General features: G+C 43.1%; 3 protein-coding genes and 1 pseudogene across 23 annotated transcripts; 1 reads left to right on the plus strand and 3 right to left on the minus strand.

The window, feature by feature from the left end:
* Nucleotides 1–91,631: 91,631 nt before the first annotated feature.
* On the minus strand, nucleotides 91,632–157,301 carry SH3BGR (SH3 domain binding glutamate rich protein). 5 transcript variants are annotated; one of them, XM_074034005.1, is made up of 9 exons: nucleotides 150,428–150,599; nucleotides 145,813–146,082; nucleotides 139,562–139,747; nucleotides 129,870–129,950; nucleotides 107,609–107,683; nucleotides 106,217–106,309; nucleotides 96,971–97,000; nucleotides 94,670–94,805; nucleotides 91,632–92,045 (listed from the first exon to the last, which is right to left on the minus strand). In XM_074034005.1, the coding sequence occupies exons 2-8, from the start codon at nucleotides 145,861–145,863 to the stop codon at nucleotides 94,704–94,706; spliced, it is 618 nt and encodes a 205-aa protein (XP_073890106.1). In that variant the 5' UTR covers nucleotides 145,864–146,082; nucleotides 150,428–150,599; the 3' UTR covers nucleotides 91,632–92,045; nucleotides 94,670–94,703. The 5 variants fall into 5 exon arrangements, with proteins under 5 accessions (XP_073890106.1, XP_073890107.1, XP_073890105.1 ...); XM_074034006.1 differs by lacking the exon at nucleotides 150,428–150,599 and adding an exon at nucleotides 149,034–149,462; XM_074034004.1 differs by lacking the exons at nucleotides 145,813–146,082; nucleotides 150,428–150,599 and adding an exon at nucleotides 157,254–157,301.
* Nucleotides 117,905–119,153, minus strand: LOC102130969 (myosin light polypeptide 6-like; annotated as a pseudogene).
* A 56-nt stretch (nucleotides 157,302–157,357) lies between the features above and the next one.
* On the plus strand, nucleotides 157,358–201,847 carry LCA5L (lebercilin LCA5 like). Of its 7 annotated transcripts, XM_074033992.1 has the most exons (10): nucleotides 157,358–157,421; nucleotides 159,233–159,298; nucleotides 167,910–168,062; nucleotides 176,226–176,557; nucleotides 182,617–183,131; nucleotides 185,305–185,442; nucleotides 194,650–194,734; nucleotides 196,413–196,516; nucleotides 196,689–196,806; nucleotides 200,438–201,847. In XM_074033992.1, the coding sequence occupies exons 4-10, from the start codon at nucleotides 176,236–176,238 to the stop codon at nucleotides 201,166–201,168; spliced, it is 2,013 nt and encodes a 670-aa protein (XP_073890093.1). In that variant the 5' UTR covers nucleotides 157,358–157,421; nucleotides 159,233–159,298; nucleotides 167,910–168,062; nucleotides 176,226–176,235; the 3' UTR covers nucleotides 201,169–201,847. The 7 variants fall into 7 exon arrangements, with proteins under 7 accessions (XP_073890093.1, XP_073890092.1, XP_073890095.1 ...); XM_074033991.1 differs by lacking the exon at nucleotides 159,233–159,298; XM_074033994.1 differs by lacking the exons at nucleotides 176,226–176,557; nucleotides 182,617–183,131.
* GET1 (guided entry of tail-anchored proteins factor 1) lies at nucleotides 167,276–227,715 on the minus strand. 11 transcript variants are annotated; one of them, XM_074033999.1, is made up of 6 exons: nucleotides 227,549–227,715; nucleotides 217,177–217,342; nucleotides 215,436–215,503; nucleotides 179,009–179,170; nucleotides 177,562–177,615; nucleotides 167,276–167,797 (listed from the first exon to the last, which is right to left on the minus strand). In XM_074033999.1, exons 1-5 carry the CDS (start codon nucleotides 227,648–227,650, stop codon nucleotides 177,610–177,612), a joined length of 504 nt encoding a protein of 167 aa, XP_073890100.1. In that variant the 5' UTR covers nucleotides 227,651–227,715; the 3' UTR covers nucleotides 167,276–167,797; nucleotides 177,562–177,609. The 11 variants fall into 11 exon arrangements, 9 of the variants coding, with proteins under 9 accessions (XP_073890100.1, XP_073890097.1, XP_073890098.1 ...); XM_074033996.1 differs by having other exon boundaries at nucleotides 177,562–177,650; XM_074033997.1 differs by lacking the exon at nucleotides 167,276–167,797 and adding an exon at nucleotides 176,196–176,405 and having other exon boundaries at nucleotides 177,562–177,650.
* Nucleotides 227,716–233,635: the final 5,920 nt, after the last annotated feature.

Consider the following 233,635-nt stretch of genomic DNA (forward strand, 5'->3'; position numbering starts at 1 on the left):
ACAGCAGTTTTCTGAAGCATGAAACAAAGTTTCCTCTTGGAGCAAGGTGAAGCGTGGGAGAACAGAGTGGGCCGGGGAACTGGGAGCTGAACCCTGGAGGTAGCGGCTGCTGCCTGGAGTCTGAGGTGTGTGCCGGCAGTGTGGCTCCTGTCCTGGGGCCCCTGGGAGCCGCATCACTGCCTCACTTGAGGGAGACCCTGCCCACGTGGGCTGATCTTGCTGCAACAAACAGGCTGACTTTTCCTCAACTGGGTGGGAGCCTTCATTGGGACTGCAGAACATGATTATAACCACCACCACTCCCAGGGAGCTGAGGAAACATGGCCCAAGCCAGGGTGGCCCACGGAGTTATTACATGACAATTGTGCGTTACACGGATAGGTAAGGCTGTGGCCAGTTGCACCCTATGGGGTAGGATGAAGGTAGCCCCTCATTCCGTAAGTAGGTGGGACCACGCCTTCCCAGCTAATGAAGGAATTCACTCTCTGAATGGGACCAGAAGAGTCTATGCTGGTTAACAGAAGGTCACATTAATGGAAGGAGGCTGTGTTTGGATGGTCCCTGGTCACCTCTGAAAAAACACAGCCCTCCAGCCCTGAGGCCACAGAGAAAGTACCGTAACCAGTTTATAAGCATGCATCAGTAAGCTTCTCTTTTTATATTTTCATAGAAGTTTTTAATTTGATTGTGGGGATTTTTCCTGAATAATACAATTTTATGACACATGAAAAACCGAGGACACTTGAAAAATGATCACCAGCTTTCACTGTTGAGCTGGCTTCTTATACAAAATTCTCAGCACAATGCACCCCCTTCCCCACGGCTGTCCCTTCCCTGACATTTCTAGTGAGTTCTGGAGCATATAAACCTAAACTCATTCTAAGGTCTCTAAAATTAAGGTCCATCTGGACTCTTCAGCATGGAAGTTCCAAGCCAGGGAGGAGATGGAGTGGTAAGAACATGTAGAGTTTCGTCAACTTGGTTTTGCAAACTCTTGCTCCATAAGTAAGCACCACCCCTCAGTTCCCCATCCGCATAGCGGGCATAACAGCGTTGTTGTAAAGCTTAGGGAAAGATGGGGCAGCCAAACACTGGAGGACTCCTGTGGCACTCTGTGCTTTCTTTTTGGTAACACAACAATTCTCAGGCTTTTTTTTTTTTTTTTTTTTTTTTTTTTTTGAGACTGAGTCTCGCTCTGTCACCCAAGCTGGAGTGCAGCGGCGCGATCTCGGCTCACTGCAACTTCCGCCTCCCAGGTTCAAGCAATTCTCCTGCCTCAGCCTCTGGAGTAGCTGGGATTACAGGCATCTGCCACCACGCTCAGCTAATTTTTGTATTTTTAGTAGAGTTGGGGTTTTATCATGTTGGCCAGGCTGGTCTCAAACTCCTGACCTCAAATGATCCACTCGCCTTGGCCTCCCAAAGTGCTGGGATTACAAGTATGAGCCACCGGGCCTGGCCAATTCTCAGGCATTTTTGTGTTTGTTTGTCTTAATTTCTATCTTTACTACAGGCCTCCTTCATGTGTCTCACTGACTTCTGTTTCCACCAGTGCCTACCACAGTTCGTGAGATCTAGCAGGTATTCAAGACAGGTGCTAAGTGAATAAACGAAGTGATGCATTAATAAATAAATTTTTTAAATGAGTGACTGAGTAAAACTCAACACAGAGCCTAAACATAGTGAGCATTCACATAGTAACAATGGCACCATTCATCCTTAAAACATATGATCTTTTGCTTTTAGACCACAAGGGCCTTTAGATAGTGCAGTAAGCTTGGGAGGAAAGTTCATCGCTTTAAAGTTAGTTTAATTTATAGTAATATTGGGAAAGAGGATCTAAAGGCAATCTCACTTCCCACATGCAAACAAACAAGTGAAAACCACTTTGCTTTGGTCCTTTTCATATTTCTTTCAGGAATACAAATTTCTATTTAAAAATTTGGGATAAACTAGGCTAGGTGGTGTGCGCCTGTAATTCTAGCTACTTGGGAGGCTGAGGCAGGAGAATCGCTTGAGACCAAGAGTTCCAGAGCAGCCTGGGCAACATATTGAGACACAGACCCTTAAAAAAAAAAAAAAAAAAAAAAAACAGGCCAGGTTTGGTGGCTAGCCCCTGTAATCCCAGCACTTTGGGAGGCTGAGACGGGTGGATCACTTGAGGCCAGGAGTTCAAGACCAGCCTGACCAACATGGTGAAACCTCGCCTCTACTAAAAATACAAAAATTAGCCGGGTGTGGTGGTGCATGCCTGTAATCCCAGCTACTTGGGAGGCTGAAGCAGGAGAATCACTTGAATCTGGGAGGCGGAAGTTGCAGTAAGCCAAGATCATGCCACTGCACTCCAGCCTGGGTGACAATGAGACTGTGTCTCAAAAAAAAAAAAGGGGGGGGGGAATCTCTTTTGTAGAAACAGAGTCTCAGTATGTTTCCCAGCGTGGTCTTTTTTAATTTTTTTTTTTTTTTTTTATAGACAGGGGTCTTTCTGTGTTGTCCAAGCTGGTCTTGAACTCTTGGACGCGGGCAATCCCTCCCAAAGTACTGGAATTACAGGCATGAGCCATCACGCCCAGGGTCTCTTTCTATCTGTTGCTGGTGATCCTGACTTCTTCAGAATGCAGCATCTGTGGACATGCCACGTCGCATGCAGCTAACCAGTGCTTGGAGAGACTGGACTTAAGCTCTTGTCTTCAACCCAGACCCAAGGACCGCCTGTCCCTTTGCAGAACTGCCTAGCACACAGAATTCAATGTCATGTAGCTTGTATGATTGGGAAGGAAGCAGAAAGTAGAATTCTGAAATAACAGAACTGATTTTTTTTTTTTCAACCAGCATAGCAGCATTTCATGTTAAGAAGCCTTCAGAATCACTTCCTACCCTCTCAAGGAACCCATTCTTTAGAGGCACACACCGTTCCCATCAGAGAGACGATCTTCCTAGTGCTAAATGATTTTTTGATGCACTGAAAATTAAATTCACACTCAAAGACTTTTCTGCATTTGAGATTTTCCTGTACCTTGAGCTCTGTCAAAAGAGGCATATTTGAGAGAGGGTAGTTCTGGGACCATTGGCAAGACAGCGCATTGATCGGAAGCCTATACGTTCTGGAGTGTCGGCTTAATATGTTGATCATCCTTTGAGGTGGGGCACGAGGAAAAATAAACTATTTCTCCTTCGGGAACATGCAATGGCATAAGAGACACCAACTTGGTGATAACTGACCATGCTAGGATTGGACCAAGGTGCAGAAGCAAACAGAACCTCCACAAAACGTAAAGATGTCTTGTGCCTGCAATCCTAGCGCTTTCAGAGGCCAAGGCGGGAAGATTCCTTGATCTCAGGAGTTCGAGACTAGCCTGAACAACACAAGACCTTATATCTATTAAAAAATAAAAATAGTAAAATTAGCTGCACACCTAATTGGTGGCACACACCTGTGGTCCCAGCTACTCAGGAGGCTGAGATGAGATCACTTGAGCCCAGGAGATCAAGGCTGCAGTCAGCTATGATCATGCCACTGCCCTCCAGCCTGGACAACTAAGCAAGACCCTGTCTCCAAAAAAAAAAAAGTTAAAAAAAATTAAAATGTGATGGAGTGCAGAGGAAAGGTCAGTTGATTCTCACTAAGGGTTGGACTTCATTGGTGATTTTCTATCTTAAGAGTTAGAAACTCCTTTTTCAAATGAAATGTGTGTGGACCTCCAATGTCTTAAACCAGGTCAGAGATGTTTTGTTGGGGACGGGGGCTTCCAACCCACTAAACACCCCTGTCCTGCCGTAGCCCCAGAGGTACCACCCTGGGCTTTGCCCAGTGCTACTTCAACACCTCCAGATGGGAGGAGAGGGACCTTTCCTTCCAGTTCTAACCCCCACATCGGTCAGTGGGAGCCCCGTACAAAATGCTGAGGAAGCTAAAGAAAGTCAGAGTGCAGGCAGTTCTTGTGACTTACTGCGGGGGCTCTTGGTGTCTCCCCTCCTCCTGCCTGGTAGACTTCTCCTTGCTGGCTGGGCCCACGTGTGGATGCACGGGCATGGAGGATGGAAACCCAAGATCGCTCAGCAACATGCTTCTTGTCGGCTTCCTGCAAAGGGGAGAAATCACGCATCAACCAGAAGCTTTTCAGTGAAAACTTGAGGACCTCCTACATTCATCCACCAGAACACTGCAGCTTTCAAAGTACTTTCTAGACACTCAATGTCATTCAAGCTTCTGATAATCCCACCGGGAGGGATGAGTGGGAGGTGTTATTATTTCACAGATGAAATTGAGGTTCGCTGGTGACTGAGCGCCTCTTGTCACCTCACTGTCCCGTGTCCACAATGGAGATGCAGGAAAGATGCTTTGAACTTTGCTCGGCACCTGGTAAGCCCTCAGTGCATGTCAGCACTGGTCATTCGGTAGCGACCCAAGAGCCCATCACTAGGAAGTGGGGGACTGGGAATCAGAACTCAGGCCTCCAAATTCCCCCCAGGACCTCTCGCTCACTCTGCTATTCGAGTGTCCAGACCAGAAGCATTTTTGGATCTCCAGAATAAAGTAAAAAGTGCCAGCAATGCTTGATGAATTAATAACACTGTGATGTTAAGGCTGTGTTTTCCAGGATTTATCATTATTGATTTTATTGAGTAAAGCCTGGGAAAAAGAATTAGATGTAAATTTAGAAAAACTCATTTAAGTATCTCTTTAGAGTAATATTATGTATTATTATTGTTTTGTTTTGGTTTTTTGTTTTTGTTTTTGTTTTTTGTTGTTGTTGTTTTTGAGACAGAGTCTTGCTTTTTCGCCCAGGCTGGAGTGCAGTGGCGCAATCTCGGCTCACTGCCAAGCTCTGCCTCCCGGGTTCACGCCATTATCCTGCCTCAGTCTCCCAAGTAGGCGCCTGCCACCACGCCCGGCTAATTTTTTTTTTTTTTTTTTTTTTTTTTTAAGTAGAGACGGGGTTTCACCGTATTAGCCAGGATAGTCTCGATCTCCTGACCTCGTGATCCACCTGCCTCGGCCTTCCAAAGTGCTGGGATTACAGGCATGAGCCACTGCACCTGGCCTTGTTGTTGTTATTATTATTAAAGCTCTGTGCCAATCATTATTCTAAATGTTTGACATTTCTTTCTGGCTACAATTTTGTGAGTTACATGCTGTTATTCTTCCATTTTACTGATGAGAAAACTGAGCCACAGAGGAACCAAATAATTGACCCAGGTAAAGCAATCTCCTGACAAACAGAAATAGCCTGAAGTTATAACATGTACATATTACTTTGTTAGTCCACCTAATTCCTCTCCTACTTTTTGGACTGACTTAGGACTTTGCTGGTTTTTGTTTTTGTTTTAGTTTTTGTTTTGAGACAGAGTCTCACTCCATCACCCAAGCTGGAGTGCAGTGGCACAATCTCAGCAGACTACAGCCTCCACCTCCTGGGCTCAAGCAATCCTCCCACCTCAGCCTCCAGAGTAGCTGGAATTACTGGTGTGTGCCACCACACCTGGCTAATTTTTGCCTATTTTCTGTAGAAATGGGGTTTTGCCACATTGACCAGGCTGGTCTTGAACTCCTGGCCTCAAGTGATTTGCCCACCTTGGCCTCCCGAAGTGCTGGGATTACAGGCATGAGCCACCACACCCAGCCTCCTCTCCCCCTTTTTATCATTAACAGTATGAATCTAAAGTGAAGGGAGAGATTTAGGCCTACAGAGCTTCCCACTTTAGCTTGAAGTGAATAAGAAGCTGGCAGTATTTAGCATAGATGTATTTCAAAGAAGGAAATCCATAAAGCCATAATTAGCCACTGAGCTGGAAGCCAGATGAAATTCTTTAAAACAGAGATAAGGAACTAATTACCCTACTTTCATCTGAGGCAAAACACCAAGAAATGGGGTGAAGAGCAATAAGAAAATTTAATCAGAGGCAAAGTAAAAATGGAAAAGGGAGATCAATGCAAAAAGGAGTGAGATCCTCTCTTGAGGGCCAGGAAAAGCCTGCTGCCCATTTCCCAAATTTCCTCCTCTTTTACAGACTCAACAACATGACTTAGAAAGGCTTTCATGGTTTGTTTATCCTAGGGTGGTCTTCACGGTAGTCTGTACCCTGGCTGTTCAAAATGCATTTAGAAAAAAAACGAAAACCACTAAGCAGAGTCCAGGATCTCGTGTGTGACAACTTGGGGAGACCCTGTCTGCACAGTTTTACAATGCAGGCCTTCTCAGAGCCTTTACTGTGAGTTGAGAATTGATGTGCAACAGCAGCACAGGGAACGCAATATTTCCCAAGCATCTGAAAATGAAACCCATTCTTCAAAGATGATGTTGTAGGACTAGCATTTCCGGAGTTCTGCTTTGGGTAATGGTGTTCTAAAGTAAAATAAATCCAAGGGAAATAAATCAATAAATGTGTGATACATGCGTTATTTCTGCCACTACCTGACATTCATTCGACAACATGAAATTCAAGTCCATGAACACAGATGAGGGGAGCTTGTGGAGGCCTTTGGAGCCTGAGAAGTGAAAGTCTTTGCATAAACTTGAGTTTTTGACATCTGTGGAACCAGACAACACTGTCACCAAAGCCTGGGGGCAGAAAATAACTGCTATGCTAGGAAAGAATGATGAGTGTTTTCAGAAAAGCCAAGTGTTCTTGTCACGTTTTTCAGGCACTAGATCCCTCTCTCCCTGAACCAGGAGATCTCAACACTTTGTGCTTTGCCACACCCCCCAGAAGCAGCTGGGTAAGGACTGAGTTCACCATATACCTTGTCTAAAGAAAAGCAAGAGGAAAGCGGGAAGCTCCAAATTTCCTTGCTGGGATGAGACCCAGCCGCTGGCCTGTGGACTAGCACAGGCTAATAGAATGCACAAGCGTGGGAGCACCAGCCCAAGCCACCGCTGGCCCCCACAGAAGGAGGCGTGGGCAGGCTTCTCCAGGCCACACTCCTCCTGTGCACCCCCTCCAAGCTGAGCACAGCTTGGGCCATGGCTCTGCCTCTCCCGGTGAAGTTCCCCGACGCTCACCAAGGCTCACAAGACTGACAAGGGCAGGACAAGGGGTGAAAAGCAGAGAAGGCAGGCAGATGCCTCGAGGGCCTTTCCACCAGCTTCCCCACCAACCTGCTGGATCTTCTATGACTGCCTTTCTGGGTGCATGGTGCCACCGTCCACTCGACACTCCCGTCAGAAGCTGCGGGTCTCCCATCTCACTCCCTCACAAATCGCAGTCGCTTCTCCCTAAGCATGTCTTTTGGGTCCAGCTTCTCCATCCTCCCCAGCCCAGGCCTCACCATTTCTGGCAGGCGCTTGGTAGCCACCCTATGCCTGGTCTCCCTCCTGAGCTCCATGTTAGAAGAATCTGATCTATTTAAATCAAGTCCTTGCTTGAAAACCATGACTGTGCCTGGCCAGAGCCATACACACTAGAAAGCTCATTCATAGTCTGGCCCTGAGCTGCCCACCCAGCCCTACTGCTGACTGGGTGCTGCACGGCCCCTCCCACCAGCCGTACTGACAGTCCACCGTTTGTGACACCGAACTCTGGCATTATTTATTTCTGTCCTGTCCACTCTTCCCTTCCCCAGGTCCCTAGGAAACTCCTGTTCAGCCATCAAAACCCACAGCCCATGCCCCCTTCTCTGTCTCCCCCACTCCCAGTTAGTGGCTTCATCCTCAAGCACGTCTGTCCCTCCTTCTGCAGCAGTACACGGCACGCTGCACTGCGGGGACTGCTGTCCTTTGGTCTGCATGCTACTCATCTCATCTGGGGAAGAGGACCCGATGTCATTTGTTTTTATGTTCGCGAACTTCACATGGTGTTACCATGTGAGTGTTAAGTTGCGCACAAGTGGATGCTGAAGCAGGCCTGGCCTGCTTGCTCCTCCTCTAAGAGCTGACCTTCTGCATCGTGCTTGGCTGAGAGGGAGAAAAGAGGAAGCAGCAGCAGCTCTTCTTTTTGTTCTCCAGTTTCTGTCTCCCATCACTGAATACAACCAGCGTCAGCCATTCGGGCTAAAATATGGAAGAGCTATGCTGAGACTAGAGTGATAGTTGCAGAAGGAGTAGCACATTATTAGGCTGTGTGCTGAGACACAAGACAGGTCTGTCCCGTGAGCAGGCAGTGTCTACGGCTGCAGCACTGCCGGGGACAGCAGCCTCCAGCCACAGTGAAGCTCCGAGAGTCAGGGTGGGGAGAGTTTGGCGGGGGAGGGTTGCTCCATATTTGGGGGGTAGCATTTTTGTTTACTTTGCCACTTACTTTAAACCCTGGTCACAATGAAAGGACTCTGGGGAACGATGCTCTGAACTATTATTTCTTGCTTACCCACTGAATTACAATTAAAATTTCAACAATACATCCTCATTGGGAGCCTCATGCAAACAAGTCACGATCCCTCATATTACCCAAGTTCTACCTGCAGAACTATAAACAGGACATGCTCATGTATTCCTATTGATGACTGACAATAATTCCACTGTCAACCATAGAAGAACTCCCTTGTGTAAGAAAGTGCAGTGCCATGCAGTTAGTGAATAAATTTCTGGAATAAATTGAACCACTAGAGTTAAATCAATAAATTTAGAAAACCTGGGAAACCCAATAAATGGGAAGGTAGAACTTTGCAGTGGGCACAGGGGTCTGTCACAGTCAGAGAAGGCAAGGTAATTCACCCAGGCCTCGAAATAGGAACAGCAATGAACATTTTCCACATCAAAGATTTTAATCTTAGAAAAGGGATCATTAAAAAGGATACATCATTAATCTTATTTTATAGCATTAGAAAATGGCTTAAGTGTTTAATGCCTAGATCTTCCAATCTCTAAATGGAGCGCTATAAATTTTATGACATCTATGTTTTTGGTGATAATAATAGATGTTCTGAGATGCTCAGCTTCCCACTGGTTAAAAAAAAAGGAAAGGAAAGAAAAAGTTGCTATTCAATAATTTACTCAGCCCCATTCTTCCTTATAGAGTTCTACAGGACAAGCCATCATTTTCACATTTTCATGCCTGACCTGCCTCCAGAGCTCTTGAAAACTTTGGAACCAAGAATGTTTTTATCGGCCATCCTCCAGAATCCCCCTCAGGTTACCTGACCCCACCAAATCCAAAATGAGGGTAAAAATCTCTGCTGCAAATTCCTCCTGGCTTTGCCATCTTGGCCAGTCATTCCACCAAGCCTATCGTGCCTTGCAGATAAAAAAAGCTGTAAAACTGAAAGGAAAGTGGCAGTTGCAAACTGATTTCCTAATTGATCCTTTTGTTCAACCTGCGTCTACAGGGGAGTTACTGTGTCCGGCACAGTGGTGGACGCTGGGACACAAACAAAGGGTGGATCTTGGAGGTCCTTAAGGAAGAAGCATTCCCCGCCTGTAGAAGGCTCCCAGCAGAAGAAGGGGGAGAAGTGTGTGAATCGTGACTCTGAAGAGCACGAGGAAAGATGTCCCTGAGGCTGGGGGTCGCCTCCCAGCTTTCCCAGCCCAGCTGCCTCCCCTCTGGCCAGCAAGGTCAACTGCACACAGAGATAACCATCGGGACAAGCAGCTGGAAACCTCAGCTTCTTTCCTGCAGGCTCCAGGAGCTTCCAATTCATGTCTGTTGTCCACATGCTAAGGCTTCTATCCATCCCTTGACCCCTGCCGCACAGGAGACCCTTCCTGCCTCTTCTCGGGCACTGAGCCCCTGACTCTCCCATCCAGCTTCCAGCTCAGCCCGACATGTGTCTCTCTTCTCTCTGTGTCTCTGTTTATCACTGGTGAATCTTCAGCCTTGGGGTTACCCCAGGCCAGCTCAAGGCCCTGCTGAGCCAGCCTGGCCCCCAACTTGCATGGTGGAGATGGGGACGTGGTCACAGAGATTAAAGTAGACAGTGCGGGTCAGGGAGGCCAGGGATGGTAGGGAACTTAAATAAGGCCACAGGTAAGTGGATTCATGTGCTTGGGCTGCCATAAGACCCACAGACTGGGCAGCTTAAGTAACAGGCATTTATCCGCCCACAGTTCTGGAGGCTGGAAGTCTGTGATCGAGGGGTCGGCAGAGTGGATTTCTTCTGTGGCCTCTGTTAAATGGTAAACTGAGGCACCATAAAAGTGTAGAGTTTATTTGTGAAAACACCGATCCAAACAGCTCCAAGCCAGAAGCGGTCGGGTACACTACTGAGCTAACACAGACTAAACCAGTTAAGCCTCGTAAGAGATGCAGATCTTGCTTGATTTCCCAACATAAGCAAAACTTAGCTTCAGCTATTTCTTGTAAATGCCTATATGAAAGAAAAAGGCTAAACCATTAGCAGCCCCTGATTAACCTGTAGTTATATAACTGGGACTTTTCAGCAGGAAAGACTAAATAAAACAGCTATACAATTGTAATCAATCAAATGTGTTCTTTGCTTTACTTCTGTGTGTACCCTAGGTTTGTCCTTAGAATTAAATGTCATTGCGAATGTGAAAAAAGCCTTTTGGAAACTATGTGTGTAAATATTATTGCAGTCACCTTATAAAAAGGAAGTTTGAGGAGAAGAAGGAAAGTGGCACTCTATTGTGCCCCAGGCAAATCATGGCTGAAGCGAATACCACCTGTGATGAGCATTCCTGGTGCCCCACACCTTCCTGCAGATGGCAGATGGTCTATGCTGTGGGAGGAAGACTCCTGTGTGCATATACATGAGGCTGCCCTGACAGAGAGACCAGGCCAGTCCTGCTTCCTGGTGATTGTGGCTTGTCTCTAGGAGGCCTTGGTTCAATTAACTTAGCAGATGTTTATGAGGCCCTGAATATGTGTAGCCTAGAAGGTCTATGAGAGAATGAAGGGCTCTGGGTCTGACTTAGGCATCCCTGTATACCTAGTACCTATGACACACCTGTGTGGCACAACATAGAATAAATAAATATTTGATTGACAGGCAGACTATCAGGCACTGGGCTAGGGACAAGGGTCAGACTGCAGCAAAAGGCAACCATCGCGTAGATGCTAACCACTCACCGCACGCACTATGTTGAGATAGAAGCAAAATTCTCCAAGCACAAAGAAGGTGATTCATTCTGCTCTGTCATTAAGGGCAGGGCAGTGCTGCTCAGGGTGGCTGTGGAAGCTGGGCCTTCCAGGACAGGTGAGATTTTAACTTAGTGGCGAGCTGAAGCACAGGTGTTCCCAGCAGCAGCACGCAAGAAAGCATGCAAATGAGGACATGTGCAGGGGCAATGTTTCCTGTGGCTTCTGGAATAAACTGCGACTAACATAGTTTAAAACGATACAAGTGTATTATCTTACACTTCCCAAGGGAGGTCAGAAATCTCACGGGCTCTGCTGGCTTCTGTGCTTCGTCTCTCAAAGCCAAAACCAAGGTATCATCGGGGCTGAGTTCTGGAGGAGGATCCACATCCAGGCTCACTGGGGCTGCTGACAGAATTCAGCTGTGTGAGGTTGTAGGCATGAAGTCTTTGTTTCCTTGCTGGCTGTTGGACAGGGGTTGCCCTCAGCATCTGGAGGCCGCCTGCCCTCCCTGGCTCACGGCTCATCTTATCCTTATCCTCATCTCAGCCAGCACCCGCGGAAAGAGTCCCTCTTGCACTGTGACTCTCTCCCGCCTCTTCCTCTATGGCTTGTCTGCCTCCCTCTTTCATCTTTAAGAGTGCATGTGAGTATATTGGACCCACCTGAATCAGCCAGGATAACCTCCCCATTCTAAGGTCTGTGACCTTAATTCTACCTGCAAAGTCCCTTTTGCCATGTAATGTGCCATATTCACAGGTATTAGGGATCAGAGGGCAGGTATCTTGGGGGATCATTATTCTGCCAGCTACACAGGGCCTTATATGGTCTGGCTCTGTGTCCCCACCCAAATCTCATCTTGAATTGTAATCCGAATCGTTAACTCACACGTGTTGCGGGAGGGACCCTGCATTATTGACTGCAATAATATTTACACACATAGTTTCCAAAAGGCTTTTTTCACATTCGCAATTATGTGAGGTAATTATGGGGAGGTAATTAAATCATGGGGGCGGTTACCCTCATGCTGTTCTTGTGATAAGTGAGTTCTCACCAGATCTCAACGTTTACAAGGAGCTTTTCCAAAACCCTTTTGCTCAGGACTCTCCTTCCTGCAGCCAAGTGAAGAAGGACAAGTTTGCTTCCCCTTCCACAATGATTGTTAGTTTCTTGAGGCCTCCCCAGCCCTGTGGAACTTTGAGTCAATTAAACCTCTTTCCTTTATAAATTACCTAGCCTCGAGTATTTCTTCATAGCAGCATGAAAATGGATTAATACAGGGCCCATGTACTAGAAGACAGAGGACATAGAGTGGAAAGTGATGTGGGAAGAGAAGGAGCTTGGGGCTTTAATGTGAAGGCCTTTTTTTTTTTTTTTAATTGAGACAGAGTCTTACTCTGCCACCCAGGCTGGAGTGCAGTGCTGAGATCTTGGCTCACCACAACCTCCGTGTCCCAGGTTCAAGCAATTCTTATGCCTCAACCTCCCAAATAGCTTGGACTACAGGCGTGCACCACCACACTGGCTAATTTTTGTATTTTTAGTAGAGACAGGGTTTCATCATGTTGGCCAGACTAGTCTTGAACTCCAAGCCTCAAGGGATACTGCCACCTTAGCCTCCCAAAGTGCTGGGATTACAGGTGTGAGCCACCACGCCTGGCCACACAATGTGAAGATTTGTGAATGACTTTCTGAAGAATTAGAATGTGATCATGCAGCCACTGAGAAAACCCCAAAAGACTTAAAGCCAGGGCATGGCAGATTCTACATTTTACAAGAAAACACAAGTAAAGGATGGAGTCAATGTGTCTTTGGCCTGGTGTCACCTTCCACTGAGCAAAACTATTAGATCAGAGAAGGCAAGCTGACTCCCCCCCATCAGTGGTCCAAAGGAGAGACTATCTCAGCATCTTAGTCTGCATGGGCTGCCATAGCAAAATTCCACATGCTGGGTGACTTAAACAACAGGCATTTATTTTCTCACAGTTCTGAAGACTAAAGTCCAAGATCAAAGTGCTGGCAAATTTGGTTCCCAGCAAGGGCTCTCTTCCTGACTTTCAGACGGCCACCTTCTTGCTGAGTCTTCACATGGCCTTTTACACAGCAGAAAGAGATAGAGGTCTCTGATGCCTTTTCCTCTTCTTATAGGGACACCCATCCTATTAGATTAGAGTCTCATCTTTCTGATCTCATTTATCTTTTATTACCCCCCTGATAAGCCCTACCTCCAAATACAGTCACATTGGGGGTTAGGGATTCAACATAAGAATTTGGGACAGAGGGCACAAGTCAGTCCCTAACACTCAGGTTTCTCAATGGAGGATTCAGGAAGTATGAACAAGACTCATATTCTAACCCTTCATGCCTCAACGGTCTCTGGCCATGGTTGACATTAAAATACCTCAGTGCACTGATGGAAAAGAGGGAAAAATCTTATTTCATTTCTTTAATGTTTACTTCTTGCCTTCCTTTTGCTCTAGCCATATTTCCTCGGTGTGGCAATTTATGGCTATTGAATCTTAAAGGAAAAAAGAAAACACAATTTTTATTGAGAACTCATGTATGCTGAGTATACATTAGTCAGAAGAAAATCTTGGTAGGAAATTAGAGGAAAGAAAATCTTCCCACTTACAGCAGCACTTGCCAAGTCATTATCAAAATGAATGCTGTGCTTTATCTCGGCTGGCTCCAACCAGCTGCAGTATGAGCATCTGGGACCTGGGATGTCAGAACACATTGGACTTCACGGAAGACAATTTCCTGATCAATGAGCAGTGGGAATTATTTTGACTGACTGCATATAGACCCATGGAATAATTTCATCCTGTCTAGAAGACAGAAGTCAATGCTTAATTAGCATAATCACTGTGAACTTCCCCATTCTAGCAGTTAAAATCCCCAGAGTTTTCTGTTCAGCACACTAGTTGTATTATCCAAGGTCCTCCAGAGAAACAGAAACAATAGGATATGAAGAGAATGAGAGAGACAGATTTTAAGGACTGAGTCACACTATTTTAGGGGCTGGCAAGTCCAAAATCTGCTGGGCTGGCCATCAAGAGTAGAGACCCAGGGAAGAGTTGCATTGAAAGGCAGTCTGGGCTGGGCATGGTGGCTCATGCCTGTAATTCCAGCACTTTGGAAGGCTAAGTTGGGAAGAACACTTGAGCTCAGGAATTTGACACCAGCCTGGGCAACACAGCAAGACCCCATCTCTACAAAAAAAATTAAAAATTAGCTGGACATGGTGGCACATGCCTGTAGTCCCAGCTGCTCAGGGGGCTGAGGTTGGAGGATCGCTTTAGCCCAGAAGGTTGAGGCTCCAGTGAGCCATGATCACACCACTGCACTCCAGCCTAGGTGACAGAGCAAGACCCTGTCTCAATAAATAAATAAATAAATAAATAAATAAATAAATAAATAAATAAAAGCAAAGCAATCTGGCAGCAGAATTTCTTCTTGCTCAGGGGAGGTCAGTCTTTTTCTCTTAAGGCCTTCAGCTGATTAGAGGAGGCCCACCCACATTATGGATTCTGCTTAACTCAAAATCTGTTGACTTAAATGTTAATGACGTCTAAAAAAAAATCTTTATATTGTTGAAACAAAGAACAGGGCACCGTGGCCTAGGCAAGTAGACACATAAAATTAATCATTACACCACTCAGTAAATTTCTTCACTGGCATATGTTCCTTTCCCTGTCAAAATAATAAAGATGGCTTTGTATTATTTAGCACTGGCGGTCTTTGTTTTATTCTTGGACGGTCTGGTGAGTCCACTGACATTGTCCAGCCGGAACTTATAAAGCAGAAAAGCACAGCTCTGGAGCCCTCAAGTGCTGAGGCTTGGTCTTCCAACTCTCCTGCAGCCTGGGTGCCTTGCAGAGGCAACCGAGCTCAGAGTGCTCCTGGACTTCTCACTGAAACTACAATTTGCTGTGTTGAAGCTAAGCTGTCCAAGTACCATAGCTCAGGCCTTGTGTTGTAACTGATCAGTAGTCTCCTGTGAGACTTTATTTTTTTTCAATTTTGTATTTCCATTGATTATTGGGGAACAGGTGGTGTTCGGTTACATGAGTACATTCTTTAGTAGTGATTTGTGAGATTTTGGTGCACCCATCACCCGAGCAGTATATACTATACCCACTCTAGAGTTTTGTCCTCTGAGGTTCCAGTCTCAGTTTCTTTTTGGTGTGTCTGTAATATGTCAGAAGATGAAAAATTGCCACATTTCCCAGGACTCAGGCTGTAGAGGGAAACGCTTCTATGTCCCTGATGTGCTCAGCCTAGGACAGCTGAGTTTGAAATGGTTAACGCCACCCCCACCACTCCTTAAGAAACTATTTCAATTCTGCAATGGCCATTATCTGCAAACTCTAGAATTATCTAGTTCAGACAGTTAACACTAAATAGAAGAAAATTAACACATCAGATTACAAAGTTTCCTGTAATAAATGCTTAATACAAACTTGTAAGCACTTAAATAAATTTTAAATAGAATAAATCCAAAAGGAAAAAAATTAACTCCTAATGCTTCAAATGTTTTGGTTCTTTTAAGCAAAACATTCTTATTGAGACTGCAGTTCTGAAAGCAAAAAGAAAGGTTTAGCTAGAGTTGATTTAATAGCCTTGGCTAATCATATTTGGCTCATAAGAAGGGACACAGCTGAATCACCACTGTTAACAATTTAAAGAGAGAGATACACTCATATCCATATAGACAGAAATTTCTCAAACAAGTAAACAATGTTTAATCAAAACAAATCATTCAAAATTAGATCATTTTGAGGCCAGATATGGTGGCTTACACCTGTGATCCCAGAACTTTGGGAGGCCAAGAAGGAAGGATCACTTGAGGCCACAAGTTCAAGGCCAGATTGGGCAATATAGTGAGACCTTGTCTCTGCAAAAAGTTAGCCAGGCAAGGTGCATGTGCCTGTAGTCCCAGTTACACGGGATGCTGAGACAGGAGGATCCATAGAGCACAGGAGTGCAAGGCTGCAGTGAGGAATGATCACACCACTGTACTCCAGCCTGGGCAATACAGTAAGACTCTGTCTCAAAAAAAAAAAAATAAACCATTTTGATAATCTGCCTTCTCTTTGGTTTAATAATAGTATAAAAACAATAGTAGTATAATATTCTAATTTATGTACATTTACTTTATTTACTTCCTCATAGAAAGCTTAGTTAATCTGAACTTCTTAAATTTCCTGTATTAATTTCCCCTGGTCTTAAACTAACGTTGCTTTTATACATTTTTAGACTACAAAAATGTGTTCAACTACATTGAATTTGGGCCAGGTATGGCGACTCATGACTGTAATCCTAATACTTCGGGAGGCCAAAGCAGGAGCATCACTTGAGCCCAGGAGTTTGAGACTAGCCTAGGCAATATAGTAAGACCCCATCTCTACAGGCGAAAAAAATTTTTAAAAAGCCTAAGAGTGGAGGATGAATCTCTATATGGTTTCCCCTTTCAATTTTTCTCTGTTGACCATGTCCCAAGGTGTGGCTGTAGTGTGGAACAATCTGGAAACAATATTGACAGCTCTGTCTTTCTGGCAGGGAGGAGAAACTGGAGAAATAGACCTCTGTGTTCCAAAGAGTGATTTTTTCTTTCTCCTTTCTCTTACTGCTTTACCCTAAATAGAGCTCCATTTGCATGGAACTGTATGGCAGCAATGGCAGCAGCTAGAACTCTGATAGAAATTTATTTTTCAGGAGAGAAGAATAGACAAGGGGCCTCTTGGGAGCTGGGAATGTATAGATAATTCTGATGTTGAAAACTGAACTGACCTTGAAACTAGAGCCAGAGAAGGTGAGAAAAAACTTGTGGTCTGAATGTAACCAGGTTGACTGAGTGCTTAAATAACAATGATAAGAATAAAAAAAAAAATCAACATTCTTCAGAAGATTTTAATGTGACCCAGAGTCATATTATAACATAATATTCAAGCTATCCAGGATACCAGAAAAATGTAGCCAATTCTCAAGGGAAAACACAATCAACAGATGCCAACCCTGAGATTACCCAAATGTTGGAATTATCAGACAAATACATTAAAGCAGCTATTATAATTATACTCCATAAAGTAAAGGTAAACACTACTGAAATGAGTAGAAAGTTAGACATTATCAGCAAATAGAAAGTTTAGGACTGAAAAATACCCTCATCTGAAATTGAAAGAGAAATTACTGGATGGGCTCAATAGCAGACAGTGACGAGAAAAATGGGGTTTTTCATCAGATTCTTGTTGTCCACAGCTAAAGCACAGTTCCATGACTAGGACCACCCACAGGTCAAAGATAAAAGGTGAAAGAGGGCAGGCGCGGTGGCTCACGCCTGTAATCCCAGCACTTTGGGAAGCCAAGGCAGGCGGATCACGAGGTCAGGAGTTCAAGACCAGCCTGACCAATATGGTGAAACCCCGTCTCTACTAAAAATACAAAAATTAGCTGGGCATGGTGGCAGGTGCCTGTAATCCCACCTACTCAGTAGGCTGAGGCAGAAGAATCGCTTGAACCAGGGAGGCGGAGGTTGCAGTGAGCCGAGCGTGCCACTGCACTCCAGCCTGGGGGACAGAGTGAGACTCTGTCTCAAAAAAAAAAAAAAAAAAAAAAAAAAAAAAAGGTGAAAAGAAGAAAGACAATAGAGAGCTTACCTCATATGGGTCACTTCTTCGGGCTTTGATTCCTCTCCTGAATTTGCCTTTTATTTTTACTTTTCAGAGTCATCAGGTAATTGCTTTTTTTTTTTCTTTTTCTTTGTAGTTGACATGTAGTAATTGTACATATTTATAGGATATAGAGTGATATTTTGATACATGTATGCAATGTGTAATGATCAAATCAGGATCATTTACATATCAATCACCTCAAACATTTACCATGTATTTGTGTTGTGAACATTCAAAACCCTCGCTTCTAGCTTTTTGGACAAAACTTACTGTTAACCATGTTCATCCTACAGTGCTGCAAAAAACTAGAACTTATTCTTCCCACGTAGCTGTAACTTTATATCATTAGCCAGCCTCTCCCTATCATCCCTTCCCTCCTACCCTTCTTATCCTCTAATAACTAAAATTCTACTCTCTGCTTTTATAAGCTCAATTTTTTCTAGTTCCCACAAATGAGTGAGAACATGCAAAGTTTGTCTTTCTGTGCCTGGCTTATTTCACTTCATATAATGACCTCCAGTTCCATCCATGTTGCCGCAAATGATGTGATTTCATTCTTTTTAATTGATGAATAGTGTGTGTGTGTATATGTATATATATATACTATATATATTTATATATATACCATATACCATATATATATACCAAATTTCCTTTATCCATTCTTCCATTGGTGGAGCCTTAGGTTGATTTCATATCTTTGCTATTGTAAAGAGTATTGCAATAAATGGAAGTGCAGGTATCCCTTTGATATACTGATACCTTTTCCTTTGGGTAAATATCCAGTAGTAGGATTGCTGGATCATACGGCAGTTCTGTTTCTAGTTTTTTGAGATATCTTTATACTGTTTTCCATAGTGACTATACTAATTTGCATCCCACCAGTAGTATATGAGTTCCCTTTTCTCCTAACCCTTACCAACATCTATTATTTTTTGTCTTTTTGATGACAACTATTCTAACTGGGGTGAGATGATAGCTCATTATGATTTTTATTTGCTTTTCCCTAATGATTGCTAATGTTGAGCATGTTTTCATATCTTGTTGGCATTTCTACATCTTCTTTTGAGAAATGCTTATTCAGATCTTTTGCCCATTCTTTAATCAGATTATTTGTTTTTCTGCTGTTGAGTTGTTTGAGTTTCTTGTATATTCTGGAAATTAGTTCCTTGCCAGATGAATAGTTTACAAATATTTTCCCCCATTCAACAGGCCATCTTGTCACTCTGTTGATTGTTTTCTTTGCTGTGCAGAAGCTTTTTGGTTTCATATAGTCCCATTTGTCTATTTTTGGTTTTGTTGCCTGTGCTTTTGAAGTCTTACCCATAAAATCATTACCTATGCTAATGTCCTGAAGTATTTCTGCTGTTTTCTTCTAGTAGTTTTATCATTTCTGGTTTTATGTTTAAATCTTTAATCTATTTTGAGTTGGTTTTTTATATGGTGAGAGATAGGGGTCTAGTTTCATTCTTTTTCATATGGCTATTCAGCTTTCCTAGCACCATTTATTGAAGAATACGTCCTTTCCCCAACGTATGTTCTTGATGTCTTTGTCAAAAATCAGTTGGCTATAGACACATGGATTTATTTCTGGGTCCTCTATTCTGTTCCATTGGTCAATGTGTCTGTTTTTATACCAATACCATGCTGTTTTTATTACTACTGCTTTGTAGTATATTATGAAGTCAGGTAGTGTGATGCCTCCAGCTTTATTCCTTTGGCTCAATGTTACTTTAGCTATTTGGGGTCTTTTGTGGTCCCAGACAAATTTTAGGGTTGTTTTTTCTATTTCTGTGAAGAATGTCATTAGTATATTGACAGTGATTGAATTGAATCTGTAGATTGCTTTGGCTAGCATCAGGTATTTGCTTTCTGTGTCTGACTGGAGTTTTTAGTTGTAACCTGTGGTAAAAAATAAGCTATACTGGGCTTAATTCACATTGGCCAGCACCAGAAGTAGGTGTCTTAGGTTATATTAGATGAGGCAATACAGATTCATCTTTAGAAAGAATTATAATTCTTAATTATTATTATGTTAACTTTCATCATGCTCATTTTTAAATGTGTATTTTCACTCTTGCTAATGTGGATACCAATATAACAACTATTTCTTATTCTGTAATCGATCTATCCTGAATAATCATTTTAATATTGTTTTGCCCAAATTTAGTCTCCAAATTTAGAATCATAAACTAAGATGCCTTTTACACCTAAAATGTCTTTGGGGCTTCCTGAGTAGCTACTAATACACGTGAATATTGGCTACTTCACTGTATAAAAGGGAAAATAACAAAAATAATTGAGTTTGTTCGGCATTCTCCAGATTTTGATTAGGCAAAACTATCTTGAGCGCTCTTCTGCTTATCAAACTCAGGATATAAGAATATCCTGGATGAGCACGGTGGCTCACGCCTGTAATCTCAGCACTTTGGGAGGCCGAGGTGGGTGGATCACAAGGTCAAGAGATCAAGACTATCCTGGCCAACATGGTGAAACCCCATCTCTACTAAAAATACAAAAAATTAGCTGGGAGTGGTGGCACGTGTCTGTAGTCCCAGGTACTTAGGAGGCTGAAGCAGGAGAATGGCTTGAACCTGGGAGGCGGAGGTTGCGGTGAGCCAAGATCTCGCCATTGTACTCCAGCCTGGTGACTGAGCAAGACTCCGTCTCCAAAAAAAAGAAAAAGAAAGAAAATCCTAACTAATTAAAAAGGAAATTTAATCTTCCTAGCTTATTTATTTAGAAGCAATATATTGTTAACATAGCTATGTCTTTGTGAATACACACTTTTCAGGTTAAGAAGAAGGATACGTATGCTCATGCACAAAAACTGGTATGTTAATAGTCTACCAATTCATTTGTTGTAAGAGATATTTTGTTCTACATTTAAGTATCCTTCTTTTTTGAGGATAATTATAATTCACTTTATGTTTTAAAATAGAGCACTGGAGGTCTGTCAATGCTCTTTCTATAATAAGTTCCTACTCCAAAGTGATTATTTATGATATTCCTATACATTTGCATATATTATACCTTAAAGGAGGATATTTCCTTTATTCTGATACTATTATTACAATAACTCTAAATAGTAATATGGTTTACATTTAATTTGCTTACCATTGGTTAGTCATGAGGCTTCTATTTCTTACTGATTATTCTAATTCCATGATAAACTGAAACCAAGATGATAGTGCCAACCTGAAAATGTGATAATTTGCCTTCCCAAAAGGAGGGATTGGAAAAGAGTTGAATTTCCATTTATAGCATCATTTGAATTATCAAAACTGCTTGTCGTTTCCTGACCGCAAACAACTAGTCTTCTTTTGACAGAATGGGTACATTTATGGACTCATCCCATCCTGTCTAGAGGGCAGTTTTTAAGGCTTAACTATCGTAATCACCATGAACTCCTCATTTCTAGCAGTTAAAAAACCCCGACGTTTCCCACTAGCAAATACAGTCATGCGTCGCTTACCAAAGGGGGTACATTCTGAGAAATGCATCCTTAGGCAATTTCATCATTGTGTGAACATCATAAGCGACATAGCCTACTGCACAGGGTACTACACACCTGGAGTAGATGGTACAGCCTATCGCTATTGAGAGGTGAAGCTGGCTGAGCTTCTGGATGGGGTAGGGGACTTGGAGAACTTTTCTGTCTAGCTAAAGGATTGTAAATACACCAATCAGCACTCTGTATCTAGCCAAAGGTTTGTAAACACACCAATCAGCACTCTGTCAAAACAGACCAATCAGCATTCTGTAAAACGGACCAATCAGCACTCTGTAAGATGGACCAATCAGCTCTCTGTAAAATGGACCAATCAACAGGATATGGGTGGGGCCAAATAAGGGAATAAAAGCAGGCCACCCCCTGGTAACCCGCTGGGGTCCCATTTCAGAGTGTGGAGGTTTTGTTCTTTCACTTTTTGCAATAAATCTTGTTGCTGGTCACTCTTTGGGTCTGCACTATCTTTAAGAGCTGTAACTAACGCCGCAAGGTTCACAGCTTCACTCGTGAAGTCAGGGAGACCACCAACCCACTGGGAGGAAGAAACAACTCTGGACACGCCATCTTTAAGAGCTGTAACACTCACTGAGAAGGTCTGTGGCTTCACTCTTGAAGTCAAGTGAGACCACACACCCACCGTAAGGAAGAAACGCCCTACACGTCTGAACATCTGAAGGAACAAATTCTGGACACACCATCTTTAAGAACTGTAACACCGATAGAGTCCACGGCTTCATTCTTGAAGTCAGCAAGACCAAGAACCCACCAGAAGGAGCCAATTGCGGACACAGGACAGGCTACCCGATGACACAACTGACTACACAGCTGGGCCGCAAACATGTGCAGCATGTTACACTACTGAATACTGCAGGCAGTTGTAATGCAATGGTATTTATCTAAACGTGTCATCATTCACAAAAGGCACATACAAATATAATTTGATGGGTCCACTATTGTACGTACATTCTGTCATTGACAGAAATGTTATGTGGCACATGATGGTAACTGTTTCGTAATTATTTGTTCTCTGACATGTACATTTTCCCATTTAACTGTTACAAAAGTAGTAAAATAGAGAAAATACTATATTCATTGGAACTTGAGAGAGGTTCTGTTTTTTTTCACCCAAGAATAAGCAGTGGTTAAGACAAAACCAAGATGTAAACCCAGGCTTGTCTGATTTCTGCGCTCATGCTCTTGTCTACTGTATTAATGTATTAGTGTCCTGTGGCTGTGGTAACAAATGACCACAAACTCAGTGGCTTAAAACAACACAAATTTATTATCTTAATAGTTCTGGAGGGCAGAAGTCTCTCATGATCTCATGGGGCTAAAATCAAGACAGCAGCTGGGCTACCTTCCTTTTTTGGACGCATTAGGGGAGAATTCATTTTCTTGCCATGTCTGACTTCTGGAGACCACCCTCATGCCTTGGTTTTTGACCCTCTCCTCCATCTTCAAAGCCAGCAACAGCCAGTTGAGTCCTCCCTACACTGTCATCCTTCAGGTCCTTCTGCCTCCCTCCTCCACTTTTAAGAACCCTCATGATTCTAATTGGCCTACCTGGGTAATCCAAGGTAACGTCTCTAATTTCACGTTAGTTGACTACCAAACCTAATTTCATCTGCAATTTCAATCTGCCTTTCCATGTGACTGAACATAGTCACAGGTTCCGGGGATGAAGACGTGGATCTCTTTGCAGGGCCATTATTTTGCTAGCACACCTATGTGATAGACCGTCTCATTTCAGAACACCTTTAGCTGCCCTGTGATTAGTTAGAAAGTTACCTACAGATGGAGAATTTGCCATTTCTTTGAAGTTTGGCTTTACTAAGTGACTGTATCAAAGGTTACCACCTGCGTTGCCAATGTCATATAATAAATGACAAAACGAGAGTAGCCAGGGCATCCTAACTGCTCTCTACAAGCCCCTCGGCAGGACGGCCTCATATCTACCCACACACATTTCTCATAGACTTAACTCACAATATCCCCATTTCCAGGGACTCCCACCTGTTAGTGGTGTAGGGATCTGTTCACCGCTCTTGGCCTAGACCTTGCCCCACTGGCCAGGACAGTAAGTGGCCAGCAGGGGCAGTAGCATCAAATACCTCTGCCACCTCCTCCCAAGAGGTAGGTAACTGTCCCTAGCCCACCTACCCACCTTGCATTTATGTTGTCATTTAAAAATCACCAGAAAAAGAAAGGAACAGCTTATTGCTAAGTCGTTTTTCAAAATCAACTCCGTGTTAAAGAAAGCACAGACACTCAGTGAGGCAGGACACAGAGGCAGCAGGCAGCAGCTAGGCCTGGACTGGCAAAACCAGGCCAAGTAGAGCCTATTTCTGCTCAGATTGCCTCGCTCCCTGGACAGTCTTCGAGTCTAAAGATGACATGGCTCTGTTCTGACTCAAATCCATTCATCCAACCTGCTTCCCTAGGACACGGGCCTTCAGGCTGCACTCAGCTGAGCCTGCTGTCCTTCCAGATCCCCCAAGAGCGAGTTCCAGAGTCTGTACCCTCACCAATGTCCCCACAGCTATGGCCCTGACAAGGCAAGAAATCAGCCTGAGCTGTCCTTCCCCTCAGCAATGTCTGAGAATCCTACCTGCTTGGTCCCAGGACTGACTTAATCCATGGCAGTGCTCGGCCAGACACACCGCAGGTCAAACGCCTCAAGGGAAAAAAAAAATAAAGTGTTACAGCAAAGCAAACTGCACCCCTCCCTTGATAAAATGCAGGAAGTATTGTACCATATCAATTTAGAGAACATGTAGATTTGTCAAGGACAGAGAGGCGATAATAAAAGTGAATACTAGTAAAGTGGCAGGAGCTCTACACAATGAATCTAAAGGTAAGGCCCTTCTGTTTACAAGCTCATAACCTTGGGCGAGCCTCTCTGACAGCCTTGGACCAAAGGGTTGTGTGCGGGTTCACTGAGAAACAGGCCTGACACACAGTGGCCCTCAACAAGTGATGGCTGAATGAATGCGTGCAGGGTAGGCTGAAATCCAGAGCGGAAGAAGGGAAGCTGTACGTAGAGATTTATTTGAATCCTACCTAATTGGTAACTAAAATCTTAAGATCAGTCACGGCATATAGGGTTAAACCAAAAAGGGCAGTGTATTAGTCCCTTCTCATGTTGCTATAAAGAAATCCTGAGACTGGGTAATTTATAAAGAAAAGAGGTTTAATTGGCTCACAGCTCCCTGTCCGTACAGGAAGCTTGACAGGCTTCTGGGGAGGCCTCAGGAAACTTTCGGTCATGGCGAAGGAGAGTGAGAAGCAGGCACACGTTTTACATGAGCAGAGCAGGTGGAAGAGAGAGAAGGGAGAGCGACTGCACACTTTTAAATAACCAGACCTTACAATAACTCACTCATTGTCACAACCAAGGGCGATGGCACTAAACCATTCATGAGAAAACTGTTAACCACCCAATAGGTTCACCTTGCCCGCTGCCTAGACAAGAGCCAATTTATCAAGACAGGGGAATTGCAGTGGCAAAGAGTAATTCACTCAGAGCCAGCTGTGTGGGAGACCAGAGTTTTATTATTACTTAAATCTGTCTCCCTGAGCGTTGGGGGTTCAGAGTTTTTAAAGACAATTTGGCAGGTAGGGCCTTGGGAAGTGGGGAGTGCTGATTGGTCAGGCTGGAGATGGAATCATAGGGGGCTGAAGTTAGGTTTTCTGAATGTCTTCTGTTCCTGGGTGTGATGGCAGAACTGGTTGGGCCAGATTACTGGTCTGGGTGGTGTCAGCTGACCCATCAAGTGCAGGGTCTGCAAAATATCCTCAAGCACTGAGCTTAGGTTTCACAATAGTGATGAGATCCCCAGGAGCAATTTGGTGAGGTGCAAACTCTTGGAGCCAGAGGCTGGATAACCCTTAAATTATAATTTCTAATCTTGTAGCTAATTTGTTAGCCCTGCAAAGGCAGACTGGTTCCCAGGCAAAAAGGAAAGGGCTGTTATCAATTTTGTTTTAGAGTCAAATGACGAACTGAATTCCGTCCCAAAGTTAGTTCAGCCTATACCCAGGAATGAACAAGGACAGCTTAAGGGTTAGAAGCAAGGTAGAGTCAGTTAGGTCTGATCCCTTTCACTGTCATGATTTCCTCAGTTATAATTTTGCAAAGGCAGTTTCAAAACGCCCCCATGTTCCAGTCACCTCCCACCAGGACCCATCTCCAACGCTGGGGATTACAACTGAACATGGGATTGGGGTGGGGACACAAATCCAAGCCACATCAGATAGAGGATTTGTCATCTTTTAGGAAGGCAGCGGAAGTGGAGACATGCCCTTCTGACAGTGGAGTCACAGCCATGCAGAAAGCACCTCTTACGGTGCAAATGCACTGGGGTTTTTGTGGGTCTTGGGTGAAAAGCCAAGTTCAGGGATTCCCATGTATTTAGTAAGAAGACTGCTTGCTTTTTTCTTTTTCTTTACCTAAAAAAAGAGGTCCTGGATCCCTTCACATAATAACATCTGCTGCCTGAGAAGATAAACACTGACAAAAGGCCACCTAGATTTTAAATGCATTTGCACCTTCTATTTCACAAGGATCTTTCCACATCTTTGCACAGAGATTCTTTATCCAGGATACTCCCACGGTTGAAGGCACACTGGGATTCCAGAGCCCCTTTTCAGAGCTCTCTGCTCCTCAGGGGTTTGGAAATTCTAGTAAAGTGGAGAACTATCCTGGACTCTGAGTCAGACAGTTGACTTTGAAGTTATGTTCTGGCTCACAAAAGCTCTATGATTGTGAGCAGGTTATGTAAACTCTCTGAGCCTTAGTTTCTTTATCTGTAAACAGGGAATAATACTAATTCCCTTACAGGTTTACTGTGAAGATTGACTCCAGTAACATATGCCAAACACCGGGCACAGAGTAGGTGCTCAATGAAAGTTAGCGTCCTTCCTCTCAACATGAAGGTCACATGTAAATTCACACCCAAAAATAAAAACCCAGGAAAAGAAAATCAATACAACTCTGAAAACTTATATCAAAATAAGTATCAGATAAATCAACTTTCCTCTATTCCTACTTTTCCCTAGATTTGTTTGGAAATTATTTTCCCTTTCTATCTGTTGGGGCAACTAAGTTCCTCTTCAAAGACTCAACTTTCTGGTCGTAAGTTGTAGAAGTTGTAAATCAATCCTAGCCCCCTTCTTCTTCAAATGCAAATCGCGCGTTTCCCCTTTTTGGAAAAAGTTTAAGTCTTAGCCAATCGAGATTAGCTTAGATTGTGCGGTCCAACCCCAGCCAATAGGAGAAGGACACAGAAACAGGAACTGCATTAGGATTAAAAACTCCTTTCCTCCTTTGTTCAGTGTGCTTTTGCAATTGTAACAGGCGCAAGCAGCACCCTTCTGCAGAAGTAAAGTTACCTTGCTGAGAAATGTTCTAAGTGCGGGTTTCTTTTGCCTACACTGAGCACTCGTTTCCTACATATCCCTTTGCTAGTAACCTTTAAAATTAGACTAGGCATATGTGACTTACAAAGTCCAAAGTTAGTCCAATCTCTCTCATCCTCCTGCGCAATGCAAAAACATCACAATGTGGACTCCAGTCACCCTTCCCCAGGTTACATGGCATTGTCCTGCATTGCATCTTACCTCATTTATAGCCCAAAACTAGTCTTCATTATTTTTATTTTATATAATCTGTGCTTTTGTTTTTTAGTAGTCTTTTTCATTGAAAGTTTACTACTTTCCATTTATGTTGCATTCACTCTTCAATGATTGCTACCTGGCTCTAGAATTCTAGATTGATAGTAATTTCTGTCAGATATTTGAAAATGCTCTTGTTTGGCATAATAGTTATTAAACACAGGCTCCATCCTCAGAATCCCTGGGATCCCATCCTGACTTTGCCAGTTAGGAACTATCTGACCTTAGCAAATGACTCAGTCTCTCTGCCTCAGTTTTCTCATTAGAAACATAAGAATAATATCAGCTCACATCTTACAGGGTTACTGCAAAAATTAAACGAGATAATAAATGTAAAACACTTAGAACACAACAATTCCCTAAATAAGGCTGGCTATTATTTTTATTATTATTTTATTGTCTTCTGACTTTTATTGCTTCTGTTGGGAAGTCTGATGGTGTCCAATGTCCTGTGTCTCTTGCATTTAACCTGACTTTGCTCCTGGTTACTTTTAGGTAGGACCTTTGTTTCCAGGGTTTTGTGGTTTCGTTGCTATGTGTCTAGATACTGATTTCTTATTTTTTTTTTTAAATTTATGCTGCTTAGGTCTCATTGTGCTTCCTGAATCTAACGTTTCATTTCCTTCATGGAAATTAGAAAATGCTCAGCCATTATTTCTTTGAATATTGCCTCTATTTCTTCTATTATCTCTCTCTGGAAATTCTATTACACAACTGTTGGGATCTCTCATTCTATCTTCCATTCTACTGACCTTGCCTTTATATTCTCTCCCTCTCTCTCATCTTCTAGATAATTTCTTCATGTCTGATTTTTATTTCATTTATTTGGCTCCTTGCCCCATTTAGGTTTTAATTTCAATAGCTTTCTTCATGTATAGAAGTTCTATTGATTCCTTTGCAATTCTTCTGGTCTTTTTGTGTCTTTTTTCTTTTTTCGTTCTTTCTAATGTCCTTAACTATTTTAAAATAAGTATTTCATAGTGTGTAACAAGTATTCTTTCACCTGAGGATCTTGAAGGTCCTGTCCTGTGCTGACGTGCCTACTGACATTCCTGCATGGCGAGTTGATTTTGTCATTTCTAATTGTGAGCTCATCTCAGTGGAGCTCTCTCTGTAATTATGGATAAAATAACTAGATTATGGTCTAATTTAAGAGTGTGGCCCCACAAGCGGTTTGTTTCTGCTAGACACCCAGGGAAATTATCAGCCTAGACCACCTTGGTTCTTTGCTCAGTTGGATGGGTTGGTGGCTGTCAGACTCTGTAGGTAGAGCAAATGCAAGCCCCACCCCTACCTGAGGGCAGGTGAACAGATTCCTTTGTTTCCACCCAAAGTCTGAGCCACAGCAGACATGCTTCCTTGTCACCTGCCCTGGTGAGGAGATGATTCTTCTAATCTGCCCTTTTATAGAAGATGCAACAGTCTGTAGGTCCTGACCTCATATAAATGTTCTCAGTTCCAGGTTTCTACCATAAGTTGGCCCAACACGATGCTCCTTTCCCAGCATGGGTATTAAAATCTAAACCCCTTGGTTAGGAAGATGAGCCAATCTCCCAAGGCAGTAGCAGCATCATTCCTCTCTGACTGCTCTGCTTCTTAGGTTCTGCTCTGTTGTGGCCTAAATGTGTCCCTCACTTTCTTACAAGTGGAACCTTGAATTTAGAAGAATCTTGGTTGTATTTTATCCATTATTTCTAGTTGTTTTGTTTTGTTTTCTATGACAAAACTATTGTTTTGCTATAAAAAACAACAGTTTTGGGGTATGTGGATTACATCATTGATAAAAATAGAAGTCCTAATCTGTGTATTTTTAAAGTTTTTAAAATGTAACGTTAAATTCAAAAAGAATACCAAAGAACTCTTTAGAACCCTAAGCTACTTTTTTAAACCATAGAGTTTGAATACCTTTAATACAATGACATTATTCTTATTATGACGTCTAAGCTAATCATGGAAGCAAGGGAATGTTCAGATTTAAATTTCCTCTTACTGAAGCTCAAGGAAAGCTCAAAAACCTTCCTGAGTCAGCATCCTTTTCTCAAAAGCTTAACTGCCTGCACCAACACCTTACCAAGGCCAGTGAGTAAGAGAGGAAATACGCCCATGTGTTTCCCTTCTAGGACTGCCAACCTGCCAAACTGTTACTCTCTTCCATTTGTGGGCTAATTAAGCAGCATGATTTCATTCTATTAAATATAACAATGCTAAATTTATAATATATATATGTGTGTGTGTGTATTCAGAATACTTGATAACACTTCATATACTGCCAATTTTCTAATGCCTATATTCACACTTAAAATCGATTTTTCCTATTTCTTTTTTTCCAGTTAACTCTTTGCTAGGAACATAGGAATACATTTATTTCTAAGTCAAATTTTTCCCTAATCAGGCCTTAGGATTCTCCTTCTTCTATTCTGACCCTCTTTAAATCTGGACTTCATTGAAATCATTCTATCAGAATGTGAGCTCCCAGAGGGCAGGGACTTGTCTTCTTCAGCCCTAGAACCTTTGCCACATAGTTTGTGCTCAGCAAATATATGTTGAATAAATGAAAGAACCTTTGAGCTTTTCTAAACTAACTTCCCTCCCAAAGCTGGAATTCTTTTTGATAGAATCCCCACAACCCAAACTTTGCCTAAATATTTCTAATGACACAGAGCTTTCCACAGCAGGAGGAAGCCTGTTCCACTCATGGCTATACCTGGTTATTTGCTTGGTTTGGGTTTTTTCACTTGAATCACTCTACACCTACACCTGTTCTATGTGGGTCCCAGTTTATTCTTCCCTGGTAATGTTCCACTATGGTGTGAATGTTTAGGTCCCTCCCCCAAAGTTCATGTGTTGAAATCCTAACTGCCAGTGTGATGGTATTAGGAGGTGGGACCATTGGGAGGTCATTAGGGTCATGGGGAGGGAGCTCTCATGAATGAGATTAGTGTCCTTATTAAAGAGGTCCCAGAAAGCTGCCTTGCTCCTTCCACAATGTGAGGACACAGGGGAGAAGGTGCCCTTTATGAACAGGAAGCAAGCCTACACCAGACACCAGGGCTGCTGGCGCCTTGATCTTGGATTTCTCAGCCTGTAGAACTGTGAGAAATAAATGTCTGTTGTGTACAAGCCATCCCGGTTATGGTATTCTGTTCTTGTTATAGCAGCCCAAATGGACTACGACATGCTCCCCGGGATTATACCTGATTCTTCATGGTAGCCTGTAAAAACATAACTCCCTTATCTTATAATAGATTCTTAGAGCGGGGCACGATCTTAGGTTTCATCCTAGAAATTGGGATCTTTTAAGAATTTCCTCCACAGATTTGGATACAGTTGGTTCATGGGCCAGCACTAATGCATCACTATATTCTGGCAACAAGTTCACCCCAAATTTCTCTCCTCCTCAGTTAAATGTTTCTCATTCCTGTAACCAGTCCTGGGCTTGGTTTAATCTGGGCATCCCTTCAGAAAATACGTCACCCCCATAAATGGATACACACTCTAAGTGCTGTCAGCCCACCACAGGCAACGAAGGAAATGATGTGACACAGTTTTTCTATGAATGTGGCCTGAGCATTTCCATTGCCTTATGTTTTGTCCCATTTTTAACTTATTGTCAGTTAAGTCTCCAGTTCTTTCTCAAAAGCATGGCACACGCAGTCAGGGAAAGAAAACTCATTGCAGAAATTTGCATTTACTCTTTTTAAATTTTAAAATGATTTTTGGTCAATGTTTCAATATTTAGATCAATTGAAAGTAATACTACATTCCAAGCAATTGACAGAGATGAATGACCCAAAATAAACCTAGACCTTGACTCAATACCAAATATCTTAGCTGCTTGATTCAGGGCCTGGAAAAGAGAATTTGGAAGAAGCAACTGAATGGACATAAGAGAGATCTTCCAATCACATGCCAATGCCCCAGGGAGACAATTCACCATGAAAAGGGCACTAAACAAGCACGTGGGCAGAATGACCTGGCCAGTTACTGTAGCCAGCCTCTGTCACCAGCCACACTAGCAGGCTCCTGAACGAAGAAGCCGTAATGGCAAGGGTGAAGGTTACGCACGAGTCCAAAAGCATGGGCTCCTATTCACCAGCTGATCTCACTACTGCTACGACCCAATGTCCAATTTGCAAGCGACAGAGACTACCTCTGAGCCTCCAAGACACCATCATCCCTGGAGAAGACTAGCAAGACATGTCTTTGCAAGTTAATTACATCAGACCCCTTTCTGATGCAGCAGTGCCTCTCAATGGGAACCAACACATTTTCTGGGTATGGTTTTGCCTTTCTTTCCTAGAAAGCTCAGCCAGCAGCACAATCTGATAAAATTTTTAAAACTATATGTATATATACAAGCACACATACTTTTTTATCCACCAACTAAACAGCCTATATAACATTGCACTGGGTCAAGAGACCCACTTTACAAGAAAAGAAGTGTAGCAGTGTATACCAGAGCATGCAATCCCTTAGTCCTATCATATAATACAACACATGGAAGCTGCTAATTTAGTGAAGGCTTGGAATCACCTTTTGAAGACGCAACTGAGGCAGCAGCTTGGAGGCGATAACCTGCAAAGATGAACCACCATCCTCCAGGAGGCAGCCTAAACCCTTCAAGAAGGACCTCATATGGTGGTTTGTCTCCGATAAATGGTCACAAGAACAAAAGGGGGCGACGGAGTGGCCCTGCTCCCCATTACTCTCAGTGGTGTGCTTGGGAAATTTGTGCTTCTCGTGCCCACACTCCAGGTGCAGTGGATATAAGGTCCTAGTTGACAGAGAGGGAATGCTTCTTCCAGGGCACACAGTAAGAGTCCTATTGTGGTTCTGGCCCACTCTCTTTAAGCTTCTTGTGCCAAGAGACCAACCAGACAGAAAAGTATTTCCCTCCCAGCAGGGGCCATTGACCCTGCTCATTGGGGTGGGTAAGGCTACTGTCATGAGTGGCGGTAGGAAAGATCACACTGGTACCCAGGTGATCCACTGCGTGTCTTTTATTACACCCCTGCCCAATCTTGACAACAAATGTCCAAGTGTAGTTCTATGTCAACATGGTAGCCAGGTGTTCAGACTCCTTAGGATGAGGGTGCAGGTCACCCCCATGAGGTCAGCCACTTAGACCAGAAGTGCTACTCAGCCAAGAGCAGGGGAATACATAATGTGTAAGGGTGGAGGGAGAAGATGAGTAACCGCTGTGGCTTTGAGATGAGCTTGAGCAATAAAGACTACAGGACTACAGGGCTCTCCTGAGTTTCCCCAGGAAAGGAGATCAGCCAGAATGCTGGTGCAGCTGTTTAATGAAGCATGATTATGCGCTGCTACATCATCTGTTAGAAAAAAGGGGAAAAAGACACTAACTTGCAGCATTTGCCAATTACCGTGGTGTAAAAATTTCCTCCAAAACCTATTTCAAGCTACCGAAGGCTTAACAACTGTCCTGCAAAATTCCTGAAAAGTCTAACAATCTGCTGTCACAATCTGTTACAAGCTGGTTTCAGCACACCTTTGAAAGCGCATTGCTCTGTGAAGGGAGTAGATCTGAGTTGATCTGGAGTAGATGCTCCAGGAATGTGAGATAGTAGATGCTGTCGCATACTTCCCAGGTCTGCCACCCTACCCTTTTCAGCACTGAGTCATCTAGGAATTGCCCTTGGCAAAGGAAGCTGCCTTTCCTAAGGTTTTGCTGGGACCACCTGCATCTGATGAGGGGGGCGGCGGGGGCCAAAGGCTCAGCCCTCTTGCCTCAGTGGGACAGCTTTCAAAGGCCATCCTAACTCCAGGGCTCCCAGCAGGATCCACTGATGACCTGCGTTCAACCAAGGGCAACTCAATCACAGTTCACCGTCCCCCTCCACCCAATCATATTCCTCTCACCCCTCAAAAGAAAATATTCTTCAATATGTCCCCAGCATGCAAATCTCAGAGGCTCAGAATCTGGTTCCCAGACCTACAAAAATTCAGAAGACACATTTTTGGCAAGAATCATCAAAATAGTGAAGAAGAGAAAGACCAAGAGAGTGAGAGAGAAAATATATAAATAAATATAAAATAAAAAGGGGACATAACTATAGGCAAAATGAGATTTGAAATAGTGTAAGAACACCCATATCGTAATAAATCTGGGGACCTAGGTTAGAAAGGATCTATTTCTAGGAAAATTGGCTGTTTACTCTGCTGATAGTTTATTTTGCTTTACAGAAGCTCCTTAGTATAATCAAGTCCCACATGTCTATTTTCAATTTGTTGCAATTGCTTTTGAAGACACTTGGGGTACAGTAGGGAGCTGTGCCTGCCCAGGATGGGGAAGGTTCACTTGGGGTGCAGTAGGGGAGAAAGATACTCAAATACCAAAACTGGTACCAGGAGAAAAAGACTAAAATAGAGAGTAAATGTTAAAGAAACTGAAGTAGTGGTCAAAGATCTCTGCTACCAAAAGACCTTCGTTCGCTGATAATTTCCTTTGTTAGATCTCCCAAACATTCAAGAAACCATTAATTCCGAAGTTATCTTAATCTAAAATGTTCACAAAATATTAAAAAGATCAAAATAAATCGGACACACTCACTTTAAGAGACCAATGTAATCTTAATTCTAAAACCAGAAAACGACAATGCAAATTACACACACACACGCGCACGCGCACACACACACACATACACATACACATATCTATATTTGCAAACTCATTTTGTTCTTTATTTTACTAAGTCATTTGTTCAGCAAAAATTCTAAATAAAACATTAGCTAGCTAAATCTAACTGTATGTATTTTTTAAAAAATTCAATGTGACCAAATAGAGTTTATTCTAGGAAAGCAAAGAAAAATCTACAACATTCATAGACAAAAAGTATGTACAATCCCATGACCATTTCGATCAGGAATGAAAAAGTATTTGACAGGTTTCAGTGTATATTTTATGATTAAAAAGGTCTCTGCAATAAAAATCAGTTTCTTAAACTTCATAAAGCTTATATACCAAAATCTTACAGCAAATGTCAAGGGAGAGATGCTAGAAGCACTTTAAACTTAGGATAAGACAAGCATGTCCGTGATACCACTTCTGCTCATTCTAATAAGGAAGGAAACAGCAACCAGAGATGTAAGAATTGGGAAGGAAGCGACAAATCTGTCATTTTCTGTACCTTCTAAGAAATACAAACAGAATCAGGGGACAAAGCTCTTGAACTAGTGAGTGGGTTCAGAAAGAGTGCCAGAAATGAGCTTACCCAGGCTGGACTCAGTGGCTCACATCTGCAATCCAAGCACTTGGGGAGGCCAAGGCAGGAGAATTGCTTATGCCCAGGGGTTTGAGACCAGCCTGGAAAACATGATGAAACCCTGTCTCTACTAAAAATACAAAAAATTGGCCAGGTATGGTGGCGTGCATCTGTGGTCCCAGCTACACAGGAGACTGAAGTAGGAGGGTCACCTAAGCCTGGGAGATCGAGGCTGCAGCGAGCCATGATCACGCCACTGCACTCCAGCCTGGGCAACAAAGCGAGACCGTCTCAACAACAACAACAACAACAACAAAGAAATCAGTTTACCCTGCAAAAATGCGATGACATTGCAACTAGAACACGTTGTCGAAAATAAGATGCCGCTAAAGAAGAACTAAAACTCTAACTATCAAGATATTAATATAGCCAAGAATTTACAGACTCTCTGTGGAAAAAAAAAAAAAAAGTTAAAACTCTGTACAGGACACATTCGCTCACGCAACAAAAATGGTTGCTTGGTGCTATGCGCTGTACTGGAGTCTAAAGGTAGAGCAAAATAACAAACCAATACCTGCTCTCATGAAGTTCAAATGCTAGTGGGAGAGAGAAAATAAAAAGTAAATATAAGAAATAAATTATATAAGGTAGTATAAGAATGTAGTATAAGGTCATAGCTTACTGCAGCCTCGACCTCCCAGGCTCAGGTGATCCTCCTACCTCAGTCTCCTGTATAGCTGGGACCACAGATGCATGCCACCATGCCCAGCTAATTTTTTGTATTTTTAGTAGAGACAGGGTTTCACCATGTTGTCCAGGCTGGTCTTGAACCCCTGGGCATAAGCAATTCTCCTGCCTTGGCCTCCCCAAGTGCTTGGACTACAGACATGAGCCACTGAGTCCGGCCTGGGTAAGCTCGTTTCTGGCACTCTTTCTGAACCCACTCACTAGTTCAAGAGTTTTGTCCCTTGATTCTGTCTGTATTTCTTAAAAGGTACAGAAAATGACAGATTTGTCATTTCCTTCCCAATTCCTACATCTCTGATTGCTTTTTCCTTCCTTATTAGAATAAGCAGAAGTTTAAATGGTAGTGGAAGGGAGAAAATAAAAAGTCAATATAAGAAATACATTCTGTAGGGTAGCATAAGAATGTAAGTTTCCTGGGTGCAATAGAATGGGTTTAGGGATGCTGGAGAGGGGATCTCAGATTGAAGGGGGTTGCCCAAGTAGGCCTTGTAGAGAGGTTGATAATTGAGCAAAGACTTGAATAAGAAACAGAGTGAGGCATGGCGATACATCGGGGAAGAGTGTTCTAGGCAGAGGAAGCAGCCAGTGCAAGAGGTCCGGGGTGCAAATGTGCCTGACATATTCAAGGACCAAAGTGAAGGCCTGTGTGGGTGGAGCAGGGTGAATGAGCAGGAGCTGTAGGAGACGTGTTCCAGGGCCACTGGAAAAAGGAATGACGCATTCTGACTGACATTTAAAAAAATCATTCCGGCCCAGGCACAGTGGCTCACACTTGTAATCCCAGCACTTTGGGAGGCCAAGGTGGGCAGATCACTTGAGGCCAGGAGTTCGAGACCAGTCTGGCCAACATGGTGAACCCCTATCTCTACTAAAAATACAAAAATTAGCTGGGCACAGTGGCACAAGCCTGTAATCCCACCTACTTGGGAGGCTGAGGCACGAGAATCGCTTGAACCAGGGAGGCAGAGGTTGCAGTGAGCCAAAATCACACCATTGCACTCCAGCCTGGGCAAAAGAGGGAGACTCCACCTAAAAAAAAAAAAAAAAAATTTATTCCAGATAGAGTGTAAGGGAAGATGGGAAAGCAATGAGAAGATACTGAAAATATCTAGGAAAAGCAGAGAGGCTTGGACCACAGAAGCAGCAGGGAAGACAGGAAGAGGTAGTCAGATTCGGAAGTATTTTGGAGGGCCACTCAACAGCATTTCCTCATTGATTCGCTATGAGGTGTGAGAAAAAGAGAGGCGTCCGGGGGACTTTCAGTGTTTTTGGCCTGAGCAGTTACAGGAGTAGAGCCGCCACTGAAGTGGAGAGAGCAGGTTGGAGGGAGACCACAGGTTCCGTCCTGGACACGTTCGGTTTGTGTACCAGCCATCCCAGCAGAGAGGTCGGGCCGCAAGCTGGATCAAGGCGTCCAGAGTCCAGGCGGGAAAAGAAGTGGAGATGCAAATGTGTGAGTCATGTGCGTGTAATTTGTATCCACAGCCATGAGCTTGGAAGAGAGGGAGCAGGTGTAGACAGAGAAGAGAAGAGGTCCCAGGACAGGGACCCAGGCAGGAGAGCAAAGGAGAAAAAAAAAAAAAAAAAAAAAAGCAGAAAGCAGCTGGAGAGGCAGGAGGGAAACCTGGAGCGGGAGACCACGGAAGGCCGGGAAGCAGGCGGAGGAAGGAGAGTGAGCCGCGCCAGGCGCTGCTGATGGCTCCGGGAAGCCGAAGGCTGAAGTTCCATGGCTGCCGCTTGGTGAAGGGGAGCTTATCGATGACAGTGACAAGAGCAGTTTGGGGAGAGGGGTGAGAAAACCTGACTACAATAATTTCAAACTAGAATATCACCTTTGCAACATTTCCATAAATCTAAGATTATTCTGAAACAAACATTTTCCTTAATAAAATAGAACAAGAGGAGAGGAACTAGGAACAGGAAGTAGGGACAATTCTCAGAGCTTTTCTGTAAAAGGGAGCAGAGAAATAGGCAATAGCTAAGGAGGAGAGTGGGATCAACAGAAGATTTTTTTTTAAGGTGGAAGAAATAAAAACATGTTTGTGCACTTATGAGCCAGGAAAGAGATAGAAATGATGATGTAGGAAAGGGAGGGGAGGCTTAGACAGCAGCACACCTTTCAACAGGCAATGGGGGACAGGTCCTAGACGCAAGCAGGAGAACTTCCCCACTCTAGGAGCTTGGGCAGTTCATCTCTATGGCAGCAGAGGGAACGTGGAGGATATAAATGCAGACACAGGTGGGTGGATAGGTGCAGTGGGAGTTTGGAAACGTTCTCTTTCACGTCTTTAGTGAAGAAGGAAGCAAGATCACCAGCTGAGAGGGGAAGAAGGAGAGGATGGTGGGAAGCTGAGAAGAAGGGAACCTCTTGGCATCTTCACCTAGGAGAGTGGAAAAAGCCAGTGCGTCGGGAATACACAGCACTGCGGGCTTGCAGGGGAGTGCGGGTGCCCACTTGATGATGTCGGTCATTCGTGTAAGTGGGACCAGTGGGTGCGGTTGTGTTTTTCTCTAGCCCCATTCTGTTAAATCGGCATGAACGAGGAGTGCACATGGCAAATTGCAGTAGGCAAATTGCAGTGCATCAGCACCACGACCTGAGCAAGCAAGAGCAATAAAATAACATGTGCAATGAAGCGAGCAGCAACAGGGAGCTGGAAACGTGGCAGCAAGTGACTATCGTGTGTGACCAGGACATTCAACTAAGTGAGCAGGAATGAGGACAGGCTGCAGGGCCCACAGGGAAAGGACAGGGGAAAGGGGTCCATGAGTTGTGTGCAGGTTGCTGAAGGGTCCGTGGATTGGCAGAGTTCAGGCAGTAGACAGAGCAGAGTGGCAAGGCCAGGAGGTGGTGGACAGGGAGTGGAGATGTCCAGCTAGGATTACAGAGACATTATACTAACCGGTAATGACAAAGCCCAGGGCAATGCTAGAAAGTTCCAATAGAACTATCTGTGATGATGAAAGTGTCCAATATCTGCATTAGCCAACACGGCAGCTGCTAGCCACAGACACCTGAAATGTGGCTAATGCAACTAAGAAATCAAATGTTTACTTATTCTTGATTGTGACTAATTTAAATGTATATAGCCACTAGTGGTTAGCGGCTACCATATTGGACAGCACAGGTCTAAGGTATAATAAACCGTAAGAGTGAGGCACTTGGGTTGCAGGCAGGAGAGGAGTGTGTATAGGACAAAATCACTGGGAGAGAGAGATTCAGGGAACTGGAAAGTTCCTTGTTGGAAGAATCAACCACATGGACTAAAATCATGCAGAACTAAGGCTGGATGGTGATGGAGAGAGTGACAGGGAACCAGGAGCCCCAATCACTGAGAAGTGAGCAGTCAGCAGATGGCTGCAGCCAGGGGGAGAGAGGGATGCGATCTGATGAGATGAGACAAAGCTGAGGCATTTAGAGAGGTCCAGAAGGGATGAGAAGAAGCAGGAGGGACCCCTGCCCCACCTCCAGGTCCAGCAGAGTGTATTCTAGAAGGAACAGTGGAAAGGCCCAAGGGTTTGGGCAGGAATGAGAAATGCAGTGAATATTGCGGATACTCAGACACTGTGGGGATCCGGAAGGAGCCGATGAGGAACCACCTAGAATTCCAGGGCATCCGTGGTGACTGACACGCATGTAAGTGAGAGGCACGCAGAGGCAAGCTGTGGTGGACACAGGGCTAGTGCGTGTGTTAACACTGGTTGCTGGGACCCGGGAGGGGATCTGGATTCCCTCAAACCCCTGCCAAGGGAGGCCTTCCCCACAGCTGGCACACCTCTCTCCAGAGCCTCACTAAAATCCTTCTTGGTGGAGGGTAGGAGACCGGGAGAGGTGCATTCCCTGCTAGGCATAGGAACACTTTACTTCAAGCACACAGGGTACATTCTAGATCCTTGTTAATAGGTGCAAAGATGTCATGAATCCACGAAAGATGCCACTGAGATGGGTGAAAACCAGAATAAAGATGTCATTCTCCCTGCATTAAGATATAAATGCAATCCAGTTGCAATAAAATTACAGGCAAGTGTTTTGAGAAATTCAGTAAACTTATTTTAATTTTACCATGGAAGAAGAAAGGTCTATGAAGAGCTAGGTTAGACCGAGTGTGGTGGCTCATGCCTGTAACCCCAGCACTTTGGGAGGCCGAGGCAGGCAGATCACCTGAGATCAGGAGTTCAAGGCCAACCTGGCCAACATGGTGAAACACCGTCTCGACTAAAAATATAAAAGTCAGCCCGATATGGTGGCGTGTGCCTGTAATCCCAGCTACTCAGGAGGCTGAGCCAGGAGAATCACTTGAACTCAGGAGGTGGAGGCTGCAGTGAGCTGAGATCATACCACTGCACTCCAGCCTGGGCAACAGAGCAAGATCCTGTCTCAAAAAAAAAAAAAAACTAGGTCAACTTTTAAAAAGCCAAGAGCCAAGTGAGACTGGGCACGGGTGGTTCACGTCTATAATCCCAGCACTTCGGGAGGCCCAGCCTGATGGATGACTTGAGCCCAGGAGTTAGAGACCAGCCTGGACAACATGGCGAAACCCTGTCTCAAAAAAATATATATATATATTTATATACACACACACACACACACACACACACACACACGTATACAAAAATCGGCTGGGCGTGGTGGTGCACACCTGTGGTCCCAGCTACTTGGGAGGCTGAGGTGAGAAAGATCCCTTGAGCTCCGGAGATCGAAGCTGCAGTGAGCCGTGAACGCACCACTGTGCTCCAGTCTTGGACACAGAGCAAGGCCCTGTCTCAAAAAGAAAAAGAAAAAAAAAAAAAAAAGCAAAGTAAAGTAAAGCAGGCTTGTTCTGCTAGGCGTTAAAACACATCTCAAAGTGATGCTAATGAAAAGACAGCATGCAAGCTGCACAAAGTAGAAACTATATCCAGGAGACAGAACAGAGAGTACCGAGTGAAACCTGTGTCCGAAAAGGATTTAATGTATAGTAAAGGGAAACAAAACTCAATAAGGAAAAGAGGACAATGGTTAGTAGATAGTGCTGGAGACACCATGACTGTAACAATCAAAACATGACTGAATCTCTACCTAACACAGAAAAATCATCGTGCGCTGCAGATGAATGTAACACCTGCCTGAGGAAGGTAAAAGGGTGAGGATAACAGAAAGACACATAAGAGAATATCTTTATGATTTGCAGATAGAGTAGGACTTCTTAAAACTTCCAATGTACAGAAATATTAATAAATTTGATTGTACGAAAATGAAGGAGTTTTGTTCCAAATGGTCACCCCAGAGACAAAAATAAATACAGGACAGACAGGGAGAAGATTTTGCAACAAATAAAATCTACCAGACAAAAAACAGAAATGTAGAACCAAAAAATGCCACAAACCAACAAGAAAACCCCAGCAGCTCTAATAGTCAAATGAGTACCAGCAGTTTACTGAAATGCAGCCAGATGAAAGGCCGCCTGCACTGCGGGAGATGATGGCCGTCATCAATAGGTAGAGAAATGCAAATTAATACCCTGGAAAATCACTTTCCACTTATTAGCCTGGCACAAACTCAGCAGCTGATGCCAAGCGCTGGCAGAGATGGAAGGACACTGGAACTGTGCCCACTGGTGGGAGGGGAGGCTGGGCACAGTCGGGCCCAGCTCACCAATTAGGCCTCAGCACCCCAGGGCCTGGCATTTCTGATTCCAGGCATAGAAATGTCCACATGGCCCCTTGTGGAGACGTGTTTGAGAATACTTGTCACAGCTTTATTTGGAGGACAGAGAGCTGGAAGCACTCGGCATCCACCACTGGAAGAAACGAGGGCGAAATGATTTCCTCCGGCAGAACCGCCAAGTACCTGGCCGCTAAGAGAAGTGATGGCTTACAGAAAATAAGAGACAGAGAGATTTACAACAATAATTTTGTGAGTGTTTTTTAAATGACTACAAAACAATGATATCTGTTTTGTAGGAACACATAACAAAATGATATCCATTAAACCCAAGGGGAGGGGAAGGGGGACAGTGCAGAGCCCAGGTCAAAGAGACGGACTGCCCGGGCTTGGCCCTGACACCACACGCAGCTCAGCAAGCTCCTCCAGCTGGAGGCCACGGTGGAATCCGTCTCAACACTTGTAAGTGGGGAACAAACAGTGAGTGTGCATAAAGCCCTTAGAACAGCATCTGGTCTGAAAGCGACACTGGAAGGGTTGGGTCATTGTTGTTGCTGTTATAAAAGGAAATTAAAGAACCAAACAAGTGAGAGTCCTTGCATGAAGCCACACTGAAAATGTGCCAAGAAGCGGGCACTGTGAACAGCTCAGCCTTCTGAACCTGATGTCCAAGCAGGAATGAGAGAGAGATGGAGAGGGAGGGAGGAGGGAGAGAGGGAGGAACGGAGGAGGAAGGAGGGAGAGGGGAAAGAGGGAGAAGAGAGGGAGAAGAGAGAGAGAAGAAAGGAGGGAGAGGGAAGGAGAGAGGGAGGCAGAGAAAGAGGGAGAGAGAAGAAGGGAAGAGAAAAAGGAGGGAGGGAAAGGGGAAGGTAAAGAGGGAGAGGGAGGAAGTGGAGAGGGAGGAGGAGGTCTTAAATGGGGGTGGAGAAGAGGATACCACTCTGAGGGTCTCCTGCAGCTTCAGGAACTAATACTTTAGTCTTGATTGCTGCTCTCCAGGAAGCGTCACAATGGGCCACATGCCCTGGCAACAGGCAATTTTGATTATTCACCAGACAGTAGCCCAGCAGTTGTCTCTTATTGGAAGAGCTCAGGGCGATCTGTCTCGGGATGTGGCAGTGTCTGCAGACCTACCTAAAACTGCCACAGAGTATGGTATTTTCCACAACATCCTCTTATCCTTTGCCAAAGTTGGCAAATACCGTAAGTTCCTCAGTGGAAGCTTGGTGGGTATTGCTAGAAGCTGTGCCAATGTGCAGTCATGGCAGGTGGTGCTGAGCCACGGGTTCCTTGTCTTGCAAGAGCAGTGCCACCTACAGAAGAGAATGTTCCACAATCTGACACTCAAATGACAAAGAGCCGGAGGCAGTATCTTTCCAGGTTCCTCCCCAAGATTCCCCCAGCATCTGCACCTTGTTTTCCGCCCTAGGAAGCTTGCTTTCTTGGGGTCTGGGTTGGCCACACTCATATCCCTAGGGATCCAGAGGATCCCTTGCTCTATGATTTCAAAATTAACTCAGCAAAGGGGAGCCCCAGCAGGGGACTGGGAGGCAGAACAGTAAAATCTCTGCCTTATTCCCTTGACCATCTCCTGCAGGGTGGCTATGGTCACTGCCCCACTGAGGCACCTTCTCTAGAGACTCTCTCCTTCCCTGTCCCTTTGCTCACTTCCTCCCTCCCATCCCTTTGGTTTTAGGGATGGTAACAGCTGTTCCACCACCCTCCCTTTCCCTATTACCACACAACCCTGGTGGTTTCCCTACACCTTTGTACCTGGTGCCTTTATTAAGCCTTTCTTGGGTTTCCCTAATTTGAGTGTGCTTTTCCTGCCTGCTGGGACACTGATTCTGGTGCCCTGTCATTATTATAAGATCCAATTACATCTGCTTCTATTCCTGGGCCCTGATACAGGCTTATTTCATGCCATCTTTTTAAAGAGCCACTTATATCCCCAGTCATGTTCATTATATATGCTGTGCTGAAGTCTGTTCTCAGTTCTTAAGATTTTCAAAGTCATCCTTGACTTTCCAAGTACTGCACCAAACACTCCAAAGGCATTTCCTAATTTAATTCACACAACACCAATAATAGATGACGTTGCCACTATCATTTTATAGATGAAGACTTTGAGACTTTTGGCTAAAATCTCACAGCCAATTAAGGATCTGCTTATCTTTGGGAAGTTACCAAGAATCTTTGATCAAGATCTTTATTGATTTTGCATCATCATTTTGGGGGACGTTCTGTTGGTGGTAAGTTTCTTCTCAAAGTGGCTCAAAGAGTTTGTAGCACTATTTCAAATAGCACTAATTCTCAATGATGGGGACTCTGCACTGGCTGCTGGCCGCTCTCAGATTGTCAGAGTATTGAAAATGAGTCAACATCTACTTAAAGGTTTTTTTTTCTTTCTTTCTTTCTTTTTTTTTTTTTGAGACAGAATCTCACTCTGTTACCCAGGCTGGAGTGCAGTGGTGCAATCTCCGCTCACTGCAAGCTCCGCCTCCCAGGTTCATGCCATTCTCCTGCCTCAGCCTCCAGAGTAGCTGAGACTACAGGCACCCACCACCATGCCCAGCTAATTTTTTGTATTTTTAGTAGAGACGGGATTTCACCATGTTACCCAGGATGATCTTGATCTCCTGACCTCGGGATCCGCCAGCCTTGGCCTCCCAAAGTGCTGGGATTGCAGGCATGAGCCATCACGCCCGGCCAACATCTACTTAAAGTTTTAAGATCATTTACCTTAGCCAAGAGGGGCAAGAAAAGAGAGCCGGAGACAGAGTGAACTTTGTAGTGATTGAGTAATGTCTCCCCAAAATTCAAGTCCACCTGGAATCAGAACGTGACCTTACTGGGGAAACAAGGTCGCTGCAGATGTAATTAAGTTAAAGATCTTGAGATGAGATGTCCAAGTTTTAGGGTGGGCTGGTGGACACCAACCCTATGGCTGGTGTCCTTGTAAGAGGAGATGAGGAGACACAAAGACCAGAGGAGAAGGCCGTGTGGGACTGGAGGCACAGGCTAGAGTGAGGCTGCCACAAGCTGAGGAGTAACTGGGGTCACAGAAGCTGGAAGAGGCCAGGGAGGATCCTCCCTAGAACCTTCAGTGAGTTGCAGCTCTGCCAATACCTCAGTGGCAGATTTCTGCCCTCCAGAATTGTGAGAGAACACATTTTCGCTGTTTTAAGTCACCAAGTTTATGGTAGTTTGTTACCTAGGAAACTAATACAGTTGGATTAAACAACCTGGCGACAGGAACCTTATTTGAACCATCATAGAAACACTTTATCACCTAAAGCAAACAATCAATCCATAAGAATAATACAAGATAAAGAAAACATCGGCGATTATCTAGCAAATGCATACGGTGTGTTAAATTATTACTTCTAAAGACTGGGGAAAAAATGAGAGGAGAAAGGGGATTTTTATTGTTTCTGCCATTTAGATTTTTTTTTTTACCATGAACAAATACTACATTTATAACTTTTTAAAAAGATGATGCTGACATTAAAGGGGTTTGGGGTGGGGAGGCCTTATCTGGTAGGTCAGGGGGCATTTGATGCAAACATGCAGGTGTTGTTCCTTAAGTCCCTGTTGATTGATATCCCAATATAGTCCATGCCCCACTTTGGGGTCTTCACCCCTTCAACAAAGCTTTTAACCTTGTTTGGCTTGTTGTCACATGTGTCTCCAGTTAACTGATGTTTTCTGAGTGTGGTGTGACTTGCTTCTGCCCTGTAGCTTTTGTTGCTGCATGACTGAGAGAGTCAGAGACAGAGAGAAGGGCAGGAAAAGAGAGACAGAGCAGAATGAATTGGCAGACGCCATTCTAGCCCCAGCCAGCTTTGTACAGGTACCACGGTCCTATCACTAGGACCTCTGAAGTCATCAGGAACCTAATGACCCTCAGTACAGCTGGTTGCTTTCCCCAAGCATGTTGCCCAGGGCGATTCTTCAATTGATGTGGCCTTTAGGATGGGGGACAGGATGCCTACAGCCTAGAATCTCACAGCTCTACCCATGCCAGCCCATAGGGAACTCATGTAATTCAGAGCTACAGGCAGGAGTGGGCGATGGAGGGGCAGCACTTGCCTTAAGGCAATTAGAGGCTCCCAAATCCCACTAGGAACCACTTATGCTCAGTTTGAACTGAAGACTTTCTAGGCACCATAAGCTGTGCAAGACACTTTGGGTGTCTCTTCGTAGAATCCTCATATCACCCCCTTGGGTTCAGTACCAATATTCTCCACAGCTCTCTTGATGACACCAAATGTATTAGTCCATTTTCACACTGCTATAAAGAAACACCTACGATTAGGGAATTGATAAAGAAAGGAGGTTTTATTGGCTCACTATTCTGCAGCATACAGGAAACACGGCTGCATCTGCTCAGCTTCTTGGGAGGCCTCAGAAAACTTACAATCATGGTGGAAGGCAAGGGGGAAGAAGGCACTTCTTATATGGCCAGAGCAGGAGGAAGAGAGAGCAAGGGGGCAGGTGCCACACACTTTAAAACAACCAGATCTCATAAGAACTGAATCCCGAAAACAGCACTACGGGGACGGTGCTAAACCATTCATGAGTGACTGCCCCTATGATCCAATCACCTCCCACCAGGCCCCACCTTCAACACTGGGGATTACAATTTGACATGAGATTTGGGCAGGGCCACAGACTCAAACCATACCACCAAGTCTTGCTCAAGGTAATGCAGCCATTAAGCAGAAGAGCTGGGAGGTGAACCCTGCCCTTTCTCCTGTGCACTGGAGCCTGAGGCATGAAACCACACAAGGCCCTGGCCAGTCTCACCCTTGTGACTTCAGGTAACAAAAGACAAGCCATCCACTAGAAGATGCAGTGAGACCTTCAACCATTTTCATTCTTAACTTGGGGAACCTCAGGGTGCCCTGCTGGCAAAGAATCCCAGAGGCTTCAGGGCCCAGGTGGGGAAGAAATTCTTTGCCTGTGGCTGATTCACCTTGCCTATCCCTTTTCCCTTCCCAGACCCCCAGCAGGCAGCTGCTAAGGAACACTACTCACCTCCAGCAAGGACTGCCAGAGTACAGCACCTCCACATGCATTTCTAATCCTCAGCTGTAGGAAAAAGCATAAGTGTCCATCCCCAGAGTAGGAGATTCTATACGAAGCCGGATGGCTGGCCAATCCCACCCACAGTGAGTCCTATGGTGACCATTATGATAATAGGAGTTAAGAAGAAATCACTTAGGCAGATAGCAAGGTTATCTGCCTTGGTAAGGTTTTTCTTTTTAATGAAAAGCAGCCCTGAATTACTTTCCTTTCTAACGAAGAGCATCCTGTAAAATCAAGCTGCAGACATAGATACCTGCATTGTGCCAATCATGTTCAAGATGGCGGCTCCATCTTCCCTTCTCTTTGTCAGCCACATGTAATGTAAGGAGCAGACAAGATGGCACCAATCACCTGGAAAGCTCATTTGCATAAGATGAGGGTGGGGCAACCAGCCATCCCCGCATGCTGTGTAAACATCATACGTGATGGAACCAATCTCTGAGCCCTATATTAATCAGACACCGCCTCCTCAAACTGGACTATAAAACCTGGTGCATTCACCAACAGCCAGTCCTTTCTGCTTGGAGACCCCTTTTTCTATGGAGAGAGCTGTTTCTCTTTCTCTTCTCTTCTGTCTGTTAAACCTTGGCTCCTAAACTCCTCGTGTGTGTCTATGTCCTAAATTTTCCTGGCACACGACAACGAACCCCAGGGTATATACCCCAGACAACATAGCCGCTTCAGCTACAGTCCAGAAGTTAAAACTAACATCTTGAGTAACTTCAAACCCAAGTCAAGAGTTAGGCTAACTCTCACTGTACACTTCCATAGACACATTCTATACTGTAGTAATACTTTCCAAAACATAGGCACACGGCCTGATTAGCTTAGCCATAGTTGAGTCATCAAGGATAGACCTAGGAATATAAAACAGGGTTGAACCCTGACTGGTCACAGTGCTAAGTACACTGCATACATTTTCTCATCCAATTCTCACAACATTCTAAGGTACTATTTTTATCCCAATTTTAGAACTGAAGAGTCACCCAAAAAGAGGTTGAATCCTTCAACCAGAATTACTGTATTAGTCCATTTTCACGCTGCTGATTAACACATACCAAGACCGAGCAATTTACTAAAGAAAGAGGTTTAATGGACTCACAGTTCCACGTGGCTGGGGACGCCTCACAAACATGGTGGAAGGCAAAAGGCACATCTTACATGGCAGCAGCAAGAGAAAATGAGAGAGAGGCGAAAGCGGGAACCCCTTATAAAACCATCAGCTCTCATGAGACTTATTCACTACCACGAGAACATTATGGGGCAAACCACCCCCATGATTCAATTATCTCCCACCGGGTCCCTCCCACAACACGTGGAAATTATGGGAGCACAATTTAAAATGAGATTTGGGTGGGGACACACAGCCAAACCATATCAATTACATATCTGGAAAATAAGAAAACCAAGATCTAACTGAAAAGCCTAGAATTCTACCACTGTCACCTCCAATGCAGATGTTGTTGTAAATCAAAATGAACTGGAATTCAGGCACATTTTCACTGTCACTAAAATTTCCAAATCAAACACTCCTCTTTTTCTAGAATTCAAAATTATACCTTTTTTCAGGTTAAATATTTCTAGTCCCATTTTATTAATTTGGAGTATATATTCTCTTGAATTTATAACACACTGATTATTTTTCAGTTGGCAATAAATACCCTTCCTGATATGACCACAGTAGACAACTTTAGAAATCATGCCTTACGAACGACAAGCCAGTTTAAATCCCACTTCATTCCTGAGTGGGAAATCCCACTAAGCCAGCAACTAATGGAAGTATAATATTCTAATAGTTGGGTTATTTTAAAACAAACTCTGTAGAAAGGATGGCTTTCATAATCCCTTTTAGATGCTCGAGACAGCTTTGGTACCGTCACAGAATGAGAAATGTTTAAAGACCATGTTCAAATGATTTACACGACGAGCATTGAATGTGTTTCCGCAGGAGCATGTCAAATGAAGCAACGGTACGGTTTTGGAGAGCAGGCCTGAATTGCATTCATCAGGTTTGCTAGCGCATTGCATTCATCTGTTCATAAAATAATTAACGCGTGAAGGGTAAAACTCACATTTTTCCCTCTCGGGTCTTCGGGCTGAAGGCTTGTCTTAGCCACCATCACAACCAGCAGCTTTCCTGTGCCCAGTTGAACACAGAAAAGGCTTTGTTGTAGGAATTAGCCTCCCAGCCTGAGGGCCTTGGGCTCTCAGAGCCCCTTCATTGATGGCAATGCTGTTGCCATAGTTACCAGGCTCACCCTCCACAGTTTGCCTCTTCACCTCACCACAAAAGCTTTGGAAGAAAATAAAACTTAAAGTTGAGCTGTAGGCTAATACATGAGCCAATACTGTTACTTGTTAATGTTAAATATTTAAAAAATCATTTTGGAGGAGAAAAAAATAGAAAACAGGTCTTTGGAAAGCCATCTGTAATTTCTCAACTATTTGGATTTTTAACAGCTCACCAGAGAAAATAGGTGCTTTCCAAGCTTACAGACATTGCTTTAAAATGGACTTTTTTCTTTGTTTAGAGCCACACTGTTTGTGTTGGTTTTATTCTTGGATTAAAACCATTGTGACAGTCAGACATCAGAGAATAATTCATCTCAGTCCCAGTATTTCAGAGCCTCCCAACCATCACGCATAGAGCATGGCTTCGGGAAATGGAATTTTTGCTTTTCCATAAATGTCTTTACAATGTGTCTATTTCATGTCTTGATGGGACTTCTCACCAGGAAATTTTATGACAAGTTCCTTCAATAAGAAAAATTAAAATCTGGCCAGGTGTAGTGGCTCATGCCTGTAATCCCAACACTTCGGGAGGCTAAGGTGGGAGGATCATTTGAGCTCAGGAGTTTGAGACCAGCCTGGGCAAAAGGATGAAATTCTGTCTCTACAAAAAAAATATATATATATGTGTGTGTGTGTGTGTGTGTGTGTGTGTGTGTGTGTGTGTGTGTATAAAAGTTAGCCAGGCATGCTGACACACACCTGAGGTCTCAGCTACTCAGGAGGCTGGGATGGGAGGATCACTTGAGCCCAGAAGGTTGAGGCTGCAGTGTGCCATGACTGCATCATTGCACCCCAGCCTGGGCAACAGAGTGAGATCCTGCCTCAAAAAGAAAAGAAAAAGAAAGAGGCCAGGCATGGTGGCTCATACCTGTAATCCCAGCACTTTGGGAGGCCGAGGCAGGTGGATCACGAGGTCAGGAGATCGAGACCATCCTGGCTAACATGGTGAAACTCCGTCTCTAATAAAAAATACAAAAAAAAAAAAAAAAATTAGCCAGGCGTGGTGACAGGTGCCAGTAGTCCCAGCTACTCAGTAGGCTGAGGCAGGAGAATGGCGTGAACCCAGGAGGAGGAGCTTGCAGTGAGCCAAGATCTCGCCACTGCACTCCAGCCTAGGTGACAGAGCAAGACTCCGTCTCAAAACAAAAAAAAGAAAAATCCTTTTCAAGCAGGTTTTAGTGATATAATGAAGTAAAAATAATAGTTTCAAATTAAAAGCCTTAATTTGTGTTTTATGGACATAAAACCTCAGGTGTGTGCCAGCATGCCTGGCTAACTTATACACACACACACACACACACACACACACACACACATATATATAATGTGTGTGTGTGTATATATATATAATTTTTTTTTTTTTTTTTGTAGAGACAGAGTTTCACCCTTTTGCCCACGCTGGTCTCAATTCTTTTCCAGCAATCAGAATTACTCTAGATGAAGCACATCTTGGGCCCTCGGGGCAAGCAAAGGTCTTGGGCACTAGTGGCATCACTTAAGCAGCTTCATGAGAAGTGGCTTCCAAGAATCTGCAGAGCCTGGCCGCCTGCACCGGCAGTGCTGAGTACAACGCTGGCAGTAAGAATGACCAGCTCCGTGTGGGAACCAGAACGTTGCCTGCAATTTTAGAAGTAAGGCCGACTCAATCCACATACATATGAAGTGATACCAGAGCACTTATTATTGACCTTGGAATTTTGCAAAACCCACAAGGCCTAAGGACAGCTAACCCACGCCCAGAGAGAAAACCATGTGCTTTCTTCTGCATGATTCACTTACAGATAAGTAGACCTCAAGGAGTTAAGAGCACTGGCTTGAAGTCAGGAAACTCTGGGGTCAATGTCAGCCCTTTGCTAACTGTGAGTACTTAGGTGGGCCACAAGTGTTTCCAGGTGTTCATTTCCTCGTGGTAAAATGGGGATGATATTACTAATACCGATTGTATGACTTAATGAGCTATTGCAGGTCAAGTGCTTGGCACAACAGTGGGACAGAATAGACACGCCCTACATGGTGGTTATAATGATGATGAGAAGAGAGAAGGCGGTGGAGGAGAAGGAAGAAGGGACGGAGGAAGAGGAAGAGGAAGGAGGAAGAGAGGAGGAGGGGGCGAAGAATGACTAGGAGGAAGGAGGAGGAGGAGGAAATGGAGGGAGGAAGGAGGAGGAGGAGGAAATGGAGGGAGGAAGGCAGGAGGAGAAGAATCAGGAGCCCTGAGCAGAAGGAAGAGGAGGAGGGGAAGAGGAAGACCAGCAGCAGAGTATTCACAATATTTATAATTGCCTGCTGTGTACAGTGATAGAGAAAATGACTCCAGGGCTGTGGATATGGAGTGACCTGGGTTCTAATACTGACTCCAACATCCAGACATTCATGACCTCTGAAAGATCTCCATGAGTGCCAGAATTTACCACTTGGCCTTCTCTTCAGACCAAATTTACATTTTCTATTATAATTTCAATAAAGGAAAGAATCCACACCAACCACCTCCCACTTAAACAGGAATATTATGTAGGAGACCAAACTAAACTGTAGTTTGAGGTGGCTTTAGAAACTCTGTCTCACCTTCCCACCTTTTCTTCTTTTCTCTACAGAAAAAGTCATTCAGTCTAGAGTCCATTCTCCAGAGCATAGCTCAGAAGAGGGCCTCTGAGGCTGCATTGAGGTTCAGAATTTCTCAGGGCCACTTAACCATCCTCCTTATAATTGATGGCCCCTCCAAGTGTCACCAAGCAACAGAACGCAATAAAATCAAGCACTGGCTGCACTTCAAGCTGCAGGAAATATTTCAGGTCATCAGCTGCCATTCCCAACATTTGTTGGCTGCAGCACTGGGCCTGGGAGACAGAGAGTAAAGATTACCAAAGAAACAAGGCTTAGGGAAACAATGCTGCCTTGATATTTTTAATCTTTTGCTGAGACTATTCCCCAAAATATTTCCAACTAGGAACCAAGGTTATTTTCCTGACTGCATAAGCAGGGTAGCTGTGCCATTTTAGGAATTTGAAAAGGCAGGTCCAAACGTGTGTGTGTGTGTGTGTGTGTGTCTGTGTGAGTGTGTAAGCTAAGCATTTGAAGTACAATTTACAGATTGCTAGAGACCAACTCTCACTATTCATGCAGATCATATAGTTTATTCAATAGATACCCCTTGACCCGAATAATAAAATATTTCATGCATTCACAGCCTCCAGCATGACAATCTGCAGAGATCTAAAGTTATAGAGGAATAACATCTGGGTGTTGGCCAAAATTGGCATATAGTAGAGATCTATAGTTTTGGAGTAATAACATCTGGGTGTTGGCAAGGCACTTGTAGTGTAGTTTAATCATTTTATAGTATGTTTTAAACAAATAACATTTAATTCCTTGTGACACTATTTTCACCATAGGCACAAGTCATATTAGTATCTTTAAGTTTCTATTCCATATCTTCATGGACCCAAGTTTCTTACAGACTTGGCTTGTCCTTTCTTGCTATATTCACTGCTTTTCAGATCCAACTCCTCAATGCTTAGACATTCCAAGAGTTTGGAACATCTTCATAAATGGTCTCCTGCCCATTCCAGGGTTACCCATTTCCTAGAGATAGTGAAACCATCCCAATAGTCCCATAGACTGTTCTTTTGGATAAACATAGAAATTGACCTTTCTGGATCTTAAAACTTGAAACTTGTATTTGTTTTATCTGAGTTCTTTTCTTATGAAAGGACTTTCAGCCCTCTCAAAAAAAGTATCAAAGAACTAAAACTCACCGGATCACCGCTCCAGATACCGGACCTCTCATTCATCATGATTACTTCCTTGCCCCTCCCTAGTTCACGTTTTCTTACACGTTATTACATTTCTTCCCTGCCACATAAACCCCTGGTTTTAGTCAGTCAGGGAGATGGAATTGAGACTAAGCTCCCATCTCCTGGCTGCAGCACCGTATTAAAGCCTTTTTCCTTGGAAACAATCATCTTCTTGGTCATCGCTTTCCGTGTGATGAGCAGCAGGACCCAGACCAAACCCCTGGTGTTTCGGTAACAGTAGCAAACAGCTTGCCTGAGAGCAAGCTTTTCAAACGTAAACTAACCAATTCATAACCCATTCCCACAACCGCCTCCTTTTCTGGACTCTCAGACTCCCCTCCTGCCCTGTATCATCCATTTATTCCCATAGATACCCCCTCCCTCTGCCAGATGACCAACTCTGGTGCTTCCCCAGGTGGTCCCCATGGTGTGACATGGTCCTTTCTGTTGGGACCTGCAAATAACAAACTATCTTTTCAATGGCAGTCACCATCTGATCTGTTGGCCTTAGTGGACCTCAAATTTTCTGTTAATATACTGCAGGAAAGCAAATTTTTCTTGAGGGAAGCAAAGAGTAAAGGGCCAAACATTTGTTTCTGGGCCTACACAATTGTGAGCAAAGTGATCCCAGAAAAGAGCCTTCAGTTATTCACTGACAGAGTCTTACATCTTACAAAGTCATAATCTGTGCTAAAATTTTCCATCCAAATCTAGTTTCAGTGAGTTGTTTTTCCTATATTAATCTCATATGAAAGTGTCTCTGTTTTTATGTAAAACCCAAAACCATAAAAACCCTAGAAGAAAACTGAGGCAACACCATTCAGGACATAGGCATGGACAGAGACTTCTCAACTAAAACACCAAAAACAATTGCAACGAAAGCCAAAATTGACAAATAGAATCTAATCAAACTAAAGAGCTTCTGCACAGCAAAAGAAACTATCATCAGAGTGAACAGGCAACCTAGAGAATGGGAGAAAAGTTTTGTAAGCTACACATCTGACAAAGGTCTAATATCTAGGATCTATAAGGAACTTAAACAAATTTACAAGAAAAAAAAAAAACCTTATCAAAAAGTGGGCAAAGGATATGAACAGGCACTTCTCAAAAGAAGACATTTATGTGGCCAACAATCGTATGAAAAAAGGTCATCATCACTGGTCATTAGAGAAATGCAAATCAAAACCACAATGAGATACCATATCACACCAGTTAGAATAGCGATTATTAAAAAGTCAGCAAACAACACATGCTGGCAAGGCTGTGGAGAAACAGAAACACTTTTACACTATGGATGGGAGTGTAAATTAGTTCAACCATTGTGGAAGACACTGTGGCAATTCCTCAAGGATCTGGAACCAGAAATACCACTTGACTCAGCAATCTCATTACTGGGTATACACCTAAAGGATTATAAATCATTCTGCTATAAAGACACAGCCACACATATCTTTATTGCAACACTATTTACAAGAGCAAAGACTTGGAACCAACCCAAATGCTCATCAATGATAGACTGGATAAAGAAAATTTGACACATATACACCATGGAATACTATGCAGCCATAAAAAAGAATAAGTTCATGTCCTTTGCAGGGACATGTATGAAGCTGAAAGCCATCATTCTCAGCAAACTAACACAGGCACAGAAATCCAAACATCACATGTTCTCACTTGCAAGTGGGAGCTGAACAATGAAAACACATGGACACAGAGAGGGGAACATCACACACTGGGGCCTGTCAGGTGGTGGGGGACAAGGGGAGGGAGAGCATTAGGACAAATACCTAATGCATGCGGGGCTTAAAACCCAGATGACATGTTGATGGGTGCAGCAAATCACCATGGCACGTGTATACCTAGGTAAAAACCTGCACTTTCTGCACATGTATCCCAGAACTTAAAATAAAATTTTAAAAAAAAGATAGTGTCTCTGCTTTTATTTTCTTTTCCTTACCTGAGCAATTATCTTTTTATCTTTTTCAAATGACATCCTTGCACTAGCTTCAGTGTATATATAGTCATATTTATTTAGTCAGTTATTCAACAGAGATTTATTGATTTACTGTATGCACTGTTCTAGGGCAAAGGAACACAACAGTGAACAACACAGGGAAAAATGTCTGATCACACAGAGTTTGTGAGTACAGTGAGGCGCACAGCAAACTATATAATATTATGTTAGGTAGGAATAACAAGGAAATAAAGCAGGAATGAAGAATAATGAGCTCCAGAAAGACAGGGAGTTCAAATTTTTCCATAATAGCTTTGTTGAGATATATTTCAGATACCGTAAAATTTGTCCTTTTAAACTGTTCAAGCCAGTGTGTATAAATATACATATATATGTGTACATATACATATATACACATAATAATGTATATTATATACATTACACATATATGTAATGGGTGTGTATGGGTGTATATATACGTATATATATACCCATTAGCAGTCACTCCTCATTGCCCCCTCTCCCCAGCCCCTGGCTACTAATAATTTCCTTTATATCTTTATTGATTTGCCTATTCTGGACATTTCATATAAATGGAATTATACAACATGTGGCCTTTTATGTCTGTCCTTTTTCCGTTAGCGTAATGTTTTCACGATCCATCCATGTTGTAGCATGTATTGGTACTTTGGTACTTTATTCTTTTTGTGGCTGAATCATATTCCATTTTATGTACGAACTTTTATTTATCCATTCATCTAATGAGCATTTATGCTGTTTATGCCTTTTGGCTGTTATGAATAAAGCTGCCATGAACATTCAGCATGAGCTTTTGTGAGGACAGGTTTTTATTTTTCTTGGGCATATACGTACAAGGGTATTATTGAGTCACGGGGTAACTCCATGTGTTTTTTGTTTGTTTTCTTGTTTCATGGTTGTTTTTAGAGAAACGGTCTCCCTGTGTCACCTGGACCAGAGAACAGTGATGCAGTCACAGCTCACTGTATCCGTGTTTACCTTTTTGAGGAAGAGTTTCATTTTACATCAAGCAGTCAGGGGAGGCCTTGTTGATCAGATGACATTGAGCAGACCCCTGAAGGAGATGATCTAAATAAAACCTATGTGTGGAGGGAGGGAGAGCATGCCAGGCAGAGAACAGCAAGATCCAGAGGCAAGAGTGTACCCAGGTTGTCTGAGGAACAGCAAAGTGGCTAGAGTAGCAGGAAAAAGGAAGACGCCACATGTCCGCCCACAATGCTAACCTAAATGTGATTTGGAAACACCACATTTAAATGGCAATCTGTTAGCATGTTTTTTGAGCAAATGGAGCTACATATTCCAGCCTCCTGAACTTAACTTTTTAACTCAATTTATTCATAACAATTTTAATAACTGATTGATTCTGATTTCATCCAGGATTTCAGTTGCATCCAGGATTCTGCCCTCTCCAGACATGTTTTATTAAGGAAGAAACATAATAGAAGTGCACAATGATTGTATAACAAAGACTAAATTGTAGAGGTGATTTTTGTGTTCAGGGTAGCACCGTACATTGCTGCCCCTGCCCGATAAAGGAAGGTAAACTGCTGCTGCTATTCTGTGCATGTATACTCAGATTAAGAAATGCCCATCATTAAGTTCTGTTACTGCCCATTTGTCAGCTCTAACAAAGTATTCACAAAAAGCTACACAATCACAGGCACCAACAGGCCAAAACAGTGGTGTTTCCACAGTCTCTGGATCACCTAAAAGGGAGCAAACAGGCTTGGCTATTTGCATCTCCTGGAAGTCTTGATTGCTGTGGCTAACTCCTTCATTTTTCCAGGATGGCCTCAGGTTTACAGTTTAAGAAGGCAATAAGAATTATAAACAAACACAGTGTGTGAACTGCTAAGGGAAGCTAACTGGGTACAGAAGGGAGTTGGAAGAGGTCAGGGAAGGCTTCACCACAGAACTGATATCTCAGCTACAACATGAAGGATGGGGGATTTCTGGTTTTGAAGATGAGTAAGAGTATTCCAGGAGAGTGCACAGCAGGGACAATGGCTCAGAAGCAAGACAGAACATGGGACATTTTGAAACAAAAAAGCCATTACCTATGACAGCAGCATAGAGTATAGTACAGAAATGGAGAGAGATAAGTAGTGGTGGAAAGCAGGGTCTCAGCGGGTAGAGCCTTCTCGGCTGATGTGGTTTGGCTCTGTGTCCCCACCACAATGTCATGTTGAATTGTGATCCTGAGTGTTGGAGTGGGGCATGGAGGGAGGTGATTGGATCATGGGGTGGTTTGCAGTGGTTTAGTACCATCCCCTTAGTAGTGTCTCCTAACAGAATTCTCACGAGATCTGGTTGTTTACAAGTGTGTAGCACCTTCCTCGAACCTTGCTTTCTCCTGCTCCACTATGGGAAGACCGTGCTTGCTTCCCCTTCACCTCCCACCATGATTGTAAATTTCCTGAGGCTTCCCAGCATGCTTCCTGTACAGCCTGCAGAACTGTGAGTCAGTTAAACCTCTTTTCTTTATAAATTACCCAGTCTCGGGTACTTCTTTAGAACAGCGTGAGAATGAACTAATATATTAGCCATATAAAGGACTCTGTGTTTTATGCTGGAAGCCCTAGGCAGGAGACAAAAGTATTTCAAGCAATGGAGTGGCATGATAAGGTTGATGTGTCTGATGGCAGTGGAGTGAACATGGGCAAGACTGGAGAAACAGCACCAGATAAAATTCCCAGTTCTCTCCACAACATGGGATGGAGCATTCAGCCTCACCTAAGTGTGACCATTGAGTGCCATAATATCCATATTGGAGTCCCAGCTCTGCCACCAACTCTATTTAATATGAAAAACACACATTCATTGAGACAACAAATACACCATAGTGAGCCAAACATGACACTCAAAGTCAGACCAGTCCAAATTTAGCCCTGTAATTATTTCAAAATGAATTCATATTTTTAAAATTTCTTAACATTTTCTTGGCCTCATTAAATCATTCCTTTTTTATTTAAAAACTATCTAATGAATACAATTATGCCACTTGCCCCATGAGGAAAGCAACTATAACAAATACATGTATATGCATATGTTCTATGTCACTATCATCTGAATGCTTGTGTCCCCCCAAAATAGGCTGAAACCTATACTCAATGTAGGATATTTGGAGGTGAGGCCTTTGGGAGATAATTAGGTCATGAGGGTGAAGCCCTCATGAATGGGATTAGTGCCCTTATAAAAGACCCCAGAGAGCTCCCTCACCCCTCCCACCCCTAACATGAGGACACAGTTAGAAGACAGCCATCTATGAACTAAGAAAAGGGCCGTGGAACTGTTGCACAGCCTGGTTCAGTGGTGTTTCCTTTTTGCGGGAAGCTGGAATTCAATGTGAAACTAAGATCCTTAATTTTGGGGGATCTAGGTGTTCTGCCTTCCAGCGGCACCTGCTTTTCACATACGTAAGCATTATTCCCTGCAAATTACAAATGTTTTGTTGGCACTATTTGTTAGTGGGCTTCACCCTAAGCTCAGTGGTCTAGTTGGAAAATGGAGATTAAATTAGAAGCTACCTATCCAAGTGAAATTGGTCTCTTTATAAAATCCTAGAGCAAATTCCCATGATTTTGTGTTACATTGGCATCCATTTCTAATCTCCCTCTAAAACACCCAAACTCCTTTTTAAACGTTCAGATTCTTGCTCTGTGCTTTGAGGTGCAAATATGCAACCATTTCATCTAAAACTTGGTAAAGCCTTTGGCCATAACTTGTTCCATTTACAGAGGCACAATTTAATCCAACTGTCCTTCTAAACTAGTGAGTTTTACTAGACAAGTAAAGTTTTACTAAACTAGTAAAACTTTAGTATAAAGGTTTTACTAGTAAAGTTTTACTAGTCTAGTAAAACTCACTAGTTTAGAAGGACAGTTGGATTAAATTGTGTCTCTGTAAATGGCAATAAATGTGCCTCTGTAAACGGCACTTTGTAAATGGACACTAAAATTTCATGGCTAAAATTTTAAAATCTAAGCTATAAAATCTTGATTTATGTTTCTCTGTATTTTTATGCATACATAAGTTCATGTCATATTATCTACATGGTACCAAATGGATTTATAAATAAATGAGTAAAGATAATTTTTACATAAATTAAGTAAAGAAACCCAACTTTGGTATGTTAAAATCACACGAGAAACATTGGCAAATAAGAAATGATTTTCAGTTAACATTCTTTGAGTTGTATTTGTATGGATATGTTATTCAAATGTGTTCCAACATTGTATGAGATTCCTAAACTCTGACAGATCTTAGTGTATGCAGTAAATTGCTTTATTCTGATGCTAAAAGCTTTTTGCAAATCCTAAAGTGTTGTGCCTTCACGGAAATTTATGGAGAGGACCCAGGACGCTGACAAATACTCTTGAATCCAGGTTTCTGATAACTTTGTAGAGCACACCACTGGACTAGGTAAAAACCTTCAGAACTCTAATTTTAAAACTGATGAGTTCATGAAGATTGCTAACCCAACATCAAGCAGAACAAGAATTATTACATGGGACTGAACTGATAGAGGACTGAAATGATTTTTTATGACTTTCTGTTTGAAACTGTATTAGTTTGTTTTCACACTGCTGATAAAGACATACCCGAGACTGGGAAGAAAAAGAGGTTTAATTGGACTTAAATTCCACATGGCTGGGGAGACCTCAGAATCATGGCAGGAGATGAAAGGCACGTCTTACATGGCAGTGCAAGAGAAAATGAGGAAGAAGTAAAAGCGGAAACCCCTGATAAACCCATCAGATCTCATGAGACTTATTCACTATCAGGAGAATAGCACGAGAAAGATCAGCCCCATGATTCAATTACCTCCCCCTGGGTCCCTCCCACAACAGGTGGGAATTCTGGGAGCTACAATTCAAGCTGAGATTTGAATGGGGACATAGCCAAGCCATATCAGAAACATTGTTGATTCTTTTTATATTTTGCTTTCCAGAGTCAAGAAAACTTTTTTGGAGCTATTTGTGGTTTACAGCAATTTGGTAAAGTATACTTTTGTAAGCAAAATTGAAATATTTTCTGTCTACTTGAATTCTCCGAAATTTCAAAACTATTCATTAGTATTCTCATTTTATGGCAATATGCTTTTTTGTATAAGTTTTATAAGAATCTCTTTTCTTTTTGTAACAGGAAACATTGGAAACACTGGTTATTTTATCAAGGCTTTGACAGAATGTCATATTTTCTTTTTTCTTTTTTTTTTTTTGAGATGGAGTCTGGCTCTGTCGCCCAGACTGGAGTGCAGTGGCGCCATCTTGGCTCACTGCAAGCTCCGCCTCCCGAGTTCAGCCATTCTCCTGCCTCAGCCTCCCCAGTAGCTGGGACTACAGGCGCCCGCCACCACGCCTGGATAATTTTTTGTATTTTCAGTAGAGATGGGGTTTCACCGTGTTAGCCAGGATGGTCTCCATCTCCTGACCTCGTGATCCGCCTGCCTCAGCCTCCCAAAGTGCTGGGATTATAGGCGTGAGCCACCGCACCTGGCCAGAATATCATATTTTCAAAGGTGACCAGATTGCTTTGAGGGATTGAGGTCGACTTTATAAGCCAATAACCTTGGAAAAAGACTGGCCTGGTACCTTGTCTACACAGTTCCCTTACAGTGTTTCTGACCTTGTGGTAAGTAAAGAATGTCACTTTCTGACAGGCCTAGGAGCCTCAAGATATTTGGAGGACCTTAAGAAGACAGCAATCACCCAATTCATACAGGTGTTACAGCACAATCAGAGGGTGAATCCTTGGTTTGGCTTCCTACCCTCAAAAGACTTTTGAAAGTCTAATCTGAGATTCCTCATGAAAATGGTCCAGCAAAGCAAATTTCCAAAGAGCTTATACGCCAATCACTCTTCTTACTGCACTTCATGCAAATAATTAGGCCAAGGATAATAAGACTAAAACTTATTTTGCAAATAAATTGGTCCTACTATGATTTATTTTTGGTGGAAATGGGGGATTAGAGAGAGAAAAATTATGCTTCAGAGAAAGCTATAGTATACCTGTTATTAGATTTTAGCCCTGACCATTGGGGTGGTTTTTTGTTTTGTTTTGTTTTTTGAGATGAAGATTCACTCTCTTACCTGGGCTGGAGTGCAGTGGTGCAGTCTCAACCCACTGCAACTTCCACCTCCTGGGTTCAAGCGATTCTCCTGTCTCAACCTCCTGAATAGCTGGGATTACAGGCTTCTGCAACCACGCCCAGCTAATTTTTGTATTTTTTGTAGAGACAGTTTCACCATGTTGCCCAGGCTGGTCTGGAACTCCTGACCTCAGGTGATTCACCCACCTCAGCCTCCAAAGTGCTGGGATTACAGGCATAAGCCACCATGCCTGGCCTATTTTCCTACAATTCGGACTGAATCCTGAATTCTTTCCTTACAACAAGTCTCCAAACTAACATTTCCTTCCAAGTTTTTCTCCCATTTTACTGACTTGGAATCACTAGAAATTAAAACTGCACTTTTTTTAAAGTCCTGCAAGCTGAAACTAGACAATTTGATGTAAATTTTGGGATAAAGCACTACAACAACTTAATAGACAAACAGCCTTCATGCCTGTTGATGGATAGATTACTCAGAAAGTTCACTGGAATGCCTGAAGCAAACTGCAAACCAGGAAAACTGTCAGATTCTCACTGTCTGTTCTTACTTTATCTGCAGGAGCTTTGAGCCCAGCATCTACAATTCTTTTCAACTGGCTGCTCTCTGGACTCGAAAAACTGAGTTTATAGTTTGCTCTAACCATTAATCTTTGTTTTTCTTTTCTTTTATTTCTATAAAAATGCCTCCAATTTTTTTTTTTTTTTGAGATGGAGTCTTGCTCTGTTGCCCAGGCTGGAGTGCAATGGCACTATCTCAGCTCACTGCAACCTCCACCTCCCCGGTTCAAGTGATTCTCCTGCCTCAGCCTCCCCAGTAGCTGGGATTACAGGGACGCACCACCATGCCTGGCTAATTTTGTATTCTTAGCAGAGACGGGGCTTCACCATGTTGGCCAGGCTGGTCTCAAACTCCTGACCTCAGGTGATCTGCCCGCCTCGGCCTCCCAAAGTGCTGGGATTACAGGCGTTAGCCACCGCGCCCAGCCAGAAATGCCTCTTATTAAATATGTGATTGCTCAAATCATATAGAGGCCTGACTTTAGTGGAAGCCTGAAATGAGATCCATTTTTGTGACTGAGATCCTAGCTCAATAACTTATAAGACAATCCACCAATCCAATTTCTGGACTGTGAAGCTCCTTGGGTAAGTTTCAGACCAGGGAATGTTGGGACTCAGAAAATGATACTCAAAACAAAGACTTTGGAAGCAAAAGTTTTCCTCTGACCTTCTCCTGCCCTCGTGTTATCCATCTCATTTTTCCCTGAGGCTAGGCATAAAAACCAGAACCCGTTTTCCACAAAGCCAACAATAAACCAAAAAATATTGCTCTAACTTTTCCTCCACTTTTTTGTGTAAAAACTAGCCATAAAGAAATTATCAAGGCTGGGCATGGTGACTCATGCCTATAATCCCAACACTTTAGGAGGCTGAGGCAGACAGATCACTTGAACTTAGGAGTTTGAAACCAGACTGGGCAATATGGTGAAACCCCATCTCCATTTTTATTTAAAAAAAATTTTTAAAGAAATGACCAGACCTACCTTGTTTGATTGTATGTCATAAGGCTGCTGTTCCAGAGAGGGTCCTTCCCATACTCAGAAGGAAAAGATGTTGCTCAGAGAAGCCAAGAAGAATCTAGACAGACAGGCCTTGCTGGATATCCCCTCTCAGCCTATCAGCATTAGGTCTTACCCCTTTTGTCCAATCATATCTCTACACAGCTGTCCATACTTTGTTGAACCTAAGCACAAAAATGGACAGTTTCCCTCTTGGTTCTTCATTCTGAAGTCTCCTGTGTCACATAAAACTATGATCGAATGTATGTGTGTGCCTTTTCTATCAGTCAGCGTCTTGTCATGATTTTCAGGGAAACTTCAGAGGGTGAAGAGGAAGTTATTTCTCTTGGCCTCGACAATCCACAAAGGAAGTACTTCTATATGAAAATAATCACAATCTTTTAGCAAACTATATCCACCCTCTCTAAACATTTTTCTTTGGATCAATGTGTGATTAAAGGAGGAACCAAGTGGCTCAACGAACTGCCATAGTGAGGAGTGTGCATTTAATCTGGGGATTCCTGAAGCTCCTTTTCCTGCTCAATGTTTCCATCTCCTTTGTATTATTATTTTCCTCACATACACATGCACAAATATCTGTTCACAGCATGTGCATATTTGCACACACTGCAAAGTCTATCTTTTCATCTTTACACCCTGGCAGTTTTAGAGTAAAGGTTGTTACTGCTTTTGTCCTTAAGCCGTGTATGTTCTTTCAATTAAAAAAATACGATCTTGGCCAGGCACAGTGGCTCACACCTGTAATCCCAGCACTTTGGGAGGCCAAGGTGGGCAAATCAGCTGAGGGCAGGTGTGTGAGACAGCCTGGCCAACATGATGAAACCCTGTCTCTACCAAAAAATAAAAATAAAAATTAGCCAGATGTGGTGGCAGGTGCCTGTAGTACCAGCTACTGGGGAGGTTGAGGTGGGAGAATCACTTGAACCCAAGAAGCAGAGGTTGCAGTGGACTGAGATGGCACCACTGCACTATAGCCTGGACAACAGAGCAAGACTCTGTCTCCAAAAAAAAAAAAAAAGATAAGAAAAGAAAAAGAAAAAATACAATCTTATGGAGAAAAAAAAAAGCTGTACAAATAAGAATCACTACACTTGTCATTAAAGATTTTAAATCAAGGGTTTAAGCCCTAATATGGTTTGGCTGTGTCCCCACCCAAATCTCAACTTTAATTGTATCTCCCAGAATTCCCACACATTGTGGGAGGGACCCAGAGGGAGGTAGTTGAATCGTTGGGGCTGGTCTTTCACATGCTATTTTCATGTTCGTGAGTAAGTCTCATGAGATCTGATAAGTTTATCAGGGGTTTCTGCTTTTGCTTCTTCCTCATTTTTCTTTTGCCACCACCATGTAAGAAGTGCCTTTCATCTCCCACCATTATTCTGAGGCCTCCCCAGCCATGTGGAACTTTAAGTCCAATTAAACCTCTTTTTGTTCCCAGTTTCAGGTATGTCGTTATCAGCAGTGTTAAAATGAACTAATGCAGTAAATTGGTACCAGGAGTGGGGTGTTGCTGAACAGATACTTGAAATTGTGGAAGCAACTTTGGAACTGGGTAACAGTCAGAGATTGAAACAGTTTGGAGGGCTCAGAAGAAGACAGGAACATTTGGGAAAGTTTGGAACTTCCTAGAGACTTGTTGAATGGCTTTGCCCCAAATGCTGATAGTGATATGGACAATAAGGTGGTCTCCAGGCTGTGGTGGTCTTAGATGGAGATGAGGAACTTGTTGGGAACTGGAGTAACGGTGACTCTTATGTTTTAGCAAACAGACTGGCATGATTTTGCCCCTGCCCTAGAGATTTGTGGAACTTTAAACTTGAGAAAGATGATTGAGGGTATCTGGTGGAAGAAATTTCTAAGCAGCAAAGCATTCAAGAGGTGATTTGGGTACTGTTAAAGGCATTCAGTTTTATAAGGGAAACAGAGCATAAAAGTTTAGAAAATTTGCAGTCTGATGATGCAATTGAAAAGAAAAATCCATTTTTTGAGGAAAAAGCTGGCTTCGGAAATTTGCATAAACAGCAAGGAGTCTAATATTAATCCCTAAGACCATGGGGAAAATGTCTCCAGGCCATGTCAGAGACCTTCACGACAGTCCCTCCCATCATAGGCCCAGAGGCCCAGGGGGAAAAAGCAGTTTTGTGGGCTGGGGCCAGGGTCCCCGTGCTGTGTGCAGCCTAGGGATTTGGTGCCCTGTGTCCCAGCTGCTCCAGATGTGGCTGAAAGGGGCCAATGTACAGCTCAGGCTGTGGCTTCAGAGGGTGAAAGCCCCAAGCCTTGGTAACTTCCACATGATGTTGAGCCTGCAGGTGCACAGAAGTCAAGAATTGAGGTTTGGGAACCTCCACCTAGATTTCAGAAGATGCATGGAAACACCTGGATGCTCAGGCAAATTTTGCTGTGGGTGCAGGGCCCTCATGGAGAACGTCTGCTAGAGCAGTGCAGAAGAGAAATGTGGGATCAGAGCCTCCAGACAGAGTCCCTACTGGGGCACTGCCCAGTGGAGCTGTAAGAAGAGGGCCACTGTCCTCCAGACCCTAGAATGGTAGATCCACTGGCAGCTTGCAGCATTCACCTGGAAAAGCCACAGATACCCAATGGCAGCCCATGAAAGCAACCAGGAGTGAGGTTATACCCTGCAAAGCCACAGGGGCAGAGCTGCCCAAGACCATAGGAACACACCTTTTGCATCAGTGTGACCTGGATGTGAGACCTGGAGTCAAAGGAGGTCATTTTGGAGCTTTAAAATTTGACTGCCCAGCTGGATTTCAGACTTGCATGGGCCCTGTAACCCTGTTGTTTTGCTCAATTTCTCCCATTTGGAATTGCTGTATTTACCCAACGCCTGTATCCCCATCATATCTAGGAAGTAACTAGCTTGCTTTTGAATTTACAAGCTCATAGGCAGAAGGGACTTGTCTTGCCTCAGATGAAACTTTGGACTACAAACTTTCGGGTTAATGCTGAAATGAGTTAAGACTTTGGGGGACTGTTGGGAAGGCATGATTGGTTTTGAAATGTGAGAACATGAGATTTGGAGGGGCCATGGTCTTCCCGAATGATATGGTTTGGCTGTGTCCCCACCCAAATCTCACCTTCAATTGTATCTCCCAGAATTCCCACGTGTTGTGGGAGTAACCAAGGGGGAGGTAATTGAATCATGGGGGCTGGACTTTCTTGTGCTATTCTTGTGAAAGTGAATAAGTCTCACAAAATCTGATGAGTTTATCAGGGGTTTCCATTTTTGCTTCTTCCTCATTTTTCTCTTGCCACCGCCATGTAAGAAGTGTCTTTCACCTCCCACCATGATTCTGAGGCCTTATGGCCTCTACAGTCATGTGGAACTGTAAGTCCAATTAAACCTCTTGTGGTTCCCAGTTTGGGAACAAAGGTCTTGTCCCCAAGATGCTTGCTGTTTCTTCTGCCCAGAAAAGCTGCATTTCTTTCTGTTCAACTAATTTTATATGCAAGGTACATAGTAGCCATCTCCATCCTTCCTACTGTATAGGCAAAGGAAGTTGAGACCCTAGGTTCAAAACTCAAGCCTCGCCGGGCACAGTGGCTCAAGCCTGTAATCCCAGCACTTTGGGAGGCTAAGACGGGTGAATCACAAAGTCAGGAGATGGAGACCATCCTGGCTAACATGGTGAAACCCCGTCTCTACTAAAAAATACAAAAAACTAGCCGGGCGAGGTGGTGGGCGCCTGTAGTCCCAGCTACTCGAGAGGCTGAGGCAGGAGAATGGCATAAACCTGGGAGGTGGAGCTTGCAGTCAGCTGAGATCTGGCAACTGCACTCTAGCCTGGGCGACAGAGCGAGACTCCGTCTCAAAAAAAAAAACAAAAAAAAACCTCAAGCCTTAAGTTTGTTTCTTCACCTTTACAAGTTGTTTTTTCTGTTATTTAAAATAAACCACTCTTTTGGGAAAGAAGTTCTCATTCAAAAAAAGAAGACAGGCATGGAGCTGAAATCAACTCATGCAAAATAAAGTCACTTTAAAGCAAAAGAAGAAGCTCTTTTGGAATTAACAGCTACAGCTTCCAATATCTGAAGAAAGTAACACTCAGCATTGAATGCATCTATAAAAATCCCCCTGAAATGTGTAACACAGCCTGCATGCAGGGAGCACTTGGAGCAAGGTCTTCACTCCCATCGTCTCTGTGATCTTGTTGCAGTAGGTAGTCGGGCAGACATGAGCAGGGCAGGAGAGGGCCCTGCCACACCAGGAATGCCAGGCAACCATGAGTTTATGGCCAGGCTGTTGTTAAGCACTAAAATAATGATTGGTCACAGCTGGCTCTAGGGAAAGGCAGTCTCCCAATAGAAAGAAAAAACCTGAAACTGGTGATCAGCAGCTTCTGGAGAAGATCTCAGGAGTTGGATGAGTGGGCTCAAGCATGCACACTAGGAGGCAAAATGGCGGAGTTAAGTGGTACATGATCTTCCTCTAGGAACACTTGGCTGGTAAGGGAAGAATGCCTCAAGTGAGCATGCATACAACTCCAGTAAACACTGCACATGCAGCCCCTCCCAAATGCTGGCAGGTCACAGCATAGGCGGATAGCCCACCCCAAGGGAAGAACCAGGAAACAGGAGAAGCAAGACCCCAGAAGCAAGCCAGTGTGTGAAACCCCAAGTCAAAAGTCAAACAGTGCTCTTGTCTCTCCCACTTGGCCCTCTTCCAAGGATACCTCACTTCCTTTCATTCTTCCCCTAAAAATTTTTCATAAACTTTCACTCCTACTCTAAGACTTGCCTTGGTCTCTTCCCTCTGCCTTATGCCCTTCTGTCAAATTCTTTCTTCTAAGGAAGTAAGAATTGAGTTTGCTGCAGACCCGTAGGATTCACTGCTGCTAACAATCTCTAATAATTATGAAGTCGATATTATCATATCCATTTTACAGATGAGAAAACTGAGGCATTACAGAAGTTGTATGATTTGCCATCACTTGTCAAAGATCACCATGCTAGGAAGTAACAGAGCCAGAAATCAAAATTGAAGCTTGTCAGACCCTAAAATCCATGCTCATAATTGCTACACTATAATGTTTGCCAGTGCTTTGGCATGACCAATGTAGGAGACCACAATCTGTCCCCCCAGAATATGCCTTTTGGGCATAAGGATTATTTTGAGAAACTGCTGACACAGAAGAAGCTCTGAGAACACAGAGGCAGTTACCCTTTTGTAAAGGAAATTTATTTCTGTAAAGGAGCCCTGCATTTATGAGGGTTCCTCCCTCTCTGTACCAGAAAGATAAGGATGACTCAAATCTGCATAACAAACCTTACCCTTTTTGACTGCTTTTCCTGGTTACCTCCCCACACCTGCCAGCAACACCCTTCTTTCTTTGTGACAGCTGAAGACGGTATTAAATATTTAAGCCTGAATTCAAAGCCTCCTCTCTGAGACTGACTCATCTCTCTGGGTATCTATCACATACACCTGAAGCATGCATGTTAATAAACTTCTGTTTGTCTTTCTCTTTTTAATCTGTCTTGTTACAGGAGTCCATCCCAACTAATAACTGCGAAGACCAGAGAGAAACTAAAACTTTCCTCCTCTACACCACAGAAACTCGGAAATAGGCTTTAACCAAATTGTTTGTGCTTAAAGTATATGAAGGAATCAGAAAGATCAGAATCAAAACAAAAAAAAATAGTGTTTGTCATACAATGGTCTCCTTATACATGAGGGATATGTTCCAAAATACCCAGTGGATACTTGAAACCTTGGATAGTACTGAATCCTGTATATTCTGTTTTCTCCTATCCATACATACCTATGATAAAGCTTAATTTATAAGTTAGGCACAAGAGATTAGCAACAATTACTCATAATAAAATAAAGCAATTATAACAATATACCGCAATAAAAGTTATGTGAATGCACTCTCTCTCTCTCTCAAAATATCTTTTTTTTTTTTTTTTTTTAAAGAGAGACAGGGTCTTGCTCTGTTGCCCAGGCTGGAGTGCAGTCCTGCAATCATAGTTCACTGAAGCTTTGACTTCCTGAGCTCCAGTGATCATCCCACCTCAGTTTTCCGAGTAGCTGGGAGTACAAGAATGCATCATCACAACCAGCTAATTTTTTTAAATTTCTTTTTTGTAGAGAAGTCTCACTATGTTGCCCTGCTGGTCTCAAACTTCTGTACTCAAGCAATCCTCCCACCTCAGCCTCCCAACGTGCTGGGATTGCAGGCATGAGCCATTGTGCCCGCCCTCAAAATATCTTACTGCGCTACACTCACCCATTTTCAAACCTCCATTTATTGCAGGTAACAGAAACCGTGGAAAGTGAAACCACAAATAAGGGGGAACTACTCTAATGAAGAGTGAGATAAGAATAATGAAAAGTGAGAGTGAAGCTGCCTTTGCAAAATGATGACTGAGACAGTGAACGAGAGCTAACTTAACCGACTCCGTCTTGCTTCTAACCTCCAAGCTGTCCTTGTTCATTCCCGGGCATAGGCTGAACTAACTTTGGGAGAAACTTAGTTTACAGTTTACAGTTTAAACAAAGATGGTAACAGCCCTTTCCCAAAGCGGACCTCCTTCTTGCCTGGGGACTAGATCGCCTTTGTAGGACCAACATTAGCCACAAAATTAGAAATTACGGTTTAGGAGTCATGCAGCTGGAGGCTCCAAGATTCTGACCCTCCCTAAACTGCTCTAAGATCAGCGCTTGAGAGATTTTGCAGACCCTGCACTTGATGGATCAACTGGCTCCACCCAGATCAATAAACTGGCTCACCTCATCCTGTGGCTCCCACTCCGGAACTGACTCAGTGCAAGAAGACAGCTCCGACTCTCTATGACTTCATCCCTTACCAATCAGCATTCCTGGTTCACTGGCTTCCCCCCCACCACCAAGTTATCCTTAAAAATTCTGCTGCCCGAATGCTCGGGGAGACTGATTTGAGTAATAATAAAGCTCTGGTCTCCCGCGCAGCCGGCTCTGTGTGAATTATCCTTTCTCTATTGCAATTCCCCTGTCTTGATGAATCAGCTGTCTAGGCAGCGGGCAAGGTGAACCCCTTGGGTGGTTACAAATTAAGAATGTCATTGGCCTGATGCCTGTACGTTTCTGTTTTGAAAATAACTTTTAGACAAGAGGTCAATAGCCAACTATTTAATAATTTGGTGTCATGGGACCAAGCAGTGAGAATGGACGGTGGCCAGGGCATTGGCACAGGGTCCAGAGGCCCTCTGTAGAGATGGGTGCCAACCCTTTCATTGCTGGAGCATAAGATGTTGGAGAGGACAGAGCTCCAGGGGAGGAAACAGGGCAGCTTGCTGTTTACCTACAGACACAAAAGCATTTCAATATTGTGGGAATCACTGTGGACAAACCACAGCATCCCAGCTGTGCGTCGACCCCATTTCCAGTCCACCCTGCCATATCTATGGTGTTGGGTGCCACACAGCACTCTGTTCGCAACTCTCTTCTACAGGCCTCCCCACCTGGAGGAGATGAATTGATAGGAAATTGTAAAGAATGCTGAACCCCTCAAAAGTTCCTTTTCAACAAGAGTCCCACCGCTCAAGAAAAGGCCTCCAGAAAAGCCCATAGATTTTGTGGAAGTGTTGCTTATTGTGAGTCAACAACACATCAAAAGCTAGATAATTCGTCTCAATTTCCACAGGTGACAATTCATTAGTGGTTTACCAGCAAAAGGTTGATAACATGGAAAATTCAGGTGAATCTTTAAAAATTCAGCTGATAATGCTCTTTTTTTTTCTTTTTTTTTTTTTTGAGATGCAGTCTCGCTCTGTTGCCCAGCCTGAAGTGCAGTGAGGTGATCTTGGCTCACTGCAACCTCTGCCTCTTGGATTCAAGCGATTCTCCCGCCTCAGCCTCCTGAGTAGCTGGGATTACAGGCGTCCACCACCATGCCCAGCTGAACGCTCTTACTTTTAATAGCAAACGATACGACAGAATGGACAGTGTCCCAGAGTTAAAGACTTGACTCCTGAACTTCCTTGTAGCAGGACCTGACCTACCTCCATGGCCAGAAAGGCTCTGCTGAGCCCACAGAGGCTCTCAGGAGAATTTAAGGACTCTCCCACGTGTTAAACCAACTTATCTGCTTGAACAGGCAGCCAAAAATACTACTAAGAAATAAACTTGGCCTTTGGAGTCCAACAGAGGGTTTAAATCCTAGCTCTATAACTTATTAGCTGTGTGCTCCTAGGCAGGCTACTCAACTTTTCCAAGCCTCTAACTCTCCAGTTAGAAATAAAATTCGGGGCTGGGCACGGTGACTCATGCCTGTAATTCCAGCACTTTGAGATGCTAAGGCAGGAAGATTGCTTGACTCCAGGAGTTTGAGAACAGCCTGGTCTCAAACACAGTAAGACCCCCATCTCTGTAAAAAAACATTAGCCAGGCATGGTGGTGCACACCTGTAGTCCCAGTTACTTGGGAGGCTGAGGTGGGAGGATTGCTTGAGCCCAGGAGGCTGACGCTGCTGTGAACCATGATCATGCCATTGCACTTCAGCCTGCCCAACACAGTGAGACGCTATCCCAAAGAAAAAACAGAGAGAAAGAAAGTTCTGTAAAAATAACACGTTGTATGGTTGTTGAAAAAACTAAATATGACAATATATGAAAAATCCTTTAAAAAGTAGCTGGCAATTAGTAAACATTTACTAAATATTCCTTCCCTTTCCTTACCAAGAAATTCATTTAGCACTTGGCTTAATGCAGTGCGCTCTGGATCACAAAAATGAAAGGGACGTGGATTCTATTTTCAGAAACCTATCATCTCAATTTCTACTTGGCATTTACTGAGGAGAAATAAAAACATTCATACTCAGAAAGACTTATCCACAAATGTCTGTGGCAGCTTTATTCAGAATACCCCAAAACTGCCAATGACTCAAATGTCTAGTGTGAGTAAACAAACTGGCAATGCCACACTCAGCAAGAAGGAACAAACTTATGTATATAAAAAATACAAATAAAAAACTAAAATGGCCGGGCACGGTGGCTCAAGCCTGTAATCCCAGCACTTTGGGAGGCCGAGACGGGCGGATCACGAGGTCAGGAGATCGAGACCATCCTGGCTAACACGGTGAAACCCCGTCTCTACTAAAAAGTACAAAAAACTAGCCGGGCGAGGTGGCGGGCGCCTGTAGTCCCAGCTACTCGGGAGGCTGAGGCAGGAGAATGGCGGGAACCCGGGAGGCGGAGCTTGCAGTGAGCTGAGATCTGGCCACTGCACTCCAGCCTGGGCGACAGAGCGAGACTCCGTCTCAAAAAAAAAAAAAAAAAAAAAAAAAAAAAAAAAAAAACTAAAATTTAAATTTAAAAATTAAATAAATTCATTACATTAATTAAAAATAAATAAAATTAAAATAACAAAAAATTTAAAATGTAAAAATTTTTTTTAAAACTTAAAAATAAATAACATAAAAATAAATTTAAAAGAAGGAACAAACTACTGATATTAATGACAATACAGGTGAGTCTCAAACACATGTGGAGGGAGAGAACCCAGGCACAAAAAGAGGAAATAGCTGTTGTACTCATTTCTATGCAGTTCCAGGAAAGGAAAATCTAATCCATAATGTCAGAAAACAGCAGCGGTTGCCTGGGCTCATGTGGAAGGGAGGGATTAGCTGCACAGGAGAAGAGAACTTTACAACGTGAGAGGAATGATCTGTGTCTTGACAGGGGCGTTGGTTATACACACTTCTCAGAACTCATCAAACCGTACACTCAAAAGGGGTACATATCGCTGGATGAATTAAACCTCAATAAAATTTATTTCCTAAAAATCCTACAATCTAGCACAGGGCTTTCAACCTGAGCTCTGAATTTAGTCCCCTTGGGGTTCAAGGTCTCTGTAACTACAGTCAGAGCAGCTCTCTTTCCCTCTGATTTTTTATGCTAGGGACCCATTGGAACAGAATCCTACGGCTTTAAAAAATTAAAAACTAGACCGGGTGCGGTGGTTCATGCCTGTAATCCCAGCACTTTGGAAGGCTGAGGCGGGCAGATCACCTGAGGTCAGGAGTTCGAAACCAGCCTGGCCAACATGGTGAAACGCCATCTCTACTAAAAATAAAAAATTAGCCGGACGTGGTGTCACACGCCTGTAGTCCCAGCTACTTGGGAGACTGAGGCAGGAGAACTGCTTGAACCCGGGAGGTGGAGGTTGCAGTGAGCCGAGATCAGGCCACTGCACTCCAGCCTGGGCGACAGAGTGAGACTGTCTCATTAAAAAAAAAAAAAAAAAAAAAATTAAAAACTACTGGACTGAAGAAGAGGGCTGACTTACATGAAAATGATTTGTATCACGAGAAAGGTTAGTTAAAATGCTCTGAGAGGTCAAGTATGGAGTAGTAAATACTTTCGGATGGAAATAGTGAGTAAAGCTTAATGACAGACATGACCTCAAGCTGGGTCTTAACCTACAGGTAAGATTCAGGCATGTGGACATAGTTGGACGAATAAGCAAAGACTTGGATAGCATGGATAAGAACATGCTACGTGTACATGAAGTTCTGATGATTGTATAGAAAAATAATGGCAAAATACATTACAATGATATTAATGGCTATTTCTGGGCACAGAGATTATAAATGATTTTATGTTTATTTTTTACTTGTCTATATCTTCTTTTTAAAAATGTGAACGTATGTTGCTTTTGTAACAAGAAAAAAGTTTTTAAGACAGTGCCAAGGCACAATGTCTGAAAGGCTGAAAGATTGGATATTGGCATCAAGAGGAAAATCGTTTTGGAATCAAGATGAGTTAAATCTTTGACTTCTTTTTTCTTTTTTTTTTTTTTTTTTTTTTTTGGAGACAGAGTCTTGCTCTGTCACCCAGGCTAGAGTGCAGTGGCGCGATCTCAGCTCACTGCAGCCTCTGCCTCCCGGGTTCAAGTGATTCCCCTGCCTCAACCCCCCAAGTAGCTAGGATTACAGGCACGCGCCACCACAACCAGCTAACTGTTGTATTTTAGTAGAGATGAGTACCTGCAGGACATCCACGTGGAGACATCCTACAGGTGCTTTGAATTCTGGGTGTAGTCAGTACATTTTGGGGTACTTTCTCAGCCTGTGCCCTGAAAACTACCCCCAGCACTCGCACACAAATGGGTCTTCTCAGCCTTGTTTGGTCTTTATGATCATATCTCCAGAACCCTCTTCGTCTTGCAAAACTAAAACTCTATACACATTAAACGATAATGACCACTTGCAACAACCATTCCACTCGCTGTCTCCATTTGATGACTCATACAACATACTGTATGATTCCACTTACCATACAGCACTCATCCTGTTGTAACTGGCTAATTTCATTGAGCATGTTCTCAAGGTTCATTCATATTGTAGCATGTGACAGCATTTCCTTTCTTTTGAATGCTTGAATAAGCGTCCGTTGTATGGGCATTCCACATTGTGTTCATCCATTCATCCGTAGACGGACATCTGCGTTGGTTTCACCTTTTGGCTATTGTGAATAACGTTGCTAAGAACACAGGCGTACAAAAACCTCTTCAGGACCCTGCTTTCCATTCTTTTGGGCATATACCCAGAAGTGGAATTGCTGGATCCTATGATAATTCTATTTTTATTTTTTTGAGGAATCTCCTCACCACTCCCCATAGCAGCTGCACCATTTAACATTCTCAGTACCAGTTCTCCACTTCCTCACCAACATTTGTTATGTTCTGGGATTTTTATAGTAGCCATTCTAAATGATGTGCAGAGGTAAGCATCCTTTTTGAAAGGTGGCTTGAGGGAGGCCCCAACCTTTGCAACCAATAACCTAGCTAACACAGGACTCGAGAATCATCCGGACTTATAGAAAACCATAAACATGAAAGAAATTGCCAAAGAAGAAAGAATCATTAAGAAGAATAAAGAGTTATGGACTGGTCCTGCAGAGATTTTCCTATTTCAATGGTGAAAAGTGAACGGAAAGGCAGAGATGGAGGGAGAGGTAGGAAAGGAAAGAATCACAGAAACCAAGCATGTCAGTGTCCCGGGACGTCCTAACAAAGCACCACAGATGGATGGCTGAAGACAAAAGAAATTTACTCTCTGACAGTTTTAGAGGCCAGAAGACTGAAACCAAAGGAGTCAGCAGGGCCACGCCCCCTCCGAGGCTCTGCTGAGAATCCTCCTTGCCTCTTTCTGGCTTCTGCTGGCGGCTGCCAATCCTTCCCGCCCCGTGTTTTGCAGCCTCATTCCTCTGATCTCAGACCGTATCGTCACAGGACGTTCTTCACATGGCGTTTCCTCTCATTAGAAGGTCACCAGTCGTTGGTGAGGGCCAACCCCACTCCAATGTCAGCTCATCTTTTTTTTTTTTTCTTTTTGAGACGGAGTCTCATTCCGTCGTGCAGGGTGGGATGCAATGGCGCAACCTTGGCTCACTGCAACCTCCGACTCCCGGGTTCCAGCGATTCTCCTGCCTCAGCCTCCTGAGTAGCTGGGATTACAGGTGTGTACCACCAGACCCGGTTAATTTTTGTATTTTTAGTAGAAAATACGAACTTTCACCATGTTGGTCAGGCTGGTCTCAAACTCCTGACATCGTGATCTGCCCACCTCGGCCTTCCAAAGTGCTGGGATTAGAGGCGTGAGCCACAATGCCCGGCCCTGTCAGCTCATCTTAACTTGATTATGTCTGCAAAGACTGAGCATGGGCCACAATCCACGGAGACACGAAGGAGAATGTGTGGCACCTGCAGTCCTTTAAAATCGTTCATTAGATCTTCCATGTCTAAGTTTTCACACAGAACCACAGTAACACCAAACTATTCACCAGTTTGGCCAAATCCTTCATGAAGGAGGGTTTCTGTGAAAACTCTTTCCTAATTACAGGCATTAAATCCTCATGCTATAAAAACAGATGATTTCAGCCAGGCATGGTGGCTCACACCTATACTCCTAGCACTTCAGGAGGCGAGCAGATTACTAGAGCTCAGGAGTTCGAGACCACCCTGAGTAACATAGTGAGACCTCATCTCATTTATTTTTAAAATTTTTAAAAAGGGCTTGACACAGTGGCTCACATCTGTAATTCCAGCACTTTGGGAGGCTGAGGTGGGCAGATCACATGAGGCCAGGAGTTTGAGACCAGCCTGGCCAACATGGTGAAACCCTGTCTCTACTAAAAATACAAAAATTAGCTGGGCGTGGTGGCACATGCCTGTAATCCCACCTACTCAGGAGGCTGAGGCAGGAGAATCGCTTGAACCTGGGAGGCTGAGGTTGCAGTGAGCCAAAATCACACCACTGCACTCCAACCTGGGCAACAGAGCAAGACCCTGTCTCCAAAAAAAAATTAATTAAATTGAATTTTTTAAAACAAGATTATTTCAACGGACTATCGCTTTATCTCCACAAAGCAATTCTGTGTGGATGGCAAGTTTCCTAGTGACAGTGGTAAAGAATGTTATCAGTACACTAAAAACCAGCAGTTTCCAGATCCTACATAGACTGAATCAGAGAACGCTCTGCAGATGAACAGTGAAGGAAGAAAAAAGGAAAAGAAAACAACAACAAATAAGAGAATACTCAATCAGCAAACGCACGCACGCGTCACTGGCATCTCATCACAGTCTCTCCTTTCCGCTAGGGTCATACAAATCCGGACGCCAGATGCTCATTTTCTCCCCATGAGATACCACCCTTGGAGAAAGACAGTGAGTGGCCAACTCTCTGGCCCTGTTGTCCCTGCCTCCCAGAGACACAGAGCCTCCTGGAAGCTGGAGCTGGCCCCTCTAAGCCTTCAGTCTCTCCACCTCCTCCAGGGAGTCAGCACTCCTGAAGCTCAGTAGACACTCAACACACCTCTTCCATTCTTATCAGGCGGTAGGGGCTGCTCTCCTGGCCAGGGGAAGCCAGTTTCTGTTGTGAACTTTCAATCACTTTGAAAGCACTTCTGAGCCTCTTTTCTGAGTCGGCCACACTTGGGGTCCTCTCTATGAAAAACAACAAAGTGAATATGAAGGGTAGTTTTGTCCCCGCTTCTTTTAAGGACTTGGACTCCAAGGGGTTGGCCTGAGACTCAAGACTGGAGGTTCCATTGGTGACAACCCTAAGTGAGGTCTGAGTGCTCAGAAGCCTGGAGAGCCCACCTGGCACTGTCCCCTTCCCCTACCAAGAGAGGGCTTTCAGTCCAGCCACACTTCCTCCTGCCATAAAGGCACCAGTGGACACCATGAGGCCATCAGCCAGTGCTGAGCTGGAGAGCGACTCTTGCCTGGGGGCCTCTGGGCTGCAGACACTCACCTCAGGGAGGCTGGTTCTGCCTCAGGGCACTGGCAGGAGAAATGCGACCACCATTCAATGCCCAGGATCCTCACAGCCCTCACCTGCGGAGGGGTTTCTATTGCATCCACTTCACCCAAAGACCCCTCTAGCTTGCTGGCACTCTGCTCTTGCCCTCTGGTGAACACCATAGCCCGTAAAGTCTGTGCCAAGAGCCCCCGGTTTTTGTTAGTCAGGGACAGTGGGAGCACTGTGTCCCTCTCTCCACCACTATCAACCTTCCAAGGGGCCACTTCACTCAGTTTCACAGAACTGAAAGTGCTGGTACGTTTCTGACTTTCCTGGGACACCTTGGCTCAGCCAGAGAGGATAGGGGCACTGGTTTTGTGTCACTTGATCTTGAAGGCATCATTCTCTTTGCAGGACATGGGCTCATTACCTCCATTGCCAACCTCCTGGTGTCTCTCCTCTGCTCTCAAGCTTCCATCTGCTGCCCGGAGGATGCATGGCTGCCGCCTCCACCTGAGAGGGGCCCGGGGACAGAGGCCAGGCACGCAGGCGGCCAGGCTCCAGCTCCTCACCTCAGCTCTCAGACTTATGTCCACCTCTTCCCAACTAAACCCAGGTCCTCCGGCACCCACATTCTTGGCTGTTGCTCAACCCTCATTTCCAGGCTGTTTGCACAGAAGGCTGAATTCTCCAGTCTGGGGTCAGCACAGTTTTCATGCTGCTGTTCCGCCTCACCTTCCTCATTGCCGCAGCTGCTGCTACTGCTGCTTTCTTTGTCTTCCTTGTCTTCTTGAAGCTCCTTGGTAAAACTTACTCATTAACTTAATAAGTCCAGGCACAATGGCTGACTAGTGTCAGGAGAAACCACCCAAATCGTTGTTTGCTGCTGCACAGATGTGCGGGTGCCTTCTTTACCACCTCCCACTTGGGCCCAGGGTGGACTCCATGCCCATAGACACCCACACAGGGCTGACTTCCGCCTGCTTTTGTCATCGGTGCCTGATTTATGGACAAGGAAGTCCTTGGAAAAGCACTGTTGCCAGCTGGGCTGAGGGACCTGTGACCTTTCAGGTTGCAGGCACTTCACCTCTGTTTGTGGTCACCAGAAGGGAATGCCGTGTGCACCGGAGCTTCGGAGGCAGCAGGGTCCGAACATTTTGGAGTCAGGAACACACTAGACCCTCCCAACTTTGCACCAGGAAGGAGCTGTTAGTTTTGGGGTTCTTTGGGGAAACTGGTTTGTGTTTGCTGATCTCTGTACTGGTGTCCTGGGCAAGAGCCAGAAGGGTGGAGTTCGCTGTGCTTTGTAAGGTAAACGAATCCAAGGTCATCGGTTTCTTTGTCTTCTTCTGATCCCCCCCCAGATCTTGTTTCCGGAGCTCCATTCTCCCACCCACGCTTCCAGTGAGAGCCTGCAGCCCCAGGGCGGTGGAGGACATGCTCGGCAGACTCTGTGGTTGCAGAGCTGTGCTCTTATCAGACCGACTCATGTTTAAGTCATTGCTATCCGTACCTATATCCGGCATCTGTGATTCTGATTTCACTGGGATGGAAACCAAACAAAATACAGTCTTGTTCATTTACTTCTTTGAACTTTTCTTGGTCCGAATCCCAGTTTCAAACTTTTTGAGTTTGGTTTGAGTTTCATGGGCACCCTCGCCCTGTGGGTTTGGGGAAGAAACTTGGCTTTCTGCGTGTCTGTGCGGGCTGCCCCTCACGTCAGGCTGCTGTCCTCTCATGACACAGCTGTCTCTTTGGTCAGGGAAGTCACCATTTTCTCTATTTCTGGGAAGCTGGCCCCATGGCCACCAGGGGCTAGGATCAGCCGAGGCTGGGCCTCTCTTGTTCCCTCCCAAAATGTTGGGATTACAGGAGTGAGCCACTGCACCCGGCCCCAAGTTGTCTTCTTCATCACATCCTCTGTCCTTCCTCTGACTTCCTGCAGACCCTGCCTCATGTGGACAGGCGGACTGTTGGCTTGGGTCATTCCTCCAGGTCTTCTCGGACCCTCGGACCCAGCAGGCTGCTGACTTCCCACGCTCCTCTTCTCCAGTTGGCTTGGTCATTAACAGTCTGGAGTTGGTTGATTATGAAGCCCTGCCTCAGAGGTTCTAGAAGCAGAAGTGCTCTGGGGATCCCCATGGCCTCTCGCTGTGGTGCAGCAGCTTTCAGAGTCACTCCCACGTCCTTTCCTGGCAGATGTCTCATGATGTGCAAAGGCCGTGGGGCCATCCTCATACCTATTCAGCAGGCCACAGACCACTCGCATCCTTCTCTTTGCTGGCTGGCACCCCTCAGGGTTATCCCTGCATGGTGCTGGGAGGTCTCTCAACAGTTTGTACCCATGAGCGATGAGGAGGTCTTCGGCACTGTACATGGTGCCCAGCCTCACTGAAGCTCCACCACTGAATATTGGCAGAGGCAGGACCCAGCTCCCCTGGGCTGCTGGTGTTAGCAAATGCATGGACTTCAGCATCCCTCAAGGCAGCAGGCTGGGGGAGCTTTGAAAAAGACCCTAGTTCATGGGGCCTACCCAGAATCTGACTGAAGAGCCACAAACTGACCGAAGAGCCCTTGAGCCTTAAGTGAACATTGGCGGAAGCCTGGCAGTCCTCCTCGTGGGCCTGTGGCAGTAGCGGCCATGGGACTGAGGCTCCTCTGCCTGTTGAAAGGGGAGGGAAGAATGGGAGAGACTGTGTCTAATGATTTGAGTGCCAGCTTGGCCACAGTACAATAGAATACCAGGTAGACTTCTAGTGCAATTGGCATACTGAAGAATTCATCAGAGTTTTTTAATAGCAGAACTGATCAAGCAGAAGAAGGAATTAGTGAGCTTGAAGACAGGCTATTTGCAAATACATAGTCAGGTTTTTTTCCAAGATGGCAGATCAGAGGCAGTATTAGTGTGTCTCTCATATTTGGAAGGAAAGAATAGTGTGTAGAGATTCACAATGAATTTTTTTTTCCAAGAACCAAAGCAGGAACTTAACAAGAAAACCGAAAGAATCCACAGATCCTTTGAAAGAAGTGGCAGGCGGCAGCCTACTCCATGAGACAAGTGAAAAACTGTTAAGTCCCCAGAGTGTGAGGAGGGGAGAGGCTGCCTCCAGAGCACACATACCCACCAGGGAATCTGAAAATCCAGGCCATGGGAGAAGGTCTTAACTCTATCCAGAGCTGGAACAGATTCAGGGAGTGATATGAAATATAAAAGTGGGAGCAGCAGCAGGAAGTGCCTTGCAGACATTCCCAGTCTCCAGCATGAACTGGCGGAAGCCATTCCTGATTATGTCTCACAGGGGCCCTCAGAGAAATCAGCCAACGAACTCAGGGAGGAGTCACAACTTAAAAGAAGCTTTCAACTGAATTAAGAAGTTTTCAACTGAATTTTATAATATAATCTCAAGTGGGGACAAACTCCCTTGACCAGAACCTAGGGAGGGGTGAATGGGAAGTGCTCTACAGACACTACCCTCAGGAGCTGCCCACAGCCTTGTGGGCAGATGGGGAACAGCATGACCCAAAAGCCAAGATTGCTATCTGCGCAGGGAAGCTGATGGCCTGGGGCAGTTCTAAGTTCTGTGCACAGACTGCCCGGATCTAAATCCAGCACTGTCAGCAGAGTACTGCAGGAGTAAGATCAGCCTTCCCAACTGCATGGGAGCTGCGAGAGACTTACTGCTACCTACTTTTTTCCCCACTCCCTTTGCAAACTCTCCTGTGCAGCAGTGGTAGTTATACTCCCCTCCGGAACATTACCCAAGCAGCATGAAAAGAATTTCCCCAACCCTCGCAGGAGCTGCCACTAGCCCTGCTCAAGGAGAGTCAGAGTGCAGACCTGCCTAACCCTGCCCCAACCTGGTTGTACCCCTCCACCCACCCTAGTAGCTTTACACAAAGGACATAAATTCTGGGGAGCTTTATAGCCCCATCCATTGCCTGAGAAACCGGAATACTTCCCCGGGGCAACTTAGAGCAAGCTCAAACCCCACTGTTACTACCACAGCTAGTGCTCCTTTGCAATCACCACCTCCTGGACGGAGGCCAACCAACACAGTCCATTGTAGCACTGCTAAGTAGAATAACACTGTGCCCAGGAAGGAGAAAACAGTCATGTGACCTCAGCTATCACCACTGCATACAACACCCTGGCTAACCAGAAGTCCTGAGTCTATCCACATGACAAGTTCACTACAATTATAACCAGCATTCAAGAAAGCCAACACACTAAGCCTATTTACAACCAAGGAATCTCACAGAGCCCATGTTACTCCCCCACCACCTCCATCAGAGCTGGTGCTGGGATCTACAGATGGGAGACTTGAAGACAGGTCACATTACTGGATCCCTTGTAGACATTTCCTAACACCAGCCTGGAATCTGGTAGCCCCACTGGGTGGCTAGACCCAGGAGAGCAATGACAATCACTAGAGTATGGCTCTCAGGAATTCCCATTCTTAGGGAAGGGGAGGAATACAACATCAAGAGGAAGAACACCCGGTGGGACGAAAGAATCTAAACAGCAGGTCTTAAGTCCCAGATCTATCCAATAATGGGAAGTTTCTTACAGCAGAGATACCATTGCATTACTAGGGACAGTAGGAAAAGTCTGCCCCAGTAGGCAGGCAGCCTGTCTGTACATGAAGGGGTTTGGAAAAGGGGTTCTTGTTCTTCTCTGGTACACCATTGCAGACACAGCTGCGACCTCTCTCATGGGTATACAGCATGGATGCACCTATGGTCAGCCTTCTGGTACAATTCAGGGTGACTGCTCCCACAGGAGGAGCACTCCTCAGATTTAGGCTTGCACGGGAGGCAGCCCTCTCTACTTGGAACATCAACATTCCTACAGATGAAAAGAAGTGCTTGTCTGATCCGAAGAGCCAGAACACTGGGATAGGAATGAAACTGGGAGGTAAATAGTTTTCCTGCTGGCCTGGCAGGGGAGCTGAGGTAGCTCCCACGCTTTACCCTGATAAAACCTTAGCACATCTAATTGAGAGCTCCCCCAGACACCTTCATCAAGGCTGGAACCTGTGCCCACCATTGGGTATTACAGCTACCTACCTGTTTTAGCTACAACTGGTGCCTACCCAAGGATACCTGCCCTACTAGCCTGAAGCCTAAATCATCAGCTCAGTAAATAAAATGCTGGGGGAAAATCAAATAAATTTTAAAAATGTTCACAGTGGAAGAATGAGATAAGCTTCAAGAGATCCTTGCCATTCCAACCATGCAGGAGATACACACCAAGTACATAAATACTACAACCAACATCTGGGAAAGCCAGCACAAAAAGACTCTCTATAACTAAAGAACTCATACAGAGTCTTCCCCCCTAAAATCACCAAGAATCAAATTAGGCTATAATAAACTATAAACATTAAAGTCAGATCCTTAAGGGAAAAAAAAATAAAGAAAAAAATACAGTCAAATAAAAAATAAATTCAAGAACAATTTGAAAAAATAGTCTACCCAAATGAGAAGGAATCAGAGAATTAATTCTGATAATATGACAGAACAAGTTTCAATAACACCCCAAAAGATCACACCCCAGAAGATCACACTAACTCCCCAGCAATGGATTCAAACCAATCTAAAACATTTGAAATAGCAGACACAGAATTCAGAAGACTGATTATTAAGCTACCCAAGGAGATACCAGAGAAAGGTGAAAAACAAAATAAAGACTTTTTAAAAATTCAGGATATAAATGAAAAATTTTCCAGAGAGATGGGTATCATAAAGAAAAACCAATTAGAACGCCTGGAAATTAAAGACACACTTAGGGAAATACAAATTGCAGTGAAAAGTTTTAAGAATAGACTAGAACAAGTAGAAGAAAGAATTTCAGAGCTTGAAGACACGGCTTTTGAATTAACCCAATTAGAATCAAAATAAATGAACAAAATCTCCAAGAAATATAGGGTTATGTAAAATGGCCATACCTAAGTATAATTGGTGATTCTGAGGGAGAAGAAAAGTCTAAAAGTTTTGGAAACTTATTTGAGGGAATAATTAAGGAAAATTTCCCTGGCCTTGCTAGAGATCTAGATATCCAAATAGAAAAAGCTCAAAGAACTCCTGGTAAATCCATCGCAAAAAGATCATCACCAAGGCACATGATCATCAGGCTATCTAAAGTCAGTATAAAGGAATGAATTCTAAGAGCTGTGAGATAAAAGCATCAGGTAACCTATAAAGAAAAACCTGTCAGACTAACAGCAGATATCTCAGCAGAAACCTTTCAAGCCAGAAGGGACTCAGGTCCTATCTTCCGCCTCCTTAAACGAAGTAATTTTCTGCCAATAATTTTGTATCCAGCAAAACTAAGCTCCATAAATGAAGGACAGATAGTCTTTTTCAGACAAATAATGAGGGCATCTGCCACTACCAAACCAGCACTACAAGAAATGTTAAAAGGAGTTCTAAATCTTGAAACAAAAGCTTGATACACACCAAAACAGAACCTTCTTAAAGCATAAATCTCACATGACCTACAAAATAATAATACAGTGAAATAAAACTAAGTATCTAGGTAACAACTAATATGATGAATAGAACAGGATCTCACATCTCAATATTAACATTGAATGTAAATGGCCTAACTGCTCCATTTAAAAGATACAGAATGGAAGAATGGATAAAAAAAAAGTAAACACCAATCAAATATCTGCTGTCTTCAAGAGACTCACCTAACACATAAGGACTCACATAACTCAAAGTAAAGGGGTGGAAAAAGATATTCCACACAAATGGAAACAAAAAGCAGGCAGGAGTACCTTTTCTTATACCAGACAAAATAGACTTTAAAGCAATAACAGGAAGAAGAAGAAGAAGAAAGAAGAAGAAGAAGAAGGAGGAGGAGGAGGAGGAGGAGGAGAAGGAGAAGGAGAAGAAGGAGAAATTATAAAAGGATTAATCCAACAAGAAGATATTACAATCCTAATTTTACATGTACCTAACACTAAAGCTCCCAGATTTATAAAACAGTTACTACTAGGCCTGAAAAATAAGATAGACAGCTACATAATAACATCGGGGGACTTCAATACTCCACTGACAGCACTAGACAGATTATCAAGACAGAAAGTCAACAAAGAAACAATGGACTTAAACTATACCTTAGAATAAATTAAGCTAACAGGTATTCACAAAGCGTTCTTCCCAAAAACTGCAGAATATACATTTTCTCCTCAGCACACAGAACATTCTCCAACACAGACCATATGATAGGCCATAAAACTGTCTCAATAAAATTAAGAAAATCCAAATCATATCAAGTATCTTCTCAGACCACAGTAGAATAAAACTGGACATCAACTCCAAAAGGAATACTCAAAACTGTACAAATATGTGGAAATTAAATAATCTGCTCTTGAATACTTTGCAGGTTAGCAATGAAATCAAGATGGAAATGTAAAAATTCTTTGAAATGAATGATAATAGTGACACAATTGATCAAAACTTCTGGGATACAGCAAAATCAGTGCTATGAGGAAAGTTCATAGCATTAAATGCCTACATCAAAAAAGTCTGAAAGAGCACCAGCTGACAATCTAATGTCACACCTCTAGGAACTAGATAAACAAGAACAAACTAAACTTAAACCCACCAGAAGAAAATAAATAACAAAGATCAGAGTAGAACTAAATGAAAGTAAAACAAAAAAATACAAACAAATAAAACAAAAAGCTGGTTCTTTGAAAAGATAAAATTGATAGACCATTAGCAAGATCAACCTAGAAAAGAAAAGAGAAGGTCCAAATAAGCTCAATTAGAAATGAAACTGGGATATTACAACTGATGCCACAGAAATACAAAAGATCACTTAAGGTTACTATGAAAAACCTTTACAAGCATAAACTAGAAAATCTAGAGGAAATTGATAAATTCCTGGAAACAAATAACCCTCCTAGATTAGATCAGGAAGAAACAGAAATCCTGAACAGACCAATAACAAGCAGCGAGATTAAATCAGTAATTTTTAAAAACTGCCAACAACAACAAAGTCCAGGACCAGAAGGATTCACCGCTGAATTCTACCAGATATTCAAAGAAGAATTGGTACCAATCCTCCTGAAACTATTCCAAAAGATAGAAAAAAGGGAATCCTCCCTAAATCATTCTATGAACCCAGTATCACCCTAATGCCAAAATCAGGAAAGGATGTAACAAATAAAGAAAACTATAGACCAATATCCCTGATGAACATAGATACAAAAATCCTCAACAAAATACTAGCCAACAAAATCCAACAGTACAACAGAAACATAATACATCATGATCAACTAGGTTTCAGCCGAGGGATGCAGGGATGGTTTAACATACTTAAGTCAATAAATGTGATACACCAGATAAACAGAATTAAAAACAGAAACCACATGACCATCTCTACAGAGGAAGAAAAAGCATTTAATAAAATCCAGTATCCCTTTCTGATAAAAAAAAAAAAAAACCCTCAATAAAATAGGAACAGAGGGACTTACCTCAAAGTAATACAAGCCATATATGACAAACCCACAGCCAACATTATACTGAATGAGGAAAAGCTGAAAACATTTTCTCTGAGTACTAGAATAAGACAAGGATGTCCATTTTCATCACTTCTATTTAACACAGTACTGGAAGTCTTAGAGCAATCAGACAAGAGAAAGAAATAAAGGGCATCCAAATAGGAAAGAGGAAGTCAAATTGTCACTGTTCACTGATGATATGATCATATACCTTGAAAACCCTAAAGACTCATCCAAAAGCTCCTAGATCTGATCAACAAATTCAGTAAAGTCTCAGGTTACAAAATTAATGTACATAAATCAGTAGCACTGCTAAACACCAATGACCAAGCTGATAATCAAATCAAGAACTCAATCCCCTTTACAACAGCTGCAAAAAAAAAAAAAAAAAGTCCTAGGAATATACTTAACCATGGAGATGAAATATCTCTACAAGGAAAACTGCAAAACACTGCTGAAAGCAAGCACAGATAACACAAACAAATGAAAATACATCCCATGCTCACTGATGGGAAAAAAATCAATATTGTGAAAATGACCATATTGCCCAAAGCAATCCATAGATTCAATGCAATTCCCAACAAAACACCATCATCATTCTTCAGAGAACTAGAAAAAGGCAATCCTAAAATGTATATGGAACCAAAAAGGAGACCACATAGCCAAAGCAATATTAAGCAAAAAGAACACAGCTGGAGGCATCACGTTACCTGACTTTAAATTATTCTACAAGGCTATAGTTAACAAAACACACGGTACTGGTATAAAAATAGGCACATAGATCAATAGAATAGAATAGGAAACCCAGAAATAAAGCCAAATACTTACAGCCAACTGATCTTTGACAAAACATACAAAAACATAAATCGGGGAAAGGATATGCTATTCAATAAATGGTGCTGGTATGCCAATGCAGAAGAATGAAACTGGATCCTCGTCTTTCACATGATACAAAAATCAACTCCAGGTGGATTAATGACCTAAATCTAAGACCCTGACACCATGAAAATTCTAGAAGAAAAATTCTTGGCTTAAGCCAAGAATTCATGACTGAGATCACAAAAGTAAATGTAACAAAAATAAAAATAAATAAATGGGACTTAACTAAACTAAAAAGCTTCTACACCACAAAAGAAATAATCCACAGAGTAAACAGACAACCCACAGAGTGGGAGAAAATATTTGCAAACTAAGCATCTGACAAAGGACTAGTATCTAGAATCTATAAGGAACTCAAACAAATCAGCAAGAAAAAAATAATCCCATCAAAAAGTGGGAAAGGACATGAATAGACATTTCTCAAAAGAAGACAAACAGCCAACAAACATACAAAAAAAAAGCTCAACATCATGAATGCAGGGAAATGCGAGTTAAAACCACAACGAGATAATACATTACTCCTGCCAGAATGGCCATAATTAAAAAGTCAAAAAACAATAGATGTTGGCATAGATACGGTGAAAAGGGAACACTTTTACACCGCTGGTAGGAACGTAAAATAGTGCAACCATTATGGAAAACTGAATGGAAATTCTTAAAAGAATCTCCAGACTACATACCTAGAACTGCCATTTGACCCAGCAATCCCACTACTGGGTATCTACCCAAAGGAAAAGAAGTCATTGTACGAAATGGATACATGCCCATGCATGTTTAGAGCAGCACAATTCACAACTGCAAAGATATAGAACTAACCTAAGTGCCCATCAACCAACAAATGGATAAAGAAAATGTGCCATATCTACAACCATGAGTACTACTTATCCATCAAAAGGAACGGAATAATGTCATTTGCAGCAAACTTGGATGGAGCTGGAGGCCATTATTCTAAGTGAAGTAATTCAGGCATCAAAAACCAAATATCATGTGTCCTCACTTATAAGTGAGAGCTAAGCTGTGGGGACACAAACGCATAACAATGATACAATGAAATTTAAGGGATTGGGGGGATGTTTGGGAGGCGGTTGAGGGATAAAAGCCTACATATTGGGTACAGTATACACTGCTTGGGTGACAGGTGCATTAGAATCTCAGAAATCACCACTAACCAACTTATCTATTTAACCAAAAACTACCTGTACCCCAAAAATTATTGAAACAAAAAGTGCATCAAAAATAAGAAAATACACAGAGAAGAAAAAAGAATAAAAAACAATGAAGCAATCTTATAGGATCCAGAAAGTAGCCTAAAGGGGTAAATCTAAGAGTTATTAGCCTTCAAGAGGAGGCAGAGAAAAAGGTAGGGATAGAAAGTTTATTCAAAGGGAAGATAACAGAGTTTGCCATACCTAGAGAAAGATACCAATATCCAAGTAGAAGACAGTCATAGAACACCAAACATTTAACCCAAAGAAGACTACCTCAAGGTATTTATAGTCAAATTCCCAAAGGTCAAGGATAAAGAAAAGATCCTAAAAGCAGCAAGATAAAAGAAAACAAATAATATACAATGGACCTCCAACAGACTTTTCAGTGGAAACCTTACAGGCCAGGAGAAAGTGGCATGGCATATTTAAAGTGCTGAAGGGAAAATCCTTACCCTAGAATAGTATATCCAGTGGAAATATCCTCAAACATGAAGGAGAAATAAAGACTTTCCCAAAGAAACAAAATGCATGCTTGTACCAAAATATCTCATATAACCCATAAACATATACACCTATGTACCCCAAAAATTTTTCATTTAAAATTAAAATTAACTTTTTAAAAAGCAGGGACTACAGAGAAACCTGACCTGCTACAAAACAAACTAAAATTCATGTCATGGGATTAAGATGCACTCATTAATAATATCCTCAACTAAGAGGCAGAAGGAGTTGTTCTCTCAGCTAAAAATACCACGTGGGGCTGGTTGCAACTCTGGCACATCACTGCGTGGCAGTTGATAGCTCAGAATTAAATGAGTTCTTGGTGTGTCCTTCAGCATTAGCGGACAAGATATACCCAAGGACAACCAGGCTGGAAAAGGCAGGTGGCAGTTTTAGCTTTTTCTCTCTGCAACCTGAAACTTCGGATCTGAGGCCAGTGACCAATTTCTAGAACCCAGTGGGTTGACAGTGACCCAGTTCCCTCTGTAACTGGCACTGGTGGTGGCAGCCACACCTAGCCACCCAAAGAACTGGAAGATGAAGGTAATGGAATTGACTTCTGATGGTGCAACTAAGAAAACAAAACAGGTGGATCATAAGTGAGAAGTGCAAGGCACCTTGCTCCAGGGCCCGAACGGCATGGAATCTGAAGACAGAATGCGGGGACCAAAGCCGGGCACAGGAGATGCTCCAGGGCCAAGGCGCACACTGTCCACGGCCAGCCAGGCACCGTAGGGGAACCATACGGTGGTCCAGGATCGAGAGGAAAGGGCTTGTTGAGAAGGCTGTTCGTGGCTTTGGAGTGGGAGAAACATACATCTCAGCTCCGGCTCAGCCATTGCCAAAGTACTGAATTGAACGTCCCTGTGCCTCAGTTTCCTCCTTGCCAGATAAAGATGGTATCCACCTCATCGGGTTACTATAGCAACACATGAAGCCTTTAACACAGAACCCGGCTCATAGCAGGGACTCCGTCAGTGTTAGTGAATAAAAGTAATAGGAAAGCCCTCACCCTGATTGTAATCCTAGGCTGTGAGCTTGATTCATGGAAGTCGGCCTGGGAGGAGGTTTCTCTCACCTCCCCTGACAAGATCCGGGTGCTAAATCTACAGAATGCTGGACTGGAACCAGGACCCCCACCAGTTAAGCCCCCACCCCATGCCCCCTCTATGCTACTCACACCTGCCCACCTGAGTCCCTCCCCAACTGGAATCTTCCACACCTGAGTACATTTCCGCATCTTTGAACAATCTCCTGACTTCTGGTTTGGAAAACAGCCAGATGCACTGATACATTTTAAGGATTTCCCAACTCTGTTTTTCTACTTCCAAGAAAGTCCTTCGAAAACAAAGCAGTGAAAAAGCCAAGTAACCTAGACAACTGTGAAAGGAATGCCTTTGTTAGGATCGTGAATATGTTTCCAAATATTTGGACATATGTTCTATACGGACTAAAAGTCTTGTGACAGAAAAGGATAATCAGCCCCTTCAATAATCAGGGTTCTGTTTTTACTTCTTTGATAAAATAAACCCCCCCAGAGGCTAAAAGAAGATCCCGTATCTTTAACAAAATTGTCAATATGCAATCAGTTGTTGACTAAATTTAGGCTCCTTTTGTATAATGCAAGGATGTGCATTCGAACAATAAATGCACATTTCGCCCAAAATAAAGTTACCTTGGATATAAGCTTTATAAATGATACACTAATTAATTTACCAATTAATTATAAGTAGGGTTTTTGTCTGTTTTCCTCCATCTGGTTGACAAATACCTCTTCCCACCTTCTGATGTCAACTAGCAGTACCCTGACTCCGGCTCACAGCCAGGGGACCTCGGGGGCAGCGACGCCATAGCAAGAAGCTTGTCTTTCATCGCCACCTAATGGCCATTTTCTGTTATTACAAAGTACCAGACCACTTCACACCTACTTGCTGTGCTTGCACAGGTGTAACAGTTAAGTGAGGTGGGGGGGGGTTTGTTTTGTTTTGTTGTTTCTTTTTGAGAAAGGGTCTTGCTCTGTCACTCAGGCTGGAGTGCAGTGGCGTGATCAATGGGCTGGGCTGGAGTGCTGGGCTCAAGCAATCCTCCCACTTTGGCCTCCCGAGTAGCTGGAACTACAGGCACATGCCACCATGCCTGGCTAATTTTTGTATTTTTTGTAGAGATGGGGTCTTGCTATGTTGCCCAGGTTGGTCTTGAACTCCTGGGCTCAAGCAATCCACCCACCTCGACCTTCCAAAGTGCTGCAATTACAGGCATGAGTCACCGCACCCGGCCCAGGTAAACACGTTTTGAAAGAAAACATTTCTAGGTTGGGCACGGTAGCTCACGCCTGTGATCCCAGTACTTTGGGAGGCTGCGGTGGACAGATCGCCTGAGGTCAGGATTTCAAGACCAGCCTGGCCAACACGGTGAAACCCCGTCTCTATTAAAAATACAAAAATTGGCCGGGAATGGTGGCAGGCGCCTGCAGTTCTAGCTACTCAGGAGGCCGAGGCAGGAGAATGGCGTGAACCCGGGAGGCGGAGCTTGCAATGAGCCAAGATTGCACCATTGGATTCCAACCTGGGTGACAGAGCAAGACTCCGTCTCAAATAAATAAATAAATAATAAAAATTAGTCAAGCAAGGTAGTGCATGCCTATAGTCCCAGATACTCCGGCGGCTGAGGCAGGAAAATCACTTGAACCTGGGAGACGGAGGTTGCAGTGAGAGCACCACTGCGCTCCACCCAGGCGACAGAGACACTGTCTCAAAAACAAACAAACAAAAATTGTAAATATTTCCAAAGAATCTTTGCAGGAAATACAGTTCATTCTCTTCCTATACCTTTCACATTTCATTGAGAAAACTAAGAACTCAAAAACAACCACAAACCAAAGGAAGATTTCCATCCAAAGAAACAAGAGGGAGCCCACAAGGGGAGAGTGAGGAAGGGAGAGTGTATTGTTCAGTGACTGGAAAAAATACTCAAATTTTTGTGTAGTTGCCTAATTTAAAAAAAAAGAAAAAAAGAAACAATTCCTTTGCAAGTTCAGACCTCCTTTATACTATTAAACCAAGCCTTTGAACTTCAATTCACTTCAGATCAACATGCAATTATTCCATTTCTCTGGTCTCTTTTGGTTTTTTTCCAAAATGATTTTTCCTTATTCACTTGGGGTTTCCTTTTGAGTTACTCTTTTTTACAGATTCACAATACTGCTTAGTTTCTAGAAGCTTCCTATATTGAAAAGCATTCAGATTTTTTCATATTTTGATACCACACAGTCCATATTTGGAATTCTCCTCACTGTGCCACTGGATTGCTAACCATGGAAGGTTGAAGGGACAGCTGAAGCCAAAACTAGAAGAGGACTGATACCATCCATAGGGTACTATTGATCTAAGTGATTTTTGCATTTCAGTGATACTTTAAAGAAAATCAAACGGGAGCAAATACAAATACCCTTCTAAAATGTTAATGTTTTTGACTACAGGAAAACAATATAAGAAAAAAATAATTCAATTTAAATAAGTGGTCTGGGTTTTTATCTTTGGTTATTGTCAGCATAGGTATTTATTTTCATTTTTTAAATATGAGAAATAGCAAGGTGGGCAGATCTCTTGAGGACAGGAGTTCCAGACCAGCCTGGTGAATATGGTGAAACCCTGTCTCTACTAAAAATACAAAAATTAGCTGGGCGTGGTAGCATGTGCCTATAATTACAGCTACTCAGGAGGCTGAGGCAGGAGAATTGCTTGAACCTGTGAGGCGGAGGTTGCAGTGAGCCGAGATCCTGCCACTGTACTCCAGACTGGGCAGCAAAACAGACTCCATTTCAAAAAAAAACAAAAAAGAGAGAGGAGGAAAATTGGCACCTAGCTAAATCTATCTCCCTCCTACTCTGAAGTCAGCCCTGAGCAAGAAGGTGGTTAAGGTCTACTTGTATAGGGGGTTGTTGTAAAAATTATGCAAACTTTTTAGATAGGATAATTTAATGCAATGAAATTAAAAATAGAAATAAATTTTCAATTATATGAATTTCCATTTTACTGTGGTCTTTTACCTTAAGCAAAGGGAGAAATGTTTTTAACGCAGACTACTTCAATGATTGGAAACAAAATAACCTAATTCTATTCAAAATGCCTTTTGTTACTAGGGTAACAAGAAAAGAGCCGTTTCCCAGAGTTCATGAAAGCCAGGAGACTTCTGCAACTGCAGAATACACTCTGAAATAACACCAACAGACTCTGCTACAAAATTAGGAGGCAGACTCCAAAGGGGAAAGTTTATGGCCACTCCAAGTTGAATTGCCGTAATTAACATGAAATAGGAAAACAGTACAGCAAGGAGAGGAGCCCCTCTGACAATACGGGAGCAGTGTTTGCTACAAACACACAAGGAATCGCACATAGGCAGGGAGGTAGCAGGGTGAATATCAACAAAATCTTACAAGGAAGAAAAAATATCTACAGTAAACTAAGGCAGGGCAGGTGAGCAGAAATGCTATCAAACTTACCTGGTGTACAAGTCATTGGAGCTGGATCAGCTGTAGGTGAACACACACTCCTGGCCATCAGGAAGCAAAATTACAGGACCCGGCTCCACAGCCATGGCTACAAATCAATCAACAGCAGGAGACACAGAAGCAGCCACTCCCTTCAGCTCAGAAACGTGTAAAGGGTACTGGGTTGCAAATTTCTGTCCTTATCATTATCCCTCCTTACCATCATCCCCACACAAGTGGATGATAGAGTTACAGTTAGATAACGCTTCAAAGATGATGTGCACAGCGTGTAATAAAAAAAAAATACGACATAATGAGACAATCAGTGCAATTTGAAAACACGGACCAAATAATCACTGCAATAAAAGACATCGATCCCAACGCAGACAGAAAAGTGCTGCTGAAGATTTAGACTTGGCAACACACAGACAGAGTTCAGGCATATGCAAGCAGGGACTATAAATAATGAAATGATGCTCCCTGGGACAAGATATTTTTCTATTAATCTTTATTTATATGATGGTTCTCTGGAAAGCATTTCATTTTCAAACCTATTTCTGAGATAAGTAGCATAAGGCGCATCTGAAGAAATACTATCGCTGTATCACAGAGAACTTCCATGCCTTGAAATTTTTTTCAGAGTATTATTAATAAGATGGTCTAGCTATGCAGAGCAAAAAAGAAAAAAAATCTTCAAAAGCTAAGACTGTTAGGCACATGAAGGTATGCATAAACTGTCTTCACATTTAATTTCGTATGATTCGGGAGATACATCCATGTACATCTAACCAGGACAGGCAGCACAAGTCCTCAGTGAACCCCGGGTGTGCCAGCTTCAAGCCAAAGTATTCCGTTGAGTTTGGTTTGTGGAGAGACATTTGAAATGTTGCTTCATAGCTTCCATTTTCTAAAAGAAAAGGCAAATATTAGGGAAAGACTGTTAGAGAAAGACACAGAATGTTTACCACAATCTTCATCACTTAACACACAATAAAGGAAAGTGTTGCCTTTTATTCTATAAACCACTAGTCATCATTTGCTCCCCACTGAAAGGAAATTCCTCTCACAGAAAACCAAGCTAGAGTTATATCCTTTCTCTGCACAAACATATATCAAACACCATAAGGAAGTCAACATCTCCAATTTTAATTTCCCACTGTGTTTTCACGGAAAATAGGTTGAACTGACAGGTTGGTCCTAGAGGGGGAGCTCTAAATGGTTCATGGCTACACCAGAGGAAGGTATTAAGTGGCCACCTTTTGGGAGGTAGAAACCAGTCTCATATTGGACATTATTTGCCCTGGGACTCAAACATCAATTTAGATTCTAGGTCAGATGTGGTGGCTCACGCCTGTAATTCCAACACTTTGGGAGGCCAAGGTGGGCAGATCACTTGAGCCTAAGAGTTCGAGACCAGCCTGGGCAACATGGCGAAATCCCATCTCTACAAAAAATACAAAAATTAGCCAGGCACAGTGGTGCGTGCCTGTAATCCTAGCTACTCAAGAGGCTGAGGTGGGAGGATCACCTGAGACCAGGGAGGTCAAAGCTGCAGTGAGCCATGATCTTACCACTGCACTCCAGCCTGAGTGACAGAGTGTGACCCTGTCCAAAAAAAAACCAATTGACTCCAACTCCAACTATGGGAAATGAGAATTCTTTCATAGTTCCATTCATTGCCTTGTTCTGTCTAAAATAGTCTTTTCAAATAAAATGCATGGATAATCTATGAGTTATGGATGGGTTTGTTTTTGGAAGCCAAATAGTTTGCAGAATACCTGACTGCATCATCATGTCGCATTTTAAAGGTTATTGACTCCCTTCGGGAGTCCGTGGCTGGGATTTAGGGTGCTGCCTGGTTTACTCCTTCACTGTCAGGCATTTTGACCTCACAACAGACTATTAGGGACTGGATTCCAAACTAGAACCCATCAGAGAAACAGGCAGAATGTGCTAGCCACAACTGTAACTTGCCTTTTTTCCTTTCTTTTTTGGAAATGGCCTATAAAGAAGCCATCTGTCTACATTAAAGATTCTCTCTCGGCTGTGCCATTTCACATCCAATATTTCTTTATAATTATCACATTAAAACTGCACAATTTTTAAAGAACTTTCCAAGTTGAGTGAACAGACATGGATTTAAACAGGACCAACGAGTCTGTTACTGTGAGTTTTGCTTTGTTTTGTTTCTGGTATGATAATAAATATCATATTTTCATTTTCTACCATTCTTCAGGTAGAATATCTTAAGCTTGCCAGTTTTCTTTTTTTAAAAATGAGTCCCAACCCACTCCTTGGAAATGGAATTGTAACCAAGTGGCAAGCAGAGGGCCTTAAAGTAGAAGTCTGTGGGTCCAAAGCATGAAAGAAACTCCCTGGAGAGACATCAAATCGTGGGCTAGATTCACTTTCTCATTCAAGCAAATGAATGACAAAACCTTTATGATCCAATAACAAACTGTGATGGCCACTCTCACTAGCTCCAAGATGCTCTAAAAATAGATTAAGTGTTTTTTATATTAGCTTTTTATTTATAAGTCTATTAAGCAGGGACATCCCTACTATTCAAATTGAACCCCCAGATTAACTAGACACAGAGCACTGATTGGTGTGTTTACAAACCTTGAGCTAGGCACAGTGCTGACTGGTGCACTTACAATCCTCTAGCTGGACATAAAAGTTCTCCAAGTCTTCCCCAGATTAACTAGACACAGAGCTCTGATGGGTGTGTTCACAAACCTTGAGCTAGACATAGGGTGCTGAACGGTGTATTTACAATCCTTTAGCTAGACATAAAGGTTCTCCAAGTCCCCCACCCGACTCAGGAGCCCAGCTGACTTCACCTAGTGGATCCCACACCAGGGGCCAAAGGCGGAGCTGCCTGCCAGTCCCACGCTGTGCACTGCAGTCCTCAGCCCTTGGGCAGCTGATGGGACCCGGCGCCACGGAGTGGGGGGCAGCGCTCGTCCCGGAGGCTTGGGCTGCACAGGAGCCCACGGCGGAGGCGGAGGCGGGGGCGGGGGCGGGGGCGGGGGCAGCTCGGGCATGGCTGGCTGCAGGTCCCGAGCCCTGCCCCGTGGGGAGGAAGCTAAGGACCCGCGAGAATTCCAGCACAGTGCCGGCTGGCACGGGTGCTAAACCCCCCACTGCCCGGGGCAGCGGTGCCGGCTGGCCACTCCGAGTGCGGGGGCCCGCCAAGCCCACGCCCACCCGGAACTCGCGCTGGTCCGCGAGCGCCGCGCGCAGCCCGGGTTCCCACCCGCCCTTGCCTCTCCCTCCACACCTCCAGGCAAGCAAAAGGGAGCCGGCTCTGGCCTCGGCCAGCCCAGAGAGGGGCTCCCACAGTGCAGTGGCAGGCTGAAGGGCTCCTAAAGCGCTGCCAGAGTGTACTCCGAGGCCGAGGCCAAGGCAGCGCCGAGAGTGAGGGCTGCTAGCACGTTGTCACTTCTCACTATTACTAAGCAAAATGTGCTGCAGATAGCATACAATACAGTAACTAGCAGCTTTTCCACCCCAGAATCCTGTAGCTACCTGGAGAGGTGGAAGAAATGAAGCATGAAAAGGCCTAGGAATCTTCCTCTTCTCCAGGCTCCTCTTCTCCTTCTGCAGCTTCCTCCTCCTCCTCCTCGGCTTCCCCTTCCGCACCCTCCGTAGTTGTTAACTCCGTCTTATTTTCACAAAAATTACGTTAGTATTAAGGAGCGTAAGGGCCAAGGATACAGTGAGAAAAAAACTGTAAAAGGCTGGACTAGAGGTCAGAGCCTCCCACACCCCACCACACAACACACAAATACACATACCACACATGCCACACAAACACATGCCACACACATACCCCATACACATACCACCCAAACACACACCACAGAAACACACATGACACAGCACACACACCCCCACACACACCACCCACACATCCACACACACCACATACATACCACACACGCACACACCAGACCACACACACCACACACATCACATACCACACACAAATACACGTATATGTCACACATACACCACACATACATCCCCTCCACACCACACATATACACCAAACCACACACATCACACACATACCACACACCAAACACACCACACACCATATATACACCACACACAAATACACATATATCACACATACACCACACCACACATACATACACACACAAAAAAAAAATCCTTCTAAACACAGACTCCTCAATTTGGAATGGTGCTTTAGAATGATACGCTAATTCTAACAGGTTTTATAATCTCTCTTAAGCGTACAGTCTCCACTCATATTAACAAACCATTCTCAGCAAATAACCTTTACTAATTCAGAAGGTGTATATATATAGTTAGAAGAATAAAATACAAAAAGAATCAGCAAATCGAATTTTGTCAGAAAGGATAAGCTGTTAAATGCACAAGTTGGTTATATTTTCTTGTAACAAGCTAATTTCTTCAAGCAAAATTTATCAGCAACCTACATATATAATCTGGAATTTCTTCCAAATTAACAGCATGTTTTTTATCTTATTTTTAAAAATCTATTTTGAAGCTGGCCTAGCAAGAGAGAAACAAAAGAAATAATTATTGGAAAGATATAAATAATGAGAAATCATGGTGTAGAATATACTAGAAACAATCTTTGGGTCTAAGAAGAGGGGTTGGTTTGATATATTAACATTTAAAATAATGAAGCAGATCTATACTTAATACCTCCCCAAATACAGGCACATTCCATGAAAAAAAGGAGACTACAAGAGTATTCATCAAAAATTGATGGGGGGTGTGTGTGTGTGTGTGTGTGTAGCTAGAGTGGTTATGTGTGGGTAATGAGGGTTAAAAGCTATGTTCATTTTCCTCTTCTATCTGCATTTTTTAAATTTTCTATAAAGATCATGAATTTTGTCATTTCAAAAGTTAACAAAAGTTACTTTGGGGGCCTTTCTTTTGACATTTGGGACTCTCTTTAATGTTGATGACCTTGTGCTGAAATATCTAGACAATACATGTAACTTAGTAAATTATTCTCCCTACCCTTGTGTTCACAATTTTAAATTAATTCTCTAGCATTTTAAAGTGATTAATCCAGGCCCAGTGCGGTGACTCACGCCTGTAATTCCAGCACTTTGGGAGGCCGAGGCAGGTGGATCACTTGGGGTCAGGAGTTCAAGACCAGCCTGGCCAACATGGTGAAACCCCATCTCTACTAAAAATACAAAAATTAGCCAGGTGTGGTGGCACGTGCCTGTAATTCCACCTACTCAGAAGGCTGAGACAGGTGAATCACTTGAACCCAGGAGGCGGAGGTAGGAGTGAGCTGAGATCACACCACTGTACTCCAGCCTGGACGACAGAGTGAGACCCTGTCTCAAAAAAACAAAAACAAACAAAACACAACAACAAGAAAATAAAGTGATTAATGCAAAGATGTTCAAAAACATCAACATAAGTAGGAATCCCTCCCTCAATGAAAACACCACTAACCACCATGCAGGATTCCTAAACCCAGTGCATTCAACAGCGTGGAAAAGGATGAGGAGCAGGCATCTCCAGCCAGTGCCCTGGCCTGGCCTGACATCAGTGAGAAACCACAGAAGATACCTTCACCCAAGGGGGCTCAGAACAGGGTCAAGAGCCGAGCCCTGTTTCTCTCTCCACCTTCCTCAGACAAACTGATCTCCAACTTACTTTCCTTCTCAGCAGGTTAAAGGAGGATTTTCTGGGTGTGTGGGTTGCATCACTCTCTTATGTCATTAAGAACGTACCTAAAGCTGCAATCCTCCCACCTAAAAGATGTTTTTATTAAGCAGATTAAGCACAGCTGTTGAAGATGGTCAACTGTACCTCTTCTGTGGCTGTCTCTCCTTCTTCTTCCTTATATCCATAAATCAAAATTAAAGAAAAAAACATAATTCAAGTAAGCTTAAAGTCAAATCTGAAAATCAAGCAAACTATAATAAAAAACAAGCTAATCAAAATGAACAACATATTAGTTTATCCATAAAATAAGTAAATAGCAAAGATATGATAGCTGGGTGATCCCTACTTCTTTCATACCTTATATTTCAAGCTCTTAAAATAATTGTGAGATTAAAGACAGTTTCCCATCACTTGAACTCTTGAGAAAATGTAATTAATTATTAATGCTGCTTAGTAATACATTTAATTCTATTTCTAAAGCATACCAAAGATTTATAGCGCTATCTAGCGAAATTCAGACCATATGCAAGTAATTTAAAAATTTGAACAAAAATGTCTTTTCTGACTTTATGCCCTTATAACTATGTCTTTATTTCAGTTTTGAACAAATTAATAAAAGTAGGTCAAAAACTTTTCCTCTATGAGAACAAAATGATAACATTTCCGAATCACATAGTATTTTAAATACTGATTTCTGGGTAAAGAAAGAAACTTGCAAGGTAAGAGTGGGTGGGGTCACCCAAGGCTCCAATAGTCTCTATTGTGCAAAGCAACAGCCCACTGGAATTTCTGTTTCCCCCAGACCAAAGCAAGAGAACCAGGTTACGGTTCCTAAAAATGCCTCTAAGAAGAAAACAAAAGCTTTTCCATCCCTTCCCAGAATGGTCCCATAAACCTCCCTGGAGCCAGAGTGCCACAATTGCTTTAATTAAAGAGAGAGATGAGGTTCTTAAGAGCAGTCCCTAAAAATTCCTAATGCCTTTCAACTCAGGCAGTGAGCTCAGGGAATCATCGACAGGGAGCACTGAAAGAGATCTTGCAGTCACATACATTCTCTACCCAGCACCATGTTTATACAGATGAGGACACTGAGGCCGCACAGGGAGGTCATTTGCCAAAGTCAAAGGTCACAGGACAAGGAGTCAACACAATCAGGACTCACTACAAGTCTACTGATTCCTAATGAAGTGTCCTTCTTACACTACCAGGCAGCTTCTCAAGATTAATAATGGAAAAATCAAAATCACAGAAGGTGGCAGAGTGCAATAGCTCATGCCTGTAATCCCAGCTCTTCGGAAGGCTGAGATGGGAGGATAACTTGAAGCCAGGAGTTCAAGACCAGCCTGGGCAACATAGCAAGACCCTCCTCACCCCATCTCTATAAAACATGTTAAAAATTAGCCAGGCATCCAGAGGCAGAGGCGGGAGGATCACTTGAGCCCAGGAGTTTGAGGCTGCTGTGAGCTATGATTGTGCCACTGCACTCCAGCCTGGGTGACAAAATAAGACCCTGTTCATAAAATAAAATTTTTAAAATCACAGAAGGTAGGCCGGGCACAGTGGCTCGTGCCTGTAATCCCAGCACTTTGGGAAGCCGAGGCAGGCGGATCACCTGAGATCTGGAGTTTGAGACCAGCCTGACCAACATGGAGAAACCCCATCTCTACTAAAAATACAAAATTAGCTGGGCATGGTGGCACATGCCTATAATCTCAGCTACTTGCGAGGCTGAGGCAGGAGAATCGCCTGAACCCAGGAGGCAGAGGTTGGGGTGAGTCAAGATTGCACCACTGCACTTTAGCCTGAGCAACAAGAGCAAAACTCTGTCTAAAATAAATAAATAAATATCACAGAAGGCAAGTTATAGAGGATCTAACACACTCCCACATCTCCTGGCCCAACCTCATGTTTTTAGCCATATCCAGAATAATACCTTCATAGTTCTGAGACGGGCACTGAACCTGAAAGCCTGACAGTGCCGGCCAGGTCTGAGTCAGTCCAAGAGGACTTTTTCAGCACTGGGAATCTTCAAACTAACCTTTACGTTAAACGCCACTGGTGACACCCCAAGTTTTGGTGCTCAAATAATGTGCAGAAGAGTCTGGCAGTTGCTGCAAAATCCAGGTGTTGCTTTCACAGTGGTGTGTTGATTGTGCCTCTTTAATCCTGCCTAATCCTGCCCATGTCCCGCCCCTCCTCTGCCATGACTGCCATCTTTGCTCAGTGGGTTGCTGAAGGAAGATCCTAAAGAGTGATTATCACCTCCTCTTTTCTTTCTCATCTCCAATCTGTGCTCCAGACTGCAGCCAGAGAGATCGTTCCAAAAAGCACCCAACCTTACTGTGCTACCCTCATCTTTAGAAACTTCCATCTCCTCAAGATACTCTACCCTCCTGATATGGTTTGGCTGTGTCTCCACCTAAATCTCACCTTGAATTGCAATAATCCCCACGTGTCAAGGGTGGGGCCAGGTAGAGGTAACTGAATCATGGCGGCGGTTCCCCCATACTGTTCTTGTGGTAGTAAGTCTCACAAGACCTGACGGTTTTGTAAATGGGAGTTCCCCTGCACAAGCCCTCTTGTTTGCCACCATGTAAGACGTGGCTTTGTTTCTCCTTAGCCTTCTGCCATGATTGTGAGGCCTCCCCAGCCGTGTGGAACTGTGAGTCCATTAAACCTCTTTCCTTTATAAATTACCCAGTCTTGGGTATTTCTTTATTAGCAGCGTGAGAACAGACTAATACACCTCCTTAGAAGAGTGAAAAGGCTGTTTGGCTCTGCGTACCCCTCTGGCCTCATCCCTTACCACTCTACTTCAGCCATCCTGAGTCACAAGCAATTTTCTCACATTGGCCACACCTTCCAGGATATGCTCAAAACATTTCCAAGGAGACTTTCCTAACCCACAAGGTTGAGTTAAGGACCTTCTCACTTGTTCCCATAATCATCATTTACTTACCTGTCTCCCTCACTAGTCTACGTGTTTGGGGGCATACCCTGTGTCTTATTCATTTTTGGATCTCTGGGAACTGTCTGGCCCCTCCAGGCCACTGTCTGGAACCAACAGGCAAGCTCAATAAATATATGTTAGGGATTGGATAGAGGAACACATGAAATCTATTAGTAACTCTTTAGATCTCAAAGAACTTTAATTTTCTTCTTCACATAGGATCAAAATAAAATTCATTATATGTACCATAGAATTATTGATTACGTAGAGTTTTACATTCTTCTGAATCCAATTATTTTTATTAATTATATTCAGCTGAAACAAATGAATTAACCAGATACACACTATTAAAAATAAGGTCAACCCGAGTTAATGGGTGCAGCACACCAACATGGCACATGTATACAGATGTAACAGACCTGCACGTTGTACACATGTACCATAGAACTTAAAGTATAATAAAAAATATATAAATAAAATAAGGTCAACCATAGAGCTGGCCTGGAGGGCAGTAAGAAGTCTTACAGGAATTAAGTCACAACTTTTATAGTTAGCTAGCAACAACCATGGAGGAACCTAGCACTCTTTTTTTTTTTTTGAGATGAAGTTTTGCTCTCATTGACCAGAATGGAGTACAGTGGCACGATCTCAGCTCACTGCAACCTCTGCCTCCTGGGTTCAAGCGACTCTCCTGCCTCAGCCTCCCGAGTAGCTGGGATTACAGGTACCCGCCACCAAGCCTGGCTAATTTTTTGTATTTTTAGTAGAGACAGGGTTTCACCGTGTTGGCCACGCTGGTTTCAAACTCCTGACCTTCAGCTGATTCACCCGCTTCGGCCTCCAAAAGTGGTGAGAATACAGGTGTGAGATACCAGATCTGGCCCCTAGCATTCTTTATCAATATTTGAATTGACCTTAATATCTTAAAAGATATGTTAAGCAGGGAAAGTGACTGCTCAGAGAATGCATAAAAATACTTAGCCTCAAAAGGATAAGTAAGCTTGGAAGAACTTTGGATATTATCATCACAAGCTCCCCCAGAACATAAGCTCTGTGGGAGCGGTGACTCTGTCATTTTCATTGCTCCCTCCACAGTCCCTGGAATCCTGCCTGGCATGTGGCAGCACTCAATCTGTCCATAAGGTGTTGAATGGCTGCATTTATGTAATGCTACTCCAGCTCAGCTTCAAATCCCCCATAGAATGAGGTGGGATATATTAGTTTTAAAAATAATGGCTGGGTGTGGTGGCATATGCCTGTAAACCCAACACTTTAGGAGGCCAAGGAAGGAGGATCACTTGAGGCCAGGAGTTTGACACCAGCCTGGTCAACAGAGCAAGACCCCATCTCTACAAAAAATGTAAAAATTAGCTGGGTGGGGTGGCCTGTGCCTATAGTCCCAGCTACTCGGGAGGCTGACATGGAAGAATCACTCGAGCCCAGTATGATTATGCCACTGCACTCCAGCCTGGGTGACAGAATGAGACTTTGTCTCTAAAAAAATAAATAAATAAAAATAATAATAAGCTTCCAACCTTGGTTTACAGAATTATAAAATACTAGAATTAGGCAGATCCTTAAAACTCATCTTTGTAAAACTGAATTGACTTTCATGGTTGGCAAGTAATTATATGCACAAAAGCATTTTTTAAGATAATTATAATCACCCAGTCAATTAAGCCAGGATCTCACATAATCATCATTTGAGGAAGCACACACCTTAAAGTAATTTCACCTTGTTTTTCAGAGAAAGCCAGAAGAGAGAAACCTCACAAGTGGGAAGTCTTAGAACCTTCCACAGCAGCTATTTTTGTTGGAAACTTGGCCAGAAAAGCAGACTGCAGAGGTGGCGAGTGGCCAGAACTAAGGACAGGTGTCAGTGGTGGTGAGTGCCAGGCAATGTTCAGTGGGAACAGGTGGCAGGCGTGGGAGATAGTGAAGGGCTAGCCCAGCGTGTCCTACAAGGGAAGCCAGCCTCAGAGCGGCTGGAAATGAGAGGACAGAGGGAGAGTCCTCTCGAGCTTCAGGCACCCCAGGAACCCAGCCTGAGACCCGTGACTCCTCCCACAAACCTACATCAATGTTTGTCCCCTGAAACTTTTCTCAAGACTGCTATTGGAGGATGCCAAGAGGGGTGGTTACAGACCATAATCATATTGTCTGTCAAGCAAGGGCCTCATGACTTTCAGATCGGATGACGGGACTGACAAAGCACACCATTTTAAATAATTGTACGTTGATCAAAAAAAGAAACTAAACCTGCACAAGGTACAATGTTTCCAGCATTTTCTAAAGCTCTCGTGATGTCCCAGTCTGCAATTTGTTTCTTACAGAATGCCCAGAAGCTGAGCTGACCTTCTGTTTTCCTCCTTTACTACTGAGGCAATGGTTCCTTAGCCCCTCACCCTCCCTGGGTCATCAGGCCAGGCCCCATGAGTTCCCCTATTTCTTCAAGTTACACTAAGATCTTCCTAGGCATGAAGTCATGGTCTTTTCAGTGTTCACCCTTCTGACCTCCCAAGTCCTCCTGCCTCAAGCCATTATCAAGGAGAGAATTTACATCTTGGCATCTTGCATTTAAGAACCCTGGAGGTTGAGGAGGTGGTCAGGGGAAGTCCACATTATTAAAGAAGATAATAGTTTTTGTTTACATTTCTGTTGTTTTTTTAAATCAATGTCAAACATTAGGTAAATATTCCTCTCCATTAAATGGAATTGTATGAGTGCCTACAAGTGTGTGTCAAGTGTGCATGTTTCATAGCAGAGATCAGATGAGCCTGTCCCTGACTTAGCCACTTGCCTCGTTTATCACTCAGCTGAACATTGCCAGGTTCTGGAGAAAGGTTTTTTGCTTGTTCTGTGTTTTTACTGCACACATTACAATTGTTTTCAACACATAAATGAAGGCAGGTTTTTTTAAAAAAAAAGGTAAAAACTTGATATGGTTTGTCATCTAGTTAACAGAAATGCACCAATGCATCGCATTTCTGGTTTCATTATTGTATTAAGGCTAGATAAGATGTCACCATTTGGGGAAGTTGGGTGAAGGGCACACAAGACTCTATTATTTTTGAAACTTCCTGTGAGTCTATAGTTTTATCAGAATAAAATGTTTAAAACTATTTCTATTCCTTCTCCTAATAAGCATGGCTGAAAGCCAGGATATGAATTGTGACTTGCTCTTTCTGCTCCACAAAGCTGAGGGGGTGGAGGGGTCAGAGTAAGAGTTATTTTCTCTTTCCACACACCACCTATTTGTTCTGGCTTTCCACCCCCAAGGAAGAAAGTACAGGCCCTGGTTTTCACAACCCTAGGCTAATGGGGTGATAAAGCTAGGCGGTACCTGAAGACAAAACAAAACAAAAAAGAGCTTGGAATTGGCAAGATGGAGGTGGCCAGACTGAGGAGGAAAAAAGGATTTTCCAGGAGGGGTACTGCCCAGGCCCTGCTCGCACACAGAAACAGAGCCGGGGACCACTGGCACATTTAAGTAACACAAGGCACTCTGCACAGGCAGCAGCGTCCGTGGTCAGAAGGCCAGCCACTGTGAAAAGCTAGTCTGTGTCCAGCCAGAGCAGAGGGTCTGGCCCGTGCCAAGGGACAGACAGCAGAAACACCACCATAGACAAATATCCAGCACCCAATCCCTGCCCGGTCACCATTAACGACCCCGGGATGGCTGTGAGACCCTCAGGAGGACAAAAACACCCCACCCAGCTGGAAGCTCCTGCCAGCCATGAGGTGGGCACACGGAGCTGACAGAGGACTGTAAGGAAATAAAGGAAGCTGATATTCCTTGCCCGGGAGTCTTAGGAACCAAGTGTGGGCCCACGAATATTCTAAACTTTATATCCACTGCAGCGTGTTGGTTAAGGAGGGAAGCCCAGGGAAGCGCCTCTGTTTTATCCACAGTGAGCCAAGAGGAGCAAAAAGAAATCGCCTCAAGATGGTTTCAACAGAGCTAGGCATTTTAAAGCCTTGGATTTACCAGAGGTGTCATACCTACATGAAACTACTAGGATATGTCTCATACTTTCAATGTTCAAAACACTCACAGCTCTCCCTTGTCTTTCCGATTCCCTATCAGCCTGTCTATGACTGCGGTGCCCTGGGAGGGGAGATGCCCTTACAAAAAGACCGTGATGTCCTCCCATCTCAGCTTTTTTTTTTTTTTTTTCTTTTTGAGACAGGGTCTGACTCTATTGCCCAGACTGGAGTACAGTGGCACGATCTCAGCTCACTACAACTGCTGCCTCCCGGGTTCAAGTGATCCTCCCATCACAGCTTCCCAAATAGCTAAGATTACAGGCATGCGCCATCACACCAGGCTAATTTTTGTATTTTTAGTAGAGACGGGGTTTTACCATGTTGGCCAGGCTGGTCTCAGACTCTTGACCTCAAGTGATCTGCCCACCTCTGCCTTCCAAAGTGCAGGGATTATAGGCGTGAGCCACATGCCTGGCCCCATCGCAGCTTTTAACAACAAACCAAAGACCGTCAAAACAAGCCAGCAAGTTCTTGAAGCACAACATGCAAAGCATTCTAAATATCTAAGCGGTGTTTGTCTCCTTCTTAAATTTTAAAGTTCAGCCTATTTTCATATATACTCATAAGGGTTAATCATGTTTTTACAACATTTCTCATCTGTTTACTGACAATCACAGAGGGTTTTTCTAATTTAATTGAATTAAAGTAAATCAAAGAGCATGTGTTGGTTTTCAAACCGGAAAAAGTCAGAACCTGTCTTTCTGTAGGATAAATAGTATTAAAGAGTTGAAAAGCGAATTTGATAATATGATGTTAGCAATATATTCATCTAAAATAAAAATATTTTTCACTTGCGGTCATTTCTTCACGATGGCCCACACAAAAATAACAAAAAAAATGTTTTTTTTAATTCCTATCAGGATTCACAAGGTTATAACTGACTTTGTCAAAGGCTCACAATTTTAAAAAGTAGTAGCAAAGAGAACGTAAAAGCTGGGTGATTCATCACTTCATAGAACTAACCCAGCCCAGTGGCTGAGAAGCTGAAGCAATGCCCACCCTGGCTGCAGGGGGCAGGATCTGATTATAAACATGCTACCTCCCTGCTGGTCTCACGGGAGAAAGGGGCTGGGGTGTAATGCTTTTCATCCTTGTCGCTATGTCTTAAAAGAAGCAAACTCAACTTCAAAGTATTCATCAATATGACTGTAAGGGTGCATTAGGCAACTCATGAAAAGTTCAAATTGTGAAACAGGTTTTTTTTTTTAATTACAAGATAATGAAATTGTCACTATATTTAATTTTTAAAGTATTGTTTCTGAATTACATAGGCTGACATGAAACACCATCTAACTTCTAGGTCAAGATTGAAGATTTTGTCTTTCTTTAAAACAAAAACTTCAGAGTTGTAATATCAACTTTTGAAATAGCAGTCTACTTCAAATATAAGTCTAAATATCGGGAATTTCCTTCCCTAGCCCCTCCGATTTTAAATTCTTTAAGGTAAAGACAAATCGATGCCCAGCCCCACACCCCTTTTTCCATAGTGTGGGTGTGGGTTTCAGCCCCTTTCTAGCCACATTTTATCTGGTGAATGAGGGTCCAGCTCTCATAAAAGCTCCCACACCTCTCCCAGAATAAATAAATTAGCAAACCATCAGGGTTTGAAAATAGTCTTTGCTACAACTGACCCAGTGGAGAAGGCCTCTGAGATTCTCCTCCAAAGAGGCCCAGACCAATGCCTGCACCCCATTCCCAGCCCCACCAGGCTCCTTCCTTGGCACCTGGCTTCCCAGCATGTTTTCAGAACTCCTTGAAGAAGTAGCCCTTCCCAGCCCCCATTATCTCAGCTTGGCACTCACAGAAGCACAGTGTTCCCCAACATTGCCCACTCCTTATCCTGCTGCTCCTGCATGGGAACCCCTTTAGAATTAATCATGTGACTTCACCAGGATCTGCTATTTCCCTGATTGAACTTAACTGAGTGTCAGTTTCCCTCCCCAAGGAGTCCTTTTGATCCTCAAGTTCCTGTTGTCTTCCCCCAGATATACTGAACCCCCTTAGCTCTGTTTCCCCACTGGGCAGGGCTCCTGGGTGGGTGTAAGCTAGGAGTCTGTCATTAATCACGACTAAGCAGAAAGGGCCCTTGTTTATAAAGAGCATGCACCTAACCCAGCCATAACAACACCACAACAAATTCTCCAAGCCTTGTCTAACCAGCTCCCTCCAGGCCCAGGTTCAGGCTCCTTCGTCTTCCCTTTAGCCCTCTCTGCACCAGGACCCCAGTGCTTAACACATCAGTAGAAATTACCTGCTTCCTCCCCAGCTAAACTCACAGCTACTCACTCTCTTTCTGATTGCTTTGCCCAGAGTCAAGTTGTACAAGCCCTATAAAAGTCTCTATTGAACAGCAGAGAATCCAGTCAAACTGATGTGAAAAAGTGAACACTCACATTCTTCTCCTGGGCTTCAGGGAGGTTGCCCGCATCTTCATTGCCCTCTTTTTGTGCCTCAGTTTCTCCACCTTCTTCAGCCTTCTCTGATCCCTGGTCATAAAGGAAACCCAGGATATGAGCTCCAAAAAACAAACAACAACAACAACAAAAAAAAACCAGGCCACATATGCTGTGGCTTTCTTATTTAGACACACAGTATATAAATGAAGCAAACATAGACTGCCCACTCATTAGGTCACTTAGCAACCAGAGCATAGGATCTCCAAACCCCAAAATGCCGACTGGGATAAGTCAAAGATACAACCTATGTGCGTTGCAGAGTAACAAACTGCCTAAGTGAGGAGTTTCAATTCACCCACTTCAGGCTGATGAGGAGAGATTCAAAGAATTCTATCTTCACACAGTGTTTTCTATTGCTTGTATGGAGGGAGGCTTATAATTTTATAGATTAAAAATTAAGAAGATAGATAAGGTAGAAAGATAAAGTAGACAGGTAAACATACATAGATGGATAAATGGATGGATGCATGGACAGATGGATGGATGGATGGATGGATGGATGGATGGATGGATAATGTACAGAGACAGATAGATAAACAGACAGACGGAGGAATGGATGTATGGACAAACATGGGTAGGTAGGCAGGCAGGCATACAGACACAGATAGATAGATAGATAGATAGATAGATAGATAGATAGATAGATAGATAGATAGATAGATAGATAGATATAAAAATAGATAGATAGATAGAAATAAAAATAGATAGATAGATAGATAGATAGATAGATAGATAGATAGATAGATAGATAGATAGATAAATAGATAGATGGATGGATGGATGATAATATGGTTAGGCTTTGTGTCCCCACTCAAATCTCATCTTGAATTATAATCCCCATAATGGTAATAATCCCCACGTGTCAAGAGAGAGACCAGATGGAAGTAATTGAATCATGGGGCGGTTTCCCCCATGCTGTCCTCGTGATCGTGAGTGAGTTCTCACGAGATCTGATGGTTTCATAAGGGGTTCTTCCCTCTTTGTTCAGCACTTCTCCTTCCTGCTGCCTTGTGAAGAAGGTGCCTTGCTTCCCCTTCACCTTCCTCCATGATGGTAAGTTTCCTGAGGCTTCCCCAGCCATGCTGATCTGTGAGTCAATTAAACCTCTTTCCTTTATAAACTACCCAGTCTTGGGCAGTTCTTTATGGCAGTATGAAAACAGACTAATATGGATGGATAGATACAGACAATAGATGATTGATTAGATAGATGGATAGATAATAGACTGATGGGTGGATGGATAGAGAGAGAGAGAGAGAGATATTAGGACGAAGTAGACATTCTGAGGAAGCTAGCATGGGGACGATGGCTCGAGACACCAGCGCTTACCTCTGTGGTGCTCGGTGCCTCTCCCACTACATCGCCATTGGGAAGGGACGATGCTTCCTCGGGTGATTTTGTCACCTGCATTATGTAAAGTGAGAGTGTTTGAGAATTTTCTTAAGGACAACAGCTTGCATTTCAATGTCTTAACTATTCAAACTATATTTGTCTTCATCCTTAATCTTATCTTCACTAAGTAGGTAGGGCAGTCATTACCACCCACACTTCAGAGACAGGAAAATAAAGGCAGAAAATGTCACACTGTGGGTTAGGGGAAGGACTAAGTCTACACCTCCTCCCTGATGCTCTTTCAACTTACAAAATGGGTTCCAGCCTTTTAAAATATCAGGTTGTTTTTATTACAGAGGCACTGCAAGTTCGTGGGTGCAAATTAAGCCACACACACACCCTCCAATCCCACCCTCCTGTGATAATCAGTATTAAAAATGTGATAGGGTACCTCTGCATCCTAATACATAAGGCTATTTTAGGGGGGAATTGATTGTCATTTTTCTTTTATTTTTGTGATTTTGAAACAGAAATGGGAACACAGTTTGCATGACTTCATTTTTAGCTCCATGTACCATGGACATTTGTCCAACTTAATTCATATGATCGATCCTATTGAATCATTATTTTTAACATATGCTTCATATTAAATATATAATAATTTATGCATACATTCTCCAGTCAATGGGTGTTCTGAATGTTTGTATGTTTCTTCCACTACAAATAACACTATACTAAACTGAATAAAATGGTGAGGTTATTCTTACTAGTTTTCAAAAAGGTGGCAGCAATTCATATCCCCACAGTGATACATAAATGTCTCCTTCTCCTTTATCCTCATAACCAGCGAAGATGATTGTTATTTCTAATGTTTACCAATATGTTGAGGAGAAAATAGAATTTCATTTTTTGTTTCATTTATACATTTATCATTATTGGAAATAAGGGCATATTTTTAATAAATTTTTAGCTATTTCTATTTCCTCTTCAAATAATTATCTTTATATGTTTTGCCCATTTTATTTGATTTTTTTCTTTCTGTAGACATTGCAGTGAATGCATTGCTCATTTTTACTTCAGTTGTTTGTTCTTTACAATCAATTTTTAGAGTATCTTTCTATATTAAAAATTTTAACCCTTTGTCATGTTACAAATGTTTTTCTCCAGTCTATAGTTTTTACAGATTTTGTTGTATTTTTTTTTAGTTTTTAGTCTTTTTATGGGCAAATTTATCTAACTTTAATTCTCTAAAATATCCTTCTATTACTTTATATTGTTATTAATATCTAGAGCTTTAATCCATCTGGAATTTAATTTAGTATATGATGTAAAGTCAATGTCTACATTTGTTTTCTGCCAGATAGATGGGAAATTTTGCCTATATTATATATAAACTATCATTTCCCATTAAATCCAGATTATATATTTGTCATTTATTATAATATATACATAAATTTATGTTTCTACACTATCCTACATATAAATACTGATACAATGAAAATAAAAATTAAAATATTTTATATAAACATATATAAATAAAAATATATTTCTCAGATATACATATAAATATATACTGCTTTTATCATTGTAGCTTATAGGACATATTTTAATATTTGGAAAGTCAAGTTGTTACACAAAGTCTGTTTCAAAATTTTCTTGGCTCCTCTCAGACAATTATTATTCCAAAGACATTTTAAGATAATGTTTCTTTAGTTCCAAAAATTAAAAAATAGGATTTTGCTTGAAATAGCACTAAACATTTATTAATTTGGAAAATGTTCATTCCTTGTTGTTAAGTCATTCTATCCAGGGACATTGAAGGTTTATTTCTTCAGTATTTGTTAGTGTCCTTCAGAATAAAATTAAATTATGTTCTTCATAGAGGACCTGTATGTCTCTTGATAAATTTGTTCCTAAACATTTTACAGATTTTTATCACTACCATGAATGGGATATTTTTCCTTCTTACATTTTAACTTACTACTTATAATTATTAATGTAAACAAAACCTACAAATTTTTGTATATTCTTCTTTCATCAAGAAACTTAATAAACCATCTTACCAATTCTAATACATTTCACTAGAGTTTTAAAGATTTTTAGGCATGTGATTATATCATATGCAAATAAAGATAATTTTTTTTTTTTTTCTTTGAGACGGAGTCTCGCTCTGTCGCCCAGGCTGGAGTGCAGTGGCCGGACCTCAGCTCACTGCAAGCTCCGCCTCCCGGGTTTACGCCATTCTCCTGCCTCAGCCTCCCGAGTAGCTGGGACTACAGGTGCCCACCACCTCGCCCGGCTAGTTTTTTGTATTTTTTAGTAGAGACGGGGTTTCACCATGTTAGCCAGGATGGTCTCGATCTCCTGACCTCGTGATCCGCCCGTCTCGGCCTCCCAAAGTGCTGGGATTACAGGCTTGAGCCACCGCGCCTGGCCAAGATAATTTTTAAATTTTATCTATGTCTTGTATACATAAGACTTATTACATTATTACAATAACTACAGCTCCTAAAACAGTGTTAAGTAATATGGTGATAACAGGTATGCCTATCTTGCTTCTCATTTTAATAGAAATGCTTCAGTATTGCATGGTTCATTATATTTATAATTACCTCTGATAAATGTATTTTATATTTTAAGTTGTTTCTTTCTACTTATATTTTAATCGATTCTTAACTAGAAATATCTGATAAATTATATCAAATATCTTCTTGGCACTTATAGGTGCAATCATATGGTTTTTCTCCATTAATCACTTCATGTAATGAATTATGGCAACTGAATACATTCTGTTTGATGATGAATTATCTTTAATTCACTTCCGAATATATTTTGCTAGTATTTTATTTAGACTTTTGAGAAGGGGCATGGTGGCTTACATCTGTAATCCCAACACTTTGGAGGCCTAGGTGGGAGGATCACTTGAGGCCAAGAGTTCAAGACCAACCAGGACAACATAGCAAGATCCTTTCTCTACCAAAAAAAAATTTATTAGCAAGGCATGGTGATGTATGCCCATAGTACCAGCTACTTGGGAGGCTAAGACAAGAGGATTGCTTGAGCCCAGGAGTCTGAGGTTGCAGTGAGCCATGATTATGCCACTGCACTCCCAACTGGGTGACAGAGCAAGATCCTTACTCAAAAAAAAAAAAAAACAACCAGAGACTTTTACCCTCTGATTCACAACTGAGATTGATCTTAGTACAACTGAAAGTATCCTAAGTAATAGGATAGCTGCTACTAGAAACATAGAGTTTGCTGTTTGGGTCCAACAAAGTAAATGCCTGCTGAAACAAACACAATAGACAATGTTTTTCAGGAAAATGTAAAAATACAGAATCTCCACAACACAAGACTCACTATGTTCAAGATACCATCCAAAATACTTAACATACAAGGAACCAGGAAAATGTTACTCATTCTCAGGAGAAAAAACAACCAGTGAAGACCAACACAGAAAAGACGTGGATGCTGGAATTTGCAGACAAGGCTTTTAAAGCAGCTATTAAAACTATGCTTAAAGATGTAAAGGCAAACATGCTTGTAATGAATGAAACAACTGACATTCTCAATAGAAAAATAGAAATTATAAAAATCAAACAAGTGTAACATTTCAGAATTGAAAAATACAATATATGAAATAAAGAATTTACTAGACTGGATGTAGAATGAAAATGACAAAGACAAAAATAAGCGAACTTAAATCAGTAGAAATTATCCAATATGAAGATCAAAGAAAAACAAGACTGAAAAATATTTTAAGCCTTAGGGAAATGTGGAATAACAACAAAAGATTTAACATATATGTAGAGTGCCAGAAGGGGAAATGAAAACAAATGGAGCAGAAATAATATTTGAAAATATAATGGTTGAAAATTTTCTATATTTGGTAAATGATACAGATTCAAGACTCTCAGAAAACCCCAATAATAATAAGTACACCAAAGAAATCATAGGTAGGCATATCATAATCAAATGGCTGAAGACCAAAGATAAAATGAAAATCTTAAAAGCAGCCAGAGAAAAATGATACACTACCTATAGGAAACAAGATTTCAAATTATTTTCATGTCTCATCAGAAACTATGGAGATCAGAAGACAGAAGGGAAAAAAACAGATCCAAGGTGTTGAAAGGAAAAAAAAAAAAAACCTGTCAACTAAGAATTTTATATCCAGTGAAATATCATTCAAGAATGAAAGCAAAGTAAAGACACTTCGGACAAAAGAAAACTAAAGAACTTATTGCCAGCAGACCTGCACTACGAAACAATGCTAAATGACTAAAGGAAGTTCTTTGGGCTGAAAGAAAATGGCACCAGATGGAAACTTCACTCTTCAAAAGGCATCAGAAATTTAAAAGTCTGGGCAAGCACAAAAGATTACCCCCTACTAAAAAAAAAGAAGAAGAAGGAGACTGTTCAATGGGAACATTACATAGTAGAGTTAATAGTATATGGAAACGTGATACACAGGATAGTATAGCATAAAGTATGGGAAACAGTCAATGGATGCATATGATGGCAATATTTCTGCATATTACCTGAAAGTGTTATAACATTAAGTCTAAGTAGACTGTGAGATATTAAGAATATATATAAGCCGGGCGCAGTGGCTCAAGCCTGTAATCCTAGCACTTTGGGAGGCCGAGACGGGCGGATCACGAGGTCAGGAGTTCGAGACCATCCTGGCTAACACGGTGAAACCCCGTCTCTACTAAAAAATACAAAAAACTAGCCGGGCGAGGTGGCGGGCGCCTGTAGTCCCAGCTACTTGGGAGGCTGAGGCAGGAGAATGGCGTAAATCCGGGAGGTGGAGCTTGCAGTGAGCAGAGATCCGGCCACTGCACTCCAGCCTGGGCGACAGAGCGAGACTCCGTCTCAAAAAAAAAAAAAAAAAGAATATATATTAAACACCTAGAAAACCCTAAAGACGGCCGGGCGCGGTGGCTCAAGCCTGTAATCCCAGCACTTTGGGAGGCCGAGGCGGGCGGATCACGAGGTCAGGAGATCGAGACCATCCTGGCTAACACGGTGAAACCCCGTCTCTACTAAAAATACAAAAAGAAATTAGCCGGGCGTGGTGGCGGGCGCCTGTAGTCCCAGCTACTTGGGAGGCTGAGGCAGGAGAATGGCGTGAACCCGGGAGGCGGAGCTTGCAGTGAGCCGAGATCGCGCCACTGCACTCCAGTCTGGGCGACAGAGCGAGACTCCGTCTCAAAAAAAAAAAAAAAAAAAAAAAAAAGAAAACCCTAAAGACTTCTCCAAAAAGCTCTTAGAACTAATAAAAGAATTCAGCAAAGTTCCCAGATATGAAATTAATGTACACAAATCAGTAGCTCTCCTATACACTAACAGTGACCAAGTGAGAATCAAATCAAGATCTCAACTACTTTTACAATAGCTGCAAAAAAATAAAATACTTAGGAATATACCTAACCAAGGAGGTGAAAGACCTCTACAAGGAAAATTACAAAACTGCTGAAAGAAATCATCGATGACACAAACAAATGGAAATACATCCCATGCTCACAAATGGGTAGAATCAATATTATGAAAATGACCATACTGCCAAATGCAAGCTATAAATTCAATGCAGTTCCCATCAAAATACCACCATCATTCTTCACAGAGCTAGAAAAAACAATCCTAAAGTTCACATGGAACCATAAAAGAGCCCACATAGCCAAAGCAAGACTAAGCAAAAAGAACAAATGTGGAGGCATCATGTTACCTGATTTCAAACTACAGTATAAGGCCACAGTCACCAAAACAGCATGGTACTGGTATAAAAATAGGCACACAGACCAATGAAACAGAATAGAGAACCCAGAAATAAACCCAAATACTTACAGCCAATTATCTTTGACAAAGCAAACAAAAACATAAAGTGAGGAAAGGACACCCTATTCAACAAATGGTGCTGGGATAACTGGCAGGCCACATGTAGGAGAATGAAACTGGATCCTCATCTCTCACTTTATACAAATATCAACTCAAGATGAATCATAGACTTAAATCTAAGACCTGAAACTATAAAAATTCTAGAAGATAACATCAGAAAAACCCTTGTAGACATTGACTTAGGCAAGGATTTCATGACCAAGAACCCAAAAGCAAATGCAATAAAAACAAAGATAAATAGCTGGGACTTAATTAAACTAAAGAGCTTTTGCACAGCAAAAGGAACAGTCAGCATAGTAAACAGACAACCCACAGAATGGGAGAAAATATTAACAATCTATACATCTGACAAAGACCAATATCCAGTATCTACAATGAACTCAAACAAATTACCAAGAAAAAAAAATCCCATCAATAAGTGGGCTAAGGACATGAATAGACAATTCTCAAAAGAAGATGTACAAATGGCCAACAAGCATATGCAAAAAATGCTCAACATCACTAATGATCAGGGAACACCTCCACCCCTATTTAGACCTGCAGGTGCTGCCCCATGACCCCAACCAAAGCCCATGCAAACCAAAACCACAATGTGATACCACCTTACTCCTGCAAGAATGGCCATAATCAAAAATCCAAAAATAATAGATGTTGGTGTAGATGCAGTGAACAGGGAACACTTCTACACTGCTGGTGGGAATGTAAACTAGTACAGCCACTGTGGAAAACAGTATGGCTATTTCTTAAAGAACTAAAAGTAGAACTACCATTTGATCCAGAAATGTCACTACTGGGTACCTACCCAGAGGAAAAGAAGTCATTATACAAAAAAGATATTTGTGCACACATTTATAGCAGCACAATGAGCAATTGCCAAAATATGGAAGCAACCCAAATGCCCACCAATGAGTGGATAAAGAAACTGTGGTATACATACATACATATATATATATATATATATATACACACACACACACACATATATGATACACACACACACAAACAATGGAAACTACTCAGCCATAAAAAGGAATGAATTAATGGCATTCGCAGCAACCTGGATGGAATTGAAGACTATTATTCTAAGTGAAGTAACTCAGAAATGGAAAATCAAACATTGTATGTTCTCACTCATAAGTGGGAGCTAAACTATGAGGACACAAAGGCATAAGAATGACATAATGGACTTGGGGGACTCAGAGGCAAAGGGTGGGAAGGGGGTGAGGAATAAAAGACTACAAATAGGGTACAGTGTACACTGCTTGGGTGACGGGTGCACCAAAATCTCACAAATTAGTGGGACTAAAGAACTTACTTGTGTAACCAAATACCACCTGTCCCCCAAAAACCTATGGAAATAAAATTTTTTTTAATATTTACATATTATAGTGACTAGAGCAACCACTACCAAATAATGCCAAGAGGCACAGTTAAAAATACAATAGATAAGTTAAAAAGGAAGTCTAAAATATATTCATATACCCAAAAGAAAGCAAAAAAGTATAAAACAGAGGAATGAAAATGGGAGACCAGCTCCAGTCTGTGCCTCCAAGATGACAAATAAAAGAAGGAACAAAGGTCATACCAAAAAGGGCCACGGCCACGTGTAGCCTATTTGCTGCATGAACTATACCTGATGTGTGCCCAAGAACAAGGCCATTAAGAAATTGTCATTTGAAACATAGTAGAGGCCACAGCAGTCAGGGGCACTTCTAGGCAAGCTTCTTCAACGCCTGTGTGCTTCCCAAGCTGGATATGAAACTACATTACTTTGTGAGTTGTGCAGTTTATAATATTAAAACAAAGTAGTGAGGAATCAGTCTCGTGAAGCTTGCAAGGACCGAACACCTCCACCCCTATTTAGACCTGCGGGTGCTGCCCCATGACCCTGACCAAAGCCCATGTAAGGAGCTGAGGCCTTAAAGACTGAAGAAAAACTATTCTCTGGAGAAAAATAAAGTGGAAATTGTAATTTTAAATAATAAAAATTGAAACGGGGCTGGACGTGGTGGCTCATGCCTGTAATCCCAACATTTTGGGAGGACGAGGTGGGTGGATCACTTGAGGTCAGGAGTTCGAGACCAGTCTGGCCAACACAGTGAAACCTCGTCTCTACTAAAAATACAAAAACAGCCTCATGTGGTGGCACCCGCCTGTAGTCCCAACTATTTGGGAGGCTGAGATAGGAGAATCGCTTGAACTCGGGAGACGGAGGTTGCAGTGAGCAAAGATTGCTCCGTCTCTAAAAATAAAAATAAAAAATAAAATAAATATGGAGACCAATAGAAAAAACAATGAAATAGTAAATATAAACACAATTATGTGAATGATTAATTGTTAATGAACTAAATACTCCAATTTATAACAGAGATTATCAAGATGAATTAAAATGCTCAAGACCAGCTGGGTGCAGTGGCTCATGCCTATAATTCCAGCACTCTCGGAGGCCAAAGAGGGAGGATCACTAGAGCCCAGGAGTTTGAGACCAGCCTGGGCAACCAGTGGGACCCTCTCTCTATAAAAAACTTAAAAATCAGCTGAGGATAGCAGTGCATGCCTGTAGTCCCAGCTACTCAGATGGCTGAGGCAGGGGGATCACTTGAGCCTGGGAGGGAAGTCGAGCTGCAGTGAGCTATGATCATGCACCGCACTCCAGACAGTGTGAGACTGTCTCAAAAAAAAAAAAAAAAAAAAAATGCACAAAACCCAATCAGATCCTGTTTCCAAAAGACATTATAGAAGCAAAGACATAGGAAGTTGAAAGGAAATTGATGGAAAAAATATCCCAGGCAAACCATAAGCAAAAGAAATCTCGAGTAGTTTTATTGTCATATAATACAGATATAAAGACAAAGGGTATTATCAGAAATTGTAAAAGACAGCTGATAATTACAGAAGAGTCAATCCATCAGGAAGCTATAACAATCATAAATACGAATGTGCCTAATAACATAAGAGTTTTAAAATACAAGAAGAATAAATTGACAGGATTAAAGGGAGGAACAGAAAATGCACAATCACAGTCAGAGATATTTTCAACTGTAGAACAGCTGTGCAAAAATCCAAACTGATAGTCTCTTTTCTTCTAGGAAATTTTAGCCTTTTCAAATTTATTAGAACAACTGATATAGTTAGTTCAATTGCTTCTGCTATATTAATTCATGACAGCCTGTCTTCTCTCTTACGCTTTTTTCCTTTCCTTACTCTTGCTGGCTGAAGTTTCTCTTCATTGTTTTCCTCAGCTCTGCCCCAGCCTCGTTAACATAAATGTTCTGAAATGCTTCTCTATTTCACTACTGTTTAGTTTCCTGTTCATGATAGTCATCATTAAACATAATTCTCGATTAACATTCACAATTACACAATACATGGGTTCCCATCAAGATGGTTCACCTGCAACTGAGACGCGCCCTGTGGAACACTTAGACTTATTTCCCTTCTTTTCGCCATATCCCTCATCCATGAACACTATCCTTGTAATGGATATTTTCACATATCTCCTTTCTCACATAGCCCCATCCACAGTGATGAACTCACTAGTGATACCAGAACTCCTAGATTTTTCCAGGATAGTTTACAATTCTTGATTTCACTATTAGTCAATGTTTTCCTTTACAGAAGTGGCTCTCGACATTGATAAAACATTAAGTTCACCTGGGAGTTCCCTGCCTGACGCTTCTGTCTTAATTGATCTCAAATGTATCCCTGCCATACTATTTTTGATGGCAAAAACTGCAATTACTTTTGCACCAACCTAATAGCTTTAACGGCTCCCCAGAGACTTCTAATGTGCAGCCAGGTGGAGGCTGACTGCCAATATCTAAACCTCTCTCTGTCCTTCTGGAGTAAGAACAGCTCCCTCGGACCTCCTGTGCCTCCCCACCCAACTCAGTGCTCACTGCCCTGCCCTGTTGACCGCTGTGTTGACCGCTGTGTTGACCGCTGTGTTGACCACTGCCAGGTTTAAGGGCAGGATGGAAGTGGGCTCTGCCTTTCAAGCTTCAAGCCCATGCCCAGGCCCTTCCTGTAACTGGAACACACCACTGGGGCTGTGCAGGGCCCATAGAGCCACTCCCATCTCTGACAGGCATTTGGACCTTGATTTCCTTCTTCAAACCAAACGTTTTTGCTTTCTAACCTTTCAGGGATTCTCCCATAGTTTCTGATCCTCAGGCAGCACGCTTTCTGGTTTTCCTGCAGTCATAAGATAAGGGGGTGGGGAAGCTCTGCAGCAGCATCTCCAACTGGAAGACACTGTGGCATCTCCTGAATGATTAGCTCTCTTCTATCTGGTCTTTCTTTGTTTCTGGAACTCCTTTCGTGCACATATCGGGTCTCCAGCATCTGACTTGCAGACTTCTGCCTTTCACTCACAATTTCTATTTCTTTGTGTTTTATTTTATGTTTGATGCCTTCTTCCCTCTGGTCTTCTTGAATGGAGGCCTGAACAGTGTTCACTCTCTCTGTTGCTCATCTTGTAGTTTTTGTTTGTTTGTTTGAGGGTTTTGGGTTGGGGGGAACAGAGAACAAGTTTATTGGTGAATGCTCATGGCAACCATCATCCAAGAGAGACAAGATGGGGAGGGTGCTGTGACCAGAAAGCCTTCGGGGCTAGATATGCAGTGTCACACAGGGCAAAGGACAGGGCTCAGGGGATGCTGGGAATGTGCCCAGCCACTCAGCATCACACAGACGAGCTCTTCAGAGTTGACAACCATTGCTGTCTTCATGCCCAGCCGCCAGCATCTCTACTTCTTCCTCTGTCATCTTCCCACCCAGTGTGACAAGGACTTGCCAGATTTCAGCGCCCATGATGGTGCCATTCCTTTCCTTGTCAAACACCCAAAGGCCTTCCACATAATCTTAAGACTAGACACCCTAGTCCTTGTTCCTGGCCACAGTCTGAAGCATGAGCAGGAAGTGCCCAAAGTCTAGCACCTTCACGTTCATCTCATCACTCCTGAGGTTCCCCCAGGAACTGGAACACCTCGGCATGGGTGGGGCTCTGGCCCAAGACCCTTGTCATGTCCCCACACTGGCTGTAAGGACCTTGCCATCACCCGTTCAGTCAAACAGCTGGAAGGCATTCTTGAACTCTGCGGTCTGGTTCTCTATGAAGTTACATATCAGACTACTCAGCTCTGCTCAGCTACAGGCCAGAATGTGTCACCTTCCATGAAGAATGACTGCTCAGAGGCCTGTTGTAAAGGATTATATGCTAGAAACTTTGGGGTACAGGTTCTGATGGTATTGCTTAAAGAACTGAGGCCATACCAGTGGGCTTAGTCAAAATTTCCAGAACTTTAGTTGAGAAGCAGATGGGTTCATGAGACTACTAGCCCAAGATCCAGCGGAACGAGGATTAATTATATAGGACTAAATGAATTGGTGAGGTATGATACCCTTTCCTGCAGTAAGGATCCATCTTGTAGTTTCAAATTAGAAAATTCCAGAACATCTTTTGAATGAATTTTGTGCTCCAAATTCATATCTTTTATGCTTCTCAACAAATGTTCCCCCAAATCTCCTTCCGCTTCTTCCTTTTGTGCTCCTTCAAGTGAAGTCGTCTGTCATCTGTCCAGTTTGGCCTTCCTCCTTCAGGTCACTGGGAAATGCTACACTTACTTAAATATTTTGCCATTACTCAAAATTGCTTTCAATAGGAACTCACTGGTGATACCGGAAAATGAGTCTCAAAACTTTTCATCACAAGTCACTTTTGGCCAAAAGTTACATGATCCAGATATATTATCCCTGCCTTATTCATTAGACTGAAATGTGTTCTACAAGAAAATCCATCTTCCAATAGAAGATGTTACCATGACTCCAATAGAGGGATTTGAAACCTCTTTTGAGCCATGTTGGTCTGGCTGTTGGAATGTTAGAACTTCCTAATGTGGTTCTCATGAGGACAGCCCTCGCTGGGATGTATAAGCTTTGGCACTGAGGAGTTACATGCCAACAGCAATCTGTAAAGGTAACACTTTAACACTGCTATGACAGCCAGGCATGATGGCTCACACCTGTAATCCCAGCATTTTGGGAGGTTGGGGTGGGAGGATTGCTTGAGCCCAGGAGTTCAAGTCCAGTGTGGGCAACATGGTGAAACTCTGTCTTTACAAAAAATACAAAAATTAGCCAGGCATGGTGGTGCATATCTGCGGTCCCAGTTACCAGTGAAGTTGTGGTGGGAGGATCGCTTGGGTCCAAGAGGTCAAGGCTGCAGTGAGCCATGATCAGGCCACTGCACTCCAGCCTGGGAGACAGAGCAAGACCCTGCCTCAAAAAACAGAAACAAAAAAATATTGTTATGGCTATGTATATCTCTGTCAATTAAGGGGAAATCTAATTGCCTATATAACTGGATATCTTTCATTGGTGTAATACTATTCCCCTGAATAAATTAATATACTAAAAGACATTGATTGCTGGACGTGGTGGTTCACATCTGTAATCCTAGCACTTTGGGAAGCCAAGGCAGGCAGATTCTCCGAGGTCAGGAGTTCAAGACCAGCCTGGCCAACATGCTGAAACCCCATCTCTACTAAAAAAATACAAAAATTGGCTGGGCGTGGTGGTGCACGCCTGTAATCCCAGCTACTTTGGAGGCTGAGGCAGGAAAGTGCTTGAACCTGGGAGGCAGAAGTTGCAGTGAGCCAAGATTGTGCCACTGCACTCCAGCCTGGGCAAGAGAGCAAGACTCCATCTCAAAAATAAAAAATAAAAATAAAAAGACATTGATTATACTATTGTTTTGCCTGGTATCAGACAACAGGGGCTTAAGTTATGAACCATAACTTCAGTTGTTTTAAATGTTAACTTGATCCTTCTTTAATCTGAATCAAGCATGTTTTACAACAGTGTTTCTCAATTGGGAATTCCCGTCACCTACTCATAAAGTTTTATTAATAAATAGATGTTAGGACCTACTCCAGACCTACTACATCTCGTTTCTTGATATTCTTATCACATGCTTGGTATATTCAGAGTATATTATGTCTCTGAATAATTACATCAAGATTTTTGCTATGCCCATTTATTGTTGTAAGTTAGATATAATGTTTTTTGTATTCTTTGAAATAGGCCTAATGATTATGTTTGTAAGTAATTTGGGGGGTTGAATTTATAGTTTTGTTTTGCATGTCACAGAAAACAACAAATTTTCTCATCAAATATAGTATTCTTGTTATGACTTTCTAGTCTTTCACTTTTGAAAATTATAAGCAACGAACAAATGACACCCATTTTAAGTTTTTTGTCATCTACAGATATTTTTGTTAGCATGTTTTGCTTTGATACTTCCCTGAAGTTATTTGTAATGAGCTACAAGCAAAAATGCTTCATCTTTCATGAAGAATGACTGCTCGGAGCCCCGCAGTAAAGGGTTATATGTTAAATACATTTGGGTTCACGTTTCTGATGGCATTGTGTAAAGAACTTTGAGACCATATCCAAAGACTTAGTCAAATTTTCCAGAACTTGTGTTGAGAAGCAGATGGGTTCATTAGATGACTAACCCAAGATCCACAAGATCCAGTGGAATAGGAATTAGTTACATAGGATTAAATGAATTGGTGAGGGATGATAGTAGTTTTTGTCTAGAATACTGTTGATATTATTTTAATGTCTTATTTTCCTTATATATGAGGAAGCCCTTTTTGCTTTCTCTTAAGTTTTTCATACATGATAATAATGTTGTAGATTCTGCTTTTGTAAACTGAAATGAATCACTTGTAAATGACCTCTTATTCTGCCTGCCTGACCCCTCCGGAGTTCAAAAATTCTTATTGAATCAGAATACATACATAGTTTTTGGCAATATAGTTATTTGCATAACTTCAATAAGAATCTGTCTTCCTTCTTGCCAGGGCATAATTGAAAACATTGGTTATGTAACCTAGGTCCTGCCTGCCATGTCCTATTAAGAATGATGTTCATTTAATCAGATACGACCACATGCTTTTAAAGAACTAAGGTTGACTTTATGGAACCAATGCTTACTTACAAAGCCCTCTTGGGAAAACTGGCCTAGTCCTTGGCCTCGAACAGCCTGCCTAAGACAAGAAAAATATTCTAAAAGCAATGATGCTGCATATGATGATATGTTTTATGAGCATGCATTTTCTACATAACTGTTAAGAGTACCTATTTTTAGCTTGAGTGAGATTAATTTTCCTTGCTGACACCTTTCCACAATCTTGTTTACTACAACATGACACTGTGATAAGTAATGTTTCCATAAATCAGATGTCTGTCTTTTCAAATGATACTGGAAGTACTCTGTCCCTATGCACAGTATAAACAGCTATAAACCCAAGCAATACGGACAGCACCAAAGGCTCTAGCACAAACTGTGCTGCTAATTAGTGGGGTGTCTTTCTACAAGTCACTTAAGCTCCTTGGGCTTCATGTTGCTCCTCTCAGAAGAGAAGCATCTGGACTGGACAGCCTCTTAGGTATCTCTAGGCCAGGTTTCATAATCCCACGGCCATCCCTTTCTTCCACATGAGAGTTTTATATAACATGACAGTACCTGAGCACAAATCAGGGTAGGATCTAAAAACTGAGATTAGATATTAAAATAAAAATGAGATAAGATAAAACACAGCAGAGGCTGAAATAGATTTATATGTATTAGGATAAATATACCTCAAAATATGTTTTTTTAAAAAAAAATAAATAAAAAGCAAGTTACAACAAACAAACCTGTCCCATTTACATTCAATTTGAAGAATAGTGCTGAATATCTCTGGAGTGTTTCATTGACTTTGGTACCCCAGTTAATTATCGCCTCGAATTTCAGAGGTGAACACCTACTATGAGTTATGGGCTCTGATGATGTAAATATGAAAGATATGGTCCCAGGTTCTGCATCTTATCTCTAGTAATCTATATGTTGCTGTCTGAGTCAGAGGCTTTGTGAAATGTAAATCACTCCACATTGACCTTTTCCCATCATTCTCATTGCCAAGAAAAAAGTCCAGACACAGAAGGCCCTTTACAATATCATTCCTACTAACTTTTCTTGCCTCAGCTCTTATCTTTACCCACTTCCATACCCTGGGTTCTATTGAAACCTCTGAATCTATCCAAAGTATGACTTCACTGAACGAAACATACTCTCATAAATTTCACTGCCTTAGTATATACATCCATTTTCCCATAGTGTCTTGACTATCTTTTTCCACTTACTGAGCTCCTACTAAATCTTCCAATACCAAGTGAGATATCAACTCTTTTCAGAGACTTAATCTAAGGCCTGAGATTGGTGGACCATCTCCATATTCACATAGACAGTTATTATATCTACTTATAGAATGCTTACATCTAACTATTCCTCTAGACCATAAAGTCCCTTCAATCAACCAGCCCAGTGTCTGGCCCAGTATGTGCTCAAATAAATTCTCTTGAAAGAATAAATTATAAAATAAATACCCCTAAGAGGTAGGTGGTCATATTTCTCTCTTCATTTTATAGCTGGGAAAACATTAAAAATTCAGGGTCAGCAGGTAAAAAGCATATAAGGTTTTCTAACTGAATCATATGCTCTTTTCCACTGGGGTTCCTCTTCATTTCATGCTGAATGAGAGAGATTATGGATGGAAAGAAATACCAGGACTACAAAAGCCTCAATGAGAAGAGAGGTGAACTCTGAGACTTCTCAGGAGAAATGTAAGAGAAGAGGTCTAGGAAGTGGGCTGCCCCTAGACATGAATGGCAAGTCATTATCTCAGAGAGAGAAAAATGGCAATATCTATGTTGATCGACTTCCAAATGTTTATTTTATTTTATTTTTGTTGCTGAAAATATGAGATTGATCCCGGACACTTTGCACACTGGCAAATAAGTTCATCTGCTCTAACTTTTCCACATAATTTTCTAAAGTCTGTTTTTTTTCCCCTGTAAAACTTAAAGTAGCTTTAGACAGAGTAACTTTGGACAAGGCCATTTGCCATTTGTATGTCCTGCCTTGAAACAAGTTTTATTTGAGTTGTGTTCTTCTCCATTTAGAGCAATCCTCCTCAAGTTTTGACTAGGACATTTTGACTAATAAGAGCTTTCAACTAATAAGAGCACAGGCAATACAACATTGCCATATGCTTAGCTCCAAATATTGCTCCAGGCCGGGCGCAATGGCTCATGCCTGTAATCCCAGCACTTTGGGAGGCCAAGGTGGGAAGATCACCTAAGGTCAGGAGTTCAAGACCAGCCTGGCCAACATGGTGAAACCTTGTCTCTACTAAAAATACAAAAATTAGCCCGGTGTGGTGGTGGGCACCTGTAACCCCAGCTACTCCGGAGGCTGAGGCACAAGAATTGCTTGAACCCGGGAGGCGGAGGTTGCAGTGAGCCAAGATTGTGCCACTGCATTCCAGCCTGGGCAACAGAGCGAGACTCTGTCTCAAAAAAAAACAAAAAAATTGCTCCAGCTCTTCCTTATGAAAATTTTAAAGACACAGAAAAGTTTTTAAAGATGAACTACACAGATTGAACACTTGCTAACATTTTTCATGTGTCTTGTGAAACTGCACCCTTAAATATTCTAGTATTGTCTTCTAAAAGCAAGGGCCATTGTCTTACATGACTCCAGTATTTTTATCACATCTAAGGAAACTAACAAGAACTCCCTGATGTCATGTAGTATCCAATTTCTTTCCAAATTTCCCAAGTTGCCTGCAGTAAATATTTTACAATTACTTTCTTTAGACTTGAATCTCTTAAAAAGTATTAATTGCATCTGATTCTCATATTTCTTCAGTCTATTTTAGTCTAGAACAATTCCACTTCTTTTTATTTATTTATCTTTCATGACACTGAATGTTTTAGGAGTCTGGGTCAGTTATCTTGAAGACTGTTCCAAATTTTTGTTTTGTCTGATTCTTTCTTTGTGATATTATTTAACTTGTTCCTCTTCCTCTGTGTTTTTTATAAACTAGAACTTGGAGCTGGAGACTGGTTGGGATGCAGGTGAAAGGCTTTAGCAAGAACACTTGACTGGTAAGACTATGGACTTCATGTTTGCAACAGGCAGCATATGACATCAGTGAGTTCCATTAGTAGTGACAGTGGTTTGGCTACTTTGTTACGGTTGTGACCAATAGACCTCTTTATTATAAAGATCAGTTTCCCCCTTGAATTTAGCAAATAATGTCTGGCGGGGCCAATACTTTAGTACAAGAAATTTATCTGATTCCCCCAAGAAATAAATTCACCTAATGCCTTTTACCCAGTTTTATTATCCATTCATTAGCTATGCTGTAATCAATTATTACATTGGCTTTGGCAAATGGGTTATTTTTCTAATTCTATCATTTATTTGATATTTGACCTACAAAAAAAAAGTTTACTCTCAACAACCAGGGATGAATTATAGATTCTTGTTTAAAAGGCAGAAAAAAAAAGTTTAGATCTTCTCTTTTAATTATTAATTTTAGAGTAAAATATTGGGGTGATAGTTACCTCCATATGTGACAAATGAGTTTTTTTAATTTTAACAGATTTAAGGGTAGATAGATTTTCTATAAATGTAGCCCTAAACACAAGGGAGTGAAGAGGATATTGGGTTAATAATCAGAAAATGTTGAAATCAAATTCTAGTTCTACAGATGATGAGCCTTGTGACCTGGAGCAATCTACTTGAACTTTTCAGCCTCTTTATTCACTTATCCATATATTTTCTTTGACATCTATTAAATGCTATTATATGAGTTACTTTTTTTAACGGCTGGAATTCCATTGGGAGCCTCACAGTATCTGTTAAGTTGCTAGCCCTCTAGGAGTTTGTTCCTTTTTGTTTGTTTTTGAGAACAGGGTCTCATTATGTTGCCCAGGCAGGTCACAAACACCTGGGCTCAAACTATCCTCCTGCCTCTGCCTTCCTAAGTACTAGGATTACAGGCATGAACCACAATGCCTGGCCTAAGAGTTTGTTCTTGTTGCTTCTGCTACTACTATTGTTGTTTAAAAATATTAATAAAATGCCCATGGTGTATTTGAAAAAAGCAAATTTCATAAAATATAACAATTAGGCATTGAAAATACACCACAAAAAGATGTCTTGCTTGTCGAAAGAGAGAGAGATACCAAATTCATGAATACGGGGCAGAATCAGGAATGGGGAAAGGAATAAAGTGGCCTTACAATTTCCCTGCACTATTTGAGTTTCTTAACTAAAGCAAATATGATATCACATTCATTCTGGAGAAGCATATACATGAATATTATGTATTGTCTCCAGTGTAGTGGTTGTTAAATAGAAGTAAGCATAAGGGACTTTTTGCAAATGTAGATCCCTGGGCCTCTCCCCTGGTGATTTAGGGTCAGTAAGTCTAGAGTAAAACTCAGGCATCTGAATTTTTTTAAATTGTCGAGAGATTCTGATGCAAAGCAGCAACTGTAGAAGTATTGGAAATCGATTAAACAAAAGATACACAAATGGTCATCACAGCATTATTCATGATAGCCAAAACGTGGAAACAACCCAAGTAACCATCCACTGATGAACGGATTCATAAAATGTGGTCCATCCATTCATGCCATGGATAGTAGTCTGCCCTAACAAAGAAAGAAGTGCTGACACCTGGTACAACACAGACAAGCCTTGACAACATGATGCCAAATGAAAGAAGTCAGTCACAAAGGACCCTGTAGTGTATGGTTCCATTGGCATTAAATACTCAGACGAGGCAAGTATATAGAGAACGAAAGCATTTTAGTGTTTTCCTAGGGGAGAAACTTTGCAACATAGCAAGACACTATCTCTAAAAAATAAATAAATGAATAAAAATTTTTTTAAATGTATGGCACATCAACTTGATGGAATGTTATACAAAATATTTAGATGACATTATGATACCATAATAGCATAAACATGTTTATGACACAATAATAAGTAAAAATTTTAAACATAGGAATAATAAAATCAATTATGATACATCAGTGTGATAGAGTATCAGACAAAAGTTTTAAATGATCATCATGAAGGCTATAGCCACATGAAAAAAAAAATATTCTAATGCTATAAAAAAAAGAATAAAAAGATATCACAAAGGGAAGAAATAAGGAAAACATGATTCCTGGAATTTGTGGTGAACAGACAGAAAATACATTTTTCTACTACCCTCTCCCCCTTCTGTTTATTGGGACTCTTGGTGAAGACAGTAACTCTGTCAAGAATTTGACCTACAAAAGGTTAAAGAAAAAGTCATTTCAAAGCTTTGCCACATTATTATTGACCAAGGATAGAAAATTCCCTTTTGTTTAGATAACCCCCTAGTGGGCCTTTGTAAAAACTAGACTCTCCCCTCCTACCACCCACAGGTCTGGGGTCTGGAAGAAGGGGATTGAGAAGCCGTAGGAATATGGGAGATGTCTACTGAAAGAGAACTTGGATTAAGAAGAGAGATTGAGCTTGGGTAAAGAAGAGAGATGGGGGAACTTTCCAGAACATAGGGAGAAGAGAGGAAGCTAGGGAATCGGCAGCATGCAGGGACTCAAGGAACTCTGCCCCAATTTCCAGTAGTGGGGAGGAGTAGGACACTGTTTAAAACAATGATGTCTGCCATGTTCTCTTTCACTCTGTGGGAAAATTCCCCCAAAATAATTGTCTATGCATAGTCCCTCGTTCTCACTACCAGCCCTACGTAGACCACTCTGTCTAGACCACATGCTTCTGCCTCCACCTTTCCTCAGAAACTACTTGTCATAGCCTCTAATGACCTCCATGTCGTCAAAGCCAGTGGTCACCTTTATGGCCTCACCTGACGCAATCTCCCAGCCACATTTTCACAACTTACATCACCCTCTTCTGTAAAGAGTGGAGCTCCTCCTGGGCATCCGTGACACCACATGCTCCTGGTCTCCTCCTGCCTTCCCCACTCTCCATCTTAGCCTCCTCAACTGGTTTCTCATCTTCCAGGTAACTTTAAACTTGAAGCACCACCTCCGCCCCCACTCTGGTCTTCCTGTCAACTCTCTCATTACTTTGTTTCATCCACTTTTCACAACTTCAGCTCCATCTACACACTCACAGATTCCACGTGTGTGTCTCCAACCAGATTTTGCAGAGACACAGATCAGCATACAATTGCCTACCTCACTTCTTCACTCAGCTGTCTCAAACTTAATTTCTCTTGTCAATATGGTCCTCTCTCAGAGCAGATTTTTACACCCACTGGTTAGAAGTCATCATGGAATCCATCCCTATCCACATTCAATCCATCAGCAAGTCTTAGCAAGTCGCATGAATTAAACATGCACGCAGGTCAAATTCACAGTTCCTGCTTTATTAGCATAATTCTCTATTTAATTATACATAATCAAAGATGAGACATCACTGGAAGAAAAAAACCTGATAAAACCTACCTCGTTCTTGAATCGAGATCTTGCCTGTTCCATTTTTTTTTTTTTTTTAGTTGGGTCTTATTTTTTTTATTTTATTTTTTTTATTAATTTATTTATTATTATTATACTTTAAGTTGTAGGGTACATGTGCATAACGTGCAGGTTTGTTACATATGTATACTTGTGCCATGTTGGTGTGCTGCACCCATCAACTCCTCATTTACATCAGGTATAACTCCCAATGCAATCCCTCCCCCCTCCCCCCTCCCCATGATAGGCCCCGGTGTGTGATGTTCCCCTTCCTGAGTCCAAGTGATCTCATTGTTCAGTTCCCACCTATGAGTGAGAACATGCGGTGTTTGGTTTTCTGTTCTTGTGATAGTTTGCTAAGAATGATGGTTTCCAGCTGCATCCATGTCCCTACAAAGGACACAAACTCATCCTTTTTTATGGCTGCATAGTATTCCATGGTGTATATGTGCCACATTTTCTTAATCCAATCTGTCACTGATGGACATTTGGGTTGATTCCAAGTCTTTGCTATTGTGAATAGTGCTGCAATAAACATACGTGTGCATGTGTCTTTATAGCAGCATAATTTATAATCCTTTGGGTATATACCCAGTAATGGGATGGCTGGGTCATATGGTACATCTAGTTCTACATCCTTGAGGAATCGCCATACTGTTTTCCATAATGGTTGAACTAGTTTACAATCCCACCAACAGTGTAAAAGTGTTCCTATTTCTCCACATCCTCTCCAGCACCTGTTGTTTCCTGACTTTTTAATGATCGCCATTCTAACTGGTGTAAGATGGTATCTCATTGTGGTTTTGATTTGCATTTCTCTGATGGCCAGTGATGATGAGCATTTTTTCATGTGTCTGTTGGCTGTATGAAAGAACAAAGCTGGAGGCATCACGCTACCTGACTTCAAACTATACTACAAGGCTACAGTAACCAAAACAGCATGGTACTGGTACCAAAACAGAGATATAGACCAATGGAACAGAACAGAGTCCTCAGAAATAATACCACACATCTACAGCCATCTGATCTTTGACAAACCTGAGAGAAACAAGAAATGGGGAAAGGATTCCCTATTTAATAAATGGTGCTGGGAAAATTGGCTAGCCATAAGTAGAAAGCTGAAACTGGATCCTTTCCTTACTCCTTATGTGAAAATTAATTCAAGATGGATTAGAGACTTAAATGTTAGACCTAATACCATAAAAATCCTAGAGGAAAACCTAGGTAGTACCATTCAGGACATAGGCATGGGCAAAGACTTCATGTCTAAAACACCAAAAGCAACGGCAGCAAAAGCCAAAATTGACAAATGGGATCTCATTAAACTAAAGAGCTTCTGCACAGCAAAAGAAACTACCATCAGAGTGAACAGGCAACCTACAGAATGGGAGACAATTTTTGCAATCTACTCATCTGACAAAGGGCTAATATCCAGAACCTACAAAGAACTCAAACAAATTTACAAGAAAAAAACAAACAACCCCATCAAAAAGTGGGCAAAGGATATGAACAGACATTTCTCAAAAGAAGACCTGTTCCATTTTTATGAGACCAAAATGCAGTTTGGTTCATTTAAATAGAAATAATATAAGGGCATATATCATTATGAAATTAACTCATATAAAGCTATATGAGAAATCAATTCAAAACAAAATAATTGTATAAACACAACCTGGGAGCTCAAATGTTTACATATTTAATGAATGCACTTAAGTTTATTCAAAGTAATGATATTGCCTAACTTAGGTATTATAAAATTTACCATAACAAGGTGAAAACATAGCATAAATATGAAAAGCATAATTTTGGAACTTTTTTTAGTAAAAACTGCATTCTCTCTATGCATAGGACTTCATCAGAATAAGAAGTGTATTAAAATTATGTTAATTTAAAAATCATCATTTATTAAACAGTCTTGGATGCAGATTTCTACCTTCATTTAGTATTACCTGTTTTGAACCCAATAGAGTTTGTTCAAACTTACCTTTGAGTCTGGAGGAGGAGCCAAACCAAGGAAGGAATAAATAATATTCTCTTCTTTTGCAGAGAAGAAAGAGTCAAAATCCTTGAAGCAAAGAAAAAGAAAGTTTAAAACTACTGCACACTTGTGAGCCAGTTTATTTATGGAAACTGATCTTTTTATTTATTAGTTCTTAAGTGGGAAGCTCACACAAAAAGTCATCCCAGTTTGCTTTGTCAAAGATGACTAACCTCCAGAGTTAAGAAATCTAAGCATGAACTTTACATTTGTTTTTATACACTTTCATTGTGCCTGTATACCACAGCAAGAGCACACACACACACACACACACACACACACACACACACACACCCCTACCCATGTCCGGGAATTGCTGACAGGACCCAAATATACACAGTAAATGGCTTTTCCAAGTTTCACACCACCACCTGGTTTACTTATAATCTGGCCCTAAGCATTTGGTCCCTGATCAGCTGAGACTGAGATGATACAGGCTGTCTACACTGTGATTAAAGTATCCCTAAGGGCCCAGATGCATCTCAGGCCCTCCCAACATGAACAGGCACAAGACCATCGGAGGCATAGAGGGCGACTGTTTTGGCAAAATGGGAACAACTGGAGTGATCAGAAACTTGGTAGTGGATTGAAATCTGATGCTCAATGAAGCTCCCACCCCATCCAGATCCTACCAGGGCCAGTCCTTCACCAGGCAGGTCCAGCCCTACACCACCTTCCCAGTAACATAGCTGTCAATAGCTTAGAAGAGTTTCAGTCTTTATAATAAAAACATAAACAACATTCCCCCAGGCTACTTTACTACTGCCAATCTTTGTCATCAAGGCCTTGATGCAATTTCAACAGTGTTGCAAAAAGGCTCACAAAGTCACAGGCGTTTGTCTCATTTAACAGGGCAACACACAAAACAACTTAGTTGTTCTTTGCCTACCCTACTCTTAGTGTATGTTAAAAAGCTTAAAACCAGCCAGGCGTGGTGGCTCATGCCTCTAATCTCAGCACTTCGGGAGGCCAAGATGGGAGGATCCCTTGAACCCACAAGTTCAAGACTAGAATGGGCAACATGGTGAGACCCTGTGGGCATGGTGGCACACACCTGTGGTCCCAGCTACTTGGGAGGCTGAGGTGGGAGGATCACTTGAGCCTGGCAGATCAAGGCTGCAGTGGGCTGTGATTGTGCCATTACACTCTAGCCTGGGAAACAGAGCAATGCCCTGTCTCACAAAAAAAAAAAAAAAAAAAAAAAGAAGTTTAAAACTAAATACAGGTCACAGCTATTGAGAAAAAAAGTATTATGTATTCCTGTGTGTTACTCTTTTTTTTTTTTTTTTTTGAGAGAGAGAGAGAGAGAAAGTCTCGCTCTGTCTCCCAGGCTGGAGTGCAGTGGCACAATCTCTGCTCACGGCAACCTCCGCCTTCCAGGTTCAAGCAATTCTCCTGCATCAGCCTCCTGACTACCTGGGATTACAGACACGCGCCACCATGCCCAGCTAATTTTTGTATTTTTAGTAGAGACAGGGTTTCAATATGTTGGTCAGGCTGGTCTCAAACTCCTGACCCCAGATGATCCACCCACCTCGGCCTCCTAAAGTGCTGGGACTACAGGTATGAGCCACTTATTCAAAGTGTTACTCTTATTCAAAGCTTTATTGTTTTCCTATCCATTGCCTCAAGTCTCTCAGTGATTAATTTTATTCTTTTATACTGAATACATGTTTGGAAGCTGCCTCAAATCTTGGTTGAAAGGAATATAACAACATGAGTAAGTGCAGGAACTTTGGTATCAGAAATTCTGATTGATTCCCAGAGTACACGCTTACCAATCATTGTTAAAAGATTACATGAGATACTGCGTTAATAGTAGTAGTAGTAGTATTAAGTTGGTGAAATGTAATAAAGTAAATCTATGCTATTTCCCAAAAATGCCATATATAAAGTTCTGAAAGCTTCTTTAGCCAACTCTAGATTTCAAGGCAAGAAAGATTTTCTTATAGTTGAGTGAATTAGTCTTTTGCTTCAATTTAAGACCAAATACCTTCTTCAGAATTTCAGAAGGCCGAAGAACAATTCATCATTATCTTTAACTTGATGCTACCAAATATATGTAGAAAATAATGAACATAAAACAGGTTTTCAACTCCCAGTTCTGCTGGGATTATTATGGCAGATTAGAGGCCCTGAAAAGCTGTCTCAAAAAAAAATTGTTTAACCCAATTAAGAAAAAACTAAAAGTATAAATACACTGCTGAGCTGGCAGAAAAGACTCCGGCCAGTGAGAGCGTGAATCCTGAGAGTAAGCATGCACCAAAGTCACCATGCGTGCTGAGAGTTTCTGACACACACACGACACCTTTATCATCACTTTGACACTGAAGAGGAAAAAGGAGGAAGGAGATAAAGCCCAGAGCCTCGTCAAGGTGGGGAGTTTCATAAGCACACACACCAGAACTCTAGAGGGTTCTGCCTTCAAAGTAAATGTGAATGAGAAATAACCCTGCCAGGCAGAACGGAATAGAAGGAAACTTCCCTGATTCAACTTTGCTTCTGGGTGGAGGGGAAAATATTCTCCTCTGAGAATTTATAACCACAAGTAGAATTCACGAGAGGTTGCAGTTCAAATTCCCATGCCATGTGTGATCCTAAAAAATCTTAAAAGGAAATCTGAGTTTAAGATGTGTCTAAGTTTGATGCAGAAATAAACTCCAGGCCTCAAAGAGTATCCACTGCTGTGATTTGAATGTATCCGCCAGAAAGCATGTGTTGGAAACTTAATCCCCAGTGCAACAGTGTTGGGAGGTGGGGCCTACGGGGAGCTGTTGAGGCCATAAGGGGGCCATCCTCATGAACTGATTGAAGACATTTATAAAAAGGCTTGAAGCTCGGAGTTGTATCTCTCCCTTTCTCTTGCTACTGTGATGCCTTCAGCCATGTTTGACGCAGCCAGAAAGCCCTCATCAAATGCTGTCCCTCGATCTTGGACTTTCCACCTCCAGAGCCATGAGCCAAATAAACTTCTATTGTTTATAAACTACCCAGTCTGTGGTATTCTGTTATAGCAGCACAAACAGACTAAGATAGCCACAAACAAAGTTTTTAAAAATGAGCAGTTTGAAGTCAAAAGTTATAATATAAATAAGGGAATAAAAAGAAAATATGAGTGAGAGCAAGAAGAAATAACAGAAGGTGGAATTAAAAATCAGAATCAGGCCGGGCGCGGTGGCTCAAGCCTGTAATCCCAGCACTTTGGGAGGCCGAGACGGGCGGATCACGAGGTCAGGAGTTCGAGACCATCCTGGCTAACACGGTGAAACCCCGTCTCTACTAAAAAATACAAAAAACTAGCCGGGCGAGGTGGCGGGCGCCTGTAGTCCCGGCTACTCGGGAGGCTGAGGCAGGAGAATGGCGTAAAAACCCGGGAGACAGAGCTTGCAGTGAGCTGAGATCCGGCCACTGCACTCCAGCCTGGGCGACACAGCGAGACTCCGTCTCAAAAAAAAAAAAAAAAAAAAAAAATCAGAATCAGATATGGGAATTATCAGGCAAAGAATACAAAACAGCTATATTTAATATATTTAGTGAAATAAAAGAAAAACTTGAAGACAGAATAAATACCTAGAGAGAACAATCAAGCAAATTTAGAAAGGAACCAAAAAGAACTCCCGAAAATAAAAAGACATAATAGTGGAATTGTAAAACCCAATATGCGGATTAAACAAAAACACCTGAAGAGTAAATTAGCTAACTGGAAGATGCAATCCAATCATCCAGGCTGGGTGTGGCGGCCCATGCCTATAACCCCAGCACTGTAAGAGGCAGAGAAGGGAAGATTGTTTGAGCCCAGGAGTTCAAGACCAGCCTGGGCAACATGGTGAGACTCTGTCTCTATTTAAATAAATAAATAAATAAACAAACAAACAAATAATCTAGAGAGGAAAAAAGAGATGAAAAATGTGGAGGAAATATTATTGTATGAAAACAGTATGAGAAGTTCTAACAAATGTCTTATAGGAGCTCTTGGAGAAGCAAATAGAGATAATACGGGAAAACCTAAACTCAAGCATATAATTGCTAAACATTTTCTTTTTTTAATTTTTTGAGACAAGGTCTCACTATGCTGCCCAAGCTGGTCTCGAACACCTGGGCTCAAGCAATCCTCCCACCTCGGCCTCCCAAAGTGCTAGGATTATAGGCATGCACCATCTCGCCTGGCCAGTTACTAACAATTTTCTAGACTTATTGAAAGATAACAACCCTTAGTCTCAGGAAGCCCAGTAAATAATTCTAAACTAGATAAATAAAAATAACTCTAAACCTAGACACATCGCAGAGAAATATTATTAAAAGCAACCAGAAAGAGAGGAAGAAGAAAAGAAGAAAGGATGGACAGAAGAAGAAAGGTAGGAAAAGAAAAAGGAAAAAAGAAAGTTTCCCAATAAAAGAATAGTGATGAGACTGACAGCTGACTTCTCAATAGCAACACAGAGGCCAGGTGAAAGTAAAATAATAATTTCAATGTGTTTAGAAAAAAATAATAATCAGCCCAGAATTCCAGGCTCAGTAAAACTATTTTTTCAAGCATGAACGTGAAAGAAAGACAGTCATCTGGAAAATATTTTTTTTGTTTGTTTTTGAGACGGAGTCTTGCACTGTCGCCCAGGCTGGAGTGCAGTGGCGCGAGCTCGGCTCACTGCAAGCTCCGCCTCCCGGGTTCCCGCCATTCTCCTGCCTCAGCCTCCCAAGTAGCTGGGACTACAGGCGCCGCCACCACACCTGGCTAATTTTTTGTATTTTTAGTAGAGACAGGGTTTCACCGTGTTAGCCAGGATGGTCTCGATCTCCTGACCTTGTGATCCGCCCACTTCGGCCTTCCAAAGTGCTGGGATTACAAGCGTGAGCCACCGCGCCCGGCGAAAATATCATTTTTTAAACAAACAAAACCTTAGAGAAGTTACCGCCAAGAGACCTTCACTTAAAGAAACTTATAGGATGTATTCAGGAAGAAGAAAATAATTCCAGATGGAATATCTGAGATTCAAGAAGATAAAATTAATAGTAAATATGTGGGTAAATCTAAATCTGAACAAACATTGACTGTACAACCAACAAAGAGAAATGCCTAATTTGTGGAGCAGGATGAGAGGCCAACTGAAATACTGAAAAACCAAACACGTGTAAACAGAGAGGGTGATTAGGGTTACAGCGTCTAACGGCCCTTTTAATGTTTGGGACAGACCGAGTGCGGTGGTTCACATCTGTAACCCCAGCACTTTGGGAGGCCAAGGTGAGCAGATCATCCGAGTTCAGGAGTTCAAGACCAGCCTGGCCAACATGATGAAACCCCATCTCTACCAAAAATACAAAAAAATTAGCAGGACACGGTGATGCGTGCCTGTAATCCCAGCTACTCGGGAGGCTGAGGCAGGAGAATTGCTTGAACCTGGGAGGTGGAGTCTGCAGTGAGCCAAGACTGCACCACTGCACTCCAGCCTGGGTGACAGAGTGAGAATCTGTCTTTAAAAAAAAAAAAAAAAAAAGTTTGGGACAAAAGTAAGGATACTGATTATCTTTAAGTATGTATGTTAAAATAGCTAAGTTAACCACTAAAGGGATAGATTATTTGAATTGAGTAAAGGGCAAAATAAAATTAGAAAAAAGAGACTTTAGTAAGTAAAATTACATCAAGAAAGGATTTTAAAAAATTGCAAAACTGAGAAAAATTAAAAGCATATAACAAAGTAGAAGAAACTCCAAATATACTCATAATTTCAATGCGTGGGTCAAAAAAGAAAGGTATAAATGTTTTAACATTTATACTTAACGATAAAGAAAATACTAAAGGCCGGGCGTGGTGGCTCACGCCTGTAATCCCTGCACTTTGGGAGGCCAAGGCCAGCAGATCACCTGAGGTCAGGAGTTCAAGACCAACCTGGCCAACATGATGACAGCCTGTCTCTACTAAAAATACAAAAAATTAACCGGGCATGGTGGCACCTGTAATCCCAGCTACGCAGGAGGCCTGAGACAGAAGAATCACTTGAACTCGGGAGGCAGAGGTTGCAGTGAACTGAGATCAGGCCACTGTACTCCAGCCTGGGCAACAAGAGCAAAACTCCATCTCAAAATATAATAATAAATAAATAAAGTAAAAACAAAACAAAACAAAAAAAACAAAAGATATCAAAATATATGGAATGAACTGACAGTACTCAGGGAGAAATGTCTAGCCTTAAATATTTACATTAGAGAAGAAAAAAAGGTTAAAAGTGAGCTAAGCATCTAACTGAACATTAACGTAAGGGGAGAAAAAAAACAAAGTGTATAGAAGCAAAAAATGATAAAGGCAAGAGCAGAAATTTTAAAAATAAGAGAAAATTTAGCTATAAAGATATAAATATAGAGAGATCAGAAAGAATCAAAGCCGAAAGACCAAAAACAAACAAAAACTATGAGCAACATAAATTAAAAAAAAAAAAATCAGAGAAGACACAATAGAAACATTAGGAATGAAGAGAGGACATAACTACCTGTTTTAAACAGGTCTTAAGAATACCTTATTTAAAACTTTGGGGGATGTTGATAATGGGGGAGGCTCTGCATGTGTGGGAACAGGGGGTATATAGGAAATTTCTGTACCTGCCTCTTAATTTTGAAAAAAAATGTTATACTAGACTTTAAAACTTAAAAACAAGCTCAAGGCTGCCATGGACCATGAAGGCAACACTGCACTCCAGCCTGGGCAACAGACAAAGACCCTGATTCTAAAAACCAAACAAACAAACTAGCCATCTTAGAATTTATGGAAACAGAATTATGAAAACCAACTTATGAAAAAGTAGAAATCTTAAATAGTCCATTCATTAAGGAAACTGAAATATTTCCCGCAGAGAAGAGCCCAAGCCTAGCGAGCTTCCCAGATGAATGAGAGGCTCTCCAGAAGAAAATTCTATTTCTTTGGGAATAGGGGATTGCAATGGGAACACATGTGTCATAGCAAACTATGTGCATATTCAGGGAGGTAAAAGAAGACACAGGTTTTTAAATGAAAAATAACGTCTGGACACAGTGACTCACACCAGTAATCCCAACACGTTGGGGGGTCAAGGCAGGAGGACTGCTTGAGCCCAGGAATTCAAGACCAGCCTCAGCAACATAGGGAGATGCCATCTCTACAAAAAATACAAAATTTAGCTAGGTGTGGTGCCACACACCTATAGTCCCAGCTATTCAGGAGGCTGAGACAGGAGGATTGATCAAGTCCAGGAGGTTGAGGCTGCAGAGAGCCATGATCGTGCCACTGCATTCCAGCCTGAGTGACAGAGCAAGACCCTTTCTTTCCAATGACTATCACTGGTGCAGAGGGCGAGGAATGTGATCAGGGAGAAGCACACAGAGAGCTTCCACATTTCTGGTAATAGTATCCTGTCCTTCTTAAACTGGATGGTGCATACAGTGGTCACTCATTGTATCATTCCTGTTTAAATTATGTATTTCTTATCACATACAGCATATTTCAAAATAAATTTTAGGAACATAACATAGTTTGTTCAGTAACATCGATATATTGAGAAGCCCTCTCCCCACCCTAATTAGGTTTGCATCCTGTGTTTCCTTACAGCCCTGAGTGCCCGGAGACACTCGTTCCTCTGCTAAACGGGCACCTCTGTACTGAACGATCCGGGTCCTCTTTGGTTGTGTTCAGTCAGGCCCAGGCTATCTTGGTCCCAGGCAGGCACTCTGGCCCTTACCTGGGCTAAAATGCACAGATGCCAACTTGTCATCAACAGATGCGTCTGCTCTTTCCAGTTCACATTCCTCTGTCAGGCGGGGAGCCTGGCCTCAACTGTGCCTGGCTTCCAGTGTGGTGTCTCCTTTCTCAGCCTAACAGTTGTCTACCCTGGCTCTCAGGATAATATATTCATTTGCTCTGCGTAGAGTAGCAGAAGTTCAAACTGGCAGAGGCAGGAAGGCACTGAGGACTACCCTTGACGCCCAATCCCCTCACTGCCCACTGAAATCTACTGCTTTTCTCTGGGGTCTCCTTCTACCTGCTGCCATCATCAGGCATGGCACAGGGTTGACCAAGAATCTTCAGAAGCCAGGGAGACCACTTAAATAATACTTATATACATTCTAATCAAGTAGAAAGGACACTGACTATCTAGACTAATGTTATTTTAAGCCTGCATATCCTTCAGAACTTTTGAGTCTCCTTTTAAAATCTGAGCACACAATAAAAATAATGATTTTTACTTACTTTCTGGAAACAAAGCCCTGTTCTTCATGAATGTACTTTTGTAAGTGTGTCCACAGACCACAGAAAAGCAAATTAAGCAAAGCTTCTCGTAAGATAAACTACAAATACCTCTCTGAAGGTAGAAATGAAAAGAATAGGCCAGACGCGGTGGCTCACGCCTGTAATGCCAATACTTTGGGAGGCTGAGGAGGGCGGATCATGAGGTCAGGAGATCGAGATCATCCTGGCTAACGCGGTGAAACCCCGTCTCTACTAAAAATACAAAAAATAAGCCGGGCATAGTGGCGGACGCCTGTAGTCCCAGCTACTTGGGAGGCTGAGGCAGGAGAATGGCATGAACCCGGGGGGTGGAGCTTGTAGTGAGCCAGGATCACGCCACTGCACTCCAGCCTGGGTGACAGAGCAAGACTCTGTCTCAGAAAAAAAAAAAAGAAAAGAAAAGAAAAAATTTCTTTCCAACAACTTGATTTATTAAGTACGATCTATAAACTCCGGGAAAAAAAAGAAGTGATCTTATGGTGAAATGAACTATCAAATGTATAAAACAAAATTGTTGTTATAACCATAATGCCCAGAACAGTTTTCAAACTAATTAAAGTTACACAAATTCATCTTGTATCTATAGTAAGACTTTATTTCTACAAGTCAATTTTATAAAAGTGAAAACTTGCTGGGCACAGTGGCTCACACCTGTAGTCCCAGCACTTTGGGAGGCCAAGGCAGGAGGATCACTTGAGGCCAGGAGTTCCAGAGCAGCCTGGGCAATATAGGGAGACCATCTCTACAAAAAACTTAAAAATTAGCTGGGTGGGGTACTGCACTCCTGCAGTCCCAGCTACTCAGGAGGCTGAGGCGAGAGGATCGCTTGAGCCCAGGAGAAAGAGGCTACAGTAAGCCATGATTGCACCACTACACTCCAGCCTGGTCGACAGAGAAAACTTACCATGTTCCTGTGCAGATACACGTGTGTGCACACTGCAACGCTGAACAGAATTCCTAGCTAAATGTATAATATTTTTGAACACGTGACCTCAATTCTTCAAAATAAAAGAAAGAACCTGAAATAATCCCCAAAACTTCTGAATCACCATGATATTGTTTCTGTCCTTTTCTAAATCTTAAATATTGATTATTCATAATGGATTTACCATCCAGCTATTGGATGGTAGAAACAGATCATGACCTGACAGTTGTGAACAATTTCAAATGCTGACTCAAAATTAATCTGGTTTAGAAAATTTCTTTTTTTTTTTTTTTTTTTTTTTTGAGACAGAGTCTCGCTCTGTCGCCCAGGCTGGAGTGCAGTGGCCGGATCTCAGCTCACTGCAAGCTCCGCCTCCCGGGTTTACGCCATTCTCCTGCCTCAGCCTGAAAATTTCTAATAAACACACACACAGCAGGATTTTTAATAGAAGCACGTACTCACCCCACAGTACTGCTCCTCATTGAAGATCTGGGGAGGCAAAGGAATCCCATTTTGAGGTTTTTTCTCTCCAGGAACATTCTCTCTCATCCACCTCCTATTGTCTTCATCTCCAGCAATATCTAATTCCTTAAAGTCGATTTTATTCGCTTCCAAAAAACCCACTACTTCTTGCTGTTTCTTCCTAATCTGGTCAAGAGTAGAGAAATATTATTAGGCTGTTTATGAAAAATATTTTGTTTACATGTACAAAAATTAAATCCTTCCTCTAGTTACACTATACAACACAAATAACTCTAAGTATTCAAACAAGGAAAATAATAGAATCATACCTCTTTGTTATAAAGGGTCAACAAAATGACTATTTAATTTCTGAAATTTTAGTATCATCAATGTTTAAATTATTATATAATCAGGCTGGGTGCGATGGCTCACACCTGTAATCCCAGCACTTTGGGAGGCCGAGGCAGGTGGATCGCCTGAGGTCAGAGGTTCAACACCAGCTTGGCCAACATGGTGAAACCTCGTCTCTACTAAAAATACAAAAATTAGTCAAGCATGGTGGCACACGCCTGTAATCCCAGCTACTTGAGAGGCTAAGGCAGGAGAATCACTTGAGCCCGAGAGGTGGAGGTTGCAGTGAGTTGAGATCATGCCACTGCAATCCAGCCTGGGTGACAGAGCAAGATTCCGTCTCAAAAAATATATTAATTAATTAATTAATTATTGTGTAATCAACTGTTAAAACTAAATTTGGGCTTTAGAAGACTCCATAGGAGTCCTAGGTAATGAACTGCAACCTAGCTTAGTACGTAAACAAACTGAAAACCTAACTAGAAATTAGCCTTTGTAACCAGAGCTGAGTTTCAGTTAATGACAGCAGACAAGCTTTAGCCAATCACAGAAGGTCAACTGTTAAACCACTTTCAAATAAGGCAAACACTGAGTTAGAACCAACCTAGCTATCTGTACCTCACATCCTTTTTCTGAATGTCATCTCCTTTTCTCTGGCAATAAATATAACCTGCACGTGTAGCGGGGCAGAGTTTTGTGAACCATTTTTTGGCCTGGACTGCTGCCAGATTCTGGAATCACAGAAGCCAATTAAGATCTACAAACGGCCGGGCACAGTGGCTCACACCTATAATGCCAGCACTTTGGGAGGCTGAGGCAGACAGATCACCTGAGGTCAGGAGTTCAAGACCAGCCTGACCAACATGCAAAAACCCCATCTCTACTAAAAATACAAAATTAGCCAGGCGTGGTGGCACATGCCTTGTAATCCCAGTTACTACAGGGAGCCTGAGGCAGGAGAATCGCTTGAACCCAGGAGGCAGAGGTTGCAGTGAGCCAAGATTGTGCTATTGCGCTCCAGCCTGGGCAACAAGAGCAAAACTGTCGGAAAAAAAAAAAAATCTACAAAACTAGATGAGTTGTAATGTTGTCTTTTAACATGACCTAATTGGAGTAGAGACTCTCTCGTATCTTTTTTGCAGTCTTCAAAATACTTTTAATTTTTTGCAAAGCTTTAATGGCCAAAAAGTAAGAAAGAATTAGGAAGACAAGGGATTGGGAAAAGGGAAAGAAGAGAAAAAAGAGGCCAGATAATGTGGCTCATGCCTATAATCCCAGGACTTTGGGAGGCTGAGACAGAAGGATTGCTTGAGCCCAGGAGTTTGAGGTTACAGTGTGCTGATTGTCCCACTGCACTCCAGCTTGGGTGACAAAGCAGGACCCTGTCTCTTAAAAATAAAATAAAAATTTTGTTTAAAAAAGAAGAGAAGGCCGGGCGCGGTGGCTCAAGCCTGTAATCCCAGCACTTTGGGAGGCCGAGACGGGTGGATCACGAGGTCAGGAGATCGAGACCATCCTGGCGAACACCGTGAAACCCCGTCTCTACTAAAAAATACAAAAAACTAGCCGGGCGAGGTGGCGGGCGCCTGTAGTCCCAGCTACTCGGGAGGCTGAGGCAGGAGAATGGCGTAAACCTGGGAGGCGGAGCTTGCAGTGAGCTGAGATCCGGCCACTGCACTCCAGCCCGGGCTACAGAGCGAGACTCTGTCTCAAAAAAAAAAAAAAAAAAAAAAAAAGAAGAGAAGGCCGGGTGCGGTGGCTCACACCTGTAACCCCAGCACTTTGGGAGGCCGAGGCAGGCAGATCACGAGGTCAGGAGTTCGAGAACAGCCTGACCAACATGGTGAAATCCTGACTCTACTAAAAATACAAAAATTACCTGGGCGTGGTGGTGTGCGCCTGTAACCTCTGCTACTCGGGAGGCTGAGGCAGGAGAATCGCTTGAACCTGGGAGGTAGAGGTTGCAGTAAGCCCTGCACTCCAGCCTGGGAGCCAGAGTGAGACTCTGTCTCAAAAAAAATTTTTTTTTATTTACTTTTTAAAAAATAAAACAAAAGAATAAAATAAAAAAGATACTTTACTATGAAATTCAAATATCAAGTATACCCACACTAAAATGCATTTCACTCAGTTATGAAAATAAGAGTATTAGTCACATTGAACTAAAAGTAGCTTTAGAAATTTTTTTTTTTTTTTTTTTGAGACGGAGTCTCGCTCTGTCACCCGGGCTGGAGTGCAGTGGCCGGATCTCAGCTCACTGCAAGCTCCGCCTCCCGGGTTCACGCCATTCTCCTGCCTCAGCCTCCCCAGTAGCTGGGACTACAGGCGCCCACCACCTCGCCCGGCTAGCTTTTTGTATTTTTTAGTAGAGACGGGGTTTCACTGTGTTAGCCAGGATGGTTTCGATCTCCTGACCTTGTGATCCGCCCGTCTCAGCCTCCCAAAGTGCTGGGATTACAGGCTTGAGCCACCGCGCCCAGCTTAGCTTTAGAAATATTACAGGAGATTAAAAAGCTCACATAGAGATTACTGGAGGGGAAGGGCACAAGTTGGGGCTAGAAAAAGCTGGAGGATGTTTCTCCCAGCACATAAAAAAGCCACACAGCGAAACAACCCTTTTCTCCCACAGATTCCTCCTTTCCTGCTCACACCTGGCTCCTCTCTGAGAGCAGTGTAGTCACACCTAAGGGAACACGGTTGAATATCCTTTCTCTACCTGTGTAATGTGTAATGACCATATCTGCCAGTAGCCATTTCGTACCAACGTGGCCATCCCTCGAGCTTAGAACTCCTTCCCCATAAACAATTACAAAAGCAATTACAATTTTCTCTCTTCAAAGAATTCACTCCTGGAAATGTGTGATGTCATCTTTTATAAACACTGGCAAATAAGTTACAGCAGACTCTGTGGACCCCATTTTAATAACCACAGGGAGAAACTGACAGGAAGTGTAATCAGGCCAGGTGCGGTGGCTCATAACTGTAATCCCAGCACTTTGGGAGGCTGAAAGCAGAAGAATCGCTTGAGCCCAGGAGGTCAAGACCAGCCTGGGCAAACAAATTTTTGTCGAGAGACCACATCTCTGCAAAAAATTTAAAAATTAGACAGGGGTGGTGCATGCCTGTAATCCCAGCTACTCAAGAGGTGGGAAGATCACTTGAGCCTGGGAGGTGGAGGCTGTAATGCTATGATCACACCACTGCACTCCAGCCTTGTTAATAGAACAAGACCCTGTCAGAAAGATAAAGAAAGAAAGAAAAAAAAAAGGCCCAGGCGTGGCGGTGCATGCTTGTAATCCCAGCACTTTGGGAGGCTGAGGTGGATGGATCACGAGGTGAAGAGATTGAGACTATCCTGGCCAACATGGTGAAACCCCGTCTCTACTAAAAACACAAAAATTAGCTGGGCATGGTGGCACGTGCCTGTAGTCCAAGCTACTTGGGAGGCTGAGGCAGGAGAATTGCTTGAACCCGGGAGGTGCAGGTTGCAGTGAGCAGATATTGTGCCACTGCACTCCAGCCTGGCGACAGAGACTCCGTCTCAAAAAAAAAAAAAAAAAAAAAAAGAAAGAAAAAAAAAGAAGGAAGGAAGGGAGGAAGGGAGGGAGGGAGGGAGGGAGGGAAGGAGGAGAAAGAAAGGGTAATCAGACAAATAATCAATCAACAGTTATTTATTGACTCTCTACTTTGCACAATACATTGAGCCAAGTCCTTCATGTGAATAGATTCTTAAACTGCTTGTTTGGGTGAAAAAAAAAAGTACAGAACTAATTGGTGCAATATAGATACAGAATACACTCAGAATAATGAGGCAAAAGTATGGCCATTTATTAAGAGTAAGATTAAAACTTGGCCGGGTGCAGTGGCTCAGGCCTGTAATCCTAGAACTTTGGGAAGCTGAGGTGGGCAGATCATCTGAGGCCAGGAGTTCGAGACCAGCCTGGCCAACATGGTGAAACCCCATCTTTACTAAAAATACAAAAATGAGCCAGGCATGGTGGCGCATGTCTGTAATCCCAGCTACTTGGGAGGCTGAGGCAGGGGGATCACTTGAACCCAGGAGGCAGAGGTTGCAGTGAGCCCAGATCATGCCATTGCACTCCAGCCTGGGTGACAGAGTGAGACTCCGTCTCAAAAAAAAAGAAAAAAAAAATGACAAGATTTAGGCCAGGCACAGTGGCTCATACCTGTAATCCCAGCATTTTGGGAGGCCGAGGTAGGTGGATCACCCAAGGTCAGGAGTTTGAAACCAGCCTGGCCAACATGGCGAAACCCTGTCTCTATTAAAAATACAAAAATTAGCTGGGTGTGGTGGCACTTATCTGTAATCCCAGCTACTCAGGAGGCTGAGGCAGGAGAATCGCTTGGACCCGGGAGGCAGAGGTTGCAGTGAGCCAATATTGCACCACTACACTCCAGCCTGGGTAACAGAGCAAGACCCCATCTCAAATTTAAAAATAAAAATAAAAATAATAAATAATAAATAAATAAATCTTTAAATATTTTCTTTGACATGAAAATATCTAATATCTCAATTTTTTAAAGGCTTCTCATCTCATATAAAAACAACTCATAAAAATGTTTTACAGAGCACAAGGGCCCCTTGTCATTTTCATGTGCCTTGTTTACAAGAAGGACTACACTTTGAGGGTTTTTTTTTTTTTTTTTAATACTTTAAGTTCCAGGGTACAAGTGCATAACATGCAGGTTTGTTACATATGTATACTTGTGCCATGTTGGTGTGCTGCACCCATTAACTCGTCAACTTTGAGGGTTTCAAACAAATGCTGTAAAAGGTGCATGCCTGTCCCAAATCTAATATCTGGATGCAAACCCTGTTTGATCTAAACTCAACTCCTTTCTTAGAGATATGTGAACCAAAATATCTATTTTATTCACTTTTGCCAAATTTAATGACTCACGTATAGGGTGTTAGGGTGTTTCTTTGGGGATTTTGTTTCTTGTGTTTTGTTTTGTTTTGTTTGAGACAGGGTCTCCCTCTGTTGCCCAGGCTGGAGCACAGTGGCACGATCTTGGCTCACTGCAGCCTCAACTTCCCCAGGGTCAAGTGATTCTCCCACCTCAGCCTCCTGAATAGCTGGGACTACAGACACACACCACCATGTCTGGCTAATTTTTGGTATTTTTTGGTAGAGATGGAGTTTCACCATGTTGCCCAGGCTGGTCTCAAAATCCTGGGCTCAAGTGATCCACCTGCCTCGGCCTCCTAAAGTGCTGGGATTACAGGCAAGACCCAAGACCCACGTTGCCCAGCTGGGTGTTTCATAATATAAGGAAAGGTAACACAAATCTGGATACTTAAGCCCTAGAACCAAATCACCTCCAAGACCAAATTACATAACTATATAATATATAATAATCTTATATACAGTAAGATTTATATATGTAACTGTATTATAATCTTACATATAAGATTTATATGTGTAACTATATTATAATAATCTTATATATAAGACTTTTATATATAACTATAATATCTAATAATCATATATAAGATTTTATATATAACTATATAAGATTTTTATATAATTTATATGGTATAATATAACATGCATAATTTATATGATTTATATATAATTTGGTCTTGATGATTTGATTATATACGGTATATATAGTATATCATATGAATTAATATCAAGTAGTTTTTAACTTTTTAAAATTTTATATTTACTATGTTAATTTTTAAAACAAAATTGACATAAAGTCAATATATATTATAAAAGTTTATATAAATAAGTATACAAATCACATATAAACATATAAATGGTAAACACACATTTAATTTAATTAACACTTACCATCAATATAAAAAAGATAATGGAACTAAAAACATTAGATCAGTAAATTAAAGGCTCTGTTCACCACAATACAACACTTACTGAATCTGTAAGACTCAGGACAACAAAGGTATTGCAGTTTGGGGCAAGCATGGACAAATAAATACAGATAGACAGAAAGGTGCGGAATGACGGAATTTCTCTTAAACTTCTGGCAAATGGACTCCGGTAATTCCCCAGGATCACGCCTATGAGAACCAAAGGAGGCGGCGAGTGCTCCAAACCAAGGTGCCCTCCTTCAACAGCTGTACTGTGGATGCCTGGCCTCCGCGCCTCCGCATGGAAACTGCTCCAAATTCCACAGCTTCACGGCTGAATTTTCAACATTACAAAATCCCATCAGACCTGATGACAGGTTGTTGGACTAAATCATCATTTTAATTAACCACATTCTCTACACATATTTTCCAACCTGTCCATAACTATTCATGCCATTTTATAAAGCACTTATTCCCTTAGATCTTTTCAGAGATCACTTTGCTGTTTCAAAGAGTAGAGATGCCTTCATTTTAGGCAGTTTTACTTTTAATTAACTCTTCAGAAGGCAACTCCTTTATTCGGTTGAAACCCCCGTCTGCTTTTTCTCCAAAGCCTTCTAAGATACCCTCTTGGGAGCCTGAATTGGCCTGGGAAGCAGCTGGCCCAGGTCCAAGCCACCTCACCAACATTATTTCCATTCTACCAACCATGCCTCAGGGCATGGGAAAAAAGCTCTATTTTATCCCGCAAGTTTGGAATAGATGAAAAACATTTCCAAAAGTCCTGACTTATGTTTCTTCTATTAGAAAGGCAAAAAGAGATGGAGACAATGGGAGGGGAAGACGATGTTACAATTAAGCCTCACGAGACAGGCAATTGCATCCAGGTCCACTGCGGGACTGTTGGACACATGGCATTGTGTTAAGTGCCGTTTCTCAGTCCTCATCCCCAAAAAGAGAAAAAGAAGAAGAAAAATGAAATCTGTTTGCCCCCTGTGATCCCCCAAACACCAGTCATTTAAACAGGGCCCTATGCGTTGCTCATCAGGTTATTCGGGGCACTTGAGCTCTGCCTGGGCTGGGAGCCTGCAGAAAAGGGTCTTGGGATCCAGGCCAGAGAAGGGAAGAGGGGAGTGAACACATGAGCTAACCTGGCCGGCCCTGTCGTCTTGCTGTACCCCTGTGTCCTGGCTCTGGCATGGGGCCTCTCTCCTCCAAAGTCCTCCCCCTTTCGGGGTCCCTGATCAAGGAGCTCCTCTGGGCCTGCAAAGCGCAGCTCCTCACAGCACCCGCTGAGCTGACTCCCAAGGACACAGCATCAGCTCTTGGAAGAGTCCTTCCCTTTACGGCCCAGAGGGAGGGGTATGCACAGCACCACATCAGTTCCCATCACGGACACACTCCTACTCTTCACCTTTCCCCTTTTGCCCCTTGTCCACCCTCCAGGGTGCCATGGCCCATGCTGGCCCCCCAGGCTGCACTGTCTGTCCTGGGTAGGATCTGGGGGTACTTGGGGTGTATGTCATCGTTTGGAGCCTTTGGGACCTCAGCGAACACTCAGAGAGCTCCGTTTTCCTATCCTGTTACACTTACTTATAAGAAAGTACTGTTCTCTGTCCTAAAGTCACCCAGACACTGTTAGCTACCAGACTGTGTCGGAGTGATCTGACAGCAGCACCTCTTCATGCCACTCACTTGGCATCTCTCGTTTATTGTCTTGTACAGTTAGGAGACTTTCCAACTGAGATCACTGTACTGTAGTATAAAGCACACTGGATTTGAGTCAGAGACGACCTGTGTTTCCATCCTAGCTTGGAAGGCTGCTTTCTGAGCAAGGGCTCTGATCTCCAATTTCTTCATCTGCAAACTGGATGTAACAGTGCGTTCCTCGTGGGGTTTTGGTGGGAACGGAAGATGATGATGCATGGAAAAGCATTCTGTATCTCAGGCTGAAAACCTACACTGTCAGGCACCATACAGCACACCACCATCCCAGTGCACTGTCACTCCGGCCATCCAGATCGGTATCTGGATGGCTATTTTATAACAGTGCTGAGGCTCCAATAAATGAATGAATTTTCCAGGAATGACATTCAGACTGATCTAATTCAAGAGTCATATTTTTCCCACGATATTTACACTGTCAATCAAGACGGAGAAAGGACTGAGAAGCCCAAGAGCCACCATGAGGGTCTGTCCTTAAAGATCAGTTCCAGGGGCTGTGCATCTTGGAGACAGCAGGAACTGTCCTGTCTCCCTTTGTCCCCCCTGCCACACTGTGGCCTTCTGGAAGAAAGGAGGGTCCTGGGAGAAGTCCCGCGCCCTCTCCTGCTCACCAGCGTCTCTTTACCCAAATCTGCCCAGAACGTGGTCAAATGTGCGACAGCTCTTTAGAGTCAACTATTAAAATTGAGATGTAATACACAGCTGCATGTATTTAATTCCTCAAAAGGAGATTACAATTTCTTTCTCATTTATTTCATTCAACCAACAGAAGTCAGAATGCCCTTACTGATGAGGTGTCAGGCAAGAATCCATTTTTCAAATGTACAGGCTGAAGAAATAAGTAGGAAAGGCTTGGCAGACTGACTGCCACACAGTAGCATGGGCACAAGAAGCCACTCTGGGGTTTTCCTGCCAAGAAGCTTTTGAGTGAAATTTCTCTACCCATGAAAAATCATTAGCACTGACACCGTGGGGACAATCAATTCTCATTCTTATGGCTAAGGCAGAAATTCTCCCACGAATGTGCTTCTGGAAAATTCTTCTCACACATACTGATCACAGACCCCGATCTACTAAATAATATTACCTAATAATTACAGTAACTAATAATTATAACTGAAATCCTAATTAATATTAACAGTAACTAATAATAAAAGTAACAATTATAGTAGCAACTAATATTAACTAATAGTAGCTAGTAAGTATAAATAACATTCACTAATCATTAGAACATTTCCTGAGTGCTGATAAACACGTGACACCATGCAGGGCACCGAAGCACGTCATTTCATCAGTCCTCATGACAACACTATGAGGTAGGCACTATTCTTATCCTCATTTTACAGACAAGGAAATTGAGGCTTAACAAGGTGAAATAACTTTCCCAAGGTCACACAGTTACACACGGCACTGAAACATTTGCTTAGGGAACCAAAATTAACTTGGCTTTTCCAAGACCCTGGGATGAACGTTGCGTCTCCAGGTCATCCGAAGCTAACTAAAATATGGGCCCAAACTTCAAGAACACAGGACATCAAATCAACCTAAAAACTCCACTACCTTATTGATTGTCTTCTGAAGAATATGTAGGCCAGGCCCACAGACTACATAGAGGACTGGCAGCCAGGAGGGAAAGTTTTCAACAATGAGCATCAGCAACATATTCAAAGCCATTTTCCTCCCAAAAAATAATTTTTTCATCCAAATAGCCAAAAAATGTACTTCTTCTAGATCAACTGAAAGTTTCAGCAGTCATCAATAGCCACAAGAGATTTTGCAGAGTTTCACATTTGGAGTGGGTCCTCATCTGTTTCGGTTAACTTGTTCTAGAGATCACTAAACAATCGCTGATCGGTTGTGCTTCGCAGAAGGCACAGCCAAGATATTTTCTCTTGTTTTCTTCTCATCCTCTCCGGAAACCTCTTGAACTTTTGGGACTGGGAGTGGTGGCACTCAGCGGCTGCCTTTGGGGCTGTCACCCCAGCCAATGGCTTACTCTGGGTACCATCTCTGGCAGAGTGGCTGCTGAAATCCGAGCAGAAACCCGAGATCCTCCAGAAACTAGATATAAAAGGAAACAGCCGCCTTGCTGGTCTCTAACTCTTGGGTTTAATAAAACTGTTTTTTCTCTCCACAGCCTAACTGCTGCTAAAATGCTGGCCGAAATATCAGTCCCAGACAGACAGACACTATGTGTTCAACCCTAAAATCAAAGTCTTAACCCTTTCCAAAGAGAAAAGTGTCACTTCATCACCCCTATTTCTTATGGCAGGTCTAGCCTGCACAGAATGAAGGCCAGAATTGAAGAGGTGGATGGTCTCAAGAAAATTAGACAAAGCGCTGTTACGGAGGTCAGCGTTTAGCTCTTATTTTGGGGCCGTCTGAATGCCTGGAGTGTTTATAACTGTGGCCTGAGAGACGTTTGCTCTGGTCACTGTGACATCACTTTCCTCAAACAATATATTACACATGCTCACTTTACACTTTCAGTATGGTTACATCATTACATGGCATATACAAGTGATTACACCCCGGAGTCATTTTAGCAATCTGGTTCATCATCCGCTCCAAACAGTGTTACACAAAGTGTTGTTTATTTGCAATTTTAAATTAGTTTAAGCCCTGCAGAATGAATGGCAGAAACACACACAAAAAAGTCCCTGATTCTATGATATTCACAAGGCAACACAACACAAATCACATGTTAAAAACTCTAGCGTCAAGCACGCCTCCTTCCTCGAATCCCTTTTCACACCCAACCATCCAGATTACACCCTTTCCATGCTTTTTCTACACTATGAAATCAAATGCAGAAAGCAAAGGGCGCACATACTTATTGCAGAGCCACAGCTGACTACACGCGAAAAAGAAACTGAAGGCCGACGTTGGCCATACTTCCAACCCTGAGTTATTCAGAAAAGAGTATAGGAAGAAAGAGTCCACCAGACACCTACCGCTATGGACCCAGAAGATGTAGCAACAAACACTTTGATAACCATTTCGACAGTTGGAAAGAGGACTCCCCCCAACACACCCCTGTTAGGGAATGCGCTGCTAGACAAATCCTGACAGTGACACGGGCGAGCAAGTGCCAGGTCGGGGCTGGCGGCAGCCCAGGGCTCCACTGAGCTCCGGCCCTCCCGCTCCAACTTAAGAGGCTCTGTCTCTCCAAGGAGCAGCAGCGGCATCTTGGGCTCCCCCCCCCCCATTGGCCCAGGAATATTTTGGGATCTGTCAGGAAAATATTTGATTGGTTGATAAAAGCAGCCACTGGACCATTTCCCTATCACTTTAAATGCCCGACAACAGTCCCTAAAAGGCCAGGCTGTGCTGTGCACCAATCGGAGACCTGTGCAGAGATGCCTTGGGGCAAAGGGAGGTGGGGCCCCGTTAAGAGAACAGCAGGAGGCGAAAGAAGTGAGGGAGGAGCTCTTGGGAACTGGAAAAGCCCAGAAAACACCACCTCAGTCTAGGAGGAGGCTGGGTTTACAGGGCTTTTGGCAAACAAATAAACTGGAAGGGTCAGAATAGCCACAGAGGCCTTTAAGTCAAAAGCAACTTCTTTGTTTTCTTTTTTCCTGGCAGGTTAAAAAAAATTTTTTTTAAGTAAACTGTCATACAATAGAAATTCCTTTAGGAGTGGCGTGTTTCCAGTGTGCTCTCTTTCCCATCTGTTTCTCCTAAAGAACAGAAACTGACCAGCCATGGGCCATCTAAAGTTTCACTGACATCCAGGGAGGCAGGGAAACAGCTACTGGCTTGTCAATACTCACGACTGCAACAAGCCAATTGTCTTATTACTTTATTTACTTGTCACTGACTTGAAGTTTATTAACTGTTTTAAAGTCCTTGGGAAAAAAATCTAAATGATCTGTTTATAATAGGCTCTTTGTTTATATAGGTACTTTGTGTTTATACATATATATATAAACACACACACATATGTATTATATAAACACACACACTATATATATTATATTTTTATATATATATGTGTGTGTGTGTGTTTAGACATTTTAATAGGAACTCTGAATTGTGTTAAAAGTTAGAGAAGGGTCAGGGGCGGTGTCTCACGCCTGTAATCCCAACACCTTGGGAGGTCAAGGCAGGAGGATTGCATGAACCCAGAAGTTCAAGACCAGTCTGGGTAACATAGTGAAGTGCAACTTTACCAACAACAACAACAACAAAAAGAAACCCAGCCAGGCGTGTTGGCAGGCGCCTGTATCTGTATTTCCAGAGACTTGGAAGGCTGAGGTGGAAGGATCGCTGAGCCCTTTAGCCAGGAGTTTGAGGCTGCAGTGAGCTACCATCGCACCCACTGCATTCGTCTGGGTGACAGAACAAGATCTCATCTCTAAAACAAAACCAAATCAAACAAACAAATTAAAGGAAAACAAAATCTAGCAAAGAAGCCCAAATGCTAGCTACCCAAATTCTTCTGGTAGGTTTCAAAATCAAGATCAAGGGCATTAGGGATAAAGGGTTAGTTTTTCAAGAAGCACTTGGGGGATATTTAGCTCTCTTAGCTAACTGAGTCTCTTACTGTCTCTCTCTCTGTCTGTTCTCCGGCTCCCTTTTTAAAATCCCCTGCTGCTCATCATGGATTGGGTGGTACCGACGTTCTGAGCAGAGAGGAATCTCCCAGGCTTCTGTACTCCCTCTTCACCTGAGTCCCAGAGCCCCAGAGGTATGTTTCCCCCGGCCTCAGGTAGGTGACTGCAATGAGGAAAGACATTCCAGTCCCCGGAATATCCCAGTTCCCAGAATATAACTTAAATGCCTCTCCATCACAATGAATGATTGAGGTGACCACCAAAATTTAACTTTTGGCTTCAACATGCAAAGTTAGCCGCTCCAAAAATAAAGTCCTTAATGAAGATGATTAATGGTTCCCCAAATTTAAGTCAGTAGAATTATAAATTTTATTTTAAAGCACACCAAGGATTACAGATCAGTTTTTCTTTTCTGCATTTTCAAAATTTCTACAGTATGTATTATTTTTTCATACAATTATATATTTTCACACCTTAAAGTCTGCCACATAAGCATGCCATATTTCTCCAAATATTCTTGAAGAAAGTAGGGGCATATTTTCTAATGATTTTGTAAGTTAGTAACATAAACCATAGCTAGATTATCATATGCTCTAGAGAATATGCATCTCTTGATCATAACAGGTGAAAACTGCCCTCAATAATGACACCTCCTCCATCTGCAAACCCTGGGGAGAAATTAATTTCCTACTGAAATAACAGCTAACAATTTGTAGGTGTCGTCCACATGCCAGATCTGCTCTAGGTGCTTTGCATAAACCACTCCCTTAACCTGTACAAGAACCCTAAAACTGTGTTCCATTATTATGCCCACTCACCATGAGGACACAGAACTAGAGATGATGGAAACAGGAAATGGCATATCCAAGACTTGAGCCCCACCCATTTCTCTCCACACCATAAGAGAAGCTCCTGAGATGCTACCCTCAAATTCCTGGTGCTCCCTTTTCACTATGAATTTAAGTTTATTCTTTTCAAAATGACCATAAACATGTACAAATTAAAAACCTGAAAACTCCAGCTGAAAGATTCCAATTTATTTTTACACTAATGACACAAATGAGCTTCACCATAATTAACAGGAATACCGAACATTCCCAATGCATCTTAAAATAAAGCTCAAGGAACCCCTGACTTACAAAATCCACTTCAGAAAGAAGCTATATAATTTAGTGAAGATGCAGGCAGCCAACCATTCAACATCTCCAGTGCTTGCTGTTTGCGTCTGTTCACAAAACCGGGAGATCCACCGAGGAAGGAAAGGAGACTTTATTTTTAGAGGGAAATACAACCTGCAGATTGGGGAATGCAGCTTACAGGAAAAAACAAAAATGCATACGCTGCAGAAGGGAGGAAGGAGCTGGATAGTGTCTTACAGAGTCAGCCTTACATACATACTGAGCAAGGTTGCTGAGGATCTACTAATATTTATGAGGAAATTCAGGCATCTGTACAGTGAATCAATGTGTATGTATCATACATTCCATGCTCACTTTGGGGTGGAGTTCTAGCATTAAAATGAGATGGAATTTGGCTCTTTACATCAACGGGTGAACTATAGGGCACAAAGACATTTTACGTGCAATTTCTATAAGCTGGCGGAAACTGGCTTGAGGTCTGCAGCTGTTTATCAATAAAGAATGTTTATAAGACCAGTCCTTTGTCCAACTGGAGTTGTAGTAGGACCGCAAGGCATCGGCGGGGGTGTGTAGTGAGGGAGGGAATGTTTCCATTGGCTGGCATTAGGCAGTCTATCGGGGTCAGTTGGAAATTTTCCAGCTGAAGTTGTGTTGGCTGGTTTGTACTTACTTAATAGCAGTTAATAATGCAAAAATACGTAACTAACCCCTCATCCTTCTGGCTGTGACAGTCTGGGGTTTTTTTTGTTTGCTTGTTTTTTGTTTTTTGTTTTTGAGATGGAGTCTCACACTGTCACCAGGCTTGAGTGCAGTGGCTTGATCTCGGCTCACTGCAACCTCCACTTCCCAGATTCAAGTGATTCTCCTGCCTCAGCCTCCCGAGTAGGACATTCTGTTTCTGGTGCATCTCATTTCAGGAACCAGGAGTTCATTTTGTCCATCTGTTGGAGTATATTTTAACAAGTCAAATAACATCACTTTTTGGGGTTTGTTTTTTTTTTTGAGACGGAGTCTCGCTCTGTCGCCCAGGCTGGGGTGCAGAGGCCGGATCTCAGCTCACTGCAAGCTCCACCTCCTGGGTTTACGCCATTCTCCTGCCTCAGCCTCCCGAGTAGCTGGGACTACAGGCGCCCGCCACCTTGCCTAGCTATTTTTTTTGTATTTTTTAGTAGAGACGGGGTTTCACCGTATTAGCCAGGATGGTCTCAATCTCCTGACCTCATGATCCGCCCGTCTCGGCCTCCCAGAGTGCTGGGATTACAGGCTTGAGCCACCACGCCCGGCCGTAACATCACTTTTTGATTTGACTAATTTTGATTTAAAGACATGAGGTACTGGCTACAAACTTCATAGGGACCCCCAGATGATCTCATGATAAATGACACCAGACGATATGTTTTCATTTACATAACTTTACAGACAACTTAAAATGACAAATAAAGACATGTGTTTATTATGTAGAATGATGGGAATGATCACCACAATAACTGTAGTGGGTTGAATACTGTTCCCCAAAATTCATGTTCACCCAAACCTCAGCATGTAAACTTATTTGGAAATAGGGTCTTTACAGATGTAATCATTTGGGGGGCCTTGTGAGTAAATCATCCCGGATTTAGGGTAGGCCCTAAGTCCAATGACTGGCTGTCCTTCTAAGAAGAGAAAGGGAGACACAGCAGAAAACCCTGTGAAGATGGAAGTAGAAACTGGAGTGGTGCTGCCACAAGTCAAGGAATAGCAGGAGCCCCCAGAAGCTGGAAGAGTCCAAGAATTCTCCCTGAGAGCCTTCAGAGGAAACATGGACTTTCAGATAATTTGGTTTCATACTTGTGACCTTCAGAAATGTGAGACAATGAAGTTCTACTGTTTTAAGCCCCTAAGTTCATGGTAATCTGTTACAGCATCCCTAGGAACCTAATACAGACAAATAAAGGCTATGCTTATTATGTGGCACGATGGAGATGGCCACCAGAATAGCAAAAGGCCATGGCTCTTCTCCTTCCATTGTATACACAGAAAAGAACAACCCCCTTCAAAAGCAAAAGCAAAGGCTGGGCACGATGGCTTATGCCTGAAATCCCAACACTTTGGGAGGCCGAGGTGGGCAGATCACTTAAGGTCAGGAGTTCAAGGCCAGCCTGGACAACATCGCAAAACCCCATCTCTACCAAAAATACAAAAAGAATTAGCCAGGTGTTGTGACTCACACCTGTAATCCCAGCTACTCAGGAGGCTGATGCAGGAGAATCGCCTGAACCCAGGAAATGGGAAACAGAGGTTGTGGTGAGCTGAGATGGCAGCACTGCACTCCCGCCTGGGCAACAGAGTGATATGTCTCAAAAAAAAAAAACAAAGACTATTCAATTGTAACAGAAAGATTCAAGGGCAGATTTGCAGAGTGACCTTATCAAGTCTACATACTGAGAAAAGCTGGTAGAAAAGAGGAGGAACCCATTCTAAGGAACCTCTACCTTTCAGTTCCTCCAGTCTTGAGCTCCAGGGTTAGATGTTCCCTCAACGGCAAACCTCTGCTCTTGTTACTGTCATGGGACCACCACCAGCCACCAAGCATCAGTCAGCCCATCTTTCCATAATGTCAAGTCTAGGGTTTGTCTAATGTTTGCCTACCTGGAGATGTTGCCCCAACCACCACCACCAGCAAAAACAACCGGCACCCATCTTATACAGATAATTTCTTACCGAAGGAGTTCTAGAAATGCACGGCCCACCAAAACTCAGGGTAGGTCATGCATTTCTAGAGGAAGAAATGGCGATATGGAGAGAAAGCTTGTCCTAACCCACTTCTACCAAAGCAGGATTAAAGTCAATTTGAAAAAAAACACCCGTTTCTCCTTTTATATAAAAACCAAATGCAGAAACTATAAAAAGAAATCTAATAAGCTTGACTCTACACAAATACCAAAAGGCACTGTAAACAAAATTAAAGGTAACTGACAAACTGAGGAAGTATTTGCAACGTATATCGCAAGCTAAGTTTTCAAGCATCAAAAGTTCTTACAAAACCAATTTTTACAAAGATGAATGCCAAGTTTTAAAATGAACAAAAGACAGGAAAACTCAAATCACACAATAAGGACAAATGGCACGAAAAATATGGGAAAAAGTCTATTCTTCCTACTAACAAGGAAGTGAATACAATCAAAGATGCCAATTTTTGACAATAAAATGGGCAAAAAAAAAACTGTAAGAAAAAAGAGAATTTCCAATGTGGGCCAAGGATTGGAACGTTTGCTGGAAGGCAGTTTCCCTCTACCTTTAGAAAGCCTCAAAGTGGCCGGGCGCGGTGGCTCAAGCCTGTAATCCCAGCACTTTGGGAGGCCGAGATGGGCGGATCACGAGGTCAGGAGATCGAGACCATCCTGGCTAACACGGTGAAACCTTGTCTCTACTAAAAATACAAAAAACTAGCCGGGCGAGGTGGCGGCGCCTGTAGTCCCAGCTACTCGGGAGGCTGAGGCAGGAGAATGGCGTAAACCCGGGAGGCGGAGCTTGCAGTGAGCTGAGATCCGGCCACTGCACTCCAGCCCGGGCGACAGAGCCAGACCCTGCAACCTCACATGTAGGAATTTATCCTAAGGAAACAGTCAGGGGTGACGTCAAAGATTCATCTGCAAGGATATTCAACATGGCTTTGATACAGGAAAAAAAGTAAATAAATAAAAGGAAACAATGTAAGTCTTCCTAAATGATGCCAAATTCCTATGCTGTCATTAAAAAGCACCTACAACTCCATCATCTAGGTGATTTTGACTTTTGCTTTGGACATTTTGCCTGTACATTTCTAAATTCTCTATGCCAAATAATGCATTGTTTTGTCATCAGATTTTGTTTTACAAAAACAAACCAAAACAAAAAAACCGTCTTTATGACACGGGGTTAATAGGGAAACTGTGCTTCCCAGGCATTGACCAGGCGTCTACACCTGCTGCCTAGCAGCCCTCGCTCCCGGTGCGGCCACGGGGGCAGGCAGGGCGCCGAACAGGGACGGCAGGAGGCTTGTTTACAGACGTCTACACAAGCAACTCACTTCCCCGAACCGAAGAAAAACGCGAGGCCACACTGACCTCCAGGCCAAACACGCCCCTCCCAGCCGCGGCGTCCGCTTCCCGAGTGCGCATGCGCGCGCCCAGCACCCTCAGGCCTGCGCGTCCCAGCAGGCCTCGCGCACGGGTTTCCATGGCGACGGGCCGCCACTGCGGCCTTGCTGCAGTCGCGGGAACCGCGCGGAACAGGTAACGGCCCAACTGCCGCCATCGTCCGCCGCAGCCGGTTGCCCTGTTACTGCCCCAACGCTGGTCCCGTCCGGACGCGCCTGCTACGCTCTTTCTGGGCTTCCGGTATCGCCGGTCACTGCGTCCTCGCCCCTGCCTGCCTCGCTGGCGCCTGGCCGTTTCCTCCTCGCAGCGCAGTCTGGCAAGGAACAGCTACTCCGGCTCGGCAGTGGCCGGGCGCCCCGGCGACACACGTACTCTCAGGCCCGCTGGGCAGGGGGGACGCCTGGGCCGAGGTGACCGAGCGCGCCCGGGGCCGCGCCTGGGTCCGGCAAGGGGGCAGAGGCCGATCTCACCGCCGCCCCACCGAGGGACTTTCGGGTTTTTCTATCTGAATCTTCTATCTGACCTCCGATTTTGCCTTTGCTTACTTGCTGTTTTGCTTGGGATTCGTTTTTCTGGCATCTCCCTATGTCGCAGGAATCTAAATCTTTTGAAATGTCTTCTCTGTGTATGTCCCCCACTCGCCCAGTCTCGGGACTCTTTATCCACACCCTTTCCTCAGCGTGTTAACATCTCGTTGCCACACTGAAGCCAACGGTTAAGTTTTTTAAGAGCCCAGTTTTTTTCACGGCTGAATGTGAGCTTGAGCCTTTTTGCGTCTCCTCTCAATCCCTAGATGAACTCATCCAGTCTCCTGTACTCAGAGCCTATCTGAATGCCAGTGAGCCCCAAGTGTGCATTCCCAGCCCTCGCCCCTCCCCTGAACACCAGACCCCTGCATTCAGCTGCCTGCCACATCCCTACTTGGATGTCTACAGCATCTCAAACGCAGCTTATCCAAAATAGCTCTCAATAATTCCCCAAGCCAAGCCTGTCCTCCCACAATCTTAATCCGCCATAGTTGCTGGGAATTCCATTCTCCAGTTGCCCGAGCCTTGTATCCTGCTTGAGTCCTCTTTTTCTCTTCCTCACCTTCAGTCTGTCAGCACTGCCTTCAAAATGCACCCGAATAGATTCACAGTTCTACCATTTCTCTCAACCCCCACTGTCACCACCTTGGTCCAGGCCCCCATCATCTGGTGCCTGGATTACTTTACTTGCTTCCTAATTGGTTTCCCTGAGTCTGCCCCTCCCCCACTTGAGCATGACAGCCTTAATGCTATTTCCCGTTCTCTGTTATTTCGTATGAATAAGTTTTTTAAAGGATTATGTAAATTACAATTTCCTTATATAAATTACAATTTCCGTAGATAAAAGTGCAATATTTTCAGTATGTATTTTGCACATTGCAACTTTTAAACCGGGTAAACAAGTCTACATAAGCATCATGCTAACAAGCTGACAATGTAAAGATGCGCCTTAGCTGTGTTAGGTATATATATGACAGTGCCCCTGGAACAGAACTATGGCCAGAGCTTTACAAGGGACTGTCCTGAAGAACAAAAGAATCCAGAGCCGGGCCGGGCGCGGTGGCTCAAGCCTGTAATCCCAGCACTTTGGGAGGCCGAGACGGGCGGATCATGAGGTCAGGAGATCGAGACCATCCTGGCTAATACGGTGAAACCCCGTCTCTACTAAAAAAATACAAAAAACTAGCCGGGCGAAGTGGCGGGTGCCTGTAGTCCCAGCTACTCGGGAGGCTGAGGCAGGAGAATGGTGTGAACCCGAGAGGAGGAGCTTGCAGTGAGCTGAGATCCGGCCACTGCACTGCAGCCTGGGTGACAGAGCAAGACTCCGTCTCAAAAAAAAAAAAGAATCCAGAGCCTTCTTCCCAGTGCAAAGACAGGAATCATGTAGGAGTTTAAGCTCTTCCTTTTTTTATTTTTTAGAGAAGCACCAAAAGAGGCAAACTGAGATGCAGACAAATGATCATCCGTATGCTGATCATTTTGATAGTAAGTACCTGGGTGCTGATACGGCGATCAATGTGACAGGTCCCTGCCCTCAAGGAGCTAAGGTCCCTACATAACTGTACCCTTGCCAATCTCTCTCTTTTTTTTTCATTTTTTTGAGATATTGTCTCACTCTGTTGGCCAGGCTGGAGTGCAGTGGCATCATCTCGGCTCACTGCAACCTCCATCTCCCGGGCTCAAGCAATTCTCCTGCCTCGGCCTCCTGAGTAGCTGGGATTACAGGTGTGCACCACCACACCCAGCTAATTTTTGTATTTTTAGTAGAGATGGGGTTTCACCATGTTGGCCAAGCTGGTCTCAAACTCCTGACCTCAGGTAATCCGCCCGCCTCGGCCTTCCAAAGTGCTGGGATTACAGGCATGAGCCACCACGCCTGGCCCTACCCTTGCCACTCTCTTAAACCCTATCTTTTCTCTTTTGCCGTCAGGTAAAACCCCAATTAACCAAAGTAACAGAGTAGGATTGCCACAGTTAGCTGAGGGTCTATAGGAGATTGCATTTCATAAATGACCACTTTACTCAGATTTGATCTCCCACCACACCCTTGTGCTGTCACTTCATAGAGAAACTTGAAGCTGTCACATGGGAATCCCCTCATTCTTCAGCTGCCAAAACTGCAAGCCTTACTTATATCTGTTCCTACCTTCCTTCCTCCTCCTAACCAAAGCCACTCCCTCTCTGTGCTTTGGATCCCATCCCTTTCCACTCGCCAAAAACTCTACACTGTCAGGTATGCATTCCCTCTCCCGTATCATCACCTATTCCATCTCAGCTGGCTCTGCCATGGTTCTGAAGCATGTTGAAGTTTCCCATCACAAAAGAGGAAAAAAAGAATCTCCTATGACCCCACATTCCCCTTCAGTTTCCAGTTATTGTCCAATCCCTTATCCCTTTCGACAGGCAAACTTTAAAGAACTGCCTTATTCGATACCTCTGTTATTTGTCTCTCACTCCTCAGCCAGCCTGGCTTCCCTCTTCATCTCTGCTAAAACAAAAACCGGGAATGAGACATTTCCAGGCCTCGTCTTGCTCAGTCTCTCAACAGCATTTGAAACTGCTGCCCCCATTTCACTCTACAAACACCGTCTGCCCTTGGCTTCTGTGACCACCCCTGTCTCTCCTGCTTTTCCTGCTGCCATTCTGGCTCACCCTCCTCTCCCAGGCTCCTTAATATTGGAGATCCTCAAAGCTCGGCCTCTGTTCCCATTTTGTTCTCCATTGCGCCCCCTCATCTAGCACAGGGCACAGATTCACACGCACAGCTTTAAGTTCCAGCTGTGTGCTCTTGACTCCCACCTTTCTCCAACTTGACCTTTTCTCAGCTAGACTCGTACATTCAGCTAGCTGCGTGACAGTGTTTCTTAATATCACTCAGTCTCCTCCAATTCAACATGCACAAGACCAAACAACCCCACTTCCCAACCCCAGCTGGGACCTCTTCCATTGTACCCAGGATTCCTCCTTGACCGTTACCACACCCCAACACCCAGTGAATCCTTAAGCCCAGGTGAGGTTGTCTCCTGGGCATCTTTCACATCTCTTCTTTGTCGTGGATGCCTAAGTCCAAACTACCACCTTCATTCAGCCTGCTGCAGTCCTGTACCAGCTGGTCTCCCCACATCTCTGGCTTTTCTCGATTCTTCACCACCCTGCAGCCAGAGTAACCTCTTCAGAAGGCAGAGCTGATTATGCCATCCCTCCCCACCTCCCTCTTTTGCTTACCGCCAGCTTCCCATTGCCCTTGGATTAATGATCCACATCATAGGCACGCCTTCCCAAGGACCTGCAGCTGCTCACCCCCGCCTGCTTCTCAAGACTCATCTGAAACGGCTGGCCCTCCTCACTGGGCTTCAGCCACATGGGCCTCCTCCACCCACCAGGCCTTGGCATTCTTTTCTCTCTGTCTGCATTGTTTTTCCTTCCTCCCTCTCATCCTCTCTTGCCTAGTTAGTTCCCACTGACCCTTCCTATCTCAACTCAGACATCACTTCTACAGGGATAACTTCCCCGATCACTGTCAGGATCAGTTTCACCTTCACAGAGTTGTATCTCCTTCCTTGAAGACACTCGGGACAGTCACTATTATGATTAGTTCATTACAGAAAGTCCCACAAAAACAGAAACATTTGCTGTTTGTGTTCATCACTGTATCTCCACACCCCACAGTGCCTGACACATAGTAAGCACGCAAATGGGTGCTGAAAGAATGAATGAAATGAACATTCTAATGTGTAAGAGATACTAAGTGCCGTGTGTTTTAGAACAATTCTATTAAAATAGAATGAAACTCCTAGTAAAAAATAATCAGGCAAACACCGAAAATTAAAAAGAATGTTGTGGCAGGGTAGCTAAAAACGGGTACTTGGGTAAGATTTGTAGCCCTTTACTCAGTGTGGTACATTGCATTTGCCACCACTTGGTGGAAGTAGAGAGGCATGGGTTCTTACCATGAAGGTGACTGGGATGTCAGTCTGCTAGTGAATTCAAACATTTGTTCTAAAATACATAAAGTTGTTAAATTACCAAAACCTGCATAGCATAGCTAGTCTGTAACCATCCAGACTTTGAACGTGGCACATTTTCATGTTATCAAATAAACTTGAAATTTCTGATATATATAGGTATATTTCATTTATGAAATTTAGTGCTAGATGTCACTGAGAAATCAGCCAATTTCTTGCCTGAGACATTTGAGGCCTACTAGCTAGTTGTATTGGCAGAACTGGGAACATACCTTTTTTCTTCCAGAGTATACTGCGTCTCAATCAGTGTTTTGTTCGTCTGTTTTTTCAGTTTTGAAACTGGGTCCCACTCTGTCCCTCAGGCTGGAATGTGGTTGTGCGATCACAGCTCACTCCATCACTGCAGCCTTGACTTCCTGGGCTCAGCCTCCTGAGTAGCTGAGACTGTCACACTGGCTAATTCTTTTTTTAGGAATGGGGTCTCACCATGTTGCCCAGGCTGGTCTCAAACTCCTGGGCCCAAGTGATCCACCTGCCTCAGCCTCCCAAAGTGCTGGGATTACAGGTGTGAGCCACCACACCAGGCCAATCAGTGTTAAGAATCATAACCTCCCTTTGTCAATGTTTAGAGTGACTTGCATAATTTCTGAAGCAAAAAATTGGGACACATAATCGTAAAAGATAAAGTGTTTGAAATAATGTTCTTGAAAACCATAAGATATTGATTATCCTAGCTATATAATACCACATTTATAAGCCTAGGGAAGAGCTTTTCTATTCATTTAATATTTTTGTCAAAGAGTTTAGAGTTCAGGCTTTTCATTCAGTAAGAAGACCTGAACTTGGGTCTGGCTGATGTTTTTTCTATCCAGACAGGCTGTGCTTGTGGCAGGAAGGCCACAGAAATGGTGCTGTCATCTTCACAAGTGCCCATGGTCACTAGTGAATGTCACCTGTCCCACCCTGGTGACATGAACCTTGATTACCTGTTCAAGCACGGATCTGCCAGGTTTCTCCACAGCCACCTGTTTTCCCTTGCATTCGATTCGTACTTTGGAAAGAGATACTCTTGACATGGTAAATCCCATTTTGTTTTGTGTTTTTAAGACCGGGTCTCACTCTTGTCCAGGCTAGAGTGCAGTGCTGGCATGATCGCAACTCACTGCAGCCTCAACCTCCCAAGTAGCTGAGACCATGGGTGTGCGCCACCATACCCAGCTAATTTGGCTTTCTTTATAGAGATTGCATCTCCCTATGTTGCCCAGGCTGATGTATCCTCCTTATTGGTATTGATGCTCAAATTCCCCTATCTTTGACTAATGGGAGCTTCTTAAAGCTGGCTCCTGTGCCCTTTTGATACACACCAGCCTTTCTTCTCTTTGCCTGCCTCAGGCTTAGGATCATCCGTTTCTCCAAGGAACCCTGATTCATTATAGCAGAGAATGGTATTTGGTGGAGAATGGTACACAGTGTACTCATTGTTTCTGGGGTGTCATTGATTCTAGGCCCTCTCAGAGAGCAGAGTTAGGGGAAAAATACACACACACACACCCCTAGACATACATATGCATATACACATACACATACATTTATAGATACATGTGCACATAGATCTGTAACTGTATATACCTCCTTGTGTGTATATGTGTGTGTGTATTTGAACCTAGCGTTTCGCATTCTAATCCAACATTTCAGGGTTCTTTCCAGCCTTTCCTCTTTCAGACAGTAAGAAATTTGAGCCCATGATTCTAAATATATTATGTCCTCAGTTAACTTGTTAGCTCTAATTAATTTCCTAATTTTGCCAGCTACCTGACGCCTCTTTGTCACTCCTTCCCCTTACAACTACTTGACTCTGCTTTCTCAGCCTTCAGCCATGCTTCTGCCACTGCCTCTACAGGAAAGCCACCTCCTTTTTGAAAAAAATTTGCACGGAGTGCTTATGAGAGGGTCTGCTGTTTTCTCCAGCTCATTTTTCCAAAGCAAACAATCCCACCAGCTCTCTCAGGTTGGTCATCTTTTTCCTAGATATAGTCCAAGGCAAGGTAAAGCAAGCTGGTTTCTGGAACCATTAAGATATTTCCCCAAAACATTTGAACTCACCAACTCACCATCTTCTCTGACTTCTTGAAATTTGTAACAGTGCATTTCATTTGCATGTAATAGCCTGCTTTTAGTCTCATTTTAATTCGTGATGTTTTTCAAGGTATCTGTGTTAGTTCTGTATTGCTGCTACAACAAATTACCCCAAACTCAGTGGCTTAAATTTATTTTCTTACAGCTCTGGAGGTCAGAAGTCTGAAATGAGTCTTAAGGGGCTAAAGTTAGGATGTCAGCAGGACTGATTCCTTCTAGAGGATCCAAGGGAGGATCCATTCCCTTCCCTTTTCTAACTTCTAGAAAAGCCTGTATTCTGTGGTATATGACCCCTTCTTCCATCTTGAAAGCCAGCAGCATAGCATCTTCTCCCTCTGACTCTGCTTCTCTCATAACAGAGCCTTCTCACTCTGACCCCTCCTGTGTCCTTCTCAGACAGGCCCATGTGATTACATTAGGTCCACATGGATAATCTGGGATAATTCAGGATAATCTTCCCACCTCAAGACCTGAAATTGATCACATCTGCAAAGTCCCTTTTGCCATATATAGTAACACACACAGGTTCTGGGGATTAGGACATGGACATCCTTAGGGGACCATTATCCAGCCTACCACTGTACCAAAGGAAAGCCTTAAATCTTAAACATGAGAATGTAACTGTTTTTTATGGAAGGTAATGAGCAACATGTAGACATTGATTGGAAAATGAACATATCTTGGAGAGCTTTACATACCTACACATACAGAGATATGCTTTATTTTTTATATTAGGCATTATCAGTATTATTATTCATCACAGTTATAATAACAATATGTTTTATCTAATTCTTTAATTTTTGCCATTCTGGTAGATGAAAAATGGAATCTAGTTGTTTTCATTTGCATTTCATTATGAGTAAGCTTGAATATCTTTTTATGTAACTCTTGGTTTTCTGTGTTTCTGTAATGTGCTTATTCTGTAATGTGTTCATATCTTTTGCCCATTTTACTAATGGATTATTTTAAGAGGTCTCTGTAAATTAAGGAAATTAGGTCTTTGTCATATGTGTTGAAAATCTTTTTTCCAGTTTGTAAGATGCCTTTGCACTTTATTATTTTTTTAATTATAAGGAAGTTTTTAAATTTTTATGCAGTTATTTTTATCAGTTGTTTCCTTTATGGTTCAGGGCTTTATGTTTTTCCACACTCTGTGTTTTCTTTTAATAATTTTTTAAACATTTATATTTTGAATCCATCTAACCGTCATTTTAGTGTAAGAAATGCAATAAGAATGTGCTTTTGTTTTGATTTCTGGGTAGATTCTGGCCTACCTCTCATCATTTACTGAAGTGCACTTTCTCTACCTTTATCTTACACTAGGGCTACCATATGTATTTGTTTGTGCTTCTGTTTCTGAACTCTTTATTCCAGTATATTGTTCTGTCAAAGCATTAGTATCGGGCTATTTTAGTGACTATAGCTTTATATCTCAGTGTCTGATCAAAGTAGTCCCTTCTCATCATTTTTGTTCATATTTCTTTGTATTCTTTCATATTTATTTCTCTATATGAATTTTGTATCATTTGGCCAAATTTCACAAAATTACTCAGCATTTCACTGAGAATGCATTGATCATGTAGATTAAATTAGGGAGAATTTACAGCTTTATAATGTGTCCTTTTGATATAAGAACAAAATATGTCTTTCACTTAAATATTTTATTTCAGTAGTTTTAAAGTTTCCTTCATATTATTCATAATATACTTAGATGTTTTAAATATTTGGACTGATATAGTAAGTGGGATATTTTTCATCTATTTCCTAAGTCATTTTATTTTGCATATAGAAAAGATTATTTTTAGGGCCAGGCACACCTATAATTCCAGCACTTTGGGAGGCCAAAATGGGCAGATTTCTTGAGCCCAGGAGTTTGAGACTAGGGCCTGGGCAACATGGCAAAATCCCATCTCTACAAAAAATTGGCCAGGCATAGTGGCATGTGCCTATAATCCCAGTACCTGGGAGACTGAGGCGGGAGGATCACCTGAACCCAGGAGGTTGAGGCTGCAGTGAGCTGTGATCGCGCTACTCCAGTCTGGGCGATGGAATGAGACCCTGTCTCAAAAAAAAGATTAATTTTATAGCCATGTTGTAACCTATAGTGTCAATTTAATTCTCTTGATAGTGTTTTATAAGTACATAAACATTTCATTTCCACATAATAACTTGCCTCTTCTTTTCCAATATTTAGACCTAGTACCTCCAGAACAATATTAATGAACAAAGTGACAGTAGGCCTTTCTTATCTTAATTCTTACATCAGTGTAAATTAATGTTTCACCATTAAAGTTTAAAGCTGTTTTTTTTTGTTTGAGATAGGTATTTATCACATTGGGAAAGCTTTCATTTAGAGCTTTTCAGATTGGGTTAGCAGTAATGAGAAGTTTTATCAGGAGTCATGGAATGAAAAGAGGAATTAAAGAAGCACAGAGGCATCCTGAACATTAATTTATGTGATCAATATTTATTGGACACCTAATATTCTAAGGAACTCCTCTAGGCACTGAGGATATAGCAGTAGACAAAGGAGCCAGAATGCATGCCACTGGGAAGCATACAGTTAGTGGGGAAGTATTTTACTTAGCTACAAACAGGCTAAGTAAAATAGGTGTTATAAAATAAATTTTAAAAAGTAAAATAGATAATATGTGCTAAAGAGAAAAAATGAAATGGGGAAGGCAATAGGAAATGAGAGTGGATAAGAAAAGAAGGAAAATTTGCATGTTAAGTAAGTTTTTTTTTCCCAAGAGGCAGGACTGGTTAAGAATATAATTGCCGGCGAGGCTCTGTAGCCCAGATCACGCCTATAATCCCAGCACTTTGGAAGGCCAAGGCAGGTGGATCACTTGAGTCTTGGAGTTCTAGACCAGCCTGGGCAACCTAATAAAATCCCATATCTGCAAAAATACAAAAATTAGTTAGGCATGGTGACACATGCCTGTAGTCCCAGCTACTTGGAAAGCTGAGGCAGGAGGATCACCTGAGCCCAGGAGGTTGAGACTGCAGTGAGCTGAGCTGAGCTAACACCACTGCACTCCAGCCTGGATGACAGAGACTCCATCTCAAAAAACATGTATATAATTACCTACCCATAGAATAATTTCGGCCAGAAACACAGATGTAATCATTTGAATTAAATTATCCTTATGAATTAATTATAACTTCACTATGGAATTTTTTTCATTATATGCGTGTAACAAAATAAATATTTACTTTTAAGAATTAGGATTTTCTAGTTGTATTATTAACCAAGAATCTGATAATTCATGAAAGTGTGGAACCAGAATACATTTTAGTATATAATACTAAATCAGTCACTATCTGTGCTTCTAAAGTACAATCCAGTGCTTACAAGTAGTTACCAAGAGGGTCGTCTTTTTGTTATTTTTATTGTTGACAGGAAAGAAACACATAATTCAAAAACTTTAATTATTTACGTTCAACTCTGTACTGGAAAGAAAGAGCAGGCAGGTGAGCCACAAGATCTTTTGTTCTGTCAAAAACTTGAAAAGGCACTGCTGTGTATGGCTCCTTCAAATCTTATTTCAACATCACTGTTTAATAATCACATCCAAGAACTTCCCAATCAATTGCCAACAGGTGATTCACTTTCACAGAGAAAAAGCCGCCTATGGCTGGGTACAGTGGCTCACACCTGTAATCCCAGCACTTTGGGAGGCCAAAGTGGGTGGATCACTTGAGGTCAGGAGTTTGAGACCAACCTGGCCAACATGGTGAAACCCTGTCTGTACCAAAAATACAAAAAAATTAGCCAGGCATGGTGGCAGGCGCCTGTAATCCCAGCTACTCAGGAGGCTGAGGCAGGAGAATTGCTTGAACCTGGGAGGCGGAGGTTGCAGTAAGCTGAGACCACACCAATCTATAACACAAGGAAATATATATATATATATATATATATATAAACTGCTTCAAAATCTTATAAATGTTTATTTGTGAGATTGTAACATTTTCCTTTTGTAATATCATTTTAGGTTTTTTAAAATATATTCTTTCTTTAAAAAGAGACCAAAACCTGTCAAAAAATACTACCGTGGAAAGCTCATAAATACTACAGTGTGAAGAACCCTGTGCTCATCTTCAGTTAATCGTCAGACATCTTAGGGAAGTTTGATAAAGAACACCAGGTATGCAGTAATCCCTTTCAAACATTTTAGCGTGTTTTATTTTCCATCTGCCTTGTTGCAAAAGCAGGAGTAAAGACACCTGACTGTTGTATTCAGAATGATTCAGACGTATACCTTGATCTTCAGCATTCTTATTTCTAATTCACTACTTAGATAAGCACAATATAGAAGTTCACTGTTCTTATAAGCAGCCATCCCTTTTACCATAGTGCATTCCAGGAAAATGTAACCTCAACCAGATCAGATTTTTTTCCATTAGAACAGTGTTTATAATTACTCATTGTGTTCCTGAGTCATAACAGCAAAGAAACAACTATAAACTAGGCCGGGCGCGGTGGCTCAAGCCTGTAATCCCAGCACTTTGGGAGGCCGAGGCGGGCGGATCACAAGGTCAGGAGATCGAGACCACAGTGAAACCCCGTCTCTACTAAAAATACAAAAAATTAGCCGGGCGCGGTGGCGGGCGCCTGTAGTCCCAGCTACTCAGGAGGCTGAGGCAGGAGAATGGCGGGAACCCGGGAGGCGGAGCTTGCAGTGAGCCGAGATCGCGCCACTGCACTCCAGCCTGGGCAACAGCGTGAGACTCCGTCTCAAAAAAAAAAAAAAAAAAAAAAAAAAGTTATAGGCCTGATACTAGTCATCAGTCAGTTTTTAACAGGTCAGTGAGAAAACTGATATTTAACAGACTGAATATATGATCCCACTTAACCTGCATTCAGGGCACATTCATTGCCGACTATTGTAACAGCCAAGAATCAAACTTGGTTTTACTTTTGTTTACACTGCTGATCGTATCTCTCAGACTCCATTTCATGAAAAAGAATAGAACTCACGCAGTGCCAGGTGAACCCAAACATACCTGTATTCAGGTCATATAGGTAGAAACTTTAGGATGATTGTGGAATCCTGGGAATTCCAGAATGCTAGAAATATCCAGTCTCTTTGGCAGGTATAGTTGATGTACAAGCAATTCTTTTGGAAATTTACCTGCCCTGCCAGGGCAGGAGAATTGCTTGAGCCCAGAAGTTCAAGACAAGCCTGGGCAATGTGGCGAAACTCCATCTCTACAAAAAATACAAAACTTAGCCGGCATGGTAGTGAACACCTGTAGTCCCAGCTACTCCAGAGGCTGAGGTGGGAGGATCACCTGAGCCCAAGAAGTTGAGGCTGCCGTGAGCTGTGATCACACCACTACCCTGCACTCTAGCCTGGGCAACAGAGTGAAACCCTGCCTCAAAAAGAAAAAAACAAAAAAAAAAACATATCTCTCTCTATATATTTTATATATATGATGTGTATATATACACATATATATACATGTGTATAAACACATGTATATATGTGTGTATCTGTATATATATGAAATACTTAGGCATAAATCTAACAAAAGTTGTAAAAAAGTTCTGCACTGAAAACAGCAGAGCACTGCTGAAATTAAAGAAGACCTAATAAATGGGAGGCATACCTTATTCCTGGGTTAGAATTCTCCATTTTGACAAAGTGTCAGTTCTCCCTAAATTTATATGTAGATTCAACACAGTTCCAGTCTCAATCCTATTAGGCTTTTTTTTTTTTAAAGAATTGACAAACTAACTCTAAAATTTACAGAGAAATTCAAAGGAACTAAAATAGCCAAAACAACTTTGGAATGAAACAACAGAGATGGCAAACTAATACTACCTGATTTCAAGATTAGTCATAAAGCTACAGTAACCCTGTAATGGCAGCACTTTGGGAGGCCAAGGTGGGCAGATTGCTTAAGCTGAGGAGTTCAGGACTAGCCTGGGCAACATGGTGAAACTCTGTCTCTGCAGAAAAAAAAAAAAAAAAAAAAAGCTGGGTGTGGTGGCACGAACCTGTAGTCCAGCTATGCGGGAGGCTGAGTTGGAGGTTGCAGTGAGCCAAGATCATGCCACTGCACTCCAGCCTGGGCAACAGAAGGAGACCCTGTCTCAAAAAAAAAAAAAAAAAAAAAAAGCTACAGTAACCAAAACAATGTGATATTGGTCTAAAGATAGAGAAACAGGTCACTAGAACAGTATAGAGAGCACAGAAATAGATCAACATATGGATATCTGGGTTTTTACAGAGATGCAAAGGCAACTGAGTGGGAAAAGGAGAGCCTTTCCAACAAAGGGTGCTGGAGCAATTGGATGTCCAAATACCAAAAAATGAATTTTGACCCATAATGAGTAACTCAAAATGGATTATAGACTTAAAGTAAAACTTCTAGAAGAAAGCAAGGAGGATATCTTTGTGACCTCAGGTCATGCAAAAATTTCTTAGATATAACACCAAAAGGATCATACTTTTTTTTTTGAAACAGTTTCTCCTTACCCAGGCTTGAGTGCAATGGCGCGATCTCAGCTCACTGCAATGTCCACCTCCCGGGTTCAAGCAATTCTCCTGCCTCAGCCTCCCGAGTAGCTGGGATTACAGGCACCCGCCACCACGCCCAGCTAATTTTCGTATTTTTTAGTAGAGACGGAGTTTCACATGTTGGCCAGGCTGGTCACGAACTCCTGACCTCAGGCAATCCGCCCGCCTTCGCCTCCCAAAGTGCTGGGATTACAGGCATGAGCCACCGCGCCCAGGCAGGATCATTCTTAAAAGAACAAATTGATAATTGGGCTTCACCAAAATTTTTAAAAAACATTTTTAAGAGAATGACAAATCACAGATGAAGAGAAAATGTTTGCAAAGCATGTATCTGATAAAGGACTTATATCCAGAATATTCACAGCAGTTTTACTTTTAATAGCCCAAAACTGGAAATAGCTGAAATGTCTGTGAACAGATGAATAAACAAATTATGGTTTATACATGCAATTGGAAACTACTCAGCAACTTAAAAAAAACAAACGAGGCCGGGCGCGGTGGCTCAAGCCTGTAATCCCAGCACTTTGGGAGGCCGAGGCGGGCGGATCACAAGGTCAGGAGATCGAGACCACAGTGAAACCCCGTCTCTACTAAAAAAAAATACAAAAAATTAGCCGGGCGCGGTGGCGGGCGCCTGTAGTCCTAGCTACTCAGGAGGCTGAGGCAGGAGAATGGCGTGAACCCAGGAGGCGGAGCTTGCAGTGAGCCGAGATCGAGCCACTGCACTCCAGCCTGGGCAACAGCGTGAGACTCCGTCCCAAAAAAAAAAAAAAAAAAAAAAAAAAAACAAACGAACTATCGATATTGATGCACGTAGTAACATGGATGAATCTCATAATAATGCTAAGTGAAAGAAGCAAACCAAATAAAAATACATACTGGATTATTCCATTTATATAAAACTCTACCAAATGCAAAACAGTTGATAGTGACAAAAAAACAGTGTTTGCCTGGGTTGGGAGTGAGGCGCAGGGAAGGATGAGAGGAATTACAATGGGATGCTGGGAGACTTTGGGAGATTATGTGGATGTGTTCACTGTCTTGATTGTGGTGATAGTTTCATGGAGATACACATTTCTAATCTTATCAAATGGTACTCTTATTAATTTTCTTTGAAACCTCAGTAAAAGAGCGTTAAAAATAAAGAATTGTAGGCCGGGCACGGTGGCCTGTAATCCCAGCACTTTGGGAGGCCAAGGCGGGCGGATCACGAGGTCAGGAGATCAAGACCATCCTGGCTAACACAGTGAAACCCAGTCTCTACTAAAAATACCAAAAAAAAAATCAGGCGTGGTGGCAGGCGCCTGTAGTCCCAGCTACTTGGGAAGCTGAGGCAGGAGAATCGCTTGAACCCCGAGGTGGAGGTTGCAGTGAACCAAGATTGTGCCACTGCACTCCAGCCTGGGCGACAGAGCGAGACTCCATCTCAAAAAAAAAATTGTATCCCAAAGGCTTAGGAATCAGTTGTGTTAAATATATATGCTCAGTAAGCCAAATAAATTGACATATTTGATACATTTTTTTAATCTTCATTTTAAAATGTTAGTGAATCAGGTACAAAATTCATATACATGTTGATATCAGCTGATCCCAGTTTTTCTTATGACCTCTTTTGGTCAAAGACTATGCCATTAATATTAAGAACAATTGTCTGTTTGTTGTAGCAAAAAGCATACTGAGTTTACCTAAAAGCTGATTTTAGTGACACTGACATTAATAAGCAGTGATAAACACTGGGTCAGTCAATCCATACACTGATCTTACCAAGTTGTAAATACATTCTTTCAAAAGAATATAGCATCTAAATATACTCTACAAAGCATTTATGACAACTTTTAAATTTAGTAAGCTCCCAAAAATTCAGTGTCTTAGGATATGGATTGAAATTATGATTTTTGATTTTCAGATATTTTTGCCTGTTTAATTATAAGACAAATCGGTGAACATAGCAATTAATCTGAAGTTGCTTATAGCTTTTTTTACATGAGACAGATTAGGTTATAGTAGTGATCAGTAGTAGAATTGATCGCTACCTCATACTGTGTGTTTTAGAAATTTGACAAAAGCAAGTTGACAGTACATCCACTAGAAAATTCATGGCACGCCGGGCGTGCTGGCTCACGCCTGTAATCCCAGCACTTTGGGAGGCCGAGGCAGGCGGAGCACAAGGTCAAGAAATCAAGACCATCCTGGCCAACATGGTGAAACCCTGTCTCTATTAAAAATACAAAAATTAGCTGGGTGTGGTGGTGCGCACCTGTAGTCCCAGCTACTTGGGAGGCTGAGGCTGGAGAATCGCTTGAACCGGGGAGGCAGAGGTTGCAGTGAACCAAGATCATGCCACTGCACTCCAGCCTGTCGTCAGAGCGAGATTCCATCTCAAAAAATAAAATAAAATAAATAAAATTGGTAGCAGTCATTTTCTACTCATCCATTCCACCAAAATAATAATAATAATAATTGTCTTTGTAGTAAGACTACCCTTTACCCATCCTGAGGAAACTGGATCCCTAACGTTAGGCTAGGCAAATGATTGAGCAGGAAAGATTGTGGATAATTTTGCTAATAAGGGATCTTCTCACTAAAATATTGAAAGATTTTTGATTTTTCAAGCATTTTTAAGAAGCTACAATTACTCCTAGCTATAAAGATCCTGCAAAATACAGAAGTCCGCTGGAGCCAGTAGGTAATGGAACGACTCAGCATCCACAGAGGCTTATGACTCGCACATCCATGTGGGGAGGGCGGTAACGCCTTCCAATCCACCACCTTTCTCACAGCTAAGTCTAGAAAGCCCTCATTAGGGGACATTTTAACCTGGTAGAATTGTTTTAGGAGCGAAGTTGTTTATAGTCTTGTTTATTCTTATGTGACTCTACAGGATTTCCATTTAAGAAAATTTTTTTTTTTTTTTACCTGTTACATCAATTTTTATTACACTAAGAGACTAAGATGGCTAGTCTTCTGCTTTATCAACGTGGGATAATCGAAGCTCACTTTAGTCTTCTGTGAGAGGCTTGCATTTTTTAAAGAAAAAAGGACAAGTCAGGAGAGGGACAATTGCAAATGTCGTTTTTCAGGGATTTTCATTGGTTTACAGAAATAACAGTGATTGGCGATTAGATTGCTGTTTGAACCACAGGGTATGAGCTGTGGTGTCCAGCATATGGCATTGTTAGGTTAATTTATAGCTATTGGTGGTGTCAGTCAGAGCCCAGGGAGCAAGCAGCTTAGAAATGATTACTTAACTCAGCTGGGGGGATAGGGGGACATGACTGCTGTCTCATTCCAATGCCTCTTTGGGCCTGATCATTTAAAGGGGGTTGCGGCCGGGCGCGGTGGCTCAAGCCTGTAATCCCAGCACTTTGGGAGGCCGAGACGGGTGGATCACGAGGTCAGGAGATGGAGACCATCCTGGCTAACACGGTGAAACCCCGTCTCTACTAAAAAAATACAAAAAAATAGCCGGGCAAGGTGGCGGGCGCCTGTAGTCCCAGCTACTCGGGAGGCTGAGGCAGGAGAATGGTGGGAACCCGGGAGGCGGAGCTTGCAGTGAGCTGAGATCCGGCCACTGCACTCCAGCCTGGGCGACAGAGCGAGACTCCGTCTCAAAAAATAAATAAATAAAATAAAAATTAAAAAAAAATAAATAAATAAAGGGGGTTGCATTCCTCAGATAAGCTTCTTTTCTTTCTCAACCCTAGGGGATTGGTGGTGTCACTCACATTTTACAGATGGACAAGAGCACTTAAGTGACAGGCAGACCCAAGTTCAAACCCAAACCTGTCTGCCTTCAAATTGTCCATCACCTTCTACTCCGTCACACTCCCTCCCACGATTGTAGCTTGACAATTTGTGAATGTAACATGAAAAACACTCTTGAATTAAGCCTTTATTCAAAATTGCCTGCATAAGACCACTTGTTGAAGGAGTGTTCTAAAGGAAGAAGGAGGGAATTTTTATAGAGCTTTAGCAGGAGAAGTCAGCTGAAGTCTAGCTTGAGTCAGAAACAACTGGCCAAAAACAAAAAACAAAAAAAACAAATTATTCTTGCCAATTAGCAACCATTGTTTGAGCCATTTGGATTTATCAAGATAGGTGAGGAAGAAATTAGGGACTGAGGTCATGAGCCAGAGGGCAGGGAGGAACAGCTCCTGGGGACAAGGAGAGGCAAGGCTGTGAGAGCTACACTGGAGCATTTGTAGTCCTTCAGGATCCCCTACACCAACATCTGGGATTCTTCTTTTTTTTTTTGAGACAGAGTTGGCCCTGTCACCCAGGCTGGAATGCAGTGGCGCAATCACAGCTCACTGCAACCTCTGCCTCCTGGACTCAAGCAATCCAACCTCAGCCTCCCAAGTAGCTGGGACTACAGGTGTGCACCACCATGCCCCGCTAATTTTTGTATTTGTTTTGTAGAGACAGGGTTTCGCCATGTTGCCCAGGCTGGTCCTGAACTTCTGAGTTCAAGCTATCCATCTGCCTCAGCCTCCCAAAGTGCTGGTATTTCAGATGCGAGCCACAATACCAGGCCTGGATTCTTCTTAATCTAGATGTAAAGGTTCACAAAGAAGGATCTGGTTCTGCCCACCACTACACAGCAGAATGTGTCTGGAAAGAGAAATTCTTTGCCTTAGGATTGTGTAATGCTCCCACCAATGTGTTATTGCAGTCATGATGCTTAATGAAAAAAGCACTGCCCCTGGAGCTGGAAAATATGGACAGTCTCTGAACTTTTAACCTGTCTGAACCTATTCCTCTAGGTGGCTGAAATGAGGTGATGTGAAGCAGTTTGTACAAAGTAAGAGCACTAGTTAGATATTAAGTATAATGCTAATATTAATTATTACTAAGATCATTTGGACTAAGATTTCTTGTAGTGGGGAGATTGTGGACTGCCTGATATATTTCATCAGAAGAGAAGGCTAGAGTTAAGCAGATGCATCAGAAAGCCAAAACACTTCAGAAAAAACCCTCTCAGTAGAGAAAGTGATATTAGATTCCTGTTGCAAAAGATCTAATGCCAGCTAAATTCTCTTTTGCTTTCTTGATAAAACAAGAGAATTGAGAATTAAATGGAAAGGTAATCCTTTTAAAGACCTCAGAAGATGGATCTGTTTGTTTCAATCTGCTTTTGAGGTAGGCTGCTATAAAAGAGATACTTGTGGTGTTACTGTGCCTTAGTGTAGTAGCATAATAAAGAAATGCAGAACCATCTGCTTTGTAACTAATGTTAATTTTATTAAGGGTATAAATTTGGGGTCTTTCTTGTATTTGACTTTCTATTCCTTCCATTTTAAATTCTCACTTTAGACAACGAAAAGGGCTTATTGAAAGTATTCAAAGTTTGTGTCCATGGCTGAGCATGGTGGCTCATGCCTGTATCCCACCACTTTGTGAGACTGAGGTGGGAGGATCACTTGAGCCCAGGAGTTCAAGACCAGCCTGGGCAACATAGTGAGACTCCCGTTTCTACCAAAAAATAGTAAGTTAGCCAGGCGTGACGGCACACACTTGTAGTCGCAGCTACTCCAGAGGCTGAGCTGAGAGGATCGCTTGAGCCCAGGAGGTCAAGGCTGCGGAAAGTCATGGTCACGCCACTGCACTCCAACCTAGGCAACAGAGTGAGACCCTGTCTTTAAAAAGGAAAAAAAATATATATATATATGTGTGTGTGTGTGTGTGTATAGATATATATATATAAAAAAAAGCATAGGTTCATTTTAATGTCAATAAATATGAATTCAAAAATAATTTTATTACGTTTTACTTTTCTTTTATTAGGTTGTTTGCTATGTCTTTGGCTGATCTAACAAAAACCAATGTAGATGAGCAGTTCTCCAGCGTGGCATTAGAAAACAATAGGAGATCTGCAGAATGCAAGAGAAGCCCAGGCACAGGCGATTTTTCACGGAACAGTAGCGCTTCTGCTAAGAGTGTTGATTATAGCAGGTCTCAGTGCTCCTGTGGAAGTTTAAGTTCTCAGTATGATTATTCAGAAGACTTTCTCTGTGATTGTTCAGAAAAGGCCATTAATAGAAATTATTTAAAGCAGCCTGTGGTTAAAGAAAAGGAGAAGAAAAAGTACAATGTTTCTAAAATCTCCCAATCTAAAGGTAAGGAGTAAGATTTCCCAAGCAAGACCAAATTTCTGATCATAATGATGTTATTTTCCTGCACTAGTGTTTGAAGTGGTTCATACTCAGTTTTATTGTTTTCCCATATTGTAAATGTGTATTATAGGTGAACTTTTCTAGAAGAAATTAGGAAATAGAGAAATTAAGAATAATTATAAAATAACAGAGAGGCTTCAAATGTAAAGCCTAGCCCCTGCATAGCTTACCCTACTGGAGCCTACTAGTGAGGTTAGTTCCGTTTTTAGTTAACAGGTGGCCTTGTTACAGAGTACCACAATACTTGGATTTCACTGGCTTCTTGCCTTTCATCTCAGCTGAAGAATCAGTGTTTGAATCGCCAGTGAAATGTAAATACCTGTCTCAACACCCCAAGAGGATGGTCTCCAAGTCCGGTGAGGCATATTGGCAAAGACCATCTTTTGAAATGGAGATGGTTCAAAAGGCTGTTAATAATGTCATTTCTTTGCAGATTTTACCAATTCTATCAGGTCCCAGCTGTCCAAATTGGAATTCGCTTGTGCTATCTTTGATCTCCTTTCTTCTTCCTTCCCTGCCCAGACTGTAATTCCTTCCTCTCATTTTAGGCAATCTTGAGCTCATAAGTATTCCTCATATAGAAATAGCTGGAGCTCTTGTCCACATTGACAATCAGAGCACTTCAGTCAACAGGTGGACGATAAAGGGCCTGCTATTTGGGGGGCACATCTGCCACTGTCATGTCCACACTGCATCTTGCGTCCCCAGCCTGCTGTTACCAGCTGTGTCCAGGACCCTCTGTGCCACTTCTGGAACCCCCAGAATCTTCAGTTCCCCTGCTATAGGGCAGGGATTCTTTATCTAAGACACATGGCTGTGAACCCCATGAAATTCTATGCATTTTTTTGTGTCTATGTGTGTTCGTAAACTTTTCTAGAAGGGCCTGTGCCTTTCACCAGAGTCTCAAAAGGTTAAATGTTACTTTTCTAGAGAGGTGGGGGTCCTACCTCCACTGGCAAGGCCCAAGGCAGGAAATGAAAAGTCCGCTCCTCCTCTCATGCCTGGACTCCATCAAAAATGACATCATGGTTAGATCCTACAAATACAGAATTCCTTATCCACATTTGAAATTTACAAGTCTCCAAAAACCCAACATCTTTCATATCCTTGGCATCAAAGTTGATTTGGCAACAAAAACCTTATTTGAACTAACATGAAGCAGATCTTTACTTAGTTCACTTAGTGTGAAGAGTCATTATATTTCACTGCAAAAGTATAGTTTCATTAAAGGGTGGTGTTCCGGATCCCATGAGAGAAATGTGGAAAATACCATATATGCACTCACCTTTAAAACCCCCCAAATTCTGCAACATACCAGTTCCAAGGGTTTACAATAAGAGATCTTGAATCTATATACTACATTTTATATTGATCATAAGCTTTTGTGGGATCATGCAAGAGGGCAGTTAGCATTTATAAAACTTTCTACAAGAGAGAAACTGCATTTTGAGTTCTAAATACCTTATAATTTAGCTTTTTAAAGCTGATTCCTCATTTATTTATTCAACAAATGCTTATTGAGTTCTTTGTGCAAGATGCCTGTTTATAAATTGAGAACAACCTAAATTAATTCAGTTACTTCACAGGAGACCAGAATCCTAAATTCCATTATCCAGAAGAGTAAAAGGTTTGCTCTTACTTGGGTGTCCTTTTGTATATTAATACTCTGAAATTCTTTTAAATAAATCTTGCATGCATCTTTAACTCAGATTTTTATGTCCCAGGAAACCCTTGCCCAGCATATGATGAACGTAAAATACTAATTGCAACCTCAAGCTTTGTCACAGAACAATAAAGTATTTCCTCGTCTTTTTCTTTTATTCCCCAGTTCATGTTTTGCCAGTGTTTGCAGCAGCAAGTAATTTCTTCCACCCTGGTGTCATATAATTCTAACCCAAAGCGAAAGTCTTAATGTTTTAGCCAGTACAGCCCCTTCTCAAGCAAATGTTCAATTAAAAGTAGCTCTCTGACCCTAAGGGGAGGTAATGCTGAATGAGGAACCACCAACAGAGATTCAGAATTCACCAAAGAACAGTAACATCAGAGATTATTTTCAATTCCCATCTTAGAAAATTGATGAAAGCAAATTTTATGGCAGAAAGACATTTCATGGAGAAAATTACGAATATGAAATGAGGACTTCAATTTAATAGAATTTTTGCTTTGGTCAAACATTGGAAATTTACTTAACTCATTGTAAATAGCAAGCAATATAGTCATGCAATTTGCTTTTCAAAGATTATCCTTCTTTTCTAGAAAATGTCTTTTCAGAACTCTTTCAGTTACGTATCCTGTTAAAATTGCTTCCTTGACAGATTTTCTTTGTCAATACAATGCCAAAAACATGTCATGGTCATTCAAGACATTAGTATGCAAAAAAAAAAGTTAATTTACCACATCCAAATGCTTGGAACACCTTCTGCCCTGTTGTCCTTGGTCAGGTGTAGGTGGACAACCTAAGGCAGCGCTGAAGACACGCCTTCTCCAGCAGGCTAACCATGGAAACGACCGAGAACAGCAAGGGGAAAGGCTCCTCCTGTGAACCTCTTCTTCACCCTGGTTCATGGAGAAAATGAGTTCATCTTTGTTAGGGGAAAATACAGTGCGGACCCCCCAGTCCGTATGTCAGAAGCAGAGCTGGAGTGAAGGTGTGGAGGAGCACAGGGATAGAAATGGGACAATGAGACCAAAGGGGACAATGACAGGAGAGGGAACTAGGATGAGGCCAGGCAGAAGAGGAGGAGGAAACAGCATGGACTAAGGAGGACAAGAGAGCTTCTACAGTAAGGGTTTGAGGAGGAGGGCGGCCTGGGGAGACAGGCTGGGAAGGAAGACAGGCCTGTTTGTGGGTGAAGTGAGCATGGGGACATTCTTAGAACTGTTCAGAAGAGCATACGTCATTATACATAATGTGCAGATGCCGTTTTGGCAACTATGGACTTAAATTTATGTTTGTGGTGAATTAAGTTAACTTGAGTGAATGTTTTATTTTAATTCAGTGGTTTAAAACTTAGTTGTCTTAAGAATAGTCATTCAGCTAAATCTGCTTCTATTATTTGTGAAATGGGATTGAAATTATAAATTATACCATTCTTATGTGTGGGTTAGGATAATGAGATATAAAATCGTTAAGGAATACACTCTATTCCAATTTTCCATAGCCTTTATAGTTACACAAGTATGTGTGATGGATACAGTATGAATTTGTTACATACCCCTCAAATGCAAGTGGTATACTTACCTTTCTGAAGCCAACAAACCTGGCTTGTCCTCCCCACCCACTCACTAGGGTAGACAGGAAATTCAATCTCAGACACGTTTGGGGAATGAGGGAATATGAGGGGGCAGGGATGTGGAAAGGGCCTTACACAAATAATATTGGGGGAGGAGCCTCTGCCTTTCATTTTTACCGCTTGCGTGTTCCTTGTCCAAGCCACGTGATCTTTAAAAGGCCAGCCCCTCCCCTTTCCATAGCATCCATGCCCTCTGTGCACTTCTTGACTCCTGGGGCCTTGGCCAGAGCTCCTGGGGCCATGGCGTTTAGTCCCTCAGCACCCTCTAATGCCTCTGCCCTCCCATCACTTGAGCATGGCATAAGGGGAATATAAGCCTCCAGTGCCCGTGGATCCCATCATCCATCCTTCTCATCTCAGTGAAATCCCTATCTCCTCCAGGGTCAGAGCACCTAAGAGCTGGAAGACATTACAAGTTGGGGGTCAGGTTCAGTCATGCTGGCCACAGTGTAGAACATGTCAGTCTTTGCCCACCCCTATTTTAAACCAGCCTGATCCATATGGCCTGGGTCTAGAGCTTCCCTAGTCAGTGCCCAGAGTATTAAAGTGTACGGCCTCAACAAAACCACAGACACCTCTTCACAGGCCTTCTAGTAGATGTCCTAGAGGCTGGCCTGCTCTGCTTCCCACTTAGTGTGCTCAGAAGCCTATTCTAAAATACTCAATATTCAGCCATAGCCCCTACTAAACTGTGGGAAAATAAATACACTTGAAGGCATAATTGCAAAGATAGGCCACCAGTTACTGATGTGATACTGTGTTGTATAATCTTACGAGTTCTTTCATAGTTATGATTCAAATGCTTCATCTCCAGAGCATGCTTTGGCTCTCTTAGTTCATTGTTTCTATCACAGGTAGACTTGCCTGTTCCCACCCAACACAGACAGTGGGCTCTGTCTCACCACTTCCTAGCTGTGTGCTCATTGACAAGGGACATCCCCAAGCTTCAGTGTGTTTATCTTTAAAATGGGATAATAGTACAGTGATTTACACATGCATTTAACATACTCAAATTCAATTATGCAAGCTTGGTGCTAAGTGTGATGTTTTTTAGAGACTTTTGCTTAAGACAGACCCCTGGGCCGGGCACGGTGGCTCACACCTGTAATCCCAGCACTTTGGGAGGCCGAGGCGGGCGGATCACGAGGTCAGGAGATCGAGACCATCCTGGCTAACATAGTGAAACCCCGTCTCTACTAAAAATACAAAAAAAATTAGCCCTGCGCAGTGGCGGGCGCCTGTAGTCCCAGCTACTCGGGAGGCTGAGGCAGGAGAATGGTGTGAACCTGGGAGGTGGAGCTTGCAGTGAGCCGAGATCGTGCCACTGCACTCCAGCCTGGGCGACAGAGCGAGACTCCGTCTCAAAAAAAAAAAAGGTAGACTCCTGAACACATGCCAATTACTTCATTTGGTGCCCAGCCAAAGTAACAGGAAAAATTGACTGTGTTGGATTTATTCAGAGATGGAAAATCAGTATCTGTACAAATAGATAGACTCTTATATAATTTGATGACCTTTTGAGGGTCATTTTGAATATATAAGTTCTTTACATTGGGCTCTCATGTTACACTCTAATTACCCTTAACATGTTGTTGAAAGGATTACATCAGATAATCTACAGAAAGCATTTAGTTTAATGCCTGACATATGATAAGCACTTAGTCAGCTATTATCATGGGGTTGGTTGGTTGGTTGGTTGGTTGGTTGGTTGGTTTTTGAGACAGAGTCTCACTTTGTCACCCAGGCTGGAATGCAGTGGTGCAATCATAGCGCACAGCAACCTCGAACTCCTGAACTCAAGGGATCCTCCCACCAAGGCTTCCCGAGGAGCTAGGACTATAGGCATGTGCCACCAAGTTAGGCTACTTTTTAAAATTTTGTAGAGGCCAGGCACAGTGGCTCATGCCTGTAATCCCAGCACTTTGGGAGGCCGAGGAGGGTGGATCACTTGAGGGTCAGGAGTTCGAGATCAGCCTGGCCAACATGGTGAAACTCCATCTCTACTAAAAATACAAAAATTACCTGGGCGTGGTGGCAGATGCCTGTAATCCCAGCTACTAGAGAGGCTAAGGCAGGAGAATTGCTTGAACTCCGGATGCAGAGGTTGCAGTGAGCCAAGGTTGCACCACTTCACTCCAGCCTGGGCAACAGAGGGAGACTCCGTCCCAAAAAAAAATAAAAATAAACATAAAAAATTGTGTTTTTTTTAGAGACGGGATCTGACTCTGTTGATCAGGCTGGTCTCAAACTCCTGTCCTCAAGCAGTCCTCCTCCTGCAGCCTCCCGAAGTGCAGAGATTACAGACATGAGCCTCTGCACCTGGCCTATTATCACAGTTTTTAGTCTAGCTGTTATAAATAGAAATCTAAGTACAGATTTTAGAGTCAAAGAAGACCTGGTTTTCAATCCATTCTGTGTCACTTTGTAGCTATGTAACCTTGGACAAATGATGTAAAATCTCCAGCTATAAAATATATTACAACTGACCTTGAATAATTGTATTAAATGAGATATTTATATGTAAACCACCTAGCCTAAAGCATGGATATTGATTAAATATTAGTCTTTTTCCCCTTCTAATTACACTTATGCTTGTGTGTATGTGTGTGGTGTGTGTGCAGGGGGGCGTGGGAGGGCGATTATGCATATGTGCATATTTGCATATCTGTATATATTACTAGTAATAAACTGGATTATCTGCTTACACAGGCCAGAAGGAAATCTCAGTTGAAAAAAAGCACACCTGGAATGCATCACTCTTTAATTCTCAAATCCATATGATTGCCCAAAGAAGAGATGCTATGGCTCATCGAATACTCTCAGCAAGGCTTCATAAAATTAAAGGACTAAAAAATGAATTAGCTGATATGCATCATAAATTGGAAGCCATCCTTACAGAAAACCAATTTTTGAAACAACTTCAGCTTAGGCATTTGAAAGCTATAGGAAAATATGAGAATTCACAAAATAATCTACCTCAAATTATGGCTAAACATCAGAATGAAGTAAAGAATTTAAGGCAACTACTTAGGAAATCCCAGGAAAAGGAAAGAATGGTATCTAGGAAACTTAGAGAAACTGACAGCCAGTTACTGAAGACTAAAGATACCCTGCAGGCACTGCAGAAACTTTCTGAAGACAAAAACCTTGCAGAAAGGGAAGAACTCACTCATAAATTATCTATTATCACAACAAAAATGGAGGCAAATGACAAAAAAATACAGGTCTGTATTTCAGGAGCCCAGACAGTTTAACATTTCGAAGTGAATAGAGAGAGGGTGTGAATTAATCATGGATGCGCCCCCTCTGTAACAAAGTGTTACTAACTGCTTCCCTTGTCATGCTACACTAAATAATTATTGTCTAATAGAGGGCAGGGTTTGAAAGAAAAACAGAAGCAGCTCAAACTAGAAATGTTCATCTGTTGCAGTGCACAAGAGTTCACTCTGTGGCTGGGCTGGTTTATGTGGAAATGACCATTGCACAAGAGTTCACTCTGTGGCTGGGCTGGTTTATGTGGACACGACCATTCTCTAAGAGAGTACAGCTACAGTGCTAAGGGACTTTTTCCCTGTGCTTTAAAGATCGCATTGTGTTACGTGAAACCTCTTTGAAGTCAACCCTCTACCTTAATCTGTTGATTAAAAGGCTACTTCCCTAAAAACCTACTCAGTGCATCTGTTCAGTACCTTTTGCATTCTCCCTCACCATTTTGGCCAGGCATTACCACACAAACATTTGTAGTTATTTTCAAAATAGCAATTTTTCCCAGATAATGTTCCTGGTAGTAGGGAAGGAAAAGGAATTAAAATAATTAAAGAGATGACTGGATTAATTTTCCTCAATGGTACATGGTTGTCAAAAGCCTGGGGATTACATTATAAGAGATGACTTGGGAGAAGGAATTGATACCATATTAAGAATTCTCCTGCATGTCTTAACATTAGATAGTTTGAGTCTGTTTGGACATAAACATAAATGGAATTAATTTAGGGTTTAATTATTTAATATTTGATGCTGAAACACAAGTATTTTCTATGATCTTGAAGTAAGTAAATATCTGGTTCATTTCCTCCACATTTTTATCTCAATTATTTCTTCCGTTGTTAAAATTCTCTATTTTCCAAAAAATTTTTTTCACATGAAATTGATATGTGATCTACAGAAAAATAATGAGCAACCTCATTTTTCACTCTTGTATACCAAAGTGATATTATTTGGCCTTTTAGGTAATATTGTATTCATCTTAGCGTATGTCTGTCATGCAAAAGCAAATCTATTTTTATATATATATATCTAAATAGTTCATGTTTTTATATCCGTACATAAAACCAAAACAAATTCCATAACTATTTTCTTTGATACAAAAAGCACTTATCAAGTATGAGAAATTTCTGTTTGGTTGTAGGCATTTAGTGGAGGAAAACTGTTTTGTGAACCAAAACATGTGACTTCTGTAACATGAATGTTTTAGGGAGTGGTATTTTTAGTGATTCTTTCCCCCTTTTAGCTTTCCATGTCTTCCACTTTTCCTGTCTGGGAAAGTACTGCTGTTATAATGGAGGAGGTCCTACTTTATGTTAAAACAAAAACAAATAGTCCTTTTGGTAAGCCTTCTGTCAAGTCCGGATCTAACAGTTCTCAATAAAATAGTTCTCATTCCCGAGAGCAGATGAATATGTTTTGGATGGCTATTGAGTTAAATCAGTCATTTCATTGCCGTATAGTCCATCAGTGTGGATGGATATGGTGGTTTGAGTCCCTTTTATAACATTCAGTTTCTGTTGTCTGGGAATGACCATCCATGATGTCTACTGATTTCCAGGATCTGGTCAGAATTGTTAAATCGGGTGGGTCACAGTGGCCTCATGCCTGTAATCCCAGCACTCTGGGAGGCCAAGGCGGGCAGATCACTTGAGGCCAGGAGTTCAAGACCAGCCTGGCCAACACAGCAAAACCCCGTCTCTACTAAAAATATGAAAATTATCTGGGTGTGGTGGCGTGCACCTGTAAACCCAGCTACCCGGGAGGCTGAGGCAAGAGAATCACTTGAACCCAGGAGGCGGAGGTTGCAGTGAGCTGAGATCGCACCACTACATTCCAGCCTGGGCAACAGAGTGAGACTCCAACTCAAAAACAAAAAAGAATTTTTAAATCAAATTTTAGAGTATGTAAAAAACAGGCTCAAAACGTGTGATATTTGTTCTCTAGAGCTGGGATCTGGGATTTGGGGGCTTTCGGTTATACTTCATTCTAATATATGTCCCCTATATAAGCCATTCACTAAAATTGTATTGAAAATGTGCACTTTTTATAAATGTAGTTAGTTCCATGATAATTGAAGTTGTTAATATACTAACTTGGTTGCAGAATAGTTAAAATATATACTGTTTTCAGAGCTTGGAAAAACAACTGAGGTTGAACAGCAGAGCCTTTAGTCGGCAGCTGGCTATTGAGACTCGGAAGACTTTAGCAGCTCAAACAGCTACCAAGACTCTGCAGGTGGAAGTAAAACACCTTCAACAAAAACTTAAGGTATTTCTTTTAAAACAAAATGTAAGAATGAAATTCTGTTTCCCGAAATATATGAACTATTTATGCCCATTATATATTTAAGTGATTTTTTATTTTATATCTATATATACAAAAGTCCCCTCTCCCCTTTGCAGGGGGCCTGGGCCCCCATCCACAGTTCTGTTTATCTTTCTTTTTTTTTTTTTTTTTTTTTTTGAGATAGAGTCTTGCTCTGTCGCCCAGGCTGGAGTGCAGTGGCATGATCTCGGCTCACTGCAGCCTCTGCCTCCCAGGTTCAAGTGATTCTCTTATCAACCTCCTGAGTAGCTGGGACTACAGGCATGCGACACCACGCTTGGCTAATTTTTGTTATTTTTAGTAGAGATGGGCTTTTGCTATGTTGGCCAGGCTGGTCTTGAACTCCTGGGCTCAAGTGATCCACCTGCCTTGGCCTCCCATAGTGCTGGGGTTACAGGTGTGAGCCACTGCACCTGGCCTAAATTATGTAACTTCATTAATATCTTTCTCAGATATTTTCCCTACAATTATATGAACAGAGGATCTGCAATTATTAGAATAAGTTACAGCTTGGTGAATGTGTACTGTGATTAGAAAAATATAGTCTATTCATTAACAAGGCTTCTTGTTACCATTCTTATTTCATCACGTTAATATAGCATTTGTTAACATTTTAATGTAACTCAAAATTAATGTTTAAAAATATGTAATATTTAAGATATATTTTAATGACTCACAAATTTATCTTAGTTTTACTTACAAATGTGTTTGAAAAACTGTCTTTTAAAAATATGTATACTGCTTTAAAAATAAGAATTTTTAAAAATATTTTATCAGGCTTTTTGCTATCTTTCTGCCTTCAAGATTGGTAAAATGTCCAACAATTTAGATAAGATGCTTAAGAAACACTCAGTTTCAAGCCTCAACTAATAAATCTTAAGTTTGATTCTTTAAGACAAGGATCTTTAACTTTTTTTATTTTTAAGGAAGGCAAAAAAGAGCTCCTTTAGGCCTCTTTTACAAGGGCACTAATCCCATTCACTAGGATTCTGCCCTTGTGACCTAATCACCTCCCAAAAGACCCAGGTCATAAAAGTATCACTGTGGGGGCTAGGATATTAACGTAAGAAATTTAGCACCATATCAATAATTTCCCTTTTTTTTTTTTTTGAGACAGGGTCTTGCTGTGTTGCCCAGACTAGAATGCGGTGGCACCATCTTGGCTCACTGCAGCCTCGAACTCCTGGGCTAAAGCAATCTTCCCACCTCAGCCTCCCAAGTAGCTAGGATCACAGGTACATGCCACCATACCCAGCTAATTTTTAAAATTTTTGTAGAGATGGGGTCTCACTGTGTTGTCCAGGCTGGTCTCAAACTCCTGGGCTCAAGCAGTCCTCCTGCCTTGGCCTCCCAAAGTGTTACGATTACAGGTGTGAGCCACTACACCCAGCCTGATCTTTAACTATTTTATGACAAGTAGGCAATTTAGATTCCCCAGGAACCTTGAGATCACTCAGAGACAGGAGAAGAATACTGGGGGGTGAGGAGTTTGGACGGAGCTGGACGAGTTGGATAATTCATCTGATGAATTATGTTGGTATCATTGAGAACTGGGATTTGGAGGATGGAAGAAAGAAAATTATCCCTTTGTAAAGAAGAAAAAAGAGTTATTTTCCTTTTTTCTATGGAGTTCCAGGAAACTTGAAAAAGAATACACAGAACATAGGCATGGCTATTGCAGCTAGCTGAGAAATCTAACAGAAGAGACTTCAAGATCCCCTGGTCACAGCAAACACACACCCATATGGAGACACAATTGGGGAATTTTACAATAAATTTTGTGCTTCCTCATGCAGACATATGAATATGAATAATATGCAGCCATTAAAAAAACCATTTCTTGCCAGGCGCAGTGGCTCACACCTGTAATCCCAGCACTTTGGGAGGCTGAGGCAGGCAGATCACCTGTGGTTGGGAATTCGAGACCAGCCTGACCAATATGGCGAAACCCCAGCTCTACTAAAAATATAAAAATTAGCTTGGCATGGTGATGTGTGCCTGTAATCCCATTACTCGGGAGGCTGAGGCAGGAGAATTGCTTGAACCTGGGAGGCGGAGGCTGCAGTGAGCCGAGATTGTGCCACTGCACTCCACCCTGGGTGACAGAGTAAGACTCCATCTCAAAAAAATAAAAAATAAAAATAATCATTTTTAACAGAGAAATGCTTAATACTTAAAGAAATGCTTAATGAAAAGATAGAAAATTCTATATACAGTAAGATCCAAATTTATTTTTAAAAAGAAAATTAAATGTACCTCCACACAATGGATATCTATATATCTGTAAATAGCAATGAAGAATCTTGATGCACTACTATGGAATAATCTCTAGGATACATTGGTAAGTGAAGAAAGGGAGGCAGACGAAACTGTAATATCCTTGATATGGTTTGGCTGTGTCCCCACCCAAATCTCACCTTGAATTGTAGCTCCCAGAATTCCCACATGTCATGGGAGGGATGGGTAGGAGGTAATTAGATCATAGGGGCAGGTCTTTCCCGTGCTGTTCTGGTGATAGTGAATCAGTCTCACGAGATCTGATGGTTTTATAAAAAGAAGCTCCCCCACCAGGCGGTGGCTTACACCTGTAATCCCAGCACCGTGGGAGGCCGAGACGGGCGGATCACAAGGTCAGGAGATCGAGACCATCTGGCAAACACAGTGAAACCCTGTCTCTACTAAAAAATACAAAAAATTAGCTGGGCATGGCGGCAGGCACCTGTAGTCCCAGCTACTTGGAAGGCTGAGGCAGGAGAATGGTGTGAACCCGGGAGGCGGAGCTTGCAGTGAGCAGAGATCGCACCACCGCACTCCAGCCTGGGCGGCAGAGCGAGACTGTCTTAAAAAATATATAAAAAATAAATAAATAAAAAGAAGCTCCCCTGCACAAGTCCTCTGTTGCCCACTGCCATGTAAGAAGTCCCTTTGCTCTTCCTTTGTCTTCAACCATGATTGTGAGGCCTCCCCAGCCATAGGGAACTGTGAGTCCATTAAACCTCTGTCCTTTATAAATTACCTAGTCTCAGTTATGTCTTTATCAGCAGCCTGAAAACGGACTAATACAATCCTACTTAAGATAAAGGAAGCAACAGAAATATATCCACTTATTTGCCTACATTTAAAAAAGAAACCAATAATAGGATAACAGCAGAAAAAAAGAGAATAGAGTAGAAGGGACAGCTCTAGAACCTAGATTTCTTTGTGGAACCATGTAAATCTTTCCGTAAGTATGAAGCAGAATTAAATGTAAAAAAAAATTAAAAAGCAGCTGGGCACGGTGGCTCATGCCTGTAATCCCAGCACTTTGGGAGGCCGAGGTGGGCGGATCACCTGAGGTCAGGAGTTCAAGATCAACCTGGCCAACATGGTGAAACCCCATCTCTACAAAAATACAAAAATAAAAAAATTAGCCAGGTGTGATGGCGCATTCCTGTAATCCCAGCTACTCGGGAAGCTGGGGCAGGAGAAACGCTTGAACCCGGGAGGCGGAGGTTGCAGTGAGCTGAGATCATGCCATTGCACTCCAGCCTGGGTGACAGAGTGAGACTCTCTCAAAAATAAATTAAATTAAATTAAATTAAAATATAAAATAAATAATAAATAAAATAAAATAAATAAAATAAAATATCCCTAAATATCCAAAGTAAAATGCAGATGAACCCAAATGTGTATACAGTTAGCCCTTTGTAACCGCAGGATGCAGAACCTGTGAACAGGGAATGCTGACTATATCCTATTGGTGGCACAAAGCCACAGAAGGAAGTCATTCCAAGTGACTCAAAACACATAATGTCATTGCATATGGCCAGTGAGATACACTGTAAGGACACAAATAACTTTACAAAAAATCTGACACTGTTTAGTAATGATATTGTTGGTAATGATGGTGACGTTGTTGTTTTGAGAATGTTGTGTATATCTTATGGGATACAGCTCCTGATAGATTATGGTGGTGTCATTGAGAACTGGGATTTGGGGGATGGACAAAAAAAAGTACAGAAGAGAGAGTCAAATAAAAATCCTATAGTCCTGATTTTGATCTGAAGTGAAAGTATGCAATATTCTCAGAGTAACCAGGAGCAATGAATACCCCCAGCACCCAGGTTATGGTCTGTAAGTTCCATATCCCACTAAAACAAACCAAGGCTCCCTAAAAAATTCTAGCTCTGGTACAGGAAATACATTAGATGGGCCTGGAACGTATTGTCATACAAAAGCAAGGAAGCTATGAAGGACCATTAGGGTAGTATCAAAAGGACTCAGGCCCATCTAGAATAGGTTCCTAGTGGCCAAAGATGGGGAAATTTGAGGATCAATGAAGATAACTGCCCGGGTTAAAACTTATCAAATGAACCCACAGTTCATAATGAGACTTAAAAAACTAAACGCCTCAGTGATGAGTCACTTGTGGAGGATGCTAGGGAACAGCATGCTATTTTGAAGACTGGTCAGTAGAAGACAAGAAGCAAACATTTTTACCTTTCCTGTATGAACGACTCCTCAGAGTAACCAAATCATTTGTGAGGGGATAAGATCCTGCTTATAAAAGCATTCCACTCAATAATGAAGAAGGAATGACAGGATTAGAATATCACTATTTTGGAAACTCCTAATGAATTAATGGCTCTAATCAATGATCATCAATGGCTCCTAGTATCACAAAAGAGATACGCGCTTCCTGACAGAGGTACACACCACCACCTACTCATGCCCAAGAACCGAACCTAAACCTGGTTACACACTGGGCTCTACCTACCAATTGAAAAGCAGAGGGGTGAACATGCTCAGGATGGGATGCAGTCAGCAGTGTGAGAATGTGGGAAACTGCATTACAGATGCCCCCATTTCTACGATTAAGTAGCAAAGCAGAAAAAATAAGAGGTGAGAGTGAGAACCTATAGATTAAAAGACAGTAAGAGATATATTAATCAGTCACAGTGTTTTGAACCTTGTTTAGATTCTAATTCAAACCTTTTAAAAATGATAGAAAATGGGGAAAATGTTAAACAAACTGGATATTTGGTTATGTGAAGGAATTATTGATTGGGGGAAGTGGAATGAAGACACTGCAGTTAGGTTTTAAAAGGGATACCCTTGTTTGCTACAGATACTGAAATAAGTTATTAGAGGGCTAGATTTGCTTCAAATAAGCCAGGGCTGGGGAGTGGGGCCAGAGAGAGTGGGAAACAGATATGAGCTGTTCATTAGTGAAGCCGGGGCATGGGCTCATGGAGGTTGACTGTACTATTCTACTTTATATATATATATATTTTTTTTTAATTTGTATAATAAAGTTTCAAAGGGAAAAATGTTTTTGAGATTACATATTTTGTGCATTTTTAAAAGAGTAGAAATGGCTAGATCAAGAAGGTGGCCCGAACACATGCTTTTTGTCCCTCCCTGCCAAAGCCCCATAGAAATGAAAGAAAATGTATTTTTAAAATAACGCTCCAAGCCAGGCATGGTGGCTTACACCATTTTTTGTGAAGTTGAGGCAGAAGGATCTTTTGAGCCCAAGAAGTCAAGACCAGCCAAGGCAACAGAACAAAGCCTGTCTCTACAAAAAAAATTTAGAAATTATCTGGGCATGGTGGCACACACCTGTAATCCCAGCTACTCCAGAGGCTGAGGCAGGAGGATCTCTTGAGCCCAGGAGTTGGAGGCTTTAGTGATGGCACCACTGCACTCCAGCCTGGGCAACGGAGAGAGACTCTTGTCTCTAAAAATAAATAAAATAATCCAGAATCCCAGAAAGGATACCAAAACTACCAGATCTAACAAAGAATTTCTGGAAGATAAAAAAGGGGTTTTTCTTTTTTTTAGATTAATGAAACCAAACATAGACAATCACAAACTAAAATATGCACAGATACACACACACACACACACACACAGAGAGAGAGAGAGAGAGAGAGACAGAGAGAGAGAGAACCGGACAGATGCAATACTGCCTTTTATGACCTAGCCTTGGCAGTCACACAGCATCACTTCTGCAGTGACAAGGTGGTCCTAGGCAGTTCAAGCAGTGAACTCCACCTCTTGGGAGGGTGTCACAAGGTCCTTGAAGAGCATATGGGACTAGAAATCTTGTCGTGGGAATTCTAGGAAAATACAGTCTGCCACATTAACGAAAGTCATTGTTTGAGCTTGGAAGAGTCTGGTCCCAAAGGTCAAAAGTTCCGTTTCCTTATTTTGAAACTCATTTTCAAAGTCATCCCACACCGAGGTCTAGGCCCACTTCTGGAGTATGAGCCGAAGTAAGAAGAGGGATATCAGCCTTCCACAGCTCCCACATGAGGTACTGCCACCCGTCTTATACCCAGGCTACAGTCACACTCCTGCATTAAGACAGTGCTTTCTATCTAAGTTCTGCAAGCCATCAACGCTGACCTTAATATGATTCCACACCATGACCCAACTTCCCCTTTAACTCTTACTTGATACCCTTGCGCTTGCAGGGAGTCTCTGCGCTGAGTATTCCACGAGCATTCCATGAACATTCCCAGCCACGGGCTGTCTTCTTGTTTGCCTTGACTGATTGAACCCAACTACACGAGTCTCCCGGGTTGTGTTCCAGCCTGCTGTGTTAGACTTCTGGCCCAGCTCTGTCGTGGTGCCCAACCTGAAGCTCTGCTCCAAGCCTCAAGGAGGACTATCCTCCAGGTTGCTTCCATTTGACCCCCGCCGCCCCTGTGGCAGCCCCTTGTTCTGTTCTTGCTCTGCCTCATTCCTGCTCTCTGTTGCTGACCTCCAAGTGTCCAGACCAAATCAAAAGGTAGAACTGAATTTTTCAGGTAACCAAAATTTGTCCCTGTAAATATGAAAATGTTTCTTAACCAGTATGGATGAAAAACCATTCTAAAATGTTTTACACAGTATCCTTCATCTGAAAGCTATTATCCAGAATATACCTGATCAACTTTTCATGGTGATTAACTGTCAGCATTTACTGTTCTTTTGGCTAAGTGTTACCACAATAAGAAAAGAGAGATGAACTGTTAATATTTTTGCCTCCAGAAACTTAAATTCTAGAAAAGATTAGTATTCTCGTGTTTTATCCCTTTGTGTACCTCTGATAATAAACTAATTTTGTGATTCAAATGAGTAGAAAACCTACACTGTACAATTCAGGTACAAAAATATGTCATGTTCTTTATTTTCTGTAACTGAGCCATACTTCCTTATGAGCTCCAGTCCCACAAATTAGGGATGAGGGTGGCAGTTGGACAAGGAGAAATGGATACAAGCTCATCACAGTCTCTTCTAACTCCAAACAGTCTTATGCTAGGTTGTCTCGTAGACTTGCAGACTTTTTCCTCATGCCTGTCTTCTGTCTCAGTGGAGATGGCATCCTGGGCATGAGAGAAAACATATGTGTGCTCTTGGTGGAGCGGAAAAGAGGCCTGTGGTCTGTGTTCTGCCCTCTGGCCCCTCTCTACACCTGCTTCTCCTGATGAGTGACTGCTCTTAAATTCCCAGGACCCTGTCTGATGTGTACTGAATGTGGCTGCTAAAACTCCTGGCCTCTTCTCCGTCTGGTCAAATAAATCCTGGTGATCTTCCCTTGCTGACTGTTGATGCAAATGCTCTGAGATGCATCCTCCATCTGATCTCTGGCTAGATTCTCTATCGCAAAGCCTGTGCTATGGGAGCACCTGGACCTGTAACCTTAAGGACTCCAGAGCAGGTGCAGCTCCCTCCACAGGTCCCACTGGTTGCACAGGGAAGGGAAGCACAGTCTCTGACCTGGAGACAGTATTTAGCCCTTTCTGACTTACCACTTGAGCAATACCACGTTACTTTAGCTCCATGATGAATGGGGCAGGGAGGCGCTTTTTACGGGGCTTGCAATTTTCCTGGACCACACTGAGGCCTCTTGCACTGAGACTTTCCCAAACTGCAGAGATGTTACTTACCCCCTGAATATCCCTTGGCCCATAGATTTGACCCTAAGGAGCACAAGGAGACGAGCGCGCGCGCTCTCTCTCTCTCTCTCCCACCTCTGTGTGTGTGTATGTGCATATGTGTGCACATGCACATCTGTCACACTCTGACATCCCTGGCTTCCTTCCTCCTTACTTCATATATGCCCACCTCTCTTAACCATGGTTGTTACTAAAATTCAATGGTCGTGAGTCCAAAGCCTTTCTTGCCTCCTGGTGTACATATGAGAAGGAGCATTTGATATTTAATAAAAACCCTTTTTTTGTTCCTCAACAAGTTAAGGTTTCAAAACATCTGTTTTGCCAAGACTCAAAAAAGTCAATATTGAAATTTAAAATGGAACAATGATACCCTTGTTCTAGGCTTTCCCCCACTGCCCTTGTCTAGATGTAGCCCTGTCTCATGGAACTTTCTATTAGATGGCGGAAATGTTCACCTGTGCTGTCCAATACTGTAGTCACTAGTCACACGCAGCTGCTGACCACTTATTGGAAATACAAATAGTGTGGCTGACGACCTAAATTTTAATTTAATTTCATTTAAATGAAATCACAACATATAGCTAGTGGCTACTGTAGGGCACAGTACAGAAGAATATTTCATAAACTTCAAGGCCCACAGGACAGAAGGAAAACAGTGAACAAGCTTACCTGCAAGGCTTTTCAAAAATACTGTCCCAATTACAATAATGTGTCACTTTGTTTAAAAAGCTAGTACTTTTTGATGTCAGGAATGGTATAGGATGATACGGCCTATTTCTGTTTCTTCTAAGATCTATAGATTGTATTCAGAGGATACTGAGCTCATTTAAATTGTTTTTAAAAGAAATCAGGGTTGGGGCTGGGCGCGGTGGCTCAAGCCTGTAATCCCAGCACTTTGGGAGGCCGAGACGGGCGGATCACGAGGTCAGCAGATCGAGACCATCCTGGCTAACATGGTGAAACCCCGTCTCTACTAAAAAATACAAAAAACTAGCCGGGTGAGGTGGCGGGCGCCTGTAGTCCCAGCTACTCGGGAGGCTGAGGCAGGAGAATGGCGTAAACCCGGGAGGCGGAGCTTGCAGTGAGCCGAGATCCAGCCACTGCACTCCAGCCTGGGCAACACAGCGAGACTCCGTCTCAAAAAAAAAAAAAAAAAAAAAAAAAAGAAATCAGGGTTGACAAAAGCAAACATTTACAGAAAAATTGGTTTTGTGGTTCTTTTTAGGAAAAGGATCGTGAGCTTGAAATTAAAAACATCTATAGTCATCGAATACTTAAAAATTTACACGACACAGAGGACTATCCAAAAGGTATGTTTTAATTACTTTTGCTCAAAATCTATTTTTAAGTATCTAGTCAGATTGTCCTAATTTATGTAGCCAAAATAATGGATATTTTCAAAAATCACTTCATTAGGCATTAAAATACATTTTGTGATTCTAGAAGAATAATGAGACTGAGATGATGAGATGGCTAGAAAGGAAGAGAAATGCTTTCCTGTTCTCCCACCCTCAGCCCAGCCCTTTATGTCCTTTCTTCAGGTGGAGCAAGAGGATAACTTCAGCCTGAAGCAAAATGTCTGCCAAAAAGGGAACTTTCTAAGTGTATCTGTTAGCCAGTGTATGGCTTTTCAAAATGAACTTTATTGGGGTATACTTTACCTCAATAAAATGCATCCATTTTAAGTGTGTACGCAGCTCAGTGGGTTTTGACAGATGCTTATACCGATGGAGCCACCACCCTAATCAAGATATGGAATATTTGGCCGGGCGCGGTGGCTCAAGCCTGTAATCCCAGCACTTTGGGAGGCCGAGACGGGCGGATCACGAGGTCAGGAGATCGAGACCATCCTGGCTAACACGGTGAAACCCCGTCTCTACTAAAAAATACAAAAAACTAGCCGGGTGAGGTGACGGGCGCCTGTAGTCCCGGCTACTTGGGAGGCTGAGGCAGGAGAATGGCGTAAAAACCCGGGAGGCAGAGCTTGCAGTGAGCTGAGATCCGGCCACTGCACTCCAGCCTGGGTGACACAGCGAGACTCTGTCTCAAAAAAAAAAAAAAAAAAAAAAAAGATATGGAATATTTCCACCTCCCCAGGAAGCTTCCTCGTGTCCCTGCAGTCAGTAGTCCCCTACCTCACCCAGCAACCACTGACTTTCCTTTGGTCACAATAGCTTAGTTTGTCTGTTCTAGAACTTCGCGTAAGTAGACTCCCACAGCATGAACCCTTTTGTATCTGGCTTCTTTTGTTCAGCATCATGTTTTTGAGATTCGTCTCTACTGATGCCACTATCATTAGTGTATACCTCTCATTGGTGAAGAGTCTTCTTTCCTTCAAGACCACATGCACTTCCCCCCAAGATCTCCCAGCAACAGATTCGACTCACACGTAGCATAGGAATACTCAGCCCTGTTTTATTAGAAGAAGTAGCTACATGTTTACTTCCAGATGCAACAACCTCAAATTTCCTTGCCTGCCTTTGTTTGCTTCTGGCTTATAATCTAGAATAATAGAGACGATGAATCAACCAAGGGGGTATTTAAAAGATATAATTTCCTTCACTTTTCAGGGCAAGTGCAGTCTAGACTTAGCGGTCATGTGCTTTAGCACAGACAGTCTAACCACTGATAATCAAGAGCTCTGCCACAGGATGGCTCGGTGGCCTGGCCTCTCACAATTACACGTCTACCTTGTTGAATCCCATCCACAAAGGACAGCCTTGTCCTCCAACAGCAACACTGTCTTATCCTAACACCTACTTGTTTTGTACTCTAACACTGTGGGGCCCAAAGTAAGACAAAGCAAGGGCCCTGAAGGGAAAAACAGGAAATTTAGCAAATGCTATATATATATAGAATATTTAGAAAATACTTAGTATACTTAGTCTACTTTATTATTACATTGCATTAATGTTATTTTATATGTAAAATCAATATTGCATCCAAATGTAAAATATGTTTCTTACATATAATCTACCTGTTCTATAGTTTCTTCAACAAAATCAGTCCAAGCAGACAGAAAAAGTTTGCCATTCACAAGTATGAGACACCAGGGAACCCAAAAATCAGATGTTCCACCTTTGACAACTAAGGTACAGCAAACTTGGAATCTTGCAGTGTCTAATTAAACATGTCTTAAGAAAAATAAATTAGGCTACAGTCACTTGTTCTATGTGAAAAGTATTTGTAATCGTTAGACTAAAATGCAATTTAAAGTTATCTAGACCCCCCAAAATGTGTTTTTGCTGCTTTTCTAAATCATAGGGTAAAAAGGCAACAGGAAACATGAATCGTAAAGAAAAATCAACTGAAATAAATCGTGAAATTCCTCACTGTGTCAATAAACTACCAAAGCAAGAGGATTCTAAGACAAAATATGAAGGTAATTTTAACAACTTTTTAAAGTCTGTCTTATTGGATTTTTTTTGTTGTGAATTACTATATGTGTATATAAAGCACACGTAAAACAGCTGGGCATGGTGGCTTAGGCCTGTAATCCTAGCACTTTGGGAGGCTGAGGTGGGCGGATCACCTGAGGTCAAGAGTTTGAGACCAGCCTGGCCAACATGGTGAAACCCTGTCTCTACTAAAAATGCAAAAATTAACTGGACATGGTGGTGTGCACCTGTAATCCCAACTACTCAGGAGGCTGAGGCAGGAAAATCACTTGGACCCAGGAGGCAGAGGTTGCAGTGAGCTGAGATCATGCCACTGCACTCCAACCTGGGCGACAGAGTGAGACTCCATCTCAAAAAAAAAAAAAAAAAAAAAAAAAAAAATCATAAAACAGTTTCCAGAATTATAATAAAAGGAACACCTGTGTACCCAGTACCCTGCTTAAGAAACAGTACATGAGTGCTCCTTGGAACACCCATGGGCCCTTCACAATCGTATCCCCTCACCCTGCCCACCAGAAACAACCACCATCTTGGGTTTTAGGCCAGTCATTCCCTTGCTTTCCCTCACAGCTCCCTGTCTATATATAGCTATATTCGTCTGCTTGGGCTGCCATAAGAAAATACCATAGACTGCTGGCTTAAACAACATTTATTTATTTTCTCATGGTTCTGGAGGCTGGGAAGTCCAAGATCAAGGTTCTAGCCCTTTGGCTTCTGGTTGAGGCTCTCTTCCTGGCTTTAGATGCATCACTTCTCACTATGTCTTCATGTGGCCTTTCCTTAGTGCTTGCACAAGGAGGGTCAGGGAGAGAGCACCAGTGCTCCACTGTTTCTTTTCATAAGGACACTAATTCCATCATGAAGGCCCCAACCTTGTGATCTCATTTAACCTTAATTACTTCCTTAAAGACCCAGTCTCCAAATATAGCCATACTGGGGAGTTAGGGCTTCAACATATGAAATTTGGGAGGGAGGAACACAAACATTCATTTCATAATAGTATCCTTAAATAATATATTCAGCTTTGGAAAACCGAGTAGCAAATTATTCAAATCCAGCTGAGCAAAGGGCAATATTGCCACTTTTGAATAAAGACTTCCAGGAAAAGGACTCCAGCTTCAGCTCCCCTGGATGTACAAGGGCCCAGTCAGTGGGTGAGGTCATGAATCATCCTGGGATCTGGCAGGGCTTTTCTGGGCAGGCCCCAGAGAGCTAGGGCCGAGAGAACGGGCTGCTCAAAATTTCTTATTCTAAGATCACCAAAGCTTACCTCCGGCTCTTGGGAGTAGGTGGAAACAAACTGCTTCTGTGGGGTGCAAGGAGAGTCCTCAGCTGGCCCAGGCTGCAGGGCTTGATAGAGAGTACACCACTTCATCAGCGATGGGCAAGACAGGCCAAGGCCCTGGCTCACCTGGTGTTTGGTACCTGGAGGTCTAATGGAGCGGGGATCCCAGTCTGTCTCCTCATCTCTGGTGTGCAGCTAGCATCCTGGGATTGCCCTTCATCATTTCCTGCAGGTTCCTGTCACGCCCCTTCTCTACTGGATCTTCTCTTTCCTAAGCCAAGTCCTCCTCTTTCATGGTAAATTACATCATGTTTTAAGGAGCACAACCTTCACAAGCTTCTTGTAAATGGGTGTGGGTAAGGTAAATTTGTATACCTCTCATCTGGAAGTGTCATTATTCTGCCCTTACACTTGATTCATAATTGCCTAGATAGGAAACTCTAAGTTGGGGGTCATTTTCCTTTGGAATTTTGAAGATGTGGCTCATTGTTTCATGTTACATCACCACTCACGGGAGATCTGGGTGCAGTCCCGCAAGGCTGGGCAAGAGCAACTTCTGAGGAAAGAACATGCATGATGAATGAGTCCCAGAGTTTACTCAGGGCTGCAAATCAGACGTGTTCCCGTAGGCAGCATGGAGAGCCCTTGTTGAACACATTGGGCATTCAGAAGAGGACCAAGAAGGGCCTCACCTTAGTTGTGAGGCCAAATAATGTTTAAATAACACAGTAGTTTGACAGAACTCACCCATAAAGCCACTCTGTCTGTTGCAGTTTGGTGGAAACTGATCATCAGTTGCAATTGCACTGTGGTCACTGGTGTGTGTTTTGTTTTTTGTTTTTTTTTTTTTTTTGAGACGGAGTCTCGCTCTGTCGCCCAGGCTGGAGTGCAGTGGCTGGATCTCGGCTCACTGCAAGCTCCGCCTCCCGGGTTCATGCCATTCTCCTGCCTCAGCCTCCCGAGTAGCTGGCACTACAGGTGCCCACAACCGCGCCCAGCTAATTTTTTGTATTTTTAGTAGAGACGGGGTTTCACCGTGGTCTCGATCTCCTGACCTTGTGATCCGCCCGCCTCGGCCTCCCAAAGTGCTGGGATTACAGGCGTGAGCCACCGCGCCCAGCCTGGTCACTGGTGTGTTTTAAGTTTTCCGCTTATTTTTCAGTCCATTGTCCTAATTCATATTGTCCTAGAAAGTGTATCCATTCATTTGACAAATACTTTGTGTGCATACACTATGTGTCAGACACTGTTCTAGGCATTAGGGAGACAGCAGGAAGCAAATGCAAAACCCTGCCCTCATGTGCTTATATTCTAGTATGGGAACACCTTTCCCCACCGGTTCACATGGATCCAGCTCATCGTCTATAATAACTGCCTGGAATTCCACAGACTGCACATGCCATACCTTATTTAACCATGATTCCTTCGGCAGATGTTTGGGAGGTTTTAGTGTTACTAAACCAAGCTGCAGTGAACATCGTTGCACTTATCTTTGTCTATTTTTTGTAGGTTTGTTCTAAGAAGAAGTTGTTGGGTCTAAGAGTATATTCACTTAAAATGTTGACTGATACTGCCAAATTGCCATCCAAAAACGCTGTGCCAATAACACACCCACCAGTGGGGACCAAACATTCCCGTTGCCCCATCTTCTCAACAGCTCTAGAAATTATTTGCCGATTGGATGGATGAAAAATGTTCTCATTGGTTTGTTTTGTTTTGTTTTGTAACAGCTCTGTTCTGTTGTCCAAGCTGGCATGCAGTGGCACAATCACGGCTCACTGCAGTCTTGTCCTCCTGGGTTGAAGTGATCCTCCCACCTTAGCCTCCTGAGTAGCCAGGACTACCGGCATGCACCACCACGCCCAGCTAATTTTTGTATTTTTTGTAGAGATGGGGTTTCGCTATGTTGCCCAGGCTGGTCTCAGACTCTTGGGCTCAAGCAATCCTCCTGCTTCAGCCTCCCAAAGTGCTGGAATTACAGGTGTGAGCCACTGCACTCAGCCATCACTGTTTTAACTGGCACTACATCCAGTTAGTAATGTTGAACGTCTATTAATAACCTTATTGGCAAATTTTATTTCTTCCTCAATGAATGTCATTTTTCTTTTGGTTTCATAATTCCCATTTGCTTGGGAAATTCTAAGAAACTATAACATAACACATTTATTAATATCACCCTTCTCTGTAACCTATTGTCTATGCATCGATTTTCTTAGCTTTTCTGTCAATGTGCTTGTGAGGTGGTGCAAATAAGTGTCCTAGACATGCCATCCTGAAATAGAGATCCATTCATTTTAAACAGCACTAAATTGCCTATTTTTCTAATACAGATTTATCAAGGGAAGAGAAACATTTGGAAGTGCAAGTACTGCTGGAGAATACTGGAAGACAAAAAGACAAAAAAGAAGACCAAGAAAAGAAAACCATTTTTGTGAAAGAAGAGCAAGAATTACCACCAAAAATAATTGAAGTTATTCATCCTGAAAGAGAAAGCACTCAAGAAGATGTTCTAGTAAGAGAAAAGTTTAAAAGAAGCATGCAGAGAAATGGCATGGATGACACACCTGACAAATGCACTGCTCCCTACACGAAAGGCCCCCTCAGACAAAGAAGGCATTACTCATTCACAGAAGCAACTGAAAATCTGCATCATGGGCTTCCTGCTTCAGGTGGGCCAGCCAATGCTGGCAACACGAAGTACAGTCATAGTACAAGCAAGCATCTCAGTAACAGAGAGGAAATGGAGCTAGAGCATTCTGACAGTGGGTATGAGCCCTCATTTGGCAAGTCTTCCAGAATAAAAGTGAAGGATACAACTTTCAGAGATAAGAAAAGCAGTCTCATGGAAGAACTCTTTGGATCAGGCTACGTGTTGAAAACTGACCAATCAAGTCCTGGTGTTGCAAAAGGCTCAGAGGAGCCTTTGCAAAGTAAGGAGTCACATCCCCTGCCTCCCAGTCAGGCCTCCGCCAGCAATGCTTTCGGAGACTCTAAAGTAACTGTGGTAAATTCTATTAAGCCATCGTCACCTACAGAAGGAAAAAGAAAAATAATTATTTAAATATAATCAATATCCTAATGCATTCTGGTTTGATATAATGCTACTTATATGCCTTGCATCTTATTTTTGAAATGTGTGAGAGAGGGAGTGTATGTGTGTGTGTCTTTTAGTACTTAATTGACTTTCAATAATTAAATTTTTGTTTTATTGCTACTCTAGTAAAAAATCTATTTTATATTAGCCAATGATAACACTTCAAATTTACATCTTTACAACTGAAACATCCATTATCTTCTGGGAGACAGGTTTACTATATGGTTTTAGTATTCTGTGGGACTCCACAGCTAGTAACTCTAAGTTAGTCACTCAAAACATATGCATCTCATACACAACAAAATTTATCAGCAATAGAGTTGAATTGTAACTTAAAAACATGGAAGCAGGCCAGATGCAGTGGTTCACGTCTGTAATGCCAGCATTTTGGGAGGCCAAGGTGGGAGGATGACTTGAGTCCAGGAGTTTAAGACCAGCCTGGGCAACATGACACAACCCCGTCTCTACAAAAATTAAAAGAATTAGCCAGGTGTGGTGGTGTGTGCCTGTAGTCCCAGGTACTTGGGAGGCTGAGGTCAAAGAATCACTTGAGCCCAGGTCAAGGCTTCAGTGAGATATGATCGTGCCACTGCACTCCAGCTTGGGCAATCAGAGTGAGGCTGTGTCTCAAAAAATAAAAACAAAATGTAGCAGCAGCTTTGAAAGGGAACAATATGATCAAAAGACTCTTTTTACTAAAACAAAAAAACATTGGCTGGGTGCCGTGGCTCACACCAGTAATCCCAACACTTTGGGAGGCCGAGGTAGGTGGATCACCTGAGGTCAGGAGTTTGAGACCAGCCTGGCCAACATGGTGAAACCCTGTCTCTACTAAAAACACAAAAAATTAGCCGGGTGTGGTAGCACATGCCTGTAATGGCAGCTTCCCAGGCGGCTGAGGCAGAAGAATCACTGGAACCCGAGAGGCAGAGGCTGTAGTGAGCCAAAATAACACCCACCACTGCACCCTAGCCTGGGTGACAAAGCAAGACTCTACCTCAAAGAAAAAAAAAAATACAGATATGTATCTGTATGATGTATATGTATATATATGTGTGTGTGTATATATATGTGTGTGTGTATATATATATAGTGATTACCAAGCTTAGTTTTATGGAATTTTTTTTTTTTTTTTTTGAAACAGAGTCTTGCTGTGTCACCCAGGCTGGAGTGTAGTGGTAACAATCTTGGCTCACTGCAACCTCCACTCCCCGGGGTTCAAGTGATTCTCGTGTCTCAGCCTCCTGAGTGGCTGGGATTACAGGCGTGCGCCACCACACCCAGCTAATTTTTGTATTTTTATTAGAGACTAAAAATGGTTTTGCCAGGTTAGCCAGGCTGGTCTTGAACTCCTGACCTCAAGTGATCCACCTACCTCAGCCTCCCAAAGTGCTGGGAATGACAGGTGTGAGCCACCATGCCCAGCCATGACAATCATTTTTGAGTTTCTCTTATTCAGCTAACCTGGGTATCCAATGTCCTGCCTTTGTGGGTGATGCTTTCCTTGTGTACACCTGAGATCCAGTATCATTTATTGAGATTTGTTGCATACCTCTACGTTGACCATTTTTCTGTTAATCTTGTTCTAAAAACCGTAAGAGTGCCATGGCCCTGCTGGTGTTTATTCAAGATAGCTGCTCAGTCCTAACTAACACATTTACTAAACTTAGGATATTTTAAATTAGGACTATAAAAAGGAGGCTATACTCCCAGCCCCATTTTATTTAGCTGACCTTCATTTAGTTATAAGGGGGAGTTGTTTATAATCTAGACCATACTATTTCCTTTCCAATGATGTTTATGGGTTGGTGTGTAATATTAACTGCAATGGCAGCTACCTAGGAGGCTGAGGCAGGAGAATCACTTGAACCTGGGAGGTGGAGGTTGCAGTGAGCCAGGATCATGCCACTGCACTCCAGCCTGGGTGACAGAGCAAGACCCTGTCTCAAAAGATATAAAAATAAATATATAGCCAGGCGCGGTAGCTCACACCTGTAATCCCAGCACTTTGGGAGGCTGAGGCAGGCAGATCACCTGAGGTCGGGAGTTCAAGACCAGCCTGACCAACATGGTGAAACCCTGTCTCTACTAAAAATGCAAAAATTAGCCATGCGTGGTGGCCAGCACCTGTAGTCCCAGCGACATGGGAGGCTGAGGCAGGAGAATTGCTTGAACCTGGGAGGTGAAGGTTGCAGTGAGCTGAGATCGCATCACTGCACTCCAGCCTGGGCAACATTGTGAGACTCCATCTCAAAAAATAATAATAATAAAAATAAGAATAAAAATAATAGACCAGGCGCAGTGGCTCACGCCTGTAATCCCAGCACTTCAGGAGGCCGAGGCGGGTGGATCATGAGGTCAGATCAAGACCATCCTGGCGAACACGGTGAAACCCGTCTCTACTAAAAAATAACAAAAAGTTAGCTGGGCGTGGTGGCAGGCACCTGTAGTCCCAGCTACTCGGGAGGTTGAGGCAGGAGAGTGGTGTGAACCCGGTAGGCAGAGTTTGAAGTGAGCCTAGATCACTACAACTGGCATATGCTTTGATCTTTTATAAAAAGCAGGGTGCAATAAGATACAAAAGAAGAGGACAGAAGGGGTAAGGGGAAGGAGGGAGGGAGAGCTCTCACAGGCTCCTAAGGGGAAATACGCAAATGCAGTGAGATGACATAGTGGCCTAAATTCTGGAGGAATGTATTAAAAGGACTCCTGGAAATGGTATGCTGAGTAACATGACAATGTCTACTCCAGCTTCATAGCAGATACAGGATTTTCCAAGGGATCTTTTCGTATGCCCACCCACAATAAAAGCACAAATAATATTATATCATAGAAATATTATGATTTAATATAATATTAAATCATAGCTATAATTAGAAGTGTAGAGAACTAATTTAATAAAAACAGAATCTAAGCCTGTTGTTGTCTAGTCATCTTAATTGTATGCATAAAAAAGTTAGAGGGTCACAGATTAACATGCTAACTTTTTATCTCTGAGGTATGAGATTGGAGCCAATTTTTAATTTATTTTTAGTGTTTTCTACTTTGGCTTTCTTTTGCATGTTTGCTATAATGAACATAACTGTACGATCATGGAAAAAAAGATTTTTAAAAACAAATCTATTTCCTGAGCTCTGAGAGAGAAGGTACTGCAACACTCTTGCCGGAACAAAAGCTAAAAATGCCGTACTAACGATAGAAAACGTTTCTAAATCGGCTGGTCAGCTGGTAAACACTCAACGAAATTAGGCACCCGAGGAGATAAGTAAGCAAAGCACTAAAGTAAGCTTCTGCCTAAAGGGCATTTGCCAAAATTAGAGAATTGAGCATCACAGACTCCTCCTGAGGACAAAACCCAGGCAGCCCAAGTTAGGGGGTCCCTTTTCCATACAATGCTGGGACCTCCCTGGGGTCTCCAGCTCAGTGAACTAAAAAATTGTAAGTAAAGAACTCAGATTCTTTACAGGTGGCTCAAGCCTGTAATCCCAACACTTTGGGAGGCTGAGGCAGGCAGATCACTTGAGGCCAGGAGTTCGAGACCAACCTGGCCAACATAGTGAAACCCCGTCTCTTACTAAAAATACAAGTATGAGCCAGGCGTGGTGCTGCATGCCTGTAATCCCAGCTACTCAGGAGGCTGAGGCAGGAAAATCGCTTAAACCCAGGAGGCGGGGGTTGCTGTGAGCCAAGATCATGCCACTGCACTCCAGCCTGGGCAACAGAGCAAGATTCCATCTCAAATTAATTAAAAGAAAAGCTAGCACGAAAGACACGCAACTCTTCTTTCACTTGAACGTTTAGAAGCCACCATTATTATTGAAATTAGGGGCCAATGTTGCCCTACTTTCAACATTTTTGTGTCTTAAGGAATAGGGAGCCCTGGGGAGCGGGGAGAGACGGGAATGGCCAAGTCAGTGGAGCAGTCAGAACCCACACATTTATACATTAAATCTGCTGCCTCGTACGGGTGTAATTGTTGATGCCCCAAAACAATTACCATAGTAACATCAAAGATCACTGGTCACAGACCACCATAACATATAATAATAAAAAATATGAAATGTCGTGAGAACCCCCAAAACGTGACACAGAGACACAAAGTGGGCACATGCTGTGGATAAATGGTGCTGACAGACTTGGTCGATGCAGGGTGGCCACAAACCCTCAATTTGTGAAAAAGAGTGTCTACGGAGCACAGTGAAGTGAAGCACAAAACAACAGCCATGTCTGTGTGCTGAAGAGCATACGAAACCAAACAACGTATTTTTACACATTCAAATATGTGATCGACCATGTCGAATAGGAAATGATAAAATTCAGAGCAATGGTGTTACCTTTGCTCAGTTGGGATCGCAAAGGTTCTTCTAAAACTTGGGTGAAAGATACAAAGATTTGTATTTTCATTCTTTAAAATTTACATATTTTAAATATTTTATACCTCTCAATATTTAATAAAAACTATTTTTTAAAAAGATTCAGGAATTAGGCCGGGCGCGGTGGCTCAAGCCTGTAATCCCAGCACTTTGGGAGGCCGAGACGGGCGGATCACGAGGTCAGGAGATCGAGACCATCCTGGCTAACACGGTGAAACCCCGTCTCTACTAAAAAATACAAAAAAACTAGCCGGGCGAGGCGGCGGGCGCCTGTAGTCCCAGCTATTCGGGAGGCTGAGGCAGGAGAATGGCGTGAACCCAGGAGGTGGAGCTTGCAGTGAGCCGAGATCGGGCCACTGCACTCCAGTATGGGCAAGAAGTGCCAGACTCCGCCTCAAAAAAAAAAAAAAAAAAAAAAAAAAAAGATTCAGGAACAATGGCTGGGCACAGTGGCTCACACCTATAATCACAGCACTCTGGGAAGCTGAGGCAGAAGATCACTTGAGGCCAGGAGTTTGAAACCAGCCTGGACAACATAGCAAGACCCCATCTCTACAAAAATTTAAAAATGAGCCCACAGTTGTGGTACACACCTGTTGTCCCTGCTACACAGCAGGCTGAGGCAGGAGGATCACTTGAGTCCAGGAGTTCGAGACCAGCCTGGGTAACACAGTCAGACCCTGCTCTCTATAAAAATAAAAAAAGAGAAACAGCCAGGCATGGTGACGCATGCCTGTAATCCCAGCTATTCAGGAGGCCAAGGCTGGAGGATCGCTTGAGCCCAGAAGCACGAGGTTGTAATGAGCTATGATCACGCCACTGCACTCCAGCCTGGGTGACAGAATGAGACCCTGTCTCTTTAAAAAAAAAAATACAGGAAAAGAATTTGGCCAATATAAAGGAATGACTGCCCTACCCTTTAGAGTCCAATATACTTACCCACAATATTGGCCAAAACTACACAATATTCATGCAATTTAAGACTGAATTCACTGGTAAGAGTCAGCACTCTGAGTGTCGACAGATTTATACACATTAGATCCCAAAGACGCATGCAGGAAAGCCAACCCACACAAGAACCCTGGGCCCAGACACAGAATGAGCTGCCTGGCCTGGGATTCCAGTGGTGTTCAAACCAATCACGTGTGGCTTTGAATCTGTGACATCACCAAAGTGCTCTATACTGCAGGCCTTATAAGACAGCAGCACTTAGAAAATTCTCCTGACAGTTGTTAATTGCTAACATTTCAACTGCAAAGAAAACAGACTCCATACATGGCTCTAGTGGAAAACCATTATGTGATTCTGAGTTAAGTACTCCTGGGTACTGACTGAAGGCATGCTGGAGGAGTACAGAAAAGCTCACGGATAATCCCAGGCCCTAAAGGCGCTTGCAGCATCACTGAAATAACCTTTTATCACACACACGAAAAAGGATCTACAACATTAGAAACAAAACCACAACAGCAGATACCACCAATCAGTCACACAGCTACTACTTTAAATGCTCACATGATGGATAGGAAAGAAAAATCACTACCATAAGGGGGTCAGAGAAAGCTTTATTAAGTCTAAAGCTCTGGTTCCAGGGGGGCCGTCAGCACATACGTACACACACACACACACACACACACACACACACACACACACACACTCTCTCCCACAAAGCACTGTGTAAGAAAAACTATGGAAGGTCAGAGAGCCCGCCAGGTCAGGGGAAAGTAAACCAGTTTGCCTAACATTCCAGCCCCTATGGCGGCAACAGGAGCACATAAAACCTGTAAAAAATGATTATGGGCTGGGCGTGGTGGCTAATGTCTGTAATCCCAGCACTTGAGCCCAAGAGTTTGAGACCAGCATGGGGAACATAATGAGACCCTGTCTCTATTTCAAAAAAAAAAAAAAAAAATTATGGATTTATATATTAAAAAATTTCTCTGATTTACCATAAATTTATGACCAAAAAAAATTATTATGAAGACAGCTTTAGATTTTTTTTTTTTTTTTTTTTTTTTTTTTTTGAGACAGAGTCTCGCTCTGTCACCCAGGCTGGAGTGCAATGGTGTGATCTTGGCTCACTGCAACCTCCACCTCCTGGGTTCAAGCGATTCTCCTGCCTCAGCCTCCTGAGTAGCTGGGATTACAGGCGCCCGCCACCTCGCCTGGCTAATTTTTGTATTTTTAGTAGAGACGGGGTTTCACCGTGTTAGTCAGGCTGGTCTTGAACTCCTGACCTCGTGATCCGCCCACCTCAGCTTCCCAAAGTGCTGGGATTACAGGTGTGAGGCACCACGCCCAGTGCTTTAGACGTATTTTAAATCAAAGAGATACCTGTTTTCACATAAAATTATAAAATAGATCCAGTATTTTTAAAATAAAAACAAAATCCTGCTGGGCACCGTGGCTCAGGCCTGTAATCCCAACTTTGGGGGGTTATGGCAGGTGAATCACCTGAGGTCAGGAGTTAGAGACCAGCCTGGCCAACATGGTGAAACCCTGTCTCTATTAAACATACAAAAAATAGTCAGGCGTCATGGTGCAAGCCTATAGTCCCAGCTACACAGGAGGCTGAGGCAGAAGAATCACTTGAACCCAGGAGGCGGAGGTTGCAGTGAGCCAAGATCGCACCACTGCATTCTGGCCTGGGCAACAGAGCAAAACCCCATCTCAAAAAATAAATAAAAATAAATTTAAAACAAAATAAAACCTATCACATTAGCTTTCAACATTATACACACATATCTAGAAAAAAGCAAAAGCACAGATGCTAACGCCAGCCACCCTAGTGCTATGGAGTCCCAGGTTTTTCTTCCTTGCTGCTTTTCTGTACTTCCCAAGTTAGATTTTTTTTAAAAAGCAGTAAATAGGTACTACTTTTGTCTTTTTGGGTGTTACTTTTATAACTTTAAAACATTTATCTTAAAAGCACATATATTAATATTCATAAATGCATGGAATATCACTGGCAGTGTCGTAAGAAACTGGTAACAGAGGAAAACTTTGGGAAATTGGGTGACAAGAGTCATAAGATGCACATTTACTGCAGCCCTTTCTCTATCTTCTGAATTCAGCACCATGTTCATCATCTGTTGAAACAAATTGTAGGCAGGACGCGGAGGCTCACACCTGTAATCCCAGCACTTTGGGAGGCCGAGGCGGGTGGATCACCGGAGGTCAGGAGTTCGAGACCAACCTGGCCAACATGGTGAAATCCTGTCTCTACTAAAAATACAAAATTAACTGAGTGTGGTGGCGCACACCTGTAATCCCAGCTACTCGGGAGGCTGAGGCAGGGAATCACTTGAACCCAGGAGGCAGGGTTAGTGAGCTGAGATCGCACCACTGCACTCCAGCCTGGGAGACAAAAAGAAGTGTATAATTTCTAAAAAGACACAATAAAGTGAAACATAAAGGACATTTACCTCCCCTATTTCATCATCACAAACTATTCACATATGGGGAAAGTTAACAGCTGTGAACTAGAAATTTTTACCTCTAGCCTCAGTGAGATTTGTCAAAATTCTTCTAACAACTGAATGAGACTGTCCTTAAGAGATAAGGGTCTCATCAGGGGCACTGTATGTGAACGAGTGATCCCCACAGTTCCCTGGGCACGCTCTACATGGCCGGCGCACTGCTGACTGTTCGCCATCATTTCTGCCTGCAGCTCACTGAAACACGAGTTAGGCACGTGCCCCCTTGGTGCTACATTTGGTTTGAGGGGCTAGTCCCTGCAGCTTCCGTGTGCTGCTCTCATCTCCTCCTCAGTTGGCTTCTCATTCTTTGTGGGAAAAATGTATCCCGTGTGGTGATGGACACTGGAAGCTGGTGTCCAGGTCCTCCTCGAGGCTGCGGCTGTGTTCCCTGCTCTCTGTCCTTTCTTAAAGCTAAGTAGACTTGGTGCTGGGTAAGCCTGCAGTGCATGTGTGTTTGAGCAAGGGGAACCCAAAAGCCGCTCTGGTGGTCTTCAGCCTGACAATAAACGAAAGGACCACAGCACTTTGTCTTTTCATAGTCCAATCAGCTAAAAGAATGACAAGCTACTTATTAGATTAGGAAACAAAAGAATACAAATACGAACTTGCAGAAACGAGTGGGAGAATTCAGCTTTACTGTGATAGGGTTACTCACTTAACAGCCGCTTGTCAGTTGCGGGTGGCTCACAGCAAACAAGCAGCTGTAAGGCAGGAAGTTACACAAGCACTTGCAAAGATTTTAATTAGAAAAAAGTGTTTGAAGAAGCATTTAGCAGAATTAGATTTTGTGGGCCACACAGGTTATTGGTTCCGGTTAATTTAATCAGGCCTTATAAGGTTTGTTTTCTGTGTTCCATTCTAAAGAGCATAAATATTAAATGCTTATAAAATACACTTCATTCAAAATGCCTTAAATACAAAACACAATTTGAGCACAAAACAATGCATTATGGTCTTGTGGATACATTTACAAAACACTGTAATGAAAAATTAACAGCCTCAAGTAAGTAGATAATACTACACAATGCTTCCTCAACAAATGACATTTTAAACCAAGGAAGAAAAAGCCCCAGTAATGCCAATTAGTGTTGTTCTTTTAGTTGTATTGTGAATGTGATTAAAGAAGAACTTTTTGAATTCTTAGTAGTGGTATTAAAATTAAGTTACTTTCTAAACTGGATTAAAAACAGCACTAAGTCTTCAAAGAACTTAAAGTTGTTAGAAAATTTTGACTTTCCAGCTGGCAATATGACCAAAATACACAAGAGGGCAAATCACAAGTGACGGCACGGAGATGTCCCTAAACATTTCACATTTCGTACAGATCTAGGACGGTGTTCACTGTACACACGTGTCATAAACTGGACTTTCTTGACTCAATGACAGGTGTAGAAAATCATGATTCTTACAAGAATCTCTCATAAAGTCCAAGAACAAACATATTCAACAAAAAAAAAAAAATCGAAACTGTGCACATTTGTTTCTTAAAAAACAAAACAGTGTAAATCAGATTTTTAACCTAATAAGAGAAAATCCATTTTTAAAAGTTTCATAGCTGTATCCATCTTCCTATTCAGCTGAATGGATGAAGCACAATAGCCACAACTTTGTTACAGACTAAAATCCAACAGGTAATTCCAACACCACCTGAAAACAAAGAAATTCACCATGAGAGAGCGCCCCAGCAGTGCTGCCCACATCTGTCTCTGCTGTCCTTAACTCACAGCAAAGACAGTATTTCCACTCTTTTTGAGCAGTGCTAGGCTGAGGCGAAGTTTATGTTTCATAGGTTCAAATTTGTCACTTTCTTTTTTTTTTTTTTTTTTTTTTTTTGAGACAGAGTCTCGCTCTCTCCCTCAGGCTGGAGTGCAATGGTGCGATCTCAGCTCACTGCACCTCTGCCTCCCGGGCTCAAGTGATTCTCCTGCCTCAGCCTCCCGAGTAGCTGGGATTACAGGTGTGCGCCACCACACTCGGTTAATTTTGTGTTTTTAGTAGAGACAGGGTTTCACCATGTGGGTCAAGCTGGTCTCAAACTCCTGACCTCAGATGATCCGCCCGCCTCCCAAAGTGCTGGGATTACAGGCATGAGCCACCGTGCCGAGCCCGAATTTGTCACTTTCTACAGAGTCACAGGGCTGCATTCTTTACTAAGCAGGAATCGCAGTGAACAGTGGACCCTGGGCTGAACTTCCCTTTCCTGCCAGAGAGATGTGCGTTACTACTTATGATATTAATAGATTCCAAAACCAAACCTGTAAGATTAACTTTTCCTTTCTCAGAAAGCATTATAAACAAAGCAATGTCTACCTATGCCTTTCTTGCCCCACCAATAATGGAGAGGCACACATATCTCCCTGTCCAGGAGGACAGGCGGCAAGAGTAGCCCATGGCCCTGCTGGAGGCATGGAAGGGTGGCTGGATGCTTCTCTGGCCCGCAGCGCAGAGCTCCTGGCCTAGGCCCAGCTGTGTCAAACAAAGGAGAGGGGAAGGAAAGGGTGGAGAACGGGACAGGAGTGGTAGCTAAATTGGGAGTCTTTGAAACAGACATTCCCAGCCAGGCACAGTGGCTCACGCCTGTAATCCCAGCACTTTGGGAGGATAAGGCGGGTGAATCACCTGAGGTCAGGAGTTCAAGACCAGCGTGGCCAACATGGTGAAACCTTGTCTCTACTAAAACTACAAAAATTAGTCAGGCGTGGTGGTGGGCACCTGTAATCCCAGCTACTGGGGAGGCTGAGGCAGGAGAACCACTTGAAACCTGGGAGGCGGAGGTTGCAGTGAGCCGAGATCACGCCACTGCACTCCAGCCTGGGCAACAGAGTGAGACTCTGTCTTAAAAAAAAAAAAAAAGAAATAGTCATTCCTTTTGATACAGTATTCACCTCTAGCATAACCACAAATCACAACCAAAGACCAGCAAGGATGTGTGCTGCAGCATTATCTTTAACAGCAAAAAATCAGGACCCAAATAAATATCCTTCCTCAGGAAAATTTGCAGATGACATATCTAAATGAAGAACAGCAACTGCAAATTCCTTAATGAAGAAATGTGCCGGGCAAGGTGACTCACGCCTATAATCCCCGCACTCTGAGAAGCTGAGCAGGGAGGATTGCTTGATGCCAGGAGTTTGGGACCAACCTAAGCAACAAAGCAAGACCCCATCTCTATAAAAAACTTTTTTTTTAATTAGCTGGGCATGGTGGTGTGCAACTGTGACCCTAACTACTCAGGAGACTAAGGTGGGAGGATCACTTGAGCCAAGGAGTTCGAGGCTGTAGTGAGCTAGGAGGGTGCCACTGCCAACCTGGGCAACACAGCAAGACCCTGCCTCAAAAAAAAAAAAAAAAGAAAAGAAAAGAAATGTACTGATATGGTGCTATGGTCTGCATGTTTGTATCCCCCTAAAATTCATCTGTTAATATGTTACCCCCCACAGTGATGGCATTAAGAGTTGGGGCCTTCTGGGAGGTGATTAAGTCACAAAGGCAGAGTCCTTGTGAATGGGATTAGTGCACTTACAAAAGAGGCCTAAGGGAGCCCGTCCTTCCACCATGCAAGGACACAGTGAGAAGACATTATCCATGAACAGGAAAATGGGCCATCATCAGACATCAAATCTGCCGGCACCTCGATCTTGGACTCCCCAGCCTCCGGGACAGTGAGAAATACATTTCTGTTGTTTATGAGCTACCCAGTTTGTAGTATTTCACTTAGCCCTAAAAAACTAAGACGTGGGAATAGGCTTACACTATAAAGTAAAAAGGAGGTACAAAATGTTATGTGCCAGGTGACCTTAACTATATCAAAATAAATGGGAAAAAAAAGACAAAGAAAAATATATCACAGCATTAAAAGCTAATAGGAATCTTATTTTTTATTTATTTTATTTTATTTTATTTTATTTTGAGACAGAGTCTCACTCTGTCACCCAAGTTGGGGTACAGTGGCATGATCTCAGCTCACTGCAACCTCCCCCTCTCGGATTCAAGTGATTCACACACCTCAGCCTCCCAAGTAGCTGGGATTATAGGCACACACCACCACGCCCAGCTAATTTTTTGTATTTTAGTAGAGACAGGGTTTCACCATGTTGCCCAGGCTGGTCTCAAACTCCTGGCTCAGGCAATCCGCCCACCTTGGCCTCCCAAAGTGCTAGGATTACAGGTGTAAGCCAGTGAACCCAGCTGGGGTTTGTAATTAATCACTATATTTCTAATCATTCTATAGTGACATGTACTACTTTTAATATCCAAAAAAATTATCTTCAAAAATAAAAGAACGTGGTTGGGCACAGTGGTTCATGCCTGTAATCTCAGTACTTTGGGAGGCCGAAGCGTGAGGATCACTTAAGGTCAGGAGTTTGAGACCAGCCTGGCCAACATGGTGAAACCTTGTTTCTACTAAAAAATATGAAAATTAGCTGGGCATGGTGGTGCACGCCTGTAATTTCAGCTAGATGGGAGGCTGAGACATAAGAATTGCTTGAACCTGGGAGGCAGAGGTAGCAGCGAGCCAAGATCGCACCACTGTACTCCAGCCTGGGTGACGGAGTAAGACTCTGTCTCAAAAAATAAAAAATAAAAGAATAGCCAAGAGCATCAAGTGCTACAGAGAGGCCAACCACAATGGGGACTGAAAAGAGACAGAACTGTGGACCTACAGCTAGTGTTTCAATGGGGTATCAGACTTGACGCACTGGGCATGGGTCCCGGAAACAGACCTAGGACTGAATTCTAGCTTTGCTCCTTAACATTTTGGTGACACTAGACAAGTGAAGTAACTTTTCTAGACCTCAGTTTCTTCATGGCAAGCCTCACAAAACCTGCTCACTAAATGGACAGTGAGGAGGATGTCAGGCTAACTTAATCTTCTACCACACACCTCTACACAAGCCTATCCACACTCTTCCACTATATCTTCCAGAAAATTCTTACCTGCTACTCTAGTAGGAAAGGCTACCAGGCGGTCTAGAGGGGTTATCCATTTACTCGGCACAACAGCCACAGGGACAGAATAATACTTCCAAATGAGTGAGATCATCAGCGCAGCCTGGAAAGACACCTGTGGTGAGTGGCACAGCCTGCCGGTCACACGACCCACCGCACAGAAGGGAGCACAGGGAAATGCAAAAACAAACCCAGGAAAACTCCAGACTGAGCACCTCAAGCCTAGAACCCAGTCCCCACAGACAACAGATGAGCACACACGGCCACTAATGTCCCCTGGTGAAACCCTGAATTAGAAAGTCTAATTAAAGACGAGCTCAGCAGCATGTCCGGAACACTGCCAACAAGTAGGCGAGCCTTCCTCTGTGAACTGGCATTTCCCTGTTTTAGGATAAATACAATCTACACATAATTTGAATTAGCTGATCAACTAACCAAAGTCTCCCATAACACGGGTGTGCTTTTCTCACTGAGTATCTGCTTTGGGTAGCCAGACTGTACACTAAACACACCTTATTAGTGATGAAAGCCATCCTTGAAAAAACAGGGAATTCTCCCAAGTGCACCAGTGTTAGCAAGGCACACTGAGGTGAGCCCTGTGTAAGTTTCAATGGTGGGGGATGCTTTATTTCCCTCCATCCCCCTGCAGCGTTCCTTCGACTGTCATCTGTCCCCTTCCTGGCTTGAATAGGCCACTCAGAAGAGGAGACATGAAAGAGGGTTGCTGGCCTAACTCCTTTATCTGCAGGAAATTTACCTCTTAGCAAATGGCAGTGCCTCAGGATCAATTTCCTTAAATCTACCCACCCCAAACTAAGCTTTTTGCAGGGTGAGCTTGAATGCTTTGCCTTGGTACTAGATCACACAGTACTGCAACTCGGATATTTACGGCAGCTGCTAAAGGTGTCTGGGTAGCACAACTGTACTCTCGGGGCAGAGAAGAGCCCAGCAACAGCTCCAGGAGAGGCTCCGTGGGTTAAGCCCCAGGCAGGAAGGCTAGAGGCCAATTTCAGTGAGAAAAGCTGGTTCTCTACCTGGAGGGTGGAGAGTGCCCATGAAGTATACCAGGTAACAAGTAAGAGCCAAATTACTGAAGATCTCAGAAAAAACCAACGTCATCTATAAGCTTCTCACTTCATCCCACCTGGCCGTTCAAACCACAAGGGGATGAAGGCGTGGTGGAAGCTCTCCGAGAACTTCCTTCACAGTTCATCTGCCAAAAAGTCCCAAACTGTAACAACTCTCCTCAAGAGAAAGGCTTCCTTTCAGTCTGACTTACAGACCGAGAGTGTTTACAGCTCCGTGTGGGCAGGGCCACACAACACGATAGCTGAAGGTGGAACAGCCCAAACTCCCAGCCCTGGATCTGCAGGCAACGCTCTGGAGTTCAGGGCCACCAACTCCAATGACCCGGCTGGCGTTCTAGCACACTTACCTGCAATACGTAGAAAGCAACACTTATCACCCATTTTATCTTGGCTAATTGAGCTGTCCGAGCTTTCACTGAAAGGAAAAACAGGATAAACAATTATGTCAGTCCTAAGAAATTAACAACATATTCAAATACACAGAAATGTTATTTTCCCGTATAATACACTTTCTGATTATAAATGGAACAATCACTCAACATATTCAACATAATTAGAAAATGTAAAATAGAATTTTTAAGTCACCTACCATCTCATTATGCCATTATTTAAAATAGAATCCTATTCTGATTGAGATTTGAATAGCTTTAATTTTGAAAACTCTTTTTTTTGAAAACTTTTTTTTTTTTTTTTTTTGTTTTGAGACAGAGTCTCGCTCTGTCGTCCAGGCTGAAGTGCAGTGGCCAGATCTCAGCTCACTGCAAAATCCGTCTCCCGGGTTCACGCCATTCTCCCGCCTCAGCCTCCCGAGTAGCTGGGACTACAGGCGCCCGCCACCTCGCCCGGCTAGTTTTTTGTATTTTTAGTAGAGATGGGGTTTCACCGTGTTAGCCAGGATGGTCTCAATCTCCTGACCTCGTGATCCGCCCGTCTCGGCCTCCCAAAGTGCTGGGATTACAGGCTTGAGCCACTGCACCGGCCTTTGAAAACTCTTAAAATGACTCATGAAATCAAAGATTCTTCGTATAATAGAATTACCACTTACCAACAGGACTAAATTTTCCTCCCTATTTCCCAGTCTGCCCAGTACACGAACCCCTGGTGGGAATCCAGCTTGTCCTGGGCCTGGACAGGCCCCTTTGTCTGTTCTCCTAGCCACAGAGACAGCGCTCTGACTGTGCACACACTGTGCACAGGCTCCTCAGCACACGGGCTGCCCTGAGAAAGCGCTCGTCATCACAGGAGACCGTACCCGGGAGGTGACACTCGGAAGAGGACACTGCTGGGCATTTTTCTAGAGAGTGGAACAAAAGCCTCTGACAATCCACTGTGAAACTTTTTTTCTGGGCTTCTCTCAGAAAAGTGATGAATTTAAAAATGAAAACCTACAATGAAGAGTTGGCTCTGGCCGGGCGCGGTGGCTCAAGCCTGTAATCCCAGCACTTTGGGAGGCCGAGACGGGCGGATCACGAGGTCAGGAGATCGAGACCATCCTGGCTAACACGGTGAAACCCCGTCTCTACTAAAAAAAATACAAGAAAATTGCCGGGCGCGGTGGCTCACGCCTGTAATCTCAGCACTTTGGGAGGCCGAGGCGGGCGGATCACGAGGTCAGGAGATCGAGACCATCCTGGCTAACACGGTGAAACCCCGTCTCTACTAAAAATGCAAAAAATTGGCCGGGCAAGGCGGCGGGCGCCTGTAGTCCCAGCTACTCGGGAGGCTGAGGCAGGAGAATGGCGTGAACCCGGGAGGCGGAGCTTGCAGTGAGCCGAGATCGCGCTACTGCACTCCAGCCTGGGGCACAGAGCAAGACTCTGTCTCAAAAAAAAAAAAAAAAAAAAAAAAAAGAGTTGGCTCTGAGGAAAATCTGAGAGGATTCTTAGATGTTTCTGTGATTAGAAAGCAAAGGTTCACCAACAAATAAGAAGAAAGTAATTATTACTGAGTTTCCTCCAGATAACTTAAAAGTTTCCATCAATATTCAAAACATCCAAGAAGCAAAGCATGTATTCTACTAATCTTTACATACAGACTTCTCTATAAATCAGCTCTCACGAAGCCTTCAGGCTGCAAGGGACGCAGTACCGTGGGTTTTGAGCTTATCCGTCATCTTGTTGATCTTTCTTTCCAGCCTGGCGTATCTGGCAAACTCGTCCATCATATTGACCGTGGAGAGCTCCTGCTTCATGTCCTGGATCTCCGCTCTCATCTGTGACTCCTGCTCCGCGTCCTTCTGCAGCACCCTGGACATCTGGCAGGGCGGACAGCGGGGATCAGCATCTTCCAACACGGGCCACAGGAGGATCCCCCAATCTCCCCCTACTTTCTGTCTATGCCCTGACCACTCTGTGACCCAGCCAGTTGTGTGTTTCCCTGCAGGCTTGAACCCAAACTGGGGCCGTGAACTTTCTCAGGACTAATAAAGAGTGAAGGCTGTTGCTGGAGAACACTGGAAGAGTCATCCTGCTGAGAAACACCTACAAACTAGCCCCGCCATGACAAAGTCCTCAAACTCCCACATATACTCCAAACCCCAGCCCCCCGGTGGCAGACAGCCCTAGGTAAATGTCCCTTTCTCTAACTGGCTGTCCCAGGACTGCCGCAGCTCTTGTAAGTTCCCTTCGTGAATGCTGTGGACTCATCACCCTGGCGTTTAGTGCTTCTTTCTTTGCAATCCAAGCTGGCCCCATCTCCAGGCAGTCTGGAGCAGCCCCTTGAGGGAACTTCCCTGCCACTGCCTTTGAGGCGACTCCAGCATGGGTTTGACCAGGCAGAACCAGTACACCCTGCTCCAACATCCTACTCCTGCCTCTGCCAACTGGCCAAGCTGCCTACTACCTACACAGCCAGCCCCTGCTGCCTTTTTCAGCTCTCTATAACTACCACCAAAAAAAAAAAAAAAAAACCTCATATTCAAATTGCTATTCAAACTATATTTTTCCTTTTGCGGAGATGCCCATGAATTGCTCCAATACAAATTTTTGTCTCTTTCACTATGACTAAAATTGCAATTATGAAATGAAAACCAGTTTCATCACCAGAGCTGTTATTCCAGCGACAGGGAACGTGGGTCCTCTCCCCTGCCTGAAGAATTCAGTCCTAGATTAGACGGGGCAGAGTAAGGTGCAGGTGCAGGGCAACAGCGGTGAGGCGGGGCCAGGGCAGAGTGTCAGTGCCCAAGTTCAGTGCAGAGGGCCTTCCCACAGAATGGCACCCTGGCAAGAGGCATCAGGGCCAGGCATGGTGATACAGGGGTCCCCAAGAAAGGGCAGCCTGACACAGGAGTCAGGGTCTGTAGGGTGAGGGGGACAGACATACAAGACAAGAAGGAAACCTGCCCGTGTCAGAGCCCAGGTGGGGCGAGGCATGCATTCACATAGGTATCAGTTGGTGGTGGACACCAGAGATTAATTACAAAAGGGTGATCACAGAAATAAACATATTGAGGATAACGTAAGCCAGTCTTCTCACTTTCAGCAAAGACACTTAGAAAAATGCCTCAGCCTAGGCCGGGCGCGGTGGCTCAAGCCTGTAATCCCAGCACTTTGGGAGGCCGAGACGGGTGGATCACGAGGTCAGGAGATCGAGACCATCCTGGCTAACACCGTGAAACCCCGTCTCTACTAAAAATACAAAAAAAACTAGCCGGGCGAGGTGGCGGGCGCCTGTAGTCCCAGCTACTCCGGAGGCTGAGGCAGGAGAATGGCGTGAACCCGGGAGGCGGAGCTTGCAGTGAGCTGAGATCCGGCCACTGTACTCCAGCCCGGGCTACAGAGCAAGACTCCGTCTCAAAAAAAAAAAAAAAAAAAAAAGAAAGAAAAATGCCTCAGCCTGGCGTGGTGGCTCAGCCTGCAACCCTAACACTCTGGAGGACGGGGTGGAAGGATCTCTTGTGTACAGGAGTTCAAGGCTGCAGTGAGCTCAGATCATGCCATTGGACTCCAGCCTGAACAAGAGTGAGACCTTGTCTCAAAAAAAAAAGAGAGAGAGAAAAGAAAAAAGGCCGGGTGCAGTAGCTCATGCCTATAATCCCAGTACTTTGGGAGGCCAAGGCAAGTGAATCGCTTGAGCCCAGGAGTTTGAGACCAGTCTTGGCAACACGGTGAAACTCTTGTCTCTACAAAAAATATGAAAAATTAGCCAGTTTCATAACCTGGTGAAGGAAGGTAGGGAAGGAGGGAGGGAGGGAGGGAGGGAGGAAGGAAGGAAGGCAGGAAGGCAGGAAGGAAGGCAGGCGTCTCCAAGAGAAGCAGAATGAATCTTGTGGTGTTGGCTTATAATTGGAGATCTGTGGTTTCCACACACAGGCAGAGAAATACAGACATAAACAAAGAGGCACCCTCCCCAGGTTGGCCTGGCTGGTCCCTGTGAGCAGAGGGGCCCTGCATGACCTGGGGGCCCGCCTGCGTCGCCCCCTGCAGGCCCCGGTTCCCGGCACCAGCCCCAGTAGTCTACTCTCCAGGGAACGGCCCCGGGCCACGGCACCGGGAGGGGAGGAGTGGCTGGAGCGCAAGGGAGGAGTCGGCAGTGGCCGCCAGGTGGCGCCCGCAGATCTGCCGGGAAGGCCTAGTCCGGGGACTGCAAGGGTGCCCCAAGACCAGATCCCTTACAGGCGCCTTGGCCACCTGCCCCAAGGGATCAGCGAACATCCCCAAATCCCAGTCCCACACCAGCGGATGAGATACAATGAGAACACAGCACTGCCTCTCAGATATCCCTGCCAAGTATCAGACATGCCAGTGGACGTCCATTCTGTGAAATCACTGGCCTCTGATTCTCACAAATGACAGCCATGAAAGTCAAGGGAAAACCGGGAAACTCCTCCAGATAGAAGGAGGCTAGAGGCTGGGAAATACAACGCATGATTCCGAACTGGGTCCTTTCCCTGTTAAGGACGTTACCGCAACACGTGGGGAACCTGAATGGGGCCTGAGGATCAGATCGTGGTAAAGTACTTGATGCCTGCATTAGATCTCGGCTCACTACAACCTCAACTTCCTGGGCTCAAGCCATACTCCCACCTGAGCCTCCTGAGTATCTGCGACCACAGTCGTGCACCACCGCGCTTGGCTAATTTATTTTGAGTTTTAGTAGACACGCGGTTTCACTATGTTGCCAGTGAACTCCTGAGTTCAAGCAATCCGTCCGCCTCGGCCTCCCAAAGTGCTGGGGTTAAAGGCATGAGCCACTGCGCCCGGCCCCCAAGAATCTATTGAATACCAAAGTACCTGGGAATGAGGGGGTTCAGACTGACAACTCCAAATGGTTCAGGAAACAGAATCAGCTCTCGGTATTGACTGTATGCGTAACTTTTCTGCACATTTGTGTTTGTTTCGAAATTTTTAAAACAGACTAATAAAGATGAAATGTTATAGTGTATCTAAAGTGTGCCTGACACACAGTAAGCACACAATAAATGAGATTCCCTCTCCCCCTCCCAGCTCACAGGTCTCCTCTGCCTGCCGCACAGTAGAGACAACTCTCCAGTTAGAGCTGGGAAGCCGAGTCCGGCCAGTCACCTGAGAGGGAGTACACAAAACAATTAACTCAGGAATGGGAGGTGAGTGAAGGCAGAAGAGTGAACTGGAGGAAAACTGAAGGCAGCTTTGTAAGGTTAACAAAAACAACTGGTGCTTGAAAAAAAAATTACATCTATTACATGTATAAGCACAATAAAAATTGTCTGAGCCAGGCGCGGTGGTTAACCCTGTAATCCCAGCACCTTGGGAGACTGAGGCAGGAAGATCGTTTGAGCCCAGGAGTTCGACACCAGGCGGGGCAACATGGCAAGACCCAATCTCTACAAAAAAAAATTAAAAATTAGCCAGGCGTGGTGGCGCAGCTGTGGGTGCCTGTGCCCCCAGCTACTTGGGAGGCTGAGGCGGGGAGGGAGGGATCGCTGGAGCCCGAAAGGTTGAGGCTGCTGTGAGTTATGATGGCACCACCACACTACAGCCTGGGCAACAGAGTGAGACCGTCTCTAAAATAAAAATGTTTTAAAGCATAAATTTGCAAATATGCATCAATGTTAATCCAAGACCCACATATAAGTGTTAAAATGTTCTAGAATTATGCAGTATAAGATTTAATAAGATATGAATCTAAATGTAATAATGCAAATATTAATTTTTAGAACAAAAGTAAATAACTGATGGCATGACAACGTGCACAGCCCGTGCTCGCGCCTGCCAGCAGGAGAGCAGGCAAACCCAGGAACCACCAACTCAGGTCACCCTGAGTCCCTGAACACAGAGGACAGAGTCCTCCAACTCAGGAAGCTCCAGACCCTGAACAGCCCCAGATGCCACTCTCGGCCAGGACCCGCCGGCCAGGGCCGAGAAACCAGCAGCTCTCCAGGCCGCCAGCCCCAGTCCTTGGCTGCGGCCCCCACGAGAGTCCCACTGGAGGCCCTGCCCGCACATGCGCACTTCACCAGCGCGCTTCTGCCTCATAGGACTCTGGGGCAGGTCCTGTGAAGCGCAGCGTCGTCCCCCTAAACTAATACTTGAGGACCATCTCCAAGCCTGGTCCACAGCAGGGACTCACTAAGCAACGGCTGAGGAAAAGGGTGTGGGGGCGCGAGGGGGGGCGGTGCTCTAAGAAGATGACCACAGAGGCAAACCCTGCAACATTCTCCTCTGGCTTCAGTCCCCTAGAGGGAAAAGGAGGTGGCCACTCTTTACAGCAGAAACTGAAAGATAATTTAGAAAATGTTGAATCTGAAAGGGCAATCGGCCGGTGAGCCCAGAAGGCAACCCGCGCAGCGTCCTTCATCTGCAAAGCTAGGGTTGCAAGGAAGGGCCTCCTGGCGCCTGCGCAGTGCGTGTGGCTCCTGTGGCCCCTCAGCCCACACCAGTCCTGGGGCGCCTGCGCAGTGCGTGCGGCTCGCAGGGACCCTGAGCCAGTGCCGGTCCTGGGACGCCTGCGCAGTGCACGCGGTTTGCATAGACTGAGCCTGCGCCACTCCTGGAGCACCTGCGCAGTGCGTGCGGTTTGCATGGACTCTTGAGCCCGTGCCAGTACTGGGGGACCTGCGCAGTGCGTGCGGCTTGCATGGACTCTGACCCTGCGCCACTCCTGGGACGCCTGCACAGTCGTGTCGTTCGCATAGACCCACAGCCCGCGCCAGTCCTGGGGTACCTACACAGTGCACCTCCCCTGCACCTGCAGAGCTGCAGAGCCGGCGCTCATCAAAGGCGTCTTTGTTGCCCTCCTATAGCTGAATAAAGTCCCGGACCACCTACTGAATGAACTATGCGTCCGTGACCAGCTTGAAGAGGAGGTAGAGATCCCCGGGAAAATTCCAACCACGCCAACGCCAGAGACTTGGTGCCCTTACCAGGCATCCCACCCCCACCGCAGCGGGCAGCTGAGATCGCCTCCCAGGACGTTACTAGTCTTAACTGGCCCAAGGACTTCTGATACTTCAGACCTCCTAAGGCCTCACGTGGGGCAGGGAGCTGGGGGCGTGGCGGGGGGAGGGGGGGAACCAATGCAGCCTAGACTGAGTGATGAGATCAGGGCGCTGCCTCCCCAACTTCTGCTTCAGAAACATCCCAAGGGAGGTTATGATTTAAGTACCTGAGCGTGGCCCCATCCCAGAGGGCACTGTTTTCCCAATTCGACTTTCTGCTGCTTGTCATGAGTCTTTCCCACTTGAATCCTCAAATCAGAGGCTGTGATGAAGTAGCCTCTGATGATGGTGAAGGAGCAGCATTTGACCCTACTCAAGACCAGCGCGTTCCTTACAGCTTCTCACAGACCGTCACCACAAACCCAGTGACCAGGCCAAACATCTCTATTACCAATTACAGGGTGGGTGTACTCTGCTGGGATAATAATTATGTTACCCTTCTGAACCTGGCTAACAACAAATGTTACAATCAAAGGGAAATGGGTTTAAGAAAGCTAACTGGGTTGAGGTTAGAGAGGCCATAAGGTTGTTGTAGGAGGCAGCACAAGAGTGGACACAGGTCCTGAGTCACAGAGCAAGACCGGGCCTCTAAAAACAATTTTTTTTATTTCAGAGGGAGGGGGGTGGGAGGGAGACAATCAGGAAAATTAATTAATGAGTACTAGGCTTAATAACTGGGTGACGAAATAATCTCTACAACAAACTCCCATGACACAAGTTTACCTATATAACAAACCTGCACACATATCCCTGAACTTAAAAGTTAAAAAAAAAAAAAAAAATTGTCGGCCAGGTGTGGTGGCTCACGGCTGTAATCCCAGCACTTTGAGGCTGAGGCAGGTGGATGACCTGAGGTCAGGATTCAAGATCAGCCTGGCCAACATAGTGAAACCCCCCTCTGCTAAAAAAAAAAAAAAAAACCACACACACACAAAAATTAGCTGGGCGTGGTGGCGCATGCATGTAATCCCAGCTACTTGGGAGGCTAAGGCAGGAGAATCGCTTGAACCCAGAAGGCAGAGGTTGCAGTGAGCCAAGACAGCGCCATTGCACTCCGGCTTGGGCAACAGAGCGAAACTCTTGTCTCAAAAAAAAAAAAAATTGTCTAATAACAACAAAAGGAACTAACTCAACAACAAAAAACAACTGAATTTTAAAAGGGGGCAAAAGATTTGACTAGACATGTCTCCAAAGATAAACAGACGGCCATAAGCATGTGAAAAGATACTCAACATCACTAATTATTAGGAAAATGCAAATCAAAACTAAATGAGATACCACCTTCTGTCCATTAGGATAATTAGTATTTTAAAAAAAAAAGGCTGGGTGTGGTGGCTCAGGCCTGTAACACCAGCACTTTGGGAGACCAACCAAGGTGGGTGGATCACCTGAGGTCAGGAGTTCGAGACCGGCCTGGCCAACATGGCAAAACCCCGTCTCTACTAAAAATACAAAAATTAGCCCGGCATGGTGGCATGCACCTGTAATCCCAGCTACTTGGAAGGCTGAGACAGAAGAATTGCTTGAACCCAGGAGGTGGAGGTGAGCCAAGATTGAGCCACTGCACTCCAGCCTGGGTGACAGAGAGAGACTCCCTCTCAAAAAAATAAAAATAAGCTGGGTGCGGTGGCTCAGGCCTGTAATCCCAGCACTTTGGGAGGCCAAGGCCGGTGGATCACTGGAGGTCAAGAGTTCAAGACCAGCCTGGCCAACATGGTGAAACCTCATCTCTACTAAAAATACAAAAATTAGCCAGGCATGGTGGCGGGCACCTGTAATCCCAGCTACTTGGGAAGCTGAGGCAGGAGAATCTCTTGAACCCGAGGGGCAGAGGTTGCACTGAGCCGAGATTGCACCATTGCACTCCAGCCTGGGTGACAAGAGCAAGACTCCATCTCAAAAAAATAAATAAAATAAAAATAATAAATAAAAATAAGAAATAAGAAAACAAAATACGTGTTGAAGGATGTGGAGCAACTGGAACCCTTCTGCATTGCTGGTGGGAATGTCGAATGGTGTGGCTGCTATGGAAAACAGCATGGTGGTTTCTCAAAAACATTCAACATAGAATTACCATAGATCCAGGAATTCCACTTCTGGGTATATGTCCAGAAAAACTGAAAGCAGAGACTCAAAGAGGTATCTGTAAACATTTTAGCATTATCTACAACAGTCAAAAGGTAGAAACAACGCAAGTGTCCATAGACAGATGGATGAATAAACAAAATGTGGCCTATACATATAATGGGATACTATTCAGCCTTAAAAGGGAAGGAAATCCCGACTCATGCTACGACATGGATGAACCTTAAGGATATTATGCTGAGTGAAAAGCAGCCAGTCACAAAAGGAAAAATACTGTCTGATTCCACTTATATGACATAGGTCCCAAGAGCAGTCAAATTCACAGAGACAGAAAGTACAATGGAGGTTGCCAGGGAGAGGCAGGAATGGAGAGTTGTTTAATGGGCGCGAGAGTTTCAGTCAGAGGAGATAAAAAGGTTGTGATATGGGGCCGGGCATGGTGGCACATGCCTGTAATACTAGCACTTTGGGAGGCCAAGGAGGGCAGATGACTTGAGGTCAGGAGTTTGAGACTAGCCTGGGCAACATAGTGAGACCCCATCTCTACTAAAAATACAAAAATTAGCCAGGCATGGTGGCAGGTGCCTGTAATCACAGCTACTTGGGAGGCTGAGGCAGGAGAATCGCTTGAACCTGGAAGGCGGAGGCTGCAGTGAGCCAAGATCAGGCCACCGCACTCCAGCATAGGCAACAGATTGAGACTCTGTTCCAAAAAAGAAAAAAGAAAAAGTTCTGGGAGCGGGGCCAGGTGCAGTGGTTCACACCTGTAATCCCAGCACTTTGGGAGGCAAAGGTGGGCGGATGGCTTGAGGTCTGGAGTTTGAGACCAGCCTGGCCAACATGGCAAAGCTCTGTCTCTACAAAAAATACAAAAAAATAGCTGGGCATGGTGGTGCATGCCTGTGGTCCCAGCTACTTGGGAGACTGAGGTGGGAGGATCCCTTGAACCTGAGAGGCAGAGGTTGCAATGAGCTGAGATTGTGCCACTGCACAGAGCCAGACCCTGTCTTTAAAAAATAATAATAAAGTTCTGGGATAACGGTTGCACAAAAATGTGAATGTACTTAATGCCACTGAACTGTACACCTAAAAATGATAAAGATGATAAATTCATATTATGTAGATTTTACAATTAAGAAGATGAGGCCGGGCGCGGTGGCTCACGCCTGTAATCCCAGCACTTTGGGAGGCCGAGACGGGCTGATCACGAGGTCAGGAGATCGAGACCATCCTGGCTAATACGGTGAAACCCCGTCTCTACTAAAAATATAAAAAACTAGCCGGGCGAGGTGGCGGGCGCCTGTAGTCCCAGCTACTCGGGAGGCTGAGGCAGGAGAATGGCGTAAACCCGGGAGGCGGAACTTGCAGTGAGCTGAGATCCGGCCACTGCAGTCCAGCTCGGGCGACAGAGCAAGACTCCTTCTCAAAAAAAAAAAAAGAAAAGAAAAAGAAGATGAGCATGGGCCAGCTCATCAGGAGTCTTTTATGCAATGCTAAGGACCTGAGACATCATCTTTTTTTTTTTTTTTTTTTTTTTTTTTTTTGAGACGGAGTCTCACTCTGTCGCCCAGGCTGGAGTGCAGTGGCGCGATCTCGGCTCACTGCAAGCTCCGCCTCCCGGGTTCACGCCATTCTCCTGCCTCAGCCTCCCGAGTAGCTGGGACTACAGGCGCCCACAACCGCGCCCGGCTAATTTTTTGTATTTTTAGTAGAGACGGGGTTTCACCGTGGTCTCGATCTCCTGACCTTGTGATCCGCCCGCCTCGGCCTCCCAAAGTGCTGGGATTACAGGCGTGAGCCACCGCGCCCGGCGACATCATCTTAAAAAGACTGGATAGCATCAGGAAAGATTCTGAAGGAGACTCAGGGGTTAAAAGAGAATTTCCTGTATCTCCAGGACAATGCAGACAGTAGGACAACGGAGAGAGTAAGATAGAGTTTTGCACAAAACAGGCACTCAATGAATACTGGTGGAATAAAATATACTCCACTATTACCAATTTATCTTAGGAGAGAAAAGCAAAAACTGTTTTCCAAGACAATGCTACAACGCATGCGCACAATCTTTGAGGTCTCCGTCTGTGCCCAACAGCTCCTCATTCCTGCTGTGGGCATACAGAGGGCGCTCATTCCCGGGGACAGTTCCCAAAGTACCCCCACCTCCCATGACCACACCCCACCATGCCCTGTTCAATTTGCCACCAAATCCCTATCCCTATCCCTGCTCCAACAGGCAATCAAATCTCCACCTCCAGTCACTAGCGGGATGACTTAGCGCCACTACTAAATTCTCTGAGCCAGACTCCTCCGGGAGGTAAAGGAGGATGGGATAATAACTCGTCTCTCCCAGCAGCCGTGACAGGGAGGTAATGTACTCACTACCTGGCAGAAAGAGTGCTCCCCAAGCTGGTTGCTCCCTTGGATATTGAAGGCATCACGCTGTACTGAGATTCTCTCTGCACCTGTCTCCCACCCTACCCATCCCAAGAATGTGGGCTCCTGGACGCTAGGATCCATCTCTCCGGGACCTGGAACAGCTGACTTCGCCCGCCAGGCCTCTGGGAAAACCCTGGGTGAGGGCTGCTCAAATGCCTCTAGGGACCAGGATTAACGGAAACGGGTGAGGCTGGCAGCGGGGCACCAGGAACTCCCAATGTGAGGTTCGCCGCCGCCACCCACAGCAAGAAGATTCCTGTCCCGTGAAAGCGTGGCCCAGAGTTGCCGGATGTTTCTCCCCCCACCCCCCTAAAACCCAGAAAGTCTGATTCTGGGGTAAAGTGGCGCACCTTTTAGACGCTACCAACTATCTCAAAAAAGCTTACAGACCAACCAAGACGCTACTACGGGCTGAATCTGGGCTTCAGTCGCCCAGTTGAGACCCCTGTACCTACTCCCAGACCCGCCAGGGGACTGGGGCGGCATCCCCACCGGCCCTTGGGAGGCCAGGCAGCCACTTACGAAGGATGAGAAGGACGGGAGGAGGATCCTAAGAACATTGCACCCAAACACGAAGCTGAGCACCAGCAACCACGCCCAGTGGTCCGCCGCGGCTGAGCTCATCCCGGATACTCCTGGCTGTACTGGGTTCGCTACGGCAGCTCCATGGGGACCACGCCAGCAGAGGCGACTGCGCCTGCGCGGGTGAAGCCCAGCGCGCCTGCGCACTGCGTCGCCCTCGCAGGAGGCGGGGCCGTTTTTACCACCCGCTCCAGTAGGAGCGGTTGACATGTTCCAGGTTCCTCCTGGGCCTTCGGGGATTCCGTAGCCTTCTCGCACCCGCCCCCACCCCTACTCAACCAGTTTTCCTGGCGTCAGTGTTTCTTTTTTTCCTTCTTTTTAAAATTGAAAACCTTCTCATAGTACCAAATTCTGGTTTCAAGTGCTAACGACTCCCTGCTTTTGTCATAATTAGTACTTTCTTTAACTTTTAATTCTAGATAAGTTTAAGATAAACTCTTCCATAAATAAAAAACTACCGTAATTATAGTAGCAGGTAGCTGTCGTGTTCCAAGCAGTTATGCGGAAAATGCCTTACGTTTTCGTTCCAGAACTAAACACTGTAGTAAGTCTAACCAATTTACACAATTGCATACCTGTAAAAATAAGTTTATTAGAATGCACTGTTCACAATCGTTAGTAGTAGCTAATAAAGTAACCTGAATCTAGGTGAGGATCAGGTTTTGTCGCAAAAGAATCCCAAATCAAATGTATGCATAGTGGGCAGAGCGTGTTGGCTCACGCCAGTAATCCCAGCATTTTGGGAGGCCGAGGCGGGCGGGTCACGAGGTCGAGAGATCGAAACCAGCTTGGCCAACATGGTGAAACCCCGTCTCTATGATACAAAAATTAGTTGGGCGTGGTGGCGCGCGCCTGTAGTCCCAGCTACTCAGAAGGCTGAGGCAGGAGAATCGCTTGAACCCGGCAGGCGGAGGTTGCAGTGAGCCAAGATCGTGCCTCTAGTACTCCAGCTCCGGCGACAGAGTGGGACTCCGTCTCAAAAAAAAAAAAAAAGTATACATAGTGGATAAAGCAAGACATGTTCAACTGTCTCTTCTGCCATGCTGCCATGGCTGGTTTCTGAGGACTAATTCCTAATCAAAATGATGCAAGATTGCGGGTACACTGGCTCATGCCTGTAATCCCAGCACTTTGGGAGATCCAAGCAAGGTGGATCACGGGCCCAGGAGTTTGAAACCAGTCTAGGTAACATAGTGCGACCCCATCTTTACAGTAGAATATAAATATTAGCCGGGCATTGTGGCACGTGCCTGTGGCCCCAGCTATTAGGGAGGCTGAGATGAGAGGATCGCCTGAGCCCAGGAGGTCGAGGCTGCAGTGAGCTGTGATCACACCACTGTGCTCCAGCCTGGGCGACAGAGTACAACTCTGGCTCATTATTATGAACCAATTAAAATAATTATGCAGCTGGGTGCAGTGACTCAAGCCTGTAATCCCAGCAGTTTGGGAGGCCGAGGCGGGTGGATCACCTAAGGTCAGGAGTTCGACACCAGCCTGACCAACAAGGCAAAACCCTGTCTCTACTAAAAATACAAAAATTAGCTGGATGTGGTGGCGGGCGCCTGTAGTCCCAGCTACTCAGGAGGCCGAGGCAGGAGAATCGCTTTAACCTGGGAGGCGGAGGTTGGCTGAGATAATGCCACTGCACTCCAGCCTGGGCGACAAGAGTGAAACTCTGTCTTTTAAAAAAAAAAAAAAAAAAAAATTATGCAAGAGGCTGTGGTTCTACAAATTTCTTTTTCTTTTTCTTTTTCTTTTTTTTTTTTTTGAGACGGAGTCTCGCTCTGTCGCCCAGGCTGGAGTGCAGTGGCCGGATCTCAGCTCATTGCAAGCTCCGCCTCCTGGGTTTACGCCATTCTCCTGCCTCAGCCTCCTGAGTAGCCGGGACTACGGGCGACTGCCACCTCGCCCGGCTAGTTTTTTGTATTTTTTTTAGTAGAGACGGGGTTTCACCGTGTTAGCCAGGATGGTCTCGATCTCCTGACCTCGTGATCAGCCTGTCTCGGCCTCCCAAAGTGCTGGGATTACAGGCTTGAGCCACCGCGCCCGGCCAGTTCTACAAATTTCTGTTCAAGAAAACATGTGATCCAGCCTGGGCGACAGAGCAAGACTCTGTCTCAAAAAACAAGAAAAAGAAAACATGTGAAACAAAGCTATTCTGTAGGAGTAGGGTGAATCCTTTCCCTGAAAGGACTTCTTGGTTAGTAAGTGACTTCTGAACAAAACAAAGAGCAGGAGCCTGGCTCTCCTCCATGGCCTTCCCTTCCACCTGGATGGACCACGCAGCATGGCAGCCGGGCTCCTGGCTTCTCTGTCACTGGAGATTGGGATGGATTTAGGAGGAGAAACTGCCTCTTGAAAAGTGATGACAGGCCAAGCACAGTGGTTCACGCCTATAATCCCAGCATTTTGGGAGGCCAAGGTGGGTAGATCACCTGAGGTCAAGAGTTCAAAACCAGCCTGACCAACTTGGTGAAAGCCCACCTCTCCTAAAAATACAAAAATTAGTTGGGCGTGGTGGTGCATGGCGCATGCCTGTAATCCCAGCTACTCAAGAGGCTGAGGCAGGAGAATCGCTTGAACCCAGGAGGTGGAGGTTGCAGGGAGCCAAGGTGGCACCATTGCACTCCAGCCTGGTGACAGAGTGAGACTCCATCTCAAAAAAAGAAAAGAAGAAGACTAATAACTAAAAATAGGTGTTGTTCCACTGTGAGCTGCAGAGAGCAGGTGTACGCAAACCTAGCCCCAAAGGCCAAAGGAGCTAAGAGGCTGAAGAAAGAAGTTGACAAAACTAAGTTTCTCAAAAATAAATATTTAATAGAGAAACAAACAGAAGTAGCTCATACCTCAGGCAGCCATAGTAGGTTTCTGAGCCTGCACTTCAGAATGTATTGTGTTGTTTTGTGTGTTGTGTTTTGTTTTGTTTAGAGACTGAATCTCACTCTGTCACTGTGTCACCCAGACTGGAATGCAGTGGCATGATCATAGCTCACTGCAGCCTCCAACTCCTGGGCTCAAGTGATCCTCCTGCCTTAGCCTCCCAAGTAGCTGGGACTACAAGTGCAGGCCACCACACCCAGCTAAGGGGTGTGTGTGTGTGTGTGTGTGCATTAATCAATTTTTACACTGCTCTAAAGAACTACCTGAGACTGGGTAATTTATAACGGAAAGAGGTTTAATTGACTCACAGTTCTACATGGCTGGGGAGGTCTCAGGAAACTTACAATCATGGCAGAAGGCCAAGGAGAAGCAAACATCTTCTTCACGAGGTGGCAAGGTGGGGGCAGGTACCACCACCATCACAAAAGATCTCACAAGATCTCTCTCAGATCTCGTGAGAACTCCCTTGCTATCGTGAGAACAGCATGGAGGAAACCGCCCTCATGATCCAATCACCTCCCACCAGGTCCCTCCCTCAATAAGTGGGGATCACAATTCGAGATGATATTTGGATGGGCACACAGAGCCAAACCTTATCAATATGTGTGTGTAGATGGGGTCTCACTATGTTGTGCAGGCTGGTCTCGAACTCCTGAGCTCAAGCAGTCCTCCTGCCTCATCCCCACAAGTAGCAGGGATTACAGGTGCACACTATCACGCCTGGATAATTTATTTTTATTTTTGCTTTTTGTAGAGTTGGATTCTCACTATGTCATCCAGGCTAGTCTCTAACTTCTGGCCTAAAGCAGTCCTCCCACCTCAGCCTCCCAAAGTGATGGGACTGCAGGTGTATGCCACCATGCCTGGCCAGAAGGTATTCTTTATACACAAGCTTTCAGGGCAAAATATGTGCTAACAATGAATGAAGAATTGGTGTCTGTTGGAATATTGCATTTTAGTATACCTGAATTGTTAAGCCTTTGTGTGTGTATATAGCTAATCTGAAGAAAAATAGAATGTAATAGGAACTATCTTGCTGTGTTTAGTTTTTGGTTGTTGCTGTTTGCTAGAGACAGGGTCTCGATTTGTCACTCAGGCTGTAGTGCAGTAGCATGACTGTAGTTCACTGCAGCCTCAAACTCCTAGATTCATGCAATCCTCCCACCTCAGCCTCCCAAGTAGCTAGGACTATAGGTGTGCAGCACCACACCTGGCTAATTTTAATGAGTTTTTAAAAAAGTGTTTATAAAAGATAATATTTAAGGTGATGGATATCTCAAAAAACCAGCTTTAATCTTTAACACCATATGAATCTATCAAATGATCAAATGGATCCCCAAAATGTGTACATCTATTATGTATCAATAAAAAATATTTCAGGCCAGGTGGGGTGGCTCAGGCCTGCAACCCAAGCACTCTGGGAGGGCAAGGCAGGAGGACTGCTTGAGGCCAGAAGCTGGAGACCACCCTGGGCAACACAGCAAGACCCCCATCTCTACAATATAAAAGAATAAAATAAAAAGAGTCCAAGAAATAAGTTAAATTATATATGTGGAAGGGTTCCCTGAAAGAACAAGAATTTACATCTTTAAATAAAGTAAAATGTTAAAAAATGGAAGTGTAGGCTGGGTGCGGTGGCTCATGCCTGTAATCCCAGCACTTTGGGAGGCCAAGGCTGGCGGATCACGAGGTCAGGAGTTCGAGACCAGACTGGCCAACATGGTGAAACCCCGTCTCTACTAAAAATACAAAACTTAGCCGGGCGTGGTGGTGGGCGCCTGTAATCCCAGCTGCTTGGGAGGCTGAGACAGAAGAATTGCTTGAAACCAGAAGGCAGAGGTTGAAGTGAGCCAAGATTGCGCCACTGCACTCCAGCCTGGTCAACAAGAGTGAAACTCTGTCTCAAGAAAAAAAAAAAAAAAAAGGAAGTTTAAAAACAAGCATTTCTGCAACATTTTAAAATACAAATATTAAATTATCCTAAATGGCAGCACTATTTATATTGCTAGATGGTGGTGTGCAACATTGAATTATATGCTTTCAAATGACTAATTGTATCTTCTATGAATTTCACCTCAATTTGAAAAATATTGCTAAAACTAGATAACATTTATTTATTTTTTATTTTTTGAGATGAAATCTTGCTTTGTTGCCCAGGCTGGAGTGCAGTGGCACAATCTTGGCTCACTGCAACTTTCGCTTCCCAGGTTCAAGTAATTCTCCGGCCTCAACCTCCCAAGTAGCTAGGATTACAGGCATGCACCACCACGCCTGGCTAATTTTTGTATGTTTAGTAGAGACAGGTTTCACTGTGTTGGTCAGGCTGGTCTCAAACTCCTGACCTCAGGTGATCTGCCTGTCTCAGCCTCCCAAAGTGCTGAGATTACAGGGATGAGCCACTGCACCCAACCCAGATAACCTTAATATTTTATTTATTTATTTTATTTTATTTTTTTAATGGAATCTCTCTCTGTTGCCCAGGCTGGAATGCAGCGGCCTAATCTCAGCTCACTGTAACCTCCACCTCCCAGGTTCAAGCAATTCCCCTGCTCCAGCCTCCCGAGTAGCTGTGATTACAGGTGTGCACCACCATACCCATTCATTTTCGTATTTTTAGTAGAGATAGGGTTTCGCCATGTTGGCCAGGCTGGTCTCAAACTCCTGACCTCAAGTCATCCACCCACCTCAGCCTCCCAAACTGTTGGGATTACAGGCATGAGCCACCACACCTGGCCCCAGATAACCTTTAAAATGTTTTTATTTTAGTCCTTATTTTACACCAAGCCCTTCTCATAGGTAAAGTTCAATAAGTTAAAATTTAATCTTCTTATTGTTATTAGTACAGCCAACTTTATTTAGATCATAAATTTTCACAGGCTTAGTACTATGCCCAGAAATTTATCTCTAAATAAACTTTCATTTGCATTTTAAATTTGTTTTTATTTTATGTCACGTCACCTCTGTTTTAAAAATAATTAAAATATTAAAAGTTTTTATTTTAAAATAGTTTCAAACTTGTAGAAAAGTTGTTATAACAACTCCACCCTGTAATCCCAGCACCTTGGAGGGGTAAGCCAGGAGAATCACTTGAGTGCAGGAGTTCGAGATCAGGCTGAGCACCAGAGAGACAGCGACCCTGTCTCTAAA

Source organism: Macaca fascicularis, chromosome 3 (assembly GCF_037993035.2).
Source record: "Macaca fascicularis isolate 582-1 chromosome 3, T2T-MFA8v1.1".
NCBI classification, from domain to species: Eukaryota; Metazoa; Chordata; class Mammalia; order Primates; family Cercopithecidae; genus Macaca; species Macaca fascicularis.

Coding starts and splice junctions, on each gene's coding strand:
- SH3BGR (XM_015446849.3), bottom strand. CDS start 150,661: ATGCCGCTGCTGCTCCTTGGAGAGACAGAGCCTCTTAAGTTGGAGCGG. Junction 107,684..129,869: donor CTCCTCCTCCAGACTCAAAG/GTAAGTTTGAAC, acceptor TACATAATGCAG/GTGACAAAATCACCCGAGGA. Junction 94,806..96,970: donor GAGAGACAGCCACAGAAGAG/GTACAGTTGACC, acceptor TGTGAAAATAAG/ACGGAGTTAACAACTACGGA.
- LCA5L (XM_074033992.1), top strand. CDS start 176,236: ATGTCTTTGGCTGATCTAACAAAAACCAATGTAGATGAGCAGTTCTCC. Junction 194,735..196,412: donor CACAGAGGACTATCCAAAAG/GTATGTTTTAAT, acceptor CCTGTTCTATAG/TTTCTTCAACAAAATCAGTC. Junction 196,517..196,688: donor TTCCACCTTTGACAACTAAG/GTACAGCAAACT, acceptor TCTAAATCATAG/GGTAAAAAGGCAACAGGAAA.
- GET1 (XM_074033996.1), bottom strand. CDS start 227,650: ATGAGCTCAGCCGCGGCGGACCACTGGGCGTGGTTGCTGGTGCTCAGC. Junction 179,171..215,435: donor TTGCTTTCTACGTATTGCAG/GTAAGTGTGCTA, acceptor TCCATGAACCAG/GGTGAAGAAGAGGTTCACAG. Junction 177,651..179,008: donor GTTCCAAGCATTTGGATGTG/GTAAATTAACTT, acceptor CTGTATTTGTAG/GATCTAACCATGATGTCATT.